This window comes from Gymnogyps californianus, chromosome 16, assembly GCF_018139145.2.
Source record: "Gymnogyps californianus isolate 813 chromosome 16, ASM1813914v2, whole genome shotgun sequence".
NCBI classification, from domain to species: Eukaryota; Metazoa; Chordata; class Aves; order Accipitriformes; family Cathartidae; genus Gymnogyps; species Gymnogyps californianus.
The window spans coordinates 6,292,017-6,580,374 of record NC_059486.1 but is presented as its reverse complement, the minus strand read 5'-3'; the positions used below and the strand labels follow the sequence as shown (position 1 = coordinate 6,580,374).

The 288,358-nt window shown below is 42.2% G+C and overlaps 5 protein-coding genes and 1 long non-coding RNA gene across 10 annotated transcripts; 4 read left to right on the top strand and 2 right to left on the bottom strand.

The window, feature by feature from the left end:
- The first annotated feature begins 14,923 nt into the window (after positions 1-14,923).
- On the top strand, positions 14,924-47,496 carry HIC2 (HIC ZBTB transcriptional repressor 2). The gene is made up of 3 exons (XM_050906565.1): positions 14,924-14,948; positions 39,301-39,444; positions 45,678-47,496. The coding sequence occupies exon 3, from the start codon at positions 45,714-45,716 to the stop codon at positions 47,424-47,426; it is 1,713 nt and encodes a 570-aa protein (XP_050762522.1). The 5' UTR covers positions 14,924-14,948; positions 39,301-39,444; positions 45,678-45,713; the 3' UTR covers positions 47,427-47,496.
- Positions 47,497-61,577: 14,081 nt separating this feature from the next.
- On the bottom strand, positions 61,578-154,802 carry LOC127023089 (uncharacterized). The gene is made up of 3 exons (XR_007767398.1): positions 154,641-154,802; positions 63,742-63,903; positions 61,578-61,719 (listed from the first exon to the last, which is right to left on the bottom strand). It is a non-coding gene; the product is annotated as an uncharacterized LOC127023089 (long non-coding RNA).
- A 2,847-nt stretch (positions 154,803-157,649) lies between these two features.
- PI4KA (phosphatidylinositol 4-kinase alpha) lies at positions 157,650-222,564 on the bottom strand. Of its 2 annotated transcripts, none has more exons than XM_050907032.1 (55): positions 222,355-222,564; positions 219,576-219,692; positions 218,234-218,327; positions 217,467-217,555; positions 216,887-216,959; positions 216,301-216,560; positions 215,543-215,609; positions 213,403-213,551; positions 212,727-212,792; positions 211,610-211,706; positions 211,025-211,216; positions 210,172-210,272; positions 209,310-209,439; positions 208,114-208,246; positions 207,349-207,444; positions 206,424-206,607; positions 205,588-205,691; positions 204,434-204,602; positions 200,607-200,657; positions 187,802-187,910; positions 187,131-187,267; positions 186,043-186,176; positions 184,895-184,977; positions 184,548-184,618; positions 184,306-184,430; positions 183,763-183,844; positions 182,969-183,052; positions 182,517-182,606; positions 181,183-181,302; positions 179,468-179,560; positions 178,959-179,115; positions 178,549-178,676; positions 177,150-177,308; positions 176,739-176,890; positions 176,116-176,223; positions 175,271-175,398; positions 175,071-175,190; positions 174,332-174,411; positions 173,995-174,188; positions 173,161-173,251; positions 172,182-172,349; positions 170,967-171,020; positions 169,594-169,714; positions 169,161-169,290; positions 166,949-167,019; positions 166,045-166,117; positions 165,855-165,925; positions 165,144-165,253; positions 164,427-164,531; positions 163,840-163,965; positions 163,395-163,515; positions 162,575-162,734; positions 161,239-161,328; positions 160,286-160,369; positions 157,650-158,359 (listed from the first exon to the last, which is right to left on the bottom strand). In XM_050907032.1, exons 1-55 carry the CDS (start codon positions 222,562-222,564, stop codon positions 158,308-158,310), a joined length of 6,363 nt encoding a protein of 2,120 aa, XP_050762989.1. In that variant the 3' UTR covers positions 157,650-158,307. The 2 variants fall into 2 exon arrangements, with proteins under 2 accessions (XP_050762989.1, XP_050762990.1); XM_050907033.1 differs by having other exon boundaries at positions 208,114-208,243; positions 222,355-222,433.
- Positions 190,686-197,677, top strand: SERPIND1 (serpin family D member 1). Its single transcript, XM_050907034.1, has 4 exons — positions 190,686-191,541; positions 195,347-195,620; positions 196,592-196,736; positions 197,148-197,677. The coding sequence occupies exons 1-4, from the start codon at positions 190,686-190,688 to the stop codon at positions 197,337-197,339; spliced, it is 1,467 nt and encodes a 488-aa protein (XP_050762991.1). The 3' UTR covers positions 197,340-197,677.
- Positions 222,565-222,904: 340 nt separating the features above from the next.
- Positions 222,905-233,238, top strand: SNAP29 (synaptosome associated protein 29). 2 transcript variants are annotated; one of them, XM_050906564.1, is made up of 5 exons: positions 222,905-223,332; positions 224,893-225,089; positions 225,860-225,945; positions 227,052-227,135; positions 228,856-233,238. In XM_050906564.1, the coding sequence occupies exons 1-5, from the start codon at positions 223,102-223,104 to the stop codon at positions 229,011-229,013; spliced, it is 756 nt and encodes a 251-aa protein (XP_050762521.1). In that variant the 5' UTR covers positions 222,905-223,101; the 3' UTR covers positions 229,014-233,238. The 2 variants fall into 2 exon arrangements, with proteins under 2 accessions (XP_050762521.1, XP_050762520.1); XM_050906563.1 differs by having other exon boundaries at positions 222,909-223,332; positions 227,031-227,135.
- A 14,088-nt stretch (positions 233,239-247,326) lies between these two features.
- Positions 247,327-283,895, top strand: CLTCL1 (clathrin heavy chain like 1). Of its 3 annotated transcripts, none has more exons than XM_050907023.1 (33): positions 247,327-247,464; positions 255,788-255,995; positions 260,141-260,409; positions 260,680-260,841; positions 261,636-261,749; positions 263,035-263,208; positions 263,487-263,684; positions 264,064-264,264; positions 264,388-264,540; positions 265,171-265,293; positions 266,052-266,189; positions 266,394-266,558; positions 266,984-267,164; positions 267,535-267,698; positions 268,448-268,573; positions 268,893-269,035; positions 269,644-269,878; positions 271,714-271,836; positions 272,256-272,401; positions 272,795-272,978; positions 273,543-273,735; positions 274,227-274,384; positions 274,480-274,644; positions 274,990-275,097; positions 275,458-275,625; positions 275,706-275,855; positions 276,690-276,821; positions 277,166-277,276; positions 277,857-278,027; positions 278,828-279,049; positions 282,017-282,096; positions 282,900-282,903; positions 283,118-283,895. In XM_050907023.1, exons 1-33 carry the CDS (start codon positions 247,423-247,425, stop codon positions 283,226-283,228), a joined length of 5,022 nt encoding a protein of 1,673 aa, XP_050762980.1. In that variant the 5' UTR covers positions 247,327-247,422; the 3' UTR covers positions 283,229-283,895. The 3 variants fall into 3 exon arrangements, with proteins under 3 accessions (XP_050762980.1, XP_050762979.1, XP_050762977.1); XM_050907022.1 differs by lacking the exon at positions 282,900-282,903 and adding an exon at positions 258,960-258,971 and having other exon boundaries at positions 282,017-282,092; positions 283,113-283,895; XM_050907020.1 differs by lacking the exon at positions 282,900-282,903 and having other exon boundaries at positions 282,017-282,092; positions 283,113-283,895.
- The last annotated feature ends 4,463 nt before the right edge of the window (positions 283,896-288,358 follow it).

Below are 288,358 nucleotides of genomic sequence, written 5' to 3'. Positions count from 1 at the left end.
GGCACTTCTTTTAAAAGGGATTCTGAACTAACCCAGCCTTTCAGGAAAAGACTAGCTGCAGCCAGAAATTCTGGCCCATTGCAGGATGACAAGAGGAAGAGCTTTGTTACTAGCTTGTGTTTGATCTTAGCTGCTTTTTTTTCTGCTCTCAGTAGCATGCTAATGATACCTGTGGGAGGTGAAAAATGGGTGAATTCCTGCTAGGGTGCGGACAAGTTCGCAGTTTAGTTCTTGTCCTCTTCTTCCCCTCTGGTAAAAATTTTGGGGGCTGTCCCAGATACATAAAAAGGAACTTTTTCATAGAATAATTTTCTGTCTTACATCTGCTGAGGACTCTGAATCAGAAAGGCAGTAAGCAGTTGACTCAGTTTGTTTTGTCTCCTCTCCCCCTTTCTTATGTTTAAAATTATGAGTATTTATGGGAAATGACTGGCTTGAAAGTCTAGGACAAGTCTGAGCTGCCCATAAGCCATTCTTTCGCTACAGTTCAGTTTTGCCTTGTTTATTTTAAATTTTAAGGCTGAAATGCCAAGTGCATCCTGAATTCTCATTCTGTTTCAAATGCCAGAGTTGCCAGTTTCACATTTCTTACATGTGATTCTCTACATACTACCCCACTTTTGGTATCAGAGAATCCAGCAGGATGGGTAAGCTGCACCCTAGGTCAGAAGAACAGGGAGATGGTGAAACAGAAGGGTGCCAAATGCGGAGGCAAATATGCCCCAGTTTCTGCTGCTGCCCAGGGAGAGGGTCTGCAAGTCTGCGATAAGGAATGGAAAGAGACCAAAAGGGATGGGTGGGCCCCCAAAGGCGACGATCTGGATGCCAAAATATCTTGCTTCAGCTTTGCAAGGAGCAGCATGCAAGTGCTTCAGAGGGAGGGCTAGCTGTGGTTTGTGGTTTGTAATATTGACACAAATAGTCTCTGGACCCTTTTTTATGGGCCTGCAAAGCACTGTTCTGCCCAGGGAATGGAGGCCTGTCCTCCTTGGTGTAAACCTTTCTTGCTTGGCAGGTTCGAGGCTGTGCTCAGAGCAAGCAGTCATGCTGTCTGTCAGAAAGGCTCCTAGCTTAAGAAGTAGAGTTTAGCATCCTACATAGTTTATGCTATGTTAGAGTTAGATTAGGATGGACATGTCTGTAATTAAACACCTGGGTTTGGGTTTCTGTTTTTAAACTACTGTTGTAAACCAGCAGTAAGTACTGTGGCAGGCAACCTGTGACAATGTTTCTGTGCCCAAGAACTGTATGGGCTAGGCTATTTTTTCCTTCTTTCAGTATGTGAACTGTGTAACTTTTTTGTGGACAGAAAATACAGAACAGCGTGTTGACCTTCATTGCTGATCAAACTTCAGTTGCACCCAGATATAACTGATAGCAGGTCTTACCTGGATTTATTTTCTCTCAATGCACGTAGCTGGTCACATGGAGGGGAAGTGAAATACTTCAATAATATATATAGCACAAATGCCTAGATGGAGTAAGAAGAAACAAAGTGTGTCAGAGGGGAAAATGCACTGCAAATCTTTCAAATTCAATAAGAAAACATTTCCATAGTTCAAATATTTCATTCTGCATGAAAGGCTGATGCTGAACCTGATAGAAGTCATCCAGATGGAGAGAGATCGCTACCTAGTACTAAAATACCAGCATGCCTATTGAGCTGTACTGTGCTCCTCATACCTGGCAAAGCACTGGTTACGCTAATCTCCCAGTCTGCTTCCCTTCCCATTGAGAGTTCTTCTACAGAGATGACCAGAGGGAATCTTAGTGATACTACAAAGAAGCCTGTTTACTTAAGAGGGCATATGTACATCTTTTAACAATCTGGTTGTGTACCTCCTTTGTGGGAGGATCCCTGACCTTACACAGAGAGGGACAAGTGCTAATTAACTTAATTCTGGGAACAGGAGGTGGTATGACCTTTTCCAAAGTGATTCTTTTGGGCTAGAGTTTACAGAGAGGTATTTGCTAGGACTGATGCCTGGGTTTGCTATAAAAACATTATTCATAGAGAGGTGTAAAATTCCCTGGTGTGGCCAGGGGAAGAAATTAACTTCCCATCCCTCTGGTTTGGGTTCATGGTTCCTTGCCTAAAAATTGTTGGCACTGTGGCCAGATTTATGTTATTTAGTATCAAAACACAGTTATGTTTTCTGTCTTATCTTTTAGCACTGAACACAGCAAGTAGATCCAAGTTATTAGACCATTGTTTTGGCCACCACTCACCGTATGTTGTGAACAGCCCATCTTTTATTGGCACCCCATGAGGAAATTCATTTCTGGGGCATTTTTTTTTTCTAGCTATCAAGATGTTGCCTGTCCTGAGCATCTTCCAAATTTCTCCCTCTTTTGCCAAAGAAGTGATAAGGATTCTTAATGCCATCTCTTTGCTGTACTCCCTCCGAGCAGCTCAGGGACACAATTACAATGACCCCGTGTGTGCCTATGCCATTTGATTTTTGTTCTTGCTACCAGCACTAAGCAATCAGTTCCAGTTGCCCCAGTGTAGACAAAACCGGAGGCAGCTACAGCACTGCCTTAGCAACAACTGCAGAAAGCAGAGCTTATGGAGATGTGCCTGAGGTGAGCAGGACAGAGGGCCATCACTCTGACTCTGTTGAGGAAACGAAACGCAGCCCCCACAAAGGAGGCAAGATGCTGTAGTCTCCCTGTCTGGCCACGTATCAGGCTCACAAAGTATCTAGGACGCCCTGGCTGCCAAGAAGTGAGCAGAAAGCTGGCCATGGGGTCTTACAGCTTGAGAGAGGTGAGAAGGCAGCTGATGAGACTGAATTTTCCTCAGGGGAAGAAAGATCTTTGGTCCCTGCTCCCTGTTGTCTTCTGATGTTGTTTAAAAAACCCCAACAAAGCAACTCTTCCTCGTTCCCCACCACCCCCCCAACAACAAAAAAGCACAGGTTTGCTGGACTCTAAGAGAAGCAAATGTAAGCACCTCTTTGGAAAACACTCCTGAGGCCTGCGGCCATCCTGCATTCCTGAGGAGGCTGCAAGCCTCCTCCCCAGCGTGCCTGCCCAGCAGGGCAGCCGGCTCTGGGGCTCTGGAGGCCACGCTGCAATGCTGCCCTTCTCACTGCACCAACATACCCACTCAGAGCCCGATCAGGGGCTCAGACCTCTCTCAAGCCTGCCCGTAGCCATGTTTTGTGCTGCTAGTGCTTGGGAGATGACTGCTCAGGAGAACAGAAGCAGCACCTTTACCATGTGGCATTTTCTGCCATATTCATTCAAAGGACAGCTCCATGTCTGAAGTGTTGCCAGACTGATCTATGAACATTGTGAAGCAAACAGCTGCCATGTCCTCATCCTACTTCTTGTCACAGCATCGCCAGTAGAGAAGGAAGTTTTTCGGTAATGTAACTAAGTAAGGGGTATTTATTTAGATGAAAATGAAGGTAAAATCCCTATTTCCCAGTTGGTTTGACCCCTATTTACAAAGATCTAGTAATGCACGTATGTAGAAGAAATATCTACATGAGTGAAAATGTGCCCTGCTAATATTAAAAGGTACACTGTGGAATTTTGCCTAAGGATAAAATGTAATTTTAATTGAAAGCTGCTGTAACTTGATAGGGAACATCCACAACAGTCTTGAGGACCTACTTTAAAATACAGTTAAACACAGAGCCAACTCCCACCACTCTGTCTCTTAGAGCTACATGTCCTCTTTGATCCATCCATGGTGCTTACGATTCCTAAGAGACACACATACTGCCAGTAGTCAGAGCTTGTTAATATTTATATGATACCTTCCATTTGAAGATGTGCGCTTTGCAATTATTAATTAAAACAAATTCACAAAACCCTAAAATTTAGCTCCATTTCATAGCTTACCAAACTGAGACCCAGAAAGTTTGTGTGTCCTTGCATGACACAGAATGAGATTAGGAACGTGGAAGCTTGCCTGCATGGAATCCTATTGTGCCGTATTTCTTTATCTTTCCTTCACCAGTAACTTTTGAAAAGGCAGCAGAGGTTTCCTTTGGCAATAAGATGCGTTATGAGCCTGTACTACCTAGGCAATACTGAGAAGGTGAGTGAAGGGAACCTACTCTTTCATTGTGGTTCTTCAAACAGTGTTCGCTTGCTTTTTAGAAAGCCTCTTTAAAAATACAACCTGGAAACAGCTTGTCAGCCCTGCAGAAAAGACCCTGAATGAATTTTACTTGAACATGTTAAGTCTTTCCCTAGCACGCTGTATTTTAATTCCTGTATAAGAGTAGACAGAGGGGATGGTGGGTTATAATCCACACCAGACGTGGGCTCTCTACTCTCAGTCTTTCCTGGTGTATATGGAATGAAGGAGCTTGGCTCAGTGTGAGACTGATAACAGGAGGGAGGGCTTGCCATGCGATTAGACCAGTTCACTGTAAACACCTAAGTTGCACAAGTGGCTCAAACTTTGATCTTTTTGTTGTGGAAAAGAAATCTGAGACTGTGAAACCTGCCCTCAGTCACAAACAAGGAGGTGGACATTACTCAAACCCAACTGTGGAAATGTAAATACAGTTAAATGTGATCAGAATTGAAAAAGCACTTCTTTCTTCCCCATCCCTTGCTCCCTGGCGTACAGAGTCTGCTTTTACCAGGGGTTCCTATTCTGACTTGCCTAGCTCTGTTTGTGAGTGCAGGCCTCAGTCCCACACCTGAAACGCCCAAATCCAAATGCTCCCGAGTGCTGTCTGGGATAAGGTTTAAGCCACAGGTGCAATTAAGCTTTTAAGTGGCAAGCCTATTTGGTTAGGGGCACACCTAGAGCCTGCAACAAGCTGAGAGAAAAATGATCAGTCTTTCAAACTGACAGGAGGTTCCTGAAATACTGCTGGAAGGGTTAAGAAGAAGCTACAACATTCGTAATTCTCCTGGTATTTATTGTAACAACTCTCTGAACAAGTTCGCTGTGGATGCATCAGGCTGCCCTAGTGAGGTGGGACTTGATTTTAATTACAAATCTGGTAATGGATTATCAAAATGATGGTGTTGCTAAGGCCCTGGGCACACTTTTCTTAGTCCTCTCTTCTTTTCCCCCCACCCTCTCCTTCCCAGATGTGCCTGAGCAAACACTGGAGCAAAAGGAGAAGTTTCACAACAGTGTAGGCTGTTAGCCTGTGGTTTTCTTTTCCTATTGGCATTTGGAGCTTTGATTAGATTTTTAGAGGAAAAATGTCATAGCAGGTTGTCCAGTAAAATGCTAGTGAATATTTTAAGATGCAAATGTTCATAGGTGTTCAATGAGCGTATGAAAAATGCTGGATGTGAGACTTCAGCAATTCCTTGACATTCTGATTTCTTTGCACTGTGTCGTACCTTTGCTTTTATAATCATTAGGACAACATCAGAGACCTTTGCTTTGCATAGGCTTGAGTTCTTGGGCAAGGATTTAAAAGTGGAACATTAAGACGTGTTAGTGAACACGTCCTAATTAGTCTCTATCTTGGCTACCACACGCTCAAAGGCTGTGAGCCTTACCTACACTATGCCTCTCAAACGCCTTCAACAATATAGTATTTTATCCTAGTCTAGACAAAATCTTAAGCGTTACGTTGTCTAGTCAACTAATCACTCCTTTTAGTGGGAAAACGGCTTTCCTTCAGGATTGTTTCTCTGCCTGGCTCTTCCTCCTTGCTGTCTCTTTTCTCCTTCCCTCTGCATACCTTCCCTGCAGCAACTCCTGTTCCATTTGCTGTAATGTAGGCATTAACTATTTAATTGCTGATTGGGAAAATCTCATCATGTGGGCTTTGGAACAATATTGGAGTGGGAGGCAGAGGAAGGAGAAGTGCGAGTTCCCAGTTCTCTATCACAGGCTGACCTGCGAGGGCATTAGTCATTCTCGACGCCATGAGGGTGTTCAACATCTCTTCAATCTAATGGGTAGAATGATTGAATGGGATTTGGATGTAACTGAGTCCTAGTCATCTTTTGCTGCTGAACTTGCTATTTAACCTTGAGCGAGCTAGGCCTGGCCTTTCATCCCTTAAGTGGATATGAGGGCAAGTACTGTAGCTAAGTGCTTTGAGATTCTTGAATGCAGAAAACATACTCATGCAAAGGACTAGTTGCTTTTCCTGTATAATAAAATACTGTGCAGTTTTGGAATTTTTTCTTTACATTTCTCTACCAAGTTGCACAGTGGGATGAGAAGCTGGAGGAGATCTGCAGTTCTCCAAGCAGCGAAAGCCCTTTTAGCTCTATGTTCCCAAGCAGCCATATGGGGGCTTTCACCCAACTAACTTATTTCCTTGTGTGATGCAAATTCAGCTGGTGGCCCCCTTCTCTCCCCCTGGCATCAGCTATTCTAAGCATTCTCGCGTTATCAGCATTTCAGCTCCTCTTTGCACTTGCAGTACCTAGTTGCCACAGTCAGATGTAGTCTGTACTATAATACTTGTGAAAATTTGGCAGACTCCTGGGGGACTGTGGGCGATGTGGGGAGAGAAGGTGTGCAGGTGGACTCTGCAACCCACGTAGTCAGTCTCTGCCCTGAGAAATTTTCGTGGCTAGTCGTAACTGCCAGTTTCTCACTTGGTTTTGCAGGACCTTGAAAGTTGAGTTGGAGATGAGAACTGGACCTTTTCCTCTCTCTCATGACAGAGAAAGGACTGAAATATTTTGATAAGTGGAGAACTAATGAAATTGCCATTGTAAAAGAGAAGAAAATGGTATTCTTAGCAATTAGCAAGGGAAACCATTTTAGTCAGACTGAAACTATCTTCTCATTTGTATGGGGACTTTATTGTTAGCAGATGTTTAATTTCCGTACGCAATTAATATTTGGAAAGCTTAAATTATTTATATACGTGTAAAAAAAACCCTTGTATTTTACTTCAGTCAGGGAGTAAGCACTCACACAATGTCTCCTCAAAGACCCCACAAAGACCAGAACTGACATTCTTGATACTTTCAAAGAACAGATGGGTCTACATGTAGGAGAGCACAGAGGAGAGGGTAAGTGTACATATGGGCAGGGAAGGGAAATAAAGGAAAAAAATACCTTTGAGGAAAGGGACAAAAAATGCCAATATACTTCTCATGCTGTCTGCCTTCATCACAAACAACCCCCAACTCCTCTCCCCCATCCCCACCTCAAAAAAAAAAAACAAAACCCAAAAACCCCAATTCCATTTAGAAAACATCCTTGCAGATCACGTGGCAGCTGGCAAAGGCTGCTAGTCCTTCTGCCAAAGACAGCTTAGACTCCCGAAACAAACCAAACTGGGTTGAAATTCTAGGCATTAAAAAACTAAAGCAGCTGCCTCCCTGACATCCTGGGTCGGACTCTGATTTCAGTTTCACTTCTGCTAGATCTTAGGTAATGTCATTGCTACAGTGTAACTGAAATGAGAACTGCTAATCTTGACATTGGGTCACCCATTGGTAATCCATTTGCTATCTCTGTTACATTTGTGGGAGCACACGCACCCACTCCCTTTAGACTGCAGTAATTTATTTGGCCTATTTTATGTCTGATGGTCGCTTGAAACTGTACCTCTTGCCTGTCAGCAGCTGTAGTTGTTTTGCTAAGTGACTATCTAAAGTGAGACTTCCTTGTGCAAATGTGTATTTTAGACACTGTCACCAGAAATCCAGTGGTTCTCCTTTCTCCCTACCCCTCCCATCCCCTTCAGCTGTTTAGATTTCAGGACACATGGCTTAAACGAACGTATGCTTGGAGTTTGCAAAATGGCTTGGATGACAGGAGAAATCGGATCACACAATGAGAATTCAGAACCCAGCCACCAATTGGTACAACAGGAGTCTGCAACTCTTACGCTCATTATTGTCTCAGCATAACATCTAGCAATGTGCGTTTCTCACATCCCCCTCCGAAAAATGGTAACGCAATTGGAATGAGCAGGCGGAGGAATGTCACCACCTCCCTTTGAGCGGCTGGGCTGTCAGCCTTTGCTTTCTGTGGTACCCCCAAGGGCTGTGGGTATCGGGGTGGAGAAGGGCCTGCACACCTTATTGTGCCTTCTTGCTTACGCTGGAGAATCTCCAGCTTATCCTGCCAGTGCAGTGACTGCATGTGGAGGAGGGGGAGAGGTTGTGTTGCAACCTCTGAGAAAATTAGTTGTCTCTATTTTATCTTTTGCAGCTGCAGCACTGCCCCCCCCCCCCCCGCCCCGATGCGAGTGGTATGTCTGAACCATATCCTTCAAAACCAGTTTTCTAAGCAGATTAGATGGGTAGCAGAGACAGCTATGCAATCAGGCAAAAATGTGCACTCAAGCCTTCATTTCATGCAGTGGCCAGAGCAGTAAGTGTCTACCACCTGGATTTTTTTTTCTTCTTTCTCTCCCTTTCCTGTTATTCTGCAGTGCTGTGGTCTGTTGCTGTTGTAGACTGAAACGAAATGCTCATTCTAGTCCTTAATTATATCAAAAATAGGGAGGGGAAGGAAGTTGGGTTCCATGCTAATACTCATTAACATGAAACATAAAGCATGCTCCCTGGCTGGCATGCTTCACCATGCAAAGTGACATTTGCTCCCTGTGAGTGTGTTGAAGGGTAATCTGAGGATTACCCTTGGGTCCTCTAATACCAACCCTCCCCTGACTGGCCTGGAAAACCAGTGTCTAAGTTTACTGCTCCTCTGAATTCAGTATACTCTCCTGGACTGCCACTGCATGTGAATTCGGTCTCTTGCTGCCCCATATCTGTCAGTGCTCCCTATCAGCATTGTTGCATGCTAGGAATCTGACAATAATGGTCTTCACCTGCTTTGAGATATCATGAGAACTCTTAAGCGTTGGTATTGGTTTCATGTCTGGTCTCTTATAAGACAATGAGCTGAATTTAGGATTAAGCTCTCCAGACAAGTTTGGAAATTTTATGGCTTTTTCAGTGTGGGTGGAAAATGGGGATAGGTTAGTGGGCTGAGTGGCAGACCTGAGGAAAAGAGAGTTGAGTAAGCTTTGGCTTTCTTCCAAGAGAGGAAACGGAGCAAAGTGTCCTAGGAGCCATTTGTTGCTCCTCTGGAGGAGAGGAAGGAACTCAGAGCAAGGTGATCCAGAAATGCTTTTTACTGTGAGCGTGGAGAAACACAGTGGATAAGAGAAGGAGGGAGAGAACTCATATGATAAAACTAGAAAAGATAAATTAGGGATTGAGGTTTGGGGGAAGAAGAGAGATGGAGAGAAAATAAACCCTTTATTTCCCATATAAGGCATGGAGAAGGAAAGAAAAGAGAAACTAACCTGAAGACTTTTGTGTACTTTATGGGGTAAGAAAGAAGCTACTAGAAGCCCCGACAAAGTTAATTTGAAACGTTGGTAGAAAACTGTGCTTTAACATGTTGGCACGATGCACTTGATTATCTTCTGCTGATCCCTCAAAAGTAAAGAATTACTTTGAGAAGAGCTAAAAATTGCAAACAAAAGAAAGACTCAATCTTACTGGCACAAAGGGGGTGGAAAAAGTGGGTGGAAAGCTGGTTGGATGTGTCAGCCACAAAAGCCGTGAGATACGATCATAGAGATTTCAGGTTTTAAAACACAAGGAAATCATGCAGAGATATTTTTCACACTGACTCGTAAACAGTGTCTTTGGGTGTGCAGCAATGTCAAATTTACCCTTGTTACAGGGGCAACTTACAGTAAGTTCCCACCAAAGCCATACGCCATCTGTTTGAATTACTTAGAGGAAAGGTTCGTCTCCGTATTCCCCTTCTATTAGATGTGACAGATTAATGTCTTTGAGGGCAGATCACTGTTAGGCTAAATCTTTCTCTGGTTATGATTCCTTATAACTATAAAACAGTCACAAGGTTATGGGGTTTAAAAAGAGAGGTTTATTGCAGTTTCCAACACTGAAACTACAGGCTAAGTGTCTCTCCTTTTTCTTTTTTTCTAAAGTAAATCAAAACCATACATGCACATGCACTCTACCTTCTCTCAGATATACAGACCTAGGGGTAAGAACACACGTTACAAGAGGAGCATTATAGAGTCTACTCTCTGTGAATACAGACTAATCCTCCCACTGAGTCCTCTCCACTTGTTTTAAGAGCTGTTTGTTTGAGCATGAGTTGGTGGCACCCCTAACACCTGGGGCAGAATTTGGAGCCTTCAGCAGCTCCACCAACACTTGTTTCTACCCAACTATCATAAAAACCGTGTCCATGCCTTGGCTAGAAGCAGCAAGGGATCAACCATTCAGACATCTGTTGCAAAATCTCTAGTTCAATACTTGTCAGGCTCTTCCTAAACTAGTTGTTATACTCAGTTGATGAACTCAATCCTACAGTCCTTGGGTCACAACAGGAGCTGTGTAGGAGGCAGAGCGGTGCTAATATTGCTATAATTTAAGTTCCCTGCTGGAGAAATTTCTGTAAGAGTGATCTTTGTTCACTGTATTATTTTTAAGACAGTTTGTCAGAATGCTGCTGTGGTCAGTACGAGACTGATGTGAGTTTTTCTTAGGAGTGGCTTTTTCGGGGAAAACTACAGTTTCTTTAAAATAGAAACATTTTTTTCTAGAAAAGCCCAATTCTAGATTTCTGATCTAAAATTAATTAAACTAAAATTAATAAACTAGTTTTTTAGCAGAAATATTACATTGACCTGTGTATACTACCTGAATGGGAATATCTCTTTGCTTTGCTTTTCTTTAACTGGTCTGAAAGGCTTCACGCAGAATTGGTTCAAAACATTGTGTTGGATTCCAGGTAGTCCTTGGCTGCTCAGAGAGCTGTTGTCTGATGTAGCTGTCATCTTCTGCTGGATTCCAAGGGCCTTGACCTTCCCATATGGCATCACAGCTCTCCTGGAGACCATGCTGTGCCATGGGACACCTTGGTGCGTGCTACAGGAACTGCCTTCCAGCAAGGGAGTCTGACCCAGAAGTGAGACCAGGGTTATCAGGCTGCCAAACTGCAGTGTCTGAGGCAATGCAGCATTGTGGGAATAAAAGCAGTTCAACAGTGTACTGACTCAGAACAAAATTTCTTGGGTCAGGTCACCAAACCAAAATGAACCAACTTTGGTTTCAGTAATGTAAAAATATTCCATTTCAAATGACACAAAATGCACTGGTGTTCACAAATAGGTTTCTTTTTTTTTTTTTTAAACTTATGAACTTCCGTTCTACAAAGAGTCTCTAATTTCAGTTTTTCTCCCCGAATTGGGATGAGACTGAATGTTGAAATACTGGAATTTCTTCCTTTCTGGGGAGGAGGCAGCTGATGACTATGAGCAACCAGTTTCAGGGTTAGGACATCTGACTCTGAAGACCTGTACACTGGAGCAGAGCAGGTGACGGTGGGGCAGATAGGTGATGGAGGGGAGGGGAGGGGAACGGAACACACAGGCAGGAGGAGGGAAGTAGGAGACAGGAATGAGAAGCAGCAATGAGGGCTAGAACAGAAGAGTAAGGAGGAGAGAGCAGAAGTTTCTACTTAGCTCCCTGGGCCATAGGAACTGCTACATTTTTGTGCCGTGTTATGCTGTTGGCCACCTAGCTCAGCACCTTCTGCTTTGAGTGACCAGCAGACATATAAGCTGGTGCTGCATGAGAGCTTGCAGAGAGAGCTTGAAGCACTTCATAGAGAGGGCAAGAGCTGGGTGAGGTGGAGCTGGAGGTTCACACTAGTGCACAACTAGGCAGTGCTGCGTGGTTTCACTTCTGCTCACTGAGCAGTTGAGTCCTGCTGTGCTAATCGAACCGGGGGTGAATGCAGGACCAAAAGATGAGCATTTCTCAGTTCTCATCCGGGCTCCGAGCAGGGCGCTGCAGCCCTTGCAAGTTAGAGAATCTCTCTGCCACTAAGTCTTTTTCTGCAAAGTAGAAAGAACAGGAATACTCTTTTCTGGTGTGACTGGGAAGGAGCACTAGTGACTGTTCCTAACACACTGCAGAGTGTTTATTATGCTGATGCTTTTATTATTTAACAAGTTTAACTTTTTTTTTTTTTAAATATACCAAATTGATACACTCCATCCATCAGCAATGCCCTCCAGGAATGAGTAGCTAATTAGAGAGCAGGACTTGTGAAAAGACAAACCCGAGTTATGCACAGAACAGGTTTCTCCAGTATTTATTACCTACGTTACTGGCCAAGCTTCCTTGTAAGTACTAGTCAAATAATCGGCCTGGGTCCTTTTGTGAATGGTTTGAGTCTGTGTGGTCCTCCTTTGTTAGAGCAGCTCATGGTTTCTGAAAGCTTCTGCACCCCCTGTTCTGAACAGCAGAGCCTGGTGGCACCAGCTGCTTCTGCCTGGAACAAACATTTGCATGTGACATTTAAAAAAAAAAAAAAAAGCCAATTTCAAAATGTATTTGCTTTTCCTTATCCCCTCATTTTTCAGCCCTTCTTAAAACTCTGGAAATATTTAAAAGATGAATATATTTAGCTTTTGCTACAAGCATCTTTTAAACAAGTAAAGCTTGAAGAGGAAAGAGAAATCTTTCCTTCAGAAATAAAACAGCAGCCAGTGTTTGGAAATATTTTAACAATAGACCATATGGGAGTCCCAAACTATTAAGCTTTATTATTCAGAAGGCGGAAAATGTGGTTTGATATTCAATTGATATACAGCATAAATGAGAGCCACAAACTCGGCTCCCTTGAGCTGGGATTCAGATGTTCTCTTGAATATAATAACTAACGCTTTGGCCTAGTTCCACAGAATGCATCCAGCCTGCTGATCACAAGCCAAGAAACTGTAGGCTTTTTTTTTTTTCCCTTCCCCTCTCTTCTCCAAAGTACTTTCCTCTCCTGCCAGCATGAGCTTTTGGCCTGAATATAAATCTCCTGATACTAGATGCGTATAGAAAATGGGGAGGATGCTAATAGCACCCAGCAGCAGAGCTGTGTGCGTGTGCATGTGTGTTTGTTTTTCTTCTGCTTTAATGATAAGGTTTTCCCTTCGTGATGTGCTGTCAGGGGATTACATTGGTCATCCTAGGTAGGAGCTTCTTTGTTCCTGTTTCACTGTTTGTTTCTTAGTGCTGTGGGAGCAGGTGAACATCTTTTGGGGTTACTGTGAAGTGGTGCCAGAGACCATGAGAGCGTGGAATTTGTTGGAGAGAGAGACTGGAAGTGGTTTCAGGGGTGTTTTTGGGTTTGGGGTTTTTTTTTCCCTGATTTGACTTGCATATATTTATAATTGCCCTTTCCCCTTTCTATCATGTCGCTCTTAACTTTCTCTCCTATGGGGAAAAAAACCCATAAAAGTTTCTTATAAAATATTACATACATGGACTAAGATTGCCTATATGCAAAGGGAGACTGATAGTTACACAGACACTGCGATCAAGTAATGGCAGGCTGGATCACCTGCCGTTTTTTGACACAGCATCCCTGATTCACTCTGTGTACAGGATGGACCAGCTTTGTCAGCGTGAATGTGGGAGGAGTGGTATGAATAAGGAGTTGCAGGGACACAAGAAATGATCTGGCGGGTCTGGCAGTTGAATGCTGCCCTGAAACACTGAATTCTGTGCTGTCTTTGTCAGAGAGCTCCTTTGAGATGCCAGTATCGTCCTTGGAAATGACTGAACTATGTCCACTGAAACTTTCTGCCCTATGCCTCTCACCAGAACCCAACTGCCTGGGCACAGACCTCAGGCATGGAAAGTCATGCAGATGGTGATGTTTAACAGTCAGGCATACCAAATCAAGTCGTACTCTAACAGTCCAGAAGCAACCTTAACAAAGTATGTTTTGTTTCTGTTCCCTTCCTATAACACATGCAACATGAGATGGCTTTGTATATATTTTAAGTTGTAGGTGTTAAGGTTTCTCTCAGATTTTCGTGCTGCAGGACTTGACAAGTGTCTGTAAGTAACTCTCCCTCCGGTTTTGTGACAGACATCCTCAGCTGTGTCGGGTCCTACCTTGTCTAGCCTCTCAGAATCTGAAATCAACCAAAGAACCTTCTCTATGGTCTGTGATTTTTCCCTTGAGTAGGCTAGGAGACTCCAGCATTAAGCTATCTGGCATTTTTCTCTAGAAGTGTGATGAGCCCAAGAAAAAGACTTTCACTTTACGTGTAAGTCCAGGAATGGCTGTAATACAGAACACTGTAAAGAATATAAATGATGTACTCTGAATGTAAGTTCAGTTTTGGCTTCTGTCTTTCCTCCATTTCTCTTTTCAGTTGTTCATGATAGCTGAAATTTTCCATGTTTTTGCCTCAACCCAAACACAAATTTTTTCCTTTGGGGAAAACTGGAGCAAAATCAATTTTAGTGCAATTTTTCAAGCCTCTTTGACTTGCACCTACATCTGTTTGGTGTGGGGGAGTGGAATTTTATCATAAAACGTTTGATTTATTTAATGTATTCAATAAGCATCCAAGATGTGCCAGGTACTTTCTCAGCCCTTTTTGGATGAGAAATCTTGCAAGCTAAGAACTTAACAAACAAAGAACCTACAGAACTCAAAATTTCCCTGCTGTTAAGGTCTCCATATATCTAAGGAATAAACCAAGTTTGAACAAAGCAGATCCAGAGACTTGTAAAGTACAAAATGTCACATGCAGTACTGATGAGATCTAACATTATAGGAACAATGTGGTTTTTTTTTTACATATTGCCTGATCCTGTTATCTGCCCAACTTACAACAAACTCGCTGAGATGTGTCCACATAGCAGCTCTACTTTCATTGCAGCTATGAGTCTGTTTTTATTGATGAAGCCATTGCTATGATTGTATGATGCTATACTAAGGGCTCATTTAAACAGGGTCATTGATTCAGACCAAGGTAAGTTACAAATCTGAGTGGAAGAGCTATTCCCAATTAACTTCATCATCCTAACAAAGAGGTGATTGGGAATAGTTAATAAGGAATAGCTGTTCTGGAATAATCCCTTTTTAAGACAAACCCTTACTCTTTCTATAATTGCATTCTAGGAAGCTATTCTGTACTGAATCAGCATGGGATAGAGTGCCTAGAAGACGTTCAGACCAAGCACAGCTAGCGGTGAGTGGGGCAATATACACCGGGATGCCCTATTGCAACTACTATGAGTGAGCAGAAGAATAGCAAAATTGGTTGCCTGTGCATCTCTCTAGAAGGCAACTGAAAGTATTATACCAAAATCACTGTACAAAGGCCTCTCTCTTAGCAGGGATGAAGTATGAGCTGCCTGTTACTGTCTGAGCATTAACCCCGTGTTACGGACAGAATGCATGTTTCAACTTGTAACTGATTACAATTTGATTAAATGTTGGGGTGTGGAAAGGACTTGTGTGCTTTTTCCCAATGTGTATATTTACATTATTATGTGGGGAGCAATCAATTTATCAAACCCATCTGATTATTCAATAGTGGGGAAAGACAACTGGTTGGAGGAAAACTTGTATTGTTTTTAAGGTGGACAGAAAATTAGTTTAAAAGAAATTTGCACAACCTTTTTTTGAGAAGAACCTACACTAACAGACTAATCAAATAAAGGAAAAGCCAATAATTTATAATGCCATGAAAATTTTCCTGCAGCATAAAATTTTGTGCTTGGCCTTGCCAAGGAGGATGGGCTGGAGTAGAGATGGTGCTCTTGTGCTTTAATGCATTGTAGTTGTGATACAGTTGCTGTTACTTCATAGTTCTCCTGACTTTTGGAATTCGTCCCTTCCCTTAAAAGGGAAGGTGGCAGCCTGGAGTGGAGAAGCTCCAACTGCAGCCCTTTGGATGTTAATCCACCCTGACTTTCTTAAACCTCCTACTTAAATCATTATCTTAATGAATCACCATTGCTGTTATCTTCAGTGCTACACAGGAACATGCAAATTTTAAACAGCCTGGGGGAAAGACCTTTGTGTCTGTAAAGTGCTCTGATACTTGCATTTAGATGTTGCCATGATAGGTACCTTGGATACTACTTTCTGCCTAACCCCGTGGATAGATCATGGGGTATAGTGTATCACCAGTGTATGCCTGCTAGGTGGCTCTCGGGGCTTGCCCCTGAGAGGAGATGGATGTGATTCTGCTACTGACTGTAAGAAGCAGCTTTAGGTCAAGCAGTTGAAGCCAGATCACTGTGCAGGTTTGTCATTCATCTAACTGCCTGTTGGCTATGCTTTTCTTAGTTGCAAAATGAGAAGGAGTTAAGGGAGTGAGGATGGGGGTCCCCCCTCAGCTCTGCAGCTGCCATTTTGACTTTGGGGCAAGTTTCTTCACCTCTTCACTTTACTTTTTTCACAGCACAAAGAAATATGCCATGCAAATGTTAATGTATCAACTAAATTTTCTCCCAAGTAGGTATCAAGAAATTTGATACAGCAGGAAAACTACCAGCTTGATAGAAAATCTTAAGAACATTTGTTTGAGGAAAAACTGAACATAGCGAAGCCACTGCAAAGTATCTCCAAGACTTTCAGCATTGTGTTGTCCAAATTTTTCCTTAAAGAGTCAACTTGGCTAGGCATTGAGCTCTGCCCACTTCCAGCTCTCCCAGATGATCACTTGAGAAACATTTACTTGTAGATGGTGGGTATGGAGAGAGCCATGTACAGCTGTTTCAGATGGCAAATCTTTGTGGTTATTTGCAATATGCATTGGAATATTTGATTCCTTTATTCATTAAACCAAGAGCTGAGGAAGCTGTTTATGCAAATGTCCTAGATGATAAGAAGTACTCTTCTCAAATTGCAAAGTAAATTCACCCATTGCTCCCTTTCTGTGGCTTAGAAGAGCCCATTCCCTTACCTATGGTTAACTTTTCCTCACCAGTAATAGTTCTGCTTCAGGAACAATGGCAGAATAAATGCGGAAGATACCAGGTGAACAGAGATACTCTAGTTCAACTGGGAGAGAAGGATATTAACACAGCTGAGCTTAAATGCGTTTTCTGCAATAACATTATCAATTGTCAAGTCCTGCTGGGAGAGTTATGCCCACAAGAGGCCAGAACATCTATCTCAAGGAGGGCATCCTCATTCTTCTCAGCTAAATCTTCTCAGAAACCAGTTGAGCTGGAGCTAGGTATTTTTAGACTAAGAAGAAATGCATTTTCTTGGCTCATGCTAAAGCTAAGTAACATGTTCTCAACTGGTTACCAAAGAAAGGGGATGTGAGCAAACAGTACATGCTGACTTTTTGCAGCTCAAGGCCTGGACAGGAGTCCAGTGTGAGGCAGGAGATACTAACTGCTTCCTTAGCCGTTTGTGCACACCTTCCCAGACAACAGCAAGTAACTAGCCCTGTGACTCAAACTTTTTTTTCCTGCCTGGTGTAGCTCTGAACAGACTGCCACTTTCTTGTAATACAACACTTTTTAGTGTCTTGTTTAAGACACTTTTTGTAAACTGCTTTACAATGATAACTTTTCCGCTCATTGTGAGCAGACTGTTGTGTTTTCTGTATTCAAGCTCCTAGCTGGTTCTGATCCCTCGTTGGATGGCAGCATTTTATAATACAGGGGGTAAATTAAGTGGGGAAGCCATCTGTTAGATTCAGCACTTCAAGAACAGTCAGAGTAGGGATTTCAGAAGGAATACCAGAAGTGATTTATATGTGTGTGTGTATAAATACGCGGGTGTGTGCGTGTGTATATATTGTGTACATATTGTGTGTATATTTCAAAAGAGAAAATTGAGGTGACTAACACTTGAGGTTGAATGCAAAACTTAAACGCAACTTTTTCTCATTCCAGTCTTGGAAAGTAATGGTGATGGGTGTGGGCAGGTCTCTGGCTGACTTTCTGAATTGCCTTTATGTCAGAGCTCCAGCAGGGGATTTGGTGGAATTTCTCATCCTATTGAGTAAAAGTGATATTCTATCCCACATTAGTTTCCTTAGGAAACAGAAGGAAAGGGACTCTTCTCCCCAGCACTTAACACACCCATTGTTATTTTTGCAGGCACTGTATGCAAAATGTTCAGAAAACGAGATATCCAGAAGGAAGGTTTAGATTTCAATATGCTGAACTGGCTTACATTATTCGCCTAGCTTTTGCATGCTATCTTATGCTCGCGGGTAGTAGTAGAGTTTTGTTGATGCACAAAGGTGGTTATTTCTATAGTTTGCTCATTCAAATTCAGAGGTTTGTAACTATGGAAGTAAAATGTGTCTGTGCTATTATTTTGTTAAGCTGTCTTGAGCTACTTTTGTTAACCACCTGTTCACAGGAGTCTGTGTTTGCTCAAATTACCTGCTCAGTTTTCTGGTCAGGTATGCTGAGATGCAGTGTTTCAGCTCATAACTTTGTTTTGTGTTATCTTTCTCATGGTGTGTTACAACTGCCTCCCAGAAATTCTGAAATTGGTGTCAAAAAATCTGCTCTGATATTTCTCCCAGCATTCGCTAATTTGGCAGCATTTGAGCTGCTACTAAGAAGCACAGAGAAACTGCAGCTGAGCACTGTGACTGACAGTGCTGTTATGAACAAGTGATGCACATAGCACTACACAGGTAGATGGATTTTAATCTGCAAGCATATCTATCATTAATTTTAAGGGCTTTTGGAACCATCGTAGTTCAGCTAAGACAGGGGAGATAAGCCGAGCATCTATATTTGGTGAAGCACGTCTCTTGGGATTAGCAGGGGCTCATGAAGCAGGGTAGTGAATTGTGCATCACAGTGCCAAGTCTGACTGATCCTTCAGGACAGTCACTCATTATATGGGGACACCTGGGAAATTTCCTAAGACTGGGATATTTGCTGGTTTCCTTGGTTGGTCAGTTTAGATTTTAATGCAACAATGCTTCCGCCTGCTTGTTGGGGAGAACCATGTGCTTTCTGCTTCTCTGGCTTGTGGGACTTCTCAGTGGGTGTACAGGTGAAAGAAAGTAGCTGTGTGTGGCTGCTAACGGCCATGCTTTTGGGAAGACTTTGAGGGGGGAAAATGGCAGGGATTTGGAAGCTGTGAGTTTGACTGACTTGAATTGGGTAAAAAAAAATTGAGAGATCTGTGGCAGCAGTTGTTGGGAGATGAAAAATTTCACCTGTCACCTCAGCAGACTACTTAAGAGCACTATCTCACATGAGTCCCCAAAAAGTTCTTGCAGAGAGACTCATGGTCAACTGGGAGGAAATGCTGCACTCCCTGAAGAATCAACAAACTCTCTGGATGTTTACCCAAGCTGGTAAACCAAACAGAAACCATCAGTATGCTGCTATGTAAATTCATGGTGTACCAATATCTTAAACACTACGCAGCTCTCATTACCACCTCTCAAAGGTAGCGGGGGGCTAGAGAAGGTCCAGAGAAGACCATCAAAGACAGGTCTCAAGTCAGTCAACGTGATTTCTCTCTCTGCCATAGAGAAGAGATGACTTATTACAGAAATTGCAGATGTTTTATACTGTAATGAATGGGGTGGGAAAGGGGAGTAGGGAGTGATTCTTCACGGTTCTTGTGTTAACTAAATTGATTCAAAGCAGGCAAAGAGGAGGCACTCTGTCAAGCAGCAGTTACCATGCGAAACTCATTGCCAAAGGGTGTTATGGATAGCAGAAGTCTAAACAGATTGAAAAATCGATGAAGGACAGATAAGTTCTTATTAAAAGTGATGGCCTGGATGCAACCTCTGGATCAGGAGATCTTTAACAATTGCACATGGTATAAGAAGGGAAAAGACTGCCTGTGTTCTATTTCACTGCTTCTCCTCCTCCCCTGCCCCCCACGCTCTCCCCCCCCCCCCCCCCCCCCCCCCCCCCCCCCCCCCCCCCCCCCCGATTCTGGCTACTCTCTGTCTGAAGAACAGACAGAGAGCTAGACCTTTGCTCTTATAATATGGCTATTTTTATAGCTCAAAACTAGAAAGGAAACTAGCTATGCTGCAGTGCAGGGAACTAGTTTTGCCTTGCAGCCCTCAAGTAATGTAAAGCAGACTGAAATGAAGAGAATTAGGAGCCAAATGCCTCCTAATACCTTAAAAATGTACGTGTTATAAAATGCCTCTGTAGCCTGCTTTCTTAGTTAAAAATCTGACTTGACAAAAAGCTGCAGTTGTTAATGAAGCTGTGGGTCACTACAATGTTTCTAGTTATTCTTCTCACTTTCTGTGTTTGGTGCTACAGTCAGTCAGGTTGCCTGATAATGCACCTAATGAGCTGGCTTAGGCATTTTACCTCGAGTAGTAGTGACACCTTGGGCTGGAAGCTGAGGATGGCTGCCCTCTGCAGAAAGGACTGGGGAGCATGACAGGGAGCGAAGAAGCAGCAAGTTGGGAAGGAGGCTGAAGAGGAGGGAATATATTAAAATCTCTTGTATATGCACAAAAGCAGGAAAGTCTAATACGGAGCAGGGCTTATAGTTGTGACTGCAGTGGCAACAGTCAGTTGGTATTTGAGAGGTGAAAAAATCAGTTTTACATTTTGCTAGATGATTGTACCGTAATACAGCAGTGCCTCCTGGCAGGGAAAGCAATGTAATGTAAAGCAATACAGCGTGGAAGAGCAGTTGGAGAGCTGTCAGAAGCTGAGTAGCTTGGAATGCTTCCATGTGAACCTGGGAGCAAGCGAGCTTGCTGCAGCGTGGCATTCCTCTGCCCTGAGGAGGAGTACGGACTGCAGCACGAGCATGAATAACACACCTTACAAACAACGCAGCTCAGCGCTCTGGAGGAGGGCTACAAGAGGCTTTTGTAGGCAAAATAGTGAGAGTTTCTTTCTTCTCCTGGGAGATTTCCCTTCCAGCTCACAGAGCCCTTCTGAGTTCATGTGCCAGGCAGCCCTGGGGCAAATGAGTTTGTACCTGTCAGCTGTCATTGCCTGGCACACCTGAGTACTCAAGGGCACAAGGCTGCCAAAGGGATAGCAAAGGGCTGGAGGTCTCTAAAGCACAGGCTGCAGGAAAGCTGCTGGGTCTGATCTGATTGGGCAAACAAGGAAGTAATGATTTTAATTTTTCTTTTTAACAGTTTTATTTCCAGAGGGCTTTGGTGCATGGCATTGGCTTTTATTCCAGTTTTTAGATGTTGGATATACTTAGCAATCTTACTTGTGGTTTTTAACCCTCCCCCCTCTCCCCACCCCCAGCATTTTCCTTCCCTTCAAATCCTCTGCCCCACTCTATGTATTGCTACTATAAATTGCTTGGGATGATGGGTCTTACTTGGAGCCTCTGGATGCTATTAACAAGTAATTGCCGAAAAAGCTTGTTTAAACATAAACTTTATTTTTTAAATTGCCCTTTGAGGTGGCTGAAATGCTACTGAAAGATTACTTTCCTTTAATACTGGACAAGAACTTCATTAGGTAAGGGAAATAGTGTTCTTACTAGACTATTTCTGAGGTACCAAGTCACCTTCCTTTTAAAGAAGGGATGTGTAGTTTTACTCCCCCTGCTTGCTTCTCCCCCCACATCAGCAAAACTAATGTTTATAGCAAGGAGCAAAGAGGTTTTATTGGCTTTATCCCTTCAATGCACCCAGACTTTCTTCTTTCAAAAACCTGTAAGAATGGAACGATTCATTCTGCATGTTCGCTATCTACCCACAACTTGAAATCCAGCAATACTGGTAAATTATCCAGGGAGATTCTCTCAACATCCAAGCTACATATATGAGGGTTGTCCAGCATGATGTAGGACCAGGGCACTGTGTCTAATACACTACGACTTTTCCTGTTGTAATCACATCAGTCAGATTACTGGATGGTTAACCTGCGGTCATGGATGAGCTTGAACAGGATCCTCCACCATTCAGAAACCAGTAGCTACACGCGTGATGCACCTCTCCTGGTTAAGACTACCGTAAAATTGGCTGAAGTGCAACCAGTCTTGCTCAAAATGTAACTGAGGTGTGTTCTGTCAGTGGCAATATGAGTCACCGTTAGCCTACTAGCAACCATTGGAAAATCAAGTGAAATTTGCATTTATTTCACATACTGAAAACTGTTAGGCAGACCTCCTCACAGGATGAGTTTCTCCTGACTTTAAGAACAAATGGTTCATTTTGCTTTGACGTTCACACAGCCACAGGGATGCAGTAAATGTATTGACTTTTTATTCCTTTCTACTCTTTCATGTAAGTGTACACACATTATTACAAGAAAGCAGCATCTGAGCTCATAGCTGTGCCTCATCACTTAATGAAGCATTTGCTTTAAAGAAATGACATGGACCTTCTGTGGAGGCTGTAGAAGCAGTAGCTAGGCTGCCCAGGTCTGAGCCCCAGCAGGCAAAAGGAAAGACTGCATTTCAGGTTTCTTAAGCTTGACAGGCAGCTAGGTCTGTGCTAGCAATTAAGGTGTGAATTTTATAAATGGCAGTGGTACCTTGGGAAGGAATAAACAAATAAGGAACTTAGTGCAGAAATGGTTTGAGAAATGTCATGGATTGTGAAGACAAACATGAATTTGGATGTAGCGTGGGAGGGTTTCATGAATACCTGTTTCTTCTGCACCTTTCACATAACATTGTGTCTGATCAGGTGAAGGTCTGTCTTCTGTTCCGCTGCCACCTTCCTGATAGCAAATTAAGCTTTATCTTTTTGCATTTGGCACGTGTATTAAGATTTTTTTGAGACAAAAAGATTTCTCTCTAATATAAATTGCTAAACAAAATGTGGACAGACACAATCACAGCCTCTCAGTACGTATGCCACAGAAAGGGAAGCAGAATGCATATTGTAGGAAGTTGATAGGTACCTCTTGCTTTCATGGTGTACAAGTGCTTCTCTTTCCCCATTGTTGTTTATTTCCATTTGTGTTTTAGTAGTCTTTATGTTAGGAATTTGTGGAATATTGAGCAAAAGTCAAGTGCATTGTAGAGGTAGTGGCTAAAAGCTACTGAATTGAACAGTCTTTTTAATACCTAGGAAAAAATACTTACCTGAAATTACAATAGCTGCCTTAAACAATTTTCATAGATCTTAGTGAGTTTAGGTCTGTCTTTATTTAGGCACTACGTGTCTTCTGCCAAAGGTTTAAGGAAAGACAGAACGCTCAACTGCAGAAAGTCTGTCCCTAAGCATGAGGAACAACAGTTTGTAAGAAAGTACTGGGCTTTTGATAGATGTTGCTGCTTTTGCAGGGAGACCCTGAGGCCGTTTTTGCCGAAAAAATTTTTTTTTTTTCATTTGAGTTTATTTAATGCAGTAAAGGATTTCAGTTCAGAAAACAGTGAAAGCTTAAGAAACTTAGGATGCTTGTTTTCCTTTTCTAAGCTGGTGAATAAGAAGTAGATATAATGGGAGGCAAATATCTGGTAGCTCTAGATTTTTTGCAGGACAAGGCAATGAGAATTCAGTTTTAAATCATCAGCTACAGCTCACTTCTCTTTATTAAATAATTGTTTTAAACAGGCAGTATGATTCAAATGAGAAAAGTAAAATGTCTAATAAAAGTCATTGGCTGTTTATTAAAATAATAAAAGGAGGAAAAAATGTCAGCTGGATAAATACCTGTAAAATAGAATAACTGTTTCAACTGGAGATAGTGCAGCTCTCTGGTTAGCAAAAAATAATACCAAATTGAGAGGAGACTATATTTAGTTGCAAATCAGTATGGCTTAGTAGTTACCAGCCACTGATCATCCTTTATGAAAATAAATAGAGTGTAAATGTAAAACAAGATTAAAATTGGTAGCTTTAAATTACTTTGATTCAAATCCACCCTTCCTCTACCATTGGATGCTATCTGAATAAATAAGCAAAAGCACATTTAGCTGCTGGCATGGCACTGCCATGGCTTTTCCTGTATTTGCTATGATGTGATACACAGATAAAGGAAACTCCCTCTGTGTGTTCGTATATTAAGTCACTAACATAAAATTTGGTCCCCCCCTTTTTTTTTCCCTCCTCTTCCTCTGTCTCTCATCTCCATTACCCTCCCCCAAAATTTAAATGGGCACGTGAATTTTGAATTTGTCATGTTTTACATACTTCTCAAGGTGTGTGAGCTGCCTCTGAAGACAAGTGCACCTGGCCTCCTATCTTCCCGTCTTCTGTATATTTGATACAAACTGCAAGAGAGCCCTAAAGAGGTTTTTCTTATTTTACTCCTGGTCATATGTTTTGTACTGTAACTTCCGAAAATTAAAATTAATTATGATCTTAGAGGCAGGCAGTCCAACAGTGAAATAGCTTGTAATTTATTTGAACTCTGAAATTCCACTGGTTAAAATTGTGTAAAACTTTCCAATAATTTGTTTATATATTATTTTAAGAAACACCTTAATTATGAGTCTGATTCCTCAATAAAAAAGGATAGCTACCTGGCTAATCATTGCTATGCACTAGATCACTAATTTTCTTCTTAATGACAGTAGGATTTTTGCCATTTTTCCCCCATAAAACTTCTTCAATTATATAACAAATGCATTTGATTTAAGGAGATGCTCTCTAGGGTTTTATGCCCCAAGGCAGGCATGTCACGAAATAGCTGGAGGTTGGTGAAGAACCTCTGTTGGATTAAATGCTTGCAAGTACTGACAAGAGTGGGAGTTGAGCATTTGGATGGAGGCCTGTACAGAGGCTCATGGACAGCTCTGTTCTCAGCTACTCCTACTTGAAATGAGTTATTTTGTTTTGCTCTCACCTAGAAATTCAGACTTTCTGTGTCTTCAAAGAAAATGTGTGTGCTGCTGTCTCCCTATGGGAACACACAGCTCTGTCTGGGTATACGGAGAGGTTGCTCATAAGAAGGCCTGGTTTTCCCAAAGTCTGAAATTTTTGTCTGTGGAAAAATGAAGTGAATGATTGCACTCCTGTACTAAATGTGGGGATTTTCTTTAAATGGCTTCTTAAATAATTGTTTGTGCATTAGATGTGTCACTAAGTATCAAGGTTTCTGGAAGTGCACATCCTGTATATTGCACAGTTATGAAATACAGCTGGGTCTCCATTTGTCTGTTGGGGACACAGACCTGCTCTTGTGATTTGGTTTCAAGTTCCTTGAGAAAGACATGACAGTTTATATTCTAAGATCTCATGACAAATGTGTAAAGTTCAGTGCTCTTACCAGGCTGGCTGCTAAGTGGCTAGGAAGTCACTAACACTGCGGCTGGCAAAGAATAAAGAAAACATAAAGATGCTAAATCTGGGTTATGGGAGACCGTTCAACGTTTAAACTCCTGGTGTCTGAGAACATGGGGTGGCATTTGCAACAGATGCTTGCCTGGTAATCAAAGACCCAGTGTAATAAACGGTTAAGAATAAGAGTTCACCTGGTGGTTAATGCTGATTTTTATGGCTATGGAGACCTCGAGAAAATGCCAGTAGTAAGAAGTGTACATGTTTCTAGGGGCAGATGGATTTGGCGGCTTTAGGATCCTGCTGATTTGTTTGAGAATGAAGTATGGCCTTATTCTGGATTCATTTGAACAGAGATGGCCAGTGAGACAAACAGATGACTGGGATGTAGAGTATGTGAGAATTTCCCTTTGCTTCCGACTGGCGATGGAGTGATGAGTTGGGTTCATTGAACCCACTGTATCACCCCGCCCTCAAGGGGTTATAAAGCAGAGGTGGACTGAAAAAGTTCTACCTACTCCACTTCAGAAGAACATTTAGCTTGGCACTGCCTTCATCCCTGGCAGCTGTTTGTGATGCCTGGAGCTATTTACCATAGGGATGAGCAGACAAACCTGATGTGTGCTCAAACCTGGAAATCTGAATTAATTAACCAGTGGAATAACTTACGGATGTGGTAGATTCCTCATAAATTAGACTTTTCATCAAGATTGGTGCGTGCATTCTCACTCGTGTACTCTCTCTCCTAAAAGCTGTTGCAAGAATCGCTTGCTGGAAAATGAAGGCACTTGTGCTATTAAGGAGGAATAAGGCAGGAGGATCCTACAGGGCCCTGTGGTCCTCCACATCTGAGCCCATGCACGTTGGTCAGCAGCTTCTCACATCCATCAGTGCTCTGACTCCCTGTTAAATACTACAAGATGCCTTTCATGAGATGGGTGGCATGGGGGCAGTTCTTCTTCATGATGAACAATACCTTTGTATTGTGATGCAGAGCTATAGCTCAACCAAGTAGCTCTTCTCGGTTTATTATCTGTGCCAATCACCAAGATATGACACAAAAAATGCCATTAATGCATTTGTTGCCCTAAAAATTTTCTTGTTGGCTCTTTCAGCTGCTTAGGCCAGCAGCTAGTATCCTCCAAGGCTTAGTGAAGAATTAGGCTGAAATTGCCAAGGGGTGTCTCTTCCTGCACTGACTTAGAGATGTATGAGACTCGCTCTCCTTTGTCCTTCCTTCATCCTGCGCTAGCCATATCTGCCTTGTGCCCTGTCAGCATTTTCTGCTGGGGAATGGCTGAGTGGACTTCACTCTGTTAGCTGTGCATCTTTTTTTATTTAAAGGAGATCTTCAGAGTGTCTATTTGGCATAAATCAGTTGAGAATTCGCTGGTAATAAGTGCAGAGGAGGGAAAGAAAAGAATACTTGGAGCCCTCCGTTCACTTTCTCTTGGCAGTGCCTCGTTCCTGCTCTTGGAGGAGGTCTTTTGCTTGTCCCTGAATTGGTTCAGCCCCCAGAGCACAAATGCTCGGAAGCTGCAGTCGCAGGGTCGCTGTCTGTCTCCAGAAAGTCATGTGGCAAGGGGCTCTGCATGCTATGGAGAGCAGCTCCCCCCCTGCAAGGAGTTACAGGATACCGCTGGGGGTAGCTACAGCTGGTATGCACTAGTACTAATATAATCCCACAGGACTGTATCCATGAGACACAAGTGTGACATGTGAGGTATTTAAGGAGACACACCTGTTCTAGGCACAGGCCCCGGTATTGCATGCCTTGGAAATGGAAGGTTTTGGTGGAGCAGGAAAAACTCTCATTTCCTCCACAGGAGGGCTTTGCTTTCTTCTTTCTCCCCCGTTTCACATTATTTTATAATTCCCTAATATTATGCAATCATGTGGCCTGTTAGCAGCGGGCTGTTTCAAAGGCCAGGCTAGTGTTTGCATTTGAACTTTTTTTACCTTAGTGTGTGATTCCAGAGTGATTAGCAGGAGAGAACAGCTTCTGGGCTGAGTGATGGTTTGGGTGTAACTGCTCCCAAGAAAGGGCAGAGAATTCGGAGAATGTCATCTATGTGTGGGGTTGGGTTTTTCAGTCCTTTAGATAATTTAGATTTTATGTTGTGTTTACCTGTATTTTTATTATAAGGCCTCTGTCTTGCAATTTGGAGCAGTAAATCACATGAAAGTGATATCATCTTACCAAATTTTGTACAAAAATATTTTGTCCCTTTGGTTTGAAATCTCTGAGTGTCTTTCCCTCTCTTATTCCAGTCTGCACCCTCGTCCCAAAAATTGTTGTGAAATGGCTACTTTCCATACAGAAGAAAAAGCAAGCAAATGCAAAATAAATCTCATGGTTGCGTAGTATAAAGAAATTAACTTGCTTAGTTTGTTTATCTCTCTTTTTAAGTTAATCTGACACTTGTTTGGCAGAAGATGATTTTTTTTGCCATTGAAAAAAGGACGTATTAAGATGGAGGAAAAAAATCACAGGGTCTGTCATATGACTTGATTACATCTGTCCGTCTTGTCTTGCGAGTAGAATGGAAAATTTTCTCTCAAACTTCTTATGTGCCTTTTTTTGATGTTAATGTGGAATCTCCTAGTTTGCCTTGGTCTCATTCCACATGCACCTTCTTTCCATGGATTCCTGCTCTTGGTGAGGTTTTAAGTGCCTGTTGGTTTGGGACAGCTTCCAGGATTGGGGCCAAGATTTCTCCTGTGCCTGATAGATTGTTGTGTGAAAATAGAAGCAACTGGACAGTCTTTCCCTCCCATGTTTATTTTAAACAGAATTTGCCAAGAAACATCCAGGATGCCAATTGTTTGTAGAACTAATAATGGCTGGTGGAAATAACGAAGAGAGGGCGAGAGGCATGTTTTACTCTAGGACCTGGTTGGTTTGGGCAGTTAGGTATTTAGGAGGGAAGGTGGTTATTATTCTCTTCTATAACAGCTCTGAATTCTGAGTGGGGTGGACTGGAATAACCAGACCCTGAGGGGACAACAGATTCTCCTTGTCAGAAACGAAATGTTGTTGGCAGGGGAGAAGATCCTGGGAATAGAGACTCCTTGGCTCCAGCCTCACCTGGCCCACGGGGTAGGCTCACTGTGAGCAGGTCATTGACCCTTATGCCAAGGGGATATAAATCTGAATCTTGTTAAGCCTATACCTGAAAGATGGCTGCAGCGTGGCAAGAGCTTCCTCGCCTGCATGGGTAAGCAGAGGTGCTGACCAAAACCCACGGTCCTCTTTAGTCCCTGTATGCTGGCATTCACAGTTTGACCAGCCCCAAAGCCTCAAATTGTTTTCCTTCCTTGTGGGTAGATGCATTTTTGTAGATATGAATGTGAAAATACCTTTGATTATGATACTAAGAAGCAGAATATCTCATTGCAAGGGAAGCATCATCCTCATCTAGCTGTGGTGCCTCCCAGGCTAGCTTTGTATCTCTGCACATCACTGCATTTTGCTGTGCAGACACAGCCCAAGGTAGACATGGCCTCACTATCCTTACTAGCTGGTAATGGTGGGCTCTCTCTCACCCCTGTCCCTACTGGATTCTCCCAGAGTTAATTGATTCCAACCAAAAACTGAAGAGATTTATTCTGGGGGTACTTTGCGGGGGGTGGTTGGGTTTAGTGGGGTTTTTTGTTCCTTTAACTGCACCCTGCAAAACGTCCCGGCTGAGATGTTTCCAAATACTGGCATCTCTAGGGAAGGGGTTATAAATTGCTAATTTAAAGCCTGCAACAGGATAATTAACTAAACAGTTTGATGTAAATGGCTTAATGGGGCTTTACTAGCCCCTTTGAACTTAAAGTAGCACTAAAAAAGTAAACTGTAAATACCTTCAAGGAAAGTACTGGCATGCTTGAATGTGGGGCTGCTTGGTTGTAAGGAGCAAGCCTGCTCGACTTGCCAGGAATCCAGCGGCCTGTGTGACAGCAAACATGTCAAGGGGGTGAGGGGGCCAAACAGGCACCCCTTGGGGAATGTTCTGCAACTACCCTAGTTCTTCAGGAATCACATAAACTCTGATATATCAGGCTTTCAAACCTGCCCTGCCTGCTTTGGAAAATTTAAATCACAACCTCAGTTTAAATGCAACTATAATGAATTTCATCAGGATTGAAGAAAAAAAAAAAAACCAAAAAAAACCCTGAGGGGGAGGCAGCCACTAGAGTAGAGTCCACCCTAATTTTCCTGGAGTTGCATTTGCATTAAGGTCTTTTGGCAAGTCCAGGCAGAAACACTTATTACACTTTGTTTCAGAAGACCTCATTACCCACTGAATCTGCTGAGACAACGTACTGCAGCCCTGCAGCAGATTCCAGTTTCTGATGCGTTTTGGGGACTTTCGGGAGAACCTCTAAACTTTCATTCTTGCTGGGCTGTTACAAAATTCTGAGGGAGGAAATCAACAACTATTAAGCATCTAGAAATGAAGATCATTACAAAGTGGAAGCATCTCATGTAGTTAGGCATTGATCTCACTTCTGACTATGCAAACTGGGGTGTCAGAGAGAAGAATTTCAGGCCCAAAGGCAGGCAGGAGTATTCCCTTCTGTCCCTCCCTCTATGGGAGAGAAGCTCCTCCTGGTCCAAGTGCTGCTCTGCTCCATCTTCTCATGGCACATGTACCACGCAGTGTCAGCACTAATTCACAAGAACTTTTTCTTCATTGTTCCTCTGTCTCATCACCATCCTTCACCTATTGCCAGCAGCCTTCCTGGGTACTGGAGGATGTTTTGGAGTTTGAAGCACAATCCTCAATTACTACTGTGACCTCTGACACATGGGATTTGGCTTTACAATCAGCTTTGCTGATGAGTGTTCCTGGTCCTTGGCTGTGCTTTCCTGCCTGCTCTGTTGCACTACCCCTGAAGACCATGAGGCTGTAAGGCTGAGCCAGACCAGGGCTGATGCAGGAAGAGGGCAAGACCTAACCTCTTCAGTGGTGGCCCTGACTTGGATGGGCTAAAACAGATCATGATGCCTCATCATCTGTAATGATGGATCTATTTCTCTGTGGTGGTTTTGTTGTTGTTGTTGTTTTCCCCCCCAGCTGGGAAAATAATGGGAAATAATGTACCACTGGCAATGTTAATGCTGGCTTTAAAAAAACGAAACATAAAAGCACGGAAGTCTGTTGTAGAGGGCAATGATGCAGAAGTGCTACATCTTATTTTAAAAACCATGTCTGACAGCATTCAGTCCTGCACTCTAACTGTTCAGGTGTCTATGGGTCTATTGTATGCAAAGATCAAAATGCTCTACTGTGGCCTTTAGAAGAGGAGATAATAACATGGCACTTCTCTGCTCCTACATGTTGGCTGAAGAAGTTGGCACCATGGCACTACCTGCTTGCTGTGTGTGGGTGGGAGCACAGTGCAGGATTAATTTGGGGTTGATTGTGCTGGCAGGGATCTGTCAGCAGAGCTTGCCCAGCTGCCTGTGCTACACTGTAGCTGTTAATCCTTCATTTTTATGAGCACTAACCTAGATCACATATTTAAAAAAATTAAAAATGCATGCGCTATTAGAGAGAGAGATATTTGCAAGCAGAAGAGCTCTGTGCACATGCAGTGTTGACGGCTGGAGACTCCCTTCAAGGAACGCCAGAACACCTTAGCGTGCCAGCTTTGATATCCTGGCATCTGACTGGGAAATGCAAATACTCAATCTTAATCCATCATTCCCGCATGCTGACATGTATCCAAGGGGAACTTCTGTGAATGTTGTTGTTATTCCCATATAATTTCAGCTGCTTCTTTGCTTCCCAGCACCACCCCACCATGTGTCCAACTGAGTGCAGTGTCTTCCAGGCCTTTTATGCCAGATCTTTTGGATTTGTTTCTCTCACGGGGAGGCAAAAGGGCACTAGTGTGTGCATGTGCAGCAGAGGAACAAACCTTGTGTTTGGAGTGGGTGGGGTTGTTTTTTATGAGGCTTTTCTCTTTCTAATCTCCCCCTTAACAAACCCTTCTGCAGATTTTTAGATTCCTCGCTAAGTCCTTTAAATAATATGATCAATTAAAAACCAAAGGAACAAAAAAGCTTTCACACTTCCCAGGAGAATAAAAATTAAGTTAAAGAAAAAAGTGGATTGTAATAATCATCCTTTCTTACACGTGAGAGATGGTCAGAGTTGGGACTCCTTTCTGAAGTTCTGGTGTACTTTACTTATCTTCTAATAACCTACTTTTGTCTTTTATAATGAAAATTTTATACAAATAATAATAAAAAAATACATATGAAGAAAGCTAGCATGACTAAGAATTTTCTTCTGTGCCATTCATCCCATTGAAAGACCCAGACTCATCGGTCATTTTTGGGCACCTCAGTAAATTTCAGCACAGTTGTTAGTCCTGTCTGAAGCTCTGCATGTCTCTTAGTGACCCAGTCTCTTCTGGGGGGAAGAAGTAATATTTGCAAGATGGCAAAGCAGAATTTATTTTCTCAGCAATTTCACTATTTGTTATGAATAACTGTCTTTAAAAAACCCCACAATAATCCCCCTTCCAATACACCTTTTGTTTTGAAACCCACCAAACCTGACACCCATATTTGATTTGTTGGCTCAAGAATAACAAGGAAAATGTGAGCAGTAAACTCCAGCCCAGCCCTCTCAATGGCTACTGCTAGAGAAAGAACAAATTATGCGTAACAGTGCTTTCCTGACCTTTCCTCTGTTTTTAGAAACACGAAAAATTTCATCAGCACTTTTTTTCTGGCTATTGCAAATAATAGAAAGTTGTATGAAAATTAGAACATAATGAAGACAAATTTTAGAGTGGTGTCTGCTGCAGGTCTTGGGTGTGTTTGCTGAATTGCCTCCTGCTTAGAGAGCAGCTGGAAAATCCAAGTCCTTTCCCAACATGTCAAAACCAACTTTTTCAAAGGATGCAGTAGCTGTGCCAAAGCACCTTGCCTATTTGTAAGCAAATGCATATTATTGGGACTATCTCTGCCTGGGCCAGCATTCTCCCATGCAGCTGGCTGTATTAAATCAATTTGATGAATTACTATATACTTTTTAATCTTTCTACAGGCAGGTCCCTGCTATTTCTTGCCTGCACAAGATTAAACGGGCTTTTACATTACATACCCTGTTATAAGACTTTAATTGTTTGGAATGGGTCTGTGTGTGCAGTGACTGGTCCTGGAAGGGTCTGGGGATTTGGGATTATTGTCAGGCTTCTTACACTGATGTAGCAGAGAAAGAAGGTGTGTGAGAGCCATGTTAGCATCCATGATGGAGGATACCTTATGATAAGAAGGATGCCACCTATGCCACTTACTCAGGTTCTTTACAGGAGTTGACTGCTTGGTTTTGGATTTTGGGGTGGTTTTCCTGCTATTAAAACATGTTCTTTGAGTGAGGTGCCTGCCAAGAAAATGCCTGGAGAAGGGAATAGATTAACCCTAGATGGACTGACTTGATGGGTCAGGGAAAGCTGGATGGCATCAGAACATCCCTATGGCTGATGAGGCACATCTCTTCTCAAGTTCATGAGCCTCAGGATGTGCGTGTTTTGGAGCACCTGCACTGTGGCATAACAATGCTACAATTTATTCAGTGCTTCTCCGTGACAGAATTGCATGTGGCTGAATAAAGTGAAGCGAAGGGCCAGGGACTGAAAGCAACTAGATACTAGACGCAGGTGTTTGGGAATGCACAATGCCAAGAGAGAGGTTTTAGTCCAAACATATCCTCACTAAACATACTTTTTGCATCCTCTGGGAGTCTCTTGATGCTGTTACATTAGTGGGCTCTGCTCGAAGTGGTAAGGATATAAGAATTTTATTTTTTCCTTCCAGTCCAAGGTGTAGTAACAATGTTTGTTGTGGCTGTTAGCAGTAGTTTGTACATGTATTACTCCTTTGGCCAGATTCTGATCCTATTTATGTAGCTATAAAACTGCTGAGTTGTTTCATCTGTGTAACAGAGGTTTCAGTCTCTCTGTCTGTTTTGGTTTTTCTGTTTTGATTCTGTTTGTTTTTTAGTTTTTTCTTTAACCGCTTTCCTTGCTGAGAGGGGAGAGCTCTATGGGAAGTGATCCAGCAAACTTTTAAAATAGCCTTTTAGTGTGTTGGTTTTTTTTTTAACTCTTGCTCAAGCTTTTAAATATGTGAATTGTCTCTGAATTCTCATCTGAGTGCCTATGAAACCTGCCAGCCAAGTCTAAATCTTGCAGGAGGTGTGGCCACATTTGTGTTCTCAGAGCTCTCTGGCACAGACACCTGGTACACCTGTGTCTCCTGGTAGTTTCAGTACTGTCACAACTTCACCCCTCATGCTTGTTTCTCTTGTACCTCCTGTTTTTCCCAAGGTTATCTTCTATAAATAGAATCTGCTCCAGCTTTTCACTCCCCCACACCCATCTTGAGGAGAATAATTACCAATGAGATAGTTTTAATAGTGCTGAAAGAAGGAGGATGATCCATTCTGCTGTGCTCTTTGAGGCTTTTTTCTGACAGGAAATAAATGAACAAATTGCTTAGCAATTTCCTTAGGTGACAAATGTAAAGTGAGTAGCTTTTGAAATACTTAAGCTTGAGTATTTAAACATTTGATAAACCATCGGTTATCTGAAGAATAAAATTGTAATTGTTTTGGCACCCACAGAATTCCATGCAGAGGTCTCAATCTGAGTATAAAATCTGGTCATTTCCTTAATTGTTGTTAGACTGGTGGAGATAACTGTGGTATCTAGTGTTCACCTGTCCAGAAACCAAAATCATGCTCAACCCAGGCTAGCAGAGATGCTTTGGATGACGCAGCTATCTGTCAGCACATGATATAGCAGCCAGAAGACGCAAACATTTAGAGCATTCATAAACCAGAAAAATTTCTCTAAAATGAAAAAAATAACTAAATGAAAGCATGTAAGGGTTTGAGGTGATGAGGCTGACTTTACTGTCCTTTAAACTATGCCTGCAGCAGCCCAGAGCTTAATGTCATATAAACCAAGAGAAATGAAGGAGAAGCTGTCTCTACAGGCTACATGATGCAACTGGTGAGCAATTGCTCAGACAGCAGGGTGCTCTGTGTGCAATAAGTGCCTACAGATAGAAATGCTGTGTAAAGGAATCATTGCTGGCACACTGATACATGCTGGCAAATTAGATTGTATTTGGCGGAAGGATAAGATTCTACTACAGCTCTTTAAAATCACCCTTGTCGTGATCACCTCATGATAAAACATTAATTTCTCTAATGTAAATAAAAGCACAGCACATTTCCCAAATAATCTCTTAAAGTAAAAACAGATTGGTGCATAAGAGTAAACCAAGTTGGAACCTACAGTATTACTACCTAGAGCTCAGAATGAAATAGGAATGGCAGTACTTTTTCAGGTTTTACAGCCACCTCTTTGCTCGACTTTGACAATTATTTATTACCACTAATATTGTGCTTTGTAAACTTATACAGTGCGTTATGAAGTAAGACATGTTTCCTATTTTAAAGATCTTATAATCTTGTGGGCTGATAAGGGGTGCAGATTATCCCTTGGATGTTCATAAATAGCATTAGCACTAAGAGTTTTATTAGTGCTGGGTCCTTTCAAGCCTGTGGCTCTTTCTTTTTCTTAACAACGCTTTCCTAGTCAAGTGCCGAAATAAGGATTTCGACACCTTGATCTTCCAGGCTGGAACAGTGTGGGCATTCGTTTGTTCTGCTTGTAGCGAAAGAGCAAAACCCAAGCAGAGTCCCAGTGCAGCGACTGTTGCTCTGCATGGGTTTAATCCGCTGCCTTTGCTTGCCTCTCTCTCTGAGACTACAAATCTGGAGTTTGGGTGATGGCAGCAGAGAGCAAGCTTGGGAGATTTGTGTGTGAGCGTGTGCGCGCGTGTTTTAAATAAACAAACAATGGAACAGCAACTTCAACAAATTGTGAGTGGTGCTAATTTGTTATAATGCTGTCTTGCCTTCTGGCAGTGTTGATTTAGGAGAAGCTGAGCAGACTGGAACGGATGCGGGGAGCCGCTGGTTCTTTTGCTCTGGGGTGTGTATATGGTTCAGTATAAAATGCTTCTAGGGGTCCTGTCCTGAGGAGCTTTCAGATTACAGGGTAAAGCACATGCATAGGCTGCCAATCCCCTTTTCAAAACTATGTCTTGGGCAAAAGTACCTTCCCCTCTGCCTTGCTCTTCCCCTTCCACTTTTTTTAAATGGAGAGATGTTTTAAGTCTTGATTCATGACAACAGCCTATAATTTGTGTGTTTTGAGGACTGCCAGAAAATCCTTGACCTTGACAAGAATAGTGTGTAGGGAAGGAAAGAAGGAAGATCCTGTGCTTTGGACTGTAGCAAAGTTTTCAACATCCCGTGACCTTGCTGGGCTGCCTTTCATAACGCGCCTAGGGCTGTAATCCCCAAAGCCGAGAAACTGCCTGACAGAGAAGGCTGGGCAAATGCACGAGGTATCTGCAGCCCTGGACCACTGTTGTGCACTGCTGCAGGATAAGGATGGCAGGATGGGAGCCTTGCTGGGAAGAGGTGGATTTTGGAAGCGTATGTAGAGTGATCTCCTTGCAGCCTGTGAGCTGAGTTTAAAGAAAGTCTGAAGTCTCAAGTGAAGACGACAGGGGAATAAAACAGTCAAAATGAGAAGTAGTGGTTGAGGAGAGGCAGCCAAGGAAATGAAGAATTTTGAAAATGAGTAAACCCTGCTTTCCCCTTAGGTTATCTTCAGCTTGGATAGATTTGGATGCAATGCAGACAGTTTGCAAAACTTTGAGTCTGTTAGGCCTTCTGCTTTTACAAGCAATAGTGGCTTTCTGGCATTCCCTCATTTGCCAGGCTAAGAGTTGCAGAAACACTTTTTGGTGGTTGCAAAGAACCAAATATATGAGGGTTCAGGGTGATCAGTTAAGCAACCGATTTGGAGGGATGTTTTGCAGGCAGTACAGTCTTGATACTGCCAGGACCAACTCTTAAACAGTGGTTTGCTTGAAAGACTTCACCGAAGTGAAGCTTAGAGACAAAGATTTCTCTGGGAAGTACAGGGCTGAGTACATGGTCAGTTCTTGGAAAAAAAAAAGAAAAAAAAAGGTGGATAAAGTGCAAAAGGTGCTGTATTTAAGGCATTGTTTATTTATGTTAAGGAGAACTGTTGCTGCTGCATCTGTAGGTATGGATGAGATAACGGAATGAGATTTGGCCTTGTAGAAGAAAATGAGACAGCAAAGTTTGTTTCTGTGCTCACTGGTATCTGGCATGTGGTGAGAGAGATGACATTTTCGTCCAAGGCTGTTACTACTCACGTCCTTCCTGCACCCCTCAGCATGGAGCTCAGTGTTAACTATTGCAACAAGTCCATGATATTAGCATTATTCTGTATGCAGAGGCTCCTGTGCAGACTGCTTCTCTCTGCAGAAAAGTTTGCTGAGTCCACACAAGAAATAAAAATAAGCAGGCCAATTGGGAGGATCTTTATCAAACCCTCTCCCATTTCTCCCAGTACTCTGAGGCCTTGTTTGCTCTAACAAACCCTGTAACTAAGGGGTCTGAGTCACAGTCGCTAGTGGATTTAACACTCCCAGCTGTCTGCCTCATCCCTGTCCTGGAGATCCCTCCCCAGTTGCTGGGACAGTTGAAAGGGCCATGCATTTGCTCCAGTATTGCTGCATTTCACAACCTGGTTATCAGGTTGTACCTGTGGTGACTCAGAGCCCTAAAGCAGTGCTGCAACTGGGAGGGTGCTGTAAGACAGTCTCAGTTGGAAAAGGGTCACGACGTTCCTTCTCCACCGTGCTCTGTGCTCTTGCCCCCACAGCAATGCTCAGCATGAAGCTGCCACCCTGTGCACCCCCTGCCAACTGTGGCCTACCATAGTGAAGGACAGGGCCCAAGCTTTTAGGATCAGAAGCATCTTCACACTCCATGTAATTCATAGGGTTGTGGATTCTGCCTAATGCTCTCTAGGATTAGCTGGGAGGTAGCAACAATCCTTTAGTCATGTCCTAAATTCTTGCATTGTAAAGGGAGAATTCTGTACACCAAGGCTCAAAGGTAGCTCGGAAACAGAGGAATTTTGCATACCAAAGGGGCCTTAACTGGTGGATGGGTAGAGGGTATCCTTCCTCCTGTGTGGGCTGAGCTACTCCACTGAATATGTGGGTATTTTAGTGCAATAAGGAGTCGTTAGATTAGCATGGGACATCAGAGCTGCCTTTACTACTTGCAATGCAGGTACAGTTGGAACTGAGCTTGCTCAGTTTTTGCAGGGCTGCAGAAGACCCCAACATCTATTGCTGCTCACTAGCTTCTGAGGCTTTATTTGTTTTGTGCCACTGCTGTGTTCCTGAGATCAACTGTGCTCTGCAGATATGCAGGAATTTTTAGTGCCTGGCTCTGCTTGACAAGATCTGCAATGTCCATGCCTCTCCTCTTCTCCTCCCACTAAAGGGTTTGGGTAGTCTTAGGCTCCTTCACATCAGGAGTGAAAATAAATGTATAATATACAAGGGCTCTGTTTAGGAATTGGCAGGAAGCTTAATTTCTGACTGCAGTGTGATGTTCTAACAGTAGTAAACACCTTTGTTTTAAGCAGTTCTCTGCTAATCTCTGCCCTAGAGGGGAAATATATGGAGAAGAGCTTCTTGCTTCACAGTAGGAAGAAGCAAATTGCCGTAATCTGGGTGTAAATCTGCATTTGAGCTGCTGTCCAAGAAATACCTTTATGTAGCATTCAGCCTCTCTTAAACTGAGTATTGCTGGTATTGCTGAGCGTTTTGCAGAGTCCTGATGCTGGCAGATGCAGCCAGTAGTATGTTGCTCGTATGCAGTCTAGAGTGTGTGATCCCTTGGAGAGGGGGGAGCTCCAAATCCCTGGGGCTCTGGCCTGTTATGCTTAAAGTTGCATGCTATTTAAATGTGGGTTGGCCTGTTCATGCTGGCAGTGGTCCGTTCAGACTAGTTCAGCAAAGGGTCTTGGCTCAGCATAGCCCAGGTCAGTAAGCAAACACTTGCTTACATTTCACTTCTTCATTGTACTGACAAGATTTAAAAATCTTCAGTCTATAGCAGTCAAAACAGGGCGATCTGAATACAAAAGACCTATAGTTCAGTGTAAAAGGGATTTAGCTACAGAATTGTGGGGATAAGAATGCAGGTGGGAATGATGGGAACACTGTCCTGGGCCTGAGCCCAGCAGATGTCCAGGAAGAATGAAGAACTATCTCCTTACATTCAGTGTCCTTTTCATGAAGACACTTTCTATTTCCCAGGCCAGTGTCCTCCTTTACGTTCTCTCTCATCCAACTACATTAATTATTGTAAGTCTTTTTCATTTGGCCTTTTATCTTGTAAGTTTGAAATAATAATCAATATTCTTCTAACTTTTTAAATGTAAGATTTCTATCTCCAGCAGCACAGCTGGGGACATGCAGCCATCAATGTGACAAGAGCTATGCAGAAGTTTAACTTTGCCATGAGGGTCTACAAACCTATTTTAAATCCCTGCGAGGCTGCAGGCTTATTTCTGTTCTGTTTTTTTCACTGGGGCAGCATCACCACTTGTAGAGAGGGACCTGTGTTTAGCATTTACCCTGAGACAATCCTCCTTGATAATCCTGCTGGAGCTGATTACAGGAACTCTGGGGGAAGGAGGATATACACTGCAGAGGATATCCTAGGCTTGACAAGCTGAGTGTATCTGTGGGATGTGCCTTTCCCTGACATGGAAAAGATGTTGTTGCTTTTTCCTTTGGGCAGGGAAGGGTGGAATTATAGATCTTAAGTTTTGCGACTCTCGTACCAGCTGCAGTTCACCATGAATCAACTTGATCTCCAGTCTCCAAGAACGTAGATTAAATTATCACTGAAGCATCATTATAAATAGGAGAGGGTATACAGTATTTTCTTTTCCTGTCTTGCATCACAGGTGTAACAAAAGCCAAAGGACCCAGCCTGGCTCAATGCCATAACATCTCTAGAAGAGCAGGATTTCAAAGGCTTGGGAAGGGGGACAGGGAAATGGGGACAACATGGAGGATCAGCATTTAAGTGTTTCTTCCATTGCCTTTACTGGGTGGGGAACGAGACCATGACACTCTGGCACCAGGCTTTTCTCATCATAGAGGCATTTCTAAATGGTGATATTTAGTTGCCTGAATTTCTGGGCAGAAGGAAGCTGGTGCAGACATCCTGGGATCTGCTGTTCTTGGATGTATATGGACTGGTCCCCCTGAAGCTCAGTGCTGTTGGGAGTCCTGAATGGAGGTGGCCAGAGAGAGTCATCAAGAAACTTGCAGAGGCCTTCTGCTCTGTTTCTGTTGCAGTTCAGCAGTTCTGGGGAGATGGGTGGAGGGGAGGTTGTTCTAGTAGTTACATATTTAAGGCAGGTGGCCGTTTTAAAATGTACGTTTCAATTTTGATTGCAGTTTTTTAATTGCATTTAACAGCGTCCCTGCTGGTTCTCCATTCTGCATCCGTGCAGCCACGTTCTATTGATGGCCTGTTGTGATTTCAATGGAACATCATGGGATGTACCTGGCACGTCGGGCAGCACTGGATGGAGGTGCCTTTAGCCCAATGTACCTGGCATGGTAAGCGGCAACCAAGTGGTTAATCTGCATTCTACTGCTCGTAGTCTCAGCTTGTATAGCAAGGTGTTCCTGCTTTGCTGCAGCCTTGCACTGACTGGAAATCACTTTGCTCTCCTGATGTTAGTGCTTTCATGCACACAGGGCTCCTACCCTTTTCACTCATGGAGATTCCCCTTCCCTGGGCAGTTTGTCACGTAGTAGAGAAGGACCTAGCCATGTCAGACTCTCCTTGTTATTCTAGAACAGGAAAGAGAAGGGACTGGGAAATCATCTGACTCTTTTTCTTCTCTCCTTTTTGGGCCAGGAGCTGGTAGCAGTTGAGCATGTATTGCCCGCACACCTAATGTCCAAATGTTGCCGCACAGAGGTACCAAACAGGTGCTTGTGTCCGTATGCAAAGCTATACCATTTCTGCAGGAGTCCTGCAAGAGCTGCTTCAGGGAGCTGGGAGGGCAGTTCTGCCTGGCACTAATTGGAATGTAACAAACTAAACAAGGGCCACGTTAAGTTTGCTGATGGTATCCTCTGCAAATGATCCTCCATTCTCCTTCTCCTTGCCATGTCCACACCTGCAACATCAGCTGCATATCCTGCTCTGTCCTGCATGTTGCTTTCTCTGCCTTCCCCAGCTCTGCAGACCTCTCCCCGAGTAACTTGACATGTTGGTCTTACCTATTTTGAAGTGAGAGAGATTCCTGTGAGAAAAACAAGGGTGGTGCATCCTGTTTTCCGCTTGAGCCCACCTCACAGAGCTTTTGCTGCTCCACTGCCAATGATGAAAATGCATGTTCTTGCCTCTGCTTCTGAGTTCTGCTGTCTGCCTGCTCACAGGGACTGGGGATAGGGAACCATTTGGGCTAACACAGTGCCTGCATTCCTCCCTATGCCTCTGCTGCTCTGGAATGTGAAAATCTTTACAAGGCATGGGCTAATGACCTGCCAACTGCAACTCCTGGGGGGAAGGTTAGTGGCCATGAAAGCCCACTTCACCGATACCTCGGGAGAGTCCTGGAAATAGGTTCTGCTGGGATGTGGGGAGAGGAAGATCAGGTGAGCCAGTGAGCAACAGGAAAGCTCTCTTCCCAGTGGGGTCTTCAAGTGCTCTAAAAAAATTAGTTCATCTGAAACTGAAGGGTACAGAAGTCATCTGTTTCAGTTTCACCCAGATCCAGTAGCAGCTGGACACAGCATTTTTAATGTCAGAAGTAAACTGGTGTTTAGGATGTAGGAATGTAGGAAACAATTGATTTAATTCTGCCTTGTTCTTCCCCATGCTCACTGCTGCAGTGTCTGCTCAGTGCAGCACAACTGCTTGGGAAGGTGGAGAAATGAGTAACAGGCCACTATCTTTTCCTAGGTATATTATAACATGCACAGTAGGCTAATGCTTTAACAGCATCTAATTTGATACATCACATCTAATCTGTTTGTTGGTTTTTATCTGCAGTACTGTTAGTTCACTGTTCAGGTGCTCGGTGTCTAGCCTTCTCATCCATCCACAAATCCTCTACGTGAAATGAGTGATTCCTTAGATCTGTTTTTGATTGATTCTTTGCTTCACTGGTGTTGCTTCTTAAAAGGTAAACAATATTCATATGCTGCAATCTATAACTCAGAGATGAAATCAAATAGCATCTCCTGCCAGAGGTTGCTAAGATAACACAATTAGCATTCATTCAGCAATTACTTTTAGGAGGAGATTTAGTGATATTAAAGAGAATGAAATCTGTAGTGAATATGTAGATTTTATACTATTTAAAGGGGTGAAGGGATCCTTCTTCTCATATACTTGGGCAATCTAATTTTCTGTGATGTCCAGAGTCTTTGTGGAAATTGAGAGAAAATTAAGTTTTTCCTGCTTTGTAGTGAGAGCAGCACAGCTCCTGGAGCAGTCTGTGTGTTCTGCACAATCTTCATGCCCACGGGATCACAGTGTGCCCCAGGCTGGGCACAGCAGCTTGCAGTTACCCAGCTCCTTGGGCAATACTGCTTATGAAGACGCTATTGGCTCTTAGCTTGCGAAGCTTTGTTTGATGTGTGGCATCTGCTTGCAGCATTACTGTATTCTGTGATTTGTGCCCTGTATTTTTCATGTCTTTGCATGTGCTGTGTCAGTGTCATGGATATGGTGGAGGTAGCGGAGAGCCTCAGCCTTGCTTCTTTCCCTACTTGCACAAGAATACTTGAGCAGGTTCATTGCTTTGAAAACTATGAGTCTTGAATGACTAGGAAGCAACCTGAATCTGAGAAAAGACCACCTCTAATGCTATTTGTCCAAAGCCTTCTGTGATCCTGTTTTAAATGCAAAGGAGTGAAATTTTGCACACCAAATTCAATGATAGAAGACTGTGGCCCCAGTGAGATGTCTACATATTCTTGAGGCCTGGGGTTTGGTTTTTTTACTAGAAATGCATCTGAGCCTTTTCTGAGCCAGGGCTCCTCTGAACTGGGAGTATGTTTTTTCTATCTTTTTGCAGAAAACAGAAAAGGAAGGGTTCTTAAAAATGATACTGAGATACAAGAAATATAAACCACTGTGATTTTTCAGGGCTTTTGGGGGCTTTTGTTGTCGTTATTGGTGGTGGTGATGTTATCCAAATGTTCAGGGTTTGTTAAGAGCCAGTCTCTGCAAACTAATGGATAGCAAGGCCTTTGTAAGGCTGCACCTGCCATTTGTTTGGGAAGATCTGCTAACTTTTATACTGGACTTAACCTCATAGCTGTCTTTGGTCCCATGCTTTCAGCTAGAAGTGAGATCTTAGGAATGCCATAGATTAAGGAATAATGCCTGCTTCTCTTTTGCTAACAAGTTTTCCAACACACCCCTCTTCCCCCACCTCTGAAATGCATCATTGGTAAAGAAGGGTTTGTTACTGGTCAGCTCTGGAAAATATCTGGAATGGATTTATTTTTGTTCAGGACTGCACAAGATACACAAGCCAGGTTGATGCTATAACGCTTTTGTCCACAAAGGTACGTCAGTCGTAGGTGTGTTCTCTGACCCATGTTGCTGTCCTGGTAAAAGCCCTCAGTGGGCAATTCTGGCAAAACTTTAAACATGGGGCTCTGAACTTGGCTGAAGGTTTTGCTGCCTTGTTCCATTACATTAATTTTGTTGGGGTTGCTAAGTCCATGTTCGACTTCAGCTAACAAATTCAAATTTGATAGGCAGTGTTATAGTGCTTAAACCTGACCACTGCTTTTAAAATCTACTAAAGGTAATAACCTACCTCATACTTATGTCCTACTGAACATGAATACTTCTGTAAAATTTGACATGTGAGACAAATAGAGGTAATTTAAACAACTTGTACTATGCTAATTTTTATGCTGCAGAACATACTGAGGTTTAATAATAACATTATCTTCCTCATGAAGGTCAGTAAAAAGCAGAACTATAATTCTACCCCTGTTTCCAGGGCTTTCCCTGCAGGCTCATTACCTGGTTTCAATATCATTTAAGGCAGAAAGAAAAAAAAAAAAAAAAGTAAAAATCTAAAAATATTTCCCATTAGTAGCTGCAGCAAGCCTTGACTCTTTGCAAAGGCTTAGACAAACACGTATACAGAGATTTCTAGACCTCTGCTTCAAGTGCCACATGAGTGGGAAATAAGCTCGCTTTTACTTCAGTAACATACCTTTTTTTTTTATTAGTCTGTTTAGGCAAAAAATATTGGCTGTGCTGTTTTCTTTCCTTTCCCATATTTGTCCTTTATGGAACACTTAAAAATCACATCCAGGGATTTTGTGTGTTATATGCATGGAAAAGCACCATTATGTTTGCAGTGAAAATAGCATAGTAGTAGGCTGTCTCCTGCTATTCTTGAGCAGCATGCATTTATATATACAGATGCTGTCTTACGTTGCAAGCCATGTTTTTGTCCTTCCCTATCAATGTATCTGGGTGACCCAGAAGTAAGTGCTTTTACTGGCCTGGCTAGATAAAAGTGGGTATTTGGTGCCTCTGTGCTGTTGCTTCTTCCTCTTAATCAGCAATTCTGGAAGCAAGCCACTAGAACCAGACACGTTGCCCGTGTGCTGCAACTCTGATGTAACTAATTACAGCAAAACTTGTTTTTAAAGTGCTCAACACTGTTCAGTGGTGGTAATCCCTGTCTCTATCACGTTTTTGTGATGCTGCAGGGTGAGTTTCTATGACAGAAATACTACAGATGAAGAAGTAACTGGCTAGCACCATGGCAATCCTGGATTTCCTCCTTTTGGCTGCCACCCTTTCTAAAGCCAGCCACCTCTGGGAACAACATTAATGTGCACAAAGCTACAGTGGTGAATCCCCGGTCTTCTTGGGTTCCCATCCATTGAAACAATATAGAACAGAAAAGCAGAGCAGCCATTTTAGCTGTGGGTCAAGGTGACGAGCCACTGAGATCTGTGTGGATGCTGAATTAGATGCTGGTGCACTGAACAGGGGCCACAAAATTCCACCAAATGTGTAACCAAGTACCAGGCTGACCAACTAACCAAATGAAGAAATGTGTCCTGTGGAAGAAGGGAAGCACCTGCTTGGCAGATCTGTTGGGAAAAGTATAAGTACCAGGCTAGTCAGGCAGCAACACCGGAGGGAAAATTACATTCGTTTGCTTTTTGGTAGCTTTTTTCTTAAAGCAAAATCTTTTTGTTGTGCAGAAATGGGTGATGTAAATTTACCACCTTTCTGCCAAATTAAATCTTTCTATTTATCACCAGTTAGTGAGAATCAAGTTTGAAGGAGGTTATTTTTAATATTGACAGTATCACTCCATGTTTCTTTTTCTTGTGTACACATACTTGACACAGAGGGAAGATAATGCAGTCTAATGGTTCATCATTTGAAATCTGATGGGACAGAATGTGGTAATGGGACTCACAAGCAATAAAAACATTAACTGGTGATGATTGTAACAGAAAATTTAAGCTCTTCATTTCTATGGGCTTATGGCCTGCTCCTCCTTCAATAAGAGAAATCTGTTTCAATAATATGATGAACTGGAAAAGGAAGGAAGGAAGTGGAAGGCTCAAGATGGCTGTTGTATGCTTGGTAGTTAATTCCTACATTTGAACCTCAGAAACTATTTTAAATCAACTTTGACAGATAAATGCCCATTACAAGTAGTAGCTGGCACTTTCAAACAAAAAACAAAAAAAGCTAAAAAATTGATCTTGGATTCCTGAATGCAGCCCCAGATTTAAATTCTAGTTTTTATGTACTGTAGTATCCACCAAACGTGCAATTGCAATTAGTTTTGATCCACCTGAAATTAGATATTTCCTACAGTCCATAGTACTGGGAAAGCCATTATAAATATGTAAACTAAAATACATAGTGAATACTGTTTGTGAAATACATGAACTACAAAGAGGTAACCACAATTTTCCTCTCTTCCCAGTACTTCAGAGTAGAGACTGTGACTTGAGATAGGTTACTTGACTCTATCAGTTTAAACAAAATTCCTTCAAAACTAAAGGCAGGGCAGAATTAACTTAAAAAAGTTTCAGATTGTTGAAGACATTTGGTGGCATTTAGCTAGCTCAGCATCCTGAATTTCAGCCAGTTCAGCGTTGATTCTAGCCCTTCATGTCAATGGATTGGGATATGAACATTGTCAGGGGGGTGGTTTTTAAAGCAGCCTTTCATGCTCTTAAGTAGATTTCCCATTCACACCTCAGTGTGATTAATTCCATCTTCAATGGATTTAGTTGCTACATGTCATTTTCTCAACCCCAGAGCAGCTGGGTGTTGTAAGATTTCAACATGTAAGCGCCAAGAAACAAACTACATGTTAAAGTAGGGAAGCTTCAGCTTATGCTAATTATTTTACATGCTCAGATATGCAAATAGCAGTGAAGTAGATGCTTCTTTTTTCTGCCTTTTTTTCTTGCTCCTCATCCTCCCTTCAGATTTGTGTCAGGAGAGGGAAGCAGCTTTCCCCTGTACCTAACTATTGTTTTCCTGCTGGTATCTTTTGAATAGTAATTCCAGCCAATGACGATTGCTTTTGTAAAAAGATATTTACAAATCTGATTTTTGAAAGACTTGAATCAAATCTTAGCATGAGAAACACTTTTCTCTGTATTCCAAGCAGGATCACAGCTTGCAGGGCTGAACATACCCAGAGCTCCTTAGTCAGTGTCAAGCCTAACATAGACTGCACTGTGTTAAGCCAGTCTATTAAATGTAGACTTGTTCCGAGTGGAAACAGCAGGTTCACACCTCTCATCCTCCTGTTTTGCAGGTGGTAAGGTGAAGGTGAAAGGAAGAGAAGGTGGAGATGGAACTGCCAAATCATGCCAAACAACTGCTACTGCAGCTGAACCAGCAACGAGCCAAAGGTTTCCTCTGTGATGTGATCATTGTGGTGGAAAATGCCCTGTTTCGTGCCCATAAGAACATCCTGGCAGCCAGCAGCATGTATTTCAAATCTCTTGTCCTGCATGACAACCTGATTAACTTAGACACGGACATGGTGAACCCCACCGTGTTCCGGCAGATCTTGGACTTTATTTATACTGGTAAGCTCTTAACGACTGACCAGCCCGGTGAACAGAACTTTAATGCTCTCCTCACCGCAGCAAGCTACCTCCAACTGCACGACCTGGCAGCTCTCTGCAGAAAGAAGCTGAAGCGGAACGGCAAGTCCTTTGCTGGTAAGGCCGGTGGCCTTGGTGTTGGGAGATCTGCCAGGAGTCAGAGACTTTCCACTGCTTCGGTCATCCAAGCTCGCTATTCAGGGTCAAATGAGGGGTTGAAGGGCTCGCACTCAAAGGAGCTGTCAAAGGGAAAGCTCTCCGATGACGAGGTCTTCATCAGCAGCTCCAACCAAGAGAACTGTCACTCCTTAAGCAGGGCAGCCAGTAAGAATGGCGGTGGGGGCAGCAGTGCGAATGGGAGCACCGGCGACCAGGAGCTAGGCCTCGACCTGTCCAAAAAAAGCCCGTCGCTCCCTGTTGCAGCCTCCCACGATGACACGCAGCACAGCGAAAGCCAGCATGGCTCTCCCCAATCTGCCTCAGCCCCCGCAGCCAACAGTGCCTCATCGTTCGACGAGTCTGGAGTCGGAGCCCCTCACAGCATGGCAGACAGCAGTGACCCCATGGAGATGGATCTGAGCGAAGAGTGCCACCACTCATTGACAGAGAGCAGCCAGCGCAAGGGCCTCCGGCACTCATCCCGCAAGAAGGAGTGGATCAAGAAAGACAACGCCTTTGACCGAAAGGAGGGGGGCAAAGACAGGGACGAGGGTGAAGGGCTGCCCAATGGTATCCTGCTGGGGCCCTTGTCCAAGTCCGTGGAGCGGAGTCTGGCCGGGGCCTATGGCGCAGACCTACCCTACCCATGTAAGGAGGAGGTGGAAAATGGTAAGGAGAACAGTGACGACAGCGGCCAGAGTGAGAGCGAGAGCGGTGGGCATACTAGTGCCAACTATGTCTACCGGCAGGAGGGGTTTGAGCCAGTGGCCTACGGTGACAACCTGTATGTCTGTATCCCCTGTGGCAAAGGCTTCCCCAGCTCCGAGCAGCTCAATGCCCACGTGGAGACGCACACCGAGGAAGACCTTTACATCAAGGAGGAAGGCACGTACGGCGGGAAGGATGAAGCCGAGGATTTGTCCAACCCCAACCAGTCCTATGCCGCGGAGTCCCGACCCTTCAAGTGTTCAGTGTGTGAGAAGAGCTACAAGGATCCAGCCACGCTGCGGCAGCATGAGAAGACTCACTGGCTGACGCGGCCCTTCCCTTGCAACATCTGCGGCAAGATGTTCACACAGCGGGGCACCATGACACGGCACATGCGCAGCCACTTAGGGCTCAAGCCCTTTGCTTGCGAGGAATGCGGGATGCGCTTTACCCGGCAGTACCGACTGACAGAGCATATGCGTGTCCACTCAGGAGAAAAACCTTACGAATGTCAACTGTGTGGTGGGAAATTCACCCAGCAGCGCAATCTGATCAGCCACCTGCGAATGCATACCTCTCCCACATAAGCCAAAGACTCCAGAATGAGCTTCGAGCCCATCCGCAGTGATTTACCTTTCTGTAGACTTGCTGCTTAAAAAAAAAAAAGAAAAAAGAAAAAAAAACAAACAAAAAAGGGGGCAACTCCCCATACTCTGTTCAGTCATGGGAGGCCTAAACAAATGTAGCTTTAACATTTAAAAAAAAAAAGTTCCTTTTTTCCCTTTTTTTAAAAAAAGAAAGGTCCACAGCCAAGCTGATGCAGTTAGTCCAACTCTCCCTCCAAATCTTGGTGATCTGGCAAGAAATGCCACTTCTTTTTGCGCACATCGACTTCTCTGCCACATTGATTATTTGGAGCAGGTAGGGGGACCATGGGGAACTTTCAGCCTCTGCTGGCTCCCCCCTCCCTACCCCTTTACGTTGTGTTACTGTCACCCTACTCACCTCCTCTCTTAAAACCAAACTTAGTAGGGGCATTTCTTGCCATTAAAAAGAAAATAAAGTACACCTTTTCAGTGGCCTAAGTAGCTGTGAAATAACATAGCATTGCATTCACAAGCGCGGAAGCTGTGTCTGTGGACCATCTCACAAGGCTGGCAGCCCCTTCAGATACTGTGGGAAAGCCATAGCAGTGGTGGAACCCACCACCCTTCCCCTGGCCTGGTGATGGTGGGGAGAGCAGTCTACCTAGCTGTGCCCCAGCCCAAGTACTTCACTTAAAGAAACGGCGATGCCTCCCTCACCATCCCTCCCTCTTTTGGTTTTGATCTTTATCCTTGGCACACGTAACCACATGCCACCTTTTGCCACAAAACACAAAAACCTCTTCTGCCTTACCCATGACTGAACAGGGACTGGATGCCCTGGGAATTTCTTTCAGTGAGCAGGGGGTCGTCTTTACTTTTCTAGTAGTTTCGTATGAATATTCTTTGCTTAGAGGTACTTGTTTTATTAAAGGAAAAACCATTGTAACGTTTATGTGAATGTTTGAACTGGAAGGTCTGAGGTTAATTCTAGGGTGGGTGGGTGGGGAGGGGGTTTGATGTAGGCTGGACTTGCTACAAGTTCCTTAGGTACTTTTTTATTATTTTTTATTTTATTTTTTTGTGTGTGTGTATGTTTTTAGCTTTCCTCCCTCACTAAAGAGCGAGTCTGTGTGGACAGACTTGTTACCTTTGCTACCTCTTGAATTCATGAGAACAATAAGATGGTTAGTGAAAGATTAGGCATTTTTTTCTCTTATTGTAAGTAATTAAATGTATAAAAGTAGAAGCTAAATTAAAGTTAAGGGATTTTTACCACCCCGTCCTTCCATCAAAAGTCAGCTAGAGAAATGTTAAAGCAAAGCTTGGCCAAAGACAAAGCAAAAAATATGTTGAGCCAGAGGCTGTGCTGGCTGCTTGGACTGGCTCATTCGCAGTCTCTTGGCTGTTTGTAGTCACTTTTAGATAAAAGAAGAAAACTTCTCTGAGCTTTTTGGGCCCTTTCCAGCTTTGTTTATTGAATCTGGATACTATGGGGAGGGGAAAATGTCCCCCTCATCTTCCACTCCCCCAGCACATCTGGGTCAGTCTGTAAACACCTGGCAGGACAGAGGGTGAGGGCATAGCAGCCTATAATTTACTAGAATCCAGAGTGCAATAAGGTGGGGGAGAGGAGGAAAAAGCAAACCAAAGTGTTTCATATCCTCCCTTTTAGACAATTTAACACACGCACACAAAAAAAAAAAAAAAAGAAAAATGAAAAGAAAAAGAAACAAAATGTTCTTGCAACATCTGCATAAGACATCACAGCCAACAGCTGCTATTGGTTTAGGAGAGAAGACAGAGAACTTAGCCCACTGATTCTTGGCCCCCTTGACTTTGTTGGCGTGACCTTGTGGAAAGCTATGGCTTATTTCAAGCCTCCCGTGACTGTGGTGGTAAAAATTCACAGCCAGTAGAATCATCCCTTCTGAATTGAGTAAGGTTTACACTTGTGTTTTTTCATTTGTTTTTGTTTGGGTTTTTTTTTCACTCAAACCAGTATAGTCTTTATGCGTAAGGTTTACCAAACCTCACGTTTTGTCTTTTTTAAAAAAACAAAACCAATTTTTTTAAGTTTCGACCAAAAAAGAAACAAGGAAAAAAAAGAAAAAAGCGAGCATGTTTGACTAAAACAAAGAAATATAAGCTTCATTTTCTATCGGGTTTTTTTTGTTTGTTTTTTTTGGTTTTTTTTTGTTAAGGTAGGCTAGTCCATAAGAAGTTTTTGGGTCAATTGAATGAACTGAGGAAACTGGAATCCAGGCTCCAAGCAATAGACAACCCAAAGGCGCTGAGCCTTGGCCTGGTGTCACGTTACAGGGAACACGCTTGCCCCTCTCGCCCGCCGCGCTCCAGTGTGCTTCTCCCAGTGCCATTGTCTGCTTGCTCCTGGACGCCTGCGAGCTGTGGAGCGTGAGAGGGGCGCATGGACTTTTGGTTTTTTCTAATTGTGCTGAGATGCGCTGTTTTCTTTGGGGGGGGTTAGGTGGGTTTTTAGTGTCTTTAGCACTTCCACATTTTGAATATATATTGAATTCTTTTCTCCTTGATTCCTTGCCAAACCCCCCCTGACAATGTCCCCAAAATAGTCTTTGGGGAGGACAGGGAAGGCCTTGCCATCTACCTTTTTCTCAGAGCAAGTCTCAGCAGGGCCCAGGGACAGCCGTGCAAGATTAGTTCCTAGGCACTTTCACCCTGCCTTACCTTCCCTCCAACCATCCTAAAGCTGAACTGAATCCCATACTGGCTTAGGCTGCAGCCAGAGCAGGCTCCCCTTGCTGCCAGCTGGCTAAGGACCCATCAAGTCCAGATTTTCAAAACAATTTTTAGCTCCCTTAGTGAGAAGGGCATGGCCAGGGATGAGCCCTGTCCCCCACTGCAGGTTTTGCATGCGGGTTTTCCCCGTTCACTTGTGGCCCTGCAGTTTGCCAAGATGGGTCCGCCGCCACTGTGGCACGCAGCCAGCGATGGGGACAGCAGGCGGGTGTCTGTGCAAAAGCCACCTTTGGGACAGCAGCTCAAGCTGTGACTGACTGAGCCGAGCCATGGAGCAGCCCAAGGCACGAGGAAGCAGTGAGCTCCTCAGCAGGCAAATAACCTGCTCCCCCTCACTTAATTCCATTTTTACAAGCATGTGTGTGGGTGATGTAGCCTCTCCCCCCAGACCCCCTCTTCATTTGTTTCTTAAGCCTTGAGAATCATGTTGAAGTTTCAGGACTCAATGCTATTTTTAAAAAATTTTTTTTGGAGTGTCTTCTTTTTTACTTTATCCCCTCCCCAGCACTTAAACAATACGACATAAAGTCTGTGTACAGCAAGAGTATTGTACAAAAGGAAATTTTGTTCTTTTTTCAAGTAGCTGTGTAAAGTTGTGTTCCATAGATTGAGTATAAACAACATTTTCCAAATTGTGACAGTAATAATGAATAACTAATAATACTCAAAGCTTCAGGGACTGTTTCAGGCCTGCTTGGGGCCTAAACACTCAACTGCATTTGTACGACATAGTATTGTATCAAACATTTTTCTGTATTTTAATGAGAAAGCAAAACACTAGTTTCATATTTAAGATTTTAAGAGTTTTAGGGTGGGGGGGAGGGAGTTGCATTTTTGTTTTTTTTATTTTATTTTAATTTTTTTTTAAATACACAAAGAGCCTCAAGAGGAATAAAACAATTTAAAAACAAACAAAAAAAACAAAAAGAAAAAAAGAGGCCAGGCAGCTTAAGTATATGCTTTAGTCACTTAGTTCCAGAATGTTTTCGGAATAACAGGAAAAAAAAAGATAAAATAGCAAAAGTTGTATAAAAGAATAAAGAAGCTCATACCCAAATTCACAAAACTATTTTTTAAACCAAAGCACATTTGAATGAGTATGGAACCTCACTTGGCTCAGAAAAGTACTAATATATTTATCTCATTGTTTACATAAACTTTTACAGTTTCAGACCTCAACAGATCTAGGGGCCAGTCAAAATTAATCTTTGCTTTTTCCATTGGTTTGTCTCTGAAGGCTACACAGCATTCCCCAGCTTGGGAGGGGAGATCTGTGTCCCAGCCTGCATTCCAGCACTGCTCGGGGAGGGCGGGGAGAGGGAGGGCAATTAGAAATATGGCATGTAGATATTATTTTTTTTGTCTTCAACCCATGAGAGATGTTGCTGGGAGTGAGACCCAGGCACTATTGTGGAGGCATTCCAGCCTACCTCTTCCTCAGAGGAGTCTGAGGGTACCAAGAGGGTAAAGAGAGATGCAAGAAGCTCTAGAGATAGAGAAGGATGTTGTCAGAAGATGGTGGGAGCTGCTGTACCCAGCACATCTCCTTAACGTTAGCCATGGGGAGCTGGGCTGAGCTGTTTTCCAATCCTTTACTGCAAAACCTCCAAAAACAAATTCCTGGCAAAAAACCCAAAAGCCCAGCTCTGTGCATTTGGGGGAATTAGCGGGAGCCACAAAGATCACAGAAGACACCAAAGAGCTATTGACACGCAGCTTCTGTGAGGCTTTGCGGCTGCTGACGTGGAAGAGTACGCACAACTCTGAACCGCCCCTCTGCGCTGGGCAGGGGCTGTGGCAGAGGTGGCTGATCTCCCTGCAGTGACTTGGGTAGCTTTAATGGTCTGGCGCCTAGCCGCCTCCTCCTGTTCAGAGCTGTACGGGGGCCTGAGCTGTACTGTTCAGACCATCTGAGCCACCTTTTAATTAAACAGCTGGATTGATTCACTCCAGACCTTACAGTCATGCGCAAAGAGCCCAACCAAAACTCCTAAGGCTTTCTAGGTGGAAACCTAAGCTTGATTTGCATGTTAGAACAGTCTAAAGATGACCAATGAAGATGGTTTGCTAAAATACCGCTGAAGCCAAAAAAAAAAAAAGGTTTAAAAAAAAGCTCCCCATCATTAGTCTTAACCCTTTGTAGCTTTTACCTTCTACACCAAAGCCACCTCAAACATTTGAGGGGGGGCTGATGGAAAATGAAATATTAATTTTGCCTGGTCTTAATATCTAACAAAGATGGTGCAAACACTATTTGACAGTGTTGTTTTTGTATCAATATGTATGTGCAGTAATGAATGTATTTATTTCTCAGATTCTGTATGCACAGTTTTGCAATGTAATTCAGAAAGTTGCAAACACAAAGATGTGTCCGCAGGGTCTTCTCTACAGGATTTCAAAAAAATGAAAAAAATATATTAAAAAAAAAAAAGAATCTCAGAGACTCTCAGCATAGCCATAAACCATAACCTGTGAAGACAATACAAAGACTGGACTTTTGTAGCTTTGCATAGAAGAGGAATTTATGTTTTGCTGTATTTAAATGTTTCCATTTACAGTGTCACTCTTTTAAGATTCCTGTTTTGGTTTTTGTTTTTTTTTCCTCTCTCTCGTGTGCGTGGAAAGCATTGTTTTTAAGCAGTGCGGGTTCAAAGTCTGGGTTAGCAGTATTTTACAGTGTCGCTTCAGTTCTGAAAAGCAGGAGTATGGGTCTTGACCAGGGAAACATCCAGCGCACTCAGTGAAACAAAACGAATTCCAAGGTGACTGCTGGCAAAATCCAGAGAAGGTAAAAGTCATCAGAGGAACGGTTGTGTGCTTCCAATTGCAGCTTGTGACTGAGCCAAGTCTACCGTCCTGCCTGAAGGACAGGACGTAGCTCCTTTACTAAAGTCCCCCTCATCCCTCACTTACTGTTTACTGTGGTAGCAATAAGGATCTCAAAAGTGGGGAGTCGATGCCTAAGATAGCTAGAGGAAGCTTCGTGCCAAACCCAACAGCCTCTGTGCCATCTTGTGAGGGGCCTTGCAAACTATACTGAAGCATCAGATTCCCTATAGCGTAAGGTGGTTAGGGTCCCTGGGAAAAGCTGTACTTTACAAAGCCTCTTGTTCCAGTATTGGTGGAGTTAGCAGTTATGGACCTGCTACAGCCTTAAAAATTAGCATGAAGGAAGGATGTTTGTTGATTTCTGGATATTTGCCAAATTCAGAAACCTTTCCAATCAGCTGTGCTGGAGTTAAGGGAAAAGCAAGTAAAAAACAAAGAGACAAAACCTCCCTACATTTTAAATGGGTTTGAGAGGCTCTAAATAGTAAACATCTAGCTCTCCCCAGACAGCAGAAATGCTCATCATTGAGATGGCATGTTTGAATAAACATTCATTTAAGCAAGAGTTTAAAATCTAAATGAGCTCTGAGCTGTAATTCTGGAATAATTAAATAGAGTTCTAGCATTTTTTCTTACTTTTTGTTTAAACTTAATGATTTGCTCAACATCAACAAAGTCTCTCCATTTATTGTAAAACCCTTTCTTTTCATAAGCTTACTCTTGCACTCCAGAACTGGCCATATTCTTGAAAAAGAAAATTTGGGGGTTGCTTTCAATAGCTGAAAGTAGCTTGTTGCAATGTTTTAAGTCCCATGGTACTTTATTGTCCTGATTTTAGTGCAGGAGACTAGCAGGCAAGCAGCAGGGCTGATTCTCAGCCCCTTTCCACTCCTCGTATTTTGCATTTTTTCAGAGTAGGGTAAGAAATTTCACCTTTGATGATTTCCCATTAGACTCACTAAATTTGCTGCTTTCCTTGTAAAAGGAAAAGATTTGGGATCCCTTGTGAGGCAGTTCCAGCTCTGCTGTAAGGCTCCTAGCTGGACCTCCTAGTCAGGAAGGCTTCTTTGTTTCAGCCCTAGGTCATCTCTGTGCCACAACAGAATTGCTATTTATTCTGCTCTCCTTCTTTTAACTAACTGGACTCAAAAATACTGAAACGTAAGTTCAGAGCTAGAAATGCATTTCTTGTTCAGTTGTCTCCTATCACCATCCTCTTCTTCCCCTCCTTCCCCACTTTTCCTAAGCATTTTGAAGCCCAGTGTTGAACACATAGGGATCAATGGATCGGTGTTTTTTGAACAGAGCAGACCCTGTGGGATGCAGCAGGGAAGGTCTAAAACAGAATACTTCATGCTACATTTGTTGGCAGTTAGGCGACACACTTCATAGCGCTTGCTTTCCCTGAGGAGTGGGACATTTTTTAAACTTTCTCATTCACAAGTTACCAATCGAAGCACCTAGCACAACTGTTGCTCTGACTTCCACAGGAGTTTTGACTGGCTGGGGATAACTTTTCTTTGAGGAGAGGATCTTGTTCTGGCTGGCTGAGTATTTTTCCCCGTTTTATTTTAGTATTTTAAATACAACTGAAAAAGGGATGTTGCATCTCTCTTTTTTTTTTTTTTTAATTTTAAGCCTTAACTATCAGTCAGTCTAGGAGCCCTGGATGTTTCCTGGGGACGGGGAGAGGAGGGGAGGGCAAGGGAAAGGCCGACATTCCTGCTGCAATGTTCTGTTCATTTCCTTCAAGAGCTTGAATTCAGGTCAGAGCCACACATAGTTGTGGCTTCAACTCAAGTGTCATATAAAAAGATACAGAAATTATAATATGATCTCAGCATTCAGAAATTTGCAGTCTTAATGTACAGTGATGAGAAACTGTTATTTTATGATCTTTTCATTAAAAGCTTGATTGAAAAATTACATCTTTTGCTCTAGAGTTCACCTTGTTCCTATAGCTGACTCTCTCCATGTTTTCTCCTCCCTCATTTATTCTTGCCCAGGGATCCGAACCAGCTACTTCGCAAAGCAGACCCCCCCTGACACATACATAGCCTGAAGAGCCACACACAACTTCCCATTTTATGCACCTATGCACTTTGCTCATAAGCTGAAATCTGACGCTCGTTAGAATATAAGAAAGGATGAATTGCATGGGCCAGGTTGGTGTACAGTAAATGTGCAGGCAACAGATAATGGAGGAATCATAATTTCACCTTTTTTGTTGTGACCCTAAGCAAGTTGAGGCTCTTTTTGAAAAGTTACCCCTGCTTTGTCCTAACCACAGTTTGAAAGCAGTGTTTGTCAGAGACAGTAGATGGTAGATGGACCTGCCGATCCCTTCAGTCTATTTGGGCTGTCTAACTCCCTGGGCACATCTCTGAGGAGCAAAGAAGCAGCTGAGGCAGAAAAGTTCCCTAAAAGAAATTATGGTTCTCCATCCACCTGCAGTGCAGGTAAAAAGGGGAAATGCTTGCAGGGAAGATAGCTGTAAGCAATGACAAAAGCACCCACTGCAGATTTCAACCTCTCAAATGTTAAGATCCAGACATTTTTCCTTGGGCAGGTTAAGTGTGACCCTAGTAAAATTAACATTTCCTTGGTCTGGGTTCTTACTGGTGTTTTCTGGTTCCCAGGCCAGCTTTTTGGATCTAAGGATCCTTCAATGAAATACCTATTTAATGGAGACAAATTAAGCATCTTCACCATAATGCAAGAGCCAAGCCTAGTATTTTGCAACAATTCCCTTTGTCACACTACTCATCGCCACACTTTTGCTGTTTCTCCCAGAGCCTGTTGGAATGCCTTAATATGCAGCAGAGTAACCCTGGTGTTGAATTCATATATTTCTTTTTTCTTCTTCTTCCCTTTTTTTTTTTTTAAACACAATGCTGACTATATTTTAAAGTGACTGACTGAAGGAGCTTCAAGTTTAGTCAGTTTTCTGACAGGTTGCAAAGTCAGCAGCACTGGTAAGAAAATCATTTTTATTTGTCCTTGGAGATGTATTTTACCCAGCAAGGTTAAAGAGAAGGACAAAAATGAACAAAAAACCAGACCAAGAGCTACAGAAAACCAGAGGCTGTTTTTCAACAGCTCAGATGTGGTAATGAGCCTGTACTCTTCTCTCAGCTACAGTGACTTTTCCTTTTTTCCCCTTTATTTCTAATTTCTTCTGGAAGTTTTTGCTTCCTGGCACCCATTTCTCTGTGGCATAAGTGGTTTCCAGCATAGTTAATAGATTGCATGTTCTATTTTACTTTCTTTGCCGTGGTCAGCTCCTTTTCATCTCATAAGATCCTGTGACAACTATACAAAACTCTTCATATAATAACTCACAACTGAAATGCAGCTGCCTCTGCGGTGGAACACTGAAATATGTACAACTGAAGTGCAGAGTGCAGGATGTAAAGGATACCAGATATGTCTGGAATGCCTGGGAATTTGTACTTTCTTCCCTCTGCTTTCATTGCCCCCATTTATTGGGAGGACTTCTTTTCTCCCAAACCCACACTTGCTTTCTCTCCACTACTCTTCTCCCTCTTGAAGAGCGAACAGACATCAAGTCAAACCTTTGAATGATAGGTTTGGTTTTTGCTTTTCTGCAGGAAATATAATTTCATCAAAATTGGAATTTTTCTATGGGAACAAAACTTATAATTTTTCTAAATGAAATTTTGTTTCAGCCACTGTTGAGGTCCCATTTGGACCCTGCTGAGTAGATACAGATGCAGAATGTTTGTTTGTTTCATGAGAACTCTGATAACTGATATCACATTAAGAAGTTAAAAGGGAAGGACAGGTTTTTTTAAAAAGAATAATTTCAGGTCAGTGAAAGCCAAAAGACTAGCACTGCACTTTGCAAATTATTTCTAAAATATGCCTTCATCCTGTTTGGTACTGAAAATAAACTTCGAAGCACAGGAGGTTTTATCTGCAAGTAATGCCAAATTTTCAACAGCTCTAAGAATGCTGAAGCTGTTACCAACTATTAATTTTGTGTATCTATCTGGGTTTTGTTTGTCTGGATGCACTACAAAGTTGCCCAGGTTTAAACAAATCAATTTTGTGTGAACTTGTGCAAAGTCTGCTGTGTACCAAGTTTAGTGTGACCTGGCTTAAATCAGTAATAGCTAAAGCTAGTGCATTTGCCTTAGCGAAATTCATTGTTCTTTGACTTGTTCTTTTCTTGCGCAGTGGGAGCCACCTCCTGCAGCCCCCTGTAAGCTGCACCTTGAGAATACAACTGAAGGGGTTCCCACAGGAGAGGTGGGCTGCCATCAACAGAGCCATTAAGTCCCTCACTCCTTCCATGTGGTACACATAGTCTTCAGCTCCCAACTCAGGACTATGGGATCCTTATGGCAGGAAGCAAACTACCTAAAACGCAAATAATGCAATGGTTGCATTCAGTTGGGAGCCTAGCCCCTAGACTGCAAACATAATGCTGCTTTCATCCATCTCTGCACATTACTGTTTGCCTCAGGTCACAGCATGCTTTTGGTAACACTACTGTTTCTTGGTGTTAATTTCATTAAGGCTATCTTCTTCCAGCATCTGAAGCCAACACCCATCCTACCCCTCACCTTGAGGTACGTGGATTACAAAACCTGGCATAGAGGGCCAAAAATACTCCGAAGTTTGCTATTTGGACCAAAATTGCTTCCCTCTACAACTGCTCTGGGCGCTGCTCTTGCCTCAGTTCTGCAGTTTCCTCCCTCCTACAGGTCACCACACCACATCTTCCTTCTTTCCCTTTGTGGGCTCTGTAGCAGTGATCGGGTTTGGTTTTTTTTTTCCCTCTGCAGTTGTGCTGTCTTAGTGATGAACACTATTGGAAACTGCTGCAGAGCAAGATCTGAATCCATATGTTTCAGCTCGGTAGGTTGAGCCAGTTGTAAGAAAGCACGATCTTCCTGCAATTACAGTGCGTCCATAGCTCCAATACTATAGAGTGAAAAACATTCATCATACTGTCTTCTGCTGTTCCAGGTGCTAAGAAGAGAGGCCAGTGTAGCTGGTATAGATCAGCCTAGGAGGTGATTGATGGTCCTGGCTACTTCCTTTGCTTTCTGCTTTCTCACCGTTTTGCCCCTTACCTTAGTTTCTTGCTTAGTTACAGCAAGCACTGGGAGAGGAGAGATGTTGCGGGGCTCTCTCAGCAGGAGAGGGTAATTTTTTTGATAATTTGGCCCTGAAGCAAAGGCCTAATTCTCCCTCTCTGTTCTTGTCCATCCTCTCCTTCTTACACACAATAATTAGATTTTAAAAAACCAGACAGAATCCCGCACCCCTTGCCTCTGGATTCAGACTCAGCTGGTTCATTTACTTTTTGGTTAGAGATTTTGAATTTGATAAAAACCAAGAACTCTTCCAGAAGCCTGACTTGAAGCAAGCAGCACTTAAGGCTAGTAAAACCATGACATAGCCTTCCCTTGATTTCAGAGGACGGCGGTGGCAGAGCAGATGCTAGCTCTAAGATTTTTTGCTCAGCGTCCCTGCACAGCATGTGTGTACATTGTCTAGTTGTTTGATGTGCACCTACTCCCCAGTACGGGCACTGAGGATTCAGACGCAGGAACCTGGCCAGACTACATAACCACATCCCCTGGCTGTGGCTGCACAGTGAGCACTTTATGAGCACTAGGCAGGAATCGAGCTCCACACCTGGGCAGATGCTGCTTCTCTGTAGCCCTACAGATCTGTGTGCCTTTACAGTAATGGGCCTGGCCATTCAAATGCCATCTGGGACTGGCCGGACAGATCTGACCATAGGACAGTGGAGAGTGCAGCATCACCAGATGTCACTTATCAGCCTCCCAGGCATCTGTAAAATGTGCAGAACTAAGCTCTGGGTTTCTAGCCTTGTCACCAGAGGCTCTCGCTACCCCCATCGCCTGGCAGCAGCCTCCTGCCAACTCCAGCTGGTCCCCTGGCCACAATAGCAGCCAAAGGCCAGCCAGGGAAGATTGCACAACCAGGCCTTGATCTGTATTTTCCACTGCTCAGCCAGCAAACCCCTCCTTTTTTCCAGCACAGCTGTTTTCCATCTCTGCTCAGGAAACATGCTCTGTTTTTGATTCCTGGGTCTTGCTTTATGAAGCAATCATGGGCAGGCTGTCTGGGTGGAACGGGTCACAAAGTGGCTGTGGGATAACTCTGGATTCTGAACGCCAACACAGAACAAAGGGGAGCTTTGCCAAGGCTCAGGTGAGCCTGGGGTCAGCACACAGACAGGCTACTGACGCAAGCACGAACGCAGGGTTTTCTTTCTCTGGGCCGTGGTCTTTGAAATCCCCCTTCCCTTTTCCTCTCCTGCCCGCTTGCCACAGCCTTTTCCTGGTTAGATCCACATTTCAGTAACAGCGGGTGCATGGGTGATGGTGTCACTTTTTTGCTACATCTTACTCACGCAAAACTCCCAGACCAAGGTGGCTGTCTCTTCTTAAGCCACCAGCCTTGTATGGCTAGGTTAATAAGCTGCCAGTTTGTCCCCTTCTAGGTGTTTTGGTTGACGGTATCACAACATGCAGCTGCGGCTTGGCAACTTGTAGCCCTGCCATTAAAGACACTTAGCCCACAGCACAAGCAGAGGATGGTGGGGTGGCAGACAGTGGGTGGAAGCCCAGGATGAAGCGCAGATCCGGATGTGCTCCATTCAGGAACACCAGCAGCCAGAAACACCCTGGCATTGCACTTCTTGGCTCTCTCCCCAAAACACTGGAAATTAGCCAGCTCCCTGGTCATATCGACCTGGAAACTAGCTAGCTTCCTCAAGGGTTAAGGCATTAATGTTAACACCATCTATATTAAATAAAAATAATATGTGTGCAAAAAGGTCTGAGTTACAGCTGTTACAGGAGTCATACCTTGGCTTTTCTGAGTCTTTTACATGTGAAGTGTGGTCCTTTACAGCAAAGGCCTATAAAGTGTCTTTTAGGCTGGAATGGGTAGAAAGGGCAGTTACAATGAACAGCCTCGGAGCTCACAAAGGTGGGCTCTGGAGCAAGCTTTGAGATCACCAAGGGCAGAACAAATGGTGGAGGAGGCTGATCACTTTTTCGCTTCTTTTCTCCCAGAGGGGCAGAGCTAAAAACCAGCTGAGCACTGTCATCAAACTGCCTGGCTGTGCATCTAGGTAGAGGCAACAGACAGAAAAAAAGAAGGGAAGCAGAGTTATGCCTCCTTTTCTTTTACAAATTTACACTTGATGAGTTCCTGGTCACTCTAACTGGTTTAAGAGTGTCCACACAAAGGACTTACTGCCATAAGAGGAAGGATTCAAAAATCACTTAATTGAATCATTGCTGTCATCACACAAGCCACAGCCTGCAGCAGCGGCAGCATGTGGGCAGCAACTAGGGAATCTTCCGCTATAGCTACTTCTTTGCTTTTAGTGGGAGTCTTTGTTTCAGCACTGGGGGTGCAGGTGAGAACTGGAGGAGCGGAAGGAAAGCAAGCAGGGTTGGGTGTCTCTAGCAGTGCATTGCAGTCCTGCCTAACAGACAGATGTAGCCTGCTCTTCCAGTCTCAGGTCTCTTCTGAGCAGAGCGTGCCACTCACACCAGATTGTGCAATAGCAGTTTAGGATGTGTATAAACACTGGCGGGAAGGAGAGATGTCAGTCCTTGGTGTAAACTCTGACCTAGCCTGGCTTCAAGCCACCGATGGCAGTGCCAGGGCTTGTCACGCACTCACAGTGCACTCTACTCTTCCCGACAAGGTCTGTCAGGCTCCTCCTGTGCTTTGCTTTATATGTGTACACACAAAACAGTCTATGAGTGCTTTGTCCTGCTTCTTTCCTTCGAAGGCAGCAAAGGTGAGAGGGATCTCCATTATTTTAGAGAGCATTTAGCTTGATCTCCTGAACTCCTTACAAGATGGGTATCTTCCAAACCTGCTGACCACTGTGCATACTTTCTACAGAGGCATATTAACTTCCCTTGATTTGGTTGGAGTGCCTGCCTACTTCTCATTACACTGTTGCCCTGCACAGTACTGTTCTGCAAAGTATCACACTACAGAAGACCTCTGACCACAAAGTCCAGACCAGTTCCTGGTCCATAGCAAAACTGTAATACAAGTAAAACAACGATTTTCAGATGGATCACCCTTTCTGTCGGAGTCAGGTAGCCCAACAGTCGCTCATGCATGGTCTGTGGGGCACATCCTCCCAGCAGCATGGCCCTTTCACACCCTAGGAACCAGTGAAGCAACATTCTTGAGCAACAAAGGGAAGCATGACACAGTAGCACATAAAATGAACTTGTTAAACTTCTTCCACTGCCATGTTCTTTCTGCTGGGCTCTGATTTAACCTTATCTCCAACGCCAGTACCTTGCCTTTACCTTCATCCCCATTTTGTTAAGTAATTTTACAGTTTCATTTTCTTTTGCACAAGGCACTGTTAAAGAAGCTTAGGAAAAAGAAAGACTTGCTTTGTTTTGATGCCAAAGGTAAATTTTTTAATTTCTTTTTTTCCCTTTTCAGTTTTTCTAGTCTAAACAAGAGATGACATACCTTTTGAAAAGCAGCTTTCCTGGGGTTGCTTGTGCCCTGAAAACATAAACACCAGGAAACTCCAGTGCTTGAAAGAAGCCATAGAAGATCAGTCTGTAAATGTTTTTGCTGCACGTGGGGAGCTAGAAGACGGGCTAGATTCCATGCTCAGTGGCTTCAGTCTTCCCTAGAAATGACAATACACGAAAGTGTCAGCACTGAAACATAAGAGCAGACTAAAAGATGAGGCTTCTTTCCCTTTAACAAGATCTCTTGAACAACCTTCCTCAACATCTCAGTAGAGTTGACTCTACTGAGATATTCAGAAAGGTGATGCTTTCACAACCTGATCTCAAATTGTACAGTATACCAGTATAGGTAAGAAATCTCTTAATACTGCAAGAACAACAGTGCCAGAAGCACAAGCAAAGCTTCTCCAAGCCTTCTTAACAAATAGACCTCATCCTAAAAGTTTCTGTATTGGCTGGTTCTACCTGCCTCATTAAGCCTGGAGAAAGGACAGAATTAAAGTGCATTTCTTTTATATGAAGCAAAGCCTGGCACTGTCTGCTGCTGGAGAGCACTAAGTTCTTCAGACAGCCTTGAGGTGCCTGAAGGGAGGATCTCTGAACACATACAAAAACATGTGCGAGCAAACTATGAAGCCTGTTACAAAAGCCAGAGAGGTTTAAGCTGTGCTGCCCTTCAAAGAAGGCCTATTTTGAGCAGAATTAGGTAACATCCCATCCAAACCACAACTGCCCATGTCACTTAAGCTGATGGAACTGAACATGTATTAACCATGCAATGGGAGGGAAAATTTCAGAATGGGTCCTTTACATCTACAAGCCTTTGATCATTCATTTAGCCTTTTGTTCCTTGGTACCTGCTACAGCCAAAGCACTCCATCAGGCAGCCGAGGGGATGGCTGTTTTAGAAGTGTGCATAGCAATAAGGAGAGTTAGCAAAGCTATGTCAGGTTGCTCTAGGCCTTATCCAATTGAGTTCTGAAAATCTCCAAAGATGGAGATTTCATACACTTGCTGCGCTACCTGTTCCAGTGCTTAACCCACTCTCACTGCGAAATCTTTTTCCATATATCCAATTGGATAGGTAATTCAGTAGGCTGAGGGGTTTGTCTAAAATGCCAGCATTATACTTTCCTCCCTAACTTGATGTGTGGAGGCTCCAGGCCATCAGGAAAATCACACAGTGACAGCACTACAAAGGGAGTCTGCAATGTAATTATGTATGGGCACACAGGCTGGAGGGGCCCAGGGATCTGGAGATGACAAAAGACATGGTAACTGGCTGGGCCTCGTCTGTGTTTTTCAAGGCCTGTGCCAACTGTGCTGCCAACCATGTGTGCCATGCACATTAGGTAATGGTCTGGAAAAGCCTTCCCTCTAGAGGCATGTTCTGTGCTCATGGTCTTTGCTGCTATGCAGCCAGCCAGCTCTCCTTCCTCTTCCTTAGCTTTGTGAGCCTGGGACTTTGGAGGAGTCAGCCCATGTAAGGGCTGCAAGGAGCGATCATCCTCTTGTTCAACTCTTCAGCTTGTTAAGGAGTGGCACTGTGCAATGCTGACAGCAGAAGGGCACAGATCCTGAGCAGCAGGTGTGGTATGGCACAGAGTGAGAGAGGGCCTGAGGAGATCCATAATGCTGAGAGCAACAGATGTCCCTCTTTGTCCCTTAGGCAAGCTGAGCCTCGGTGACTTTATGTGCTTTTACAATTTAAGGTACAGGGAAATCCATATCTAGAAAGTGGCAATAGGAGGAATTCGGCTAATGCCACCATATCTGCATCCGCTCTGCTTTAAAGAGTACATAGGGCCTTGCTTTCCTCTAACAAATGGGTAAAGGGAGAGGCCAGGGACTGGACGTGTATTCAGTTTATTCTCCTGGCTTTGAAAGGCTTAGTTATAGTAGGGCTAAGAGCCAAATTCAACTCTGTCTTGAGCGGTTCCTTCTCCTCCCCCACTAAAGAATGATCTTTAAGCTCTGGACCCTCATCTCCACCCAAAATGACTGCCCTGATTTATTTTATGCTTTTTTGTTGTTTCCTTTTAAATCACTCTTAAGCTAAGCTTTTGTTTGCCAAGTTTTCAGCCTGGAGCAAGTTTTTACAGTCGAATTATAACCTCCTCTCCTTCCCCTTGAAAAAGAGGTGTTTTTCTGGATATGCTGCTGTCCCACCCATTACTCACCTTGCTGCTGGGAGGCAGGGGAGATGACAAGCTTTTTAAATATCAGCATCTCAAAGCTCAGTGTTGCAGGCATGGGCACACATCTGGTTAAACCATTTCCCTCATATCTTGGCTCAAAATCCTTGGCTGAGACATCTCATGGCAGTAGACGTGTCCAGGGAGCTGAGAGGGAGGGAATAAAGGAGACAAAGTGGTTAGGTTTCTCAGAAAGGGAATGGTTGTGGGCTGGAATATAAAGAAATGCCAGGACTGGAGAGTCTGCTCTCTCAGCACGTTACAGGGTTTTGACTCTTCAGGGCAGCGTGACGCCAACCCACACTTGAGAAGCCCCCTCTAAAGCACAGGCTGCAAAAAGCAGAAGACAGCTGAGGCCAGTGCCTTCCACTTAAGGGACAAATGGGAGACGGTCTGAAAAGGTACTATGATCTGGAGCCTCAGAGGGACTTGGACACTTCTTTTCCTCAGGGATTTCAGTTTCCCCACTTAGAACCCAATGAAAGCCTGAAAATCCCTGCTCAGCTGCCAGTGAATTCCCAACGCCGATTTTGAAGCCAAGAAGGTTCTGGAGAAGACGTTTCAAAGCAAGCAACCTCATCTCCCCAACTGCCTGCTTTTCCAGTGGGATCCAGTCCCTCGTGCTTACTCAGAGTGTGCCTAAAAATGTTATCTGTGGCCTGGGACAGGGTGTGGGAGGGCGCAAACAGGAGGGGAATAAGACACATTTGGTGGGGAATTCCCTATGGATGTGTCAGATCAGGATTGAAAGTCCTTCACTGGATTAGAGATGTTTCTTGTACAGGAACTGATGCCCAAATTACTCTGCGTTACAACCTTTTATTATTTTTATCAACTTATTTCCCCTCCTCCCAAAAGATCAGTTAACAAGCAATGGTTGCCTCTCCCACACCAGGCAGATTGCCTGCCTTTCCACCACACTCCCTCTCCTAACGAATTGCTCCATATTAGGAGCCACCACAGCATATAATGACATTTTTACACACGTTGACACTGGCAGCAAGTTATATGATTGCTAGGCTTTAAACTAGTCAGTGCACAGGTCTTCTAGAAAGGCTATTGACTGGGAAGGAGAACAACCAGCATTCAGCACAACAAAAAGGCCAATTCTGATATTGACCTTCTCTGCAAAGAGGGGAGCTGGACCCAGGGCTAACTCTGAACTTGGTGACATCATCAGATGTGAAAAGCCACACAAGATGGTGCATCTCATGTTCTGAGAAGGTCCAAGGGTAAGAAAACCACAGGGTAAAAGGGATCTCTGTTGCTTTCCCGTGAGTTAGGATCTAAGTGAGGGAAAGCAAGAGGAGCTTCTTCCTACAGGCAAGCTCTCAGCGGCATATGAACTCTCACTGTCCAGGGAGTCACAGAAACTGAGGACAGAAAGGGACCTTCTGGTCCAGCCATCTCCTTGCTCAAAGGCAGGTCAGCTCAGTCTGCCATCCTTGACTGAAATTTTTATACATATAAAATATGTTTTAAATATTTCCTTCACAGACCCCACAGTCACCTTTGCACTTTATTCCAGGGCTTCATTAGCTTTACTGCTATAAAGATTTTTTTCCTAATGTCTTGCTGTAGTTAAAAACCTTGAAATTTTGTTCTATATGCCCTGGATATGGAGAACAAATTATACCCATTCTCCTTGTATTACTTGTATTGTCCCTCCAGCCCTTTACTACTTCATGACGTTATCACATTTCTCCTTCATTCTTCTTGTTTAAGAGCCTCAGGCTCTCTCAGCTCTCCTCTTCTAGACCTCCTAGATCCTCTTCTCATACCTTAAGGCAAATGCCAAGCTTGCTATCTTAGCAGAGAATGGCATAGCCCCACGCTTTGGGGGCAGGGACTGAAGTGTAGCTACATGCCAGATTGTCTCAAATAAGTGAGCCAGCTTAAAAATTTCTTCTTTCCACTGGCTTTGCTGCGGTACTACAGTTCACCTCTTTCCCCAGCTGTGATTATCAATTAGTCTGCAGGCTATGTTCCAGCACAGCCTGGAAAAAAACCAACTTTAAAAAAAAATAAAATATGGAGAGCTGTTTTTAACTGGGATATTTCCAGGGATCTATGAGAAATTCTGAAGCTAGTTTCACCTCCCAAGCCAACTTATCTCAACTACCCTCTAAGAGGTATTTTGCAAGCATAGTTACAGAATCACAGAACCTCTGAGGTTAGAGGCACCTGTGGAGATCATCTAGTCCAACCCCTTGCTCAAGGCAGAGTCAACTATAGCAGGTTGCCCAGGACATGTCCAGTTGGGTTTTGAATTATGTCTGAGGATGGAGACTCCACAGCCTCTCTGGGCAACCTGTTCCTATGTTCAAACACCCTTGCAGCAGAAATCACTAAGAAGCGTCTGGCTCCATCCTCTTTATTCCCTCCCATCAAGTATTTACACACATCAGCTAATCATATCTAACTCCAAACACCTGCTCTTTTCTCTCCTCCACACATCTTTTCCCATTAATACTTGCTCTGGTCAGTAAAGCAGATTCCAGTTTTAGGGAGCTGCCAGGGTGACACACACAGCTAACAACCGCTCAGGTGTGCCCAAGTGTTTGTTTGCTCCTGTTCCGATTCTATCTATATGACCAAACCCTGTTGTACTTCACAGTGACGAAGAAACAAGGACGCAGGCAACACAGGTATCAAAGCCAGCATCACAAGACAGGGACGAAGAACTGCTCTACTCATCTTCTGTATCACAATCTTGACATTTATTAAAAAAAGCCGACATCACCACCACCACCATCATGTCTAGAAGTCTGCAAGGCGATAAATACTTAAAAGCCCATATGTAAGGAATCTTGTGATGCCTGCCTGAATCTGCAGGCAGCCTGAGAAGCATGAATAGTTGTCACTTATCTCAACACAAGACAACTAAGAACCACAGTTCTGGAAAGGGTAGGAAAGAATAAGAGAGCAGCAGCCCAGTATCTTTCCCAAAATACTGGCTTTCTTACCCAGCCTCCAAACTACTATCCCGGCTTTTCCAGGGAAGGGGATAGAGAAAGAAACTCTGCTCCTCCCTCCGCTCTCAGTGGTGTGCCAAGATCTGAAATTGCATTAATTTGACCTTGCCAGACTTTTCAAGGAAACAATTACATGGGTCTCTGCCCTTGGGACTTTACATTCAAAGTCTCCAACCTTTCGAAGATGTATGCACTTGCTTGGCTTATAGCTGCTCATATCAACATGACATGAATGAGTTACAGGCAAAGAAGAAGGGCTGGGACATGCATACTCTTGCAAGGGTTGTCAGAGAGCAGAAGACAATCACAAATCTTTCCCTCTCCACCAGGTGAAAAACTTTACAAACCATGGACGCTTGTGACCTTCCCCCTTGTCTAAAGCCTGATTTTTCCCTGGAATATTTGCCTTTCCTATATTTCCTCTCAGTAATGATCTAATCAAGTAGAATTCTTCTGGTATTAATCAGATGAGCCGGGGAGCACTTTGTGGTTAATATTATCAATGGGGATGTCAGAAAGGCTTTGACAGGATTACCCTTGGAATTTGCCATTTATTAACTAGGCCATTAGCTAAAATGGCACAGCTGGGGTGGGGCTGGTTTTGCTTTGCACATGGGAGATGGCTTGCTGAGGGTGGGGAAGCTGAGGGTGGTGGAGTTCTGTCTCCATCTGATTCAGAGATCTCGAACAGCTGCCCTGGCAGCCCTAAGATATCTTTCCCCATCTGTGTGTCTTTCCTTGCTTTCATCATCTCTTCCCATTATTGGGAAACCATCACAAATCAAGCTGCAGACTGAGCTAGGAGAGCTTGCACCACCAAGCGTAGGCTTGTGGTCCTGACCCAGGGAGGACGGGAACAAAACCCCGCTGTTACAGGCTGTTCTGCTATGGGAGGCCAGAGATAAACGCTCCAAGCCCCTAGCCCAGGGCACCAGGAAGGAGAAACCAGGTTTAGAAATAGAGGCGTATTAGACTTGCAGAAGCAGCTGGGATACAAAGTAGGCACACGCAAAAAGTTTAGGCAAGAGAGGGAAACAAACAAAAATATTTGTTTTCTCTCCTTGAAATTTAGTGCTGCTGTTCGCCCAGCACAGACAGAGGGATAAACATGGTCACGTAATGGAAGAATACAATCAAACATTAAAGAGGAAACAAATGTAAAAATATAGCTGCAACATATTTCCCCTCCAAGCAGGTTTCTATCCCAAATTCCAGAGGCGCTAGGCATCATTTGCTGTGCTCCAGACAACTTTGCGCGGGCTATTGCTGGAGGGAACTTTTGCAAACTTCAGTCTCCAAGATCACTGCACCAGAGAAGAGACAGACAGAGGCACCCAGCACCAAAAGTGGCTGGGCTGTGAAGCAAAGGGCCAAAAAGTGAAAGAAACTCCCCTAACACATCGCAGGACATGTCTTTATTCATTCCTTATTCAGGCAGGAGCAGGGAAATAAAACAAGACCTCTATTCAGTGCTATTTTTCTTGGTAGCACACCTCAGAAAAGACAGCAGGGATTCCCTCTGCACTGCTAGTTCTGCAGGATGAATCCCACGCGATGGCACTGGTTTCCTTGCAGAAAAGGGGTCTCTAATCCTCGGGAGCAGGGAGCTCCAGAGCAGAGATTCTGGGGAGAGGACAACAGGCGCTGCTCAGGACAGACAGGAGGCAGTGTCTGGGGAGTCTAAGGTGAATGTAGCCCCGACAGTGGCCAAGCTTGAAAGCTGCCTCTAAATAGCATCTCCTGCTACCACTGCCAGAGACAAAACCCTTGGCTGGACAGAACCAGCCCACTGGTGTGGCCCAGCAAGGCAATTTTTACATTCTTACAAACCCCAGAATCACAAAGGCATTGACTGAGAGCTTTTAGCACCTCTCAAAGTTTGTGCACTGCAGTAGCTGTCACTGCATTCAGACACCCCACAGCATTTATTCGTCATGAGTAAGTCAGTGGAGTAACTGGACTCAGCATGGAGCGGAACTGGGCCCTCGCAGAGCGTTTAGACAGGTGAAAGAAACGTTGCTCTTCTTGGACAGAGCACTGAATACAGAAAGGGAAAAAATGGCACTTGTTTCTAAATCCTGTCCTGCCTGGTCAGCTAAAGAAATAATTAGCACTAGAATCCAAAATGCTGCAGGCAGGAACAAAAGCACATCCAACCCACAGAGTCTCCTCTGCTTCGATACACACAGAGAACATATTTATGTAATTCCATCCACTCTCACTTGAAATGTGGCACTTACGCATAGAAAGGCCTGCAAAAGGAGGCCCTTGAAATCTCAGTAAAATTTGTAAAATGGATTTCCTAGATCATAAACCAAGATCTTGCATCAGCCCTTTACCATTTATTCAGCACGAATAGAATTAACTGAAAATTCAACAGCTACTCCATAAGTTCTCACGTTGCCTATGGAAAAACCTATCAACTCATGTCTCAAAGTCCAGGTGTGAAATTCCTATTTCTCAATTTGTTCCAGCAATTGCTCTGATGAGGGAACATCCCAGGAAAAGGTAGTTCTTCACCAGGTACTTTTCAGAAGCCTGTCTCCGAACCCAAATTCCCTATGCCAATATCATCTTCTTCACCTTAAGTAGATCACTTAGTGTTCATTTAGAAAGAAGGTTATGGGTTCTCCTTGAGGCAGCTTGCTCCAAAGAGGTCCACCCAAAAGATAAATGAAAAGCCCAAAAAATGTCAACTTAAAATAGAGACTGAACCTAGCAAAACTGCTGCTGATATTCGGGAGCAGAAACCACATGCCTCTTGCCTGAACAATTTCCAAACCATAAATGATGTTTAATGTGGAAAAAGTCATAAATGTACAAAAGTTACTTCTAAAACCAAAAACACAGAGTTTCTTACTTACGGCTTTGATGAATGAAGTGTTTTGTATTCTGGCGTCACGCTTGGCACTCTAAAGAACCTTTCTGCTAGGTGGAAATTAATGGCGCTGCATGTCAGCATGTCCACTGGCTTTGCAGCAGACTGGAGAGTGCCCTTCAAGATCCTAACACAGACAATTTCTGTTGACTGCTCAGCAAGATGGAATATGTTCTCCTTCCACCAGTGGTATATCACAAGAAAGGGTTAAATGATACTAAAAGGACTTTAAATGTTGCTGTGCGTTATGTTCTTTTGTACTCTCAGTTCCTACCTGTCTTTCAGCTACTGTCCAATTCAGCAAGAGACAATGCGTGAATAAATCATGCACAAAGCGGCTCACATAAAGCAAAGCAGATTAAGGTATTTCAAAAGGACACAGGAATTAAGGAAACGATGCTCTAGTCTCCTATCTGTTACTGTTGATTTGCAGACACTTCCAAGTATGTTTCAAAACTATATTTAAAATTAAGGTTTTAAAGTAAACAGTTTGCACTGGGTGCCAAGATTGCTTTAATGCCAAAATAGAAAACTCTGTCTGCCTGGCACATGCATCACTTTCCAAGCAGGAAATCCAACAAAGCGTTTAATACAACAGACATCATTTGATAGTCTCAACTAAGACGCCTACTTGGCACTGGCAGTAACCAGTCTTCCATCAACTGCATCCAAAAATGATGCTTGCCTAACTCGTTATCATGCAAAACATTAATGGGAGTATCTTCCTCTTTTGAAGTCCATTGGAACTGGAAACATAGGCTGAAAATGCCTGGTACACAACCATGCAGAACATCTGAGAACCACCCTTCCGAGACGGAAGCAGACAGAATAACATCGGAAAGCAGAGCTTCCCAGCCTTTTCTGTACTGTGAGTGACATCATGTACACACTGGGGGAATCCCTATGGGATCTACAGCCATGGGGAACACAGGGAAGCAAAGCTAAAAACTATTTTATGGAAGAGGCTTGCTGGAAGAGGTCAGCAAGCCTGTAGCTGCCCTGTCAATTCTCTGAAGACAACCAGTGGCTAGTCAGCAGACCACAGTTTTGAGTGCTGCTATCTGAGCTGTTTTCTTTTTTCCCTACCACTAGTTACTTTTCACATTATGTAATCCCAAACTTTCGTACAAGGATCTTTTTCTCTTCTTGCACCAGTGAGAGGCACGGGGTCTTCACCTGGTGTGAAACAGAGCTATATTAACTCCTTCACTTGCAAAAGGCAGTGTCAATTAGAAAAAGCAGTGATGGGTAGTATAAAAGCCGCTACAAACATGCACGTATTTTTGCTTATAAACATATATATGACACCAGATCCTCAGGACAAACAGTCTTACTATCAACACTTGAAGATTCATAGTTTTCCTAGGCAAAAGCGGTCTGTTGAAAGAAATTCATAGCTGAAAATATTACATCACCATACGATTTGTTTAAGCACACTCCTCAGTGATCTTCTGAAGCCTTGCCCCTACTCAGAGAAAAGGCATGCTACCTACCAATGGATCTTTCTGAGCAGGTCCTGATAGTTGTTTTCATAATTTCTAACAACCAGTGACTCAGTTTTCCTTTTTTCCTCCTGCACCTCACTCAGTGAATTAAACAGGCTGTCAGTGGCTCAAGGCCAAGTCTGGCCCTCTCACTCTGACAGCACGCTTTAATTTTGCTGTTCAAGCACTTCTTCTGGGACAGGTGCCCAGTAAGTGCTTTAGAAACCAGTGTTTACTATTCACAAGAGGAAGAATTTCAGGAAAAATACCATCATAATATCCATGACAGGTTTTTTTTTTAATCACTCTTGTTACAGCCATGCACTTTTGGCATGCCAGCCTTCTGAAATGCGCCTCTTTTGGAGTCCAGCCCACTCTAGATTGCAGTTTTCTGTGCACCTGGAGTGAACATTGCCTCAGGTCTGGTAGCATCCAGATCCATGGAAGTGTTCTCCCTGGGACACTGGGAAGCAGTGATTAACAGCCTCCTTAAAGCCAGGTACTTAGAACTAAAGTATGTCAGAGGAAATATATTCCTTAACTTACCCACTGTAGCATACCTGGTCTTTCCTTAAGGCTGAAACTGGAAAGACCCAAATTCTGTGTGTCTCAGCAGACACCTAATTCCTGAACAGGCAACAGAGTTGAGTGTCCCCCCTAACAGTTCATGAAGTTCTCTCTCTCTCTTTTTCACTGTCAGTATATTTTGCTATTTGACTTCTAACGAGTTTCCTCCCCAACATAAGCAACTTCTACACCATATTAGTGGCTGGTGCAGCTAGGTCAGAGCCTGTACACACAGCAAAGTGTCATATACCAGATGCAGAAGGAATTAGCTTGAGTTCCATGTGCATGATGAGGCATTCTTCGTCAGTGGTAGTTTTGTTTTACTCTCTTGCTCATTATTGAATGCTGCTCCTGCTTCTTATCCATTTGCAATGTGCCTATGTCTTTAGAGCTTCTGTACAGCCCCCAGCAATCCAGGCATTGCTCCCATGCTCCAACCTGGTTCTTGCCTGTAATTACCATTCCTGTTTTTCCTATCCTTTTCCCAAAAGGCTGAGGCACCTTTTCCTCTTTGCTTTTTCTCAGCTATCATATGTGTTTTCCTCACACCTACTCAAAATTCACCACCATAACAATCCAACATGCCACCACTATCTGTGTCACAGCAACAATCTCTGAGCAGTCATTCCTGGAGCTGCTATGGAGACACAAGCATTGCTGAAAAAGAGTTTTCTGCGCAACTCATGGCTCCTCACCTGCAGCCTGGGGGCACACCACCTGAAGCTGCTATCACAATGCCCTGTTCCCTATCTCATTAAGGGCAGAAGGTAAATTGCAATCTTTATTCCTCAGCATGGAGCACAGAAGTATCCTGAATAAACTTCTTTTTTTTCCAACATGCTCATTTCTTTTGGAGACTACTTCCAAACTTGATTTAAAAAATGGTTAGGAATGAAGAATACAGCGGTACATTATTCAAATGGATGAAGATCCTCACCATTGTAATGCTGCACCCTCTTTCTCACCTAAAATTACTGAGCTTCAGCTTTTAACCACTGAACACTTTTTTTTTTGCCCTAGTTAGAAAACTCCATTATCAAAGCTGCACTCTAAACAAGTACCAAGAGATTACAGTAAGACCTCCCTTCTTTTCAGTAAATTAAACATATTGTTAAATGGGGTGCTAAAATTTATTCTGAGTTATCAAATGCATAAGTCTCCAGCTCAAAACACATAGACCAAGGGACAAGAAGTGTTGATACAGCTTTGAGTCAATGGAAACATTGGGATTATTTCTACCAGCATTGGTAAGAGCACAGCCAGGTTATAATGCAATAGAGACACTCCTGAACCCCAAATTCCTCTAAAGAAGGAAACAGTCCTTAGACCAGGCTTGAAGCTTTCTAGTGAAGAGACACAAAAGTTTGTCCTGTTGCCACACAGACTTTGTTTGGTGACTAAGTATGCCTGAGTATCTTGTTAACATGCCCTACGATCTTGAAAGCTGACCCTTTGCAATAAGAAGTGTGACAAAGAAACAAGCTGTTGAATGGGGGAAAAAAAGGCTGTATGCCCCAAGCACTGTAACCCGAATAAAGGTGCTTTCTAAAGGAACAAAGATGCTTGTACACAGGTGCCTGCTACAATTGCTGCTCCTTGAGTCAGTGGGTAAAGTGCAAGACAGCAACACTGTTGGGAATTGGGCAGCATGGGATTTTGAAGCAGAGACTGGTCTGCTTAGCCTCTCGATGTCACAACAGTTCCTGAAAATTTCTGAGTTCCAGGAGAGCTGCCCGACTTCCTCTGAGCTGCTGCCTCCGAGCTGCATTCGCAACACTGGCGGCCTGTGTATTTCAGGAATGTGAAAAACTGGCACAGTGAGCTCTATGATTCAGCCAAGATGATGTGTTGGGACATGACTGAAGTTAATTAAAAGGAGCTTAAGACAGACAGACAAAAAAAAAGAGTTTGCAAGACTTCTTAAAGAGCCAATTAATTATTATTTGTGGCTGCACACGCCAGCTGGGCCACAACATGGAATCTCCCCAGCCCTTACCACTCACCTCAGAGCCTTTATACAATGCCAAAGAAAACCCATATGCAGGTCAGCCTTCAGGAGCTCTGGGCCAAACTCCCTGCACTGGAGCTGGGTAGAACTTTACTGAAATCAGCAGAATGACATCGTTTACACCCACAGATTTATGCTAGGTCTTAATGGTGGACACAGAAGCAAGAAATGAACAATATCTTGGTTGACATGTAAAAAAGCATGGGCTACTGCAGAGCAGGATGACCCAGTGACAATCGTCTTTGTGTGCATGGACCGGAAAAAGAAGGACAGGCTCCGCCTGGAGTCAGGGTGGGGGAAGAGAGAATAAATGTGAATAATTTCATCCTCTCTACTGCATGATAGTGATCATTTTCAGAGCTGCACGAGGCACCCACACTAAAAGAAGCATAGTTTCCCAGAACACATTTCCAGACTAGTTTCCTATAAGGAATTCATTGCCTCTGTAGCAATGCCCTAAGACTCTAAATTCCTCTAAATTCCCAAAGACTGAATTCCAAGTCCTGAGTCTATGGCCCCAAACCCTTCACTACCTCCCCAAGGACAGCAAAGCAATGCTCACATGCATGAGCAACCTCCTCACTTCCAATTCTTCTACACATTCAGCCAGCACTGTCCCAGAGGGACAGCTGAGCAAAGACAGGAGTGGGTCTTGCCATAGACCAGCCTGGCTGGGAACTCGGAGCCACGTCCATTGCACGAAGACAGAAGTGTCAGAGCCACCCACGGGCTGAGCAGGCTGCCCGACCAACGCTTAACAACATTTGCACTTTTCCTGCTCAAGAGGAACAGACCCTACTACGCCCTGTCAGTAACCGACACGTATGTTTAACAGGAGGCTGCAAATTTTAACAAAGGGAACTTTTTACTTTGGCTCCCTGTCATTTCAGTGGCTTATGGCGATTACAGCTTACAAGGCTCCTGTGTGCGTGTGACTGGCATGGCTGCTCCCCCGGCCAGGGCGAGGAGCCTCCTACCGCTGCAGGCCCCACACCTGCTCGCACAGCCCTACCTGCACGTATACCTTGGCAGCCCCTGTGGCATTTGCTGGGGTGGGGGTGGGAAGACCATGGTGTCATTTACACACAGGTTGAGCAAACCAGGTGCAATCAGTTTGGGTTTGGCTGAAGAATCCTCCACCCTTCTCAAGCTATTTAACCCCTGCAGTGCCAAACCTTTATGCATGTCCAGGGCAGTGACAGCATTAGTCTGCAGAGAAGAAATCTTTAGGTCAATCATCACTCCCAGATTGCCAAAGGCACCACAGGAAGAACAGGTCATATTAAAGATCCATTGCCTAAAAACAGATAGCCAGTGCTCCAGCTACTGTACTCTGAAAATTATTTTAACCAAAGCAATGAAAACACATAGTAAATATCATAAAACCAACTGTCACCTGAAAATGGTTTCATTGCCCTTCTGCTACCTGGCCTTGGACAAGCTGTAATGATGCTTGAAAACCCTTTGAAGAGCACAGCATAGGGATCAACGTGTTGCAGGTGCAATGGGCAAGAAGATGGCAACCTACCCACTCCTCTCCAGAGGCTGCAGTAGCTCTTCTGGTGCTGCCCTGGTAAGTGCGGATGGCCAGCACAGAGAACCTTAGGAATGGTTCCCTGCTTCAGCCTTGAGACCCAGTGTTTGGTTAGTCACTGTGCAGGTTATGTTCAGAAAATGACCTGAAGGGTATATCTTCTATACAGCTTTGAAAACACAGCACCTACTGCACACAGCAGCATATACACTGGAGCATAAGTAAACTGTGGCACTTCTGAGCAGCACATACCCCAAAAGCAGTTCACATGTAGCTCAGATAACTTACAGCAAGGAGGCTGCAGTGGTACAAGGACTGCTGGGCAACCCAAGCCTTCAGTACTGGGAAGCAGTGCAGCAATACCACTGCACCGTCCTTGGACACAGCTACGTGTTCAGTCCAGCTCTATCCCACAGTAGAGAGGCAAGACCCCTGGGACCCACGGTCTGAAAATAGCTCCCTGGAACACCCACCTTTTGCCTTCCCACCGAGCTCTCTGGTTTGTGGGGTATACATCTTGTGGCTCTCTGACACAGGAAGATTTTGATATGCAGTTTGTAGGGGCTGGACAATTATCCCTCCCTGAGCTCAGGGGTCCGTAAAGTCAACTAAGGGCTGCTTACTCCCAGTCTGTTATGTTGCTCAAAATTAGTATTATCACGACAAAACCTTAAGATGGAAACCCATATGGGAAATTGCTGACTGCAGATCACTCAGGCTGAGGGGAACATGTTTGCTGAAAGGCCTGGAAGAGCAGATTTTATTTTTCTATCTCCAGTTGTTCTTCTAACGCTTTCACAAAGGGCTGAAGAAAATGGGGAGGGACTTGAGGGGAAGTCCCGACTGAAAGTAGCTTAACACCTTGCTGGATCCTCGCCAAACACAGTTTCAAATTAACAACTCCAAACAAGCAGGAAAATGCTTCTCTCGACCCCCGGGGGGTCAGTGCAACACCCAAGCACAGGCACAAGGCAGAGCTCAGATTTGACACAAAAAGACAGGGTTGCTCACCTCTCTTGGGGGCTGAAGCCCAGAGAAAGGGGCACTGCTTCCAGGAGGGGACAAAGCCTGCAAACCCCACAACAAAGGCCACTTTTCAGCAGCACATAAAAGAAGGAGGGCCTGGCTCTGCCCCTCCAGCCAGACCCCACCCCTCGCAGCGAGGAGGCCTTCGCCCTAGCGCCAGCCAAATCTAATCAAGTCTGACATACAAGACAACGAGGACAGCCACTTGCCTTAGGCATCCCCCGCCTCTCCTCCTCACCCACAGGCCTCCTCCCGACCCACACAGGCGCTGCCTTACTGGAAGAGCTCACGCCAGCCCCACCGCACCATCCCTGCCTCCTACGGCAGCCTGCTCCTGAGCCCGGCTCCCAGCCATTACCCGCCTCTGGTCAGACATGCAGCAGCCCACAGCCCCGCCAGCCCCTGGGAGGATGAGGTGAACCCCCTTCCTCCCACCAGCCTGGAGGGCCCCCACGACCTCTGCTGCACCAATGCAATAGCTCTGCTAATGTGGGGGGAGAGGCGGCCCGTGGCCCTGCTGTAGTGGGGCATGAGCCCTTCCCTGCTTGCAGCCATGACTGAGGTTCCCTTTCCGTAACACCCTCCCTACTGGCACCCATCAACGGGTGCTATGTACCTGGCGGAGTCCTTGCCACCCAGTCCTTACAGTTTAAAGCACAGCCCAGAGTTGATTAAAGTACACAGGAACTGGTCCAGATCCTCAACAATACAAGTTTCCCTTCAGATAGGAGAAAAAAACCCCCAAAACTGTAAGAGTTCATTTAAGCATTGCTGGGACAAACAAGCAAGTGCTGAAGGTAGAAAGCAGCTCAAAGCAGTCAGACCTGTCTCATAATAGCAGGGAAGGCTGAATATTTCCTAAAATTGCCCCTCCTGCATTACGTACTCCACTGCTCAGGTCAGGGCTCAGTACGCTCCAGAGCGGGCAAGAATCTAGGAAGGAAAGCTGAATAAGCATTGCTTTAAAGGGAGGAGGCAGGAATTCACAAAAGTGAAGAGGAGGAGGAGGAGGAGAGCGCACAGGCTGTTTTTAGAAGTACTGGCACCACCTTAGTCTGCAGCAGCCAGGAAACTGGTTGGAAGTCCCACAACTTGAGCAAGACACCCAGACCTGGAAGCCAGAAAAGGAAGGGACTTGGCAGAAATTCCTCTGCAAAGTGAGGAATCATTTCTGCAGCAGAATATTCAGCTTGGCCTCGCTGAAACGAACCCTGCCAGATACCTGATCACGCCACCAGTATATTAGCACTCCACTCCCTTGCTGTAATATAGCCATGAATCTTCTTCATCCACTTCTATCTTCCATTTGATCTTTTTTAGACAGCTTCCCTCTAACCCCAGTCTTCCTGCACTGCCCTGGGGCCATCACAGTGCTCTCTGTACCAAGAGCAGCCTGTGTCCCATCCCCCTGGCTTCCAGCTGCCCACCCTTATTCCTCCCACACTTGCCCTTTGGGCACTGTTGTCCCACCCCCTCCTTTGAGAGGCTATGGCTCATAGCACATGGAAGGGTGAAAACCACCGCTCTGGTCTTCCTAGGGTTAAAGACAAAGAGGCCAAGCATCAAAGAGCCAACTTGGGGAAATTTTGGCACCATGCAGGAAGCTGAGATAACCTGGCTGATGCATTGCTAAATTCACTGCTTCAATTTATCTTTACCCTTCCTCTCCGGGACTAGCTGGATGTAGCACACCTCACAGTGCAGTGTGGTATAAAGCCCAGGGCAGCTGGAATGTTTGCAAGGAAACAGAGCAGATAGGGTAATATTATAGCACTACATTTATTTTCTTACTTGCTTGCAACACAGAAGGAGAGTGAGAGACTCAATACTAGGCAGCTGGAGCGCCTGACACCCACAATATCGCAATGGAGTTAAAATACACCTATTCCTACTGCAGAAAGTTGTCTGTGTCAAGGGTTGGTGGTACCAGCATAAACCTATGGGCAAAGTCTGAGAGGTTTACACCCATGCTAGCTAGAACTTCGAGAAAAGAACAATACCACTTCAAATACATACAGACACCTAAAAGCTTCACTGTACAAATGACAGCCATGTCCTTGTTTTCTGAACGTGTTTGTCCCTTTTGAAATCATAAAAAATGGAGCAGAACAATTTTAACTGTTCAAGACATTTTCCAGGACACAACAATACACTCAATAATTTTTTTTCACTATATTCCATGGAAACAAAAATAACCCTTTTATAAAGACTATAACCAGCTGGTTAGAGCACGTGTATCTCTCTCCCCAACAGACACAGAAAAGATAAATCTACACTTGAGTTGTAGTCCTGTTTTAACATGTCATCTAATAAGACTGTCAATTCTAGTCTAGCTATGAATATCTGTTGCTAGAGGAATAAAATCCTAGCTGAAAGTCTAGAGCTAAAACATAACTACCCTGGAAACGTCTTGTTAATGAACAAATGACTGTGTAAAACATACACTAGCATTCACAACTGTATTTTAATTATCCTCTGTGTTGAAAAGAAGCATAAACATATCCCAATCCACTTGGGGAATGCTAAAAAATGAGACAGAAGAAAGCAAAGTTCACTTTGGACCCGCTACTTGCCACACCGGGTTTGAAGTTACACAGGAACAGCCCCTCCAGCAACAGTTCTGGTTCCAGACCTTTTGTCCAATGAATCCTGCTGCAGACAGGACCCTGCATTCTTCCCCTTTTAGAATAAATGCTTGCACAGGGAAGGCCTTGTGCCCACACAGCAAAGTGGGTGACACCAGCAGGCATGGAGGGAAGTAGAGAAAATGGTTTTGATCATGGCTAAAGGGGATGACTGATAAGCAGCAAAGTACAAATTTTCTTCTTGGTTACTTTAAATTAGAATAAGTCTGTGTCTTTGGGTCCATGCCTAGTTTTTGCAAGCTAGCTGGATTCCCATCCTGCCCTTCCTTCCACATGCTCATTCTGGCCATGAGTTTAAGGCTCCTGAAAGGCACCAGATGTTGGGGGGGTGTTTGTTTGTTTGAACTCCCCTTGCAAAAACAACAATAAAAGAAGAGAAGAAGATTGGATGACTTCAAATTTGCTTTCCAGCAGAGTATGACTAAGGCAGGGAGGTAGCTTGGTAAATACGCTCAGGGAGGACTATGGAGAGAGACAAAAAACGTACAGAGAAACTCAACAGAAAAGAAGCAAGAGGGACAGAAGTTTCCAGTCACTAGCAGAGTGAAGAAAATGGAGACAAAACAGGTGATCAGGAGAAAGTTTTTGTGGACACAGCCTTGAAGGGGAGAGCCAGGAGTTTAATCTCCAGACACAGTCCAATATGGACCCAGCAGACTGAAAGCTGAAGTAATAGATGAGAAAAGCTAGGGCAGGAGACAGACCAGAGAACAGGGCTCACTGGTGGTAAGCAGTCCAAACGTTGTGCTGGACCCTGTTTTGGTTAGTCACTGTTGTGTTACTAGGGATTTCACACTATCTTTCAAGAATTTTATAGCATTCAGGAACCTTCTTCTCCAGGAAACTTGCTGTGCCTGCATGGAAGAGCACCGTGATCAAGGTGAGCCACAAGCAGCTATTAGGTGGTAGAACATAAAAGGTGTGAGGATGAATATGAGGAGAAAAAGTGTCTAAGAAATCCAAACTGATCCTGGTTTGTGGGACAGGGACAATCTGAGGAGGAAAGGATAATGTGGACAAAAGGAAGGCCCTGGAAGGAGAGAACACAAGTTCTTTGAACTGAAATTCTGCTTTACTTTAAAACACACACATTGCAACAGAGATGCGCACATGCACGCACACGCACAAACAAGTCAAGTATCCACATGAACACAGTTGGTTCTGGATATTCCTTCTTTCTTTAATTGGTCCCAGGTGAGGCATCAACAATCACATCTGGAAATTTTTATACAAATGGCAGGAAAGCCAATGACTCGGGTCACAAATATTTCACGCTCTCTCTTTGCCAGAAACACAGGACAAATGTGGTTTACATCTGCCTCCCTATAAATACACACACTCACACTTGCAAGATTCTCTGCTATGGCAAATACTTCTGCATGTAAAAGCAGAGCTGGTCAGTATGCCTCCCATCCCACCCAATGTGGATTCGGTCAGAACTGAGAAACTGGATGCTGGGTGACACCTGCAGTCCAGGTCAGGCTTATCATTGCGATAAGGATCAAGAGATGACAAAGACATCCTTACTGACTGTAGAAGCAAAACACAGAATCAAATTACACGGATGAGCGCTTTTAAAAGCTTCTGCAGCCCCAGCCTTCCAGACCCAGACCCTCCATGAGACCACAGGAGAGGCTGTGTCAGGCACACCCCGTTTTTGCCTGACATGCAAACTCAGCTTAGCTTTCAAAAGCTCACCTTTCAAGGAAAAAAGCCACCAGTCCTCCCTTAATCCCCTACTCTTCCTGCCTCAGCTGCTAACAGGCTTGCTGAAGAAAGGCAGTGGTGGCAGTAGTAGTACCACCTGAGTTCATCCACTCGTAGTCAAGAAGAGGTTGTACTAGTTTCTTGTCTGCAATGCATCAATTCAAGCAGAGCACTGCCTGACTTAACTAGTTCTACCCAGTGTGCGCTGGTGCTGCAAAATACTATACAATTCAACACATCTCAATAGTAAGGACCTATCTCTTGGGCATCAGAACCTGAACTCAGATCAAGTGCAAACAGTAGCACTGTTTCCTAGCACTAACACCGTGCTCAGCTTTATTTTGGGAGTAAGCCTCAGAGAACACAGGATACCCTCAACCCTCAACACTGTCGCTGTATGAGCATTACAGTTGCAAAAGATGGACACGGCTTCATTACTATCTGCGTCAACAGTGTTCTCAGGAATGCAGAGAAGACGTATTTCTCTTCAGTACTAGCTAATTCTTAGAAGAACCACAAGATCTTTGGTTCTTTGCTCGTCTGAGATGTCCTGCTAGTGTAGATGATGCCGTTAGTCCTCTGCAGTAGATAGTGATTTAGAAGAACTGAGAGACCTGCTGGGTGCAACGGAGTGTGCAAGGAAGGCAGAGCTGGGCAGGAACAGCTTACACACTCCTAATGAGCCAACTCTGATCCTATCTATGGCAACTTTGTGTTCCTCCAGGGGTAAAGAGACTGCAGAGGTGACTTAACTAGATGTCAGAGGGAATCTCCTAACACCACCAAAGCAATCCATTTGGCATTTTTTCATTCCCTCTGCCTGCCCTTGGCATAGTGGATAAGGCAGTAGCTATTTACAGGGCTCTGCCAACCTCTGGGTAGCAGGGTATGACAAGGGTCATTGCACTGCACCCCTAGAGCAGCCTAGAGTCTGCAGCTAAAAACTCTAGGATGATGAAGCTGCTTAGCAAACTTAGATCAAAATATTTTTCCCTCACTGAGGAGGCTGCCTAAAGCTAAAGACACAGCTCTACCTACCTCTGAATGCCCAGTGTCAGGCTTCATGCCATCAGAATTTGTAATGGACAAAAGAGTCAAGAGCACCCAACTACTGCACCTCTTGGGTTTGTTTTTTTTCTTAATCTGTGGCATTTAGCTAGGGCACCTGGCCATATTTTCCCTCATCTAAAGCTTTAAAGCAAATTGGAAAGTTCCATGTATGTTCAAGCAAGAGCTCATCACTCAGGCAGAACAGCACAGCAAGATACACATTCCCTTAAAGTCAGTGGAATCCTAAAGGCAAAGCACTTAAAATTGACAGAAGGTCATTATTTTTTATTCAATGTTTAACTAACATATCCAATTTACCTCTAGTCCCACTGTTGCAAGAGAGAGCTGAATAGTTTACTAATTTGGGGTTTTTTAAAGGATTAAAGAAATTTGATTAAAGATAGCATCTTTTGATCATTTGTTCATTAGATCTTTAGAGCACTCCATCAGCCAGGCTAAAATATGCTATGCTGCTAGTACCTGTCCTATCCTCACAAGTCAAGAACAGGTACTTAAGTCTTAACAGGTACACAAGTCTTAACAGGTACCTCGTTACCCTCATTCGTTTTGGAGTTTTCCTTGGGAACCCCTACAAGGGTCACTGCTGGAAACAAGATCACTGAACTGGTCAATGAATTTGTCATGGATGGCTCACACCGTTCTCTTCTGGCACTTCGGGAGCTTTCCTGAAGCCCACACCAGGCTGGCCAGCATCCCTGCAGGACAGAGGTAATACACAGGACTAAGAGAAACTGAACCAAGTAGAAGCACAAATGTTTGGAGTCCTCATTCTGAGTGCTGACAGACACTGCTGCGTGCTGATTTATTCTCTGTAGCCTTTTTAAGGGCACACATTGAAATGACCTCCCCACGTGTCTCCACCAGTGCTCATCTGGTATGCCACAGGTGTGAGGCTGTTGCTGCTCTTAACATCTTTTAAATGTTCCACCAGATCAAGAGATGAATTTCCTTTGTTCCTCGGAGATGGAGTTTCTTTCATTTCCTGCATAAGGATGCAGTCCACACTTCTAGTAGAGGGAACAGATGATGTAGGCCTAGAGGGTACGGGTGCATTTGCATGGGATGGGTTATCAGGTGGTTTTGCACAATTAATCATTTATGCCCATTGGGCTGTACATGTCTGGTAACAGCAGTACTTTGCTGAGAGTGTGCTCTGTTTCACAAGAGCTCAAGAGAAGAAAATCATCCTTTCAAAATCCCTTTGCTCTCAGCCCATGGACAGAGTCCCCTTAAAACCAAAGCTGAATGAAAGGACCCTGATTTGGCTTATTTGCATATGTGATTATGTAAATCAACCTACGGCTTCTTATCCCATGGCAGCAGACCTGCCACACTAGGCTGCAGAAGAGCCTCCAGGTCTGTGCCACAGTGGAGGAGAAGATTGGATTATAGAAAGTGACATATGCGTGAAAACAGGTCCTAGCTGCATATTCACAGTTCATCAGCAGGCACATGGGAAAAGTGGGATTTAACCCTTCACTGTCAGACAGGCAGGGAGGAGGAAAACGGTGCAACAAGCATGGTGAATGCTTAGATATAATGCAGCAGCCTTTGTTTGAACATGTTTAAGGATAAACAACAGAACTATTCTGTGACCACTCAGACAGCAGCCTGCTGTGTGCAAAAGGGTTAATGGTCTTAAGCCACCAGAAATCAAAATGGTGAAAGATTTCCAGCCCCAGGATCATCACAAGAAGAGCTGTCTCATTCACGTATCACTGTCACCTTGTGATGTGCGCACACTACCTGCTTGTTGCTCACCAGCATGCACAGTACCTACCTCCTGAGATGTATGTTCTGCATTACCACACAGCTATCCTGCACCCCACTGCTGTCTAGACTGTCATCTGCCTCCATACCTCCAGCTGCCATCCTACAGATGCAGCACCCAAACCAACGCTAGCTGCCCTGCCCAGGTGCCCAGGACATGCCACAGCCCTACACCTCCTTGCTCTTTTATTACGGATCTGCCTGCCTGGCACCCCACTACCTCCCAGGGCCCACTGGGGCGTTAACAAAGCAGCTTCTTATCACTGGGAGGCTCAACAGGCCCCGTTAGTGCTGCAGCACTGCTAGGGTTAACGCAACCCCAGTCCAGCATATCTAAGCATCTGTAGGAAGCGGAACATTTTTAATGCTGTGAGGAAACTGCTGCGTGGACAACAGAAGCAAAGAGACCAGGCCGTCTCCATCAAGAGGAAATAGAAGCAGTGTTCAGGGATGCATGGAAAGTGCTGAGTAGTCACAAGACGTATTTTGCAAGCTCTAAATAATCTCTTACTAGGGCTAATAAGGCACCTCTTACAAAAAAAAAAGCATGAAAAGTAACAAAAGGAAAAAGAATTGGCACTTCTGGAGAACATGGCTAATATGAACCAGCCATCTCCCAAGGACTGATTTTAAACTGACTACAGGAATAAGTGACAATAACTTTAGGGTTCCAAGAAATGTCCTGAAGCAAAACTAAATATGCATCTGGATTTCTCTTTGTTCTGAGATTTGAACTCAGGCTGGTTTTGGCCAAGAGTCACTCAACTTTTAAAGCCAACTTTGCCCAATCTAAAGTTTCCAAACCAGGGCAAATAAAGTGGGTTTGGCAGTTTCCTTCGGAGGGATTTTGCATGTGTGACACAAACTCAAAGCAAAAGGTGTTGGGGGGTGAGGGTTGGTTTTGTTTTGTTAATCCTGCCAAGACTAGCAACACAAGTGGGGATTTTAGCAATACTGTAGGTTGACCCAGACCAGTAACATCTCTTCAAATGATGCTGTTTTTACCTACCCTGGGTCAGCCACCCTAACCTACCCTTTGTGAACATATGGAAAAGCACACTGACATGCAGTAGCTGACACTGGCTAACTCAGTCTCATTTTCCTACTGCAAGCAGGACTGAGCTGAGAACAAATGGTGCTGAGTCAAAACCAAACTTAGTAAAATGGCAGCATTACGCACAGCCCTGGCAGTTCCAGAGGACCTCACTTCAAATGTCTGCAGTTTGAAATGTAAATGAATAAAATAAAATTCCTTCACTTACAGGATTCCTTATCCTCCTAACATCCTCCCAATCTTCAGTTTTGATGCCCCTCAAAGGCAAGATCAAATGCAGGAAGCTGGGGCATCTGGATTGTATCTGTGTTCTAATCCAGCAGTTTAGATGCCAGCTTCCTCTTTTGTGGTGGCAGCCCCTCTGCAAATCATGCTTAGAATCAGGGGAACAACCAACCGTGAGTTTCTTTTCACTATCTTCAGAGTTAAGACAGGGGTTTAGCTGTGGGGTTTCTTGCACCCCAGCTGCACTGCTTTAGCTGTGGCACTGTACTGATTCTGCAGTCAGAAGGATGACACCATAGGAACAATATCCATCTAGCTCCAGCAAAAAATATTCTGGCAACTTGCAAGACAATTACTAAGCTTCCACTCATTTCTGTTTCCTTACAGTGGAATTCAGGGTATGTGGTGGTGGAGTCCAAACAGCCCTAGAGGCTTGTACATGACTGCCAGTCATGGTCATTCCAGAGAAGAGCGATAAAGCAATAGAAAGGAAGGAATCCAGCTGAGGGAAAGAACATGCATATGGACAAACCCATCCCACTGTGCATTGCAAGGAGGAGCAGGGTGCCGAGTTCAATGCATCCTTAGGGACAGAACTTGGAAGCAATGGGAAGGACTCTTGGATGTGCTCAACAATGGCAGTATGAGCTAGCTGCTGGCAAGGACTATCAATGGCAGCATTCGCATGTTATGTTTCTCCTTCCCCTTTTTTGAATGCCCCTAGCAGGCTTGTACCACTCCAAGGTACCAAGCCCAAACACACACCAAACCTCTTCTCTTTGGTCTCTTCAAGGCTGAACATGGACCTATGCTGTTACCTGTACGTGAGAAGGCCCGGGAGCAGCTCCCTACAATCCCACTGATCTCTTGCAGTCAGGAACTGACAAAAAGGTGGGGATGCAACCGTACCCTGCAGAGACAGCCTGGCACATTTAAGCTGCACCAGCTGGAAAAGTGATGGCTGAATACTGGAAACTGCTTTATCCATGGGGTTAGTCTAAGGCAGCTCTTGTCAAACTGACGAAGAGCTTCATGCCCTAACAGTAGGGTATTCTCTACCCTCCACTCCTCCATGTGCCCTTCCCCAGGAGCCCCATGGCACCAGATAAAACAGCCCAAGGTCAGCGTCTGCTCTGAATGGCAGCTGTTGTAGCACCCACAGTGCCCTGTCTCTAGCCCAAGCGAGGGCATCACCGACATGAGGCATCCAGCCCCAGCCAGCCGGAGAGGTTAGACTCCAGCAACGTCTTCCCATTCCTGGCTGGCTGTCTCCCATGTGGCGACGCATAGCACTATTCACCCGACTATTGGCCCAGCCCAGAACTGTTTTTATTAGAAAACTCTAAGGCAAGCCTTTCCAAGCCTCAGAAGAATCATCTTGTCAAGATCTGGGCTTGAGATGCCAAATGATTGCTGCTTTGGCGGAGTCTGCACATTCATTTTTTATTGGTCACAAACGCTTTCCAGATGCTGGCATGCTGGCTGCAGATTGCAACTCTGGGGACTTGGCTCCCAGCCCCAGTCACTTTGTTAAACTCTTGACCTGCTGTGGGTTAAAAGAAGTGGGGAATGGGACTGAGTCACCATGAGGGCATTGCTAAGAGAGAGTGCGCAGCACTACACAGCAGAGACCCATTTCAGCAGCTTTCTGTGCTCAGCTGGCATGGAAAACATTTAAGGTGGTCCACAGCAATCCAGCTCAGCTGCCAAAGCTGGTGAGAACTGCAGCATAACACCAGTCCAGGGTTTAGGAGCAGGGACAGAGAGGCTGCCCTGCAGCTGGATTTTCCACACTGCAGCCCATACACTTTCCATCTTTTTTCCCTCTGCACAAGTGGATTTCCCATCCCTGCTCCAATACTAAAGCAATCCTCTGAGCCAGAGCCATGTGCAACATCAGACTGAAAGCTGAAGCCAGGAAACCTTCCTTGGGTTCAGGTTTCATGACAAGCCTGAAGCTTGTTCATCAAGGAGGTTTGCAAACCTTTGGGGAAAAAAAAAGACTTTCTGGATTCTCAGTTGTTACAGGATGTCCCAAATAAGGCAGGGGGGTGGGGGCGGGGAGAAGTGAACAAGCAGAAGGAAACACAATTTTGATAGAGCTGTTTGATATTTTTCTGAATGGAAAAATTTCCCTTTGAAAAACATAGCTGTTAAAAATTTAATTTGAGGGGTTTTTCTCCCCCTTAATGGGGAAATTTTTTTAAACTAATATTTTGCCCTTTTTGATAGATTCCTCAACTGAAATTCTTCCGCAGTTGATGACTTTCTTTAATCTCAGTTTTCAAGAAGAAAAAGTTCTCTCAAAATCTCAGTTCAAAGAGAACACTTTGAGCTGAAACAAAATTTTTCATTCTGCTTTGAAATATCCAGCCAAAAGCAGTGTTTCAGAGAATGTATTTCCATTCAGAACTTCTGGACAGAAAGGAAAACAGTTCTTGATGAGATCTATTGACCTGAGCTTTGGTGCACAGTTTCCTCCTCCCCTGTGTGGGCATCCTGCCTGGGCGGGCTCAGGGAGCAGAGTCCCTCAGCATGTCCTCTGCTCAGGACATCACCTCAAGGCTCTCACCCCCGCTCTCCTATCCACTCCCTTAACAAAATGCTGCCTAAACCACAGCCCTTACAAGCTCCTGGTCTCTCTGCTGAGGCAGATGGTGAACTATGCTGCACTGGATGCCAGGCGCGACAGTGGACGGGACACTGGTGCAAGAACGCAGATGAGGCCTGGAGATCTGCAGAAATTAATCAGCTCCTCCAGCACTCACACAATGATGTGGTGGTGACAATGGCTGTTAACGCCTGGTCACTGTCTGCTACTGCTTCAGCTGGGGGAAACTGCTAGTAGAGGTCTGCTTGCTCCCCTCCACCCTAGCAGCTGGGGATGGAGATTTTTCAAGACGCGGATAGAAGCAGGATGCTGAGGGATGGCTGGGTACCTCACTGCTCTGGTTGTTAACTTCCAGCCTTCCTTCAGACCCCCGTGGGAGCTCGATGTCACCCACGGGCCATTCATTAGAGCAGGCAGGGCCTCAGGGTCTTGAGCAAAAAAGGGAAGAGTGAGCCAGTCCCTCTGCCCAAGCCTTCAACAGCCACCCAAGGAAGAGAAGCCACAGGCAGATGTTTCAGTAGAAGCTGGGATCTGCCTCCTTGTATTCATCATGCTCAACAGAGGTCTGCCCACAGCTCTCCTGCCCATGTTTGCAAGCAATGCACGATGCCTTCAGAATTACTTGTGCATATAGAAAGCTCTGCAGTCCTGAGGGAGTATTGGGGGAAGGTTTTATCCCACAGAGCTGGTCCAGTGATGCTAATTAAATCATCACATTAGAGCTGGGGGCTTTCTTGAGTAAGTGTTACCACTTGAGCTGAATCGCACCTCAGATCATGGCCAGGTGTGCTGCCTAGACTCCAGAGAGCCCTGCCAAACTCATTTCACTTGTGACGCTAAGGCCAATTCCAGCACAGTCTCCAGAGATTAATAAAATAGTGGAGCAATCCAGTGTAAACCTGAAACCTTTTAGATTCAGCCAAGTGGAAATCCAGCCTGACTCCCCACCCAAAAACAAACAACTGAGAAAAAGAGAGAAAGTTTTACATAATAATCTATCCAATGTTACAGCAGACAGGGTTTCTCTGAGGACATTATGTAATGTCTCGTAAGGGCTTTTAGCTGAATTATCAGGTGACTTGCACAATTACTAAAGAGAAAAACAGAATCACAGGTGAGCAGTGGGTGTGAGAATACGCATCTGCCTGTTGTACATATAGCAGCAGGAGAAGTGATTCAGATTCAATGAGATGTCATTGGAAATAGGCTCATGCTACAGACCTCAGATTTGGAGCTGACAGGCTGCAAAACCTACAGCTGTTTAGATCTGATGTTCTGGTCCAGACCTGTCTTCTCCAGTGCTAAGAAGGACCACTCCACAATCCTTTGTAGAGGGACAGACTCCCCAAGGTGAATTTTCCTGCCTCCTCCTATCTTTAGGCCTTTACACCAGGATTCACTGTTCTGGGACTGATCGTTTGTGCCACAAGGACACAGGAGAGAGCTCTTGGCTATTATTTCCTCTCCCATAGTCCAAGGATGGGAAGGATGAAAACACTCCAGATGATCTCACACTGTGTAGATGCTGACATTTACTTACATGCTATTCTCTCCCTGACCCCCTCCACTCACTGAGAGCTGCAGAGGCACAGCAGCAAGGACATGTGCAAACACAGCCAGTACATCAGATAATATAACCCCTCATGCCATCTTACTGAGTTCTGTCTTAAACTCAGCTCACAGCAAGAAATAGAAAAAAAACAGCAAAAAGCATCACTTTTTGCTGGGAGTCTGCTCCAGAATCTCTCTCCTCTGATGGTTAGGAACCTTCTAATTACCAGCCTAAAGTTACTACTGGCTAGATGATACCCATCTGTTCCTGTGCCAGTGTTGCCTTTAGTTTAAGCAGTTGTTCTCCCTCCCTGGCATTTACCTCCCCTTTTCCTCCTGTCCTGGTGTATTTATAGAATTTCTCTCAGCCTTCACTTTGCCAGACTAAACTTTATATTGAGGGAAGATTACCTAATGGGTTTTACATTTGCTTTTGCCATACATTGGTCTGTATTTGCCCAGCTTCAATGTATGAGTGGAGCAGCTTTGCTTTCAGATCAGCACTGTCCTTTTAGCACGTCACTGAAGAGGTACCTTATACATCCATGAAATGAATGACTGCTCCATTGCTATGCAGAGTGCTTTGCAACAGAATAAATACTCACATGAAGACAAATCTACAAAGTACTATCAACATGGTAGCGATTATTGAAGCAACAGGTAGATATTAGCACACAGAAGGCAAGAGAAGAATAAGGCGGATGGTATTGAGAGCTGTTTGAAAGAAAAGGCACTTGGCAGAATGAAGACGACAGCGGAGAGACCTAGTACTGCTCTTCAGCAACCCCCGAGGCAACAAACTGATGATGGACTGCAGTAGAAAGAACTTTTCCTAAAGAAGAGGAAAAATCAAGTGTTGCCAAAATTTTTACATTAAAATGTCTTTTCTGTAGACAGTTCTAGTAATATCAGAGTAATTCTGCACATGGAATCATAAAATTATACCACAGGAAACTTAAATCCTTAATAATCCCCCACTTGCACCATAATCAAATTGCTAGTAGCATAACCCTATTGTGGTAAAACCAGCCAGACCAGCAAAGGAGAATGCCTCTTGGGTGAGTACACGCAAGTCTCGCATGATGTTGGGATGAGATAGGAAGGCTTTGTCCTGTCTGCTTTTGGGTTCCATAACGCTTTTCAGTGTAGTAATATAGCTTATATGCATACTATCCTCCCTCCTGTGAATGCAACGCAGAGATACGTATGTGAACCCAAGCCAGTGTATGCAGCTGGCTTAAATACATCTGTGAACTGCATTCCCAACAGAAATTGCCTTAGACTCCATTTTCTGGCCAAATTATTGCTAACATTTTGAAGTAGTTTCTACTGGAGATATTTCTAAGGCTAGATTTTGTACACAGGTATAAATCAAACAATTCCATTGACAGCTGACAGAATTATTCCAGATTTCACCGGGGCAGCTGATATAAAATCTCAGCATTTTGTGCCCCTCCCAAACTCTCCTCTGAAGTCTTGTTGGTTAACTAACTTTTGTATTTCACCCAAGAAGCAGCTGCATTAGACTAAAGGGTGAATAACTCTCTGAGTTAATCCGTTACACTGTGTCGCTTCCTACAGAGAGACCAGTGCTACACAACAACGTAGCGTATTATAATTGAAGGTAAGTGCAACTGATCAGGTAGAATACTAGGAGATACGGTTAATCACCCAGGAAGCTTTAAAACACATTCATATCTCTTTTAAGTGCATCTAGTTCTACATTTTATAGATTCAAAGACTTTTACTAACCACTGCAGCAAGCCACCAGCAACACCTACTGTTTAAATGACGGGTGTCCTACCAACAGCTCTTCTGCTCCCCCTAGCACTTGTTCCTATTATTGCAGATTATTTATTGAATTACCGATTACTACTAATTTGACAATGTTCTGATGGCAAAGCTGGGTTTCACCCTCCCACATGAAATCTGTGGGAAGGGAGGATGGGTGAAAGGAGAGTCGTGAGAAGATTCCCCTGAATCAACCTGGGAAGAGCTGGTTTCAGCTCACCCCTATGCATACTGGCCCTCACTACTGCACTCGCAAGGAGTTGCAGAGCTTGCTTCTCCCAGGGTCCACCGCAGGCCAGAAAGCTCATTCGTTTTGCTCCCGTTCTGGAATCTCATTCTTGTTGCATTCCTCTTTGGAGTGGGGAAAAGGTATGGCTCTAGTGTTTGTGCCTGGATTTGCACTCTCAGACTTACCTACACCTGCATATGAACACACATACACAATACATAGCAAGTGTAAGAAATTCATAGCAGATCTCCCTGAAATTCTTCCACTTTGAACTCTGCTAAGTATCATCTTCATTATTACTATTATTATTACTATCTTAACAGGTTTGCAGGACATACCACTGCTAACTCACGGATCCAGTGGATCTCAAACCTCACCTCTGGTGCCTCTGTACAAATGGTCCATAGCTCCCTTTAGCAGCCACCCTGACACAGCACCTCCCTAGACCAACGGGAACTTCCAGCACAGAGCTCCTCCATGTGTGCGACACGCTGCCTCTGGATCAGGGCATTCACAACACCGACATCAGCACCTTGCATCAGGAGTCTCATTGCTCACTCGTGTCCTCTATGACTCACTGTCTATTCTCACGTTTGCATCTGGTTCTTTGTAAGCATTTCATCAGTAATAAACAAATACATGTATGCATCTATACTCAAATACCCCAAACCTGTATCTCATATCATGATGCTGAGAGGCATCAAGCAAGGAACAGTGGGTTTGGGGTCCCTTATCAAGGGGCAAAGATTGATGTTGATATAGATAGCCTCATCCTTAACTAAAACAAGAACAGGCTCTAAGAAGGAGGAGAGAAATAGTCTTCTAGGGGACAATCTTTGAAAAGAAAACTCAAAAATCTCCTACAGACACACCATTTAGGTTCCCTGGGGTTAAGGCAGGAGAAGGCTCCCCAGAACACACCCTAGGGTTAGGGAAATAGGAGTATGACTAATTCTAGTGCATCATACCTCCCTCCCTCTAGAAAATAAGGAATAAACATTGACTGTCAGGGAACAGCTAGCCAGCTAGCAGTTTGAGACCAGGACTTCATCTCCAGGAATTTCTTACTCTTATCTCTTTGCCGACTGGGAAACAAATTTCTCTCTTAAACATTTCCCGCTTTCTTTCTCTATCACTCCCTTCCTCTGAAAGTGTAAAATGTGTCAACTGGATAGCAAATCAAGAAAGAAAAAGAAGATACGTTTATTAGAAGCTGGAGAGAGTAAATATCTACCTTCAGTTGCAGGGATTGGCACGGATTCCTACCCATAAAGATAAGCCTCCACAGCCATAGCTCTAGGAGGTTAGATCTTCCTCCAAGCATGATAGGCCTCAATCCAGTGGATAGTACAAAGAGAACAGGGATTTCCCCAATATTGGTACATACTATGTTAAGTTCTACCTTCAGGCAATATATAATGGATGAATTATAAACCCTTGAAATCTAGTTTTCTAGTACAAACATTGGTAGATCAAACAGTCATATTGATATAACAATTACACCGGATAGCATTGTTTACTAACTGCAATAATACACTGTAATAAACTATAATCTACCTTGATATTATAATACTGTACTATGATTACAGCTAAAACAAATATTATGCTGAACTAATGCTACTAATTTAGCATATATAAAAATCCTAGCTTAATTTCAAGTTTCACAATTGCAGAAAGTGCCAAAACAAATCAAAGTCCACAGGCAGAACAAAAGGAAACAGAAGGTTATAGGACCAGCAGTCTTCAAAGAGAAAAAGGGAAAAGACTGGCAAAGGGAATCACTTTACAGAATTTGAAGAAAAAGAATGTTGGGAGGGTTATAAAACAACATGGTTAAAATGGTCACAAAAATGTTTGATTTCCCTTTCTTATATAGTATTAATAGAATAAGCAAACTGCACATGTGCAGTGACAAATTATTTGGTCACATTTGTTTAATATGTATGCATCTGAAGAACACACTAAGTAAACCTCCAAAATAGAACTATGCTGTTGTTCCTGCTGTAACAGCAAGAAGTATCGTAGCTGTACTATGATCTGCCATGTCCTGTGGAGGAACGTTCAGACTATTCCACAACCTCTTCTAATGTCCTTTGGAGCCTCAAGAAACATGGTGAGAAAGTTTACAGAGCCATGATTAAAGCCCATCACACCTAGATCACCACTAAGGTGCCCTGGTTGACAGTCATTACTAACAGTGCTTCATAACTGTCACGGGTTGTATAGTTTTGAAACGGTAATGTGGTAGGTATGTTAAAGCAGGAAGATAAATCCATATTCAGGTAGAAATGAAAACATTTCCATTTGCTAACCCTAAAATGCATGCACGTGTGTACAAACACACTCGTGCACACCCCCCCTACTTTATCATAATGCTTTCCAAACACAGCATTGCTGCATCACAGCTTTGGGGCGATTGCTCCGAACGCTTTAGGATGAGGATTCTTTTTTCCACTCTCCAACCTAAGAGTAACAATTTTTTGGCTTTTGCCCCTCCCTGAATTTGTTCAATGACAGTCAATTCTAACGTTTAGAGTTAGATGTACAGCAGACTTTTCAAAATGGTGTTGAGTTCTTCTGGTAATCTAATAATTGCAGTGAGCAGGCTGGACAGGTCTTCCTGGCCTACAGAAAGGACTGAATATGCCATCTCTCGGTTCTACTCCTAACTCTTTGTTCAACAGCCTTTTCATTTGCTTATTTCAGTGCTGGATCCACCCTATACATGAAAGGCTCAGCAAGCCATCATGCAAACTAGCAGAGGTTTGTGCAGAAGCCTTACATGCAGGCAGAGCTACAGTTAACATGGTTTTGGTTAACCCCACAAAACCAATATCTCCAGCTTCTGAAGAGCAATGACTCTTCCTCTACCACCCCACACTGTCATAGTTGAAATGAAGAGGTAAACAGTTTTCATCCATCCCAGCCTCATGCCATTCAGCACAGCTGTATGTGAAACACTTACAGCTCAAGTCATAAGACTGAAAATCAGGGTGTTCCTTCTGGAACTGGTGGGCACATATACACTTAGCCTGGAATATCACAAACACAGTTTGCCCTGGAATCGCCTAGTAAGCATTCATGCCTGAGTGACCCTCCCATTGCTTTCTGCTGCGACTCAAAGCACTGTATTACAGGTGTGGAAGTGTCATTGGACCATGAACTCTGCATCCTTCCTTTGGAGTGAGAGGAGCAGGGTAGGTCTACCAGTGCTCAGCTTCAAGCTGCTGCAGGTAGATTTCTACCATCAAAGTGGTTCTGGTATCTCTGCATTACATTTGTAGTCACTCTAATTTAAGAAGAGAGGAAGAAAAAAAAAAAAAGATTGGAGACCGATGTTTTATGAAAGTTGAGATTCTCCCCCTCTGCATGATACCATCTCCCACATCAGAGAAAGCCCAATAGCCGTGGGCTTCCCATCCAGCTCTGACTCCTAAATGGCAAAGCTGCAAACAAACTCTAAATTAGACAACGACTTCAGGTAAAAGCAGAATTACCACACACTTGTCAAGCAGCCAATTCAAACCAGCAAGACTTGAGGAGGAGGCTGAAAGTTTGATGGCTTTGCTGGCTTGATTGGCTGCCACGATGCCCAGGATGGCCGATGACACTTTCTTGGGCAGGAGCCATCTCCTGCAGGGCCCACACCCTGAGCTGAGGCTGCTCTCCTTCAGAGCAGCTGGCTCCTGCAATAGGTTCACTGCCTATATGTTTGCTCCTTCCTGACTTCTGAAACAGGTCCTACTTGGGGGGGTGGGGGGGGCTTGGTGTGTCTCTGGTATGTATAATTACACATTTATTGAGCTTGTGCAATCCAAACTCCAGCTTCAGGCCAAAAGTTCATTGCTAGAGGGGTTCAACAAAGAATTTCCTCCTGAGAATGGAGCATTACATCACTTGCCAAGTGTGTCAGGCGGTTTTCTAGCCTCCTGTTGGGTCACACCCATTTTGACTAGTGGCTGGATACTGTACATGCCTGGCCGTATCCTTAAGCTCCATTGGATTAGTTGTGTCTGTACGCTCCAGACATCAGAAAACCGAGTAAGGTTGTCATACAGCCCTTCCTGTCACAGGCCTCAGGACCCCAGAACAGCTGAAGCAAGTCAATGCATAAGGACAAAATCAGGTTTCCAAGCAGCAGACAGCCAACTGTTGAATATGTTGCATGTATATCCCTAAAATATCAGACCATTCTTTGCAAATTTCATCACACAGGCAAGTCTGTGGTGACAATAATGACATTTTTCTAATAGAATGCTTAATAATCTCAGGGACACACCACTTATCATGCTAGAGACAGTGCATACATTATAAAAAGTGGTGGTTCCTGCCCCAAAGAGTTCACAGTCTTTGTTCAGCATGATATCACATTCCTTTTGTATTATTCTCGTAGCATCATGAAGAGCTGAATACTTGATAGTGTTTTATCATCTCACACTTAAGGAAATACAAATACTGGTCCTTCCATATGCCATTAAAGGACCATTGCCTGTCTCTCCATACCCAAAACACACACCTGAAGACCCTGAAGTTAAGAAAACAGTTCACCTCTAATGATCTTATGTGATATTGCACCATGCTGCCATGACGATTAACAGAATAATGCTAGTGCAAACAGACAAACCAGAACTCTTACACAGGCAGTTTTAGTGTATTATGGTGTCCGATACCACTGTTGGTAGTAAACCAGGGGAATGAGGCTGATTTTGTTATCATTACCAAGGTTCATGTGAGTATAAATGCTCTTCCTTAGCCCTTACACATCAGCTCCCTCAATGACCTTACTGCATTAAGCCTTACAACGCGATAAACAATTTTGCAGATGGGGAAACTGAGGCAAAAAGTCAGAGGCCTCTCAGGGGATCACACAGCGAGTGAAAACTGAAGCCAAGAAGACTTACCTATTGCTAGTCTATAAACTCCATTTGCTGACCACCAGGCTAAATGTCCTCCACCTCAGACGGGAGCACAGGCGTATGGGCTGATTATGAGAAGCGAGTTACAGGAAGACATGGATTTTAGTAGAAGAACAGACTGGAGTGGAGGGATTAACGTGATTTAATGGGTCACTTGGGGTGGAGAATTGGCAAACATAAATACAATCCTATTCAGCGAAATTTAACTAGCAGATAAACCAGGCCCTAATTGTAGACAGATATCTGCACTGCTGTAGATACCAGGTCGCTTTCCTCCCAAGAAAGCTAACAGCTCTGTGCCCACCAGCCCCAGAGCTCCCACACTCAAAAAGGGGCAAGGAACACACAAATATGATTTGGGGATATACAAACAGCACAGCCTGGTGATTTCTTTCCAAGCCCAAGGCTGCCAGAATCAGCATAACCTCCCCAGCTCCAACCCTGATGCAAGAACACCCTCAACTCCCACTGACCAGGGTGGAAACTGCACATACTAAAAACCTTGCAGTATGAGGCTCTTTGTTAAGGATTACTCTAACACCGAGGCCTTCAATCAATGCAAGGATCTTGTGCAGTTCCAAAGTTCCTGGAGCCAAAAGCCTGGAATAACACAGTTTTTTCATTCCCCATTTTGCACAGCCTGGAGCCAGTCTGGTGTCTGGGATAATGGCCAGTGATATTTCTGAATGTTTTTCAGGTCCTGCCAGAGGTTTTGAGCTCAGCAGATCCCCGTGACAGGCACACATCTCATTATGATTTGAGACTGGCTTACTGCGGCTAAGGCGGGCAGCATTACCTGCCATGTCAGCCCCCTAACACAGGGCACGTCAGCCATGTCAGGCATCTGTCTGGTCTAAAGAAAATGATCACTGAAATGTTCTGTCAATCTTTAAACCTACCCACTATGGCACAGCTTAGCTGGAGAACTCCCTGAAATCCAAGGTAACATTTTCAGACAGACATATATGCAAACTCAGGAGAAAAACAGGGGCTGGAAGGAGCCTCCAAATATAAATCACATTGTTGCTGACCAATAATTGTGCCAGACCACCTTAAATGGACACTGTGCCCATCTGCTCTTCCCCTCTCCTCCCCCACACCTCCTCCCTCAGGGTTGTAAACCATCCTGCAATATTTAAAGTAGCATTGTTCACCTCCCTTCTGAAGCCCCTGGACCATTTGAGTGGCTATATATTCTCTCTGTGCTGTTTGTTATTCCTGAGGACATGCACATTGCTGAACATACTAATAAAAATTTCATAGAAGAGGTTGCCAAAGGGGTGTGTATAAGGGGATTTGTAAAGCTCGCTCACACACACACACACACACACACACTCTCACTCTCCATTCACTATTAAGAAAGGGTTGCAGCAGGCAAAAGCAAGTACCTCTACCACAAAAAGAAACAGCTCTGCTCCTGAATGGGATCAGGCAGTCTTAGGTAACAGAGCAAATATCTGTATCATCCAGTGATTCAATATAAGCAAACACAGAAGTGTGTTCCTTTGCAATCCCCAGCAAGTTAAGTGAAAACCAAGAGGAACTAGCAAGAAAATGCCTGTACAAGGCATGCCAGTATAATAGTGCTGTGTGTGCATGCTGGTGTACTGCCTACTTACTCATCCACAGTGAGCCTGCTTGTACCTTTCCTGAGCGCAGATTAAAAAGACAAGAAGTAACGCTTACTAGAAACATAGCTGGGAAGAGCACACTTCCCCCCCCCTTTTTTTTTTAATAGCTTTCGCGCTGGACTGTTGGCTCTAGAGACTGAAATCTCAGCCATCCTCTGCGTGCTGCACATAACACAAGCAGCCGGTCTCAGCCATGTGCTGCCATCTTCATGGGATGGATGTGCCTGGGACTGCTGGGCTCCTCTCTGGGGGGTATCTCCCGAGATTGCCCATACCAGCCTGGTCTCTCCACAGATTTTGGGATGTGGAAGTCTGAGACCTTCCAAGTTCACTTCCTTTAAGGTGACCAACCACACTGAGGTCTCTGTGGCTTCTTATTGCTAACTACTTTAGCTTAGGATTGTTGATCTTTACTTTATAATGCTCGTTGTCTGCAGCTTGGGACTCAGCAGAGTAGCACTGGGGCTGGTACTTGACTCTAAGCATGTACAAATTTTAAAGAGAGCTAAATAACAGTTTGACACGCTGAGCAAAACCATTAGCCTCACAGACTGTCCTGCCTTCAAGCTAATCATATGACTGGAGGCATCTAGGAAAGCTAAGGTGCTAAGGAATGCTTTCTGGTGATCTGTTTGATTCCTTTTTCCCTTTGCATCTTTCCCTAGGTGATCAGTGCTCTGCTTAGCAGATTTAACAGTCACTTTCAACAACTCTGGATTGTTAGCTCAGATTTTCTGGGCAGGACATGGGAGTTTAAGCATCTCCTAAAACTCTTTAAACTGATCTGTGTGCAGTGTTCAGCAGATGCTGTGCTCCACCTCTGAGTGACTTCTGTGTCAGTGGTAAAGTCACACACATTTTATCTGAGCTGTTATCTCTGCCTCCTGGATGGAAAGCACAGTATAAACGTATGTCATTATAATCAAATACAACCAGAAAAGAAACAAAAACCCCATAAGATCCGCAAATGCATGTTTTGACTGTACTAAAAAGGTAGAGCATTTATAGAATTGTAAATAAATGACCTAGTGAAGTCAGGGTCTTTGTTAAGCCAGACATTAGGAAATTATTGCAACGCAGGTTATTGCCCTCACAGCGAGTAACAGCCTGTGTGGAATGGTTATGGCAGAGCATTCAGTTACACATTAGGGATGTTTTTATTATAACATATTTACAGGCTTCATGATCTGTCTTGTCAATACATATTACGGAAACACAAGCAGTCAGCTTTCAGTGCTGGGCCTTAAATATTTGCCAGTTTTACCTCGGATAAACAGGGACAGTCTCACAGGACAGAGAGCTTTCTTTGTAGTTGTTACAATAGGAAACACCTAGAAAGGACAGCAGGTATTTAAGCAAGCAGCAAGCTTAAAGGAACCAACTGTCTTAACACTTAGGAAAGAGGACTTATGCACAAAAAGATGGACGTTCCAGTGATGACGCCTACTCCGTTCTTTGAAATACATTTATACAGATGTGGGCATTTGGGTGGGCTGGTGGTCAAGTGCCTGAACCTCCAAGGATTCTTATATAACACCAGGATGCTATTTCTGCTCAGTTTTCCACCCAAGTCTCATGCACGATCTGCTGCTGTACCATAGCAAGCATTAATAATTATTACACAGGCAAACAGATGCACGCTGCATGAAGTGACTTGGCCACAATTTTACTAACGTGCAAGAATATATTCACCGAGAAGAACAAATTCTTTTCCAGATCACAGTCTGTATGTGCTGAATATTCCATATCCATTCACCAGCCCAGCAAGCTCCACGTGTGTATATTTAAACACAAAATGTACAGATGTTCACTGTAATTTGCCTTGCTGAACATCATGTCTATTTAATCCATTTTGAAGGTCAAATATATTTTAGTATTTTGGCAAATGCCTTTGGAACCAACTTAATTAAACACCACAGTTAAATTGGGCAGTAAGTTTTCCTCAAAAATGCTTACAACGACTAGCCTGAACAATTAGCTACAGGCTTAGACCGATGCAGTGGGAGAACCGGAGCTGGGGTGACTGTGCCCTGCCAGACCTGTGCTGGCTCTGAGCAAGATCAGCATGGGTGCCTGCAGTGCACTCCTGGCAGCGCACTACACAACCGGTGACAAGGAGCAACAGCAGAAGGCACCGAGGCAAGGCACGGCAAAAGAAGTAAGAGCTGGAAAATTTAAAAAGTGAACCAGCGAAGAAGCTCAGCAATGCTCTAAACCTAAGGGCAGCTCATCTAGAAAATGTCTGAGAATCACTGTCAAAAGCATCACAAAAGTATTAAGGTGAATGAAGTATTAGTGCTCCCAGGAAGGGAGCCAGGAGCTGGGACTGGAACTCAGTTGTTCTTAGAAGATACAGCCTTCATGTGAAATATATACATAGAAAAATATACCCTCATCTCACGGTATACATATGTAACAGTGCAGATGCACTGCTTCGCTACATGAGTGCTCAAAGCAAGACACCTTTTGCATGTCAGCAGGACTTTATGCAGGGTTTTCACGTGACATGCACATCTTATTTTCACACGTCAGCTCAACAGCGTGCATGAACACCAGATTGCAGGCACATGTGCACATGCATGTGTTCTTGTGAAATACTCTGGCAAGTATGCAAGCTTTAGGAAAATGTTCTGTCAGACATTATGTTGACAGATGTAGATGCAATGCCTCTTCCAACTTACAGAAACCAGTCCAGACATCATCCTTTCCATACACAAAGCCAAAACTGGAGTGTTAAAAATTCAGCATTGACATCACATCCAATATTTTAATTGTTATCACTTGACCCTTTGGTCCATGCTTGTTCAAGGCAGCTTCTTTTTTATTAATATCTCAGCACACTGTGTGACACAACCTGAGTGTGTCCTAATTTAATTTTAATTAGTGCCGACTTTTGCTTTCCTCACTAATGAAACAGTGCTCATTATGAAGTGTAATTGAAGACCCCTAGAGGGAGGGGTGCCTGGAGACCTCATTGTGTTGGTACCCGGCATCCTGCCCAATAAAATTCCCTTCTGAACGAAAGCAGTTTTATCATTAATTCATACTGCAGGGGGGCTAACTAGCTGCCAGCCGCTGAGTTCATACTGCTCTAAGGAAGAGCCCAACGCCTGTTTGTTTTCTCCAAAGAAACAATTCCAATTTTCTAATGACTAAAATACTTACATCGTAAATCCTTCGGTCTCGTTGTTAAAAGTATCTTTGAACATCGGCTGTTATGAAAGCATGCCTCTTCATTAGAAGCAGACTATTCATGAACTTTTTTGTGTGTGCTTTTAATTGAGCTTGAATGATACAAATACTGAGTTGTGGTTAATTCCATTTAAAAAAAAAAAAAGAGAGAGAGAGAAGGAAACGTGCTCTGTTTACAAGCACTCTAAGATGACCCTGGCAATTGCAGTAAGAAACAAATAAACTCAGAAGAGCAGGCCAGGCAGGTGGTTAAGTGATCATCTTTGGATGTGCACATGGACTGCCACGAGGAAAGAGGTCTGTATATCCAGAGCACCCCTAGACACTCAGCTTCTTTGCTCCATAGGTGTGCAATCACGGTAACTGCACAGCAAAATTCTTCAGACAACTGCATGTACGTTGTTTATGGCAGACTCAGGGCTTTTTATAATTTTGGCTTCACAAGTTTCCCCTCTCAGTTACCAGACAGAACATAGAACTGCCGTTGCACTCTCTCTGAGTAATGACAGAGTATTTACAGGGATTTGTTCAGAAACAGGTACTGCACTTTAGATTCACCTTCTGCTTCATTCCAAGCCAAGACTGGAGCACGTCAAGCCTCTACAACAGGACAGGACAGAGCAAAATGGGGCCTCCAAGAGCTATCACCATATCAAACACTGGAAATGGTAGAGTTCTTCTGGCACCAATGAGGGTCTTGAATCTGGACATTCAGCACCATGTCTTACAAGAGCTGAGGGTGCACATGCCAACAGACACACAAATCTGTCCAGGAAAGGGATGCAGATTTACATACAAAACTGATCTAAATTTGCACTAAAACTTTCGCTTCACCAGTATGGGATTAGGTTTTACCTACCATGCACTGGGATTAGAGACACTTATCTAGTGTTCACCCAGGTAGTATTTGTGTGAAAAAGGCACCTCCCGCAAAGAAGATATCTGAAAAATGCACAGCCTTTTTCCCAGCACAATCATAAGAAATTGCTGATTGTGATTTTCCCCAAAACCAGCAACAAAAAGGCTTACATTCTACCTGGGGCAGTGAGGACTCAAAGGTCTTTTCCCTCTCTGGTTGTAAACACCACCACAGCTTGTATTTCAACAAATATCTGAAATGACGGCAAAATGACCTTTTTTGGTTTCTAACCCTACAACGCTTCTCAGAGCAAAGGCCTCCCAGTCAAGTCTGGTGCGTGCATGCTGATTTGTAACACTCCCTGCCATCCCATTCCAGGGCAACAATTGCCAACAAAGGTGACTGTTTTCCAAATTTGTGCTGCACGAGTTGTATACACAAGCATTCTCTAGGCTGAGATACAGCTTAATATCACTGAGAACCTGGCCGGAGTGTATAGTGTGCTCAAAACAAGAAGGAAAATGGCATGTTTACACAATCCAGTCCATCTCCCTAACCTCAAATTAATGACTCTTCATTAACTTTCCTGAGATGACCCTGTATAAAGCAACAGCAGAATAAAAAGATCCATGGACAATCGTGAATTCAGATGACTCCATTGCCAGTGTAGTTTGGAAGCTGAACCACAATTTAATTGCATCTCATAACAGAGAAATCTCTGTGTTCATGTGCCCATTATAAGCTTGGGCTTTGGTGATAAGAAAGTTGGGGGAGACCCAAGGAAACGATTTTGCCTACTGACTCACAGCACCCATCACCAGCAAAATACCATTAGCGAAACTCAGTCCCTTTAATAATGAAGTGTCTGATAGACACTGCTGTTGTGGTTCTGCTATTAATCTTGTCCTGATGCTGTTACATTAGGGGATGTAAACTATCTTTTCTCTCTACTCATTATGGAAACTGTGCAATTCACATCCTCCCAGGAGTGCTCCAATTAGCCAAGCCTGCATCACACTCAGCTTTCCATCAACTCACTGTGTTATGCTGCGCTAGAAAAGCTAACCTCCTACCACAGGCATGCACAGAAACAGCCTGTGGTAGCATATCACTGCTGACGCTTCAGATACATTCTCTCTAAAGCTGCAGGTTTTGGTCTCATCAGCAATTCCTGAATCTCTATACAGGAAAAGCGAATCCAACAATAAAATATTTTTAAGTAGCTAAGAGACACACATGATTCTTGATCATAGCAGAACTAGGGGGAAGGCAAAGGCTGTATGCGACCTTAACCAGGCTACTTCTACCTATCAAGCAAGATTTTGTACTGTCCAGCGCTACTACTGAAAGACACACTCTACAGTCTAAGTAATGCCCTCTTCCTTTCATGGCACAATCAGTTAGCAAATAGTTAACTTGGTGTTTTGTGCCTCTACCATATTTTGGCAGGTTTTTATCTCACCTCTTGGGCTTTCCTAAGTTGCACTTCAAAGTATACCTACCCCAGCCCTGGTGTTTTACATGAACAAGAGGGTTCTAAGAAGAGATTAGACTTGGGTTTGCTTTGTTTTGCTTCTTCCAGTTTAAAAGCAAATGATTTCTGCAATGTTTCCACAGTTAATTTCGTTCTGGATAGCAAGCACAAAATTATTGTGGCTCTCTCACATGAGATTAAGTAGAGGTTATGGATTTTGCTTCACAAGTGAACTATCTTCTCCATGGGAACTAAAGCCTGCTTCACCAGAGGATGGTTACAGTGGCTAGAAATGTCTCTAGTCACACCCCTTGTCCTGCATGCTAATGCCCTAGCCCAAGCTCTGCCAGTGCCTTTCTGATCTACGAGCATAACTACGTTTGCAGCCGCTCCTTAACTCAATGCTGCTAGTTGAGGAGCTGGCCTGGGGAGGGCAGAGGCTTATTGCTGCTTCCTGTGGCTCAACTACAGCTATAGCAGGACTTGCAAATGTAATGCACGGCGCCTGGCTGCTCTTGGTTGTTGCCATCGCTTTAGGCCGTTTGGGGGACAGCAGAAGGAAGTATATATAGTATTTAAGATTTCAACCTTCAGAAGTTAGTTTCAAGCTATCCTGGAAGTAGGAAGAAACAACTACTCATGCAAAGCGATGCAGAGCTGTTGATTACAGAGTCTGCACCCCCTAGGCACTGAACATCCCAGTCACTTCAGCGCACGCTGACCATGGAGCTGGGTCAGTGTCAGCCACACACCCCATTTCACCAGTGCACACTGCAGCACAGCTGGGGAAGCAGAAAGGATGCTCCAAAGAATGCTGCAGAGACTGAGCAGCCCACAGACATTACTGAACATGCATCCTCTGGTGTGTGTACTCCAGAAAGATAGCAAGAGGGTTTTAAAATAATTTTTATTTATTTATTTATTTTTAAACAGCCTCCCTGCAACACATAACTTTTTAAGCAAGTTCTAATCCTGATACCACTTCATACATCCCAGCCATGCAGCCTTCCCAAGTGGCTGGTGACAGAGCCCAGGTTTGAGATTTTTTTTGTAGGTAATAGCTATTACTAGCATTTTCTAAGCTCTCAGCTCTCCTTATTTTGAAATGCAAAGTATGCATATGTGCATTAGCAAAATGGCACATTCCACTGTGTGGGAGTGAACCACCCTGGAGGTGACATTGGGCAGGGGTTACATGTGTATGGAGCAGCCAGCTGACGTGTGAATCCATTACTGTTATCAGCAATGCATTCAAATGACCTACTTTTTAACACTGTCACAACTGCCTGACAGAAGAATTCAGTAAACTGCTGGCATGCAATTCTCTGTCTAGAGTGATAGAATAATAACCCATGCAGATACATAGCAGGCTAATCCTCTTCAGGTATAGCTACATTTTTCTATGCAAAGCTATCAAAGAAAGGTAGAAGAAGCCAAGAAAGACCCGTTTAATCCTCTGAGTGCTCTTTTCCAGCATGGAGTCACCAGGTCACCGTACAAGATGGTGCTGTAAATGGCAAGTGCCAGAGATCCCAGGTTCTCTTACAAGCTGAGGATGCAGAAACTCATTCAGCAGCACCAAAGTGGCACAGACAGTTTATCACTGTTCCCCTTCTTTGCTATTCATTGTGCCTTTACATTCCTATGAACAAACTTTCTGCAGAAACAGCAACTGTCTCGTTCTCAAGTCAGCACAGCCTGCTGAAAAACATACTACAGAGCTCCATTCTTACAAGGAGACATTATTGTTTGTCCTTATATTCCTTACATGTTCCTATTTGGGACTGAAGGAATGAAGTTGCACTTCAACTGCAGAAAAGTATAAATGCAGTCACATGCTTTTAAGCATATCTTGACATAATGCCTATAATGTAACTCTCCCATTTTAATTGAATCTGTTTAAAAATATTAAATCGCAGCTTTTTGTTTTCTTAAAAGTAGAACAATTGTATTGACTATAGACGGATGATAATAAAACAGTAGTCCTATTACAAGTGTGTTGCAAATGCATTAAGAATATGCTGAAAAGACAACTATAAATCTTCAGCATTTGCCAGAGACGGGTTTAAGTAATGAAGTAACTCAAATTAAATAATCCCACCGACGTCAACAGGGCCAAGTTTTCAATCCAGGTCTAACTGAGATCGGGTCCTGTACGCATCACACACAGCTGAGCCAGAGCTACAGACAATCCTGTTCATCTTCCAGCCTCAAAGAAACGCAACTCCTGCCTTCTATTCTAAAGGTATGAGAAGACAGGCACTCAGTAGACTGTCACTGAGAGGCGCTGATCCAAACCACCCTTGGGTTACCAAGGAACTGAGTGCCTGGCACAGATATAGCACCTCTGGACTGAAGTCAAAAAGGGTATGAAAATACAAGAGGAGGAGTTGACTCAAAAATCTGCTCTTCCTAAGTAATACTATGCTGGGAAGCACCTCCTCTCCTCTGCTCCCAGCATTTTGAGGAACAGGGAGCTTTTGGAAATCAAAATCAGTCTGTCCACTACTCATTTGGGAGCCAGGGCAGGGACCCAGACTGCAGCACTCTGGCTGCAATGATGGTAAAACAACAATTCAGCTGCCTCTCCACTCTCCTGAATGCGCCTGCTATGAGTAGGACAGATTACAGCCACAGAGGGTTGAGACACCTTTGGCCAATAAGCACTAATCAGAGGCGGGGTGGGGGGGGTGGGGGAAATCAAAACATTTCTTCTTTAGAGGAAAAAAAAAAAGATGACTGCAGCAAGCATTTCACATGTAGGATACTGAAAAGTCCTATGTCCTCATACGTCCCTTGAAGGCTGTAGGCACATAAAGGTATCTATGTACTACTTACATCAACAAGCATGTTTAATGTTACGAAGCATGCACAAAAAGCAAGTAGAACTAATGGCAGCAGGAGAAAACAAAAGTTTAGCTCCAGCATAATAAATACAAATATTCAAACAGACACAATGAAGATCTTCAAGCATGTTTGTGCACACATGCATCTTCACTGCCACACACGCGCATACCACCCCTCCCATTAATAGAAAACCCTCTCTTCTCCATTTGTCCTTTTCTCACTCTTGTTCTTGGGATTGCAAACATAGCTTAGCAAACAGGCCAGAGCACCTGCTAGGGTGTGATGTTTTACTCCTTAAAGGTGTTAAAATGTAACACATGCAAGAAGAGGTTCAGCTCACATGGGAACAGGGCACCGACACTTGCAAACCCTGGTGAAGGAGAAAAAGGGGCTTTCCAGTCCTGCATACCCCTGCAAGCAAGAGGCTGGTAGTGTGGGAAAGCTTGTTGCTCTTTGTAATTATGCACAGAATATGTTAGGTACTAGCAGTACAATAGCACAACGCGCTTTGAGTTGGTTATCTGAGTGCAAGATCCCGTTGCTACAACTGCAGTAGAAAAGCAAACCAGCTGAAGTCAGATTACAGATTACTCCAAGCTTAGAAACAGCCCTCCAGGTTCTTCAACTATCAGACATAAGAGCAGCTTTCTTCTATAACCAGAGCATACAAAGCCCCGAACCCTGCAAACCACTTGCACCACATGATACCTTTGTACGCAGCCTGCTAAACACCCTCCTCAACACAGTGAACTCATCAGATTGTAGTGTCCGTGAAGGTTTTTTTTTCATCTGCACCAGGAGCAGGGATTGAATTTCTCTGCCTGTTGGTGCTCAGGCTGGGCCAGCCCAGCCCCTGCAGCTGTCAGCCAGAGCCCAGACACCAGCCACTCCTCGCACTTGTTCATGCCAGACCAGAAGCTGCTACTGCAGGAAAAGGTGGCAAAGATGCTATGTTACTGACGCTCGTGCTCTTGAAGCAGGCTGTATTCGATCCCTTTCATATAAAGGGTCTGTTTTGCAGGCTGTTTGTTATCTGCTCCTCCAGACAGCTGTCCATGAACTAAAGTTTGGGAGTCTGTCTTGACCGTGCTGATCAGATCTGAATTAGCAACCTAAGGTTGCAAGGCCAATTACAAAGGGATTTTTCCACAGGGTTTCTTAAAATTAAATCACAAGCAAAAAATGCAGCTTAGCCCTTCAAAAGCTGCAATTTGCTAAGACCCTGGGGGCGTTTTGGCAAACTCTTCACAACTTCGCTCAAATATCATCTACCTCTGTGCTGCCAAATTTCAAGATAAACTGCTGTTCCACAGACCCCTTAATGTCAGCATGAGCCTGGTAGCAAGACTGCAGTCTGCATGCCTAGATGCGCAAACCAGGTCAGACAGCTCAGTTCTTCCTACCAAGGCCACTGAAACTGCTCAGGTCAGGGGTGAGAAGACGACAGAGGCTTCTCATGAATTGATGGAGGCTGCAGAGCTGGGGTAAGTAGGTGCCCAGCGACCAATGTTCAAATGACATAAAGCTTGCTTGCCTCTCAGAGCTCTGCCATTTCACCATGCAGTTCTTGTCCTCAGCACTCACTAATGTTAGTTCCAAATTAAAGAGCACTTCTTTGTGTTCTGTATAACGAGGACCTCCCTTTATCAGAAGAGATATGCCCTGGTGCTTTCACTTACAATGTTTTCCATACAACCCCGTTATTCCTGTGATTTCGGGACTTGTTTTATGGCAAGAACTTTGGTGCTTCCTACATGTGTGTCATCCTTCTAGGACCCTAGAAATGCCAAGGCCTCAGGAAACTATGGAAACATAATTCTTTACTGTATAATTCTCATTTTTCACAATACACGTTTTCCCTTAACTTTCTCTTCCCAGAAGCATCACACACTTTCCCAGTTTCATGCTACTTCTCCTTAAGTTCTGTTGTGCAACCTCTAATTTTTGTAGGTAATCAGGATTAGCACAAAATTCATTAACGCTTTCACTATTATAAATAACTATGTCATCCAAAGTGGTTTTCTTTTCCTTTCCAAATCTAACTCTCATTTCAAAATGGGTCATTTAAATTCAATTTCTGTAAGTTGCATTCTGAACTCCTCATGCCTCTAGTATTATCTAATGAATCTACATTGGTTTTGCACCAAATCCAGACAGGAATATGTTAATAAGCTTCACATGCAAGCATTTCAGTTCTCAAATTTCTCTTTGTGTTCCCTTTTGCTTTTATAGTGACTATAATCACTCTACATGAAAAGGAGAGTCCCAGTTCACACAATGGGACTTGCTCTGGCATGAGACAGCTTTGGAGATGATATGAGCACAGACCAAGAGACAGCTTTGAACATGACATAAAACAGTGAGGCTGTATTATGAAGTACAGAAGTAGCTGTATCTTCTTATTGGTAAATCCCACTCCTTTTTTCTTGATAAATGAGGGCTGCTTCTTTCTATGAAATCATCACTGCACAACAAAACAGTGGCAGAACAGCTGTGAAGCTTCCTCTGGTTATGCCCCCTAACTTGTCTAAATGTCTTTTTTAAAGCAAAGAGGAAGGAGATAAATATATCCAGACCTTTACATGTTCCCTAAACACGTGTGTAATGTGCAACCCCAAGACACATGCACGCACTCACCTAGCACAGTGACATTCAGAGAACATGTGTTTATTCTCTCCACAAGCTATTTTCCCAATGATGGAAGATTTAAAGTTTCTAATTTTTTCCTTTCCCTTGATGAAGGATTTTCACTTTCTTAACCCCACGGGGAAGCAAAGTCACAGAAACAGCAGCAGGGCACTGTAAATCTTTGAAACTAATAATTATTAAACACATAAATCTATTTAATGCATAAAGCCCCCAAACACGCTGACTGGATAATACGAGAGAGAGAGAGAGAGAGAGAGAAAGAAAGAGAGAGATCTGCACATAGCAAAAGGGTCTTGCCATCTTTCCAGACATGAGGCTGGAACTATTTCAGTGACAAGGCTTCATTTGCCAGAAGAGTTACTGGGCAGGAGCCTTGGGAAACCTTGGGCTTCCAGCTTTTCATTCCACACTACCAGCGGCTCAGCTGGAGTCCCTGGCAGGGAACTGTAAGCAGAAGCTGAGAACCAGACCTTCTGAGTTGTTTCAATGACCACAACTCCCCATCCATGCCAAGCCCTTAGGAGTTTTGGGCCCCTGAACGGGAAACAAGGGAACTGCCATGCCCAAGGCAGCAGCAGAGACACCTGACTTGGGGCTCTACACAGACTCCCTGCTGCAAGCTTGGATCAGATGGTGCCAATGCCGGTCTTGTGCACTAGCACTCAGAGGGCTCTGGCTGAAGGAAGTCTCCCTCAGCTTCACAGCACCTGGTTCCCTCTCCATCCTTCAGTACCTAAGACAAAGCTGTGCTAACCTGCTTGAATTTCTAGCAGGCCAAAGCGGGTACTTGCCTCTCACAAAAAAATGGCCTGGGTGCCAAGCATGAGATTTAGGACAGGTGGGTTTGAGATACAGAGTTTGCCTCTACTGATACTCTGGGAAAACGGGGAACAAGTGCCGCATCCTCTGTCAGGAAGCAGCTTCTGTGCTAGGCACAACAATGCGGTAATGTGGCCAAAGAACAAGCACCCTGCAGCAGCCATAGGAGAATTAAAGTCTCATTCACTGCTGACCTGAGGCTAGAAGGGTAATGGACCTTTATAGGTTGCATCTTCCTGTTATGGTTCCCCTTTTCAGTCCCCAAGCCCACCGCTTCTGCACATTTAACTACAGTAGCCTTTTGCCAGGGAATGCAGTTGTCGCATTTCTAATTTATCTGTCTTCACTAGCATTTATTTGGCCTCCAGCAGGCAGCAACAGATTTCAGCAAGCACCTTTCCCTTGCAGTAGCCAAAATGGTATCTGGTGTGATGCAGCAACTGTTTTCTATGCCAGAAAGCTTGGAAGTAGCACCTCTGCAGATCTCCTCCTCTTTCCCCAGCCCCCAAAACAAGGAAAAAGCAAAAGCCTGCTTTCAGGAACAACCTTCCTATTGACTTTGATAGGACATAAATAGATCTGCAAGACTCCAGCTGGAGACAGGGATGAGGTAAGAAAAAGTCTCACATGAGCCAATTCAGTACCTGAACACTGGGGGCATGTCCTGCCTGTGACTCACATATTTTGCCATTTAAAAAAAAAAAAAAAAAAAAAAAAGACCTAAAGTGTGATCACTCTGTGCCTATTCTCAGTTATGGGTAAGGTACTGCCAGGTTCTCATCAGGTCTGTGACCACTGCACTTGCAAAACAACAAATATCATTACAGACTTTGTTTTTCTCTCCATAAATCAATCCACATCCACCCCATTCATGTGCCACGTACACAAGTTCAGAGCAGAGTCGTTGTTGAATAGACTTTCCTAAAAACCAAACATCTTCATTTCATAAGAAAAAGTTTGGTATCTTCTTAGAATAAAAACTTTGAATTCTGATTTTACAATAGGAATTACTGGTGAATTTACAAATATATTTTACTATTTGGCGCACGAAGAAAAATTAAGATTGAGGTGCATTAAGAAATGTGATACCTGTCTCTATCATCAGTATGTTCCAAATGATCCTAGTAAAAAAAAAAAATTCTAATGTGTAAAATCTAGTGTGCCTTAATATTTGTTTAATTTCGACCACAAGCACTATGACATCTCTATGATAGAAACAAATCTGTATCTCTACAAAGTAAACTTAGGTATTTTTGGATGGTTTTCTGTTCCTTCCTTTATTTGGATTCCTTTAAAGTTTTATCTCAACTCTGAATTCCCTGGGTACATAACGCACACTTCTGGAATGATACATATTGCAATGTTTTACTCATAAATTACTGATACATAGTCTCATCTTCAGCTCCATTTTAGCACAGACTTTGCCTGCAGTTACGATTCTGAATGTAGATCCAAATTTTTAGTCTGAGGACTGTCTCTTGCTATTTGCAATAAAGAAAAATATCAAGAATGTAAGATGCTCTAAGAACTGCACTTAGAAGACAGCTACCCATGGAACTTTGGTAAATCTTAAAAAAAACAAACAGTGTAGGAATGTGACAGTGAGGTCTAGGATATCAAAATTCAAATATGTTTGATGAGGAATTTGAGCAGAAGATTGGACAAGATGACCTTCAGTGTTTCCTCTAACTCAAAGTATTCTATGATTTATGAGAATATCTTCTGTTTTGGCCATTAGAAAATTTGTTCCATCTATTTATTTCTCTGCCTATCACTCTTCTCATCTCAGCAGATGGAAACCAATAAAACGTTCCATGTTGCTCTGAATCCCACCACTGGAGAAGTTCTAGATGGTCTGGACCGGGCGCTCCTCCCATCTGTAATGGAAACATGCTGACTGCAACTAACTGCACTTCGAACAGGCAGATCAAACGCTGTGAGTGACAGGTTGAGCAAATGAAACAATCGTCTCCATATTTTGTTGTAGGATTTTTTCCCAAGAAAATATGAAAGTGGAATGTGGTGGACAGGTCCAAGGAGACTGAATTTAATCCACTTTTGAAGTTGTTTGTGGATGGCAAGAAAAAACGTGAAAAGGATTTTTGGACAGATCTCCTTCTAGTTTGCAAGCTAATGGAATTTGCTGAAACAAGACCACCAGCTGCTTTGCTTATAATAGTTTGCACTAGATTCCAATACATTCATTTCCTCCTAACAGGCACTGACTCTATTCCATACCGAAGATGGGACTCGTCCAGTGCTCCAGATGCAAACATCCCTTTACCCTAACGGCATGCAAAATTGGAGGTTACATTTTTCAATATGGAAAGTTTGACGAATCAAACCAACCCCTCAAATCAATGACCTCTCCCCTCTGAGTGTGTGCAATGAGATCTTGATTAGAATTCTGTGACCTGGAATCCTGAAAAATAAATCATGAATTTCCTGTGTAGGAATGGGCAAGATAAGAAAGATATTTGATAAAATTTTTTAAAAAGCATTTCTAATGTCTATTTTTAAGCAAACATTTCTTGGAAGTTTGAAAATGTTCAGATCCTTCTTTCCAAACCATCCATTACTTATCGGCTGGTTTCCTGAGAAAACAATTCTTATACGATCCTGCTCTACGTGTAAGTACGTGTTTATGCAAGTCTCCCCATTAATAATTGTGTTATTTATTAATATTTATTACAATACCATACACTACATAGTTTATTAGTTATAACTCATTGGTCAATGTCAACTAAATTTGACAGATATGGAGATCTCAAAAGATACTCAAATCTAGTTTTAGCAAAAACTGGTTTTGCTAATTCTGCACATTTTTGCACACAATTACTCTGCACTTTTTACACATCTCTCTCTTCTGATTCAAGTCAAGACTGTCCATGAAAATACCTTGAACTGATGGGACTGTCAGTCTACTACTCTCTGTTAAGCCAGGGAGGCTAGCTAAGTTCTTATGCAAACGCAGCTTAACTAACCAAAATTTTGATGTCCATCCTCCTCTACTAACGAGCCCAGAAGAGAGCAGTGAGAATGATGAGAGCTTAAGCAAATCTGTTTTACAAGCAAAAGTTACAGGAATTGAGGTTGTTCAGTTTATACTCTTGAGAAATAACAAAACCCTACAGAGAAATATGACAGTAGTACTCAAACACAGAAAAGGATGTGGCAATGGGAGGAGGCAATCTATTCTCCAAGTTCATGGTGGATGTAATAATAATGGATGTAAAATGAACCAAGGACAGTCCAGGTAAGACACCAAGAAGCCATTTCTTATGGTAAGGAATAATGAAGCAATAGGACTGGACTGTCCGGGAGGCTGCAGAAGCTCTGTCCCTGGAGAGCTCTAAGAACAGGCTGGACATCTCCCAGGAGTGGCACTGTGAAAGCTGAGCCTGCCCTGAGTCAGAAGAATAACTTTGATTCTCTTTTGAGATCTCTTCCAGCTCAATTTGTCTATGCTTCTGTAAGCAGCAGAGTGGGTTGGGAAAAGGAAAGAAAGGGAAGAAAGGAAGAAATAGAATAGTAAAGGCATTTACAGAAGGAAAAGCAGGCAGAGATACATTAAGTGAGTCTAAGCATCATTTGCTCACTGCTGGAGAGACAACTGAACAAGAGTACTCCCTCATGCCACATTGTGGCAACCACAACCTCAACCACAGTTGCGGGCCAGCAAGCCTATTCCAGTGTGGGATATGGAGACCAGAGCAAGTGCAAGGCCAGTTTAGAAAACTATACATCATCCTCTTCTTTGCCCTCCAGCTTTACACCAAAAGCTTCCAAAGTTCATCTGTCTGTGCAGTCCAGGGATACCCTGAGAATCTCTGTCATCCTTCATCTGACACATGTCACTGTGTCCCAACATCACCCTTCCCAGGCTGTGAGCTGGTCTCCCAGAAAGCTGTGAGCAAACCCCCAGAGACTGTAATTGGAGTCTCCAGCTGTAACACATGGAGAAAGTAAAGAGACAACTTGGGACCTACAGAAACTGAGTTTAGATTCCAGTTCTGCCACACCTCACTTGCAGCACCATAGAATCATGGAATTATTTAGGTTGGAAAAGACCTTTAAGATCATCAAGTCCAACTGTAAACTTAACACTGGCAAGTCCACCACTATACCATGTCCCTAAGTGCCACATCTACACACACCTCTTTTAAATACCTCCAGGGATGGTGACTCAACCACTTCCCTGGGCAGCCTGTTCCAATGCTTGATAACCCTTTTAGCGAAGAAGTTTTTCCTAATGTCCAATCTAAACCTCCCCTGGTGCAACTTGAGGCCATAACCATGTCGTAACTGCTTTGCGCTCCGGGCCACCATCGGGAACCTGGGCACAGTACTTCTCGGTGTGAATAGGTGATGCGAGTCCGAACTCACAAACCTCTGGAGATGCCTTTGGGGCACCCGGAGCGAAAGGGCTCTGTAAATGCTCCAGGAGCACGTTTTGCACATCAAGATGCTGCCACCTAATGGCAAGAGAGGACGAGCAGCACCTGGGTAAATCGCCGACTACCATTTGCAAGCTTGCAGAGGCCTGGGTCTTTGCAGACGTAGACATGCCTTGAATTTAGCCTAACTCTGCCGGAAATCCCATTCACTCTCCCCCCAATGCTGCACCTTCTAGTGGGCACACAGATCCCTGAATACCATCTTCCCCACACTGTTGTTTACTAGTCACACAGTAAGTTGTTGTTACTGCCTCCAACTCTGTCCCTTCCCCGCATCCTAGCCAGTAAAACTTCCCCTGCTGTGTCACATACACATTAAATATCCATCCCCATGATCCACGCATGATCGATCTCCCCATCCCACATTACAGTCATGATTAACCTTCTCCCACTACGTCACATATTCAATACACCTCCTTTGCCTCCTTCACTCAGACAAAATGAATCTCCTTAGTATTGTCAATAATAATTTTCTTTATATCCTGCATAACAACATGAGGCAACCTGACAGAGCACTCGGGCAATAATTCAATCTTAGCTTCCCATCGACGTTCATTAAACTGAATATAACTTCACCAGAGCTGCCACTGAATTATACCCTCATATCCTTGTGGGAATTGTATATTATTCCCTGGGGAATAGCAGCAGTGCAGCTGAAGATGAAATAATTCGTTTTAAAAACCCCAGGATTGTATCTGATAGCACATTATTTCTTCATCTCATTACTCATTTTGCATGTTAGTAATTAGCAGAGGTTATTTCCTCCATTCCCCCCACCTTTTGGTTTCATTTCATGTCTGATAACATTAATCTGTGGAAGATAAGATGCTGCAAGATTTTAATACAGCTGAAATGACTGAGATCTTCACTAGAGGCAGGCAAACCCTAGGAAATTCAATTTCATTTTGGCAAAAAACAAAAATAACTCCTCACCACTCCTCCCTGTATTTTGGCATCTGTCCCTTCCCCTAGAGAACGAGCCTCCCCTGGCCCTACTGTGCAGCTAGACGGTGCGAAGCTCAGGTGGTCTCAGTGCTGACATTGTGGTGCTGCTCCTACTGCTGCATCTCCAGCCTGAATTTCTCTTGCTTGCTTTTGAAGAGAGTCTTACGATTCACCCAACCCTAACAATAAGCACAAGGTTTTTCCAGTCCACAGTGGTTTCCTGTGAGGGCTTTGGAAGCTATTCTGTGACACTGCTGTGCTGGGAATGGGGAGACTTTGCCATGTGCCACAGAGGCTGTACCTGTACACAATAAAAAGAAATCAAAGAAATGCAACTGAAGTTGTCTTCCTGCCTTGTACCGCTTCCTCCTGTGTCCCTGGACTCAGAGGAGTTTCCTTCAGCCACCACATATGACCCCATTTCCTACAACGGGACTATGTTGCCTTCAGCAAGATGGCCACTGGTCACAAACAACTGAGAACCACTCTCTAACATGCTGGCATCAGCCCCGATCACAGAACTGTTTCTCAATCTCCACCAAAGCAAACGGGGCTACAGATCCCATTGACGGCTGTGCCGGGCCATGAGCAGTGACTGCCAGGCTCTGCCTTTTGCTTCTTTTTCACAGGCTGTCTGTTCCTGTGGTGTTTGAAGACAGAGCCCAAACATTCCGCTCCACGTCACTCTCCCACTCCTGCACACATTGCCTGCTGTTAAACCTTATCCTGCTGAATACCATGTGTTTGATATTAATTACATGTCCGAGCCCCACGAAAGTCATTGAAATTTAATGAGATGCAGGGATAGAACCACTGAGCCAATGGCATTCATTAAGGGTTGCCATGGAGATCAGTTTGCCAGGCTTGACCCACATTAAGTGCCACTGGTCACCTCCCAAACAGACAAAAACATGAAATTAAAAAAAAAAAAAAACTGGAGCCAATTCCTGAGGGGTCTGAGCACTATGGGCCCTGATGGCCTTCAGTCAGTGCAGCTGGGGCTCAGCAGAATTCAGCGCATGGGCCATGGCTCTGTCAGGGAATGGGGCTCTAACAGAAGTCAGGAGGTGCTCCTGAGTGGCATCTGCTGAAAGGAGAAAAAAACCCACCAACTCACTGACACAAAGAAGCCAGAGAGCTCTTTGCACTTCCCTTCCACCCCTTACAAGTGGTGCAGCTGAACAGGGCTGTCACTTGAAACACATTCTGTGCTCTTTTTCCAAAATGATGCTGTTCCTAGCAAATATTGGTATTGCGGCTCTGAGTCCAGGGAGATGGGGTGAGAGATCGAGAGATGGGGGGGCAGGAGAGGGTAAGAAAGAGGTTGTAACTCAGCATGGAAATACTAAGATGGAGAAATTTTAAAAGAGAAAGCTTCAGTGAGAACCAAGGATGCCCTGCAATACAGGCCCTGCACAGGGGTTTGGGAAAGCTGATGTTACTTCCTGGCTCAGCCAGAGTCTCTGCATAGCCTTGGCCAAATCCCTTACTTGCCATCTCCCCTATTCACCCTCTGCAAAATCAGAGTCACAACACATCCTTCTTCCCTACCCTTGTCTACTGAGATAGAAACCAAATCAAAGTAGAAAAAGTGTCCTGTCCGTGTGCTTTTCTAGTGCCTAGTGAAAGGGGCAGCCTGACCTCAGACAGCTCTTCGTAGTCTCTCAGTATAAATAATAATAAAAAACCCAGAATTAACTAACCAGCTCACCAATCTGTCTACTTTCCAGCCCACCAGTAATCCGTAAGAATCAGACTAAGATGCAGCTGCAGGAGTGGCTGGGTGGTGGTGGGGGCGGCAGCAGAAGGCTGGCTGTGCAGTGGTACACATGGAGCTCTGACACCTAGGCAGTGTCTTTCTCTCTCAAGTAAAGCTGATGCCATTACAGAGCAGCCCCTTACACAGAGCTTGAGGCAGGTGATACAGTACAGCAGCAGCAGAGCTGCCTCTGATTCCCAAACATATTTTAATATTTTATTTTTCAACCTTAGTTCAAGCACTTACATACCAGCAAACACACACAACTGTCACATCCCAAGTTCTAGAAGGGAACCTACAAGAACATGATAGTTTAAGCCAGGCTTCAATGAAATGAAAAATGCCCTCATCACAAAGGCGAAAATGTAAGTTACAATTTATAAGGCAACTAACCCCTAAGCGCAGAGGCCATCCTTTGAAGCACAACCCAAAAAACAGAGAGAAATTGCAACAAACTTATCTGAGTCCATCTGGTTCACCTAACCCATCTGCAGCCCTGGGAAAGAACCCCATTGCCAAAAACGGCTGAAACTTTATCCTTACAGCCTACGGGGGTTCAGATAATTATATCTGACATGAAAACTTGTAGCACATACAAAAAAACTGGAGGGGGAAGAAAAGGTCAACTGTATAAAGATGCAATCACTGTGGAAGGGGCCAAGTTACAGCATGGTGAGCTGTTTAAACAGCCAAGATAAATAAGATACAATTAAGGTTACATTGGCTCACCCTTTTGAGATCCCATATGTGGGTGTATGAATCCCCAAAAAAAAAAAAAAAAAAGGCCAAGTTATCAGGACTTGCTGCTTATTTAACTTGGCCCATTTCAAGGCTCAGCCTGTTCTAACTTCATCCCATTTTTGCAGCAAACATCCCATTTCCAATATTTTTGTATTTCTCAAGTGCTTTCTGATCACATCTCTCTTCTTTTTATTGTTTTCATTAGAAAGAGAAAAGTGCTGAGAAAGGGAAGCAAATCTGAACTCAGGGCCTCCTACACCAAAGTCAGCAAACCTTATCTCTTTGTGCCAGCCAGTCTAGGGTCTTTGGTCAAAAATGAAAGCTCAAGAATTTCCAGCGTGTTTAATTACCAACCACAGGGAGCCTGGTACAGCCCCACGAATGGAATAACAACATATTGAAACTGGCAAAGGAAAATCAACTGAAAATATTTTGTGGAAGGCCCACAGAGTTGAGTCCACTTCTGGAAGGATGCAGAATTTCATGGGAACACGATGTCAGCATTCAAAGCCTGGCTCCTGCAGAGCTCCTCAGACTCACACCTTGGGATCAGCATTCCCCAGCCTCTGCAGAGGTTCAGAGATGAATCTAGTATTTTTACATAGCTACCACACTGAAAGGTGCTTGTGTGCAGTAGTAAGATTAATACAGAACACTTGTTATAGCTCTGCCCTCTTCAACACACTTTATAAACAGTTAGAAACTCTAGTTATATATTTATGTAGTTGTTACCAATCATGGTATTTGAGATGCTTCCTACTATCTTAGTATTATCAACACCACCACTGAAAGAGACAGGAAACTGACACCATCGCCTACTTTAGCCCCTATATGCCACTCCACCTATGCATTAGGAACCATTTCTGCAAATCTTTGAAGTGTCATCTTCACTCACGTGTGAAAGAGTACCTGGTTACATGATGGTGGGAGGACCATGGTGACAACCGTTTGGGGCACAGATCACAGAGCAGGAGGGAGGCTATAGCGATACAGTGCAAATGTGTGAGCTATACCCTAGCCGCAGGGAGCGGAGGAAAGAATCAGTGGTGCAAATCTTCCGCTCAGCATCTCAGATTTAACAAGTTTGTTAATGTTGTGCACATAGCAATAGGATGAGATTTCCTTGCTACATGCACACAGTAAGTCTGCCATGAGCAGCCCCACAATGACTTTAGCAACATGCTACTGTAGAGCCCAGGAGGATACGTAACACCACAGGTGTTCTCATTTTGGTAACTCAAATCCACTGAATTGCTCAAGTTCCAATAGCTCTCCAATGCTTTCATAGACAACAGGACAGATAAACTCTCTGGAAAATGTATTCAAGAGTGGCTCATCTTACTGCAGCACAGAGAGCTATGGGATGTGAACCCAGACAACTTCACAGTGTGGCTAGTGGTGAATAAAGCAGCACCGTCAGCTCACCTGCAGTTTTGCAGTGTGGCTATCTAGAACAGGCCAAGAAGGATGCTAAGACAAAAAAAAAAGCCATTAATTCTGCAGCGAAGACATACTGTAAAGGCAGGCTGACATGTATGGAGCACTATATGCAGAATCACACCATAAATGTTCTGGCCCTGTCACAGCAGTGCTCTGCAGGACAGCACAGCCCCTCCACTGGCTGTCAGTTTGGTAAGCGCCTGCAAATATTACTGCCAGAATCAGAGCCCCAGAACAACAACACTGCTTGATTTTCTGTGCACTGTTCCAAATCATTAAAACTAGGTGGAAGTACCACTACATTTTGTTCATTGCACACAGTCTTTCAACAGCGTTCATTAGTTTATAAAGATAGCTATGTTTTATGGAAGAGCAAGTCTGCCTCTTTCTCTAGCATTCACTGTCACCTGTTCCACTCTGTGGAGTCTTGCTCCTTTATCAGGTTTGTGTCTCTGCACCTGATTTCAAGAAGGTGCCTGGTGACTGGGTAAGCGCTTTGCCCTGCCTGTAAAAATGTGTTGTTTTAACACACAGTGGCTTTCCTTCTGGGTGAAGGGCAAAATTCTCATCCCCTATGCACCAATGCAACCCCATGGAAGACAAGTGGGAGTTTGCTCTCAGTAAAGCACGGATAGTAAAGACAGGCAAGCCGGGAAAGGCTCATGGAGCTCTTTGGAAGAAAAGTGTGACCAAGGCACTAGCTGTCATACTCTCTGGTGCCAAGCTCTAAGAGGCCTCAGCCTGGGACTAGAGCTAGATATGCACATCTGCTGAACTCCTCTGTACCCGGCATGTCTTCCTGGTCTGCAGGCACACTCAGACAGGCTGCCCTACTGCAGCACAGGGCCAAACGCTCTCCACTTCCCTTGGCCTGGGGGCACCTGCTCACCCAGTTCATCCCACAGCCCAGCAGAACAGAAGTGCCCATGAGTTTTTAATGGCAGTGCCAGGTTCAAGTGGTCCCTGTTACACCAGATATTGCCCATTAAGCTGAGAGGAGAAAAGCAGAGATATAAGACCTGAAAAGGTCTGAGCCAGACAGCCACGTACAATGAGCCACCCCAGGCTGCTGGAGGCCCTTCAGGGCCATCTGGCCCTAACAGCAGCACCAACCTCCCCCTCCCTCCCACCACACTCTCCCCCCCTGCTTCTCTGGCAAAAAGGCTGGCTCCTTCCAGTTGTGGGGAGGGGCAATTGCCATATGGGCTTGTGGCTGGGAGACTGGAGGGACACCCAATACTGCAGGCAGATGAAGGTGGAGATAAAGCCAAGCATGCCAGGGCGGGGGGGGGGAACACATACCCTCCCCACCTCCTTGCCTCCTCTGCCAGATATTTAGGAACCAACATCTCTGCCCTGTTTCATTAAACAGAGAAGACCTACCCTATTGTCAGCTGTCCCTGCCCCATGCCAGACAGGCGTTTTTCTTCTGTTATGTGCCACCCTCCTGCCCAGCACTCCCCAGAGCCACCAGCACAGGGACAGGGATGCAGCTCAGACCAACCAGAACAGAAGTACCCAGAGGAGGAACCCAGCCATGCAGCCCCTCTTCCCCTCTCCATTCATCACTGTCAAGCTGCAATAATTGAACATTTGCATCCCTGATTTCACACAGCCATCCCCCCAACTCCCCGCAAATTAGCAGTCCACCTACATTTACAGACCAACATGTCTGCTAGATATCTGCTTGTGGTGAAGGCTGCAGAGGGAGGGGGGAAGCAGAAGAATGTGATGTTTCTATCCTGCTGGTGCCTGACAAAAAGTTCTGGCCCTGAGGCTGCCAGCAATACTGGGCTTCATTCTTTATATTCCCCCATCCCATCCCACAGCGTAACGCATCCAAGTGGTGCTACTGCTGTTGTTGGGAGTTTGTTCTGTTTGTTTGCATCATTTACACTTTTATCTCCTTCCCCTGTGAGCCCTCATGGAGGTGTCTCCATTTAGTATGCAGGCCTGGTTGGCCAGTTGCCATAGCAATCCATTGCAGTCCTCATAATATTGCAGGAAGCAAGATCAAAAAAGCAGGATTGTAATAAAGGGGGGGGGGGCGGAAAAAAAAAGAGAGGGAAAGAAGGAGGACGAAAGGCATCTCTCCCACTCCTCTTCTGCCCCACCACACACACAGGCACTTTGCAAGAGCACATCATTTCAGGTCTGGAGTGAAAGATGAACACAGTTTCATCAGCCACACTGCCAAAAAGCCAGATACCCACAGAGAAGAAAACAGGCATCACTCATTTAGAAGCACGGCAGCATGCTCACCGTGCACGCAGCCTCCATTCCCTAGAACACTTTATACACCACCACTTCTCCCTCTGCTAAATTATGTACTATTTGCCTAGAGACAAGGCTTTACCTAGCACCCCCTTATCCATACAGAGACACAACTCCTTTGCTCTAAGGGTAGCTAATGCCTAAGCAGTATGTTTATTCATATTGTCCACCTCTGCCCAAGAGGGAGCAGCTCACAAGCTAGAGTTTGCAAAGGCTGATGTCAGCCCTTGGTGACTGGAGGCCAAGCGAGACAATCTTTTCCCTTTATTTCACTACAGCAATCTCATTTGCTGTTTTTCCTGCATGTGCTTGGGATGCCCATTTGAATCAAGTCTATAGTGTTGTACAAATAAGAAAAAACCCAGCCCTTTACATAGTGGCCTCTGAAGTGGTCCACAGATGCATCAGCCAAATCACTAACATGTGCAGCTAAGTCCCAGATAAACAAGTCTTTGCTATAAAGGAGTTCAGCACAGGAACACAACAAACACACACCAAAACATCCAATTTGATGACAGTTCCAAAACAAAGATTAGCGTGCCTGGCCTTGAGGACACTGCAGCTGATGCTTATGTCAGCACAAAAGCTGTGTCAGTGCCGTTTGGTGTCTCCTCCAACATGTGCCGCTAACTACATGCACACTGTGGATTTGTCAGGTTATGAGGTACCTAAATAAAAGGAGAATACAGCCAGTGCTACCTGAAAAACAGACCTGGACTCATCACCAAGTCCAGGCTCTCAGCCCTGCCTCCCCTCAGGCCAGAGCCTTCACCCATGTCTTCCTACACCTATCTTTCTCCTCTGTTTTGAACATTTTGATTTACCTGCGAAAATATTAAAAGGAGATTTTTTTTTTTTTTTAATTTCACATTGTATGAGCCGCTTTAGGAAGCAAGTGGATGAAGACTCCATCCCCAGTGGAGAGCACGTGGCTAACGGGTAGATTTAATTTATATGAAGCACACCGCTCTCTTGTAAGCCCTGCTTGGCATATTAAACTGGTGTCTTACATCTCCTTCCAGTGCCAGAAACATTCATTTCCCACATCATAAAGACCCATCCATGAATAATAATATTAATAATTAAGCGCCTGACTCTAGGGCTATACTTTGAGCATCATAACACTCTAATCATTTGCTTATCCCACGATAATTACACTCCTCCATCCTGTTTCTATGCTCTGCCTTATTGGTTAACCATTTACTTGCTAGGGTGTTTCTTAAGACTCCACCCAAGTTTTCAGACCCCAAGTCTCACCTTCCTAGCAAACTGATGAGGTATGTGCTCCAGATTCAAAATCATTTCTTTTAAAAATGAAAGCTGTTTGTGCCACCATGAAAAGCAAGGAGAAAGAAATCTAATTACTCCTACTACTTTTTAACCACAGCATAGAAACAGCACTTTGTACTCCCTTCTTAGAGTCCAAGCAGCAGCATTCCCAAAGACAGCAGTCCCAAGGCTCTACTGACAACTGTCATTCTCGCCAGGCTCACAAAGAGGGGTGGATCAGCAACACAGGGCAGTACGATGTCCCAGAAACCTGTGTGTCCTGGTTTCGGCTGGGACAGAGTTAATTTTCTTCTTAGTAGCTGGTACAGTGTGTTTTGGATTTAGTGTGAGAATAATGTTGATAGCAACAACTAAAACCATCAGTGTGTTAAGTAGCGCTTAAGTTAAGGATTTTTCAGTTTCCCATGCTCTGACAGCAAGCAGGTGCACAAGAAGCTGGGAGGGAGCATAGCCAGGACAGCTGACCCCAACTAGCCAAAGGGGTATTCCATACCATAGAACGTCATGCTCAGTATATAAACAGGGGGGAGTTGGCCGGGAGGGGCGGATCGCTGCTCGGGCATCAGTCAGCAGGTGGTGAGCAATTGCATTGTACATCACTTGTCTTTTCTTGGGTTTTATTTACCTCTTTTTTTGTTATATTCCTTTTCATTACAATTATTAATATTATTATATTTTTATTATTATTGTTAGTATTATATTAGATTTTATTTTAGTTATTAAACTGTTCTTATCTCAATCCACAGGTCTCACTTTTTTTCCCCTGATCCTCCTCCCCATCCCACTGGGAGGGAGGAGGAGGGAGCGGCTGTGTGGTGCTTAGTTGCCAGCTGGGGTTAAACCACAACACTGTGTTAGTACAGAAAGAGCCACGCTCATTTAAGCTCCCTCCCGAACTGAGGACAAGTAACCAAAGCAGTGGGAAGGGAGGAGGATGAATCTCTGCCACATAGAGCCAGGCAGATAATTCCAGCTAAGCTTGCTCAGCACTAGTGAGGAACCAGAAGCAATACAGCTGTGTTAATATGGCATTCTGCCTGGACTAATTAGGTTTTCTGAGAAGCATGGTCTACCTTGCACAGGCTCACCTGAAAAGGCCATTTGTAAAGGGTTGCTTAGTTCAGTGTTGTTTTTTTCAAGCCCATTCCTGTAAAAATTATGGTCCCAGTTCTGCCATCTTTCCCATGCCATGTATAAGTACACTAGCTACTGCACTGATTTCAACTAAAAATACAGTTACATGCAACTCAGGACAAGAAAAGGCTTACTGACTGCTTTCACACACACTCCTTTGCTGTGGTGCTTACCTTCCATGTTTTCCCCACCAAAGCCTGCAACTGCAGCACAGAAATTCAAGATTCCCAACCATCTCCTTATCCATGGCATTCCTGCAAAGCCCAGCCACAAATCTGCCCCATGGAGACAACAGCGTCCAAAATCTCTGGACAGGCAAAGATTTCTCATTACATGTGATCTCCCAGCATATAAGGCATCATTTCTGAAGCTCCTTTGGAAAGAGAGAAGGTTCATTAAAAGCAAGTGGATAGCAGTCTGCAAGGCCATCAATAAGAAGAAAACAACAGCAGAGAAGCCAGAACAAAATGGGCAATAATAACTAGTACTTCAAAAGCAGAATATATCAAAAAGTTTAGTGTCAGCAAGGAGGGTTTAAGAAAATAACATGAAAGCAGCAAGACCACAAAAAAGGTCTGATGAGACAAAAAGGCTGGTGTGTCAGGAAAGATCTCTAGTGTTGGAAAAAACTACTTTTGTAATTGTTTCCGACTCCACACAAACACACACAAAACCCACAAACACTGGTTCTTATGGCTGAATTAAATCAGAGATTGGTGGTATGGCTTATTTCTTTTGTCTGTTAAATAAAGTACCAAAAAGAAACCTGTTTCTTGCTGACGTTCTCCCAAACCAGGGAGTAAGAACACTTACTCCAAAGATGATGGGACTCCACATGCTTACTTGGGTAGAACTTTAATTTATCAAAGAGTTACTAGTTACACATGGATGAAGACAAGTCAGATCCTGCAAACTCCAGTGATATAAATAACCTCTTCTGCAAAGTCTGTTGAAATCAAGAACAGCCAAAAAGACTGGATGCCAATGCAGGATGATGCATTTGAAGAGACCATGCTTTGGCCAGCAATGAAACAAAGCGAGAAAGGGAAGAAAAACTGATTTTTCAAGATGACATGAAAATAAGAGAGGCCAGTTTTATAAAACTGTGACCTATCGGACTCCTGACTCCTGTTAGTACTGACACTAACAGACAAGAATTAGAGCAACTTCTCATCAAATTTCAATGCCTTGAGGTACTGACATACACAGAACTACCTCCCAGAAATTATTAACCCTGTTCATTGGTGTCACGTAGAGCACATTAGGTTTTATGAAAGAAGCAAATGCCCATACAGCTTGTGGTTCCCCACATCTCTAAAAGCAAGTCACACAGTGTCAAACAGGAATACGACTGCTCCTGTCTGGAGCTTTGCCTGGGGCTCAGTCTGCACTAGAAAGCTGCACCGCTTTGTTATACCAAGGTACCTACAAACCTCCCCAGCCAGGCAGACCTTGTCTTAAAGGCATTCTATGCAGATTTCGCTATTCCTATAGGGAAAATGGGACAGTCACCTCTTGCAGCACTGCCCAGAGCACAGTGATATGCAGAAGCATAACACCCTTCTTTTTTCCTCCTTTGCAACACCACCATGCTGCCCCTCCCCTCTTCTTTTTAGTCAAACAGCTGCACTCTAAATGCCTGGAAGAACCTCGCAGGGGCTGCTGTTTCACACAGAAGCAAAACACCACCCATCAGCTGCAGGAAGTCAGAGCCCAGAGGCAGAAGGCGAGCGGCTGCTCACTGGAAGCAGCTGATGGCTGAATCTTCCCTCCCTGCAAGGCAGTCCCTTCTGGCTCCTCCTGAGCTCAGACAGTATCCTCACCTCCTCCTGCCTGGCTTGGAATACAGCCTACTAATAACCTATATATCACTATACCTGCCTTTGTGCTATGACTTTTTACCACTGCAACCATACCAGCAAAAAGTCGTATTGCCTAACCACAATTAGTTAAATTATTAAAGTTTCAAGCCAAGCCTAAGTCAAACTATTTAAAAAAAAAAAAAACAAACAAAAAACAACCACCAAAAACCAAAATCAAAAACAAACCAGAAATAGATACTTCCAATCATTGTTTTAAGGCTGTGTTACACTGTTATCTGATGGTTTATGCAAACATACTACACACCAGAATACTTGCAATACTTCCTGGAATACCTTACTTATCTGGAATATTTGCTAACAACTTGCCACAACTGTTGACTTTGAGTGTTCTTTGTTGGAGTTCATTATCTGTCCAGTGTGACTAATTGTCTAGATCATGTTTCTGGATTTGCTGCTTGACTAGACACCTCCCAGAATCAAAATCAGCCTTCATAGTAGCTATTGACTATTTCAACATGAATACTTGCATATGTCCATAGCCAATGTAAATATCTACAAGAGTCTCCTTTTCCCAACATCTTTATGAACTAAACTATGTTGGTCAGAGTCACCAGGGGAAGCCAACAGAGGAAGTCAGAGATACCATGGGGATGATATTTTGATAACTCATACCAGATTCTGCAATGAAACTGGGACGGGGCAATGAAAACCATCAACTATCCATCAGTGGCTTTTGCCAGCAGCCGTTCAGCTCTATCTGGCACAAGACAGTCCCCCCTCTGGTTATCTCAGGCTTCTTGTCTCATTCAAGCTGTGCGCTAAAACAATGTTTTACATTGTTTAAACACAAAACAAAAGTATATACACTTGCATAGATGATACACAAGCAAGCCTGCCCCATTGCATCCAGGAGAAGGCAAACTTGGATGTAACCACAAGACCAGCACCTGACAGCCATGAGGACCTGAGGCTAAAACCCAACTGTTGCTTTATACTTTTAATTGTCTGGTAATACAAGTTCATTGCATCAGTGCGCTCTCTCGTTGTGTACGCAAGACTGCAAGAGCTTCAGGGCAGAGGCCATCATTTTTTGTATGTTTATACAGTGCCTACAACAACAATACAGTAGCAACTGGAAATCAAATAATTAAGTTGTTATAGCAATAATGACAGAGCTGAGAAGCAGTGATTCTGGCTGTGTCAAAGCTGCATAAATCCATTTAACACTCACACAGATCATCTAACCTCCCTGGCCTATTACAGAGCCTAGCTCTTGAGGGCAGAAAATTGGGAGATAAACTAATGCACTGAGGGCCAGCAGTCCCAGTAGGTCAATACACAGCTGCTAGTCAAGGTGGTATGACAGGACAGTCAAGGAAGCAAATGAGTCTGAATGCTTCAAAATTCCTACGCTGAATGCTGTGGGTTAAATCCCTCTAACCTACAGAGGGTAGAATTGAGTACAAGAAAGATGAATGGGATGTCTTTTCATGAATGGGGGAACTGGTAACAGAAACTTCTCAGACCGGCAAGCTAAGTCAGCCTTGGCACACTCATCACTGCCGTTGCACAACACTACAGCTTTCCTCTCAATGAAGTTAAAGCCTCAACACTTCTTTCGGAGGCTGCTTCTACTCAGTTGATTAAAATCAACAGCACAGGGCTCCACGTAGCTGTCTTCCAGAAACTGGAGTGTAAACACAATCAGTTTTCAGACCAAAAAAGATGAACAGTCAGTGAGGCAAATTCAGCCACATGTTCAACTCTGACTCTTTACTACTGGTGCATCAACTCCATTAATAAAAGATCCTTCAGTCTAAGTTACCACAAGACTGTGACTCCATTGCTTCCATTGGGACACAGGCCAGAGAGGACAAACTCTGTAATCTATCTATTGATATTTTTTAACCAGAGCACAGTCCAGATTCATAGATAATGCAGAGATGAGAGGAAAGAGTAAGAGCTTCTTTTTGTTGTTTGTTAGCTAATATTGTCAACAAAAGTAGTAATATGTTGTCTGTTATGCTAGAAATTCTGTGAACATTTATGTTTACTTTTATTTAAGCAACAACTGCTCTGAACTGATTATACTCTCAGTTAATGACAGGCACAACAGGTGAGTGGAACAGAAGAAGGAGACAAGGCAATGAATAAAATGAAAACATTTTGCATTCTAAGCAGTTACAACACTTCTCTACACGCCAAGAGTGAAGGGACCCTTTCTGCAGTGTTCATCTGTGGGACCTGTTCATTGTTCACATGACAATACCTGCACCCACATTAGAGAACCACCTGCTGCAACGCTTGGCACTGCAAGAGATTTGGGCTCATACCCAGACAGGATATGGTGTTTTGAAACAAACCAGACAGGGCACCAAACACCAATCACATTTGCACCTGCCCTAAAAACTCCAGCCAAAGACTAAAGCCCTACCTACCTACCTTGTTAGTTGTCATGCTAACACGCTACAGTCCTTGGCTCTGAAATCTTAAAATTTCACCAGACGGGTAGGGAACAATGCATGCAGTTGAGGAGCTAAAGGCAACAGAACAGACCAGAAACAGGGCTGGGAAAGAGCTTGAGTACTAGCTAGTACACTAAGTACTCTTGTGTACTAGCTCAGGGTTTCACCAAGACACCACACTGCCACTGCCTTATCCACGTTTTGCCTTGCAGAGCACAAGGTAAGACCACACTGTCACTGCTTGCCTGCACTGTTTTCTCCAACCAGTCCAGCCTGTGCTTTGTCAATGAGTACCTCTAGCAAATGGGAAGAGGGGGCAAGTCCTCTCCTGTAGGAAGCACCAGGAAAAAATAAGTATCAATTATCAGGTTTGTGACTGTCGTTTCAATAGCTGGTCACCTATGGGAGGACCAAGTTCCCAGGCAGAATCAGCAGCTGATGCAACCCTGAAATCCAAAGAGCAAAAGATTCCAAGGCTCAAAGAAAGACCCTGTCCTGAAGGGGTCAGATACAGGGCCCAGCAGCCGTCCAGTTAAACTCTGGCACATGCATTACTTATGGCATCATTAGTAAGTCAATGGCTGCTGGCCACCCTGGCCTACCCACAGTGCAAACAGCCCCAAAGCAGGATGCAGCCAGACACACACAATCCACGTGCAGAAGTGGCTCTGTGCAGGTGACAAGACCCTGGACCCAAGGTTAGCAGGGGGCTTTGCTCTTTCCTCTGTGAGCCCCAGCCTCCTATGCAGCCACCCACACTGCCATTGATGGCACCCACTTCCAAGGCCAAAAGAGGCACTAGGCCCTGGTTCCTTCCACTCAGGGAGGTAAAGCACATAGCAGAGCTGCAGGGCAACAGTGGGCAAAGTTTGCTTCCCCTTGCAAAGAGAAATCTGTCTGTCCCACACCCCTGCCATGAGCCTCCCTGCAACATTTGCTGTGCAAGGGAACTGCAAGGTCAGGTGGGAGGTGTGAGAACAAAACTGCTGTTCTTCCTTGGAAGAACAAGCATCAAAATCCTGCAGCCTGCCGAGGTGGCTGAAGGTGAAGCTGGTTTACCCCTGCCACTCAGAGCTGTTATAGCAGCTGTGAATTTAACAAAAGTAGTATTAAAATAACTACGCTTATTTATAAAAGCAGGCAGGCTAAGTGACATTTCTATCACAGAGCACACACCACCAGGAGATTCCCTGACGCTGCAGCAAACCAATGTAATCTGCATTATGATGCACTATTCTCTCTGCAGCAGGTACAAGACAGCTGTGCTCTACTGGTGTAACAGCAGGGTTTGATTCTCCTCCCCCTAGAGCTGAGGGAAGTTTTGTTACAGGCTTTGGTGGTAATAAGATCAAGTACTAAATCCATGAGTAACGACTAATGTTACTTGCATTCACTTGCCTGTTCATCTTGTATAATCAGCGTTATATATCTCGTGCATCATGCTGTCTCTGCAACATCCTGCAGCATGCTGTTCTTCCTCACAGCTCAGTCTGAAATGAGGGCATTCTCTTTGGAGGATGTTGCATAAAACTGCATTATAACATCATTTCCATTTTACACTGTATGGCTGAGATTTTCAGCACTTAAACATGGGACCACTGAAGTTAATGAAAGGCTCACGTTACAGTTATTTAGACTCCTTCAAAAATCTCAGCAACATACTGGAACCTCTTCTATCGATTCCTCTCCTACCCATTACAAAGACTGCTGCTGTACAGTATTGTATGTATTAACAAACATAACAAAACAACAAGGTCAGATGCCCTTAATCACACCAGTTTAAATCCAGAGTTACTTTGATAAAAATCAATTGGATTATTGATATTTACAACAGTATACAGGGGAGAAGAATTTGACCCCTAATCTCTATCACATGGGTTGCTGCCCTGCAGCAAACTGCAGGTCCTAGTAATCTGTTCAAACACCGTCAGTGTTATCTGCAGCAACTGCTCTGCATCTAGCAAATTAGCATAACGATCAAACACTGAGCAGTAAAAACAATTAATGCTTATATCCAAGGCATGCACTGTCCTCTATAGCAATAAAACATGCACAGAACCTCTGCAGTATATTGCACAAACCAGCTGTACATGTCAACAGAAGCCTCAAACTCAAGATACCCTCCCTGCAATATACCACCAGCTTTATTCTGCCTGACTCTCAACATTCACTGGGCCCGATTCTGCCCTTCTCATCTGAAGTATGAGCATGATGGTATGCTCACTTCTCCCTAGCTGGACAATCAGGGTTGTTCTGGATTAAACTGGTACCCACGGCTGCACAATCAGATCTGCTAATACGAATGGAAGTTGTAGAACGCATTCTTCTACCTTTTGCCCCCCTTTCTAGTCATGTTATGTACTGAGCTTTCCGAAATGCTCCTTGAATGTACATAGGTCTCATCTGTACCAAAACACTTTTTTTGTTTTTTGTTACAACGACTATAGATTGTTAAAGATAATACTTTCTTGCCTTTTTCCACAAAAAATAATTTATCAAAAACTCTAGTCTTTTTTTCACTATGACTCATAGGGAAAAAATTGTAAATCAAAGCCATAAAGAAAAAAAAGTACATTCTAATAAAGACACTAAGCTCTACTCTAGATGCCTGTGGATTCTGACTGTGCCCACACGAGTACAAAGACGGCAGCAGCACATGTTCAATCAGAACATACTTTAAAGCTATTCTATGCCATGGTCAAAAAGCATACATGGCGTAAATCATAATCCCAAAGACTGACACTAAAATTGCCTTAGATGTCTCACAACTGGATATAACTTAGCTTTTACATATTAATTTGGTAAAAAAGCCCTGCTTTTCTAGTATTCAAACTGCAAGCAAGATGCAGGGGGATGACTTTTATGCAGGTAGGTGGGCTCTTTTTCCATCCCGGACCACTGCTGAGTTAAAGGTTTATAAACCACAGCAAGCTTGCTGCTATCAGTATTAGAAAATGATGCCATCTTAAAATAGCACAAAGGCAGGTCTCAAAGAAAATATCATGATTTGGTTCCATATATTCACCTGTGTATGTGCCATTCTCATGTTACACAGACGGACAGAACAATACTATTACAGCATTGCTGTTTATCTACAGATACAAATGCTGTACCTAAATGCTGATACTATTTGGCTACAGTGCCTCCATTGCAACTGTCTCCTTTTCAGCCCTTGCTCATCATAAATTAATTACTTCCTAAATGAGAATATGCTCATTTAGCTTGTATGCAAGCGGCCTGTGCTTTGAAAGAAATCCTTCTATAAGAGATTTAGGTGCTGGGGAAGGCTGCTCTGGGACAGTGCAGATTTGTTGCACTGACTATTGGAGAAGAAAAGCTTCCAGATACTCACGTATTTATCATAAAACATGACAAATTAACATCAACATTCAAACAAGTTCAGAAAAATAATTTCCCCTTCAAGCATGCTCAGCCTTCCTTCCCATTCCAAATTCAACACAGGCGAGCGCCAGGTGGGATGGCCACAGGCAGGCAGCCAGCACAGCACAGCACCACCCACGTGAACAGCGGCGCCTTCACCCTGCTTCGGAGTGACTGAAATTCTGTTCAGCGGCTCAGGATTTCATGCATTCTGGGATTTCAGTGCTTCATAAACTGGAATTCTTTTGCTTGTTTTCCTTTTAGTTAAGTGTGGGGAGCTTCATAGCGGGCAAATTACAGAACAATCTGCCCAGGGGGAAAGCTCCTTCCTAGCAAGCACAAGTCAGAGGTTTATGCCTTGACATACAGGGTTCTTGTAGCTTTACCATTTTATTTCACTTTATCCTTTTTAATTCAACTGTTGAGGTTCCCAGCATTTAGAGACAATGAGGGGGTCCCAAGATGACAAATGCAAGTTCAGCATTCAATTAATTTCCACAGGGAGTTCGATGCCCAGCTTGTTTTTTCTGCTTTGGAAAATTCTCCTCTCTAGTTCTTTGGATCCTGCTGAACTCCTGGCCCAGTGCTACCTTTTGGCAAGATATTCTGCAGCATGTGACAGAACATTTTCTTTAGCCATTTTAAAAATGTCGCCTTTCAAAGTTATTCAACATCTCCTTCCTCTTCTACTCTAAAATGCAAAAGGGGAGTTCCTTACCATCATTGTACTAGTCCTCATTTCACATGCTTCTAGAATAACTCTCCATTACTATCCCCCTCTCCAACCTAAATAATCTCTCTTTGTGTGGAAGCGACCTCATGTTTCTAAGAATAACCACTTCTCCCTGAACACTTTCTATTTTTATAATGCTTTTGTGAACACAGAATGACTGAGAACAGACCCAGAACCCCAGGTGAAGGCTGGAGAGGAAATGTCCAGATCTTAACCAGGAGCAGCTCCGGCTGCTGAGACTGCTGACAGTCTGAATCAACAGTTATCAACCTTTTCCAGGTTGCAGATCCTAAAAATTTCCCAGTGGATGTCCTAGGCTTTGTATAGCATATCTAAGCACACTAACAACAGGCTCACTTTCCTTTGGCGCTCTCAGAAGAGCCTCAGGGAGCCTCTAGCCCGCAGATTATAAATCACTAAATCAATTGCCTTAAAAAGAGGTGCAAGTTTCTCATTCAGCTCAACAAGGTATTAACACTACGGTGCAGCAACAGCAGCACACGTGTCAGCACTCCTAACCAGCCTGACAGAATGATGACCAACAGAAACATCAGACAATTTTGCAATTGTGCAAGGATTTGGGGAATACAGCTGGTGTCAACATCTGTATTTTTCAGCCCGACCTCTGACACTGGAGTCCTAATTCAGTGAATTTCTGTTTCTCTTCCTATGGCCCTAATTAGCATTAATATATGCAAAATTTTATGCAAATGCCTGACATTTAAAGGTAAAAACTCCAATCTATGTAATAATTACATACACTTCTTAAAAAAAGGTTTTTAAAGACCTATAATTATCAGATAAAAGAGAAAGCATATAACTATTATAGTTAATGTCCTACACAAGTTAAAATGGGTATTGTAGCTAAGAAAAGGTTTTTCTGTTAAAGTTCTGATTCAGGATGCTTCAGCATGTAAGTAATTCTAAACATATAAATAAAGCTGGTTGAGAAATATTGGTTGCTTTGCTAAAGAAAATTCTGGGGGAGTTTTTCATTTCCATTAAAATATTTTATTTCACTAACCATAAACCAGATCTTTTAAAAAAAAGCATTTTCAAAACTAAAAAGTTTCTTCCCAAAAAACTAAATTTCTATTTTCATTTTTCCCTTCAAAAGGGAAGAGACAGAGCAGAAAGTTTCAGTGAATAAAAATTCAGCGCAAAAATCTATTTTTCCATTTTTCCCCCTGCAAGCTCTTCCGTGAGCATGAAGTTTAACTACGCTTAAGTGCTCTGCTGAAACAAAGGCTAGACAGGGTTTCCTCAGATAGGCATGTTAGGGCTGGTCCCTGTAGTCTCTGCTCTGACACTGCAGGCTGGCTACCCGTCTGCAGTGCAGCATCCCCAAGGCACTCAGTGATTGCTGAATGCTGCAGCCCAGCCCCTGCGCTGGGTCCCAGCTGCTGTTCACCTCCAATTCATTTGTGCCTGACCTAACCCACACTGCGGCATGGGGGCTTGCTCTCTTCACTGGTGAGTGCCGTGAGCTAATATCCCATGTTAGATGTCACACAGATGAATAGGAGGCAGACAAGGGGAGCATGCTAGGCCCCAGCCCAGCCGTGAATAACTTAGTGTTTGCCTAGAAGAATGGGTAAATCCATGGGCAAATCGTTAAGTAATATCTTAATAAGAAGAGAATGATTATAAGATGTGCTAAAGGAAATGGACAGTGTGACCGGCCTCGCTCCCATTGGCCCCGATGAGCCTCTCTCTTTACCAGGGCACCGGGCATTCACAGAGCCATCAGGCTGGAGAGGCTTCAGGCAGGTCACTTGTCTTCCCTTCCTGGATTCACACCTACCAGGTTGCTTGGCTTTGCTTTGAACTTGAACAGAGAATTAGGCAATCCCCTCCTCAAGAAGAAGCTAGGGAAGGAATACGAAAAATGTACACAAAATTAATCCAGGCCAGTGACAACCTGAGGATGGGGGGGAGGGAGAAGGATTTATTCATTTTCATGACAATAGCCACAGAGAAAAGAAATGCTCTCCTGCCTCTCCCCAGGGACTTGAATTGAATTCCCAGGGCTGCCAATCAGATCAAGAATTTAACAGCACTTATTCTGTGGGGAGGCTGTCTGGAGCCAGCGCGTCAGCATCTGGATGATGCCCTGAGCCTGCACAAGCAGAGCAGCCAGAATCATGAATCTGCCTGGCTTGCCATGCAATGAGAGATTCTGGACACACGCACAGAGAAGCAGTTTCTCTCTCATTTATGGCAATATAAAGCTGGAGAGTCAGGGAAGCCTGTATTATTTCACTAAAACTCAAATGGTAGGACCAGGAATCACTGGCATTTGGACACACGGTGTTGCTGTAGACCCCATTCCCACAAACCAGGATCTTGACTCAGACTCAATGACTGGCAACAGACTGGTTTAAGTTATTCCCATTTGGAACAGTGGTTTTGCACCAGTGCAGGCAGATAAAGAGACGCAGCATGTTATGAGGCTGGCTCTTCTTCTGGGACGGTTTGCAAAGAGTTAAGTTGCAGCTTATGTGACTTCTAGTCCACTGCTTGCAAAATTAATTCATGTTTCAGGCTGTAGAGAACGTGAACCATTCAGAGTGCCAGGGGGATGATAAGCTCTTAGGGTCAATTACTGCACAGATGTGTCCCAGTTCGGTCGCCACTGATTTTAGTAATAATTCCACATATATATTTCTATATATTTAGCCTACACAGGTTAGCTGCAGAGAAGTCTGTAATCTACAATAGTTTTCTCCTAAATATCCCTGAGTTTATATTTATTACTACAAAGTTTGCATGGCTATTTATACAGAAACAAACAGGACCATATGGGTATTTCTGCCACTAGCAGTTCAATCTTTCCCTCGCTGCAGTTCCATCATGCCACTGTTGTTAAATGCTCAACAAGAAAAAAAAAAAATATCACAGTGCAAAGAATGTCAAGTCCCCTTTTGTTCTTTCCTGGAGCATTTCTAGCAGTGGCATTTTCAAGTGTTGCTTAAAGCATGGCACAGCCAATGCAAGACACCATATTCTACCGAAAATCCTGGAAAGGCTTCCTGCCAGTAAGAGAGTGTTCCATATTTCCTCAGAAACTGGACAGCCAAAGGAAAGGATCTCCCACTGCAGACACGAGAACTAGTCTCAGACTGCAAAGCATTCCAGCAGGATTTCAGGAGACAATTAGCTATCAAGAACTGGCAAGTACAGCACGCAGTGAATTACACAGAGGTATCGCAAACGTATCATTGGCATTGCCCCATCTTTCCAGTGCACCATCACTGAACCAGAATATAAGACGACTTCATATTCCATCTGATGCAGGAAAATATTCAGCTACTACCAAAGACTCCAACACAGTAGTACTAGTGATGACAATGGATGCCATAACTTATTATGTTGCATATTTCCCTATATTAAGCTCAAATTATTTTGATAACGTCTCTAAATGGGTGCATGCCATCCTTTGGAAATTCCTCATCTTTCCTTTTTAAGGAAAGAATGTTTCTGTATAAAAATTAAGAGTTTGGGGGGGGGAAGGTTTCACTGAGAGCACCATGGAAAAGGTTATGCAAGTAACTGCCAGAAAGGCAGGCTGTATTTTAGTGCAACTTACAGACTGATCCAAACTGAGAACTCTATATTATTGTTATTCACCCATTTAAAGCCCTATTTTCACTTCAGTTTCCATAGAAACCTGTTGTCCTAAATCTGCAGCACTTATAGCCTTTTAGTGTCATGGGTTCTTTCTTTACAGCTCTAATTACACCATCATCCACAAGGGGAAATGGCTGGGATGCTTTTCCCACCACAGAAACATTCAGGAAGTGCTGCTCTGTAGACAGAAGGAATATAAAACCTAATCATAAACCTTCAGACATCGTCCTTTTTGGACAATTCCCCTATGTCACAGCTGTATGTTTTATTGTTTGGGTTTTGAACATGGGCCATGGCAGAAATAAGGATGGAATTTGCAGAGGAAAAAAGAATTTTAAGATTTGGGTTAGCTTTTGCCTTTCCTCTGTCTTTTCTGGTCTATGGTAAAGAATAATTAGATATGACTGAAGAAACTGGAAAAATACTTGTAAATTAACTACTCTGGTGTCACATGGATATTAAATACTAAGCTTGAACAAGGCTGTCAAGGCATATGGTCCAGAAAGACCTCCCACTGCCAAAGGAATGAAGCTCATGTGCCCTTTTATTCATTTAATTCAGCTCTCAGGTCTGCATACAATTTTCTTCTCAGCATATGAGGGGTTAAGGTTCCCACCTATGCATTCCAGATAGACTCAGTAAGACTTTTTCAGTGTGCTAATACAAAACACACAGAGACCTTTGTCTTCCTACATGCTGGTAAAATGCCTGTTGTGCTATGCAGATTATTATTGTTATTATTATTTCTGGCGCTGTCACTTCTAGCTATGGTGCTTCAAAGCAATGATATTAAAAACATAAAGGCAGGCAGCCCTTTGGAAATGAGGAATTGCAACAGCAACGTCAGGAACTTTTTATAGCACCCCTTATTGAAACATCTGGAGGAAGTATCATCTAATGGTTAGCGAAGACAGCTAAAAAGCCAGGACTCCTATGTTCTGTTTCTAGGTCTGTCACTGCCACTGACTTCACGTAACCTTGGGCAGGCACCTTAAAAGTTATATAAAAGTGGTACCTACCCTAGTTTGCTTCTTTATGACAGGTAAAGAAGACATCTAAGATTTGCTGAAACTTTCCTTTATAAGCAATAACAAAAGATGTGTCTACATGCAGAGAGTTTTCTGCTATCACTCCAGTGGTACAAAGGTGTTTAAGGACACGGCCAGTCATCATCACCCAGAACTAGCGCTTACCTCTCCCAGCTGCTCGCTTACTCCTCCCATCTCTTCTGTCCTTGCACAGGTTGTGTTTCCACCGATTTGCCAAAGGAACGCTTCTTGTGAGCACTCCCTAATTTTCTTCAGGCAGAGCCAACAGGTTTGCTCTGGCCAACAATTGAAACTGCTTAAGACAGACACTCAACTTTGCCTGGGGCTCTTCCGGTGATCGGTGTAGAGAGTAACATCAGTTGGTGACAGTAACATCTTTTACTGGCACAGCTGAATCTGGAAGACAATGTTTGCCTCTAATCTGACTGTGATGCAAGTGTTTTCTTTAGGGGAAGAGAATAATGTTAATGAATTAACATCTGCATTTGTTAATATGCCCTCATAGCTGCATAATTTTATATAGCCTAGAGGCTGTCCCAGTGCTTTTGACAAAGAATCCTACTCCTTACCAATATAATTTATGCAGATACGGAACTTGTGTACAGACCAAGTTTTGAACCCCAGTATTCCCCTGTTTTGCTGGTAGACACATGCCTCCTTGCTCCGCTCCCAAGAATGCTTAAATTAAGGTCAATTGGACATCCCACAGACAAGCCTTCTCATGGATTAGTCCACGATGATTGATATAGTGAGACACAAAGCAGTTACTTGAAGTATTACCAGGTACTTACAGTAAATTTAAAAGAGGAGATGAGGAAGAGGAAGAATATTTGCTGTTCTCTTAGACAGTCTTAAATCAGATTTGAAACTGCAAGAAAATATTTAAACTGAATTCTCCCCTTTAAGCTTAAAAACCCAAGCCCTCTCCCCCTCTTTGCAAACCCTGAAAAGTCTTCTTGGTAAACCCTGACTCAGTAACAGTGTCTCCAACACATATGTTACTGTGCAGATATAGAACTTCTGCCATGGTCTTTCCAACAAGGTCTTTTGACATTATTTACTCTGCATAAAGCGTATCTGATAAAATTAAAATGAGAGGCCTATAAAATCAGAGTCTTTCTAACCTAGTAGCAGTTTGGACTGCTCTGCCAAACAGCACCACACAGGTCCAGAAGACACCATAAGCAACAGCTGGAGCCCTGAAGCTCTGCTTTCTTTTTTTGTGTTTAGAAGGTGCTCCATGCTCTGAGTGTGCCTGCTTCAAGTGAGAAGTGTGCTGTATTAGGAGAGGAGAGAAAAGATGACCTGTGGCTTTCCTGACATCAAAAATAATAGCATCATGTATGGGGCAACTGCAGTGCTGTTTAATGGCTCCTTAACGATCAGAAAAATATGTAGATCTCCAAATCTACTTCACCTGGCATTTCAACTAAAATGATTTAAAAAAAAAAAAGTTGTTGAGCCAATGGTAATCCCGAGGTGGTAGGTGAAGAGGACACAGAACATAATACTGTCTTTTTGCTATATTCACAACACGGTGTGGTCCTCACACCTTGGAGTCTCGAGTCTCCCTATCACCACACAGATCTCAAGCCAAAATAGCAGGAACATAAAAATCATGACATCCTGACCATACACACACTCCTCAGAGCAAATATAGCAAAAGAAACATCACAAATATTTATTTGGCTATGGGAATCACTCTTTTTGTCACTGCTGTGCTCTTGCCATGATTTCTGCAAAAAATGAAGCTTTGAATATGCTTTCCGTGATTGTCTGCATCAGCAGAAAGCCACTTGCCTAAGTCTTTACAGAAACAGAACAACAAAATTAATCCCAGCAAAATCTGCACCATAACTATTTTCAAGATTAGGGAATGTAAAACATTAGTCATTTAACCACAAACAGTGACCACAGTTACCAAGTGCAGGCAGCTGTTTAAAAGACAGCCTATGACAACCCAAAAAGCTCATTCCCCACCCTTCAAAACGGCACAGAAATCCAACAACTTTTGAATAATGAGCAAATTCAAGAAGAACATTCCATAAAGAGTAGGGCTACATTTGTCAGGTAAATTATCTTTTCGTTTGGTATCCTACATCCTGACACTCTCCAGAAGCAAGGAGCTGCCATGATTTACCAATATTTCCTGAACACAATGTGCTTCCAAGCCAAACCAGAGGTCGTGCTAACCCCACCAGCTAAGGCTTTTAATCCCCAAGAGCCATGTGCAGTCTGATACAACTTTGCCCTCATCAGACTGTTACCTGTTCCAAGTGTTTGCAGATGTTTTCCAGCTGCGTCAGAGGCTGCCATTATGACTTTGTTGTTAACGACACTTGAAAGATTTCCTTTAAAAATAGTTCAGGCCCACTTAAGCTACAAGTATTGGGGGTGAGGTAGAATGCAGGCTCAGCATTCACAGCCTGCTCTGCCAGTTGTCACCATGTAAAACAAGAGCAGCTCTCACATACGATGAGCAGGATGTGGGAACCAAATCACTGCTTGGGCACTGGCAGCCCTCGCAAACTATGCCTTGGGAGAAAAAGGTCACCGAACTGCTTGTTTCCAACTAGCACATGCTTCAACACTGAAGCAGCCTGTGCCATGGGGTACACGTGTGTCTGTTATACAGGGACATGGCACTGACTGGAAACTACTCAGGAACAAAAGCAGAAAACATGCATGTTCTCAGTGTCAGGAAAAGCAGGAATGTGGCTGGAAACTACTCAGGAACAAAAGCAGAAAACATGCATGTTCTCAGTGTTGGGAAAAACAGGAATGTGGCAGTAACCATTCATGCAGGAGAGGTTATACACAAACCAGCCACTACAGATACAGGCATTAGCTCATCTTACAGGGAAAGGAAAGGCGGGGCAGGGGGGAACCCCTTGTTTCTTGTTGCCAGGGTGACCATTAACAACAACACTGTCCTCCTTGGGGCCGATGAGCCCCTTTTTCACCCATGCTGGGTGGGGAGATTAATTCCAGAATTAACATAAGCATGGTAGACTCCTCTCTGCTCCCTCAGTCAACACCTCAGACTGAGCCTGTGCTCTGCACCGGCAGGAACACTCAGCCTCACAGATCTTCATACTGCATTCACTGCCGATGTCCACAAAGGTTCAGTCATCCTTTTATTTGGTCCCATTTCCTGATATGACACACTGTGGAGAATGCAACTGTGGACGGGTGTTAGGGCATACAGGAGGGGCTGTGCTGTGTGTTAGGAGCGCGTGTGAAAACATCTGAGCTCACAACAGAAACCCAGCAGCTCCAAGATGGAGTTTTTCCTTCAGCGTTCTAGTTAATTATGGCTTACCTCACTTCTCCCCATCAGAAATCCCCTTTGTCCTTTCCACTACTGTGCTATTAAGTGTATTGCGCTCAGCACTGACAGGTGACAAATGAAGCGTAAGTTGGTTCACCACACTGACCCTTCTTGGCAGGGTTTACCGGGCTGGGCCTGACCTTTTCTTGCAGGCTAAGCAAATTTCCCTTCTCTGATATTCTGCTCACAGGATGCTGCTTTGTGGCGAAGCACCAGAGTAGAAGCTTCTCACTTCCCACTATGGGGTTAGGAGGAGTCCTCTCCTGGCACCTCAGTCAAAATCATCAGGAAAGAGCAAATACAGCAGAATGTGAGGAATATTCTTTTGATAAGTGAACTATAAGATAAGATTTTTTTCTAGACATGGGAGAAAGGGGCTATGGGGAAATCGGAGCATTGCTGCAATGCCACCCTGCAATGCCACCCATCCCCTCCAAGCGAAGGTACTGTGTCTCTCAAAATACTGAATTTTCTGTACAGCTTTCAGCAAACACAAGTTTTCCAAAAGAACTGGTCAGCAATAGCCTGCTTTCACGACAACTTGCAAAGAAGGGAGCAGGAGGGGTGATTTGTGCCCGGTACAAAAACAAACCACAAAGACATCCCATGCAGCAGACACACACAAAGCTGAGCTCTGCACATCAGAACGCTCCCCAGAGAAGGAGTCAAAGAATCAAAGCCAAGGAGCAGTGATACAAATAGCCTGACTTTTCAAACACATCAAAGGCCAGAAAACAAGTCCCTCTCAACCCCAGGGACCAAGATAGAAGAGATCTAATAAAGAATTCAAATGCCATAATCACATAATCCAATAAGCTACAGTTAAACCAAAACACCTCTTTAGCAAACAACCCTGAGTGGGAGAGGAAACAGCTCCGAAGTGCTAGGCATGGATGGCTCCCTTCACTTCTCCCTGTTAACACATCACCTCCTGTCGGTGGGACAGATCCGAAGGTTTGTTCTTGGTATCATATTCCCACATGGGAAAATGGAAAGGGGAGAAGAGCATCTCAACAAAAAGAAACAGCACAGATCGACCAGTCGCTGAGAGCTGAGCAGTTCAGAACCCGTGCTGGACTGACTTGCCATGGAGGAAGCTGGTTAAGGTATCTATGTGGGAAAGATGAGAAAGGGTAGAGGTTGGGAAAGAAAAAGGGAAGAAAAACATCCTTTCCAGACTGCTGCCAAGGTAAGTCCCTGTCTGTATCCTCCCACAGTACTCCACCCCTTGTTTTAATTTTATTCTGGATACCTTCCTTCCTCTTTTCCAGTCCCATATGATCTCTTCTCCCTTGTCATCTTTGAATCTCACCCTCTTGTACTATCTGGGACTCCCTCAGTCATTCCACCCAAGTACCTGCTCCCCCAGGTGCTTCTCTTCCATCATCTCCCTGCCAAGTCTGCCAAGCGGGGAAATGACCTTTACTTTGCCACTGTACAGCAGTAGCAGCTGCACTGAGTACCATGAGTCCGAGGCAGGATGACCCTGATGCTCATGTACAGCTATCTGCTTGGTTATACACGCCATAGAAAGAAGATCTCACTTCGCCATTGGTATTGGCATCGGCCAGGAACGTTGTCTCTCCTTTGACATGCTAGGTAGGACTATCCCCTTCTCCTTCCAAGCTCAGATATGTGGACAGGAGCAGACTTAGGGAGAAATTCTGACCTTGCCCGAGGAAGACAGATCCAGACTTACAATCCTTCCTTTGACAGAAAGCCCATCCCTGGCCTAACTTGAGTAATCAGGGAGAACAAGTTTTGCTGATGTATGCATCCCTTAGGTATTTGCTTTTATACCAGCTCCCAAGTACAGTCAGTGAGCAGAGAGCAGTAAATCTCTCCGAAACACAGCAGGGGACGGCAGCACCAGAAAGGGTCATTTCCTCTTGCAGAGACTAGACCAGGCAAGTACCATTCAATGGGTACAAAGGCAAAGGAAGAGGGGCCCTCAGCTCCTCTGAGACGTTTGTATATACAGATGCTTCTGCAGAATCCTAATATTATCCAGTGAATCTGTACAGAAGTAGTAGAATTAACATTCATAAATATATCAACCTTGTGCTGGCAGAATTCCACCCTTATGACTTTCCTTCCTGTGCAGTCTCCCGTCGTTAGCCCCTCTTCTACTGTACAAGCCACGTGCTAATCCTCGTTTTCCCTGAGAGCATAATATTCCCATGAGATACCTTATAAAGTGCTTTGCTGAAATCTAGCTAGACGATGTCTGCTGATGATCCAAGACAGTTAAGTTTTCTTATTAAAAAAATACATTAAATTCGTTGTAGACACGAGGACAGTATAGAACTGGTTGACTCGAATGTTGCTGCAGAGCCTTAGAACATGACATGTATGCTCATGCCAGCAGCAGTTTCGACCTGATGCCTCAGTTTTCACAGCAAGTGCAAAGTGTAGGCACCTGCACAAAATGCTGGCAAGGCATGAGAAGGAATGCTGGAGTCCAGTGAAAAACCACTTTTTCTTTTCTGTAAGTAATCATTATGGAGGGGAGCACAGCTCAATGCAGCCATTACAATTCTAAGAGTGGGAATTAACTTATTGGAAAAGGTTAGGCAGTAACCCAGACACATGACCCCCATGTGGAATAAAGCCAGAAGGGGTCATCAACTCTTTTAAACTCCTTGCTTTATGCAATATGAAATCACTTACTGTTGATGCAAAACATGACAGTACTTGCATAGGTTATTAAAGAAAAATCCATTACCTTGATGTGCCACATACATATCTCTGCAACAGAGCAGTATGTGTGAGCCCGTTCACGCTGATTGTACAGTGAATTTCAGAAAGAGGGATATAGCAGAAATGGGAAGGAAACGGTGAATTGTTGTATATGATCTTTTACATGGTGAGTTATCAGTTGATTTATGTAGCAAGAGTCCCACAGAGTTAGTTCATGATAAATTCATGAGGCATGTGCTTTTGATCGCACAGTGCTCTTCTCATGTCTTGCCATTTCCAGCTCCCTCTTTATCCACCTTCCGCAGACAGTATTCTACCTCACTTGGTAAATTGATGCTATAGACAATAAGGACTAGTCTGCATCAGTTGCCTCTTCTCACATGCCACATTCTGGAAGGGAAGAGATGCCTTAAGAAGTCAGAAGTCTGGGAGACAGCAGTGCAAGCAGGCTGACTGGAGGGGTTAAGTCTCTCCTAATATACTCAAGCATGTATATCCATATGTGGAAGAAAGGGCTGACTGAAAACTGGTCCCTGTCAGCTTGGCCTAAGACAAAGACACTCTGTACTGTACATGCGCAACTAAAGCACTCCCAGGTTCACAAGTCGCTTAGTGGACGGATGACTTTCCCTGCTAAACCGGGTGAGATGAAAACTCTTTCAGAGAAAAGACAATATGAGAGAAACAGTCTATAGATTTAAGAGGTGCATCAGTTCCTTGTTTAGGCCTCAGATGTCATAAATTTTGCAGTCTGAACTCATCCCCAGTTTATAGCTATACTGCATGAGCATGGCTACACCCTACACCTAAGGAGTAACTGTAGACATTGCAACCAGTATGGAGCCCGGCACAGGTTAACCACCAGACACCTAACCAGCCTTTTGGAAAGGTTGTGCAGTCCACACACTGGTACTATATTGCTTTGAATCGGCACCTTTCAGATCAGCATTAAGGATGACTCGGAGCACATTGTGGCATTCCCCAGTTCTCAGCCTCAGTTCTGCTCTCACTGAAGCCAGCAGTCATCTTGGTGAGCATTGCATGTGAGGCCATGGAAGCAGGGAAGATAACCCTTCTCAAACTCCATACTGCTTTATAGTTTGCAACTGCTCAGTACCCAGAAACAATGTTCCAAAGCTAGTTTTAGGGCACAAACGCATCCCTGGGTTATCTTTATTGAGACACCTACATAGTAAGAAGAGCCAGGATGGCATTACTACAGTGGCATGACGGTAACAAACAGCCGCACGACAAAGCGATGCACCCTAGAAAGCAGCCCAAACTGGCACATCTACAAATCAGAATCTGCTTCTGCACCTTGGCAAATAGTGACTTGTGGGAAGACTGCTGCTTTTCAGCACAGGTGGAGCGTGACGGGAAGAGAACAGAGTCTTGGAAAGATCTCTGGCATTTGAACCAACTGCTACGGTCTGAAGAACTGTGATGAGGGCACGTTCCAGAGTCAAAAGGCTGTGTCCACCACAGGGTAGGGAGCACTGGCTTGGAGAAAGCAACCATACTGGAGCACACATGCTCTAGTGAGAGAGTAACCAGACCAGATATATCACAGAATGATCTGTGTCTCATTTTCCCCATCTGTAAGACTTTATAGCCGGGACACACACAGACAGGAGAGGAACTGCACAAGCTAAGGACTGTGTGCTAAGCTTGGACATTCATGCTAGGAGGGATATGCCAACCAGGAGACATTTCCTTACATCAAACTCCGAGTGCATCACCATTTGGTAGAGAGGGGTCCTTTGGAGTCCAGATACTCAGCTTTGATTTAGTGTGTGGTACAAGAACCCTTGTCCTTTTAAACATCCTCAGTAACTGTGGCACTTTGGGAAACACAATAATTAGCATAATTGCCAATTCAGCCTCTAATAATGTACAATGCACTCATTAACCCAATTAACCCCACACAGCACAACAACCATCACAAACAATGCAACTGATATGGTGGAGGGGAACGGCCACTTGACAGCCCTGCCACATCCCAGCGTGCTGACATGACACTTGCAAGGGCTGAAGGCAACTCCCAGCGGCAGGACTCCCACCCAGCCTGTAGATGGGGCATGCTGCCACCTGAGCTGGTGTGTCAGCCATGCGCTCAGCTTTCTTCAGCTCTGTCTCAGGGCAATAGAGGAGTTTCTCCTCCCACAAGGTTTTGCCTGGAATGGGCTGGTACATTTAATTAAGCACTATGTATCAACACCCCCATACGCACACCCCACTTCTCCACCCCCCCTCTCCCTGGAAGGGTCTCAGGTGGGATTCACTCGCCTGCTTTTGCTGCTGCTTAATTCAGTCAGGCTGGTAAATAATTCAGCAGGCACTCAGCCAACAAACAAACAGGCAGGCAGCACAAATGGCTAGACAGGGAGATGGAAGAATGAGAGACAGAAAGAAAAACCAAATGGGAGAGTGACAGCCTTTGCTGGAGCTCCTTTTCTACAGGCACGACTTCAAGCAAGAAGCCGTGCCTACTTCTTCATTCCCTGCAGTTACACTCTCATCCCCTAAAGAAGTAGGGAGTCTGTCTGTCTGACACTGCCATGACCTACTGACAACTCACTGGTTGGGGCCCCACTGAATGGCCCCCCAGCCTTTTGCTTCACTTTTAGGGAGAGCTTCAGTGCCCCGCTTAAGCTCCTCAGCTTTGAAATCTCTCTGCGATGGGCACCAGCAGCTCTTGGGCTAGAGCTGGGCACGTAGGAGTCTGCATCACTGACTCAAGTCTGTTTAGGCCTCTGTTTTCCCAGCTGTAAAAGAGAAGATGAAAATCCTTCCCCACTGGGGTCTCAGCAGGCACAACAAACAGGAGCAATGCTAGGAGCCCGACAGTTCTTCTGATGAAATGCCAAGCCTTGGCACCTCTAGACCAGGGGTCACAGAGCAATTTCAACATGAGGTTCTTCACATCACCCTGTGTTACAGACAGGCAAACAGACCCAGGCTGTTTTGCTGACGTTCCCAACATAATGCAGCCCATCAAGTGACACGGCTGAGAAGAGCTTCTCATTTTGGCAGCTCTGTGCACCACTCGCACCATTTAGGTTATCTCCATGAGCAACCTGTGGGACTCTCACATCCATGCAGGAAGGTAACTTTGCAGAAGCTGGATGGAGAGTGGATGCAGTATGGAGTTAAAACAGCACCAGTGAAATTTGGCTAGCAAAGACGACACTAACTCCTGATTTTAGCTGGAGGACTCAGCGTGAGGCCAAGCTGTTACCCACTTTGTTATCCTGTGTGTAGATGTGGGAACAAATGATCAGGCACAGGCAGCAGAACAGAGGGAAGACCACGGTGATTCTCACAAGTGTCTCCCCTCTTCTCCAAACTACAACAGTTCTCTGACTTCATCGGTTTCCTGGGTTGCTTCTCTATCACATCAGCATGCAGAAAGTGAGCAGGCAGCAAGCACTAACTTGTAGAGTATCAGTTCTCAGGCAAGAGATTCCCTACCCCAAGCCAAACAGAAAGCGACAAGCATTATAGAAATCTGCACCAAAGAGGCTTGCTGCAGTGTCATTTCATCCTGTTAAACAGTCCCATTCGGCATCCCAGACATTCGGCAGGAGAGTCAGCTTTTCAGAAGGTGTCCAGGCCCGTAAGTAAAAGTCAGTCACAGAATAAATCAGAAATCCACATCTACAAGCACTGATGATGCTTCAGTAACATTGCTGTTTCCTGCAAGGTGTAAGGTTCTTCAAGGTGTACAGTGCTCCCAGCCCAGAGGTTTGGAGTTTCCTCACTCCAGCATCTGTGCTGGAGGCTGGGGAAAGCTACCTTGAATGCTGTAAGCCTGGCAGATCAGGGGCAGGGGGGCACTACGAGATACAGGAATTATTCTTTCCCTGTCCATACTCTGCACATGGCAGTGGAGGAAGAAAGGTTAAGGGTTAGAAGGAACACCTACAGAATGGTCTCAACATTCACAGAGGCCATGGCCCATTAATTCTGGAGCAGTCAGAGCTGCACAGAGCCCTGGAGGGTGCTTGTGGCAGCTCCACTCAGCTCCCTCACACATCTGCTCCAGAGGCACTTTACAGGCGAAGGAAAGAAGTTGTGCCTGTAGTATATTGGTCCTTTGGAACAACAGAAGCTCACACACGACTTCAGGAAAACATTAAGAGTAGCATAAGTTTAGACAACATAGTGCTGAGTGCTGGATATAGCTGTATCTTCCATCTTTGGACACAGCAAGAAATCTCTGCAGTACGACACACTGCTCAGAAAGTAGTAATTTTCTTTAAGCAATAAAGGCTTTCAATGCAAAAAAAATTTTGCAATGAATTTTGGAAGGCTTATCAGGGATGAAAGTTACCTGACACTCTGCCAGAAGTATCACGAGAATACCACTCCTGCTGTTCCAGACTTGGACAGGAACAACCCGATACCGACAACACATCCATACTACAATTGGCATTCTAGGCCATGAGTACCCATTTGTTTTACTTCTATTACCTACCCATATCTGTTGCCTCCCCTGATCTGTCCTTGTGTCAGTTTTACACGACACTTGTGGCAGAGAATGTTGGGCTGAACTATCACAGTATAAAAAGGAAAGAGTTTGCCTATTATTTCTCCTGCCTAGAGTCCTGCCCCTCCCACCAAACAATGCCTAATCATGTGAAGGGTCATAGGAATGAAGTGTCTAAACTGTGAATAAAAATATGCAACCTCTCATTAAAATCAGCTACAGTGTTGCAGCCTTGCAAGGTAACAAGTGTACCTGTATTTCAAAAAGCAGGGTTTTCTGAAGAGCTAGAGACTCAAATGCTGTAAGCTGGTAAATTAATTTAGATGCTAGTTAAATATAGGAATAGTGATACTGCTGTTCCATGATGGACTATGAACAGAGTTTTTGTAAAACTAATCCTTTAGAATTCTCTGACTGCATCAGTGAATATAGCAAAAGACATTGTATCATCAAGCACCAGAAATATAAATTCCAGCCTTACATAAAAGCTGACTTCCACAAAAAACATATTCCAACCAGAGCAAAGCTTTGGGATAATTCAAAGTAAACACTCCACTATTCTGTCTACAAAAACAAACAGTAAACCAAAACATTTGTAGTGGGGTTTTCTGTGATGCTTAACCTTACAAGAGTAATGAAGCTTTTATGAATGTTATTTTGAAAGAGTTTTCTACACACATAACAACAAATTAGCATAAGATAACCATATTAATATGGCTAATTTGTTTTAGCTAGCCATCTGAGCATCCTATGAAAATATCAATGTACGAAGTTAATAACTCATGGGAAGCTCCCACGCACTACAAGTTTGCCAAAATAAAATCCAAATCTCCAAGCACTATTGGGAGTGACAGTGTTACCAAAAAGACCTGTCTCTCAAACTGCTGGGATCCCTCTAGGCCACGACTAGTGTGGGACACAAGGACAACAAGCGTTTGGGTGTAGCTTACACACAGTGTGCTCATTAGGTGAATGCCCTCACTCTATGCTGCCTCCTTGTTACAAGATATTTAACCAGTTTGCATGTGAGGATTGTCGCTGAGGTGGTAGTGGAAAGACATAAATTTCAAAGGAGGTGACAGAGCATTGTACAAACATCTCTTAGATTATCAGTTCCCTGAATCTATCCTTGGAGCCACATAATTACATGATAGTTGCCAAACTTCAGGATGCAGAAATACCCTTTGCAAGAGTAGAAGACACGCAGGTTGGTTTGTTAACATGCTTCATGTGAACATCCTCTGAGTCTCATTGACAGGGATGAAAAAAGCAATGGAAGGGTGACTTGAATAGGTCATTACATACATGTGACAGACACAGTCATTACAGGAGAAAGAAGCTTTTTAAGGCTAGGGAATAACTAAGCATTTCCTCTGCCAAAAAAGAGAAAGAAGTAGCAAGCAACAGCCACTGCTCCATGAACAGTTGCAGAGTTGTACCTGCTAGACCCTGTGCAATTTAAAGAGTGAGAACCCAGAAAGACACTCTGGGAGAAACAGATACCTTCTGCTGGTGGGTAACGAGCCAGTCGATCAGAAAGCAAAGTGCTCCTGGAGACAAGGCTGCCCCTGTAGCGGCTGAGCCACCATTACACCATGGTGAGCTGTTAAGCTAGGTGTGGCAGCAGTGTGGCAAGGCATGCTCGCTGACTCCCTGTCAAGTGTTTAGTTACCTACCACCCACAGTGACAACGGGTTAAAAGGGAAGTGGGGCTACCGCTGACCAGGTCTGGATACCGCTTTTGGGTTTGTGCCCGGACCCACCCCGGGTAAGCAATGAAGTCACGTGAAACCTTCTTACAGCAGTTCTCAGCAGGCTCGTGCAAACCCCTTCTGGTTTTGGCTCAGGCAGGCTCATATTCCCTGAACCTCGGTCTGAGATTTTGTTTCAAATACACACAGGCCCTCCAAGCATAACCACAGCCAAGATCAGCCTGGTTGCAAGTCAAACGTTCAGATGGTTTCCACCCCAAATCGTAAATCCCACCCTGTCACCTGGAACTGAGCCCATTCTGCTCAAAACTCAGCCTGCACTTGGGGGAAACTTGACCCCGGTTCACTGAAAGGTTTGCAAATCCAGCCCGTGTTCCGGGTTTGTAACAAACTCTCTGAAACAGGCAAAATGCCCTTAGTTTTAGGGTTCATCTGGACCTTGTTGCCAGAGTCATGGTGTCATCTAGTGGTGACAGCTTGTATGGGCATACACACAGTACCCACCTCCACTTCCGAAACATCCCCTCAGAGCGTAGCGCAATTGCAGGTCCAGTGAATAACTTTCTACCAAAACACATCAACTTTCTGAGAGGTGGAACAGCCCCACCATTTCAGCAAAAGCCATTCGCACCTCGAGGAGAGGTTTTTGCAAAGGCTCCCTAATAAAGTGAAGGGCAAGCTTTGCTTTTCCTATCACTTCTACACAGTTAGTAGACACAATCTCCTGGGAAAAGGGCAAACCACAATAACTTTGAGGGACAGCAATGAGCAGCAGGCTCAGCTGTAAACAAGTTTTAAATTTGAGACTCATTCTCAGTGTAGAAGTTGCATCTGCTAAAATGTCACTTTTACCTATACTGTTACCAGTAATGCTCAAAAATCCTAGTAATAGATACTAGAGGAAAAAGGAATCCAATTTCAATTTATACTTTGACAGCTTCCTCGCATAGGCACACAAATGCGCTCAGTTCTCAAGAAGTGGCAGCTGATTTTTGGATTCCCAATTTACATCCTATTGGGTTCAAGTTCCCTAAGAACTGAGCAGCCAAAGCAGCTCCCAAATTCAGAGCACATCTTTTGCAAGAAATCAGGCTCACTACATCTCACTTCAAGCATTTCTAAAGGGATCTGGCCCACCATATGTCCATGCGACAGGGTTATGGCAACATGAATTCCTGTTCCTTGGTGAAGCTGGGAACTGATGTACCTGCTCTTAAGCCTGCTCTGGTTTTAAGGCACCTTCGGTGAGACTTAAGCTTAGGAGTTTTACCTTTCAGCTGAGATGAAGCAGGAACACAAACATTATTGGTTTTCTAGGCTCAGCTGATAGGTAGGAACTCAAGTTACCATCAGCCCTGTTCCCGTAGCCTCAGGCACTGCACTGAGTCACTTGTCCAACAAACTGATAAGAGCTACATCTCAAAGGAAAGAAAGCTCTCTTCAAATTGGAAAAAGGATCACAGAGTCAGCAGAGAGGCAGGGAAAAAACTAATTTCAGCATTGTCCTGGAAACCAACTGGGTTTTCAGGTTCCTGAGGTCCTTCTGAGGTTTCATCATGGATCCAGCTCAGGTGTTTCCTCGGCAGGTTTGTCTTCTTACATAGAGCTTAACCCCTCCCTCTGATCCAGTCATCCTGTCTGCAAACTAATGAGCTTGAAATTACTGTATATCTGTGTGCCCCTCTGTTTGAGCTCTGATTTGTGACACAACCACAGCTGTAGGTGGACTTGCTTCTTTCTTTATTGTCTGGGGTTGCAGCCTAAAGGCCAGGCTTGATGCTAAAAACATTGAAATTCAAATCTCAGTTTACACATGAGGTAAGAGGGAGAAAGCACTTTTCAGAGCCCAGATTTCTGTTGGGATCTGTCCCTAGACAGTGCTTTTTAAGCCTGGTAACAGCACACACCAGGGCTAGCCTCATGGCAGAGGATTCCAAACACCTGATCCACCTTTGTCACAGACAGCACAGGCAAGACTATTAACTACTACTTGCCTGGACTCAAAATGACCACAGGAATTATTCATAATCAATGAGCTCTTCATAGCTGCACCGAAGTGTTTTCTTCTCTTGGACCTGTTTTCTTCCCCGATCCTACCACCTGTGTTCTGCTTATTCTCTGAGGCTTAAAGACTTCACAGTGCCATCTACCCACTATGTCTACTGCGAAGGTGAAGCCCAAGGTGAATTGCTCAAAGGTAAGAGAGAATGTTAAACTACTGTTACGTGGGGAGGTTTTTATTTTTCAGTAAGTACTCATGAACCTTAAAATAACAGACAACTTACATCAGAGCCTGCATATAGAGTACCTTTCACCCCAAAGCAGCTTTCCAAAAACGTACATGCACAGAACCACAGAAATGTAGCCACCTCTGGAGCTTAATACAGCTGCTGCTTATCCAACACAGTGTGATAACAACATGGAGAACTACTGCGCTGTCCACAACAAACCTCTTTTTTTGGTAAATGCACTGTGGATTTCTGCACGCTTGCTACACCAGAGGAGACCCATATATTTAAAGGCTTCACCTGAGACAACAATGCAGAGTCAGCAAAACGCATTTCCTTTATGTGACTTGGAAGGTCAAAAACCTCCCCAGCAGAATATGCCGGAATACAAACTGCCAGGCTCTTGAGCAATTTCATATCTGATATTCAGGTACTCGCTAGCTCTACCACTCAGTGCCTGCCGTGACAGATATGTCACAACTAAAGGTCACAGCAAGGTTTTTCCCTGCCAGACTTGCTCACCTTAAAGGAAAGGCAGATTTGTTGCTCCTCAATTGCTCGGTCCACGTGTCCCAGACACCATCGCTTGTTTTGGAGTGCCCTCTGCCGCCCAGCCCACAGAGCTGCGAGGCTGCAGTTAATGAGGCCGAGAAAACCAGCGGGATCTCGGTTAAGGACAGACAGCAGTCAGCACCATTCAGCCTCACACACAGCTCAGAGGCCCCGTGCTAGAGCTGAGACCTGAGCTCAGCATCTGGCTCTAATTACCAGAGATCTAAAGGCAACAGGTTTGGAAATCACTGCCACCTATCAGGGCTGCACAGACAATTGATTTTCAGGTCTGTTTTCTGGGGCAACTGTACCTTAGCTCATCTCCCACACCTCAGAGCTCTTGGCCAGTTCTCATCTGGTATCCGAGGCAGAAAAGGCAGCAGATGCCCCCTGCACTGGCACTGCTGGGATCCTTCCTTTGCAGCCATGGGAGGCAGCTTTACCCTTCACTTCCACCCAGCGCAAGTCATCTGAGTGATGAGTAACTCCTGTCTCCAAAAGAAAACAGGAAAGCTGACTTTCATCCTGCCCTAGCCCAAGACGTGGAGCCAGGAATTCCTTTGGGGGTCAGGGGGCCTCTGAAAACTGCACAGAAACTGCTTCTATCTAGGTGGTAAGAGATCAACCAATACTCTTTCTGTTCAAGCTGGTGCAGGCAGCCAGGCCTGCCACCAAGATTCAAATTTCTGACTTTCAATGCCAGAACATGATGTGTTCCTGCAATTTGTTACTTACCTAGGTTAATAAAGTTCTTTTAAGCACAACACCCATAAGTAGCTTTATTAGATCACTCACTCATGTACAATCAGCTACCACACAGGCACAGCGCTGTCCTGCACAAGAAACAGCTTTGCAACGCGGACAGGATTCTCTGTGCAATGAGGTCAGGTGCTCTGAAGCTGCTAGGTCTGTGCTCCAAAGAGTAATGTGAAGTTCTCAGCAAGGAAATGGTTTGCATGAGTGCATGCAAAGATGCACACATACAGTCTTCATCTGTATGCTAACAGCAAGCACCTTAACAAAGCTTGATGCGGCAGTCAAAATATAACTCACCATGTCTTGCACTGGGGAAGAGAACTACGTGATAGCAATATATGATTTTATCTCTTATCTTTTTGTTATCCAGAGGCATATTCCTCTCTGTGAGGTATCACTCCTATACCTCTACAAGGATGGAATTCCATGACTCACCCGTTCCTACATCAGGATCAAAGTTAGCACCCCACATGTTCACTCCTAATCAATACATGCAGCTGGGACTGTCTCCTAGATTTGCTACACTTCAGACATTTTTCTCCCTCCCACAGCAAAGCACAATTTGTTTTGCCAGGCTCATCGCTGCAAAGCTGAGACAACTTGCTTCAGAACAGACCAAGACACATTCCTAGCTCTGTATCTGTAGCTAATGAGGGGTTTTTAATTCCCAAAGGGGGGGGGAGGAAGGGGGGGGTGTCACGGTAACATAGTCTTTGTGTGGGCACTTACACCCACGCTCCCAACAATCACTCCCAATTCCCTTCCCCTTTTGGTTGCCATGCTTCCCTTGGGAAGAGATACCTGAATGCAGTCAGGTAGGTAACTTTTCCCTTCAGTGAACTGCCAGCCATTGTTGTCTGCCTGCATGATTACTGTGATTGCTTATCTATGTCACTGTGTCATCCTCCCTGTTCTGCTCTCCCCAGGCAGGCAGCAGAGCCACACATAACGTTCATAAACCTTAACACAAGCATGTTCACAGTTTCTTGCTGCTACAGTAAGCACTGAGGCTAACCATGGCCGTGTTGACCCTGGAGAGGGACGTGTTAGCATAACAAGACTCACAGCAGCACTATCACTGCTATTAGGCAACTGATACTGTACCAGAAATAAACACAAAGGCATCGCCTATAACTACAAAGCTCTAGTAGGAGGGCTGCTGCAGTTGCAACGGCCCATCAGAAAAACAGTCCTTTTGGGGAGGCTGTGCTATTTAATAAGCCAGCTGATGCCAGGACTGCACATTATCAGAGCTCATCTGCTTTTGCCAGCTAAGTAGCTTATCTAATAAATACACCATGTTACCTTGCAAATCTTGCTTCTTCAGTATTGTAACTCCTGTGACTCCCAAATGCAGAATCCTTACAAAAGCAGATGAGGCACAAAAAAACTCAAACCAACCAACCCACCACTGACATACTGTAGGTAACAGCCTGGGGTAGGCATCCTTCGCGCCAGACCTGGAAACTGCGGCAGCACCTCCAAACATTTCAAGGTGCTTTCAGTAACAAGGTTCTGTCAGAGAGCCTTCATCTAGAAATAACCCCTGTGCATGCCATCTTTGAGTGTGCCACGTGCTGCCCAGCCGATTTTAGTCCTTGTTACATGGGACAAGCAAAAATGCCATGTCTTAACATCAAACAGCACAGGCACAGTATTTTTCATAAGGTCAAACAATTATTAACCATGCTTTTAAGCTGTATCTACATTTAGGACAAATTCTTTTGTTTATTGCTCTTTTTTTGACAGCATTCATGTGGAAGCAAGGGGAAAGGATAGACATATTTATGGTGAAAAGGAAGAAAAAGTCTAATTTAAATTGTTCTGTTGCCCACAATCCCTTCCCCCCTCTTCAGCATTTTCCAAAGAGCACTCTAGCTCCTCTTCCCATGTTTGCTCATTTCATTGGCTCCTCCACCGAGTTCCCATTCTCTGCCCGTATCAACTGTGATGCTATGCAGCATGTGCTGGGTGCCCGCAGGGGGTACCATGACCCTGCGCACCAGCCAGAACATCACACAGGTACATTGCGCTAATGGAGGTGGATTGCTGCGCTTCAGTCTCTAACACACATAATGAGATTAGCATTTGAATAGTGCTGATCAAGTTACCAGTAGCACTGAACCCTGGGTCCATCAGATGCAAATGAATCACTATAAATTTTGCTCCTTTCTTAAGGGCTCTTTATATGCACGGCCAACACAGAAAGAACCGCAGTGGCTATAGCCAAGGAAGTCTGTCTCTCACCGTGACCTGGAATTTCTGAGAGTGGAGAAACCATAGGAGCGTCTTTTCTTAGACAAAAAATTTTATTTACTTTTTTTTTTTTAAAAAAGAGCATTTCCCCCCCCCCTCTTTTTGATGCCTCTTTTCTCCCAGGGCTGCAGGGGCATCAGGACATATTCTGGCATAGGGTTCAGGGACAAAAACCTTCAGAATACCTTCATGTAGGTCTTAATTCTATCTGTCTGTTCTTAATTACCTGAGCAACTTCTGAAAGTCCTGCCAGCCTCCTTGCATAAAGGACGTATCCTTCCCTGGTGGGAGAATGAAGGTGAAATAAGTCTATGCCGTCTCCAACTGCATTGATTCAGTATCTCCAAAGTGCCTGCAACATTCTGGAGCATCTTAGTATTCTCACCTCCTCAGTCTCCCTGGAGGAAGATACAGAACACATCCCATTTAGGAAGAATCATCTTTAGGGTACTGCCTTGCATGATTACATTTAAACTGCCTAATCCCCTCTGTATCTTAATGGATGCTCAATCATAGGGGAGTTTTCTCCCACCTGTGTGCTGCCGGCAGGAACCCTGAGGGGAGGGGAAGGAGGTACAGTCAACTTGGGAAAATGAAATCTGCAGATGTCAGCAGGTGAGCTTTGGCACACACCATCACCAGAAACCACAGCGAGAAAAGAAGTCACAAGAGCGCACCATTCCTACTAACAAGGAGTTTTAACGCATTCACAACATTTCCGCAAGCTTCATAGCAGAAGAAACGATACAACCCAGATATCTCAAATGCAGTCATCTTACAGTTTTTAAGAGCATACTGCAAACCAGCTTGTTCTTGTTTTAACTCCAGTTGACCTCTACATGCAATTGGCTCCAGCTGCTTTCATTTCTCTGGACAAACTTGACAGAAGAAACTAAGACCATGTCAGCTCTCCAGACAGCCTGACTGAAGTACGTAAAATAAGCGAGCACTGTGTAACTCATTCACTACCCGATACAAAACCCTGGACGGCTTTAATTGCACTCTAGCTAATTCTATGCAACCTATGCTAGAACACACAGAAATTGCTATGTGGGTTGAGATTTGCAACTGTGACCTTCTGAAGTCCAGCATTAGCAGAGCTCCATTTGTTATTTCTAATATTACTATTCACCAGCTGACAGTCGCTTCTAGCCCCAGATATTTCTAACAATACTACTACAAGCATTTGTTAGGAAGTTTACACCTAATAGCGTTCATTTATCCTGTACTCATTCAAGACAGCAACTTCTGCCACTTTCTCCACTTATGCTAGCTCTTAACTGATCTTCTCATCATAAGGCTGCTTGAGACACTCATTTGGGTTTTCATTTTACACGGTACGTTTATTTTGAGGTGCAGGAAAGGAAGATACATGCACATAAGCATTAACTGGAATTAGCAAAATATTAGAACTCCTCACCACCTCCCCTGAGAGGAAGCCTTCGTATCTCATCACTCCACCCACTCCCCGTTACAGGAAAGGTGTGAGGAAGCATACCACATTTGTAGTGTCAGTCAGCTCCTTTTCCTATGGAGCCTGAATAGGTACAACTAGCTGCCGGCACAGAGCACAAAAATTACTCCATGTCCCAGCTGCTTGTATAATAAAGCTCAATTAAAGCAATAATTAAAGCAGTTCTTGCACACTACTTCTCCCCGGTGAGCCTCCAAACATTTTTAGAAGGCCAGTGGCACCTCCCCATTTTGCTAATGAAAAAAGGGCCTCAGAGTCCACCTTGCTGTGAGCCACCCACCGCACAGGCAACAGACAGTGGCACAAGACCCATTTTAACACTCGTGGCAAAAGCCCGAGCCATTTTTGAACGAAACAGACAGGCTGCAGCCCTTCCATACGGGGAAGGGGCCAGGCCCTCCACTGCACCACACACAAAGACCCCACCTCACAGGCAGAGCCAAAGCATGCTGCCCTTGCTGCCCCCTCTCCTGGCCGTGCCTCCCTGAGCTGTGAGCACAGCAGTGCATCTCCCTGCCACCGCCCCAGCTGCCTTCTCTGGCAGGGACCTCCTTAGCCAGCCTGGCTTCGGGCTGGCTGCCCCCCTAAGCAGCTCCAGCTGCCTTGAGCCAAGGGTACACACTGGGAGTTCCCTCAGCAAAGCAGAAACTCACCCTGGGAGATCTAAGTGCTCGTTAGCACTCAAAGGTGCTCAAAAGCGCACACTACCACGGGGAAGGCACGGGTGCAGCCACATCATCGGCCCTGCAGGGCAGGCACCCACCCGTCCCCTCACACACAGGCCACCCTGCGCCCTGCAAGGCTCGGCCTGCCGCCACGGCCCAGCTCCCGGGTAACCCCAGGAGCCCAGCGTGGGCAACTACAGCCCAGGGCCCTTTCCCTCGGGCCCACGGCAGCCTCTTAGAGGCCGGGGCCGTCGTGTGAACGACAACAACCTGCTCCTCGGGGCTAGGCACCCCTCACCACACACCCACCCTCTCAGGAACGGGCCCCCTCACGGCGCGGCCCCGCCTCAGGGCCGGGTCTCCCTCACGACACCTCCGCCCCGCAGCGCGGAGCCCTCCTCAAGGCTGAGCCCCCTCGGGCCGCAACTTCTCCTCAGAGCTGCGGCCCCGCCCTACGCGGCCCCGCCTCAGGGCTGGGCCCCGCCCGGCGCGGCTTCTCCTCAGGGCTGGGCCGCCTCAAGGCGCGTGCCCGCCGCGGCGCTGCGCCCCCTCCGGGCGGGCCCCCTCAGCTGCTCCCCGTGGCCGGGCCAGCCCTGCCCCGCCGCTCACAGCCTCCGCGGGCGCGGCGCAGGCCGCGAGGGACCACCACAAGGCCCCTCTCCCCGGGCGCCAGCCCCGCCCGCCGTAAGCGGCCCGGCCCGGCCCCTGGCAGCCCCTTCCCAGAGCGGGCATGGACTGGACAGCTAGGGAGAAAATCCCCTGAAGCTGGGACTGAGTTTTCAAGAGCACATTCTAGAATGGCAAGCACGTAGAAAGGGAAAGAGGATCCCGAAGACTTGTGTCCCAGGCCAGGGTAGGGCTCCTTTGTAAGCAGCACAGAGGGAGCTTTACCTGGGCCTATGTTTCAGCTCCTCAGTATGTGAGTCTTGCACAAAACATTTATTTTATGAATAAAAAATGTCATTTAAAATGGACAAGAAGCTGAAGAAGAAATCTGGTTTCTCCATTAGAAAGCAAGGTCACAATATAATGAACAGTACACAAATGTGCAGGATGATGTAGTGTATAAACAAAAACTCAGTGCGTGGCAAAAGACTTGCAACAGACACAAAGTCTAAGGTCTTTTATTACATTTTATAGATTAAATATATCTTCAGTAGACTCTTTTTTAAAACACACAAGAGGAAAAAATACATTCTTCATTTACATATGAAATACTGACCACGTAGCAGGGACCATGTACAGTGCAAAGTATGAACACAGCTACACAGACATCACCACCTTGGATGATTATCGGGCTTCTTCTACAGTAAAATTAGAACAAGTTAACATTTCTGCTTCCAAAGAGAAATCCATACACCCTTCCTTTCCATGGCATTTTGTGGGATTGTGCAGGAAAGGGTTTTTTTTACTTTTTAAAGGTATTATAAAATCCTTGCATTGCATGAAAAATTATCAAACTCCACAAGCTTTACCTCTTTCACACATTCATCATCACAGTACAATTTTTATTGTGATTGCAGCCCAACTCCAAAAATCCAGGGAAAAACAGAAATATATATAACCTGGTAAAGAGAAAGGAATGAATCAGACTGATTGTTGCAATGTCCAGGAAACATGTACCCACATGTACACACACATACACAAAAGATGGAAGATAGCGAGGTGTGATTGAGCATCTCCTATTTATTACAAGTTTGGAGTGAGGGCATGGGGCTGCATGTTTCACTTCGGCAGTGAATCTCTAGTGTCTCTCAGTATGGGATGTCATTCTGGTAGTACTGGATCATGTCATATGTCCTACTCCTAGAGAAGAAAAGCAAAGCCAGAGGTAAGTAAAAGTTTAAAACAACACTGCACCCATTGTCACAGAAACAAACATCAAGATCCCACAGAAACAAAACATGGGTGAAGGAAATTAGCTGCTAATCAAAACTAGCCCTACACGCTTTGAAGGCATTGTGAAGGCCCAGTTACTGTTATGAACAGCACAAAACATCCTGCTCTTGTTTAAACTAGGTAAAAAAAGTACTTCCATGCATCTCAGTGTGGCAACAGCAACAGCAGCTTGGATCCTGTGTTTGGATAAGCCAGAAGCACCTCACATTGCATTGGCAGTTTGTTTTAGGAGAAGGAAATGCATAATAAATGAAGCAAGATCATCAGGGCTGCATGGAGACAGGATTATGTGGAAATAAAAGTAATCTTCATTACGGAGAATGCTAATAATGAAAATAAAAGTGCAGGGGAAATAACAGCATTAATAGCAGCATCTCTGATAAGTGACTGAACAAACAAATCTAAGCCTTGTTACAGATAACTCAATTATCCATGGGCAGAGCTTATTCAGGTCACAGACTAACCATGCCACAGGTAGAGAAGCTCAAGCTCGTCAGAACTAAGCTGGCTCCGGGCATTCACGCAGCAGTGTGACTGCCTTCGTAACCCCCAATATTAATCTAAGATTCTGAGCAGATGCACCAGCAGGCACTAAAAAATCCAATTCAGTTCTAGCAGGGCTATATCTGAGCCAGTGAGCCTTACTAGTCTCAAGTTGACCCCATATGGAACCACACAAGAGTTTGTATTAGACTCTTCAATATATCCCACAAAGTCTGTATTATCTGGAATAAAAATAAAACATGCACTTAAGATGTTTAAGTATTAAATTTATTGTATTTAAAGTATTAAAAGTAATAAAATTACATTTTACATGTCATTTCCTTTCAAAAGTTTTGCACAAGATGCCAAACTATTTGCATACTTGAAGGGAAAAAAACCTACAGTTGATTGGCTAGCTGGTGATTAAGTTGATTTTTAAATTGCTAATTATCTGCTAGAACTGATTATTCCATTCAGTATACTGAATAGTAGATGACAAATAAACATGGCCCAGCCACAAAGACATTAAAAAACTACATTGCCAGTGTTCTCTACTTGAGGCATTTTCCCTAGCCAGTATTACACAATAAGTAACATATGGTCTAGCAAAATGATTAATATGTTAATGTAGTATCAAGTCATGAAGAAAAAAATAGTAGAAAGATAAGAACTCATTTCTAGAGAAGAGTCAAATACGCTTTTGCACGGAATAGCAGCTTTGAATTTCAGGAGGATATTCAGGCAACTTAATGCCTACAAGCAATTATAAAGAAGATTTTGAAAAGTCACTGTAGCCCTGTTTCAGCTTCATTCTTACTCAGACCAATGGCTCATGCATATTGTTTTTTAAAAAACCTTCTCCTTACAAAATAAAAGGGAACAAGCTTCAAGATCAATCCCTCTTCATTCTGACCAGAAGGCATGCTATTTCTGTTGCCATTCAATACCATTCTTTACCATTTATCCCTTTATTCATAGAGGTGACCCTACCCTATATAAAAGGAGCTATCACAACTAGACATATAACCCTAATAGTACAGTTGGCCATGCTCTAACATAGGAGCCAAAATGCTTAACACTTGGGCCAAAGATTCACTCTGACAGAAGATCTTCTATTCTTTAGACTAGGCAGCCTTGCTATTTGACCAGCCCAGGCTTAAGCCTTCCTTCCTAGCGTAAAAGGGAGGAGATGCAGCATGTTCAGAAGCAAAGCTGCTATCCTGCATTATCTAAATATCAACAATTCAAAAATGTTTGGTATCTGACTGATAAAACTCTACTTTTTAGCTCTGCTCAAAGCTTGATGACATTCCTTTAGCCATAGGGAGAAGACATGCATAGATGTCAAACCTGTTGCTGAGGAAACAATTCTGGATGATCTTGATGATGAAAGTTGCAGCCTCCCGTTCAGTCATGCTGGGGCTGAACCTGTGTCTATACACAGAAAATCAGAAAAAACAAGAGTAAAATTAGTGAGGTTTCCTTTGAGCATGATACAAACGTGTCTTTGCACAAGCTTAGCCAGGTGTTGATTTCACTTGCTGCAAGTACCTACTTCTTGTGAGACTACCTCGTACAAATTATGTAATGTTTTAGTAAGCGCTTGCTGTTAGTCTTATAGTAGAGACAGAGGCTGTGAACTTTTCATCAGTCTAGTGGTAACTCTAGGAACAGCAGATCCCTCTTTCAAGGCAGCTGCTGCTTTTAAAATATCTTTGTACCTAGTAGTGCCCTTGAGCTCCAGCCCATCATACTTTATGAATCTGTGCTTATCTTTAGGAAATTGTAGGAAGTTATATGCAGGAAATGCTGAGCTCTGGAGCTAACTCTGGAGGCATAAGCCTGAAGGGCTGTTTGAAGTGTCACATTAGAATTTGTATTTGCCTAAGCTGTTGGATGTTACAGCATAGTCCCATTCAGTACTGCATTATCTCTAGAACAAATTTTAAGATGCTGCTCTTCAGAGTCCAACACCATTTCAGAGGACATCAGACTCTGCAACACATTACCTCTCAGTTAAAGCAGATCTTTCCTTTACAGTCTTATTTTGCTAGTCCTACGAACTTAAAGATAATCCACGTACTTGCACAGTCATTGAACAGCTGGAACTTAATTCTATGAAAAGGCCTCTGGAATTCCTACTTTCTGAGATATTCTATAAACAAAAGTTACCATTTTTACAATGTTAAGACATTTAAGATATTTGAGTAGCATGACACCTATACTCACTGCACAAGTTGTGGCAGTATACATTCTGTGAAGAACATATGAACATTTTCCAGTTCATACATATGCTGACTTACTTCAACAGCTTGATTGTCTGCCCTCGGAAACAGGGCAGCCCTGTATCCAACATTAATGTAACCAGTGAGACTACAGCATCCATGTAAGGCCTAGAGAAAAAGAGGACAAAAAGGTTACAGCACTCAGACTTCTGCAGCCTTAGTAGGTAAAGCAGGCAAGCTGAGGAGTTCAATGAGCTGGATCACACCTTTTTCTGAAATTAAATCAACACGTACAATCCTCTTACATTTGCTGGTGGAGCTACACCATTGCTTGCAATCTGTCACTTCAATTAAATTTCACTCCTTTATGTTGGACTACCAGATACTCAGAAATGCTACAAGACGAACAGTCTCAAGGAGGATTATACAAAGCAATGCTTTAGTGAACAACATTTCTTTGGCATTAGAAAGGTGAATCAGTGCATCACAACAGTACAAAAGGCTGAAACCAGCAATACCACAATAACAAATTATCTTTAATTCCTAATGTAATTCTGTGCTACATCAGCCCAGCTTCCCTTCTTCCTTCCCTCCCACTCAGAACATTTATTACCTACCAAGCTATTACTCTGCTACTTGGGTGACTTTTTTGCCTTGACACAAAACTTTCTCCAGACTGCTCCCCCCTCAAGGAACCAAACTGATCTTGACTCCAAGACAGCCCCTTCTGGGGCTACTAGCTGAAGAAACTTTAATTCTGTAAGATAACATGAATAATACTTTATACTCGTGATAGAATGAGCTTTTATCTAGACTCTATTGTACTGTCCTCCTCCTACCCACATGCAACATCCTCTTCATATAGATTTATTAGTGCTCCTGCATGTTAGAGCAAACCCTGTTTGCTCGGTATGGAGCAAGGTAAAGTTGCAAATCTTTACTGTGACTGGCTGGCAATCACAGCTGAAAAGCTGAGCTACCAAAACCCCTGCATATTTTACAACAGAAAATTGTAGCACTTCTTCACGTCTCCTACCTAATTAACTCTAGCTGAAATGGTGATTAATGTGATTGTCCTATTTGGGAAAACAAGAAAGATTTTGCTTCTCCTGTAGTTTCTTACTGCAAAGTTTTAACAGCATACTAAATCATGTGAGGAAATGTGTGTAACATCACATTTATAAATTTAATACAATATATAAAATTTTCAAATAGAACATAAGAACATAAAAACCCCCACCAAGTTAGGCTGTAAAATTGCAGGATTATTAAGTTGTTTCAAGGTTTGCAAGATGTACCAGGACAGTCTGACAGGCTCAGACCCCCTACAGACAAATGTTTATTATTATTTATCTTCTCATCTGGTTTTAGGCATGCAAGCACTTGCACTTTCGAGCAGTTAGGAACACCTTACCTGACTGCCAGATAGCCTCTGACACACATCTCCATAAACCATTTGAATGGAGTTGCCTCCATTTTTCCTCCCATAATCATCACCATCTCATCAGTCAGCTTAATGTCAGGCTCCCAGCCCAGATTTCCACCAGGAGAGCTTTCAAACATGAATCCAAAATCTGTGCACAAAAGATAATGTGCCTCATAAACTTTGTTGGTTAATTGTGCGCTGTCAAAGCTGACAGAAGAAAGGAGAGGTGGATTTCACATATTAATACCTACTTTTTCTACCAACATTTCAACACCAACTGGAAAAAGGCTTTGGTGAAGTGTAAGAACACCAACAAAAGAATCATCACAATGACATTAGACTAGATGTAAGAATGATGACATCAAATAAACTCCTTGCTGAAACATCTGTGCAGTTCCAGAAAAGCAAAGCTAAAGCAGAGGTTACAGCCTCACACAATTCTATACGTTTACTTGTCAAATTTAATTCATACCCATACAGTGATGAAAGGAACCCAAAGATACATTTATATATTTATACATATATATACACACATATATATGTACGCATGCATAATCCATACATGTGTGCATATATACTTTCCTGAAGCTGGTAAAACTTTGCAAAGCTAAATTTACACAGAAGCAGCCAACACAAATATCCATGCAATACTGAACAGGCATGAAAAAAATCCCATGTATATTTACAAACTGTGAAATCAGTATATAGATTGATCTCAAAAGGGAAATGGCTTATTGTCTTCTATGAGCAATACTTTACAGCAGAAGGAAAAGGTAACTACTGAAATTTGCATATGGATATGACTGACCAATATGAATGATGTGTCCCTTTTTGTCCAGCATGATGTTGCCATTATGCCTGTCTTTAATCTGGAGCAGAAACAGGAGAAGACTATATGCAGCCATACTGCGGATGAAATTATAGCGAGCCTGTACAAACAAGAAGTTAAAACAAATCAGAAGAACATAGAGAATTTAATTACTCTCCATACCAGGAGCAGATACAGCTGAACAAAGTTTCTTTTCTTTTTTTCCATTCATGATTAGTTTGAAGCAATGTTCAATGATATTCTCCATACATCTACAGCTGCAGTAACTTCTTTAGCTAACTCACTCATAGCTAAAAATGGATTATCAGCATCAGAAACCAGATACAGTGTTATGGTAGTCATTATCCAATTATTTGTCATTATTTCTTATAGCTAGAATGTTTCTCAGTTGAGATTTTGCTGTGCTTGCCAACTGATATTTTACCTTCTGGAATGCAAGGGTAGACTCATCTCCATATTGCCTTGTAAAGTAATCATACATCCCAAAGTCTGTCTGCCTGCCCAGCTGGTCACGGGATGTGCAGTCAGGAATGCATTCAATAACACCGCACTGAAGGGGAAGAAGAGAAACAGGTCTGTAAAGCACGCTCTCAACATATATTTTGTTCGTGGCTCTTGGCAGTCATACGGTTTCCCTGGGAAATGTGGGGAAGCCTATAGATCACTGAACAGAATTTCTAGTTTATTCACAAAAAAAGTATATCCAGTTTTTTAGGATTTCCATGCAACATAAGACAAGCTCTGTGACTTTCCACTGACTTGCACAATGTAGTCCCAAAAATCAAACAACAAACATGAATAACCACAAGCAGCAAAATTTCAGAGCCAAAAGCTTCAGAAAAGCAGGAAGCAGGAGAGGAAAGACTTTTTGTCGCTGGCACTCCAAATATTTGGCATAAGTGATGTGGGCAGTATTTCCTTGCAGTATGGAATTTTAATGCGTGCTGGAAGAGAGAGTCTTTTTTAATTAGGAACTATTTTCTACAGCAGCACAGTTAATTGCCCACTTACCCCAGGAGCTGTGGCCACCACTCTGTATGGAAACACAAAAAGATCCAGGCCTACCAGCTGAAATATGTTCTTGAAGAGATCGATGATTTGTAAAGCTAACATGTCCTGTTATACAAGAAAAAAATTGCACAAGCATTACAGGGGTTATGGATCATAAGTTAGATTACAAAAATGCTTTGAAGAACTCTGAAGTGAACATTAAGTTACCCCAGCAGGTCTGCAGATGTGTGCTTGTGCATGCACTGTTACTGGGGGAAATCAAAAAGTGAAAAGATAAATGCTGTTTAAGTGGGTAGCAAGCAACACTGAAGATTTAACTGCTGACCTAAGAAGAACAAACTTTTCCATCACTCCTTGATAAGAGGGCTACTAATAACTCCAGGGATAATAGCTAGCATTCCCTCTTAATCAAAAACAATCATGCCTCAATGTACAAGATACCACCCTGGAAACTACTGCTATGTTACCAATAGTTCAATTGAAAAATAAACTCTGAAAAAGAATTTTAAGTCATTGTAAACTGTCTTGAAAGAATGGCTTTTGTTTCCAAACCACAATTTCCCTAGCGGTACAACACAGTTCTCTCCCTCAGTCCATAACTAGTGGAGATTCTCAGAATTCCAACAAAAAATTTTTTTATACTAAAATTATTTTCTTCTTACATATTGTCACCTAAAAATCTGTCTTCTATAAGTGCAAAGCCCAACAGCTTTGTACCTGTCTGCAGTCATCGCCCACTTTAAAGATAGCTGCCTGCCAACAGATTTTCTTACTGTCCACCCCTTCTTCTGCACTTTCATCTATGGAATCAGAACGACAACGCAGACCTGCAAGAAAAGTACAAAGCAAAACCCAGACACAGACTTTAATTAGTAACTTTCTATCATGACAAGCCCTCTGCACTCAAAACCACAATATTTCACTGCAGGTGCACTACAGATATTTCTGCCTTGCAAGGTGAATACCATAAGACAGTTCTCTTTGTCTACTGGAACTGGAACATATCAAAATAGTGTTCATGATTTACCTGATAAATGCCTGAACTGCATTATGCTAATCAGCTAGAGCATCCCACAAAATTTACTATGAGAAAAAACTGCCAAAACCTGGAGTTTGCTACAGTCTAAAAAACAGGGAATGCCAATCACTTTGTATGTTAGTCTAAAGTAACTGTTAAAATTTCTTTAAGACACCTCTGTGGCTTGCTTCCTGGGACTTAAAAAAAATTGCAAAAAAATGGATTTAAGTTTTCAGAATTTTCTTCTCTCTTCCTTTGAGCCAGTTTCATTTCTGAGCTGAACCATTGCAGATGAAGTTCAACATGGAAATAATTTTACTGCAGCAGTACAGGTCACTAGAAGCAGGCAATTTTAAAGGAATTGCTGACTCTTAATTAGTAGTGTCAATGATTAAGACGCAGTTACTAACCTTCTTTTTCAAGCTCACTAACTCCACATCGTTTCACTTTAAATTTGGCCAGGTAGGGTGCTTTTGCTGCACTAAATTGTAATAAAAACAAAGATGATGATGAGTGCAAGTTAGCCAAACAAGAACTTCTAAAAAAATACCTAAATATCATGAATTAATTTAATGGGAGAATATAACAAGAGCATGGTACCTCTGCATAGGAGTTCCTGATTTGTAATCAATGTCCAGAACAATAGCTTCAGGATTGCTGGGCAAGTAACAGCCTGCAAAATGGAGCAGACAGCTGAGAACAAATCCACTGGCTAGTGCAACAATGCAAGTTGGAGAATAACTGATGTTGGTGTCTATAACTTCAGTACGTACTTTTGAACGAAATAAAATGTTAGAGATAAACTGGAGATTACAGTCTGTGAGCCATGAAGGATGCAGTATCCTTTGCATTAGTGAGTGATTGCCAGAAACTAATAGAATACAGTTTTGAACTAATACTGCAGAATCTGTACCACAGAAATGTACAGACAGGACTTCTCTTACAATAGTGCCTAGTAAGATGCGGCAGCATGTCCCAGTGCACTAGTGTAGGCAACCACCACAGGGTAGGAGAATTGAGACCTGTTAAATAGAGATCAGGAAAAGCTTTCATCAAGCTCCATTTTAAAGAGAAGATTCAGATTGGGAAAACATATGTTCAAGATTCGAAAGGACCTTCAGACAGTTACGTTTCAAGGGAATGCCTAATAGGAGAAAAAGGAGAATGAAAGGAACTGGACACACTTCATTCTTGAGATAACTTCTCAAAAGTGTCTCATCTTTTTAAAAAAGGTGGGCCAAAGAAAGAGCTTATTTATCTTCCCTCTTCAGACATACATTTCTACTTTTCTCCATGATGTGCGTTATATAACTTGCTCTTGGGCAAGTTTTGATGTACCATATAGAAACTATTGGGTGGGTAAAAATATTTGAATTGTTTCAAGAGAGAAACTGTAACAGAAGAACAGCCACCAGCACAGATTTCAAGATTTGCTTGCAGAAAATACAGTACTCATGTTGAATGCAAAAAGCCCACTATATTATATGATTAAATCACGTCTTACCAGGCTGCACTTTCACCTCAGATAGAGCACTCAAACAAGCTTTTTTTCTTTCATCTCCTTTAGGGAATGGCCTAGAAAGATCAATGATATTTTATTTATCTGCATACTATATATTAATCTATGTACTAGCCTCAAATTTGTTTCAAACTTATACAAACTTCACTAAAAATGTTTCTTCCTGTAATGACAAAGATCTCTTACTGCTTCACTTCTAGAGAACTTACAGGCTCAATACCTAACCAGAACATCTTCTATCTTAAGGAAGGTTACAGTCTTTGCTTTGTAGATTTAACATTGATTTGACATACAGGTTGTTGACAAACCCAAACAGCACAAGAGATGTGAATGAAATATATGAAGGCTCTTCCTTATACAGAAATTTGAGCGTAATTATACCTTTGTAAGCACCGCTGTAGTTATACCAATATAATTTTCCCTTGTGGAACTTACTCTAGAATAAGAACATTGTTAACTGGAAAAGGACAAACCAGCAAAATGCCTATGCAATTACACGCCTCATTTGTTCACATACTTACCATGACTGCAGGTGTCAACTGGGTAATTGGTAATATGGTTAACGATTAGTATGTACAATTACCTAATTTGCACAGGCACTTGTGTTAACCATCTACTGAAGTCAGTCACACAATTGCATGCTCACCGGGTGTAGCAGCATGCAACTGAAAGGTATTACTTACGCTCTAGTTTTAAGCAGTACAGCAGATTACTGAAGCAGCAACATAACACTTAAGATAATGAAATCATCACAGACGATACATTTATTCATTTATGCCATCTACAAAGCAAACAGCATCTCCTCTATGTTGTCTTTACACTGGAGATGCACAAAAACCAGATTCATTTTAAGGCTGGGGTGCAAAATGCAATGGTTGCAAAGCACAATTATTATCAGTTGCTTAATTATGATTTCATACTAACAAACAGTGGATTGATTTCATTCTAAATATCAAGATATTCAGATCCTAACACCCCGCCTTTAGCTCATCCTAACGGGTGAAAACATCTTAACGTGCACATAGAAGGCACCTAATATTTGTTTCTGTGATGTAAGTATCCTTTAGCCTGATGCCCTTATACTGGTGGTTTGCAAAGCTTCATTTTAAAGGAGGTATGTTCCAGGACATACATTTTATATGACTTTCAAATACTTTCATATACCAGAGAACATTTTAAAAATATGCAATGAAACCACACTTACAGACTTACAGCTTGTGTGCTGAGCTGCTGCCATCCACTGGCAAGCTTTATAAAACTTAAATTACGTATCTTACTCCAGTCTTTACAGTCAACACTGAGAATCTCTCTATGAGCAGGACTTGAGAAACAATCCAATGTTTATGACATCAAATCCTTCTCCATATCCACAACTTAGGAATGAAGGAAAAAGACTTACATACGGAAAAAGAACAATTGTCCTTGTATCACACTACACAATGAAATCTCTTTGAGAAGAGGAAAAGACAATTTCATGGAGTTTTAGCAGAAGGTAAACCATTTACTTATGCTTGAAGTTTTTTGTTTTGTGGTGGCTTTTTTGTTTTGTTTGTTTGTTTTTTAACTCCACACAAAATGTTGATAGAAGTCATAATATGCAAAAAAATGACAGTAAATCTGGTAGACCTAAACAGAGAAGTGCTGTTTTTCCTGCCTGAATCAAGCTCTGCTTACTGTTCAGGAGAACATTGGCAGCATATCCAAAAAGCCAAACTGATGATGCAGGTGACAACTAGACTGATGGGATTTCAACTAGGACAAGAGCACCAATTGCTTTACCAATTCCATTCCTGTATCAGTGCACTTTTCTATGGAACCTCATTCCACTATTACCAACCACAATGTATTTGATAAAATCAGATTAAAAACTAAAGTTCAAGTTTAGAATCATCTGCTTCCACAGTAAAAAGTTATAGCTGTTTCAGATGGACTGCTAGCTCAAAGCACGAGCACTGGCATCAGGGCAGATATGAATTATCCCTAAAAGTCAAACTAAAATGAGCCTTTGCATCCTACTGCAAGTCTTAAGTTACATTTAAGAAAAAAATCCATTTCTTATCATATAAGTAATGAATTCTTTTTTCTTGGAAACACTATCCCAATACCCCTAAAAGTGACTTAGCCTCTTAATCAGGACACTGGTAATTAACAGAACAGTGAGCCCCAAAAAAGCACAATTCTGAAGTACAGCACTTACTTGATAATGGCTGAAACATTGGTGATTTTATTAAAGAAATCAAATTCCCGTTGGTAGAACTCCTTGGCTGGGCCAGATAACGAGCCAGTTATCTCCTCTACTAGCTGCTCCAGAAGTTCCCCAATGTCAGCTGCATGTGAAAAAGGAAGCATTTGTGTCAGCAGCTTATTTCAGAAAGCTAAATGATATGGGTGATGGAAATAGCCACCTTCAGATAATATTCAAAAAAAGGTACTGATGCAAACATTGCCGCGTCTCTTTTGATGCATTCTATCAGGTAGAACACTTCTACAGAACGGGCCCTACCTCTACAAATGAAAGAGAAGTTCCTAGCTAAAAGGATTCCTCCTGCCAAGAGAGAAGCACGAAGGAGATTTAGTCTGAACTGAGACAAGGAAAGGAGTGAAGCTAGATTATATTTTAAAGCACTCACGATCTTTTTGGTGTCCTTCTTCATCCAGGTAGATATTAGTTTTCATGTTCCAGATGAATTGGTGAGCCAAGAGCTGGGATTTGGCAGCTGCCCACAGGATGTATTCTCTAACGTAACCCATCTGCAACCATATCCAGTCCAGTAAGGATCAAAGATCATTACAACTCTAGCAGACTCGATACTACTGCTTCTAACAGCTATCTTCAAACTCAAAAATATTTAATGGATGGAAAGGAGACCTCTGTAGTCTCATTACGTTGCTAAAAAGACCTTTGAAGAATGACAGTGTATTTTAACAGGTAGTGAATTGACCTAAACCGCTTTCAGCTTTATTACTGACCTATTCCTTTATTCTAACCAACCTTCTTCCAACTTCTGTGCCATTTTCTATCTGTTCTATTTGGACTTCAAATCTCTTTGAGCTTAGGGCATCTCCTAGTATGTGTACAAGGCACAGTGCGATAGACATTGGTCTTGCTTGGCATCACTAAATGCTCCTGTAATACCAGAAATCCAGACAGTGTCATATGGACTGCACATTTTGGTGGCAAGCACTGCATGTGCTGGCACAGTTCCACAGAAATTCTACAAAGTAAGAACAAACTTACAAAAGAAGTTGAAGAGTACAAGGGAATCCTACTCATTCCTGAAGCTGCGTTCCCTTTCCTCTACTTGCAGCTACTTCTGTGGTCTGTAGATATTTCTATGTTTGACTGATATTAACAGACAAGATGTCTGATGTTCATGCTCTGCATTGCACAGGATATTTAATCTATGCAAAGTTCTCAAAGAATAACTAAATACAGTCACCTACACTACTGGCTGGGGATATCTTCACCTGAAAATAATGCACTGACCAGAGTTCACATACCTTGTGGGCAGATAACAATGATCTCACATTAATGAACTCTGAACTTGGTTGTCAAGCTTTACTTCTGGCTTCTGCAAGATGAAGCTAAAATGCAATTTCATATACATGATGGAGCACAAGACATCCCTAGATGTCTTCTCTGGTTAAGTCCACAGCAAAATGATTAAGGATAGCGATTTAATTTCATTACTGCTTGCCTCATGCAGACCTTCACAAGCTTTATTCAGACAGAGTCCTCATCTGCGGTTTCCCATAACAAAATCTCTTTCCTCACAGACAAGCTACATAGCCTCTGGTTTCTCAAGTTTACCTGTTCATAAAAGAGGTATATCCAAAGCAAGCCAGCCTCTAGAGACAATAATTTTTCTTCTATGTATTAGAGATATAGGACAATAATAAGCAGCATTAGTTTAAGCTTAAATTTTGTCTGATTTGCAGTTTTAAGTCTAAAAACTGCTTTAAAAATCTGTTTTGTTCATATGCAGCTGTTTCATATCCTCACCTTGTCATATCGAAGTGCCTGCACAATCTGTGGAATGTAGAATAAAATAGCATCCTGAAAGAGAAAAGATGGTAGGGTTTTTATTATTATTGTTTTAGTAGTCGGAAGGGAAGACAGGTCACATGCACAGAGAAAAGCTCCCTTCAGTGAGGTGATGAACAAAACACCACTGCCTCTTTATTTTAAACTATATATATGCCACCTCCTCAAATCAAAGTATTTTTCTGTCCAGTTACTCCCTTCAAAAATATCATCAATAACTGTCCTGGTTTCAGCTGGGATAGAGTTAATTTCCTTCTTAGTAGCTGGTACAGTGCTGTGTTTTGGATTTAGTGTGAGAATAATGTTGATAACACACTGATGGTTTTAGTTGTTGCTAAGTAGCGCTTATCTTAAGCCAAGGACTTTTCAGTTTCCCATGCTCTGCCAGCAAGCAGGTGCACAAGAAGCTGGGAGGGAGCAGAGCCAGGGCAGCTGACCCCAACTAGCCAAAGGGATATTCCATACCATAGAACGTCATGCCCAGTATATAAACAGGGGGGAGTTGGCCAGGAGGGGCAGATCGCTGCTGGGGCATTGGTCAGCGGGTGGTGAGCAATGGCATTGTGCATCACTTGTCTTTTCTTGGATTTTCTCCCCTTTTTTTTTTTGGTTATATTCCTTTTCATTACTATTATTATTATAATAATATTTTTATTATTGTTATTGTTAGTATTGTATTTTATTTTAGTTATTAAACTGTTCTTACCTCAACCCACAAGTTTTCCTTTTTTGTCCCAATCCTCCTCCCCACCCCACTGGGAGGAGGAAGGGGTGAGCAGCTGCATGGGGCTTAGTTGCTGGCTGGGGTTAAACCATGACAATAATCATGTATTTTACAGCCCTAATACAAGTCTAACAAGTGTTAAAAATCCAGCTTTCTGCTGCTTTAGAAGAAACACCTTTCCACTGAGAAAAGATTTGAACAATTTGAGAAGAGCAGCCTGAAGAATTTAGCTTAGTGTGATTTATGACAAAAAAGTTGCTAGTACGCAAGCCAGTATTATGGGGGACAATCAACTTTAACTTTTCATCCCAATATATTCACATTCAGCAATGTGGTATGCCAATTTAGCATACATGTCTCTCCATCGTATTAAAACGAAGCCCGTGGCCACAATGACTAAGGCCATAACTTTACCTGGGGCATTAAGGCTCTCTTGGAACTCATCTTACCGGAGGAAAAGATCGCAGGACTTTAACCCCATACTGAGCTGTTAGAGGATGAGGTGGATACATGCTTGAAAAATAGGAAAGGCCAGTTGGTGGATCTGTTGGTGCCCAGCACAGAACATGGCTGAGCTCAGGCGCATCAGCATCAATTGTATGCCAGGTAACCAGGTACTGAAAAAGCAGGTCAGACACATTAGTTGTTTATAGCACCCAATAATGTCTGGGTAATACACATCAGACAGTAATGCTATAATCTAGCTTCCTATAGCAGGGGAAGTGAAACACGCTACATTTTATTTTATAAAACCACAGCTATTTTATCTAAAGTATTTTTTTTCCATGGAAATCTATCTATTGGAATCGCCTCACCTCCCAGATCACCAGATGAAGTTAGCAAAGTCAAGTTACTAAAAGCACAATACAGAAGTTCTAGCATAGGGAGAAATAAGAAAGGATGAGCCCTTTTGTAAGAGTCAAAGAGGGTTCAGTTTTCCTGTTATCTATTTTACAGGTGATGTATAGAATGCAGCTCTAGTCATGTGAGGGACAGTCTTGTCAAAGTGCTTCACTGCAGATCACCATGAAGAGTCTCCTCCATTTTAAGAGGCTTGGCCTCTTGACACACAGAACAAGTTAAGCTTGAAATAATTTCAGCAGCAGCACTCACCAGTGGTCTTTTTACATATTATGCAAAAGGAACAGAAATGGTGGCTGTACTGCAAGTGATGAGTTTTGAGACATTTTGTGTATGGTGAGAATATACCCAGGAGCAAGATGTACCATTAGCTAACCAGCCACCTACTCTTATTACTCTGATTCTTGCCTCAGCACCCTATTTCCACAGCTGTTCTGTCATTCTCTCCTACAGACTTATGGTTAGCACTAGAACATACACTGCATTAAGTAAAGACTGTATTTTCCAATATATCTGGATGAAACGGGCATACTGGCACCCTGTAATAGAATAAATATTCACAAGTACCTTTATTGCTTCAGGAACATCACTAACAGCTCCTGGGTCCAACCGAACCAGACGGGTCACTTCTGTTCCAATAGCTTCAGTGTTCTTAAATCTAAGTATAACCAGGAATACAAAAACGTTATTAGAAAATTTTGACAGCCTTTTCTATTTATGTGAAGATGAGGACAGCAAAAGGCAGAAAAGTATATGCTTAATAAACAAATAGTCCAACTATGAAATAATGCACACTGAGGGACCAATATGCTGTCAAAAGAGGATTCAGGAACAACTGGTCCTCATCCAATGCTTTTGTATAAACCACTAGTATTTTAGCCCACTATTGGATTCTTGGCTGAAATACACTGTCTGGGATTCTACAGAAACCAGCGTGCAGAACTCTACTTGGCAAAAACTATCACTGTTGTAAGGGGGAAAGAATTTCCTTTCCCTTCCGGAGCCTACTATGCTAATTCTCCTATTATACTTATTAAAGTGCAAGCCAATACATAGTTAGAACACTTCATTCAAAGATACTTTTAGCACTGTTTAAATGCTATGCCTGCTAATGGGTTAAATGCTATTAAAAACCAAACATGATTTCTTCTGAACAAAACACCGTCTAAGTGTTAGCAAAGAATGGGTGGCAGGAAAGGAAGTTGGACTCCACTAGAGCCTGAGCCAAACGAGTACACTAAGTAATCTAGTTCTTCTCATTTCAAAGGTCTCAACCAGCTGTGAAAGTATGCAAGTGGGGTGTAAACAGGAGCAAGTGCCATCAGTACTTACAGCGTAAGTACTCACTCAACTTCTAAGGCAGCAGGAATTACATCAGTTCTTTCTTTTCAAATATCTCACCTGGTAGGCAGCTGTACAGCAAGATGAGGAGAAATGCTCCAAGCCAGATTTACATTATCCTTCCATTGCTTCTCGCTAAGACTGATATACTTAGACCTCCAGTTTGCTACACTGCTCTCTCCAGTTTGATCCAACTCTAGCTCAGGGGAAGACAGTGGATTGTACCATGTGATTAAACGTTCAATCTCAGTAGCCTGAGGGAAACAGGGGGAAAAAAAAAAAGTGTTTTCTGGAAGAAGAAAAAACACTCCCAACTTCATACTTCAGTTTATGTATCCTGCAGCAACAACAGGGTCTTAGAAATCCATGCAGTTTCCCCATTCTTCTGATGACCCACCAGCAACGAGAGCAGTAATGTTCTTCGCTTCATGTAGTACTTGTGTAGCTGCGTACCTCTGTTAGTCTTCTTCGACATTCCTTGAGACAAGGATAAAAACATTTTCAATGGCTTTTGTTCAGTATGTTAAATGGTGCTTTCAAACTGTCCACACCTGGCAACATTAACGCATAAAAACTGATAGGCAATAACCATAGGACACTTGTAAATTTAGATCAGAGCGACTTCAGAAAGTCAGCACTGTAGCTACTCATCGTGTAGTTGTTCTCTGAACATACGGAGTACAACAGGCTACAGGGATATCAATTTAGCCAGTATTGCATTCACTTTAGAAACACGACACCCTACTAAAAAGAAAGAGCACATAGTTTACAACTGTACAAAAACACAGCCCACAATCTACTGTCACTCTGCTGCCCCCAGAAAGCACTAGGGGCACATTTGCACAAAGCAATTTCCTTACAGGATTTCAATATATCTTGACCTCCAGTCTTATTTCTTCTGCACTTTAGAACTGAACATTCTATCAAAAAACCCAGGTAATTTCAAAACTTTGCTGCTCGCTACCAGCAAGACTTTTTCTGCCCCCTCTCCAAAGTTTGGCACTGATAATTAAATGCCCTGCCAGAAGAACAAGAGCCCAATATTAAAAGTAAATATTGACTTTAAGCAATATCTGCATATAAAATATGCTGTAAAATTGGCTGCAATGAGCTGGTAAAAAAAAAAAAAAAGATACCTGATTTTTTAGATATGGTTGACATGCCACTGGACAAAGGGTAAGTATTTATCCATCCTTGTGTAGCCTGTTGCCGAGATCCAACGTTGATATCCAGGTTGCTCCTGGTGTCTTGATTATCTAACAACAGAGCACAGATCTGATGTAGAATCCAATCAAAGAAACAACAGGCTTTTGAAACGGCACATAAAGGAACTCACCAGGCGGCACGAGTTGGCTGGCTGTCAGATACTTCTTGTCTGAGAACATCGCTGTCCAAAACTTGATCAATATGCTGATATCCTCACGAAGCCTCTTTTCCCCTTGTGTAGGGAACTTTGAGGGACAACTTAAAGAAATCACACAAATAATGTGAAGTTGAGTATATTAGAAAAAAACAAAACCCACACAAATCTAATTGAGTCATATTTCTTATTCTGATGAGAATCTACAAGGATGAGACTACACATCACTACATTTTATCCTCATTGCTTTATTCTGTCTGACTGAAGAGTACTAACTTTCTGTTATAACTGAAAATTAAACAGCAGTCTGTCAGCATCTTGGATTCATCTGAAATTTAATATTATGACTGACTGACCTCCTCACATTCAGACATTCCTATCAATTATATTATTTTCTGTTGTGCCCATGTCAAACATTGAAATCATCAGATTCAGTGTGGGTGTATTTTCAAAACAGTGAAACTATATTTCAGCCACACGCTCTGTAACAGCAATTCTTTAAATCTTATAAATCTAGGTACAGTTTTGAGCATTGAATAAACTCCAAATTAAGGAAAGAAAGAAAAGAACAGTAACATTCCTGAAGGTACTACTTTATAAACCACACATAAAAACTGGAACTTACATCTAAGCCTCTTTGAGATGGTTTATGAACTACACAAAAGCACAAGGAAAAGAAAATTTTCTGTTAAAATGGGTGAAAAAGGAAAGGAAGAAGTTAAATCACTAGAACAGAAAGACAGCTGCTGCTTTGAAGTATCATGGAAGGTTCAGGAAATCACACACACACTTTCAGTGAGTAGTTGCAAATAAAAAAGTACCTGAAATAATCAAAGGCAGTTGAATAAATCTTTTCTCTCAAAACGTTTCGAATAGTTGCATTTGGAACCACATCAGCATGCAGCAAAGACAACCCCAGAGTCAGTAACCTAATAAGCAAAATAGTTAGAGAATGAAAATTTTGGCATTCCCAAAATGGTGACCAATGCAACACCATAGAAACCACAGCTACAGCTGTAACTCCATTCAACTCATTGAAAAGTGACTGTTTCAGAGCTCTTGGTAAACTGTTTTCATTATCATCAGTCTGTTTCTAAAGCTGTGACTACCAAACCATAGGAAGTTGAAGCCTTCAAGTCACAAAAAGTGAAAACAATTATTGGAGCAAAATTACCCCAACTGATACATTGACTGGATCCATGGTGCGGGCAATTCACTGTACGAAATTATCCCATGAAATTTTCTGAAGCACCAAAAATGACTTTCAAGTTAAAGTTAGCTACTTCTACTTTGAAAACACAGCTTAGACTCTACATCATTCCAGGCTTTTAAAGGAATTTTCACCACTTGAAGCCAAGGACAAGTTATGCATTTAGTGTTTAGTTTTTTTCTCCCATCCCTCTATAACCTTATTTCTTCCACCAAGGAAAAAAAACCTACTCACTTAAATCGGGGTCCAATTGCTGCCACATGCCGATTCAAACTGCCTTTCGCCCCTCCAATGTTCAACGAAAGAGACCGCTGGAGCAGGCTGGAGAAGATCTCTATTTGGTCAGAACTGCAGTATTTGGCTATTTCAAATCTCTGCACCAAAAACTGAGAAAGAGAGAACGATATGCCATGCTTCCTTTGACCTTTTTTATTTCAAAAAAACCCCAGTCTTTTCTGTTTCAAACACCTTCCTCCCCCTCAATTATTATGCTCATCTAAAAAGAGCATGTCTCCTGGCTTTGAGGCAGAAGGACTACCAACAAGACTCCACTCCCTGAATCATGAGAACAAATAGTGCAGAGTAGCTTAATCACCGTGTCACTGCAATACCGCCATACGTGGGATGTTCAGAAGAAATACACACCTCTATCCAGATGTAATGTGGAGTCACCTCTGGTGGACAAGGCCTCGGCTGGCTCTCTTCTGAGGCTGCTAATGGATCTGCTTCTTTCTGCTCAGCAGAGAACAGGCCAACTTTCTGCTCCACTGTCATCTGCCAGGCTCCTGCCATTTCCCGCATGAACTGCAAAAAGGAAGATAACAGTGTTTCTTGTTTCAAGAGCATCTTCTCATATGGAAAGCACAATCTTTCTCCATAGCGCACACAAGAATCTAATACATCAATTAAAATTCACTGCAATGTTAACGGAGAGGCAGAGACAGGTCTATACAACCCACCTGAAATGTTTCTTTCATATCCTAAATTATGAAGGGAAGAAAGATTCCCCCAGTTCAGCTAGTAACAGAAGGACTAAGTGCAACAGCAGACAAGCGCTGTACTTTGTTGAGGAGACTGAACTGTTAGATCAGCTGGTGCCATCCATCCTCCCGCTCTACTAAAGGTTACTGCCTCCAACACCAGGACAGCAGAGGCAAGCATATGCCAGGTTCTCATGTACTGCAGGATGCAGTTTGGCCCACGAGCACACACAGCTGATGAAGCGCGCAACATAAAGATGGCACACAATTCACTTTTGCTGAACCTGCTCGAGGGAGCAGCATCCTCTGGTAGAAAAGAGGCCCAGCAACCAAGGGTGCTTATCTGATCTCCTCAACAAGATACAATGAGATTCCCCAGAAGCCTAAGAGAAAAAATGAAACTGATGCTTAAGAAGTTAAACACTGAAATGTGCATGTAAACCGACCTAAGTAAATTCAGATTGATGATTATCTCCAGCAAGTGAAACACTTAGTGCTCACTAACTGGAGCAATTACCAGAGGCAGCTTTCTCAGCTGTGTGTGGGTTGTCACTACACCATGCTGAGCTGCTTTATTACTATTAGATTCATCCCCACCTCATAAAATACAGCTGGTCTAGCCTGTTACAGGATTAGGACACTTGCAAGCCTATTTTTTATGCAAGGGTGCAATGCCAGATACCAGAGGCTCTGACTGATGAGCAGGCACATTGATTTCTATTTGTTTTAAAACACCATTCTATAAATTGTGGCAGTTTAGAACCTGATTCATGAGCAGCTCAGGCATCTCAGCAGCAAAGTAAATTGTACAGCTGAGATCCTAGCAGATTTCCTTTGCTGTATCATTCCTGCTGCTGAGAAAGATCCGTTTCCCACAGTCTACTTCGTGAAAGTGCTCAGACTTCCAACAATACATGAACAGAGATTTCCTGGCAGGCTAAAGTGATTAACAATGCATTTAACATCCTTACTTGACACAGATTCACAATAGCTGTGAATCTCTCAAAATTTTCTCTCTTCTCCCCTTGCAGGGACAGAGAAAGAGTTTTTAAATAGCTTCCTACCGGCACTTCTATTCCGTTCTTGGCAGCAAGCAGCCACTCCCAGCAAGCAATTGCTGTTTCCATGCCATGTTCATTGAACATTCGCAGGGGTCCCCAACACAGATGATGAAGGAGCTGGGGATCACAGTCTGAAAACAAACATTCACTCAGATTTCTCCAACAGAATAAATAAATGCTTTTCACATCAGCATGAAATTGGTGTGCAAGTATGTAATAAACTCCTAACAAATAGCTTCTAGTTTAAGAATAATAAGCTATAATATAGCCCCAATATAAGCCTAATTGAAAAAACTCAAAACACAGTTTTGCTTCAAGCTGATGCGTACTGGGTTTGTATACAGATAGTTTTTGTAGTTTATTACTCTTGGCATTCACAGCCAGAAACCAGAACTCCATTTGTTTTTCATTACCTTTGCTGCTTATTAGCAGCGCAGTCAACTTAAACATGGCCTGGGTGTAGAATTCAGTGTGGCCTGATTCAAGAGCATCATTCAGCTCTTTGACCATCAGTTTATTCAGGTCAGATGTTCGTCCTGTAGCATTTGAGAACTGAATCATTCCAGAAACCTGTAAAATATAATGGGTTTTTCAACACAGAACAGTATTTTTAGGAATCTAGTTTGGTATTGGTCATATGCTGACTAAGGAACTCCACAAACAGAGACATCTTTTGCTACTACTTTGCTAAATCTTTAGCTTTATCTGCAATCTAAGAACTTCCTGCAAGACCAACAGTAAAATGATCTGTTTAATAACCTAGGAAAATTATATCGTTTATCTTGAAGGAATTTAACTTTAGAGTCTGTGCTTAAAATAACACAGAATCATACAACAGTTTAGGTTGGAAGGGACATCATCCCCTGAAAAGCCATGCCAGAGCTCGTAGACACTCCACACTCACAAGAAATCCTGTACTTACCTCTCCCGCATAGCGGTTCCGCAAGTTAAGAGAAGCCATGAAGTTGGAGTAGTCCTTCTTTACGCAAGTTGGTCTTTCAGTTAGCTGGGTTGCCTATGACCAGACCACATATAGCTGTTTATATTGTTCATATCCAACCACTTGTCTTTTTTTCTATTTATACATTCACATATGTTTTAAGTTTAGTTTTCTTTATGCTAATAAACAGAATAGTATCATGAACATGGGTAGAACAGCACCCAGACTGATAAAAATGACATAAGGAACATGTGCATTAATTCCTTGTATACAGTTTGAAATATATATGTATTTGTATATACTTTTTGAAAGACCAAAAAAAAGCATAAAAGGAATAGAATCTCTGGGACTGCTGCTCCCTTTTCATGAACAGGCTAAGGAAGAAGACAGAAGAGTAGATGTCATCTTGCTTCTGCCCTCTCCATGCAATAGCTTGCTGAACTGACAGTAATGCAGAGAGAGTATTTTGTTCCTATCTTTAAAAAATGCACTAGTAATCCGTGTTGCCCTTTGCAGAAGCACTCAGGGATTTGTGACTCAGAGGTTTCTCCTCAAAAACAAACAAAAAAAGTGATTCTTTACACTGTAAAATGCATTTTTTATATTGAGGATTTAATACTAAAATACAAGGCTAGCAAAACCATCAAAAATTCAACACTCCTGCAATGCTTTGCTTCAGTACTGCTAGTGGCTAGCTTGGCTCAGCAACGGATAAACTTCTGAGAACTATTCTTATTACATATTTTGGATATAAAATTTGCATACTATCATCTTTGCATTAGCAATGTCCAGTCCATGGGAACAAAGCAGGAGGAAAAACAAACTGCTAGCAATCTGAAAGCTTTCTGAAAGAGCTTTTGTCACTTGGCTGACACGCAGAAGGGTCCTAATCAAAACGAATACTGTTAACATATTAAGAAAATGAGACAGTTGTTTCTCTCCTTTCCTTTCCAGTTGTAAAGTTTCTAGTTTCTTCCAGCATAGTCATTAGTCTATTAAGTTTTTTCACTTTGCCCCTTTAGGGAACTACGTGACTGCACTCCTCAGTCCTGGGAGTTCTTTATCCTATTTACATTTAGTGACTAGTGCTGTTTAGAAGGACAACTGCAACAGAGAACCAAAAGGAAATCCTGCTAAAGCTGGGCGTGGAGGCAGCTTCAGAGCTGCTGCTAGAAAACAAGCTGGCTGATGATACAACAGATTATACCAGATGTTTCTCCAAGAGATCAGAAATTACAACCACAAATGAGAAAAAATGAACTGTAAAAAACTGCATATAACTGCAGGAAATATTCAATGCAAAAGCATGTTTTGAGTGAACCTATGTAAAACTCAGAGCACCCAACACTCACCTACGTTACTATTCTAGAAAGCAGCTCATTTCAGTCTTACACAAAGATGCTACTTTCAAATCATTAAAGATCATCTATAGAAAACTCTTAAAACAGCATTAGATACAGTTTTATTTTCTTGCTTGTTACGATCTTACTTTTCAGTATTTTACAGAACAACATGACTGGAAGATACCTTGATTTGAGATGGAAAGAAATAAGGTATCTTGCTGAGTAATGTTCAAGTGCTATGACAAAGGTGATTTAGAAAATCTGTATTATGTGGCTACACTGAATGTTATAAAATCAACATGATAGCTTCACAGGTGCACAAACAAACAAACAAGAATTGTGCCCAATACTCACGCCCAGAGTGGTGTTCTGTCTGTTGTAGCCTGCGAAGTGCAAAACGCTTTCCGTAGCCATAGCCAGTCCTGTGTGCTGGGACAAACCTGATACCCAGTTCTGATGTTTGTTTAGGTACTCCTGACAAAGAACAAAACAAAACAAAACAAAACAAAGTGTTTGTTGGAAAACTACTGTTTTTTTCAAAATAAGACAGCTCATAAGCAAGTGTTGCATCATTGCAAACTACCAGAAAACTTAATTACACACATACCTGACATAAATAGACTGTCTCTACTCCCTTTTAGGCATCGCTCCCCTGGCAATAAGAAACTCTGAATGTCCTCCTAAATACGTAAAGAGTAAGACTCGTTCCATTTTGTAAAAGGATAAAGTGATCAAGATAGATACTTGAAGGCTGAGGCCTTCTTTAAAAAGAATCACCTTTCACAAAAAGAACCTTACGAAAGGAAATGCTTTGGACTCCATGGAAGAAGGGAATACAATTAGTTATCCTTTTACATAAGGATAGAATCCCTTGAGTATTTTCTTTAGGGAAGGAAATATAAACTTCAGGTAGCGTCGCAGTGTCCCAGATCTTGAGCCTCCCCAGAAATTCTGTTATCAACACCAAGTTAGACACCTCTAGACAGAATACTAGTCTAACCTGGACTACGTAGTTTCTTCAACTACTCACCAAGGATTAACAGAGACCTGCGTTTTACTATAGTGAGACTTTTTATGTACATAAAAGGTATTTTATTTATTTTATTAGTACATCATAAATAGTCTTTTGTAATCTTGCTTGTGGTCTTGTGACTGCTTTCTACTGAACTCTGCCACATGTGAGCATTTACTACACCCACGCTCAAATTAAAGTCTGTAGTGGTCTCATGTATTAGCAGTGTTTATCTGTATTAAAAACAAAACCAAAACCAAAAACATAAAGACAGAAGAAAACATCCTCCCAAGAGGGAAATAAGAAACAAGTTTTACATCCTAATCATACATTTCAGTCCAGTTGATATTTTCAGCTAATGCGCCAGCATTACACAAACTTTGCTAGGCAGATGATTCTATTATACCAAATTCTGACTTCTGAAGTAAATCCAGGACGACCAACTGTTTACAAACCTGTTATTTTCAAGATACTCAGGTTTGGACTACATCAAAAGTCACATCAAATCAGAAATTCTAATTATTCTCTGCCAATGCTGTAAAGGAAATCTTAGAGCAACAGAAAAATTTAAAATGATGCTTGGATAGCCTGAAAAAAATAAAAAACACCACATAATTTAATTCTCATTTTGAAGATCTGCAAAGATCAAATTCTTTCACAGAAGCAGGGTAATTACCTGTAGATGAGATTTTGTAACTGAGGGAGCCCATTTCATTGCTTCTTGCAGAATCATACCACAGCGTGCAGCAAAATCCTTGACTATACTCTGGAATTAGAAAGCATCAATACAATCAGTAAAATACAGGACTTTTAACAAGAGGAACTGGTTTTATGGTGTAATAAGTAACACAGGGAGTAAGGCAGGTTGCAGCAACATGATATGGTTAAAATTTTCCGTAACAACTACATGTACCCTTGGTAAGCAAAGAACTGTCATGCTTCAAGTCAAGCAAAATAATAAGATTCAGAAAAACATAAATACCAAGTGTCATATTGTATTAGAAAAACCTTACCTAGGGAAGTATTTTTAAGAACAGGACAATTCAGAGTAGCTCACTAATTTATCTCCTTGGCATAAAAAAGTCAGGCATTATTTTGTTGTTTGACAAATCAAGGAGGACCACCTACCTCTCTGGCTTCATGTGTGTCAGGGACAGTTATTCTATATGGAGCATCAGGAATGTCGTAGTACGGTTGGTCCTTGTGAATGTCCTAAACAAAAACAATTATCAATTCTCAGTAAGATAAAATTCATCATCACTTAACTTGAACACTACAGGTAGCATTCTCCTCAAACAAGAAGTCTGATTTACCAAATCTTTTTGCTAATACTTGCTCTCAAAGTCAATCTGAACAGCTCTAAGAAACATTTTTTATTCCAGTTTGGTTTTCAGTATAAATAATTTTAAAAATCCAAAGCCCTCTCCTTGAGTACAAAACTCTATAAAGCATTCCCATCTTAAAAAATACAAGTATGTAATATATCCAAGGACTATGGATACACATACACAGACTGGAAAGAATATAATCTGACAACCATAATTCATAAACAACACCCCCCCCCCAAACCAAAAAACCACCACCAAACTTTTATTTCAAATGAGACAGTTCAACAGTTACAACCTGTCATGGGTAATCCTGTGTTTTATTCTTGATGCTAAATTTGACTTTCTGAACCACATCTGACAACAACTCTCTAGCACTAGTTTTACTACATATGAGACAGGGGTGCAAATGCACTCCTTACTTCACAGAACTTAAAATTAAGATTTTTATCAATCTTAGTGATGATAGAAAAAAAAATTAAGAACTCAAATAAGTATCAAATAAATGCAAAACAAAGCAAAAATTCAGTTCTACTAAGGAAAAATGGAAATATACATTTTATTTCCCTAGTAGCATTACTAAAAAAAGGAACTTACTGCACTAAGAGACAGTGACAGTGTCTGCAGAATATCTAGCATAGTCTTCAGCACAGTTCCACTCCACAGCAAGTGAGGAAATCTAGAGCAAGACAGGATTCAGAAACACAATAACCATAGAGAGCTGAGGAAGGAAATTATTTTATCAAGAAATGGAGCTGCTCAAAGAGCTAGCTATATACATCACCAGGTAAGCTCATATTCAACGGAAGTCACAAAGCTTGCCATGGCTCACAACACCCTTGCTCAATACAGAGTCAAAAGCTCTCTAAGAGCAAGCTAAGTAGAGCTATTTCATAGGAACTGAGATTGCATTTCATGGGCACTTTGGTTTGCTCCATCCATGGGAAGACTAAGCAGTCACAGACATTTTAAGCAGGGGTTTCAGGCGTGGTTAAAAATACTATTGAACGTTATTTTTCAAGGAGATGTTTCAGCAGAAGCACCAGCCAAGAAATCCACTTGACTGTTGTCATCAATCGCATAAGTAATCACTAAGCAGTCAATGAGAAAAGAGAACAGGAAAATGAAATCTATACTCACTTGTCTACCAGACCAGATAAGTATTTGTCTGCAACTCTCCTGATCCTCTTGTGAATGTGGTTAAAATTCACCAGCAAGAACTGAGCATGCCTCTCCAGCTCTTCTTCGTTCTCCTTAGTTTTAGGCTAAAAAGCATGCAAAAGAGAAGCATGAAGCTCTTAAGAAAAAAGACAAGCACACTTTCATAAACTGAAATGAGAACATTTATACAAATTTAAAATTTTAGTTTCCATGTAACCTACTTTATCAGCCATCATTGTCAGGAAAGCTTCAAACACCTTATCAGCAACAGCTATCACACACTGCATCATGCCTGAGGAATTGACAGAAGTGACAGGTTTGATTATCAGAATTACGTTTGCTTTATAAATCATGTTTAACAGTTAAAAAGTGTTTATGTTTACTCAGCCAACACTGAACCAAGCTGTTTCAAAACAAAACCAGTGTTCTGGGCAAGAATAAAGCAACAGCAATCTAGTGAACATGATTAATTTTGTTATATAATTGCTTGATTTGTTTTAGTTTTGCATGCCTGGAGATAACTTCCTAGTATCTCAAGTTGCAAGACAACCTAGACAGGTAATCTTACCAGATTTGTCTTTTTGAATTGCTTTATCCTCAAAATAGCAAAACATGACTTGGAAGCGATCTTGGTCAGTTGAACGCAACACCCTAGGAAAAGAAGAGTTTTGTGGGTTGGGTTGTCTTGGGTTTTTTAGGTTTTTTTTCTTTTTATTTTCTTTTAAACATCTTCAACACAAATCTATGTACTTTAATGTCACAGTACACACCACACACATATGGTAATTGTTCATTTCATGATAATTTTAAGTCTCTAGTAAGTGTGATATTGCTATTTGTTTCGACATTCAACTACCAGGGCTCAGATCATAAAATGCTCATTTGTTACTGAGACAATAACTTTCACACCTCAGGAGTGGGAAACCTGATGATGATGCACTTATACAATCACCACAAACATATAAACAGGGTACAATCTTTGGCGTTTCTATATGCTTTGCATTTGTTGAATTTGCATATGTTGGAAATATCACTCATTAAAAAACTGCTTCTAAAATACAGCCAAGATGTTTCCGGAAATGGTTGCCCCGTTATTGTTAAAGTTAAAATGTCAGTTATTGTCAAAGTAAAAATGTGATGGAGAAGTTTCTTCCTACTTTCCTCACTGCTAGACCGCCACCTCAGCTTTCAGCTACACAGCTCTTTGAATAGCAGTAATAAACACACTTTTAAAGGAAAAAAAAAAAAAGTCTGTGAATTCAGTATGTTTAATTAGTACAACCTAATACACACTACTGAGAGAAAAAAAGTACACTACAAAAAAATTTTCTCAGCTCCTACATTACACTAATCTCACAGGACACGCAAGTGTCTACAGTGTCCTTCAGAGGTGCAAGCACAAAACTCTGTGCAGAGGATACATGATCCTTGCAAGACATTCCTTTAAAGAACCCTTTTGTCCATCTTCTATTAGTTCTTATACAGAGGAGATCCCATTTTTTGGGCCCTACCATATTATTCCATCCTTTTTATCTACTCTAGATGCATTTTTGCACAGATGAATTCCCAGTCTCAGAATCTTCAACAGAGCTAATGTGACTCAAAATACTGATTCTCATTCATCTTAGTGTCTGGCAATTCTGACTTGAACATACACAGTTTTTAATTTTTTTTTTTTTTTTTTTTAATTAATCAGTGAAAAAAGTATATATATACCTCATATACTCTAGGCGGTAAACAGAAAGGAGATAGGTAGACATGGCAAAGTCCAACTTATTGATCAGCGCTGACACTTCCGGAGGAGGATCCAAGAGATTTATTATGGTACTCCGCAATTCATTTAATTCAGCCTAGAGATGAATACATAAAGTTATCTGAAGTGGAAGTACTATATTAATTTGTGTTCTGAAAACGTTTGCTTTCAGCTATTACCCTTTTTACTTTTTAACCTTCACAAACAATATGCCAGGATGCCTCTGTCTGCAGACTAAGACCAACCTGCTCTGACTCAGCAAGTCATGATTCTTCAAATACAGAATTAAACAGAATTAAATACTGGAGTCAAGCTCCCTACTGAAGTAACTGCTAGTTTCCATACAGTTATACCAATGAACAAATACAGTTCCTACACTAAATGCATGTAATTTTGATCAACATCAACCTTGCCCAGCTTCTTAAACTTCATGGGTCTGTTGTGCCATTCTTTGATGTCACAGAACTGAGTATCTAGGCACAATGGAGATTTCTGTATTATCTGGGAGCCAGACAAAGACATTTCATAAGCTGCAACTCTTCAATCCACTTTACACTGCTACCACAAATAGTCCTCAGGTAAAATCTATCCAGCAAACACTAGGGAGAGAGAAGTATACCAGTACCAAGCCAGAGGATAAAAAGGGAAAAAAGCTCACTTAACATTTCTTTGAACATTTCTTTGAAAGACTGTATGTGTTGCTTCCTTCCAAAGTCTGTTGTTTTGTTTTTTTAAACAGTGCAAGTTTTGTCTGTCTGATACAAAATGGATGAAAAACTATTAAAAGGCTTCCATCTCCATAAAGAACTGGTTTCTACACCTAATCAAAATAGTGTAGCTACCGCCCTAAACACTTGTATTAGCACTCAACAAAACTAAACCCAAGTCATTTAGGTACACTGTTGTCATAAGAGTAGCGTAAAAAAGCTGTTTTTCACTAATAGGAGGCAGGTTGAATGGGTATTGTGCTATTTCAATAAATCATGGTTACTATATCATTTAACACTAACAGACATTATGGAAGGAGATAATATAAGAAATTAATTCTTACAGAAGTCACGGTATCATTCTTCATGGCAGAATTGTACTGAAGAACAGATCGAAGTGGTTCTTTGCTGGGAAATGTGAGTAATGGAGACTTGGTGGCAATTTCACATACGCCTTCATACCATTCTTCCGGCCAGAGACCTGGAGCACAAGTATAAAGAGGAAGGTGGGGTGGGGGAGAAAAACAGTATTAAGATTCACAAAGTTAACTAGCATTATCAAGCTTTGTACTACTTCCTAGGGCCAATTTTTTATGCACTTAAGCACAAACACTCAACACAAGTGATCCATGTTCCAAACATAATAAACATGTTTAGGTAATTCCAAGTGAAGTTTCTCAATGGGTAGGAAGTTTCTACCTGATCACCATTGTACCCCACGTGTCTGATCTTCCGTTTCAGGAACTTAGCTATCAAAACTCATACTTAACTAAGGCTAACTGCTGTATTAGCTTTGAAAAAGAAAACCCAAGTACAAGAACAAGTTGTACTGTGCTCAATCTCACAGCAAAACAGAGCAAAGATGTCAAGAAATCCTACCAGAGAACTGTCATGTAAGCTGTTTGCTTTGTAATGTCTTTATGCCTCTGATTTTTCTTCAGCTTTGCAGTTACGCTTAGCTTCATCACGAGTTTAAATGTGAGCAGTAACGTTGCTCTCTTAGAATTTACACTACCTGATCCTTCCACAGCAAATCCCATCAGCACTGAATACAACCAGAAGTCACGGAACAGCTTTTGCAACCTGGGCTTGGCCTCCTTGATGGGTGGCAAGCGTCTAGTGAGCTACCAAAGAAATAAAAATTAACATCAGAAAATGGTGGGAGTTACAATAACTTAATTCCATGCTAAGGAATCAATTCCTGTATCTTCTTTACTATGATTTACGAAGGTAGTATTCTTTGTCACCTATGAAAACTAGTATTACATTACTATTGTTGTACTGAAGAAAATTAGATCTTGTCAGAATATCTGAAATGCTAACATCTGAGATGCCTGAAGTAAGAATTTCCTTTGTTTTACACAGGAATAATACCATGCTGATACAGTAACCTCTGAAGAGAATACATAATATTAGTATACTATCAACTGCAGAGAAGAAGAGACCACATGGTTCTTTAAACTGTGTTGAAGACAATGCCACGCAGCTTTGCTTCAGTGCAAAGGAACTCAAAACCAAATAAATATTAGTCAAACGTACTTCTGGTTGCTATTGTTTATTGGCTTTGTGGAAATACATTGAGGCACCAATTGGGGATCTTTCATTGTTTGTACCCACGCACACAATGACATCAGTTCTGGAGAATTTACTATCTAAACAAGCAAGTAAAAGAGCATTATTTTCAACACATTTATTAAAATTCTCTGATGCTTTTTGCACAAACAGCTGCTACCACTAGAGGAGCACAGTTTATAATCCCAGCCAACATGACATGCAATTTTAGATAAATTTATATAACAAAGCTCACTGTGTGTTATCCTAAAAAGTGTTAGAAGCACAGGCAGTGTTTAAAAAGGGAAAAAAATGGCCCATTAAACTGCGAGCTTTATTCAATATGACTGTGTATTATTACTGTAAATTTTATTAAGAAAATGTTAGATTCTAATCTAGTTTAAAGAAGTTTTCTCTAACTGTACAATAATTCCCTCGAGGTATGAAAGCCAGCAGTATTTCAGTGAAACCTTATATAAAGCCTACTTTGGATGTATTTGTAAATTATGAGGCAGATTGTTCATTTTAAAAAAAAACCACATGAAAAAATCCCTCCATTATAGTAAAATTAATCTGAGTTTAAGCTGGTGAATGGCACTATGGTAAAAAGTTGCTTGTGCAACACAAATGTTTGCACCAACATAACACTGACTGAAGAAGCCTGACCATCACAACCACAGCGGCCTCAACCATATTTGCAGTAAGATGCCCCCCCAATTTCAGCACGAAATAGCAGCAACATGGCTTTTACTAGTCATTAACAGTCAAGTTTATGTGCATGCTTGACTTTGAAACTTTACATACACACCAATTTTTGCTCAAAGATCTTCTTCAAAAGTGAACAAGTACCTGTAAAGCCATAAAAGTAGTTCAACAAACAACATACAATTCAGCAGAGATCACTAGGCAAGGGAGGGATTTTGGCTGACGAAGTAAGTTTAGCAGTGTTTGGTTTAGAGAATGTTTACTTTGGGAGATACACAAAAAACTAGCGTCAAAGTTCAGATTTAAACCCTGCCATTCCCCTTACTTGAGCTATTCAACACATCCTTTTCGTACAGTGGCTTAAAGGTAAGCTTCATTTACATCTGTTATTTTAGGTAGATCTGACCAAAGACATATATATTGCAGAGTGGGGGAATCTTTTGCCTGTGTAAGTGCAGCTAAGCAATAACTGAACGCTGGTGAAGACGAGAATGTAAGGTTGGGAACTACAGACAGCAAATTCTTCTATGCCAAAAGCAGAAAACATTTATCCATGGTTACTGGACAGAGTATCTCAGCCCTAAGGGCCTGACTTCTGGGGGCGGGGAAAAAAAGTCATGAATTTATGAAGAAACAATAAGAAAAAGACTGACTCGAGTAATTCAGTCACAGTGTAAAAACCATTTGAAAAGCACCTTCCGTGGATCCTTCCTTGTTGCAAAAGAATTCATTTTTTGTATGGGATAATCACCTTAAATGCTTTTAGGATTTCAGGCTAATGAGTTTAGGGGAGAGTTTTGAAAATTAAACTGTTAGTTCAGTTACTTTAGTCCTGCTACATGTTCGAAAATATTTTCCTTCAAGCACTGGTTTTTATTGACAGACGTACAGGTACGTATATCTATATATTTTACTTCTACAGAACAACTCTTTGGACCATTTGCTAATTTAAAAAACATTCTAAACAACATCTTAGTAAGATTTTTGTTTTAACAGTGCAGTCCCACTAATGGTATTTAGTGCAAATGCACGTCTTTCTCCAGGTTTATTGCTAAATCCCTAGATCTCCTTTATTCCATCAAATTTCAGCATTGCTCTTCCAAAAATACTCCCATAAAACTCCCATTTTTTGTTGTAGCTACAGAACGTCTGTTTTTCAAATTCTTCAGTACATCTCAGCCTTCTGGTATGCTCCTTTAGTGGATGCCTAGTCCCTCCTCCTACCAAGCTCGAATCTTCAAACTTACCTTCACGTCATATTTTTAGCATATGCTAGTAACACAGTTAGTACACATTTTAAGTGTTACAGGTTTATAAATAAAGAGTCCCACATATTTTAGGTAATGAGTTTGTTACTGCTGAAATATGCCAATAATGACAACTTCCATGGGAGGAGGTTAACTAATTCTTTGGCAGGCTGGAGGCATTATGTAAGCAAAACCAATTACGAGTAAAACAGATTTATCCATCTAATTAAGCTCTGTTCCACTAAAAAAAAAATGCTGTCAAATAAGGTAACTATAGACCTTCTGCTGTGACAGAATTCAGTGTGGACCTAAAATTAGGGAACAGATAACTAGAATTCATTTACCCTATGCTCTCTCAACTGTGTTATGTTGTCTTCCAGGTTTCGACCCGTCAGAATGAAGTTCCTATTTCATTTGCTTGCCCTTGCTCTCATCATAACCTCCACATTTTGTGGAGTCAAGGACTTCACTGAGCATTTTGAAAGCCTTAAAGATGCACAGCCACATGAAAATGGGACCTACGATATGCCAAACTTACCACCGGAGTTCCACAGAGAAAACACTATCACTAATGACTTGATTCCTGAAGAGGAGGAGGAAGAGGACTATCTAGATCTCGACAAGATACTGGGTGAAGATGATTACAGTGACATTATTGATGCTGGCCCATATATGGTTTCTGAAATTCAGCAAGGAAATATTCTTGAACTATTCCAAGGCAAAACCAGAATCCAGCGCCTCAATATCCTCAATGCAAACTTTGGCTTCAACCTTTACCGCAGTGTGGCAGACAAAGCCAACTCTTCAGATAATATTCTCATGGCTCCTGTTGGCATTTCCACTGCAATGGCTATGATTTCTCTGGGTCTGAAGAGTCAAACTCAGCAGGAAGTATTATCTGTTCTTGGCTTTCAAGACTTCATTAACGCCAGCACCAAATATGAGCTCATGACTGTTCATAATCTCTTCCGCAAACTCACTCATCGGCTATTCAGGCGCAATTTTGGTTATACACTGAGGTCTGTCAATGATCTTTACATTCAGAAGGACTTTTCTATTCTGAATGATTTCAGAAACAATATGAAAACATACTACTTTGCTGATGCCCAACCAGCTGATTTTTCGGATCCCAACTTCATAACTAAAACCAATGAACGCATCTTGAAGCTGACCAAAGGACTAATAAAGGAAGCTCTTGTGAATGTAAACCCTACAACATTGATGATGATTCTTAACTGCCTTTACTTTAAAGGTAAGAATCTGTTATTTCAATCTTAGCAATGGATGTTCTCAGTTTCCAATTCACTGCATACTTCATTAGAAATCCCAGACTGAACTTAAATCTAGTCTACAGTTCAAAAAAGCCTATCAACTCCCTCATTGAGAAGAATCTCTATTATTAGCCCATTTTTGCATGTTTCTGTAGCACACTGATGTTCCAGTCATGCCCTGAAGTTAGTGGGTATTGTACAAATACAGCAAATGCTTATTACATTCAAAACCTCATAGTCTAAAAGTGAGACTAAAAAACAACATATGAATGCAGAATAGCCTCAGAAAGCATAAGCTTTGTAGGAGTCTCACATGGTGAAGTTCATTCATGTGCAAGTTATTAGTCACATTCAGTCCTGCTTCAAGTTATTGGCTTCATTGAAACGGTATAGGTTGATTTCGGTTAAAACACTTAACATTTCTGAAGTATTCAGGATTTGTAGGAATGACTATAAAGAATTTCAGCTTAAAGTATGTATTTTTTTTATATGATCAGAGCATGATCCTTGTCAACAAGCCTATACAGGGGACTGAAGAGAATAACCAAAACAGTATTCTTCTACAACTAAGACCAAACACATTCACTACTTGGAATATTTCAGTTCATTCAGCATGAACAGTCTGCTGATATGGGCTCCTACATGTATCACTATAGGCTGAACAGTTAAAGAGGCTTGAAGTAAAGACTATACAATATATTCTTATTATAAATCCTTATTTTCAATTTCTTTACATTTAAACTAAGAGTCTGTGGTGAGATTTTCAACATTAGTTATCTGCCTCAGGCTGAAAGTTTGCTAATTTTTCGACAAACTTTTAAAATGGTATTAAATGAGCAAGAGGTGGGAGGTGCCAATGAAAGAGGAATTGAGGAAAACAAGGAAATCTGTTACTGACTGTTTGAGACGAAAATCAGATAAAGGTGACTTAAAACACTGGTAAGGAAAGACAGATTAGCACAAAAGGATAACAATGTTTGGAAGTACAACATACTCCTTTCCATAAATTATAAAGGAGTTTCTTTTTCCCAATTATGTCCCTGCTTCCAGGAAACAAATGCTCAAGGGCTCTCTTACACTTGCCTTCTCAGCATTTGATTATAGGAACTTATGGGAACACCATTCCTGTAAGTTTATGAAATGTACTTTTTCCCACTCACTTGCAAGGTGTTACTTCCTTGAATAATGCCACTTGTCTCTTTAAAAGATCTGAAGCAGTCATAAGATCCAAATAATCCCCTATTCCGAAGTACCATCCAAAAGGGACTTATTTGTATCCTTAAGTACATCTCTGATGATCATATCATATTAAATACATGGCTTTACTGTCCATTAGACCATCCTAAGAAAAGGATTATGCAAAGTGAAACAGATACATACTTTTTTCACAATTTGGTCAAATTTAAAATACCTTTTTGTTTTACTTTGAAATTATGAAATACTTGTGCTATCTCAAAATAACAAAACCACCACCAAAAATTAAATAGCTTTAGTATCGGAACTCTTGAGTCATCAAGACCAAAGAGACTTTTGGCTTTTTCTTCTCCCCATGGAGTCCTGTTAGTCCAAATTGCCTTCATGCTGTCTGCTGAAGGCTGTAATTTCTAACCCTCAAAACCAAAAAGATCAATTCTATATTGCTGTCTCCCATTCTTTTGTCTTACAGTGACAGTCTCCTGGTAATTCCATTTCGAGTGGAACTGAACTTTTTAAAAGCAAGTTCTGCTCCTGGTTTCCTAGTTTCCCCACCAGACCTTCTAGACTTGCTAATTTTTGTCCACATCTTTCCATTTACATTATTTACGCTGTCTGTCCCATTGCAGACAAACTCTGTTAAGCCCTCAGAGCTACCAAACCTGTGAGTATTCTCAGGTACGCAGAGATGCTCAGTACAAGTGATACTGAGTAATGGGATACTTGCCAAACACCATGAGGTCTCAAGCTCCTTTTATATTAAATACCATCAAGAAACTATTGGAAACTATTCACATTGTAAGAAGCAAGTTTTATCTTGTATAGGTGTCCAGCCTACCTCCAAGTGAGATCTACCCTCCATTCTGCAGAGGTCTGAACAATCATGTATGAGCTTCCTATCAAGTAGGAGCTGGTTATTTTAGCCATGGTAGATCATGGCAGCTTTTGATAACTGACAAATTTTGACAGATCCAAAATTGCTTCTATGAGATTCTAGTCATGAATGCAAGAGAGAAGTCAATCAGTGGAGACAACTTCTGCCACCGCAGATGGATCTAAAAGACATCTTGGTGGGAAGATTCAAAACAGGAAGTCACAAAAGTCAAAGTGCCAACTGGTTTCAGCTGACCCCAGAAGACCACATGCCTCCTGCTGGAGAACAGTATTTTACTCCAAGACAAACACATCTGCAAAAGTGAACTCAAGAAAAAAGTTCCCCAGCTCCTCTCTTTTACTAGGAAGAGCTGACAAATGTCTCCCATTCCTCAGGTGATGACAGTGCTGCTGAAGCTCCCTCAACCCACAGCAGCTTCGTATCTTTAGCTAGCTAGAGTCCTATACCTGTGAATTCTGCTCCCTGAAGAACAGCCAGATGTTGGGTTTTCCTGAGAAGTGAGACAATTTGTTTGGGAATAGCATAATCCATTTTATATCCCATTCCCTTCAGAATATTAACCACAGTCTGATCACTTCTCAAACTGCTCCCCATCAGCCCGACATATGAAGAAACTATTAGAATCAAAGTTGGACTTAAGGCTTTTTTTGTTACTTCACAGTCAATTTGACAAAGTCAAATTAAGGATCTCAGAATCACTTGGAACCTTTTAAAAAAAGGTTACTGATTAAGGTTAAATTTGTAGTCTCTCCACACAGTTACAGCCACGCTCCCCAGGTACTTGCTTGCCAACAGTGACCTAAAATCCAGAGTTTTAACAGGAAATACCAGTAATCCTATTTCCACTACAAAATTCCAGCTTTGTCTGCCCATTAAGAAAAAAAATAATGTTTTTTGCAGATCCTTGGTTCTGAAAACAGATCAATAGGAACACCGCTTTAAAAAAGGACTTTCTTTTACACAGTTGATAAGTATTTGGGGTACGCAAAGAATCTTCACATAGAAAGATTCAAACCCTGATGGCAAAGCTTTCTGGGCTGCAAAATACATTAAATTGTATTCTTTGGGCATAAACCTGTCAGGTGACAGGCTCGCATAGGTGTGCTGAAATCACATCAAACTGGGCCATAGAATTAAGCAGTCAACACCTAAGCTCTTCAGGATGTCGTAACACTGAAAGTTAACCAGCTTGAATGGACTAAGTCAAGGTAATGCCTTCAGCATAATATCTTTTATGCAAAATGAAAACAGCCATTACTCAGCTTGATGTTTCTGATACTTGAAACCGTCTGGTTTCAAGTATCAGAGCTCTCAGAAAATATAGCTGTGTCAGTTGTTTCGCTAGGTGCAAGCCCTGTCAAATACTTTGCATCTGTTTGAATTTGTAATTTCTGGGTTTCTTGTAGAAAAAAGTAGTACACACCAAGCCCTTTCAAATCTCCAGTTTGCGTTTACCTGCTTTTGTAATTCAGAACATTCAAATCAGACAAATGTTAAGTTAGAAACAAAGTCAGGACTTTTAAAGTCACTTTAAAACCTGTCTTCTTATTCAGGCTTAATTGAAATCAACAATCTCCTACAGTAATTCCCAATTCACATGAATTAAAACTTAATGTAAACTGTTATTCTAGGAATATTTTATTAAACAAGGATCTTGGTTTTTTTTCCTTTATCTGTTCTCTGCATTGTATTAACAGGAACTTGGGAGAATAAGTTTCCAGTGGAAATGACAATGAAGAGAAGTTTCCGACTCAATGAGAAGCAAACAATAAAGGTTCCTATGATGCAGACTAAAGGGAACTTCCTAGCTGCTGCAGACCCCGAGCTAGATTGCGGTGTGATCCAGCTCCCGTTCGTGGGGAACATCAGTATGCTGATTGTACTTCCACACAAACTCTCTGGCATGAAAGCCCTAGAAAAGCAGATAACACCTCAAGTGGTGGAAAAATGGCAGAAGAGCATGACAAACAGGTAACTGCTGAAAAGTACATCTTGTTAAAGTCTTAATGTATTTTCTTGATGAGATTGGCAAGGGTAAGTAAAGAGTACAGAAGATAACACAGGCTATTTTGATTAAAAACCTTAAACCTAAACAAAAATCCCCAAAAGATGGATTTATTGAATCAAAAATCAGGACCAGTGATCTCTCAAAATTTAAATGCCGTCAAGAAATCAAGGATGATCGAGGTGGAAAATGTTAATGGAGTTCCAGAATTCTTTCTATTAAGTATTTAATGTTGTATATTTCAAGAAAAAGTTCTTACTGATAAAGTTTACAATGAGGAGGAAAAACAGGAGTATGATAATAACGGGCTATTTGTGCAGAATAATCTTGATCATATGGAAAGCAGCCTATGTTCATTTCAGTACTATGCATTTCAACATATCTGTTGTGTAAAGGCACACATTCAGTAATCAAAAACGGACATCAGAATTACGGGAGAGAAAAAACTATGTAGCCTCTCTTGTGCAAGATGACAGACTAGGTGGTATCTGTCTTCAGACTTGATAAAAAGATAAAAAGAGCTGATTTGATGTGCTATTCAGGAAGCCAACCTATTTCTATTGTATACAGTAAGTGACAAATCTCCAATTTAGTACTCCAGAAAACCTGACAGTTCAACATTTATTACAAGCATCTCCAACCATGTACTGAACTGCTCAAAGCCATATATCTCATACACAGAAATAATGTAAACCATCATAAGTGAAATATTAAATTGACAAACTAAATGTTTTGGGAGGGGAATTAACTTTTTAAAACACAGCTTAAAAGTAATGATGTCCAAATTTTGAAAGCAAAAGTACAATAAACAGTCCTGTATATTTCTGTGCCCTGCTTGCTGAAGACAGCAAAAAAACCAAACCACAAGTAAAGCAAAGGAGTCATGCAAATATGTGTCTCCTGAATGATTTTTCATTTTTGTTTTTATTTTTACTAGAACAAGGGAAGTGGTTCTGCCTAAATTTAAGCTGGAGAAGAGTTATAACTTGATTGGTTATCTGAGATCCATGGGAATAGAAGAATTGTTCAATGAGAAAGGCGACTACTCTGGTATATCGGATGAGAAAGTCACCATTGACAGGGTATTTACTCCTCTTTTCATTTCCTTTCTGATTAAACTATATCACCTGCAAACACAGCAACACAGTAAAAATAATTCACAGTAAGCTAAAATAATATTTTTTCTCATCTTTCCTGGAGAACATAAGAAGGATGTGGGTTTCTCTGCATGTCCTTGTCTATTCATATAATGAGGAACATGTTTAATCAGATGTCAAAGGCACTAAAAGCATTGTGGTCAGTCAGGAACAGGCTTATTCACAAACCAAAACCAAAGGATTGCTGCTGCACAGGAGTTACCAGCAAGAGTGTCACAAGGGAACCACATGCGGGACATGGAGGGAGGGGAAGGCTGTCAGCACATCATTTGAGTATACTTAGGAGATCCTCAATTTCTTTTTTGTTTGTTTTCCTTCTTTTGTTTGTTTAAACAGTTCAATCATCAAGGCACAATAACTGTGAACGAGGAAGGCACAGAGGCTGGAGCAATAACCAACGTTGGGTTCATGCCTCTTTCTACTCAGATTCGCTTTATTGTCGACCGCCCCTTTTTGTTTCTGATCTATGAACATCGTACCAGTTGCCTTCTGTTCATGGGTAGAGTTGTCAATCCAGCCAAGTCTTAAAAGCAGAGAAGACCTCCAACACGCTGTTATACATGGGCTGTGTAATTACGCGTTAATATACCAGTATCATAAAGGAAATGTTATTGTCGTATTAGCTAATACAAAAGCCACGGGTATCAAAAGAAAATGTATTATCTACAGGTAGTTTCACATGAATGGACTCATAGCAGTAGATAATTTGACTGCAATTTAAAATGGTTAGTGCCATGTATCGATACAAGTGTATTAAAAAAAATAAATCACAAAGTAACATATACTTTGTGTTCTACTTCAGTGTATAAAACGTAATCAATAAAATATTTAGACTATCTGGATTCTTGAAGTTTAGCTCTAAATTTGTGCTAGGATGCCTATTTATAATAAATAGGAATATGGAAATCCTGAATATCTGATCAGTTTTAGAAGCCTAAGTCTCTCCTGGGTATTTTACATACTCTAACTTGAAAAAGAGTAGGTGTCTACATTCTTTCTTTTGCTTGCATCATTTAACATTCAGCAGACTTACACACCATGAACCTTAAGGACTAGTGTACCAAATAAGAGGAGATAAAAATGTCTTGGAGGAATGGATCCACTACTTTACCCCAACCTAACTTGTATGGTTTCAATACAGTTCTCTCATCTTCATCGGTACAAGCGGTATCAGAATTAGGCCAACCAGGTAAATTATATAAAGATCCTTAGAATACATTTTACAGTAAAAGCAGCTAGCAAAATGCTCTTTTCACCGGCTCAATATCACCTAATCCTCCCTACAAAAAAGTGTGATTTACAGCAATCATAACATTTGTTAAGAATTCATATACACTCTCCATACTTGATTCAATGGACAAAACCTTTCCAGTAAAACTAAGACTGTAAACTTTATTCTTTTCATTCTGGTAGCAACACAAATGCTGTACAAAAGCCTGTTTCACATTTGAAAAAGTGAAAATTTACCTGCACTCCTTACAAGGAACAGAGTTGCATCTTACGTTCAAGTTATTAAAGCCAATGAACATACTCACCTTTGCATATCTTCCTTTGCATAATACCTTTTAAAGAAATGTGCCTCATAATCCAGTGAGGGTATTTTTACTATTATTTGCTGTATCAAATATTGTATCCATCTAAATATATTCATATTATAAATTTGTCTTATGTTAGCAAAAATATGCAACTAAGCTATAAACCAACTGTTACTTTAAGGATTAGGAACTCTCCTGAAAAGGTGTTTTCCAATATTAAGTTTAACTTATTGATTTCATTTTGCTTTTATATACTACCATTTGTAATTTTGCATCTACTACAATTATTTGCCCCATACACAAAGCTTTTTAACATGACAGCCAGTGAAATATCAGTATTAGATGATGAAGGATGATGAAGTGCTGATATTGAATAGGAAGCTCAGATGTTTCTCTATTCCTGTCTCACATTGTGCTTACTTATAAGCCCACCATGTGGGGGACAATTTTCCGTATTGAATGTTCACAACAGAAATCATTAACATTCATATACACATTTTATTGTTTTATCTATATTCAAAAAGAAAAGCATATTCAAAAGATTAAATATTCATGCCTCAGATTTAATTAGTTTATCAATGATTAAATGAGCTGAAGCATCTGAAAAACGGGGGTTTTGAGACCTAAGTAACAGGAATTATTCAAGAGAAAGAGCTCAAGCAGAGAAGCAAATCAGCTACTGCTCAAAACTCATGATCTTCATACATTGTGCAAGAAAGTCAAATATTTGCTTCAACAACTATAATGTAACCATTAACTCTTGCTTCAGATTCTGGCACTATCTGACTCCATTTAAAGGTCACATTGGTTAAGAAAAATGCAGTTACCACCACCTATTCAGAACAAACATATCATCAATAAAAATTTGAAACAGAAAAGTACTTTCATAACTTTTACATTGAGTCTCTAACAAGCACTAATCTTTTCTCAATATGCAAGGAATGATCTTGCTTTCACTCAAATCAGTGCTGGCATTACTGACAGCTGAAAAATACTACCCACTAGAACATATCTCTCAACACAGGACCAGCTAGTTCATGCTAAAACTGAGCACCTATTGAATAACAGCGATCCAAGACATTTACAAACACGTTTTTGTAAAGCTAGGATTTGGCCCTTGTGATCCCTGTGAATTGTGAGCTTATGTTGGAAACTGGTGGAAGAGACAGGGGAAGGAAAGGCACAGTTCTTTGATCTTTAACCGGTGCTAGTTTTAGGCTCTTCTCTTTGAAAAGCTTCAGTAAAGAGGTCTGTGAGGGCGGAGTATGAAATGAATTATTTTTTCTGATTGTTAATGGATGCGCAGTATGAGCAAGTTACAAGCAGACATGCCTACTGCAACTATGTAATACATTTTCCCCTTCTGTCCCACTAGCTGTGCAGGAAAAGTTCCACAGAAGAATTCAACTCCATGAGGGAAGAAAGTGACGATGGTTTTTTGTTCTCCAGTAAGTTTAAGTTTGTCTATGGACCTTTTAGACACTTTTTGTAGAAGCTACAGCAGTTAGACAGCTAGTCCTACTGACTTGGAAACCCAGCTTGGACATATCAAATTTTCTGTTGGAGATCTAGAATGGTTGCACACCAATTTTTTACTGAATTAGTAGTTATACATTGTGAAAAAAAATCTTTTTCCCCCAGAAAAAGTTGTCATCCAAGACCAAAACCAGATATACATCAAAATAAATCAGTCTGGAAAGGACATCAGTGTCTTTGCACATTTCCTAAAATGCTTTCAGCATGACAGCCAATTCTAGTTTCAGAAGACACAGGACACTTCCTCCCCTTCCTCCCTCCTTTCTCAATGATTCTTTTTTTTTTTTCCCCTTTTAAGAAGCAGAATTCACTGTGCTGCCAAATTAAGATTTATTTTTAACTCTGTTTCTATTAACTTTTGTTTTTCACTTTTCTCCTCAGGCCACACATACGTGCTGTTTATTACACTGCATGCCAAACACTATCCAAAGAAATATCCCCTGTGGTATTATTTAGCTCATGAATCTCTTGAATTCATGACTAGCAACAATCTAACTCTCAATCACAAAAGATTAATTATTTTAAGAGATATATAATTATTAAACAAATGTTTCCCCCCCTCTTAGAGCAAGAAATACTATTTTACAATACTACTATATTTCTCTTGGATGCCTACTTCTGCACCAGTTGTTAATCAAACCATTTGACCATGAAATAGCACCAATATTTGATATATGTGAGAAAAATTATTCTGTTTGCAACAATCCAACCATTGGATACTCACCACAGCAATAACAGGAATAAGCACACCCAGATTCCCTGCGCTACTGGAGGCCTGGAAAAGAAAAAGAAGTTATCAAAACATCTACAAAAGCATATCTAAAATACCTGCTACAAGATGTATTTCAAGCATCAAACATTCCTACTGTCTATGCAAATGAAAACATACATTGCCAATTACAGCTCTGTATCTTGCAAACAGATGTGCACGAGGTGGCCAAGAGAGCACCCCAGAAATCCAAAGGACTGGGACACCCAGGAGTCTTTCAACAAAGCTTTTCAGGTGGCTCCTCATAGACTGGGATGTCCCTCATAGAAAGGATGTTTTCCCCTTTCAGCACAGGGTCTTCTATATTTGGAAGTCAGATATCATGCCTTGAGCTAAAGGGGGGAAATATTCATTGATACCATGTCTACTCTGACATCCAACAACTCCAAGAAAAATGCTCACATTAAATGTGTGGCCACAGACAAGTGTCAAATGTTTACCAAAAGTCTAGTTTTACTACCAAAATGAAGCAAAAAATAACAAGTCTGTAAAAAGACACCATATTCAAGGACTTATTTAAGCAGGGTGAGCAGCCTTCTCCATTGAAATATAAGAAGCATAAGGAAAAAAAAATATTTCCTTTGACTTATTAGGACGTTTTTAATTGTACTGTATGCAACAAGTGCATTTGCTCTTGGCCAAATACAGTGTTTAAAAACTGAAAACATTCACTGCACACAGCACATTGTCCCTCACCTTCTCTGATAGGGCAAACAGTGATAGCACAGATACCATGCTCAGAGACATCTCCTCTCTAAAGTCTTTCCCTACCTCCCATACCCCTCCACCTTGGATGAGGGAGGGAGAGAACTCTCCAGCTTCCTCCTTACAAAAGAGAGGCCAGGTACAGAAACCGCTGGTCCCACAGGGAGGAGGCAAGGCAGACATGCTAACAGGGTACAGTTTTGCATGAAGTGGAATAAACCAAAAGGAAGTCATTAAAAAAAAAAAGAAAGAAGAAAACGGGGTGGGGAGGGAGAGCGAGAGCGTGCAAGCACGCACCCAATAGTCTTCAGATGAAACAATAATGATACAACCCAACTAAAACACATTTTAGTTATCTTTCCTGTAGTGTCCAAGATAAAGTAAAACAAAAGATGGACCCTTAAATATTTTTGAAGGGAATAAAAGAACACCACTCAAGTCACTCTAAGGGGTAGGAACGACTGGAAAAAGCCACTGTATTTTTTTTGCTAGCATCAGGACAGTCCACTGCATGTGACAAATTGCTGCAGAGTCAGAGATGAGATGCAAGCTAACTGATATAGTCAGAACGCAGGACATGATTCCAGCAGATAGAACTGCAAAAATCCCACTTCTCTACTGGCATTTTTGTTATCAAAATGGATTATCAGCCTCTTTATGATAATATATGGCACTGAGGATGAAGAATATGCAATGACTTCCATCCATGGACATGCTCAGGGGACATTCGTGTTAACTACCAGCAAGGGGGGGGGGGGGGGGAAGTTACTTTTCTTTCCCTCACAGAAGCCACTTTTACATGGTTGAAAGATCTGGTTTAAAACAGAACAAATAAGCCATTGAAGCATTTTAATGGTTAGAGAGCAAATTTAAGTCCATGAAAAGGTATGCTGAGAAGCAGAGAACATAAGCAAACTATCTCACAACTATCAAAGAAAAAACTTGGTTTTGTTTGGGAACACAGCACGTGCAGTGTTTTACCGACTTTAACTCTTCTTGAAAATGAAGCAACCCAGTCTTCAGAATATGTTTCTTAACTTTTACTCTACATTGAATAAAGAGTGTTCTAGTAAAAACTGCTATCAGTATCTTCATAATAAAGAAACACTGCCTCCTAGCTCAAATCCATGTTAAATCAATAACATATTTTTCTGTTTGCAGGCAGCTTTAAGTCATTGCAGCAGTTTGTCTCCCATAGCAATTCCAAAACTGAAACAGTGGAAAAATATCCCTGAAAGGAAGAGGGTGGAACCTAATTTAGAAGTGTCATTTTAGAGCAATGTTTACAGTCTGTTTTTCACCATTTCAGCTCACTTATCTGTGGTTAAAAGAACCTACGAAAACCGTGGAGAGAGATTTTCCACCACAGACTTCATGAAAAGCAGATTCTAGACATGTCCTAGTTCCCTTTTAAAAGAGCTGGCATCCCTGATTAAACGCAGGCTATCTTCAAAGAAAACAGATTCATTTCAGAGGGATTTACCAAGAGACTTCACCCATCCCATAAAACAATAAAGACAGAACTTAGTACTACTAAAGTGTAGCATGCACAGGAGGTGGAAAAAAGAAGTTAAAAAGAAAAAAAAAAAAAACCACACCATTGTTCCCCTTAGTAATAGGAAAATGTGCCTATTTCAAAAGGAAGTGCTACCTATCTGCCCTAAAAAGCAGGGAACAGCTCCCAAACTGCATCTCCCAGAAAACCTTAACTTTCCACTATTAACACATTTGAATTATTAAAACATACAAGTGGGTTTTTTGTATATAAAATCACTATCAAACACTGCGAGTTTTTAAAAGTTGTCCTAAGGAAGTGCTTACAATGCCAAGAGCTTCCAGCATTTGAACACTAGGGAGGAACATAACCAGACGAAGGTTCTGATTTTTGATGAGTAGGAAGCAACCACATTTTACTTTTCAAATGATAATACAAATCTCAAGAGCAAAAGTCACAGTTAACAGCTTGTTTATGAGTATATTTTAGAGCAAAGATGAGAGGAAGGTATTGTGGGGAAGGCTGAGATTTTTGTTTGCTGCTTAAACAGAATAGGCACGTCAAGTACTCTGGATACTTTATTGAAATGGGAAGAAAAGCTAGTATGAAGTGAGGCGAAAAAGTTTTCACATAAGAAAAAAAGCAGAGAATTCTGAGTGAATAAAGTAACTGCATATAAACTGCTCCTGCAGAAATCTAGCTAGCATTTAAAGACATTAATCTTCCAGACCTTCTCATAGACTTTTAAAGGCCAGTATGTATTAAATTTTACAAATCACAACTAAAAACTGCATTTAAAAAGAACACTATTTTAAAGCAAAACCACTCAAATTCACTCTTCTGCAAAGTATTCCTACCATACAAATCAATCTGAGAAGTCTCCTCTTTCTTAGACAAGCGTTTTGAATAAACTTGCTCTCTAAATAAAGCACTCCTAAAAATCAGCAGAGATTTTTATTAAATCTCTAATTTTCATTTCACTGCACTGTTTCCATTATAAGCCTCGACAGATAGGCCTGCATCAACTTGGATCTTGGAAAAAATCAAGATGCACCCACTCATAACAGCAATTCAGGATTAATCAGAATGACATAAACTGGCTATTTCAAGCTGGAGATTGGACTAGATGACTTCCTGAGGTCCCTTCCAACCTGAGTTTTCCTATGATCCTATGACACCACTAAAATTAGAATTCTGTGACACCTAAAGACACTTCAGGAATTAGTAAGAGGAGTTCAGCAGTCGGCGTTCTGCATTTCTCTTTGCACGTCTGCCTCTAACAGCTGAACACTCCAGACAGTTTACTTAGCCTCACACAAAATCAGACTCAGCTGAACAACAGGTATACCACTGCTCTATCTCAGATACTATACACAGACTAGTTTAGGTGTTTGAAAGGCATTATAGATCTGCACTCATATTCCACGATCAAAACACATTCTTAGGTTTAAGGAAGCGTGATTTTTTTCTGTGTGTGTAAGGGCATGGTTTCGGTTCAAAAGACACACAGAAGACTATGTTTAGTAGTGCCATCTGTATAAATGCATAGCTGCATACAATTAAAAAACAGTGAATATCTAACCTTCAGTGCCGGTCCTTTTTCACTTGCTCTCTCACTAGCTCTCTTTCCTTCTAGCCCAAGCTGAACAAACAGTTCCAGCAAGTTCATCAGTAGTTCATCCACAAGGTGTTCTCCTTGAATGTTAGCAGCGATGTTAGCTAGGGCATTAATGACTGCTAAGGAACAGTGTCTGAGAAGAAAGAACAGTTATGAACAAGCAATTCCTCAAAGTTTTGTATTTTCAGTGCTTTCTTCATAATGCTGATATTAACTCTTGTAATAAGGCTACTGACATTTTTTCACTCACAGTTTTTTTGGGGGAGAGGGTATTTGTTGTTTTTATGAATAGTGGCACATCACTTTACTGATAACTGAAATGCAATCAGTATTTAAGTGAAAAACTATTTGTAAACTTTGCCTCTGGAGGACATTTCATTTTTGATGCTGTCATGGCCAAAAGGAAAATACTTTCCTGTAGCAGATACCGCTACAGACAAGAAGCAGCAAAGGGCTGTGCTTCTGGATTGGGAAAGCTCTTGAGCAGAATCAGAACTAGTATCAATTATTGCTGAAGCTGAGATTGCATTGGGTCAGACAGCATGTTAAAACACATTGACAGGAATAGTTGTCTCAGTTACTCACGTACTACATTAAAAGATAACCAGCCTACCCCAACTACCAACAAAGTCAGTGATAACCTTTTATTATAACGGGGACTAAAATGCATACTTACATACTAAGAATTAAATTCTTAACGGTTTGCATTTAATCCCTAACAAGTACTGGGACCACATTTAGAAAAAAAAACCAAAACACATACACACAAAAAACCTAATGGAACTTCATTAGCTTTTCTAGGCTAAGAGATTAATTACTCTAGTTACAGTTAACATAAGTCATCAATGTCAATTATCATTTACAAACATTAACTCCTTATGGGGGGGGGGGAGGAATCAGTACTACCTGTAGTGAAAAACACTTCTAGGAATCTCTACATTACGAAGTGTTACTATTTTTAAACTAATATATCACTTTTTAACATCAAAGAAAAAAGAACAGTTCTATTTATAACCTTGTTATGAAACATATACTGGGAAAAAGTGAAAATCCCTGATGTAGCATAAAGGACATCCGATATAGTATTCATACATTCAAGGGACACAGCTAAGTGTTACCTGTATCCATGATCCTTATAATCTTTTGTGGCAGAGTAGACAACTGAGCTTGCTTTAACACTGATTTGCTGAAACAGATTCCACACCTCCTGGTAAATATATTGCTGTAAAAAAACCAAAAAACAAATCACTGAGTAGAGCTTATTGAATACAATCTCTCTAAAGAACAACCCTGTAAAATACACTAAGTATTACGAAGTTCTTCAGATAGGTACCTAGTCATAGCCTGGGCAACAGTTTCAGCTTCCATAAAGCACACAGTGGAAGTGCTTTCATTAGTGTTTTTAATTGCTCAAATTATACAAAATTTATTAAGTTCTTTAACTGATGGAAAATTTTTTTTCAGCCTTCTGAGTTCTGGCAATTAATTGCTCACTCAGAGGCACAAATTACATTCGGAAAAGGGAAGTCAGTTAATCCTTGTATGACTGAAGAAGGCAACCTTCTAAATGTATGGACCTACAAGACTTTGAAAGTTAATTACTGATATGAAAAAAGATAACGTGCACCTATTGGGGACATAGGCCAAGTTTATAAACTTCTTAACTTTTGAAAACACTGAGTCTGAAGGGGTTTTATTGTTTTGGGTTTTTTTAAAAAAACTTCTATTATTTTCTATGGGGACTAATCTTTACAGAGACAGCATCTTACACATTATTAATTAGCTTTTGTTTTCTGATGTCACAGAGACATGAGGATTGTACAAGCACACATCTGTGGTGAAGAAAAGAAAAACCTGAAAAAACTTCTGCAAATGCAGTTTCTAAAATAAGTTTCCTTTTAACTAAAGGAAAGGGATCATGAACTGGCACTCTCTTGGCCAGTTCTTTCCTTACATTTCCAGTAATGACCAAGCAGCCCAGCTGATCAATGATGAGTACATCAAGATGAGAAGGTGGCTGGCAAAACTTCTGCTGTAAGATCTGTAGGATGGGTTCCATCATTTTTGGGGTGTCCCTCAGTGCCACTGCAATGTGCCCTAGAGCACGAATTGTGTGGTCAGGAATCAAATGAGCTTCCCTGTTACAAAAACAAACAAAAAGCCCCAAAACCATACATGTAACTGTTCAATAGTTATCAAGACCTCCAAGCATGGTTACATTTCATGTAAGAAACAGTTCATATACTAAATTTAAACATCACTAACAGCTTTAATATTGCCACCCAATGTACCCATCTACTCCTAATATTAACATTAGAAATATACTTGCACAAATTGGTTTTCAAAATAAAAAACAACCACCCCCCCCAAATGCACTATCCAAGAAACCCACACTAATTCACGAACAAATTGTTCTAGAAACAACAGTGAAAAGAGGTAAAAGTGATCTGCAAAACATTAAGACATGACAGTCAGACCAGCTACGATAGCACCTCCCCTTGGAGGTTTCTTGGTTGGCGAGCCTCTTAAAAATGAAGCAAGTCAAATGCCACAAGTGACAAGCTGTGTCAAGCCATAAAAGATAGCTGAAGCCTGAAGGATACAGCAGAGAGAGTATCACTCAATCTAGGACTCAAAATTGGCTAATACTCGTGAAAGATTTGCTGATTCAATCAGATAAAAATGAATCCATACCTCTCAGTATGACAACAAGGGCTCAGCCCTGCAAAGATTCGCATGGGAAGACCTTGACCCCGAATACAAGCTCACTAATCTCAGAGACACTTAATTCTAAAATAATGCTGCCCGTACTTATATCTTAGAATAAGCTTCAGGTTCACTGAGTGAAGGAAAAATTGGTTTGATGACTAACAACTTACTTATCACTCTCTTGAGAGATGTACAGACGGTTAGACAAACTGGCAAGAAAGGCCTCAACAATCACCGAATCTATAGTCAAGCCAGCTTTCAAGCACCTGGAATAACAATGAACAGAAATGCCAGAACAGCCAGAGAGAAGAAAAAAAAAAAAAAAAGCATGAATTAAACATTTAACTTTTTACTACTGTAAATGTACACCAGGTACAAGGGAAAAAAGCTTATACTGATTGCCTAGGAACACTGCAGATGTATTTTAAAAAAATGAGTGGAGTTTCTACTGTTGCTTTCTTTAGCAACAATAAAGATGGGGATATGCAATAAGGTAAATTCAGAATCCACTGCTTTTGAAACTTCAGTCCCTTGTCTCTAGTCACCAACTATTTGTCTTCCCTCCAGCTCTCTGTAGCTGTCTAGAAGGGAAGAATAATCATTACACTGCCCACATTTGAATGCATAACAATTCTGCTGTTACAGGAGGCTCACTCAACGTGATAATCTAAGCAGAAAACAAAAACCCCACTGAGTATCAAAATGGTGACTAGCATGAATTACATATGGGGGAAGCAAAACAGTGAGACTGAATTATTATTTTACAATTAGGACATAAACAGAACTAAGAGATGTCTGAAGAAAAATGAAGTCATGATCAAAAAAGGCAAAAAGCCTTTATAGCAGCACAGAGCAGCACCTTCTAAATGGTCACAATACTCTTCTGCTAGGGAAATAGAACACATGTTCCAACATGGTGCAAGTCTCTCTCTTACCTGCAGATGTTGTCTATGGCAATGTCACGCAGCTGCTCATACATGGATGGTTGACTTTTCTTGCCAGGCATTACATTTAGAGTGGACTCTGAATGCTCGTTGGTTACACTAATCTTGATGTCATTACCACCTACTAAGAACACAGAGTACAGAAATCAACGCCATTTGAAATAGCTTTTTTCCCAAGATGAGAGCACGCAGGCAGAGCAGTATCTGGTGAGAGCAAAACAGCCTACTTTACAGCTCGGAGAGTTGAGCTGAAGAACTTTGGAAGTGCATGTGTCGTCACTAGCTATGCAAGATATTACTGTATTTAACTATTCCTAAATAATTATTCCTAAATTCAGTCACCTTCAGTTCTCATTTTACCTGTTCTGCTTTAGGATTACAACACTGCTTTTGCATTAGCAAGTGATTTAAAGTGCGTATTTTCTTTTTGGAAATCATAACTTGATATTACAATTTTAAAACAACAACAAAAAACCCGCCAAAGGCCATCAAGATGGTCATGGGGCTGGAGCACAGGACCTGTATGAACAGTCTGAGGAACACAGCCTTGTTCAGCCTGGAGAAGAGGCAGCTTTGGACAGACCCAATGGCTGCCTTCCAAAGCATAAAGTAGGTTACCACAAAGACAAAAGCAGGCTTCATGGGAGAATGAGACACAACAGCCATAACTTGAAAGAAGGGAGGTTCCAACTGGATATGTGATTCCCCGCCCCCCGCCCCCCTGAGGATAATTATGCATTGGCTCAGGTTGTAGAATCTCTGTCCTCGGAGGTTTCTGAAAGCCCTAAGCAAGCTGCTCTGAACTGAGTGCAGGAGGTTGACACACATAATACAACCTTCAATACTGCAGTATCACGCTACAGCTGTCAGTGATCTCACTCAGGACAAAAGTGCTTGAGATGACTATCTTGGTTTCAGCAGAATAGGCACAGCAATATTACTGCTAGGATAAAATGTAGTTCTATATATACTGTTTGCCCTTAGATACACTTCTACCAGACTTTGATTTGCATTCCTCACCTCCACCTCCAAAAAAAAAAAATAAATTAAAAAAAAAAAATCACAAACGCACCTCCATTTCCCCCTACAGCTATATCACCACAAAATATCCAAAAGCATCAAAAAGCCATACAAGTTGGAAAACAATCACTAGCATATCCTTTGGAACATGGCCTTTTTTCCTTTACCTGTGTGATACTGGCTATGATACTTGTAAAGTTTCACAAGCACTGGGGAAGGTATCACAAGAAAGTCTCTCAAGGATGGATTGACAGAATGAACCACAACAGGGAACCTCTCACACAAACGACCTAGACCCTAAAAAAAGAAGGGGGGGGAAGGAACATAGCTTTAGAATGTAACAGCACAATTTTTATTTCAGCTGTAAGCTTGTAACTTCAGCTCAATACAAAAAAACCCAAACCAAAACAAACGATACATAATTCTGAGAGATTCAATTTTTAGCAGAAGATTCAGACATTTCAAGCTTCTAATTCTTTTAGGTTATCCTAGAGTGGTGCATGCCAGTCAAGCCTTGCTGCATTCTTCCTGGGTGATTTCACAGGATTTGCATGAAATGAACTGCACTCTCTAAAAACAAAGTTACTGGACAAGTTCCAACATTTAGAGAATCCTGATTATTTACTATGTGGTGGAAAACACCACATTTGTAAGACTATGAATAAGTGCCCAATAATAAGACACAAAAATTGGAAAACCCAAGCCTTAGTCTTAAAACTCAGTGATCTGCCAGTCCCAGTATTTTAACTGTTTATGTAATGGACTAAGAAGCTAAATATTTCAGAAATGAAATACTGGTTAAAAAAACCTCATGAATATCACTCTTCAAGAAGTAGTTGATCTAAGAAAATTGTGAAAGCAGTACTCTACTGCAGTTTGTTTCCACACCAGACCTCTAAAATCCAAACGTAGAACACACTGATGAAAAGTAACACAAATAGTAGATAAAAAGTGTTCTTCTACCAACCTGTAAAACTCCCCAAACTCTCACTCACTGATACAGTAATGTCAAATACTGTAAAGACAGACCTGCAAACAGCAAATTAGCAGTGGCAAGTGAGCAATGATGACTTTGCTTGAAGTTTTTGACTGCAGCTTCTCTGATAACTTGATGCACAGGTTTTCTGCACCTTAAACAAAAAATCCAACAGAAAAATTTATGTTTATCAGATTTGTTATTAAGCCAAATGCTAACACACACAACCGAATGCTTACTGGAATTTCTAAAACAATGCAGAAAATATATCAGCTTCACTCTCCTTATATTACAGTTCCTCAAAGACATTTAGTGCTTTTTCTGCAAAAAAGTTTTGGAAACTTAGTATCTGCACCAAACAGCTCTGTCAAACTACAATTGAAAGAATTACAGTACTTAAAGTTGATTTTGAGCGTACTTCATTAAATATTGCAAGGTCCAAAGGAAAAAATCCTTCACATACTCAGAGGATGTGTGTAAGAATTATACAAGAAAGAAAATTGAGAAAAAGTGAGAAAGAGCTTCCCAATCCTGTTAGCAATGAAGAAAAAAACATTTGCTTTAAAAGAATGACCAAGAAACATTTAAGACACTAAGAGCAATAATTAAAAACATAAACTAGAAAACAAGCAGCTGCATGTAATGCAGCAATTATACCATCTCTTGTAGATAAGCCAACAGGATGTATCTGTTTCCATCTCTATGAAGAGATGTCTAACTACCCAGCCAACTAATCTGACAACTTTTTGATGGAAGTTTTACTCTTGTATTCTAATGGCAAAGAATATTCAATTGACATTTATTTTATATTTCTCTGAGCATCATCTGCTCTCACAGAACTTATAAGTATTTCTACAACTTAAAAAAAAAAGACAGGCATTCCAGAGACTGAAGAGCATTTTTTACCTTGCTCATCTTTCACAGCCCACACCATGAGATCCACACAGGCAGCATTAGCCTGACAACGCAGTTTTAAAGGACTCAGTTCATTGTGCAGTCGATCCACATCATGAAGGATTTTCTGAAGTTCTGATTGACTGCTGTTGAATTGCTCTAGCACAAAATCATGGATTTCCTTCACAAATGAGTTGGGAAGGTCTAAAGAAATAAAAGGAAATAGCATTATACCAGAAGGATGGGAGTCAGTGTATCAGAATGACCGCATACATAAAATTCATTGCTATGTTACAAATGAAATGATTTCATAAAGTTTATCCCCTACCTGAGAGATAAATTTCATAGCAAAATTCACCAGTAAGCAGACAATTGAAATGCCATCTATTAATCCTTTTAGTGGTGCTCAAAATATTTTTTTTTCTATTTTCATAGCACCTTTTTTATATGGAAACATTTCAAAATACAAATCTTATAGCATACGTTGAGTTCCCAGGAAATGCAAACCCCAATGTTCAAGCACTCAATACAATGCAGACAACGCTTTGGATCCTAAACATGATTAAGGATAAATTTAAAAAAATAAAAATACTATACCTTTCATATAGTATAATGTGTCTCTCAGCATTTTAAACTGAGCAAGATAAAGAGGGTCACTGAATGTTTTATAATAGAGATCTGTATTAGCACCCATCTGAAAGAGAAAAGAAGCAACCTGCTAGATTCAAAATTAAGTATTTTCCATTATATGGATAAATAAATCTTCTTATTCCAATCACATAATTGTTTTCCTCCACAACGTAAACAAGCATTTAAAACCAGTACCAGAAGTAACCTCACAGCCTTCCCCCCCTACTTTTTTCAAAAGAGAAAGTACAGCCATTCAGTGCATTAAATAAGATTCAGTCACTCTTTCAATTTGAAGAGCACATATATGTTCTCTCTAACAGTGTTGGTAAAAAAACAAAAAACCAAGAGGAGGATTCAAATCTATCATTTTACTGAGACAGCAAAAAGAGAAACTGAAGCTGTCTCCACTTAGGCCTACATTTCAGATACGGCAGTACTCGAAGGAAGGCTGGAGAGAACAGCAAAGTCATTTTCCCACACAATTGAACACATACTCTTTTCAACACAGCTTTACACCCCCACAGAGATGAGGCTAACCCTTAAAATGTAGTGGAGGCTGCTACAGAACTGCACCCAGGGAAGGGGAGAACGAGGAATCACAGACCAACAGAAATGAGTATGCCACCTCTGAAAGTAAAGGTCCACAAACTGTAATGCTATTAAACTTATAGAAATGACACCTAGAAGAGCAGCAGTCATTTCCAAGCCAGAAAAAGAAAACAACAAACACATTTTATCTACATGAAAAAAGACAATGTTACTGTAATATGCAATAAAGACCTTAGTCTACAGTAAACCAGTTTGGGGCAACCAATGCTGTAATCTAGCGGGATAACAGAGCTAAAGTAAGAAAATGGCTTTTTTTTTTTTTAGAGAATAACTATTTCCTTCTATGTTAGTGAAAAACATCCCTCCCCCATTTTTACACAGATTTAAACCGCTGAAACAGTTCTAACAGGAAATTAGTACCATTTTGCAGAGAAGGCATACCTTACATAAGTAAAAGACTAATTTTCCAAGTCTTCATTATTAAGACAAAAAAATAAAGTATTCAAGTCATTAGAAAAGGAATTTAAAAACATACGTCTGCAACTTCAGCTACAACTGCATCTAAGGTCTTTAGCAGAGAATCCCCAACGATCTGTTTTACCTATAGAGAAAAAAAAAAAAAACAATAAAAAAGGATGTCTCCTGTTGATGACTCTAGATAGGAAGACAACACAATTTTGCCCATGCACAGAAAACACAAGTCATTTGACTGCAAAGTGTCAGATGAAATTAAGGCTACAAGAATTTCTAGCTGCAACAAGAACAAATATATTTGAGCCTCTGTGTGCTGTTCCAATAGCTGGTGCAGGAAGCAAACAGGGCCAGTAGTTGCTGTCACTTGTGTGAATTCCCAGCAAGTACACCCTTCTAGAAAAGGGTCTCATTCTCACAGCAAAAAACAATCTTCTATTTCAGCAACTAGCAGTACGTAAGTTACCTCAGATCATGTGGTCTGCAAGAGTCAAACAGAAAGAAGCTGACATAAACTTACTTGATTCTCCAAACTCCTCATGGTTCATACGAGAGCTTTTCCGGAATACTATTAGAGCATGACATTAAATGCCATAAAAATAACATTACACAAAGCTTGAGAGACAAATGCCATCTTTTTATTTGCAATTCTAAAAGCTTAAACTTAAACTGCATCTATTTCTAGCATGAATATCTAGAATGCAATCTCACTGCAGCCTTCGTAAGAACTCATCACATACCATGTTCAACAGCTGGCGAAGCATTTCCAGTGGGATGTTAAACTCTTTATTGTTAATGCCATTGAAGAGAGGAGAAACTGAAAAGCTGGAGCTGATTGTAGAGAAGTAATAATCAGGATCCAGTGCACTTCCATCAGGAAGATATGAACCTGATCAGAAAAAAATAACAGAAATAAAAGTTTAGGGAGAGAGAGGATATATCAACTTTGTTTAATGGTAATGTTTAGTTACTACTAAGGAGTTATTTCCAACACAGGTACAATCTTGGACTTGCAAGCTATCAAGAGGCACATTTCAGCTAATCTACTGGTAAATCAAGACAGAAAACTATGATGAAAAAATACATTTGTTCATTAGAAGTTTATAGTCACAATGGAATAATTCATTACAATGACTTGTGTTCATGTCAGAGACACTGCTGACAAGAAGGTTCCCATACTACTGATGTACATTTACCTGAAAACATTTGTAAACGCCACTTTGCTCAAAAGTATAGAGGTACAAAGAACAGGTTAAGTCAAAACTATCTTGCAAGGTTTTCCCCTGTATTACATCAAACAAACACGTGGCACAACTTTCATCTTAACAGAGGCACCAATTCACTACTGAAATTTGAAGGTAAAGAGAAATCAAATTATTTTTCAGATTCAACTATTCTATTAAGCAAACAACTTGCTAAGCATACTGCTTTTGGCACTGTTTCCGCTTTAGAAATTACATATCTGCCTTTTTAAAGCACTCAGCTGCCTGCGCTAAAGTAATGTTCTTGTGATTTTGTTGTTGACGACAACAACAAAAAAAATGTTTTCAGTCCTTTTTTCTAAACCGTTAGCCTTGGCCAAAATCAAAACAAGGCCATTACTCATCTTCTTCAGAAAATAAGACTATCATGAACTATATTACTGGAAATAATACAAGGGCTGCCTGTATCTGAAATATCTGGTAGAAGTTAGTATTGAAAATAAAATTCTGATTAGAATAATCATAACTCTGCTAGAGAGACAATTAAAATGATTCCGAAATTTTTACAAAGTTGTCCACTATCCACCTATAGTTTTAATTAAGATGATTTTTGTTCTACTACTATAGCCTCTCTCTAACCTGCAACCTTTTTTTTTTTTTTTTTTTTTTTTTTAAATTCAAAACATGAAGACCATAAAATTGAAGTATTGGTTGGTTCAACAGGGTAGACAAACAACAAACAGGTCTCTTATTACTTGGCAACGATATTTGAATTACTCTGCAATCCCATTATATGATTGAGGAAGACAGATGCCTCTACAAATAGTAACATGAAGGAAAAAGAAAAGTAATGTGGAAGAAATTAATTTAAGCCAGGGCTCTGGAGAGGAGAATGACCCAAAAACAGAGAATGCCCAAACTGTTAAAAACCTCAAAGGGCCAGACAAAACCAGAGACACCAAAACACCTCAGATGCAGAGCTAGTTCTCCACTTTATTCATGAAGGACAGTTTATTTCTAAGCCCTGCTTTGACACAGAACTCGCAGCTAGAGCTCTACCAAAACCCAATGGTTAAGAGTTTGTATATTAATTCACGAAAATTTTTCACGTTTCTGCCTTTTATGATACAGTAATTAATACACATTAGTGAGCACTCGACTTCAGTGTCTCCTTTATTATTTCTCACTTCAGCAAGTTACCAGGTCTTACACAACGATCCATATCACGTTTACTTCAAATGGAGCAGCTGTTTTAGATTTATACAATGTGCCACAAAGGTCTCAAAATCCCAGACCCCAGTCCAACAATTTCGTTGTCTAGTGAAGCACAATATTAACACTTGTTTCGCAAAGTTACTCAGCCTAATCTCCTGAAATATTTTTGGCCTAGTTGATTTAAGCTCTTCAGTACTACGCACAGCCTAGCAGTAAGGAAATCATATCTCTCTCATAAGCCTGCCAGAAACAACTGAGCCTGGAAACTACTGATGTTAATAATAACTTCCTACTGTCTTTATATCCCAAAATTTTCCAGAATCCTAGCAGGTATGTGCCAGAGAATTACTATAAGAATTCTAGAGGGCAGAAAAAAGGGTCAAAAGGATTTTGGTTTTCAATTTCCTATAAATAGCAACAAACCCCCCTAGCAACAAAACTGCTCCTTTGCAAAATAATTTACCTTCAAAGTAGTGAATTGCAGATCCTCCAGGAGAGCTGGGAGGAGGAACTCCACGTTCAGGACTAACCTGAAACATCACACAAAAGCCATAATTTAAAAACTATTTATAAAACATTAAAAAAAAAAAAAAATCTTCCAGCGAATGGTTCAAACACTTTATAATGAAACACAGCTTCAAGCAAAACTAACAGGAACTACGTATTGCCCAGCCTAACAGCTCAATTCCAACCAAAAATGGGAAGTTAAAAGAAGCTAGTTCAGTACTTTTGACTAAAGGGAAGAGATCAGAATGATGACTCCTGTACTGTATGTAAGTATGCTAATAACAATCTGTGGTTTCAAAACCGGCATCTGAATCCACTCTTCCCCTAAGACAAGGAACACCCACAGCTCCTGGTGAAACCAGTGAGAGCTCATGTATCCTCAGCACTTCTGAAAACTTTAGCCATTAAGTGCCAGCTTCCCAAATTCTCAGATATACATTACAATGCTTTTGCATGAGAATAACACAAGGAATAGGATTTGCCAATTGTTCCATCTGAAGACTTATTATTAGTGCAGTTGTTAGTTTAACTGTCACTGATGGTTCTGTAGCTCAGAAACTACAATATTATCAGTTGTGGAACCAAAATAAAGCTTTCTGTATCTGGTCAAACAATGTGTTAAGAGACTGTCTGCATATCCAGGCTTAATGCTGTCTTAACTCCAAGACCACAAAACCTAAGCACTGACTCCAACACAGAGCAAGTCATACAAACCTGTGAGATGCTAGATACACTGCTAGCCTTTCTCTTTAATGTTCCTTCTTGGCAAACAGTGAGTAGAGAACTGGGAAGAATTGATCTGAAATCATTAAAGGATCGTCGGCGAATTCCTTCAAGCTCTTCTGGAACTCTCAGGGAATGTGGGGGAATCTTTGGAAAAAGCTTTGAAAGGAGAGCCTCCTCTGAATTGCTGTAGCGACCAAAGGCTCGAGAAATTCCTATCAAGCAGGGCACTGCATACTTGCATAAATATTCTGGAAAAGAAAAACACATATAACAGTATATTAACAGTAACTTAGAACTTGCTCTTCACAGTTTTGCTACCACTTCACTAAACTGTTTCAGCCTAATGTGCTTTACAAAGACTTATTCGTGCAAGTAGAGGAAAAACCATGAAGGTATCGCAAATTAATACACTTCTGCTTCTGTATTTAGCACTCAGCAAAAAACAGAATAAATATGCATAAGGGAAGTCGAAAGAAGAAGCTGCTCACTTTTCAGGAGTGATCCTGAGAATTAGAAAACACAAGAGAAGTTCAGAGGACAGGAGTTACAAATATAGTAACAATTTTAATAGTACCTTTATCATGCATTTGTGGGGTCTGGCACATTCCCAACAGGAACTGCATTACTTGTAGAATTGCATCCAAAATCTAAAGTAATCAAGACAGACATACAAAAATATCTTTTGGTAAAGAGGTATTATTATTTTATATTAGATCGCTACAAAAAATGAAACTTGCAAATATTAATGTAAGCACTTCTGTAAACAAGATTTTTTAATGCTGTGTGACTAAAAAAGTATATTGCCCTCACTCAGCTTACAGAGCTTCTTTTGTAAAGTCTGCAGTTAGCTGGTATGTACTAGCAGAATAAAATTGCAGCAGTCCTAATCTCAGTATCAAAACTTGAATTCTAAAACTCTGGGCTCATTGACTGACATCCTTTGACAGCCAGAAGTAACAGCACACTTATGAATATCTTCTAGATACTTGACTATTAATTAACACAAGCAAAATAATGCAACAGTACACATCAAAACAATCAATCCCCTTGCAAGAAAGGAAGCAGCTGTGGTGTACTCTCCTCCAGACATTTGTCAGTATTGCAGCATTGGAGAATTGGGTACTACATCAGCACAAACTTAAAATGAACTCTACCTGCTCTCTGAGAGACGCATCCCTGTAAGCAACATCTGATAACAACGTTACCAAGCAGAAGCTGAAGTTTTCTGCCACTGGAAGCAAGCCTGCAAAGTAACGGACAGAAAATAAGCCAGTTAAGCATTGTTAGAGAGAACCAACATAGAAAGAGCAAATAATAATAAAGCAAGCAGACATAACTGATTCCCATGTCATACAGTTCTGAGATAGACTGTAGAAAAATATAGTATTACATACAAAATTTAGAAGTACACTCTAACCATCATAATTTCAGCATGAAATGTTAAAATAATTTTAATTAAAAACTTTTCCAGGCTCTCAAGTAATTGGAAAAAAAAATATTAAATTATATAATACTATATAAAAGTATTCTTACATTAATTTTAAGAGATGTTAAGGGAGTAAGAAATGAAGTGGTTTAAATGGCAACTAAGCATCAAAGCTAAAAGTAGAGTGTACAAATCTTGGGTTCCACTCTCCTGCTCTAACTACTACACAAACTTCTCCAATTTAGTAAGAAAATATACTGAGCGTAGAATTATTTGGAAAGTGCAATTTATCACAAAGCAGTCAAGCAAGAAAGCTGGGAGCTATTCAACTTCCTCTTTGCCTCTAAAGAAAATCAATATTAAAGGCTGTTAAGTCAGGAGCTAAGAACCTAGCAGGACCTATCACCTCCCCTTGCACCATGTCCTGAATAACCTTTGTTATTTCTATTTCCTGACTGGCATTCCATGCGAAAGATCAAAAAATCCAAACATCACCTCTGCCTTTCCGTGCATTGCTTTCTTCTATCCATTGGACTTTGGGAAGACCCTTCAGAAGTCGGAGGAGGTAAGGAACCACATTATCTTTGTGCTAAAGGGAAAATACTCTATTTAAAATGGAGAAGAAAAGTTGAACCATATCATCTCAAGATATTTCAGAGATATGGAAAGACTACATTAACCACACACATAACTCGCTTCTAATGATTACTCCACAGGCTTCTTGAATATTGCAAAATTGATTTCAACACAGGCAAATGAAAAAAAAAAACAATTCAGTGCTATAAATCCAATCCTTTCATTCTAGGCAACAGTTCATTCTCCAGAGAAGTTGGAGAAAAAAGTTCCAGAACAGTAATTAATCCCACACAATGTATTAGTTTACAGCAAGGTCAGAAAATAATTTTAAGGCAGCTAGAAATTCAGAGTGCCAGTCCCAATTCAGTACATGTGATCCATCCCATGGCCTTATGCAAGTCACTTAACACATCTGTGTAACACTTCAGCCTCCTGATCTGCAAATCAAAGGACAGCACTTTCCTTCCTCATAGAGTTGGATTAACTAATACTAACTGCTGGCTTTGAAAATACCATAAAAATGCTATGAAATATGAATAGACCTGCCTTATTTAAAATTCATACTACAAAAAACGCAAAAAGGACAACGTTGATAATATGCATGCAAGCTATATCACACTAAATAGATACTAAATGGGAGGAAATTCAGGGCTGATGCAAACCCTAGCAACATTAAACGATTTAAAGTGAGGTCTAATGACTTTGGACCTAGGACTCGGTATATCCTTCCTTTCCTCTGTACGAAACAATACCACGCCCAGAGTTTGAAGGGAAAAGAACCAGCTTGTCATAAACAGGCTGACAGACACAAGAGGGATGTTCGTATACAATGCAGCCTATGTGCACTGTTTGTCTTTTTATCCTGCCTAGCACCAGCCATGAAAAGGCCTATTACAAACCTGACATTCAGGAGTATATTGGAACATACCTGTCATCAGAAGCATGTGGGGAAGAACACGCAATGACACATATGGTTTGAGCAAATCCTCCTGAATAGCCTTTCCTTTCTCTCCTTAAGCTATGATGACCAAAAAACACGACAGCAGTTTGGCTGTGGCAGTGCCATGACTACTGTCTATCACACTTGTCAGTACTGCCCTTGTTTCCTTGTGCTCTCCTGCCTGCATCCATCTGTTATCTCTGATCTTTTTATTTATTTTTGTGAAGAGTAAATACCAACTTTTCATTCGTTAAACAACTAAACTTGAATTAATCCAAAATCTTTCAAGTTAAATAGGGTTAGCCTAAGCAGGAAAAATACCTGAAGGTCAGATTCAATTAGAAAGATTCCTAAAGCAATAACAGCATCTCTGCGACGTTCATCTAACTGGAAAATCCCATGGAAATCCACTGGACACATACAGAGCAGTTTTTGTACCTGAAAAACAGCGGAGGGAAAGAACAGTGGAACAAGACCGAAAGTGTCAAAACAACCCAAGGGAACAACAGTATGTGTGTTAAAACTGTCTTTCAAAAATCCACCAGTAGATCTCAGGAAAGCAACGCAAATAGCTCCCAGCTTCTCTTTTATGGAGCAGAGCTAGCCGTCATGTCCATGCCCTAGAGCACGCCAAGCAACAGGCCTGGGTAGCACTAATACAATTGCAAATATTTTCACAGCAGAGAAACAGCTAACAGGCTGTGGTTTTCAAGACTCATTCAGACCTCCTGTGTTTGAAGTGGACAGTAGTCTTTCCATCTTCTGGAATGCAGATGGCCACATTACTCTCCTTTAGTCATCAGTCTTAATGAGAGCATCTAAGGGCTAGGAAAGAGTGATGAATGACAGAAACTAGAAAAAGACAGAAAAATCTCAAGTAGACATCAAACATTTTTACCACAACACGGGTCAATTTACAAGTTTTCTTCAACACTTGATCGAGCTGTTTGTTTTCACATCTCAAGAGAATTTCTGAAACTTTTCAGAGCATCACATTTACAGAGCTTATTCCTGAACAACAAAGCCTTCCTTCCACTAATTCATTGGGCATTTTGGATGTGCAAGAAATATGCAGCAGGCACATATATCATATTTAATCAATTCCTGTAAACAAAAAACGGGTGGATGGAGCTTTGGTTACAGCTGCACCAATGCCTTCTTCATATACAGCACTGAATAATAAACTGTTACCTAGCTGAGTATGACTTTTGCTCAAATCCTTTTAACATAACAGATTAAGTTTCCAGAACTATTATTTTCTCACTACTTACCTATTACTTCACTCCATACCCAGCAAACACACACCTAAAGAATATATCAAATCTCCCAAATACTTTGTTTTCCTGTGGAACTGTTAAGAAAGGGAAAATGCAACAAGCATATTGTCTTTTTGTAAATCTCCTTGATGTTAATAAATATTACCTAAAAAGGACTGTCATAATAAATACCTATGTTTGAATGACCTATGTTCAAATGTCAAGTTACTTCCTATTTAGATAACTCTCTTTAAACACCCTGCCTTGAAATTTCTAAACCAATAAACTATTTCCCTGGAGAATTAGAAGAATTTACTGGAGCTCAGTGGAATTTAAGATTCTGGTCCTTAAACTGCCAGACCTCATAATTACAAGACCTGTAACACAACACAAATAATCCTCTTGGTCAACATAAAATACAGCAGAGGAAATATGAACTTCAGAAAATAACTTCTGAAACATGTCCCACCTCAGGTTAATATTTGCAATAACATAAGTGAATAACTTTAGCTAGATATGAACTGTTAATATCATTTAACTCCTACTGTAGTCTCTCAAACTTAAAAAAAAAAAATCAAATCTCTGGATATTAGTGAATCAACAGCAAGGCTTAAAAAAATTATTCACAGTTGGCTGTCAGACCAATGGTAGATTTCCAGAACAGGAACTAAGAAAAGAAGCCTGCAACAGCTGGCCAAGAACAAGCACTATCGTTTTCATCAGCACAGAGCTGTGTTTTTCAACAATTTAGTCATCTTTCATTATTGCACGAGGCAATTTAGAAGTTCAATCACTTCGTGCTCAGAGAAGCCAACTCCCGAAACACCAGGCTGTCCCTCTCTCCTCCCCGCAGCAGCACAACACTTGACCACACCAGCTGCCCCATGCCAGCAGTGCAGACCCACGAGGGGAACTGCCCAGACGAAGATCCCCCGTCTGGTTTTACATTCAGCAGAGGTTTATCTCAACAAGGCAGATTTTACCTTGAGCTGATTGCATCGCTTGGATTTAACCAGATACGTGGAGTAAAGCAACGAGCCCTAATTAGGCTGAGACTAATAATGCTTACAAGACCGTGTTCCACAAACTTCAGGGATGCGCAGCCGCTGTGAGGACCCACGTTCCTCACAAGGACACGGGGGGCTGCTCTGAGGGCGCCAGCCGTGGCTGATGCGCCGATGCCTCCCACCGCGACGCTATTTTTGGGTCAAGGTGGGCCACACGAGCGTCCTGTAGACCCAGCAGCTCCCACGCACACACACACGGACGCAGGAGAGCCCCCACCCGAGGAGGGCAGCATCTTCCTGGGCACAGGCGGACATGCCAGGCCCGGCCTCCCACGGGCGCGGCCACAGCTCCCGCGGGGCCAGGGCACAAACCCACCCGCGGGCACGCACACTGGCTCTGACCCGCTTCCCACGCGCGTCACAGGTCCCCACGCATGACAGGACCAAGCGAGGGGGCCCGGACACCCCCACCTCACACACGGCCATGACCCGCCACCCTCCCCACCCACGCGGCACAAATATTCTCCACATGAAGGGCACTATGCCCCCCTGCCACGGCACCCATAATGCCGACCGTTCCACGCAGACTCCACTCGCGTGACGTACACACACACACGCAACTCCCACTCGCATAACGCCCTTCCACCCCACGCACACGCGGCTCCCACGCGTGACAACCCCAGAGTCCCACAGACGCGGCCCCCACACGAGACAACCCCTCCCACCGCCCCCCACAGACGCAGCCCCCACGCGTGACACTCCCATGTCCTCACAGATGCAGCCCCGCACGCGTGACGGCCCCTCCACACACACGCAGCCGCGGGGGACGCCCCTCACCTTCTCCAGCGGCGCCGGGCTCTGCACCGCCAGCGACCGCGCCAGCGACAGCACCGTGTTGAAGTAGAAGCCGCGCGCGGTGCCCGCGCTGCTCCCCCGCCCCGCAGCCGCGGGAGGAGCCGCGGCCGCGGCCGCAGTGGTGGTCGCCGCGGCCGCCGCCGCCGCCGTCGCCGCCGCCGCCGCGGCTGCCGCAACCGCCGCGGCCGCCATATTGTGGGGGAATGCAAGGGGCCGCTCGCCCGCCAGCCAGCCCGCCCCACCACCTCTCGCGAGACCACCACCTCCCGCGGGATCACGGAACACCAATCACACCACAAAGATGGCAGCGCCCGCAGCGGCTTCACTGTCGGTGGGTGCCCCGCCCCTCGCCGGTGCCTCTCCCTCCCTGCCGCACCGCCCGCCCCCAGGCCCCGCTCTACAAATGAGCGCGCCCAGCGCACCCACCTCCCCCCCTGCCGCGGTGGGCCCTCCCACCAGCCGCCTATCCCTCAGCGGCGCTCCGGCGCGCTGGCCTCGCCTCGCCTCGCCTCGCCCCGCCCCGGGGAGGGGGGCGCGGGCGCGGTGGTTCCGCCTGTAGGCGGAAGGAGCGGAGCGGTGCTGGCCGCGGCCTGAGGTGGGGGGCTCGGCGGCGAGCGGCGGGGCAGGCCCAGCCTGGCCCGGTCTCTGTGAGGAGCGAGGGCTGAGGGCGCCGCCTCCCTGAGGCGCTCACCACGGACGCTTCCTTCGCGACCCGCTGTCGGCGGCACCATGTCGGCCCTCCCGAGGAGCTACAACCCCTTCGCCGCGGACGAGGAGGAGGAGGAGGAGGAGGCGGCGGCGGCGTGGCCGGCGAGGGGCAGTGGGGAGGCGAGCGGCGCCGAGCGGCAGCGGTACCTGCAGCAGGAGGTGCTGCGTCGCTCCGCCGCCACCGCCGACAGCACCGCCCGCTCCCTCTCGCTCCTCTACGAGTCCGAGCGGATCGGCGTGGCCGCCTCCGAGGTGGGTCGGGGCCCCGCGGGGCGGGAGGGGGGGGCGAACCGAGAACGGAGCCTTCTCCGCCTGGGGCGGTTGCGATGTACCGCCGAGGGGCTGCCCTCCGCCTGCCGCCTCCCGCGAGGCGTGTCCGGCTTAAACGTCCTGAGGCGGGGGCCTTGTTTTCCCTTTTTCCCCCCAAAAGCCTCCCGAAACATCTCTTTTTAGAGTTACTCAGTGTTTCGGAGACAACATACCCTTCTGTGGTATTGCAGACTGATCTTCTGGGTGGAGGCTGTTTGTTTTTTGAGGAAGAAATCCCAGTTAGAGCCTCTCTACCTGTATAATACTGAGACTAGGACTCCGCTGTATTTTCAGCTGCTTTTAACAATTCTTACTAAGTCTTATTAATGGCATTTATGCCTATTTTTATCGGACTAAAAAGTTTTCAGCAGTCCCCTTGATTAAATGAAGAGCCTGCCCTCTTAGTTGTTTGTGATGTGCTCGCTTCATCCTGATTAATCATTTCCTTCATTCTTCTGGCCTTGTTTCAGAATAGAGTTTATACTCGGAGACATCGCTCATAAAGGTCTTGTGCATTGTGTCACCTGCTAATGGCATGTTTCCTTAAACGTTAGTGATGTGGTTGCCTAAATTAACCCTAGAGCATCCACAAGCTGCAGTAGGTGCTTATGCTGAAGAGGGTTCTCGGTGGCACTTCTGCGAACTTGCAGACTCATGATTTGTTTGTCCAGAAAAGCACACATGAGGAATCAAGAATTTAGGCTTAACACAGGGCTCGTGGTAAAACTTGAATTGTATGTGTTTGCTGCTTTATTGAGGGGAAAAAAAGAATATTCAACTAGAATTCCCCAAAGTTTAGAGATAATATGAACACAAGTTCTTTGTTTTGCACTACTGTTAGCTGCAGGCAACTTTCCTGCCAGAATTAATCATTGGATTACTTTGGAATAGTGTTTGTGCTGCTGAATTAGAAAATAATATAATTGTACATATCAACATTTCTAAATCCTGCACTATTAGTATTAGCTAAAAGATTATTCCTGCAATATGAAAAAATTCTGTTTGCATTTATTTCCTTTGGTTATTCTGTTTCTAAATTATCAGGAACTTCCCAGTAATGTGAAAATAGTATCCCTTCCCAATGAAAGTGTCATTCACAACTAGAAATAGTTCTGCTTGCTCATTTCCCTGCCATAAACCTTTGCATTTTCACTACATCACCCATCTGGTGCCATGCTGCTTCCATCAAGAAGAGATACAAATGTCAACCTGACAAAAGGCCAATACAGAAAATTCTTGGATGCTCTTTGGCCTAGGTGTCAGGAACCTGGCATTGCATAGTGATGAGGATTTTATAGCTGGTTAATGCTATGGCTGACTAGCAACTCTTGATTGAAATGCCCTGGAGGAAGAGGAGTGAATGAAAAAGCTGTACGCCTTTAGAAATAATCTACATAGATGAAGGAACTCTGTTACTTTTCTTTAGAGTGTCTGTTAAATATGTTTGATGTTTCAGTTTATCTTGGCTTTGCTAGCTTCTCTTTTTCTGTCAATATCTGTTAGGAGCTTGTACGTCAAGGAGAGGCACTGAAGCGCACAGAACAGATGGTAGATAAAATGGACCAGGACTTGAAGACTAGTCAAAGGCACATAAATAGCATTAAGAGTGTTTGGGGGGGCTTGGTAAACTACTTCAAAGCCAAACCTCCAGAGAGCAAGCCAGAGCAGAATGGAACCCCTGAATATTATGCTAACAGTAGGTAAGTAAAATAAACATTTTACTTGGGACTTATCTCCCACAGCATCTCTGAAATGTCACCAGAAAATCAGAACTTAAAAGATCTGTTGATTCTGTCAAGTAGAGTCTGTCAAGTAAACTCCTGAGATGGTGTCTAGCTCCCTTTTTCCTTTAACTCTGAGAAAAATATTTTTACTTTTTGTAGTGGTAAGAATAACTTCGTATTTGTGGGAAATTAATTCAAACAGTTACACAAAATTACACATGTAATTCTTCAGAGTCTTCTGAATTATCATGCTTACTTCAGTCTTACCAGGAAATCATGATTTGTAGCATTGACATGCTTCCAGTTAAATATTATGTGTATTTCTCTAGCTTCTATTAAAAGCTGGAAATAAAAATTAATTGCTGTGAAATTACTGTGTCTTACAGTACTTGTCCCTCTTCAGCTGAGAAATTTATGAAAAGCCCGGTAATGCTGCATGGATTGATTTCCTCCTTCCCTTCCCCCTCCATCCTCCACTAGAGGAAAGCAATAGGTTGCCTCCAAGACGGAAGATACAATTTTGGTTTTGATATCAAGGTTCCCATACGCTATTTTCAGCACTAAAGCGACCAGTTCTGCTTTCACTGAAGACAAATGCTAATAGTTCATTTTAAAGGAACGTTTTGGATCAGGTCTAACAAATTTCCTGCTCTTGTATAAATTTGATACCTGTTCTTGTTTTAACAGATTCAGAATGAGGCCTGTGGTCCACAGGAATGTTTTCTTTTTATTCTCTTTATTACTAGATTAAAAGAAGCAATGATGTCTAGTAAAGAACAAGAGTCAAAATACCAGGAAAGTCATCCAAATTTAAGGAAGCTAGATAATTCAGGTTTGTTAACTTTATTTTACACTGAACATCTATCATCAACGTGGGGCAAACTTGCATAGTGGTGAAGGCAGAGACCCTTCAGCCTGCCCAGCTGCTGACTTGCGTTGCTGCCTAACGTCTGGAGATTTGTATTCCAGCCTTCATGGGTTTGAATTCTGGGGAATTTTTTCTCCTAAAACTATACCCGTACTGAGGATGTGAAATTTTTTACTTGGAAACAGATTTTATTTAGCCCTTCCTGTGGGGGATTTATGCTATATCCAGTAAAGACTTTAAAAGCATCCAGTGCTTATAGTTGCACAGAGGAGACTATAGCCAAGAATCCCCACAATGTGCAGGCAGCCTTGTCCTATGTTTGCGAAAATGTTAACTTATACATTCAGAGGTTCTCCCTTTTAACCATCATTTGTCATAGTTTTCAGATATGTTTTCCTTGTTATTTCAAACATGGACTATAACCCTTCACACTGAAGTCATTACTTGATTCACCCAAGGAAGCGTACAGGGTTTGGTCTTGTTCCCCATTCTCACAATGCGTTAACTTCTGTGATGACATTTATGTACAAAGTCACTGTTCCTCTTTAAAGTGAGGTTCAATTATTTAGTTTAATAAGAGTGAGAAAGCAGCAGGGTATCTTCATAGTTGTAGTTCTGTAAGTAAAGAAACGCTTCTTGGTAACGTTAATGTCCATTCCACTCCACATTAATATTAGAAGTCTGTCCAATAGAGGGCAGAAATAACTCTCTGGTGGCTTGACCTGGGGGAATGCTAACTGCTGGTAGAAGTTACCAGCCTACCTGCTTGGTTGGTTGGGTGGCTGTTTTTTTTCTTTTTTCTCTCAGCTACCTAGTAGAACTACAAAAGGCAGCCCAAAAGAGAATAATTGTAGCTTAATAACTGTTCATCTTGAGGCGTGCCCTATAGATAGTGGTGTTGGACTACTTTTGATACTCCTGCTAACAGGTTATGTGATTCCATGGCAGCTGTGGCCAGACTAATTTTTAATAGCCCTTCTAAAATTTTAAAGCCTCTTCTTGCTAGCTTTTTTTAATATATAATATTCTGTATTTTATACTCTTGACAGACAATGATTTCAGCAAAGCAGATTTAGTTTCTTCAGTGCAAAGGGATTCCTATCCGAAGAACCAACACCTGCGAGCTTACCACCAGAAAATTGATAACAACTTAGGTGAGTGAGAAAATTGAAGCTGTTTGATGTAATTCAATTTTTGGTTCTTAAGCCAGAGAAAATTACTAAGTAATATATTGCCAACAAACACTTTTTCATTTAGTTCACATGTGAAATTTGATAAATAAAAAAAAAAAAATCATTTGCTTGTATTTTGCATTTCAAAACTATCTGCATGGCAGAATCCAAAGTTTGATTGAAACGTACATTATTTGAATGGTAGAATGCTGTGGGATGCCTGTGGGTCAGCTACTTCCAAATATTAATAACAAATCAGAGTTAGAAATGCATTTCATGTGAAACCAGCTAGAAACAAACTGGCTAGGATGCCTGGAATAGTATAAATCTACTGTGGAAACTGATACGCTATTGGCATCAATACTTCAACTCTTCTGCAACGTGCTTGTGCTTTAGAAATAGTTAGATTTTGAACTGACCCTGAGCAAAGAGACCGGGGAAAAAAAACCCACACCAAAAGCATGAGTCCTCTTAGATCATACATTGACAATAAGAAAAACACTCTTACCAAATGTGAATATGCTAGCAAATCTCTGTCATTTGAATGAGGAAATGGTGCTGAAGTATCCCATAACACTTGCATTCAGGATATGAAAATGTTTCTTTGAATCATCCTATAAGTTGACTGGAATATCCCTGGGACAAGCAGGATTATCCATCCATTCTGGAAAATCTTATTAAGCAGGTACTAGTAATAATAAGGAAATACTGCTTCAAATTGACATCCAGATTATACCAGGATGGATACTTACTAGCTCTTTTCTAAAGCTTACTACTTAAAGATGCATTCAACTTACCTAACTGACAGTTAAACTCAGATATTAAATTGTACATCAGTTTGGACCCAAAGAATTTACAACTGTGCACAGCTTTTGAAATAAACATGTCTTGCAGAAAATAGAAGAATCGAAAGGCACTAAATATCTAATTTGTGAATTTGCTGCATTTCTTTTATTACTTCCCAAAACCATTCAGCTGACTTTCTCTTCCTTTGTTCTGTAGCGTATATACAAAGTGCCGCTTTGCTTACATGTGTCACTGTTCAGCTGGCCTGGAAAGAAGAGATTGGAAAGAAATCACAAAGGAATAGATCAAAGAGAAATAGTCAAGCATAAGAGTTAGTGGAAGCACATTTGTTCTACTCCCAAGCCGTGCAAAACTTACTAGCCTCAGAAGCGTTTATACCAATCAATTATGCAATAAAATAGTTTCCTTGTAGCCAAATTAGAAAATCTGGAAATGGTATTTTTCCATCTATGTTAAATAACTAACTGCTTAAATCTTCAGTGTATTGACAATATCTCTGCGTGAAGTTTAAAGAAAAACAATTTAGGTAGTGAGCATATTGTGTATACTGAGCTGAGAAAAGATGTACCAAATTTTCTATAAAATGCCTTTTAAAAAAAAAAAAAGGTAAAAACTACCTTACAGGGTATGTCATTTTATAAAGAACCAATTTGGTTTTAAGCATTGGGAGTTAGCTTGTAACGGAAAAAAGGAAGTGATTATTTCTGGTAATAATGCAGTAGAAGTATTAAAATATGGGTGTTTCCACTACTGGAGAAGAACACTCAGGCTTGAGCAGTTGTAACTAACATTTTCTAACCAAAGGTTTTGGTGAAAAGGGAATTCTGATAGTGTCCATTTAAACAGTATGCTTTATACTGCTTTGATTCCTTATGGTCCCTCTCTTCATTGACAGATGAGATGTCTTCTGGGTTGAGTCGTCTGAAAAACCTAGCTCTTGGCCTGCAGACAGAAATAGATGAGCAAGATGATGTGCTGGATCGGCTAACAAAAAAAGTAGACACACTGGAAGTGAATATTAAAAGTACTGATAAAAAAGTCCGACAACTTTAAAGGATTTTTAGAAATCTTTTTGTCCAGCGTCAGTTCTTCTTGGATTTCTTGTCTCAACCGATCTTTTAAAAAATCTTGGGCAGTATCTGTTTCTCTTTTTTTCTGGTATGTTATTGATTTTGTTGTCATTAAAATTGCATCATCTTGAGTGCAGCATAATACCTTAAATTTCTTCTTAATGTACACAGGAAAAGTGCATGTTGAGTAAAATCTCTCAGCACTTGGTAAATGCTTTTGTGCCGGATACCCCGCTCAATTGTATAACTGTGTCATGTGCGTGGAGGAATTTGCAATGTACAAAGCTTCAGTGTCCTTGGCCTGGGAGCTCTGATGAGAAAAGTAACTGCATTTTGCCTCTGTTTTGGGGAGGGGGCAGGGGGAACAGAATGTGCTTCTTTGTTCAGAACAAATGTTGCTAACTCTGTTTACCTACAGCTATTTTAAATTCTGAAAAAATGCTGATTTCCAGCTGTAAAAATAATTCAAAGTGACTGTTCTCTGGCATTTCTAGGGCTTAAGGAACGAACTGTTCTGTGGAAGTTGTAAAATATCAAGGGTGTCATGCAATAATGATAATATCCTGTGCATGTTCCCTTTCCTAAGGTGACTTTTGCCAAGTGGTGGGTCACTAAATGCTATCACCTTTACCATATTTTCAGTAAAGATCTCTAAGGGTATCTTATGGTCTGCAAGAAATGTTGATTGACAGTGACCCAAAAAGTCTGGGTAACAAAATCAGGACTTAAATGTATGTGCTCTTAAAGATTCTTTTGTAGAAATTGTCACCATCTGCTTTTTTATTTTCTGCCCTTTCTCAGCTTAGTTAGGTGGTCATTTGAAAAATACTTCCACTTTAGAAATGGAGAGTTGGACTGATATTGCACAAACAGATCATAGGAGATCGTTCTTTAATTTAACATTTATTTCAAATGGGAATAGGGATTGAGCAGATGCTGTGTTTTCCTAGGTGATGTGACTGTTTTTAAGAAACTCAGCTATGGTTCACATACTTCTGCATTGGCTTAGCAGGCATGAAAAGTTCCTGCAAATGAAGAAAACCTCAAAAACATTTTTGAGTCTTCCAGATACAAGTTGGGCCTTCCAATTTGTTTTATTCTTTTATAAGTATCACTGTAGAACAAAATAATTACAATTCTGGTCCAGGCTGAAGACATGACAATGAGAACTTGCTATCTGTCTTGAAAACAAGTAAGTTATTTTGGTTTGGACAGGCCAAGGGACCTGTGTCAGTATTGCAACACTCGCTATCACAAATGACAATGAGTGGCTAAGAAGAGATAGTTACTTTTTTGAGCCGGTGCCACATTATCTTATGAATTAAAGGAAGACCTTGGTGTTTAGGGCTATCAAGCTTGTATCCTTCATGAACGTCACATTCACACCCTCCCCTTTCCTTTTTTTCAAGGGATTTGTTACCTTGAGCTTACTTGCTACAAAGTGCACCCAGTTGTTAAGGAGATAAAAGAAAACTTGAGCCTTTCTTGTTTTACTGTCTCCTGAAAGTTCACTTGTTGAAAAATAAATCACTAAAGAAGCTACACTTCTTGGACATAATATTATGGAAAAAAATATTATTCCTGGGATTACTAGCAAAGTAGAGTTGTGAATTAGATTTAAGGTGAGCCTCTGTCTCCCCTTATGTTACTGATGTTATTGATTTCAGTCCCTAAAAAAAAAAAGTGTTTTGCAGGGACATAAAACTTCAAGAGCTATTGAGTACTTTTAAATGCTTTTTAATTTTCACTTTGTGTCATTTATGCTCATTTGGAACCATAAAAAACCTTATTAATATCAACGTATCATCTAACTTTTGGGGTGCATACCATGATTAATTCTCTCTTACTCTGTTAGAATATTTATGAATTATATGATTTGATGTCTCAATATGGTTGATGCATTTATTTAGTAAATGGTACAATCATTAGTTTTCAAAATGTTAAGAACCTCAGTGAAGGAAGATTAAAATTTTGATTATAAGTGTTTTAGTTTCTTATTTGACTTTCTCCTTTTAATAAAAAGGGTGAAAAGACTTGTATTTTTTCTTATCCCAATGCTGGTTAACAGAAACACTTGCATCTTAGAAAGGATGTATAAATTCTCTCCAGAACAGAGAATACCAAAAAATTGCATAGTAATTAGTAACACTCCTTTTACTGTGAAATCTGCCTTCACCTGTATGCAACTATTTCACAATTAAATTTTTTCCAAAGTAAGACTTTGGTAACTAGGATGTACGCTGAGACTTTCTCCACTAAGTTATGGCTAATGGAGGAAAAAAATGGAGCTGGAGGATCTAGTTGTGTTACATGTAGTAAGAAAATGCGGAGATTGAATCCAAGAAAAAATTTTTCTTGATTTAAGAGTGAAGTGAGTTGCCTTTCTGATGTAAACTATTCTGGTTTTTTAGTCTATTTCACAAAACGAACTCAAGTTTTTGGTCAACTGTTTAGTTGTATTAGCCTTATGAAATATTTACTGCATCCTGGATATCTTTGATGCCTTTAAAAACACAGGCAGGGAAGGGGGGGGAAATCCCTGTTTCTGCTTTGAGAACCTCGTGATCCAAGCAGGCTAGAAAACCAGGATCTCAGCCACGTGGAAGTTACACAGAGGTCTAACTTCTCATCTCTTTTAACAGTTCCATTCGCTGTCTCAGTAATGTATGTCTTTGCTTAGGCTTTCCTGCTTTATTATTTTTGTTTTGGTTTTTTTAATGGCCTTGTTTTAAAGGATTATTTTCCACATTGGATTTCTTTTGTGGGGAAAAAAGATTGCATGGGTATAAACGAATTTCTGCTACAAACTGAATTTCCTTTCTCAGCTTTCATACAGATGCTTTATGCTGATAAAGAACTTGTCTCCTCATGTCAGTTAGACCTAAGACTATTTTGTAATAGTGATGAATTTTTTTGCTTGTTAGAATAACTTTCCATCCTGCAGAAGGGGGAAATCTAAAGAAAAAAACCTACGATTTTTGCCTTTCCAGGAAATGTCACTTTGCATGTGTTATGAAGGACTTATTTCTTACTATTTCCTGAGATAGGGTTTTATTTCTTCTTGGATGCTGTTGAAAAACTTACCTTGTGTAGGATGTAGGACTTTCAGAAGAAATAATTTACACTCAAGCACTAACTTGATAAGTTAAATGATTTTGTATAAATACTCATGTTGGCATAGAAATTGATGTCCTTGCAGCAAAATAGCTCTGGTTAATTTTATTCTTATTGGCTTGAGTAGAAGTTTAATATTAAGGTCAGAAGAAGATAGCAAAAATATATATATATTTTAAGTCTTCTTTATAAAAGGTGATCTTCTTGCTTCTCAAGAAGTTTGCTAATAAATTTTGAAGAGGTTTTAAATACCAGGAAGTAGCATACCCTTTGTAACATAAGAAGACATACGCTAAAAACAGCAAGGAAAAAAAACGTGGGAAGAACCAGTATCTGACTACTAGATTGCTAGGTGTATCTGATTTTTAAATTTCCTGAGCATTGACTTAAATATTGTAACAAATGATGTGTAGCTGAATTTTAGTCTGTACTACAAAGATTTGTTGCTGTGCTGAACGTTACTGGCCTACTGAAACTGTTGGGACGTTATATGGTGTCAGGGTTTTTTTTAATGTGTGAAATTTATCTGAAATATTTTGCTGCCTAGTAGTTTTTGTGAAGTGATGTCACTTGTTACATGGTGAAATAGAAAATACTTTCCAACCCCTCTGCCTTCTGAACAAACAGATTTTTGTTGGTATTTTTACAAGCATAACTTTATACAGAGGATGTGTGTTAATTTTGACTTTGAAATGTATGGGGCTTAACTTTCAAAATCACAGGTAGTGATTACTTGTGTCTATGGCTTTTTTAAATAGTACTTTAATTCTATGCCATCCAGGTATAACACTTTTTATACAAGTCAAATTGAAATATCTTTTATTTAAATGCTAAACTGGACTGTAGTTCCGCAATTTAGGAGATTGAATGAAATGCGTGTTGAATGGTAAGATGGTCAATAAAGATGCTTATTGTTAATGGAGAGTGCATTTATTTCCCAAAATTCTTTGATTACAACTTCATTGACACTTCTTTCCCACAATAAGATCTGTTAAAATGCTGGTCCTACTCTGTTAAGTTTGGCCAGAATGGAAATAAGTTTGCAGCTGGTGGGTTTTATTTTCTGAGAATAAAAAGAGGGTATTACATTTCTACTTGACTCTCGAGTAGATTCTTTTAGATCCTGAAAGAGGAAACAGGCATTTAGTTTTGCACATCTTTAACTTGTGATGCTAAAATAAGTCAAGATGTTGCTTGAAAAGTAATCTTGCCATAGTGCTTGGTATTATCAGGAATATTATAAACTGGATGTATGCATGAACAAGGCAGGCGGAACAGGAGTAAGGAGAAAAAAAATACATACCATCTTAAACTTAAAGCCAACAGGTAAGTAATACTCCTGTGTGGTCCCAAATTTGGTGATGGCAGAAAACTTTGGAATGTCCTGACCTTCAGTTAGGTTCTTATCTGTATATGAAGGGAGGAACTTGGTTCTGAAAATTTTTTTGTGGAGTTAATTAATTTTGTTTGATACCATAAGCAGAGATTCAGAAGTGCTATTACAAAAGCTCTGAAGAGGGAAAGTCAATATGCTAGAAAGAGCTTGACAGGTTTTTTAAAATTCAGATAACTTTGGTTTGCTGCCTTTGTGCTGAGTTCTTCAACAAATGGGAATTGAGAGCTCTTCCATCTCTGCACTTTGATTTTTCTATATGCAACAATAATGCGAAGAGCACAGTGGAAGATGGTAGAGACTGGAGCAGTGCAGTAGATTCTGGATCTCTGCTAGGAATATTATTAGCTTGCTCTGCTTGCATGGAGAATCAGTTTCTGAATCTTAGAGTATTTCACACAGATCTGTTTGTTTATGGCTGGTCAGGCATTTCAACTCTTTTGTGTTTTCTCAAGGACTTCTTGCTTACAACGCAGTCCCTGCCTTTCTGGGAAATGCGAGAGGGAAGGGGAGGTAAAAGATGCTTATGCAAGTGTGTAAAACCAGGCAGAGCAGGTGCTGTTGGAGTGAAGGACCCCCATGCTTCTGCCTGCCTCTTTCCCTTTCCCTGCTTCTGAAAAGAGGTTTGGTTTTAGGAGGGACTTCTACAATTTTCATTTTGTTTTGGTAGGTGGCTGGTTGGCTTGTTTGCTTCCAAATAAGTATATTACATATTCCAGAAATGGGGAAAATATGAAGAACAACTGCACATTGGGGCCAGAACTGAAGGCTTGGTAAAGCTCACTTGAAAGAAAGCAGGGAGGTGCCCCCAGAATGAACAGACTGCCAAATCGGGAAGATCCCTGAATGCCAGGCAGGGTTTTCTAAATACAGTGACTTTGGAGCCCTGCCTCAGCTATAAAAAGTCTAGATGGGTTGTGACTTTGCTGTTGGCGAGGCAGAGCCTTCTAGAAAATGGGCTTCCAGCTCTAGCTATGGATATTTTGGGGAAAACAGTGAACCTCCTTGGCATCTTCATTCTAGATGATCCTTCTTTTTCCTCCTATGTTAATTGTAAATCTGTTCTTTCTGTTAATGGATAGCAGTCATTTGCCAATGGTGAGCTCTGCCTGCAGATCGGCACTCTGAAAAGCTGCTAGAATTTCTGTCGCTTGGAAGAAGAAACCTTTGCCCAGCTCCAGTGTGTCTCGCAGCCTTCCAGGGTCAGCTAGGGCAGCAAGAGTATGAAGTGTGCCACGAGGGCCATGCTCTATGTATTAACCCTTCAGTGTAGAAAGAAAACAATACAGTTTGGAATGTGTATGTTGGGTGCTGACAGCCCTAGAGAGTGGGAGACACTGCCCAAAAAGATTTATAATTTAAAAATGGGCATGTTAGAACTGTTGGGAAAAATCATATGGTTTAATTCTTTTCCTTTGGTTTTACTCAAGAAAATTTCTTACTGACATTACGTATTTTGTAAAACAGGTAAAGGCTAGGCTCTTTATTCCTGACTTTTAGTCTCCGTACATTCAATCAAGTTATTAGTCAAACAGTGTGCTTTGTCTCACTGAACATTTCCTATGTCTTTCCCAATTTCTTCCTTGCTCTTACATCCTTTAAATTCACCCACTCTCCATCCTATGGGAAACAAATAGCTAACAGAAGAGCTTTTCTTCAGTATGCTCTCAGCAGTGTGTTCATTTTGCCAGTCCTAACAGAGTTCAAATTATGTAGGTACTAAAAGCTGACTTGCTTGCCTTAAGATTGGAGCCCCAGATTTCTCTTAGAATTTCTGTGCAACGCCAGTGTTTGTTTGCATCTAATGTTTGTTGGCTAGATGGTGTTTACTGGCTAGCATGTTTGGGTGCCTTTGAAGAAAAATTCCTGCAGGAATTCCCTTGTGTGAAGCAACTGAAAAGGGTGGTGATGCAGTCTGCTCTTGGCTTCCAGTAAGATCCACAGTAATGTCAGTACTAAGTCACTGCATACCGACACTTATAACGTCAGGTCTTGATAGTCTTTATTGCCCTGTTTTCACCATTGCCTTGTGTCTGGATTGGCCAATCTGTTTACATCTCTGCCCACTTGGTCCTCTTGGATGATGATGACAGGATGTTTCTTCCCTCTTTGAGTGAAGTCTAGGCAGAGAGGCAGCCAAGAAATCCAGCAGTACAATATAAATAGTAAGGTTACAAAATTGTCATGTAAGAAAGCAAAGGTTAAAACCCGATTGCATCCACCTGCCCATGGAGAAAGCTTTGTGAGGGAGGGACAGCATCAGCCTGTATTTTTCCTCCTGGAATAATGCATGCAGGATGACCAGGACTGAATGTCCAAGGACTTGTTACTTGTAATTTGACTTTTGTGGAAAGCCAAGAACTCTTAAAAGGCAGGAATTTGATGGAGACTGAGACAATTCCAGATTCAAAGTTCTGCAGCCTTCTGCCCTGAAAATATTGAGGCTGCTAACAACACTGCAGAGGAGACCTGCGAGTCATTTTACCTGCTTCATTGTAGATTGTTGTGTTATAGGCTGTTGACACTTCTGGCATTTATTTTTATTCCCAAAGCTGTACGCGGTAATATAGATAGGAGCTAGCAGCATTTGTGGGTGCTAATCCTCAGTCCTCACCTTTGGGATTCTCCCCACCTCACCACGTGTGCTCAGAATGGCAACACAAGCATAGTCAGTGACAATGCAGCAGCCTGCTTTGCTATGGCCAGCCTGCTGGCTGCCACCTCCCACCTCTCTTCCACATGCTCCGTGTTCAGTTGTGATGAGCCAGATGGAAAATATTCATTAGAACATACTGTATTATGATATGGAGACAAGGATGTTCTTTCCTAAATGACATAGTTGCAATAATTCAGTGATGGGTTAATTTTTGTTGGTACATGTTTAGCAAGATCTAATGAACTCAAACTGAACTGCAACATTAAGCAAAGTGCAGGTGAGAATACTAGCTTCTCAGGGTCCTGTTAGCAATGCACCAACCTTATTAAGCCACAGAAACAACTGTAGCGCGCTACAAACTGGCATTTGTGGCACAGCAAAAGTAGCCTTGTTCTCAAAAGACATAAAAATGGCCTTCTAGATGCAGAAGTGCTTTAGCGGGTCTGCTTTCTCCCTCTCCTGATTAGGTGGCAGAGTCTTCCCAGATGAGCAAAAAATATCACGGGGAACCTTTGTGCTGAATTACAGCAGAAAATATTAAAGAGATTCCTCTGCTTTTTATGCACACGCTTCCTCTTCGTGCCTCCTATCAATCAGGGGAATATCCTCTCATACCAGGACTGTTTTCAGAAGTCCATATAAGTTGTAGTCTAGCTCCTCTATCTGATCTTTCATCACTACTGACTTTGAAAAGTTTTTGTTTTCCTTAGCCATATCACTCAGCAATTTAATGTGCCATCCAAGCAATGCATTCATTATTGAAATTTGTGTGATTTAATAATTTCCTGGCACAATGGTTCCAAAACATGTGGGAGGAAAAATGGAGAAGGATTTTTCTGTCTCCAGGTGTTTATTTTATTGCCTGAATCGTTGCTCTTGACCCTTTTGAATGGCTTTTTGTTGAGCTACACTTCAACTGCTTGTCCAGCACAGTGTCTGAGAGAGACAGTGTGGTCAGACTGTCATCCTAGCAGCTGAAGGTGGTGGGAAGGAAGCTCATTCTTAGGAATCTGATGTATCTCACTGCTCTAGCATTTCTAGCTTCGAATTTCTGGAGCTGTTTTCCTTTCCACAATCTCCATAAGCTAAATAAACACTTTTTTCAATTGCCTGCTTTACTAATCAGTGTTTGAAATGCAATATTAAGGCCTTACTCCCCACTCAAGCCAACATGCACTATGCTGGGTTTACAGTGGCAGCCTGCCAGAAGCCTGAGGGCTTCACCTGTGCCCAAGTGAGAGAAGACGAACAGCGCAATCAAAGCAGCTCTTCACTGGGGGATACAGCAGCACATTGCTGGTTTCCATGTATCATTGCACGCCAGCAGCTAGTGGCAATGACAGAGCAGTGGGGTTTGGGTGCATTAGAAGGCAAGAAGCTAGAGCCTTAATTCAAGAATGTACTTACTTGAGAAATAGGTGTATGTTTATGTTGAGCATCACATTAAAACCATTAAGCTTCCTTATATCTTTACAGTTAGGCACATGTAGATGTATTGCTGAGTCAGTCTGGCTGTGTTAATGATCTGTGTGAATCTCCAGGGAATGTCTCTGCTTCCCCAGGTGTCTCAAGTGTCAGGGTTATGAAGCCAATTCCTGTAAGAACAATTTTCATTTGGTATTGAGAGAATTATTAATTCTGACTTACCCCTCCTTAGAGTAGTGATAAATAATGGAATTAGATAACATCTGAAGAGATGTTTGTTAAGCCTCTACAACCTTGTTACGTACCTGCCCAGAAGTACTTAAAATGAATAGTCTTAAGGAAAGAACTGCTGATGACAGTCTCAGATGCTCTGTTGTTTTAACTGTTCAGTCATCTGTAGGCCATGTAGTATAACATAATGTAGTTTTATTTTGACTCTCATCAACTGCTCTGCTGTTCTAGTACCTCTGTCTGTAGTATGGAGTGACTGGAAGATTGCCAAATAAAGGAAAGTCTGTGTGTGTGAACAGCCGGGAGGGATAATATGTAAATCTGGTGGAAAGAGGCAATTAAAGGCAGTGTTGAGATATAATGGAAAATAGGCAATATTGAGCCTCATCAGAAATATCAACATAAACAGCAGCTACTGTACAATGTCTCTGAAATGAACTTTGTTGCTTTAAATAACTGCATTCTACAGAAAACAGATGGATTCTGAAATCTGTGAGCAGACTTCCAGAAAACAGTTTGGTCTTCAGGAACATGTCCATGTTGATGCTCAGCATATCCTCCCGGCACAAGGGGACAAAAGGCTGCTTCTCCCTGCTGTTGTATTTACATAATACAGAGAGGAGCTGGAAAGTTGGATTACATGCAAGCCAAATATAGCTGAAAATAATACTGCATGTCGTATGTAACTATGAATGGAGGTGAACAGAGAGGAAGTGATATCTGAGATAAGCAGTATAATAAATGCTGCCTTGTTGCTTCGTAACCCAACAGCTGAGGAGGTAACACACCAGTGAAACAAATCAGGAAGTCCTGACTAAGCGGAGGGATCATGCCGATAGCTTACCACAATGTCGGTATCACCAGCAAATCCAGCTGCATCATTTTTTGACAAGAGTGGGTAGACTGGGAAGGGACAGACCATTCCAAAATGTTTAACTTTATATTACAAATGAGGACAGATTCAGGCTGTGTTTTAATCCTATGGCCTGTATTTGACCATCCTTGTTTTGGAATAATTGATCAAAAAGTTCAACACAGTTTCCTGTATTCTACCAGACATTTATACAGCCATTTGTTCACTCGCTTTGTGAATGAGTATGATCAGTCACAGCCCAGACACAGCAAATCAAGCTCCTGTTTGCAGACACAAACTTGGCAATATGCATTAACTGAACACAGTTCTTGCATCAGGCAACACATCATGTGCTGTCTCAGTCACATTCTGAGCTAGAAGAGAAACATGCAGATATTTAAGGATCTTTGGGAGGGCCCATGAAAGTGGTTATTTCTTAACACTAAACTTGTTTCTTTCAATTCTTCAGTTCTCCTCTTCCAGCATAACCAAAGAACCAAAAGAAGACCTGCTTGTTATTCTTAACAGTTGTGTTTCAGCCTTCATGAAATGGAAATGGATAGAAACACACAAAGATGACTCACTTCTGATGTGCTCTGGCTACAGAGCCTTACTCGATCCAGAATTTTAAACATGTTCACACTAGACTCTGGTTGAGTCGGAGCAAATTACTTGTGGAGAGCTGGGATGGAAGAGGGAAAATTCTGTACACTAGGACTAGAAATCATTCCTTTGCTTCCTGGATGCAGTATTGCGTGGTGCAGAAAGAGGGAGGCAACTGAAAGCTATCGCATTACTGGACGTCCACACATTCTTTTTGAAATTAGTACTTTATTAGATCACATTTTTCCATGATGAGGACCAAAAATCTGCAAAGAAATGTGACCACAAAATGCTACATAAATGGTTTAACTAGCACTTTGTATGCTTCCTCTTTCATTTTTGCCTTTGCTGAAGATACTCTACATATCTGGAACAGCACAGTTTGCCAAAAATTGATGTCACTTTTTTAGGTTGCAGGGCACCTCTCAGGCCTTTAGAAAAGCAGGAAGTACCAAATACTCTTTCAATTCAGGAAGATCTTTCTAAAAAGATAGGTATTTCTAAAAAGATTAACTTTAGTCTAAAAAGATAGGATTGTAAATTCCCTCTGGTGCTTGTTAAGGCTGCCTCTGCACAAGAGGTTTTCTCCCTTTATTTAACATCCCTCACACAAGTAGTATCAGTTACACTGAAAGCACTGGCATAAAGGGGCACAGCTGCCTTAATCTTGTGTCATCTAAATTCATTCTAGTGACAGGGTAGCAAAAGTGCTTCTATATTGCTTCTGCTAGCACTGGTAGGAATTTTTTTAAAGGTAATTTAGACATTTCATTATGACGACTTTGAGCATGTAAGTCTGTGCTTACCTACATTTTATTCTAGCTCAGCCGTCTCGCTCATTATTTTCTCAAAAATCTAAAAGGTAGCAAACATGTATGGTTGTTGAACCTCTCTGGGAAACATCTTTGTGTTGTGTTTGTGTATTGAAAATTCTAATTAAGACTGAAGTTCCAGAAAAGCCAGTCTGTTACATTCAGGTTATACATGTCATTAAGAACCATGAAATGCAGAGAACTTCCATTAAAACCTGTTTCACAAACAACTCAAGACAGAGAAAGCCAGGAGTGAGTAAGAAAATTAGGGTGACTTTTATCTTCAGCTTCCTGAAATCCTGCAAGCTGATAGAAGAAAATCAGGGCCTTTGTGTCACATAAAATAGCATTAGATGGTCTAATAAAAGCCTGTTTTTGAAGGGGAGAACATAGTTCAGGAAATAATGGTGTTTTCAGGAGGGGATTTCTGAACCTATCTTTAAATTTAATGCAGACAAAGGTACAGATTCATACAGAAGCAGGAATTTGGGCATAAAGAAAGGGAACAAAAATATTTCATGAACAATAAAACTAATTCAAGAAGGTGCACACCTTGGTCAAAGATTTTTTTCCCCATGATTTGGATTGACTGCTTTGCCAGTAAGGGCTGAACTCCCACTTCAGCCATTCCTTCTAAAGAAAAGTCTCTCTCCACTCTCTGGGTGCCTACTTCCATGAAACTTGCAGAAATCTAGTATCTTTGAGCTTATTCCTCTCCATCACATATGGCTGAATTTGGCCAATGGTCTCAAAACTTACTAGGGTGGGGAAAAGGAAACAGGCAAACATAGGGAAGGCATAGTCATAAAAGACTTGTTTCCTTCTGGGGATGGGGGGAATTCATAGCTTATGAATTTAGAGAGTGCTTCTTTCCAGGACTAAGAGAAGGAAATATATTGTACATGCCCTATAGAAAATTAAAAGTCTGTTTACCATCTGCATGGTTTACTACTATACTTTAAAATGTAATGGGGTTTCTGCTTTTCTTGGCTTTATTCTATTTCCTGGATAATATAATAACGTTAAGAAAATGAACACCGAGGTTTCTCTGTCAAGGGTCTATTTCAAAGGAAATAGCTGAAAGGCCCTAACAGTCAGTATATTCAGCATTTCCCAAATCATCCTATTAATCTGCAATTAGAAAACATTGGCTCATTCAGTCTTGCTGTAGGACAGAGGTAATAACCAGAAGACCCCTTCAGGTCCTTTCCAGCCTTTTATTCTCGTATCCTATTTATGCACACTTACTAGTTATGCTCCTAAATGGTATTTAATCACTCAGACCATTTAGGCTAAGATTTTACTTGCTCTGTTTATAAGTGTAGCTTGGTTTCTGTCATTCCAGAACTAGTGAAATTAGCAACAGATGCACACTTGATTTATATTAGCTACCTCATTTCTTTCCATTAGTTATATTTTCAAAGAACACGTTCACCCTCTATCCACTTGATGGATGAGCTGCCAGAGAAAACACTCTGGAGGAATTCAGCTTCTAAAAAGGTTGACGTAGCAAGCAGCCCTGACCCATCTGTCATGATTTTGAAGACAGACGTTGACTCCCATGCCCTTTATTCGGCTTTGCGTCACTGACCAGTAGACCTCTGTTTTTACAAGGCTGGGCTGGAGGAGTTGCAATTTCAGCTAATACATTGCCGTGCAAGTAATTCAGCATCTGTGCTGCAAACCCTGGAGAACGCAAGTGTCCAGAGAAGAACCAAACGACTATATGAATACACAGAGAGCATCAATGTCAGCGCACTGCACAAAGGCAGACAGAAATGGCTTCTTTAAATTGAAATGCTTCTGGGAGGAAAGACAGGCATATTGTTTGCAAGTTACAAGTAAATTATGTATCATCATGGCATTAGCTCTGTGGGGAATCTGAAGACCTCCAGCCTGCACTGCTACTGCCTCTAGACACTTCTGTTCATTTTGACATTAAATGCCATCAGAATTTATCACCTCCAGCAGAGCTTTCCATGCACAGGGAATACAGGATGGGGCTTCACATGCCAAGCTAAATTTTTGAAGTGACCTTTATTAAGAACATGTCAGGAGTTAAATCCACCATAACAGGGGATTTCCTTTAAATGCTAAGTGTGTACAACAACATTCTCCTGCCAGAGAAAGAACTAGAGGGAATTTAAATGTTACACAGTTACACACTAAACAACTCTGCAACAAAATCTTTAAATTTCAAATCATTTCTTCAAAACCATTACAATTTTTACCAGTCTGCTCTCAGGAGCTTGCGCAATGATTTACAAAAACCACAGAAGAAACTCATCCAGAGCCTCAGAGTGCTTTGTATGACCCAGAGTTATGCGTTCAATAAGAAGAACAGATGGGAAAAGGAGAATTGAATTCCAGGGGAAAAGAACATTATTTGAATGGAATTTTGAACTAAAATGGAGAATGACTGCAGGACATGTACAAGGAGTCAGTTCTCGATGGGAGACGATGAGAGGAGTCAGTTCTTGACTCAGCAGTGAGGAGCCTGTTGGAAGGAGAGAGAAGAGACAGACGGGAGGAAAGGGGAGGGCTCCTCCGTCTCCAGGAGACAAACTGGAAAGAAGTCCAAGGAGTGAGGGTGTGGTCTGAAAAACAAGGAGTACAATTTCAAACTGGATCCTGAAGCAAACAGGGCAGTCAGTGAGGGCCCTGAGATGCATGAAATGTCAATTTTCTCTGTGAGAGACCAAATCAGAACTTTTGGAGTTGTGACGCGCTGTCTTTGCTGCACCACCACATCTTTGTGCTGCGACTGCTGATACAGCGTTCCTAAGGTTTGCATGTATCTGTTAGGCAAAACATTGCCACTCAGACGGTGCCAGTCAGCATACAGCTGGGAACAGATGCGGATCAAACATTCTGCATTCAATGCTGTGCCACGCACATCAGCTCTCCAGCAGTGGTCAGCCACAAGGATGTGCGAGTCCAACCCGCCGACTCCGGGTCACTTGAAGCTTTACTTGTTCACACTCAGGGAGGTCTCCCACTGTCAGCAAGTGGACGCTCTCTCATATAGACCACAATATGTGCTAGTGCCATTTTATTTGTTTAATCACAACAGTAAAGTGGCCAAACATTTGCAAATTGAACACTTTTGTAGTTAAATGGTGATTTGAACTGACGTTGTGGAGACTCCGGGAGGAACACTTAAGAGAAATGCACATTGCTTTTCCAGTGAGTCTTCCTTGGCTGATTCTGTGGGAAGAAGACTAGGAACATGCACAATACATACAACATTTTTCCATATAAATAACAGCCTCTCCAAGGCAAAAATGCAGCTCTTCTCAGGGCTGTTCTCAAAGACTGAAAGAGAGCATCAGGCTGCCATCCATAGGAGGAGCCAGAAAACCAAACATCTGGAGGAGAGCAACCTCTGAAAAAATAGAGAAACATTTACTAGGAGGTTTTCCATTTGCGTTGTTAAAGGCTTGCTAGGGATTACACCCTTCTCAGCTGCTAAGTGCTGCGGCTCTGCCTTTTATCAAGGAGGAAGAGAGAAGCAGTTAGCTAATCAGAGGGGTACTAGCACAGCGAACAATTGGAGACTTGAGACCCTTTCCTTTTAATAGACTATAGACTGTAGGAGAAATACCTTAAATAAGGCCAGTAGTGCCTTTCCATTGAGAGATCCCAAACTAAATATAGAAAACAAGGTTAAAAGACTCAGTTAAAACATCCATGCACACAGCTGACTGTACGGAGCTCAGTTTCTTTAGCTATGGGAGCTCAGTTAGTTCCAAAGTGGAGAAAGGATGGCAAAATACTTTTCCAATTTTTTTTATTTGTGTCAAAATTTCAAACACTATCAGCTAGCTATTCAGAGCTGGTCACATGAAGAATCTAACCCTTGTGATCAGCAAAGCCAGGTGTTAAAAAGAACAGATATTTAAACACAGAACAGCATAAAGAAGGTACAAATGAGAAAGACATCAGCAGACAAAAGTGTGGCAAAGCACTTTTACATAAAGTGAGATGCTTTTTTTACTACAGAAATTATGGGATGTTGTAATTAGGATTTGGCCAGCTGGGAGTGGGCATGAAGCATTATATTATTAAAACTGGATTGAAGAAATATAACAGACCTTTAATTTTAATTATACCTCAAAAGAGCCTTGATTTCCTTAGCCAGTGATCTCTCTAGTTTATGTCAGCAGTTTAGTGCCAGACTACTGAGTGATTGCACACAGTACAATCATGCATTTTGTGCATTTGTAATTCTTGCTAATAAAAATCTCAGAGACAAACCTGCTGTTTCTTTCCTTTGTCACAATTTTCTTTAAAATATAAATGATACAAAAATATATATCTGTCGTGGTTTAACCCCAGCCAGCAGCTAAGCACCACGCAGCTGCTCCCTCCCTCCCCCCTGCTCCCAGTGGCATGGGGAGAATTGGGAAAAAAGGTAAAACTCGTGGGTTGAGATAAGAATGGTTTAATAACTAAAGTAAAATATAATACTAACAATAATAATAATGAATATAATAGCAATAATAATAATAATTGTAATGAAAAGGAATATAACAAAAAAAAAGAAGGGGGAAAAAAGAAAAAAAAGAAAAAAAAAGTGATGCACAGTGCAGTTGCTCACCACCTGCTGATCGATGCCTGAGCAGCGATCCACGCCTCCTGGCCAACTCCCCCCAGTTTATATACTGAGCATGACGTTCCATGGTATGGAATATCCCTTTGGCTAGTTCGGGTCAGCTGTCCTGGCTCTGCTCCCTCCCAGCTTCTTGTGCACCTGCTTGCTGGCAGAGCATGGGAAACTGAAAATCCTTAAGATAAGCGCTACTTAGCAACAACTAAAACATCAGCGTGTTATCAACAGTATTCTCACACTAAATCCAAAACACAGCACTGTACCAGCTACTAAGAAGAAAATTAACTCTATCCCAGCCGAAACCAGGACAATATCATATAACTATGTACATTACTTAAGAGGTCCTACTTCATTTGTGAAGTAAGTGATGAAAGTCTGTGGCTCATTTCTTTTTAAACAGAGCTAGTTAGCTATAAATTAGAAAGCAAAAGCTAGCAATTGGAGCTCTGGATATAAATAATTAGCATCCATAAAGTGATTGTGAGGGAGGGCAGTTGACAGAGGCAAACACAGAACAAGTTCATTATACCAAAACGGGCTGGTGACAGATCATGTCCTGACATCACACTGATGGTCTTGTCTCTGCAGCACTGGTGACTTGCCCTCATTTAGAAACTGATATAGCTAACCCATCGTAAATAAACTGCTACTAACAAACCTACAGAGTAGATGCTACTCAAACCCCTTTTGAGACCATGTAAAGAAAAGTTGTCTCCATCTCAGCTCCTTTTTTGCTTGCTTTTGAGAGAGCAGACCTTGGTGCCTAATCCCAATCGTGAGTCCTCCAGGGAGAGCTACACATCCCAGATTTCCTGAGGGATGGGGCTTTAGCAGCACCTCAGTCCCAGCACCTTCTGCCACCTGTTCAATGGGCTGTTCAGGGTTTCCTCAGTCCAGCTGTAGACCTTCAGATCTCCCATACGTGGCAAAAGGGTCCCCATGGCTGCAGCCTGCGATTGTGCGTGCCCATAGGAACCAAGGTGTCTCAGCAGAGCCATGCCTGCTGAGATTCCTTTGGAAACCTAACCCAGTTTTGGTAATTCCCAGCTCCATGTATTAAAAATGAATGAGGTTAAGTAAAAATAATGAGGTTTTAAATTGTAATATATTTGGAATTGCTTTAATCTGCCTTCTGGTTTTGAGTCTTCAGGGGTCCCTTGTTCAGCTTTTCTTTGCAACCCACAGCATGAGAAACTCATTTATAAAAAATTAAATCAGAGATTCTCCTGTAATCTTGTGTTTCCCAGAGCTGAGCTCTCTGGGAAAACGTGAACACCACGATGCTCTGGATAAAACTGCTGGAGCTAGCAACACAGCAGCAGTTTCCATCTCGAAGGATTACTGTAACTTAGGAGAAACATAATAGCAGTAATGTTACCTTCACCTCCTTCATCTGATGCTAATGGGCTGATTAGGAATGAAGGTAAAAAAAAAAGAGGTGTTGATATACCTCTTGCATGTTGGACCCTTCACTTCTTGGTTATTCAGTAACTTTCCAAATTACGATGTCAACTCTCCAGGCAAGGAACCCTATTTCTACTTAGAAATTCAACAGGGCAGAACAGCAGGATGGCTTTTCAAACATACCTGGTAACTGGTCATAAAACTCCTCACCTACCTTCGGGCATGGCAGTAGGTAGCAAAGCCCACGTGGCACTACGATCTGTCTGTGGGCCGAGGGCAGCGGGCAGCTATGCCGTCTCTGACCCAGCCATCAGGGCTCCCAGGGGCTGCTGAGAAGCGGTGGCTGCCCTGGCCCTTGTGCCCCGAGCCGGGGTCTGTGACTGTCAAAGGCCGAGCGTCCCCCTGCTCCCCTGCGGCCAGGACGAGCCGGTGGGCACCCTGAGGAGGAGGAGAGCCGCTCTTTGCCACAGCCAGCCACGACAGGCAGGTGCTGCGGCAGGCCGCGGGGCCCGCAGCCTCAAGGAGCGGGCCTGCTCCCGGCCTTCAGTGCCCACCAAGGGCCACAGCTGGGCGGGGGGCAGCGCCTGGGAGCCCCCTGCCTCTCTCCTCACCCACGGCGGGAGCCCTGGAGCCCTGAGGGGAGCATCACCCCCGGCACCTCCGCCCCTGCTGTGGGGAAGGGCGGGAGGGGACCCGCGGGGCTGGGGAGGAGCTCTCGGGGGGGTCCGTGTGAGGCGGGCGGCAGGACAGCGCCCTGAGGAGCCTCAGCGCCCGCGCGCCGCCCGCCGCCGCCACGGGGAGCCGGGGAGGGGGTCGGGTCACGTGAGTACGTGTGGCAGCAGCGGAAGGATACCTGGGATCTGACAACCCCTCCCGCCCCTCTGCGCTGGCCGCAGCCGGGACGGGGGCAGCCCCCATCTCCTCGGAGCCCCCTCCCCAGCCCTGCCACTCAGCGGGAGTGGGGGGCGGCGGGGGAGAGGAAGGTGGCGGGGGGCGAGGGCGGGCGAGAGGCGGGGGCGATGGGGCGGGGGAAGAAGCGCCGCGGGGAGGGACTATTTGAGGAGACCCTGGCAGGCTGGTGAGCTGCGGAGTGATCCCGCCGCCGGAGTGAGCGGCCCCGAGCTGAGGCAGAAAAGGGAGGCGAGCCCGCCGGGGCGCCATCCCAGTGAGGGCACTGCGCCTGCGCCGTCTCCCCCTCCCCGCCGCCGTGTGGGGTGCAGCGGCGCCTGCCCTGCTGCCACCGCCGGCCCCTGCCCCGCACCCCTGCCCCGGGGAGCTCGCCCCCAGCCATGGCCCAGATACTGCCCATTCGCTTCCAGGAGCATTTCCAGGTGAGCGGAGGGGGGCGGTGGGGGTGCAGGGACGGGGCTCCCCCTTCTCTGCCTCACCCCATTCCTCAGAGAGGGGGGCTGCGGCCTAGCCGGGGCTGGGGGTGCGCTGAGGGGAGGGGGGCCGGGCCGCGGGAGCGCCTCCCGCGGCCGCTGTGCGGGGGGGACCCTCTCCTTCCCTCCTCTCCGGTGCGGGGCCGCCGTCCCGCTGGGCGCCGCGCGAATGCGTGCGGTGCCGAGCTCGCCCCCGGTGCGGGCTCCCGGGCTGCCGCCTCCATCCATCCATCCCCCGGGCTGCCTCTCCGCGGCGTGCGGAGCGGCCGCGATTTGTGCAGAGTCACTCGCCGCCTGAGGGACCTCCCGCTCCGGGGAGGGGGAGGCGCCGGGGCTGGGCTGCTCGCCCCGGGGACCGCGGGGGCTCCCCCGCCTCAGCTTAGATGGGCGCCTTAATCTTGCAGAGGGATCGAGGTTTTTCTCTTTTACCTAAACGACCATCAGCCTCTGGATCGCGGAGGTTCCTGGAACCTCTTTCTGTGCAGCTGCGAACTGGGACGAAATTGGTGAGATGAGGTGCAAGAAACCATTTGGACTTGGAAGCCGCACAGTCTCTGTCCCTCCGTCCAAGCATAACAATATTAAAAAAACGCTCCCTAAAAATGACATAGTTCTGTTCTTCATAGCCTGTGAAAACCATAATGCCAGCGTTGGAAAAGATCCATGACTAATGGATGCAGCACAGACAAACCGGTTTATCTGTTTCCTTGTGAACTGGTGGTGAGGGAGGGTTGTAAATGGAGTGAGAGAACAGCAGTCTCTGAACATGCAGTTTGAGGCAGGAATTAAAGGAATTTGCTAAATGAATGAGAGAACAGGAAGTGGACTTGGCAAGTCATCCTTCTGTCTCTGTACCGCCCCTTTCTGTCAAATCAGGCATCCATTTCAAAATATGAACTGAGTATCATCCATCAGTGTGGACTTTGTGCTACTTTAAGTATTTCAGCTTGGGAGATGGTTATTGCCACTTCAAGCTCCCTTTGGGAAGTGTTCTTCTGCTTGACTGGAAGAACTGTCTTGGTCACTCTAGAAGGAGCCCTAGCCTGAAGAACAGTAATAGGGCTAGCAAACTCCAGAAATATCTAATCTCTGTGCCCAAGAGAGCAGACATACCTGTCTCCTCAGAGTTGTCATGGGTTAAGAGTTTAACATAGTGAAGAAGAATTATACTGTCACTTCCCCCCTCCCCACCAATGTCCAGTATAGCAGTGATTGTAGTAACCTCAAATGAATTCCTGAGAGCTACAGTACAGCTGTCTAAGAAACTTGGGATCAAAGTGTTTTTGATGTCGAACTCTCCTTAGAAAGAAGCATATAGTTCTTACAATTTAAAACTAGCAAACATAACCAATCCTGCTGTTTGTGTTTGGTCTGTACAATAATGATGAGAGAACATCACGCTTAATATATTGTCATAGGTGTACTGTACTGTTTTGCATATTAAATGGCTGTTTCTGATGGCTAGTGTTGTGTGTCTTGCAACACTGCCAATATTAGCATTGTGGTCCTTCTCTTTTGGGTGGGGGGCTAGCAACTTCTCAAGGGGTTTGTACTGAAGTCATATTCTATTTTTTTGCTGCCACCTGCTTTTGCTCTTAAATAATTTGATCTTATTGAAAGGACTAAACCTGTGCTTGAGGGACTTTTGCCCAGCATGGAGGCTGCACAGAGGAGCAGGGGAAACCTTGGGACTCCTGCTGCGAACATGCAGGACCAAACTCTTCAGGATTCACTCTTTCCTGCTTCTCCCCCCAGTTTGAGTGCAGTAGCTCCACAGCAGTACTCTACTAAAGAGAAATTGAGAGTAGTAGCTGGGAGTAGGAATGTAGTGAGCCTCCTCAGTGTTGCTTCTGCAGTTGTCTCTATGTGGTGGGATAAATGGGGAGGGAAATAGAAGGAATGTGGGAACTGGTAGTGTTTGCTCTGGCTGGATATCTGCAGTACAGTTTTATCAGCTCTAACTTAGTATTATGTGTTGTAAACATTTAGAGTCATGAATAAATGATACATGGTGCTTCTTGTTGACTGGTAGGGAATTCATGAAAAGATTAGGCCTTCACTCCTCTTCATAATGCTTCACTATCACCCATATTTAGCTTTATCAGCTTAATCTCCTCCCCCCCCCATTACTTCGAAGAAGTTGGCTTGGCTAGTTAAATTGTCATATTTAAAATTAGTGTAACAGATCTACTACGCTGCTTTATGATGTTAAATCCAAAAAAGTTACAATTCCTTATAATTGTGCTGTGTTTCAGTGGTTCTACGTTAAATCTTTCTGTACCTTAAGTAAATCTGTGTACTGTTTATACCTGTAGCCATTTTAATTAATATGGCTTTAAGTGGTTAGAATAGCTGTTAGCACTATAACTACTCAATTCCAAATTCAGCCTGTTGCTGATGAAACATTATTTCACTTAAGTTCAGAGTCTTCCTGAGACAGTTGTATGTACTTTACTAAAAGAAGAACTGAAGCACACAGAAAGTGTTCTCCAGAGAAACTAAACATAAGTTGCAGTGCTAAATACTGAATTCTTCTCTCCCACTCTCTCTAGCTGGGAGTGGATAAATGATAGTGTGAAGTGAAACAGTGATCTTGGTCTACATAGAATTGGAGGAGTACTAGGGATCTGCAGACTGTTTACATTCCTTGTGAAGCTGATTTTGCTTTATGTTGACCATCCTTCTGACTGAACTGCAGCTCCAAGCCTGTGCAGGAGTGACTGCCAGTCATAGTGCATGTTAAATTTGAAGTTGTTACAGCTTGTACATTCAAGTCCTGTGTAAGCATGTGAGCTGAAAGATGGAGAATAGCTGCAGTAAAAGAAAGATATCCAGGTCTTGATGTGGTAGTAGTCAAGCTGAGAATGAACTCAAGTCTTACTGTTTAGCTCCATCTAATGCAATTGAACAGTTGTTTTTAGATGTGAACTCTGTAGCTATGAGTCTCCACAAATTCATGAAGAAGTTGCATCTTGCTTATTCTTCCCACAGAGGATATCATAGTTAAGTCCCATAGCAAGGGAGGGGAATAAGATAAAGACGTAGTTTTTATCTGTCTGGTGGCTGATCAGCTGCAGCAGTACAAACTGCCAGCCCTGCTATAGTGAAGTACTAGTACACACTACTTAAGCTACTGTGATTTAATCAGGTTCTTTACTCCAGTGCTTCTGTTGGAGCAGTGAATTTTAAATTATTTGCCAGATTGAACTCTTCCAAGGGGATTGTAGTTCACAATGGAAATGCTGTAAAAGACTAAATATACTGGTACATAGACTGGAAGGAACACTACTGGAATTCAGTGTACAAAGTGTTCTTGATCTAAAATTAAACTTTTCCTTTACTTAGTCATTGGTTTGGTCTTAAAAGCTTATCTTTGTCCCCTTTTGAGCTTTTTTAGTTTTCACTAGCAAAAATCTGTTTGCCTGCAGAGAAACTGTTGCTTATACAAAGTCTCAGGTTCCTAGGTTGGGGGCTTCATCCCTTAGATGGATAGACACATGGATCTGTAGACAGGGTTCTGCTTTCCCTTGAATAACTAATACAGGCTGTTGAGCACAGCCAACTAGTGTGAAAAAACTTGTGTGCATGACACGTTCTTGATGCATAAGTTCTATGTGTCTTGGTGCAGCACTGAGAAGCTGAGGTATCCCGGTTTTAAACATAAAGGATGTAGATTTACTTCCGTCATTTTCTGGACAAAAACACTTTCTATTTGGATAGTCTGAGATGTCTTCTTAAGAATTACTGTCTGTTGTGCAATAGGCATGACTGAGCTGAAGGGTAATGGCTTTCATGAGTTTGCTTTGGCTAGACATGTGGACTCAAGATATTTGCAAGCTGTAAATGACTTTTTGGACTTGTATTCAAAAGATAGGGCTAAGTATCATGACTTGATTCAGTTATTTAGTGTTGAAGAGACCATATTTATTCACTGGATTGAAAAGTGCTCTACCTGTGGTAGGGAGACTCATTCAATAGATGATCTAATCCTCATCACAGATATATGGGAACAGATTTTGTGAAGGAAGTAACTGTCACTTAAGAAGAAAGCCTAATTGCAACTGTAACTAAAACCTGTGAGCCTGTGGTCTTGCATGTTTCAGCTCTTGTATACTTCCTTGATGTCCCTCACCTGTCAAGATGGGAACTATAGCAGGAGATGAGGTGAGGGTGGGCAACTGAGACAGGATGTCCAACAACTATATGCAGATCCTTATTGAGCATGATTATAACTATATAATCACATGGGTAAAAGAGTTCTGAGAAACTGTTACTGTGGTGTTGGTTTGTATTATGCTTAAAATGATATGTGCTTACAGAGTTTTTAGCAGGCAGTTTTTAATTGGATACCTATAGCGTCTGTCCGAGCCTTACTCTTTTCTAATGGACTTAAAAAACAGTAGTTGATCACCTCTAAAAAGCATTTCCACTAGAACTGTGTGGCATAAAGCTGAAATGGGATATTTACTGAACCCTGGAGGGATCTTAAATTCAGAGTTCTTCTGACTCCAGCATTTAAGTGATGATAGATCCCAAGTATTGGAGTGTCAGTATTAAACAGACAGTAAGATAGGCTTAAGTATTGTCCATTAGAGAAATGGACTTCATTTGAAGACTGGTAGTATCAGCATCTGAGTTGATTTGTGCTGGCTCAGTTTGGATCACTGCACTCCACAGAAAGGGAAATGCATTAGAAAGCCCAATATTTAGTAGAACTCTGGTGTAAAAACATCTCACTCCATTTCTTAGCAAATGGTACCATGCTGGTGAAGTAGAATGGGGAAAGACTAAATCTCAGATCAATAGTTGTATTTCATCCTAAGTGTAGGACTTGTGTGTCTTCATTCAGGTTGAGAATCAAATAATACATCTTGGGTTAATCTTTACCATGTCAGTAAGTTCTCAGTATCTCTAGGATGCGTAAAACTAAGTTTGGTATCTAATCCAGCCTGCAGTAATACTAGATAGCCATGAAGCAAAAATCTTTATCTAGTTCATTCAGCCTGATAGTGAAGATAGTTCTACACTGTACGTGTAGTTAATGGGCATTGGGGCATGAAAGGGTAGGAGAGGCATTAGGCTGTTACTTGTAGAACAGCATGTTATCCTTTCCTCTACAGCGAGGCTTACAGTAACCTACATGGGGGTGCTTAGTAGGGTTTAACTGGGTTACCTGAAAGTAAAGTGTGGGGTAAAATCTTGGAAGGAGGCTATCCCCATAGTAAATGTCTCTGGAATGATTTTGTAATATTGAGTCCTTTTCAGAAGAAGGCAACCTTAGTTTGAGAGTACTGCTTGCCTAAGCAGCATAATAAAAAATGAAAAATTAGTAGCAATTGAGAGGCCTGATGTTCACTCATTTATGAAAATAAACTGCAAAATCTCTAGTTAATATATACAAACTTCAGTAATGACCTGTAGCACCTTCACCTGAGGCCTTTTAAATATATAGCTAAATGCTTGCTACCTCCTGTAATAAAGTTTTCTTAATTCTGTGCTTGAGGAAGCGCGGAAGGTGCTTTAGAACAAGATAGTCCAGATTGTCTTGGCAGGTTTGTTCCATCCAGGATAGAAGCAGTGCTGACTAATGTCCCTTTATTTGGTGGTAAAGGGATTCTGCTCATGTTCTTATGTATAGTCATAAGGGATATGCCTCTTACACTGCTTCCATGTTATAGGAGCATGTATGATCTGATGAGGATACTTATCACTCCCCTGATGGCAGGAAGTTTTCAGTGTTTTCAGACTGCTAAAGTGTGAAGCATCGTTATTCACTGAGGCTTGCAGTATTCACCTGACCATCCTTTAGGAAGTACTGACATTTTGCCTTTAAGATGTGACTGACTTCCCTAATAATAAGGATGGCAGTGATACTCATGCATAATTTAGCATTACATTTTCCGGAAGCTTTGCTAGATTTTGTAACAGTTAAAACGGGAAATCTTAATACCAGAACTTGATGCAAAATCTTACTTATCTTAGTGAAGATACCCGAAGTGTTACTCTTAAACATGGACCGGATTTGGAGTGAATAACCTTGGGCTTAAAGCTGAACTTCAAGTAGGCTAATGCTTCAAGATTCTCACTGTGCAGAATGAGTGGCCAGGGGTGCTCTCTTGAAGAGTAGGTCAAGCTGAAGCACAGTAATTGAGAAGAGACATTGAAGAGGCTGTGTTTCTACTTCAGTACTCTGGAAATACGTCTAAGTTTGGATTAATTGAATCAAGTTAGGAACTTGGCTATGCTGGAATTAAATCTCTTGACCACTCTTGTGACACTGAACTTAATCAGTTTCTCAGAATGGACTGTACTCTATTGGTAGATGGACTCGGATCATGCTCAACATTAAAGTGCTCAAGGGTCTGTTGCGTGAACATGTAATTTGTCACAATAAGTGGACATTGTCCGGTGTAGAGCATGTGACCAAGAACAGTGGAATTAAGAACCCATCGTTTATTCCTCTGTTGTTCAAGGTCACAGAAGCTGATGGAGCTGCAACTTGCATGTCTATTGGGTACTAAAACTTTCTGCATTACATACGAAAAGTACGTGAGTTGTCTTGATATGGAAACTTCTTTCCTTACTGACACACAAGCCTGTAATAGCTGCATTCCCAGTGGACTTGCTTTCAAAACTCCAGTTGCAAGCATCTTCTGATATTCTTGTGCCTAAACTTTGATTCTCTTTTGGAATGAATGGCACCTACTGAAGTTTACTAGTGTGTATTGAACTATTTACCTGTAAAGTGAGGTGTTAGCTGAATGGGTCTCAATTTTGCTGAGACACACTTGCGGGAGGGAGTAAATGTCTTTTTACACGTGTACATTTGGCTGGTATTGCATTACTGAAGCTTGTATATCAAGATTAGCAGTTACTGAGCTGAATAGCTCTTAGCTAGTAAGCTGAACAGAAAACAAATAATTCCTGAGGCTTTCTTGGGCACAGTCCTGACACACCGCACTTCTAGGTATCTCCGTTACATACCCAATTTATGATTTAGTGAGTAGCTTTACAGAAGCTATAACAAGCTGTGATCAGCCAGATCAAAACACACTAAAACAGTGTTTGTGACACCATTGTAGGACTTGTTGCCCAAGGGGTTTAGTCTATTGTATGAAGGTCCTGGTGGTATGTATCAAAGGAGTCTAACGACTCAGTGATGCTGGTGGTAGTTTCTATCCTGTATCCTTGAGGGCAGTCATTTTTCACTTGCACTGCACTGAAAAGCAGTATAGGTTAATCCCTTAAGAAGCCTCAGTGAAGCTGATACAGTTCCTCTGCTTGAAAAGCATTGCTCTGGGGCATAAAGCAGGTGCTCAGGCTTGTCACAGTTACTGTTATATAAAATGCAGCTTGCATACATACCAAGCTGGGGTGTGCTGCATAGGTAGATCTGATTTACTGCAGACCAATTGAAACAGTCATACTCATTCACTGCCACCTGCTCCTGTTAACCTGAAATTGGAAGTGAATGGAAACAAAGTTAACAAAAAGGATGAAAATAAGAAATAGCCATCTTCTAGGGCAGTCTATTCAGTGGCACAAAATGACTTTAAATTACATTAAGAGTAACTGCTTTGTACCTACTGTCATATGATTGAGCACAAGTTATGTTTTGAGAGTTGGACGTAAGGCTGGAGGGGGCCTGCATTGAAATGCTTGCCCTTGTTGAGCCAAATGGCATGACATCTTGGACAAGGAGAGGTGGAATGACTGAATATTTTAACACATCTTTCTTACCTTTCACTGGTAAGAATTAATTCTAAGCAAGATGAACAAGTCCACTTGTAAAAATAGGCCATTTGAGACCCGCTATGTAGACTTCATTTCATAATGTTGCTAGGAGTGGGTTGCATAAGGGTAATTGGTTCTTTCCATAAGACCCACTGATGGTGTATGTTGTAGTTCTGCCAATTAATAAGTTTTTAATATCAAATTTACTAGCCTTACTAAATCTGGAATAGTGATGCTACTGATAGTATACAGCCTATCACGTTACTAGAACCAAGTTAAGCCATAAATGCTTAAGTTAAAACTCCTTTTAGTTTGCATCAGTAACACAACTTTGGAATGTGTTTAGGTCTTGAGTACTGAGAATTGTGTAGTCCTTTACCTATGGAACAAAGAGAATTAAAGATAAATCATATTCCATAATAATACACTCTTGTCAGAAATATGCCAGTCTTGCATTTCCTTCCGGAGGAGACATAGAGGCTTGAGTTAGACCTTCAACATGGGAAGGATAATAAAGCACTCTCTTCCGTCTTTCTAGCTCCAAAATTTGGGCATTAACCCAGCAAACATTGGATTCAGTACCCTAACAATGGAATCTGACAAGTTCATCTGCATCAGGGAGAAAGTGGGAGAGCAGGCACAAGTAGTGATAATTGACATGAGCGATCCAACTACACCCATCAGACGTCCAATTTCTGCTGAAAGTGCCATCATGAATCCAGCCTCTAAAGTAATTGCGCTAAAAGGTGAGTAACCCTTTATTACTGCAGTATGAAACCTACTGTTCAGCTGTATTACTGCTTACGTATGCTCTTAAGCTTAAGATTTATGTAAAATTCTAAGAAGTATGTATATGAGGATAAGAATTCTTGCCTGAGCTTGCATGTTGTATTTTTCGCAGTGGATTTTTCAGTAATCTTTGGATGATTTGCCTCCAAGTAGATGTGAGATGCTTGGGCTTGGCACTGCAGCCTCCTATTCTCACTGAGGACCAGGTCAACATATGGTATACTCTCCCTTTAGACAGGTGTTGTAAACGTAGTGGATGCTTGTAAAGAGGAATAAGCCATTCTTACTCTCTGCTCTGTCCTGGCCCTTTCTTGTAGCTCTGAAGAGCTTACTAGATACCAACAAAATCACATAAGGATGGCCAGTAACTGTGCAAGTCTGAATCTATAAGCATGTTACAAGCACGAGGTCTTGCAGATAGAAGACCTCTGCTTACCAGTACCTGTGGTGTTGATACTGCCTTTAAGTAGCACTCTGAGCTCAAAGAAATAATTTTAATACATCTCTGGCTCTTCTCTTAAGTGACCAACTTCTGGTATTTAATCTCAATAACTGTTACTGACTATGTACTTTTCTTCCTGCATCTTATCTAAACAGATGGTGAGTGAACTTTGTCATGACATTTCATGTTCGGTAGTACAGAATGGTCTAATCTCATAAAAAGTACTGAACTTTAAGGTAGCCATTTGACAGTTCACTTCATAGCCAGGTGGGGAATCTTAATCCTCAACTGGTATTGTAGTGAAAATATTCTCCATTGGCTTGTTGCTAACCATTTGGCTGCTTTGACTATTGACTGTACCAAGTGAAGGAGAAGAGTGTGCTCTTAATGTTTGTCTGTGTGTATGTATGATGGAAGTACAGTTGATAGACAAAACAAAGTTGCAATATTTTTATGAGAGACCTCTGCTAGCATGTCCTGTGTGCTATTCATTTCTGCCTAAGTGTGTTTTTATTGTGAAAAATCATGGTGAAATTACTTAGGGGTCCAAGAAATAACTGTACTCAGAACTGGCACAAAACCTGTAACTTCTTATCTTTGATCTCAGACTTATACTGACATTAGGGGAAAACTAATGTGTTTGACTTCAGCTGAATCACAGATTCAGCTAAGATCCTTATACGTCTCACAAAGGACTGCCTTACCTGGGGTGTGGGTAAAGATAACAATGAAAATATAATTTCAGATCTGTTAAGAGTTCACTGTCCTTAATCTTGGACCCCTTTAAACAAACCATATTGGCAAGGAAAGTGCCTTCTCTACACTAGCAGAGCTTAATCTAGCTCTTAAAAGGAAACTATATTATCTGATTTCAAAACTAACCTCCTAACTAAATGGATTATCATCAACTTTGAAGGATATAGCTTTATTCTTGCCAGTGTTAAGACTTGCTGAAAAGGAGTATCATTCTGTCCATGCAGAGTGAATAAGCTTGTCCTCTGAACAGATAAGGTTGAGTGAATGATGTCACATTGGCATGCAAAGTTGTGTTGTCAGGTATTGCAAACTTAATGTTCTCTTCTATCAGTAATCTAATGACCAAAGGGTTGGGTAGAAAAGAGGATGAATAGAGCTACCCAACCAATATGATGTTACCAACAGTAACCAGCAGAACTACAGTGAACTGCACTGAAGACGTGGTTTAAGTCAGTCTGTCTCTCCCAGACTTTCCCTGCTGATTGACTGAGGCTTCAGTAGTCAAAACTGTTGCATATTGTGACTCAGTGTGCCATGACTGGGAGTTGCTCATAATCTGAGGATTATTGAGCAATAAACATACAAACCCACCCTCAGAAAAAGAAATGAAATGGTTCTTGATTTAAACTGAAATACAGTATGCACAATTTCATTTCTGGATTGCATGTGGTGTTCTCCTGGTGTACCAAGATTTATGCTTTGTCCTTGTGTTCATGATTCTCTTGCTTTGCTCTGTACTAAGAGTACTCCCCAGTCAGTGTAAGTGGAGAATTCAGCATTCAGGGATGCTTTCATTCTTTGTGGAATGGAGAAACTTCATGCTCCAGTGAACTGAAATGTAAATACTTGTGTCAGTGTTCAAAAAAAAGAATCTGCTTACTTGACTACACCTGTAGACAATAGTCTAAGTAGACTGATCAGTCTGGTAGCTTGATCAGAAAAACTTAGGTAAGAGTCTGGCTTTTTGTCTCAGATCTTGGCCTAAGAAAGTGTTCAAGTAGACATAAGACAAACTCACACTTGCCCTCACTAGACTTTATAGCAGGTTCTGCTCTTTCTTAATCCAGATAACGGATTTTTTTTGTAGTTTACCATTTAGAGTTCTGAAGCTTGAATTTGTTTCCACACTTAAATTGCTATGGCTCCTGTGGGCCCCAGCATCCAGAGCCAGCTGCCTGATGAAGGTTCTAAAGCTATTTCCAGCTGTAACACAGCAGTCAAATTTAGTCTAGAAAAGACAGGCATGAACTTTTAGCTTGTTTCAGTAGCTTATTGGTTTCTTCTGTGTTCTTAAAACTAGGAAGGACATCCTGCTTCCTTTTCAGGGAGGCTGACTTTGAGAGCAGTCTCTGTATGCACATACTGGTATTCCAGTTTAGATGGTGACTAGAGCCCTTGCAGAACCGCTTGTCTGCCTTCTGCATGTGAGGCTGCACACTGTGGAAGTTCCAAAATCAATCCCTTGAATAGCACCAGTCCACTGCTGGACAAATTGTTGTCCAATACAGTAAAGATGCTGTTTCCAACTATCAGTTTACAGCTGGTGTTAGGCCTGGGCTTATTGCAGTTACTGTATTGTACAAATGCATGTGTGGAGCAAGGTGGTCAGAAACAGGCTGCTTTTGGTCCCAGGAAAGCTAGCAAGCTGTCCTAGGAACTAGTTGATCAGGTTAACAGTTCTTTATGCAGTTAATCCAGGGAGCATAAATGCTGCATGTGGTAGCTCTGAAGTCTTGTGTTGTCTCTTGGCACTGCATTAAACTAATATGATCAATTTACTGTATAAATTATACTAAAACATTATAGAGCAGTCCAAGATGCATATTAACTTGAGGTTAGTATCTCTTGAAAACGATTCCTCAGTGGCCAGCAGCCTTCATCTATCAAAACTTCCCAGTAGAAGGAACATCTACCAGTTTGACAGTCAGAAGTGTTACTAGCAGGGAAAACACTTCTGAAATGTGGATAGAAATAATGGCATTACAAGCCAATACTCTAGCAGTCTGAGTGGGTGATGTTCTTGTGAACAGAAAACAATATTCCTAGAGCTGAGTCGTCTCATCTGCAGTGAAGTAAAACATTACTTTTGACTTCCTGAAAGGAGTAGAGTCCCTTATTCTTTATAGGTTGGGTCAATTAACATTAGTTTTATGTCTACCCTTACTAGCTGCTTCTGGCAGTTAAAAGGAATACTGAAGTCAAGCTTAAATCTGCAATGTAGTTACCTAAATTATGAAGCAGTAACCTTAACAGGAACTAAAGCTCCAAACCTTTCAATAATCCTTCTGAACTTTTGACTGTCCTCTTCAATAGGCACTTGTTGTATTACTGTTGTACAGAGCCCATCCATTTCCTAGTTAAGTGCACAGTTTGTTCAACAAAAATGGGATAGCCAAAGACCACAGCTTCCATTCTAAGAGCTGTTGCAAGTCTTGTGCTGTGGGACTCAGTCCAGGTCATCTACAGCAGCTACTAAATTGACACAAACTGGAGTCATTCTTCTGTTAATTATACTGAATGACATCTACTAGACACCTAGAACTTGGTATACCAGTGCTGCTACCTAAACCAGAGTTTACACAAGCTCTGTAGGTTAGACTGTCTTTTAACTACAGCTTATAGTTAATTAAATGTCTATGCTTGTCAGTTGTTGGAATGTCCATGTAAGTGTCCATAAGAAGTAGACTTTTTTGCGTCAGGGATGGTAGAGATGTTGGGGGGTGGGGAGAGGATTCTATTTGATAAGAGTCAAGTCTCAAAGGAGACTCAGATGTGACAGGACACTAACCCTGTCTGTAACATCACTGGAATAGTGGATTAAACAGGTTGCTTGTAAATAGGCAGACTACAGGATGGCCATTGTGGTAATCTGTCTATGGTGTTTCTTGGGTTTTGTCATACTAGCTGGGAAAACACTTCAGATCTTTAACATTGAGATGAAAAGCAAAATGAAAGCCCACACAATGGCAGAGGAAGTGATCTTCTGGAAATGGATATCTGTGAATACAGTTGCCTTGGTGACAGAGACAGCAGTCTACCACTGGAGCATGGAGGGAGAATCGCAACCCCAAAAGATGTTTGACAGGCATGCTAGTCTTGCAGGCTGCCAAATCATCAATTACAGAACAGATGAACACCAAAAATGGCTGCTGCTGATAGGAATTTCAGCACAGGTAAGTTGCCTGAAAACAGCATGCTATGAAAACAATCGGGAGAGCCCTGGCCCCACTTCACTTAATAGCTGCTATAGTTTCTTAACTTTGGTTTCTATAGATCAAAAATTCAGAAATACTTTTTGTGTAGGAATAACCCGAACTTTAATGCAGTTAGTGTTGGAGGAGGGGATGAGGCATTTGCTGCTTTTTAGTTTACTATCCCAAAGGTCTTGCTATAAACATTTGAAATCTTATCTCTACAAGCTGACCTTTCTTCTTTTTTTCTAGCAAAATCGTGTGGTTGGTGCAATGCAGCTGTACTCAGTTGATAGAAAAGTCTCCCAACCTATAGAGGGCCATGCAGCAGCTTTTGCAGAATTCAAAATAGAGGGAAATGCCAAAGCTTCTACTCTCTTCTGTTTTGCAGTGAGGAGTCCTGCAGGGGGCAAGGTAAAGTCTGCAACTGTTTTCCTATTCTGCTGTAGCAGAACTCTGTACTAGTAGAACTTCAGTGATCACACCGTTTAGTGTATGCTCTCTGAAGAACAGCTTGGGAACCATGTGTGCAGCATATTTGGTCAGCATCAAAATGCTTTCTTTTGATAGGATAGAAACTGCAAAAAGTCTGAGTTGCTTGGGTGAAACTTAGACATAAGAACAAATGTAGATGCAATGAGAACTGAGCTCAGGGTGTTTAAAGCATCAGTTTATGCCCATGTGTTTTTTGTGTGTATGAAGTCATTAAGCAGCCTCTTATGTCTTGAATTCAGTACAGAAAGAGAGTAGATAAGCCTTAGTGCTATAGGTAGGTTGTTTGTGTCAACTGATAGTGGAATTCAGTAACAGCCAAATATGCTACAACTGCTGAGCAGTCTGTAAAGAGCTGAGGTAACACTAAAATGTCTTGAGCTTTCTAGTCTTGTCCTGCAAAATTGTTGATGAATTGACAAGTCTCACTCAAAACATTGTGAACAAGTTGTCTTGAATAGAAATGTAGTCTGCTTTCATAGAAAGCATGAGGTTTTTTGGTCTTTTCCTGGTTTTTACTTTATCAAGTTCCAGAAAGCTTGTCCCACTGATAAATACCTGGAGCACAGCTCCCCAGGCTGTGTTGGTTCAGGATTGGGCAGATATTCATCAGCCAAGTGTGGCAGATGACTTAAGTAGCATATCTGAAGAGAGGAACTTCTTTCATGTGGCTGTACTTGCAGGCAGTCTTGTGACATGTACTCTTTTCTTCCTAGCTACACATCATTGAAGTAGGTCAGCCAGCTACTGGAAATCAGCCATTTGTTAAGAAAGCTGTTGATGTGTTTTTCCCACCTGAGGCACAGACAGACTTTCCTGTGGCAATGCAGGTAAACCTTTGATCCCAAAAAATCTATTTTATAGCCTGGCAAGTAGCTGCCATCTCTGTCATAAAGAATGCTTTCTACTAGTGCTTTGCTGCCATTCCTCCTAGTTCTGGGAGAGGTGTTAATAATTTGTGGGAGGTAGCCTGGACATTAAAACAGTAACTCAAACACAAATATATAGGCTGTTCCAGTATTTGTCCAGATATGTCAACTTAAGGTTGTATTTAAAAAAAGAGAAAACAAACAGAAAGCTCCAAAAAAAACCCAACAACAAAAAAACAGACGCAGGAAAAACCCTCAATCGTGTCTTCCAGTAGAAGGTCTCTAACATCGCTTTGGCTATTGAAATTCCTACTAATGTTCAGAGTTCTAGATAAGAATGTTATGGTGCTTGATGCAGCTTCATATGAAAGTGGCATTTTATCTACAGTAGATCTCACTATGAGACAAATGGAGTGGGGAGTTCCTATATCAGCATACCTCCTGTAGTAGCAGCACAGAAAAGGCAATTTGGGACATTAATGGGAGGTTCTTTAGGAAAGAACATAGCTGGCTGCCTTGACAGACCAAACTTCACTTAGCATGTCTGCAGGACTAAAATTGTGTAGTAAAAGCAAACTATCTCAGAGCATGGAACTGCTGACTAGTCTAATAGACCAGCTTCATAAATGAACCAAGAGATGGCTTAAACTAAGGTAAACAAAGCAAGTTGTCTACATGGCAGGATTCACGTGGCTCTGTACTTCAGCTTGAGGTTTACTTAACAAAACATCTGAAGGCTTGTTCCAAAGTGAAAGTGCTGCTTTGTCTGAAGACCATTTTGGCTTGAAAGCCTCCCCAGTTTAAGTGACTTGAGAGGTAAACTAGAGTACTCAGTAGCTGAGCTTGGTTTAGGTTCTGCTGGTGCTTTGGGTAGGCCTTGTTGGAAGAGAGTAGGATTATCTCCATATTTCTGAACAGAAATTTGTAATGACATATCTAGACTAGAATGCTAATTATGCCCAAACTTTCTCCCTCAGCCTGGCTCATTAGGATGAGGAGCGTGTCCTTTGCTGCAGATGAATTTTAATTTCCCTTCAGCCTCTCTGTTCAGGGGAGCTATGGCTCCAAATGGCCAGCGAAGCTGTTCATTGCTTTGAGCCTGTAAGGAAGAAGCCCGAAGCTATATTTGTTCTTAGTGTCAGTGCAAAGGCATGTCACTGCAGTACTGTCTTGTGACTAGGCTAAAGGCAGCTGTCTTAACTGTTACAGTCTTAGTCTTGACTAATAAAAACTCATCTTTTGGCAGATTGGAATTAAGCATGGTGTTATCTACCTGATCACAAAGTATGGATATATTCACATGTATGACTTGGAGTCTGGAGTGTGCATCTACATGAACCGTATTAGTGCTGATACTATCTTTGTCACAGCTCCTCATGAACCTACCTCAGGCATCATTGGCGTGAACAAAAAAGGACAGGTAACAAATCCAGCATTCTGTTTTTGAGCCTTCTAAAGCTCACATGGAATGTCACAAACCTAATAAGTGATGTGATGCAACAAATGTCATGGAAGGGAGCCAGTAACTATTTGATTAGTCAGTTTTTAACCTCTCCTAGTATAGAACTGCTTGGGGAGGAACTTGGTTTTTTGATCATCTACTACTTCACTGATCGGCTGCATAGCCACTTGGTTGCTATATTTCATAGTAGTTGTGGAAAGGACAGTACTCCTCGATATGCCTTTTGTCCTTTCCAGGTGCTTTCTGTATGTGTTGAGGAAGACAACATAGTCAACTATGCTACGAATGTTCTCCAGAATCCTGACTTGGGACTGCGTATGGCTATACGTAGTAACCTAGCTGGGGCAGAGGAATTATTTGCCAGAAAGTTCAACACACTGTTTGCTCAAGGAAGCTATGCAGATGCTGCTAAAGTAGCTGCATCTGCACCAAAGGTAAATAACTCCAAAGGTAATGCTTAGAAGTCATGGGGATTTGCCTTAGCTTAGTGGACTCGCTTAGCTCACTTGCATTTCAGTACTTGACATTCAAAAACTAAAGGGCTGCAATACTAGCCTTAGTTCTCTGCAGTTCAGCTGTTGCTCTGACTAATGTATTCTCCTGTATCCCATAAAGGAGCATCTGCTATACTTTTCCAACCGTAGACTGGACTTGCTGTGGCCACTGACTTCTTGCTAGAATGTCATTGGTTTGATGCACCCTGAGGGCTTAAGAGTAGATGGTTCAGTGTATAGGTTAACACCTGTTTTTTGACTAATACTATTCAGCCTTCACTAACTAAACATTGCTTCTCTCTATCTTGTGCCTCTTCAGGGAATTCTACGTACCAGTGATACAATCAGGAAGTTCCAGAGTGTACCAGCTCAGCCTGGGCAGGCCTCTCCCTTGCTCCAGTACTTTGGAATATTGCTTGACCAGGGACAGCTGAACAAGTTTGAGTCTCTGGAGCTCTGTCGCCCTGTTCTACAGCAGGGCCGCAAGCAGCTTCTGGAGAAGTGGCTGAAGGAAGACAAGGTAGGCTTGATCGTGACACTAGCTTAATTCTGTTGCCTTGTAGCAATTGAGTGTGACCAATACTTTTGTTTTTACTACATCTCTGAATTCTTCTGCTTCACGAAATACTACTTCTGACTTCAGCTGGAGTGCTCAGAGGAGCTGGGAGACTTGGTGAAGACAGCTGACCCAACCCTTGCACTCAGTGTCTATCTTCGTGCTAATGTGCCAAACAAAGTGATTCAGTGCTTTGCTGAAACTGGTCAGTTCCAGAAAATAGTGCTCTATGCTAAAAAGGTAAAGTTGTTTATCAACAAACTGCTAGACTCTATCTTTTGTTTAATGTGTACATTCTTGAGCTATTTTCCATGAGATAAGTTTGATTCCTGTCACTTAAAACTGTTAAGTAGGTAAGATTGAGAAACAGTGTTTTCTTCATTGTCATAGTGCAAATCATAGTGTATGACTAAGGTCTGAGCAGTCTGCAAAAAATTAAATTCAGAACATGCAGAATTTTTATGAACTACTCAATGGACTGGCTCAAGCTTATCCTAGAGAATAAAGATAAGATTCTTCCTAAATTCATAAGACTTGGTTTTTGGACAGATTACAAAAGAATTTGCCTGATGTCCACTTGTAAGTTTAGGACCTTACTTGATAGTGCCTTAAGACTGTTGAAAGATTTGTTCCTAGCAGCTTTGTTACCTAGCAAGAGAAATGCCCTGGCGCAAGTTCAGTTACTAAGTAGGTGAATGCTGAATTTCTGTGTCAACAGACAAACAATGCTTTTTGTCTGAGAATTCCTGGAAGATGGGGGATGGGCATGGCAACCTCACAGCAGTTTGTAGTGCCTATGCTGAAGAATCTGAAGGCTTAAAAGATGTGTAATGCTTCCCAGACATGCATGACTGTTCCTGAAATCTCTAGGTTGGCTATACCCCAGACTGGATCTTCTTACTGAGAAGTGTGATGAGAGTCAGTCCAGAGCAAGGCCTGCAGTTCTCTCAGATGCTGGTACAGGATGAGGAGCCTCTGGCTAACATTAACCAGGTGATGCCTACAACAAGCATACTGGTCTCTTTCTAGACAGAGGTAATAGCATAGTACCATTTTGGGGACTGGTAAGGCCAGTTCAGGTCTCTAGCTGGCTTGGTTAGAAAAGTAACTAAACTATTCTAGTCAAGTTTGGTTACCATTAAGTCTTTAGAGGCAAGTGTGCTCTCAAGTTCTTGTGGAAGCTTTCTGGCATATTACTGTAATATTGATAGTGAATCTGCCACAGTCTTCATCTAAGCAATAGTGTTACTGTCCTACTGTTGGCTTTAATGGAGCATACATTAACTCTTCCCATGCAGAGAATTTACAGGAAGATGAACAAATAAACCTAAGTTGAGTGCTGGCTGCCAGTGGCTGCTTCTGGTAAATGGACAGAGAAATAAGGCAACAATTTGCATTATTAAATAATTGAAATTACTTAGAAAAAGTCTTAGCTTTTCTTGTAGCAACTATCCCAACAAGAGAGAAGGGATGGGATTTGCATGCTGTGTTAAAACTAAATAGTGAGTGGCAAAATCTGGCATAATAGCTCAAAGTAATGTGCTTCTTACATTCTAGAGAAAAAGAAAACAAAGCATGAAACTTGTCTCTCTATTACCATGGTAGTAATCCTATGAAAACAAAGGGAATATAGCACATGAGGTGCTGTGGTAAGCTGCCTTTCTAGCCTTCTAGCCAGGCCACTAACATATACAGATAAATGTGCATGTGTGTATGTAGACCCTCTTCTCTAACTTGACCAATCTCAACAGATTGTGGATGTGTTCATGGAGAACAGTCTTATTCAGCAGTGCACGTCCTTTCTGTTGGATGCCCTGAAAAATAACCGCCCTGCAGAAGGCCACCTTCAGACTCGTCTGCTGGAAATGAATTTGATTCATGCCCCGCAGGTAAGACCTCTTAACCTAGTTCCTCCAAAAAGTGAAGGAGAGACAGTAGTAGGCTTGCACAAGAATATGTCTGATACTGATATGTATAAGTGGTTTAGCAACATCAAAGACTGATAATGAGTCATTGCTGTGACTTTTCAACAACTTTTAGGCTGAGCTGCTGTGATTTTTCTGACAGTCTGAATATGAAATGTAACCTCCTAGGTTGCAGATGCCATTCTTGGAAATCAAATGTTTACACACTACGATCGTGCTCATATTGCCCAGTTGTGCGAAAAGGCAGGCTTGCTCCAGCGAGCTTTGGAACACTACACAGATCTCTATGATATTAAACGTGCTGTCGTTCATACTCATCTCTTGAATCCTGAGGTAAGTCTGTTTGTACAGAGTAAGAAACTGAAAGCTTAGGTAAAGTGAACACTTTTTAGCACTTCTGTAGCTGCTAAAATCCCTGCAGCTGCTGTAAGATGGTTTGTAGGTACCAAAGTAGCACACATAGCTGTGATTCAAGAACATTTGTCCAGTTAATGATTAAACCGTAGTCTATACTTTTGATGGCTTAGATCTGACCTCAGTTTCCCAGGTGGGCATTTCAAATCTGACTTCCAAACTGCATTTTTTGTAGTTGTAAAGATGGTGAGTGTGTTTCTTTTTAAGTCTTTGGTCTTAGCACATGGAAGACCTCATACTACTTCTCTCTAGTAGCTGGGGTAGAAACTCTGGCTAGTTGGCGCATTTTAGAAGTCAGTCAAGTCCTGTATAAATTACTGAGTAAAATTTCTTTCTCTTTGCAGTGGCTTGTGAACTTCTTTGGCTCTCTCTCAGTTGAAGACTCTGTGGAGTGTTTGCGTGCCATGCTGTCAGCCAACATTAGGCAAAACCTACAGCTCTGTGTGCAAGTTGCTTCTAAGTACCATGAGCAGCTTGGTACCCAGTCTCTTGTGGAGCTTTTTGAATCTTTCAAAAGCTATGAAGGTACAATATTAGAGGGAAGCAGCTTACTTGGAAGCACTACTTGATTGAAGCTAATAGTAAGGATTGTAGCTTTTATGGGAGAGGTACTTGTCACATGGCTGGACCTTAGGATGCATTTATCAAAGTAGCTCATCACAGTGAGTTCTAGGGGTAGCTTTGTTCTAGATAGTTTCTTAACCCTCTTGAGTAAAGATCAGAAAGAAAGATGAAACCTGAAAGAGGGGAAAAAAACCCTTCTGATTTTTCCTGAAGTTGAATGAAAGCTACTGTCTCAGCAGGGCTGAACTAAGTCACAAGCTGAAGCTTGTAACAGTCTGCACTTGCTTCACTTACTCTTCTAATGATGTTAAAAACATGTGACACTTTCTAGGACTGTTCTATTTCTTGGGTTCCATTGTAAACTTCAGCCAGGATCCAGATGTTCACTTCAAGTACATCCAGGCAGCTTGCAAGACTGGTCAGATAAAGGAAGTGGAAAGAATCTGCCGTGAAAGTAACTGCTATAACCCAGAAAGGGTGAAGAACTTTCTGAAGGTAAATATTCTGTCCAATGGATTGAGCAGTCCTCTGTTTTGCTTAGCAGCAGAACTACAGCCTTCTAAATGGAGGGAAATACCAACTCAAGGTTTAGCTGGTATGGCTGAGAGTAGTCTACTGTATAGCTGGAACAGGAGTCTGCTACTATTCCAGGCATAATAGGTTCTTCTAGGCTACCCCTGGGAAAAGAAGCCCAAATTCACCATTCCTTTAAAACTAGCCTGTATGATACAACTTGTACCAAACTCATGAATATGTTGTCACCTAACAATAGGTGAATCCAGGCTGGCAGAAGGAAAGACTATGCTGAAGTATTGAGCAGGAGCTTTTATCAAGGATATTGGCTAGACAAAGCTTGTTAAAACTGGAGTCAACCTGTACTACAACACTTCGCATGCTTTGTGACTGGTAAAATGGGATTTTAATGCCACTTCATTTTGCATTGTTAAGTTCTTGGCCCAGCAACTGTCTTCTGAATTGGTATGTGAATTGATAGTCATTTTGAAGCTAGAGATGTAGGCCTAATGTGGCACCTCATGAAGAGCCTAAACTTAAAACTCAACTGATAGACTGACCGCATGGTATTCATAGTGGGTAACTTACTTTTGAAGTCAATTGTCTGCTTGGCAGTCTTAAATTTGAATGTATTGTGACTTCTAGTGCTGAGGGAACTTGGTCAGACTTTCCTGCTTTGAAAACGCTTCAGCAAATGGTGCTTGCTTACTCTTTTTTTGCACAAATTACAGGAGGCAAAGCTCACAGACCAGCTTCCTCTGATCATTGTCTGTGATCGGTTTGACTTTGTTCATGACCTGGTGCTCTACTTATATCGCAATAACCTGCAGAAGTATATAGAGATCTATGTACAGAAGGTAAGGAGAATCTAGTTTTAAGCTCTTGCTCTTTTCTTCCTTAGAAGGCACTTAACCTTTCAGTAGACTAAAGCAGAATTTGCTATGTCTCTTTTATGCTCACACTTCTAGTGCAGAGGCTCTTCAATAAGCCTTTTGTCTATTACAAACCTGTAAGAGTAGTTTTTCCTGGAATATATATACAAATGTGTTAGTAACTTAAAATTCACTGCTCTAAAGCATAGTTTAAATTGTTAACTAGAACTTCCCCATGTGGAAGACTGGGGGTGGGTTATTAGTAATGCTAATAACTAATTTTAATGATGGTGGCTTATTTTAGGTGAATCCTAGCCGTATACCAGCAGTAGTTGGAGGGCTTCTTGATGTGGATTGTTCTGAAGATGTCATTAAGAACTTGATCATGGTGGTTAGAGGCCAGTTCTCAACAGATGAGCTGGTGGCTGAAGTGGAAAAAAGAAATAGGTAACGAAAATGCATCTGTAGACACAAGTGTTGGACTTTCCTGACCCTGGTATACACCCAAATTGAATTGGATGCAGTTTTGTTGAATGATACAATACTAATATTGTTTTATGTTTCTTTGTAGAAAAGCAGCTTAGATTTGCTAGTTAGTCTCTTGATTGTTTGGGCCATATAGGGATGCCTGACAGCACTGCATAATGAATAACATGGCTTTTGAACACTTCCTGTACAGCCAGCCATGGGATGTGCCTTTGGAGTAAATCTAGATAAAACTGTCTTGACAGTCTTGTTGTAGGCATACAGCAGCTTGTGTAACTAGTTTGTAGTTACCTGTAAAATGAACAAACAGCTTTAAGTGTGAAGAGCTAGCTAATAGAACAGGAGTGGAAAGGAAGGATTGCAAAACTAGTGGCATCTGCAACCTTCCCTGATGTTAAACTGCAGATCTGGCCTCCACTTATTTAAGACTCGTTAAAAATAACTGACTGGTCTCTGTCTGTTTTTAAGTCTGACCAGTAGACTTGCTTGAAGGGAGGGGTAGATATTAATGGGTAGCTGTCAAGCATACCTCAGTCTGACTTAAACCTAAAATGTTTGCTTCTTCAAAGGCTTAAGTTGCTGTTGCCGTGGCTTGAATCAAGGATTCATGAAGGCTGTGAAGAACCTGCGACTCATAATGCCTTGGCCAAAATCTACATTGACAGTAATAATAATCCAGAGCGGTTCCTTCGTGAGAATCCTTACTATGACAGCCGTGTAGTTGGCAAATATTGTGAAAAGAGGGACCCTCATCTGGCCTGTGTTGCTTATGAGAGGGGGCAATGTGATCTGGAACTCATAAAGGTTAGCAAAACTGCATTTATAAACACGTTAAAGAACTACTTGCTACCTGAAGTGGAAGCCTAGCTTGCTATTTGTCTAACACTTGCAGAATCCTGTCTTGCAGTCTCACTCAGGAGTTGAGGTAGGCAGGATTCTTCTGTATGGAGACAGTAATTTTTATGCTGAATGCTATATGTCTGAACTAAAATTGTATAACTCTGCAACTTTAAGGTACTATTCATGTCTTTCATCCACTCATTCTGCTCAAAATTAAATTGTTTATTGGGCCCAGCTAATGAATATGCCTACTGTTAAACCTTTGTTAATTTGATGGGGTTTTTTTGAGCCTTGAGCACTTTATCAGCAGAAGGGACAGGCTGTCATCTAGCCTGACTCTACAGTAAGAGGAAAAGCTTCCCTGAAACTAGAACAGGGCTTGTAATTTTCCCTTATTGTAGCTGACCCTTAAAGTTGCTCCAATACTTAACTAGAAATGAGGAAAATAAATGTTGGCAGTCAAACTGCAAGGACTTATTCTGATAGCATTCCTCTCCTATCTTAAGCTTGTTGATTCCTCCCTTGGAAGTTCAAGGGCAAGTGAAATTCCCAGGGTTCTCCAAACATATCCTAGTCTCAAACTGAACACCAGAGCTTAATGCCAGATTGTAGTGCTTGTGGCCGCTGAGAAAGCGGCACTAGTATAAGCAAAGAATGTCAGCTGTGTAGGGGTAAGAACTAGCTTGTTTTGCCCTGTTTGAAAGGAAGTAAATGCTGTTCCCTGGCAAGGCCTACCCTGTGAGTGTTAGAATGGTGGTATAATCTAGCCTTGCTGCTCAAAGTGCATGACTTTCCAGCCTGAAGCAGCTATTTTTGAAGTAATACCTCCTCTCTAGCTGTTAAAAAAAAAAAAAAAAAAAAGGCTGGCTACATTTGGCACTTTTATTTCAGCATATGAAGGTGGCTCCGAGTTATTGTTTTGCTAGGAAAATTTGCTAGGATGAGCTTTAACATTCTGGTTAACCATAAAAACCTGTCAGAACCAGTTTCTTCCTTGAACTGATGTTCTGAGCAGGTGTTTCTGGTTATGGAGATAAGATGTTCATGTAAAAATTATTCTTGAAACATTGTTGCCTCCTAGAAGAGGGCTCAACTCCTGCAATTAATAGATGTACAACATAAAGCAAAAGTGTGCTGCTACTAATTTGCTTACAGCAAAGTACTTGAGAGTCCAAGAGCTAATTCAGACACTAACAAAACATGACCTGTTGGTAGAAGATGGAATAGGCCTTCAGGTTTCTACTCTTCTAGTTGGAAATTGAAGCTAGTGGTACTAATAGGATCATAACTCTTCCTGCACTTCTATAGGAGATTTCACATTTATTCTGTACCCTTAACATTTTAACAGAGGAATCCAAGCCACTTGCTACTCTGAACACTTCTAGTGTAAAGCTAATGACACCAAATACATAACCTATTTCTAGCTTTAAACACCAGCACCATTCCTCAGTTCACTACTAAATACTGCCCAGGCAAGTGGCTCCCTTTCTAGATTTAAAATTTAAGTTCTTCAGGCTTCTGCAGGTCTTCACTTCAAACAGAAGCAAATAGTTACTGTGAAGCCACTGTCACAGTATTTGTGTCGGGCAAAACCAAGAGAAGCTATAGAAATTCTGCTGGAGACCTTCTCCATGAGCCTTCCCGATCAGAGGTTGGGTAAGAACTTGTCTGTGGCATTTAGCATTGGTCAGCAATTAGTTCTAGTCAGTCTTCTAGACTGTCTGATTCATAGTTAGCTAAACCTGTCTTGTGGTACTGACCCTTAACATTAATGCCAATATTTGTAACTTCTCCTTCAGGTCTGCAATGAGAACTCACTGTTTAAGAGTGAGGCTCGCTATCTGGTGCGAAGGAAGGACCCTGAGCTCTGGGCAAATGTTCTGGAAGAAAACAACCCATTCAGGCGGCAGCTTATTGACCAGGTACAGCACAAAGGTTAAACTTTCAGTATGAGGAGACCTCAGGATGTCTGAGAAACATTATGGAGCATTGAAGTAGCTGTCTTCCCCCACAAGGTCCCTTGAGGCCCCATCTCAACCATATAGAAATTTGTAAGAGTTTGAGTGGCAGGTATTAATTCTGACCTTCACAGTCAGAAAACTTAGTTACCAGTAAGAATTACTTGTCCTGTGGGGTGACCTGCCTCTAGTGAATTTGCTCCCTATACAGACCCAAGGTATGACTTTCTATACTGGATATAGCTATTAAGTAGCTCTTTCTTGCTGTCTATGACAAAATACATACAATAAGTTATGAAGCCTTAATTTGTAGTTCACTAGAATAGGTTGGCAAATATTTCATTTGGGGAAAACACTTAATACTTTCCTGCCTTCAAATCCAGGTTGTCCAAACAGCTTTATCAGAGACGCAGGATCCAGAGGAGGTTTCTGTAACTGTGAAAGCTTTCATGACTGCTGATCTGCCTAATGAATTGATTGAGTTATTGGAAAAAATTGTCTTGGATAATTCTGTATTCAGTGAACACAGGTAAGTGGAGAGCTTTGTCCACAAGTTTAGCCTATTCAGTGCCTTTGTTTAGGTTGTGAGGGGTTGACCCAAGTTATTTGTGGGCCTCTTGGTTGCGGGACCTAAGCACTCTTAAATGTGTATAATCAGGTGAAAAAGCAGAATTAAGTGCTCTGTGCTTTAAGAACAGAGCTAGTGCACACTATGCAGTTTGCAGTGATGTGTTAAGAGAAGAGAACACTGATATTGGTAAGCAATTTCTTTTTGAAGGCAAGTATCAGTGTTTCTCAATCTGGGGATGAAAGGTTGTTGCTAGTGACACAAGCGGGTTTATTTTTTTGCATGTACAATACATGTCACTTAAGCAGGTGTTACCATGCACTGTTTATAGCTTATGCCTTCTGTTAACCAAAGGAATCTCCAGAATCTGCTGATCCTGACTGCCATTAAGGCTGACCGCACTCGTGTGATGGAATACATCAATCGGCTGGATAACTATGATGCCCCAGATATTGCAAACATTGCTATCAGTAATGAGCTATATGAAGAAGCCTTTGCTATATTCAGAAAATTTGATGTTAATACTTCAGCAATTCAGGTGAGGTGTGGTTCCTGCATGAAGGTATAGAATGCTAGTAATAGAGAGAATGGGAAGTGTACTGTTATATTGATTCTCGAGGAGTGATTGTCAGTTAAATCATTGCGACTTAAGAGTACAGTTCCCATATGATAGCAGGTTGCAGGGAGAAGTGGGATTATGTGCAAAGAGTAGCAAAACAAAGTCAAAATAATGACTTCAGAGGCTGATCTGGTCAAAGTAATCAAAAAATGTTGGGGTGTTACACTATGTGCTTGGGGTGTATATGCTGCATTTGATTCAGAGTGGCCACCTTGGAGACTCATATTTGAAAGTGCAGGAGAAGCAAATGCTACTAGGCATTGTCTTTAGGCTGGCCTTACAGACTTCTGTAAGGCAGAGGAGAAACAGTAGCAACAAGAGTCTTACTCTTGCTGCTTCTGCTTCATTGGACAAAAATGGCTGTTCTAAAAGCAGTTAGCTTCGTATTGCTTACACAGTGTATACACTTGAAGGAAGAGTTCTGTTAGAAAGGACAATGCTATAAAGCTTTGGTTTTTAACTTGCAACTTCAATTTCAAACAGGTGCTGATTGAGCACATTGGCAACTTAGACCGTGCTTATGAATTTGCAGAGAGATGTAACGAACCAGCAGTATGGAGCCAGCTAGCCAGAGCACAGCTCCAGAAGGACTTGGTGAAAGAAGCCATTGACTCCTATATAAAGGCAGATGATCCATCTGCCTACATGGAAGTTGTTCAAGCAGCTAATAGAAATGGTAAGGCAAAGCATCCTCAAACTTAAGATTGTTTGGATATGAGCTAGGTTATTGCATCTACATTGAGCAGCAGGGATTCTTGAGACTTATGAATTCTGTTTCAGAGGAAATGGGAGCTGTCAGTACATGGAATGGATGAGCCAGTGTTTAGTGAGATTCCTGTCAACAAGCTTGTCTGTGTTACTACACCAAAGATAGACCTTCCTGTGGAGATAATTTGGATTGTTATAATCTAAAATATAGCCAAGTATAATGTGTTTGTTTAGCTGTATGTGGCAGAATTGCTTGCCAACAGGATTGTAGAATAGTTACAAGAAGTTCAACCTTATGTGAAGGTGACTTGGTGTCTAGCAGGGAATTCCTTAATTCAAATGGCTTAGTATCATGGTGGAGGAGATCCCTGAGACTACTAGTGAAAACTGTTCCTAAGGTGGGGAAGGTGAGCAATACAGAATGACTAAACAGGATCTTAAATATCTCTTCTCTCCAAGATAACTGGGAGGACCTAGTCAAGTTCTTACAGATGGCCAGGAAGAAGGCTAGAGAGTCTTATGTAGAGACGGAACTTATTTTTGCTTTGGCAAAAACTAATCGTCTGTCAGAACTGGAGGAGTTTATTAGTGGCCCTAATAATGCCCATATACAACAGGTATGTCTTGATCCACAGTTCCCATGTGTGACTTGCTGCTTAGCTGACTCCTGATTCTTGCTGTTACCCTTGTTTACCTTGGACTCCTAATCCAGGTTGGTGATCGCTGTTATGAAGAGGGGATGTATGAAGCAGCAAAACTACTCTATAACAACGTATCTAACTTTGCTCGCCTGGCGTCTACCTTGGTGCACCTTGGAGAATATCAGGCAGCAGTGGACAGTGGCCGCAAAGCCAACAGCACAAGGACTTGGAAGGAGGTAACTTAAATTTGTATTTTTAATAGTCTGCAGAATGTGCTCTACTATTGCTTCTGAGCATGGTGCTTTAGCTCTGATAGTAGCTTGCTAACTGTTTCTGGCTGCAGAGTATGTCTGTAGCTTTATAAGCTGTCCTCTTGCCCAAGATGATAAAGTTTAATTTCAAAACAGTATAAAACAAATGGCAGAGATTTTAATTCTAGAACAAGCATTATGGAAATACCTATTTGGAACTGTACGTAAGCCTCAAATTTGGTAAAGCTTTGCTACTTAACTTTCTCTTTAAGGAGATTAAGTGTTGCAGTAGTCTCCTGTTAACTGACTGTTTGCTGACTCTTATTACAGGTATGCTTCGCCTGTGTGGATGGAAAAGAATTCCGCTTGGCACAGATCTGTGGCTTACACATAGTCATCCATGCCGATGAACTTGAAGAGCTGATCAGTTACTACCAGGTTAGATCACTGTTAATATCCTAGAAGACTTTAGACAGCATACTTGTATCTGCTAGTAAAGTGGTCACAGATAAAACCCGATACCCTGTGGGGCTGATCTTTAAATTCATTCTTCCTCCATCTCCATTTCTGAATAGCTGCATGCATTTTTTTTCTGTAGTAAATGGAAGAGTGATAGTTTTCACTGTGCTTTCTTTTACAATTCTGTTGCTTCATTAGAATCATGTCTTACAAGTCTAAGCACTCTCATTTAGAGAGAAAAGCAAAGCATGTTGAATTTAAGTAAATATGCATTTTGGCAAGCTTTAAGTGCCAGTTGGTCACGAATTTGCAATTAATCCTTATTTTCCTAACATCCAGGATCGTGGCTACTTTGAAGAACTGATTGCCCTTTTGGAAGCTGCTTTGGGCCTAGAGCGTGCTCACATGGGAATGTTTACTGAACTTGCCATCTTATACTCCAAATTCAAGCCTCAGAAAATGAGGGAACATCTGGAGCTCTTCTGGTCTAGAGTTAATATTCCAAAGGTATGCAGTAAGGTAGCTACACTGCAAGTGAAGGTGGGAAGCTGTCAGTGAATCAAACTGACTGATTTTTGTTTTATCAGGTGCTCAGAGCTGCAGAACAGGCTCATCTCTGGGCAGAACTTGTATTCCTCTATGACAAGTATGAGGAGTATGACAATGCAATAATTACTATGATGAATCATCCCACTGATGCCTGGAAAGAAGGGCAGTTTAAAGATATAATTGCCAAGGTAAGTAACTAAACTGAATGAAGTGCTGAAAGTTTCTCTCAGAACAGAGGCAAAAATGCACAACAGAATTGCTGTTTAGAAAATGAGTTTGCTTAAGCTACTACTCCGTTTTCCTGCTGTACTTAAAACAACTTCCAATCAGTTTAGCAGAAGAATTTAATCTAATCTTATACCCTTTGTTTTCTGCTGTGCTGCACATTCTATTGAGTGGCAGCAGCTAGCACAGAATGTTTTCAGAGACTGCTCAGGATCATAGGTCACAAACAAGAGGTGTAACCTCCTTAATACCTTTGAGCTGACTGCTGTCTTAGTCTGAGGCTGTAACTGTTCTTGAAAGATCTCTGCAAATGTTTCTAGCTGTTCCAGTGTGAGAATTGGGGTGGGCAGTCCCATGAATACAGCAGAGAAGAGTGAATTGATGAATAGTTTAGACAAGATTTGAGACTGAATGCATTCTTATTGGTCTTACGGGCTTCAAGGCAACAACTTAAAGACTGTTAAGGCTACAGCCTTTACTGGCTTCAGGAGTTCAACAAATGGTCAGATTAACTAGTGGGCTACCTGTGCCAGGATCTCTTAACTGTGGGTGGGTTAGAATTGGTTTGTACTACCCCTCATAGCTTGTGACTTCACTATCTGGAAGCAGATGGCACCAGAAGCAGTTAGAAGATTGAATGAGAATTCTGCATGTAAGTGTAACGCTTCTGGCCTCTAGAAGGAAAACTTAAGCTTTTATTTAAGAGTCAGATAAACTTTGTGCTGAGTTAAGTGGTTCAAACTAAGCACCTTAGACTTACTTGTGTTTGAAGTACTAACTAGTGTCTAACCATGCAGGTGGCCAATGTGGAGCTGTACTACAAAGCCTTGCAATTCTACTTAGACTACAAACCTCTGCTGATCAATGATCTCCTGCTTGTATTATCTCCACGACTGGATCACACCAGGACAGTCAATTTTTTCTCAAAGGTGAGTTTGGGAGATGGTAGATGAACAAGAAATCCTCTTGCTCAAGTTAAGACACTCCAGTCTCTGGCTGGAAAAAAGGGTTGACATCTGTCAGGTAGCTTTGCCTCCAGTATAAAGGACTGAGAAGCAGCCCAGTCCTGGCTTGATATGGGAACCACTGGAAGAGTTAGCATAACTGGCCTAGGAGGCTGTTTTATTTTACTTCTGGCAGTACAAGGTGCTTTGTCTGAAGGGTCCTGACAGTAAGCACAAACTCTTGTAATAACAAGTGGGAACCTGTTTCAGAAGTATGAACTGTCAGAATTGGTATACTTAATCTCGTATTGGAAACATCTTAATTCCAGGTTAATCAGCTACTTCTAGTAAAGCCTTATCTGCGTTCAGTCCAGAACCACAACAACAAAGGGGTTAATGAAGCTCTAAACAACCTTTTAACAGAGGAGGAAGATTACCAGGTGAGACCCACAAAATAGATTGCTAGGCCTTGAGGGATGCTCCTTTTTCTCCAACAAAGAGGCCATAGTTTGGTTGTTTCCTAGCTGACACAGAGTAATTCCCTTGAGTAGAAGATAACTTCTGCAATGCAATGGTAGTGGGGGTGGAATCAGGCCCTTTGTGGGCAGGAGTCTTGTTTGCAAATCATCACAGTGTCTCAAAGCAGATGCCACAGTTGTTTTTCTCAGAACAGTCTTCACAAAGGTCAATATCAGGTGTGTACTCTACTGGGCAGCACTTCTGTAAGCAGATTTGCTTCTGGCCCCGCTGGCTGCTATTTGGAAGACGTGCTTTGTCTTCTAAAGGTAACTAGCTTTTCTGTTCTGTCAGTGAAGTCAGTATGACCAAGTTAGCATCTTGCTTTGTTAAAAATCATCTTTTGGAGAGATGCATGAAATACACAGAGTAAACAAGCTGTAGCCATAGTATCAACTTTCAGCTGGCAGAACCTAAACACTTGTGCACCATGCTTAGATGCTTCTCTACTGTAGTTCTTGCCTACTACCATCTGGAAGCATGTGTAACAATTCTCTCCCACAGGGTTTGAGAGCTTCCATTGATGCCTATGACAACTTTGATAACATAACGTTGGCTCAGCGTCTGGAAAAGCATGAACTAATTGAATTTAGGCGTATTGCAGCATACTTGTATAAGGGTAACAACCGCTGGAAACAGAGTGTGGAGCTATGCAAGAAAGACCGTCTGTATAAGGTGAGTTAATGGAGCCTGTCTCCCTGACTGAAAAAAGTCTGAGCTGTGAAGCATAGATCTCCTGGATACTGAATGTGTTTTGTTAGTTTCAGATCTGGAGGTCTAATTAGTCTTAGCCCTTCACTTCAAGTTTAAGGAAAGATTCTTAGAGCAGAAGTGTTTGTGATTTCAAATGCATATCTTAAATCTAATTTCATCATGTTAGCCTGTACTTGGAGATCTATCTATATCAATCAATGGCATCTGTACAGTTTTCTGTATCAGTATGGAACATCCTCCATAGAACTGAAGACTCATGCCCTTGTAAGGGTACAGGTGAAACATGATTACAATGGTATAGTCTTCAAGCCTGTAGTGAGTTCACATGGGCCAGTTTTTGCCTACTCTGTAGGAGAGCTGGCAAATAGTCTTCTGTCTTGCCACATAGCACGCAGTTGATGCAAAATCTCTTCTGCTCTGGGTAATCCTTAATATCTAATGGTGAGGTAGGTGGGATACCAGAAAGATTGTTTATCTTCTCTGCTACAAAACTAAGCAAAATCTCATCAGGTCACTTCAAGTACTTAAGGAAAGCCTGTTAGATAATGTTAATACAAGTATCTGGATTGCCTCAAAATAAGAGGACTTAGCTGAGTGTATGTACTGTAGCTTGGCTCCTACAGAACATTCCTGGTGTTGTTAGACTAACTTCATAGTATGTCAAATACCTGGCTTATCTAGCTAGCAGTAACATGCATATAAGGTGTAGAGCAAGATGCTGACAGGCAAGGGTCAGGCTTAACTGTTGTTCTTTTCTGTAGGATGCTATGCAGTATGCTGCAGAGTCCAAAGATGCAGAGCTAGCTGAGAAGCTGCTTCAGTGGTTCCTGGAAGAAGGCAAGCAGGAGTGCTTTGCAGCCTGCCTTTTCACATGTTATGACTTGCTGCACCCAGATGTAGTCCTTGAGTTGGCATGGAGGCATAACATCATGGACTTTGCAATGCCTTATTTCATCCAAGTGATGAGAGAGTACCTTACCAAAGTGAGTATTGCATAGGCTAAAAAGTTAAGACTTCTAGTCTGCTGAATGATTAGCATTATGCAAACCAGAGCTCTTTGCATGCAATTGGAATATTGTTGTTCCTCATAGACTAAGTCTTCTGGGAAGTTCTGTGGGTTTAATCACTTCAGGCTAGCTAGCAAAATTTATAAATAGATGCCTTGGGACATGAAAGAGGTCTAGTTAAACTTTTGCTTTTAACAGTGGACATAAGCAATTGTGTGCTTTTCAGAGCAGCTCCATCGTTGATGAAGCTGAAAACTTGGTGAGGACAACCTGTATCGCTCTTTACTTCACGTAATTATGAAAGTACTCTGTTTTCTTGTTACAGAGAATATAGCTTTTGAGTAACTAATAGTACACACTATTCCTACATCAGCCATAGGAGTAGACTGCTGAAGATGATTTTTTTAAATGGAGAACAGAACTTTAGATGTGTAGTCTGGCTGTACAATACTGATACCAATAGCTAGTCCTTAGTTGAGAGAGGAGAGATTCTGATCATGTGTGGTCCTGAAATGCTTGTCTGAAACAGCTCGAAGATACTAAGCTAAGATCCTTCCTTAAAAGCCTCTAGGGTTGCATAGGACATCACAGTAAAGAACTTCATTAAAATGAGTAATCTAAAAGTGACTGCTTCAGGCTGCTTCTAATCAAGTCATGTTAAGTATTCCCCTCTGAATTTTCTTGCAGGTTGATGGGCTGTTCTATAAGGTGACACTCTGATTTCAAACTCTTTGTGTTCATTTGTGTCCCTCAATATCCTAGGTTTCTTTTACAGGAATCTAGCTGTAGCTTCTGCCAGAAGAGCAGTGTAATTTAGCTCTAACTCATTTCCTGTTCACTTTCTAATGCTAAAAGGATAACTATTCACAAGCAACTTGAAAATCCAACCAGAGTCTGTTCCTTTTCATGGGAAACGGAAGCAAGTGATTGAGGAGGACTTGAGTGTTTGGGCTCCTGTTCACTATATTACAGATATCTTGTGACAGGGAGGATGTTGTTCATGAGTAAACAAAAGCAGTTGCCATGTAACAGGATGTGTTCTCAGTGCAAATTGCCTGTTATGCTGTAAATTACTAAAGTGTGCAATCTTTCAGGCATGGTGAGTTTGAATAGCTTAAAGCTTCTGTAAACTTCTTGCCTGTTAGTATGATGAAAGTACTTGCACAGATCTTAGGCGCCGCCTCCTAATATTCCACTGAGGAGAAGCTTGCCACACAAGTTCACCTAAACTTTTCCATGTGAAGTTTAGGTCTAAAAATCATGTTTTTTAAACTGCTGGTTGGATTTACAAGTAATCATGTGTACTAAATGTGGGATAACTTGCCAGAAGGAAAATCTGCATGGTGGAAGTGGTTTACAGTGGAACTAATTTAGTCTGAATTAACTGCAAAACATGGAATTAGAGAATGGGCTTTATAAATGTGGTATGTCTAAAACTGTCATGTAACTAACTTCAAATGTACAAAAGAATAGACTAGTTTATCAGCAGGATGTGTACATCTTCTAGAACTTATCTATCTTTTATGCATAAAAAGGTGTTAAAGCATAGAATAGCCTATGTCCCAGAAGGGGCCAGGCACACAAAGTATGATGACACTCATTTGGAAACCTTTTGAACAACTTCACTTCTAGGCAGTAAAGCAGACAGATGTTTAGGCTTTCCTGGAGAGCTGCTCTTGTCCCTTCTTCAGGATGTCTGCTCTCAGCATGCTTGCTGTTTCTCCCACAGAGGGAGTAACTGCACCTCTGTTGAAAGGTCCTTAATGCTTTAGGGGCAGCAAAGAGGAAAGTCTAATCCAAGAGAGTGGGAATCCTAGGTCATAAGTAGAGCAATACAACTAGTTTGAAACTGGTAGCTCTCAATTGCTTTGATCCATAGTAATATGGAGAGCATTTGTAACACAATATTTAGTGTTATCCTGCAGAGCTGTTAGGCTGATAGCTATAAATGAATCAGTTAAAGACCTACTGCCACTCGAGTTACTGAGTTGCAAACTTCAAAAAGTCCTGGAAACTGTTAAATACCAGGTCTAGATAACATCTCTAAAGTAGAATACACTCCTCTTACAGCACTTCTCAGACCAGATATGATTCTTGCAGTGGGAAAGTAGGATGAGGAGCAGCTGAAATACAGCATTGGGCTATGTTAGTACTGCCTGTATCTGAATGAAGCTGTGTGATTTTTATGCCTTGCAGTCTTCAGTCTCAATGGTTCTCTTGTGAAGATATAACTTGTTAAACCCGAGAGAAGGAAGGTACTGTTGCCTTCTCAGATTACTCCCCCCACCCCCAATTCAAAGTTGTGTTCGGGGCTCCTGCATTACTGTAGCACTTTCACAAATGTGTTTAGCATGAACAGAGCTTTACTTGGCACAACACTGGGATCTGTATAAAGCTGATACTATTAGACCACTTTCCATAATGGTTCTAGAGTTTCCTCTAGAAGGAGTCTGTGTGAATACTAATATGGTTAAACCAGTACTCTGCAGCCCAGGTTAGGCTGTAGTCCTAGATAAGATCAAACTTCATGAGTCTGGAATATCTGCAAATATCTGGGTGTTCTCATTGAAGGGGAGAGGGGTTGCAGGTTAATAGATAAGTGTAGATTAGGCCCATTTGAGAAGATGCTTGGAACTACAATCTGATGGGCTTGTCTTCTGGGTCAGAGTTAACAATGATTAGAATAGGGCCCCAAAAAGTGCTTCACTTGAAGGTAATGATCTCAGCTGCATTTGACAGCTATTGTTTATTGCAATAAACCTAAAGCAATTGGGAGGGCAGGTTTACAGCATAGCTTGCTGGGAACATGCAGACTTTTGTAGTCTCCAACTTGGACTAATAAAAGGAACACTTGATAGCTAAGGTGCCAGGCATGAGAAGCCTCACACAATAGTGCAATTTCTAGACAAGGCCTTCATACATTTCCTGTTCACTTCAATGTAGGTGGATAAACTTGATGCTTCTGAAAGCCTAAGAAAAGAAGAGGAACAAGTAACTGAACCCACTCCAATAGTATTTGGTAGGTGAAAGACTTGGTTTTAATTGATTACCTATTGTCACTCTGGTCTCTCTTTGTGGAGAGTAACTTAAAGACTACCTCCAGTCAAAGTAAACTGGTTTCAACTAGATAGTAAAATGGTTGTCTCTGCTAGATGAACTGCCTAAGTTGAAGTGACATCTCACTTTTACAGTACTTCTACTCTTCAGCCAAAGTATTGCTCCTCTTACATGGCTCAGAACTCTAGCTTAAGAATAGTCTTTCAGTATAGTAACAGGACAGGGGATACCAAGGTGTGCACAACCCCAGGAATAACTTACAGAGCATGCAGATTCCTCCTGTTATTCCTGTCTAAGAGGAATGTGTCTGCTTTCTGCTCTTCCAAGTAGAAAGGCAGACTGGCTTTCTAGCTCACCCATTTTAAGATGCGTGCAGCCAAAAAAACATGGCTGTCCTCAAGTGTGCTGCTATTTTAGAAGCCCTTCTGAAGAGCCATTCTGCTAACAAGCACCTAGAAGTGGCTGGTAAGGGAAGGATGTGACTGGTTCACTGTCTGATGTAAATGTTAACCTGAATTTAACATATGCATGAGGCATGTGTGCTCCTAGTGATGAAGACAAATTTGTCAAGGTATGTTCAGGCCTTCTGCAGCACTCTCCAGACTGAGACCTAACAGACCTAACTATTTGCTTGAATTGCTTTACTTTTCAGTTCTGACCATGCATGAGTTAAACAGTATCAGTTTGTTTGGCTTTCAGTATGGTCTCTTCAAAACAAGCCGTGTTTATGATGCCCTCAAGATCAACTGATACTCATCTTCCATCCGAGTCCTGCCTTGCTTTTGTAGTCTTCTGGTAGCAAGAGCAGATGGCCTCAGTGCCCACTCTGTGGTGCATGTTGAGTAATAGTGTCACTTGCTAGTGTATGCTTGCATAGTGGCTGATTTTTAGCTAAAGCCTCATAATCCTGTCCATAGTACAGCTAGCATTAGGGAAGCTTGGGTTCTTAAACTAACTTTCTTTTTTTCTCATGCTTTTCTAGGCCAGCAGTTGATGTTAACAGCAGGCCCCAGTGCAGTACCTCCCCAGGCAAACTTCCCATATGGATACACAGCACCAGGATTCACCCAGCCGCCTGTTTATGGTTTCAATATGTAACTAGCTCTCTGACAGACCTTCACTGTCTCTGTTCTCTTCCTTCCCGTCCCTTTAACTTCTCCAAGAAGTGTACAATGGTCCTAAAGGCACAGATGACCTTCTGTTGGCTGAACACACTTGCTGCCCAGCTCAGTGAGGAGACTTCAACGGGATGCCTGTTACTGTTATTTATTGATTGTTGTCCGGTTACATTTCAACCTCTGAAAGGCAGCTTTTGTTAATGACATTGTGAGACTCTTGTCTGAAGTTAAGGCACTATTTCACTAACTCATATAGCAATAACTGCTTGAGGCCAGGGGGAAGAGAGCATATTTTTCTTTCTTTTGCAAAGCCCATTGAAGGCAGCTGGGAAATTGCCTGGCACCAAGTTGTTAAAGCTTTAGCTGAAGCTACTGAAGTAGCAGGGTTGTTAACAATTCAGTGAAGCATCTCGTTAATAATGAATTGTTGAAAGCTTGTGTACATCTGACTACCCCATTTTATTTGCAGTCTTACGTACAAAAGAAAATGGGCTTTCTAATATTTGTGCTCTGAATGTTTAGAGGAATATTGGGAAAGCTTCCTTTTCTGGACAATAATGCTGTTGGGGTTGAATGCTGTTGGAGTCTGTTCTATATTTTCTGGAGTAGATCTGAGACTTGAAGAAAATAAATCTTCTCATGCCAGAGAGCAAACACTTCCCAGATCCTTTTTGTTTAACAAGAAGAGAGCATGTTACTTATTGACGTTAAATGGTACTAAAGGAAACCTCAGCTATGTGTGGCAAGCGAACATAGGAGTGTGCATGGGCTGCCGAAGTACTAGAGATGCAAGAGCACAGTGTCAGGGCTGGGGAGCGGGGGACACTGCTAAAATACTGAGGCAGTAGGGAGGGCCATAATCCTGACTTTTTTATTTGCACCTTTAACTGATTCTGGCATTGGCTTCCTGCCACACCATGTTCTGACCCTGTCTGGTGGGCAGAGTCAGCACCACCTGAATTAACAGGGTGCAGTGACTCAGTTCTGCTATGCTGCAGTAGTATCGACAGCGTGTCCATCACCCACCTCTTTCTTTGAGAATGCCAACAGGGATGTATTATTACTTTGTGCCACTTCAAATACATGTATCATTAACGTTTTATGTACTTAGATAACAATGTATAATTTATGGTTATGAATCTTGTGCTAATCTTGAATATTATAAAAGTCCAACTATAAATGTAAAACTGCAGTATCCACTGTGTGGTTCTAGTCTTAATATCTTGGGGGTGGGGACTGGTTAGTAGTAATACACTACCACTAATAGCATCAGGTTTCTTAATCTGACAACTGAGGATGCCAGGCAGGAAAAGGGAAACTTGTGCCAAAGCACTTAACCTGGATGGCTTGGCAGTTAACTTAAAGGGAGTTGTGGTCTCTTCACTGGATGCATCAGCACACTTTGTCATGTGCGGAGGTCATGGTGCAGGAGGCAGTCACATGCTTACATGACTTCATTCACAGGACTGGAAAAGCTTCAGTCCTGTGCTGAGGGAGATGCTGTAGTTAGTGTCTTCACCACTAAAATACATTAATACAGCAGCAGTAGTGGTAAGCTACACCTTTTCATCTTGAATTCTGCTTGAACAGGGCAAAACATCTTTAAATGCCAACCAGTAGCGACTGCCAGGGTTGTGAAATCAGTAGCAGCAGACTATGCTTTAGTACAGTCCTAACTAGTAATATTGTCTCCCCTGGTCACTGCACTGCGATAGCAATGGCAAGGAGATGCGGTGTCCACCTTCCTGATACAGGCCAGAGTGCTCCAAGTGTTGATGTAACATACTAACCTCAGTTTTGTACTGATCAGCACTCAACAGCTCAGCTTGAAATACTGAGCAGCTAATGAGTTCAAGCAAATCTGCACTCTGTCCAGACTTATTCCTAGCAGGAATTAGCCAGGTAGCATGCTATTTTCTAGACAAATGGTACTTATATTTTGTAACCGGTTCCTTGTGGGTTGAAAGGAATTTGTGTAAGTCAGCTGGAACTGAAGACCAGCTCTAGGATTAGTAGGACTGTAGGAGTTTCCTTCCTCTCAACTTAAAAATTTACTGTGACTTCATAGCAACAAGTACAAGCTGATGGTGGAATACAGTAAACTGCTAGATTAAATACTAGAACAGCTCATGACCTGTAGAGAATTCAGCTAGTCTGGGGATCCTTAATAGCTTCAGTCTAGAAATCTAATTACAAGAATGACTGAGTTCTCAAGGAAAGCAAAGCTGCCAGCTCTGATGAATAGTCTTGCTTTAGTTGCTCTCCTGCTATCTTAAGCTCTTGCCGAGTATAATGGCTTTTATAAATTTTGTGATCTTGCATTCTAAAATGCATCCAAAAACGTATATTCCCTGCCATTACAGTGCAGCTGTACCTAAAATGTGGAACAAACTCTTGCATACCAGAGTACTTCACTGTTTCTTTAACAGTGAAGTCATTCTCAGCAGGAAATAACCCCTTTTTTAGTGGGTTAAGTGGAGGATTTAATCCAGTTCATGAAGTTGTAGTGTCCATCCAAGTTTTTGAAAACTTGGATAAGATTATTTTGTAGAAAACCTCCTTTAAAACAGCTTCTCACTAATTCCCACCCCTTAAGTGAGATGGGACTAGTGCTATTGTGTAGAATGATCTGTTCATGCAGAACATGCTGCAGAGTGCAGCATCTGGAGACTAACTTCTGGGCTTATGATCCTGTCAAATAGTAACTTGCTTGAACCTACATACAGGCTTTTACTGAGTCATGCTTTTCCTGTGAGAAACTGAGTATGGATTTCCTTCTGTAATAGCTCTTGCTGTTGTCAGACCTTAGGGGAATTTTCCCCAGTCTGGCAAACTTTGGGCAACTACAGATCTGGCATCAGAGATGACAAGCAATTCACAAGCATTGCTGTCCAGCTGCTTTCATGTCTTGTGAGCTAGGTGAAAACTGATCTCTCCACAAATGACTGCAAGGACATGTGCTCCTCTTGGCATAAAATTCTGACCTGCGTTCAGCTGCTCACCCTGTGCTAGCACTTGAGCTCCTTACACTATCCTTTGCTCCCTTGCATCTTTAAAGGTTACTGCTTGCTTTTGGTACAAGCACCAAGTGAAAGGGGAGGAAGAATGTCTAACAAAGCTGCTGCTAGAAGCAGAATTCTGGTGGAGGCTGCTGCTGTCTGCTCTGTTGGGCCAGATGAGCCAGCCCCATAAACTCAGGAGGAATGCATGGCTGGGGTAAGTTCTGTTTCCTACTGGCTACATAATGTTGTGGTATTTTACAAGACTTCTACTCCCCCCCCCCCTTTTTAGGGCTCTATAATTAAACGGTAGAGTAGCAGAAGAAAATGCTCCTAAGTAATTTTGCTCCTTAAAAAATAAAAATTATAGGCAGATGGAGCCTATTCAAGTTTGTACAAATTATGGGAATGCTACAGGAAAGACAGTAGTAACTGTAAGGTCCAAAACTTAATTTTGATTTAATAGCTGCTTTTTTTAGCAACTGCAGTGCTGAGAGCTGGCAGTTACAGCATGACATGGATCCCTTAATCAGGCTGCATGAAAAAAGGAACAACTTCTTTTCCCTAGCAAAACCAGCAACAGTTACTCAGACGCATAAAAGATTTCTTCTGGTTTTTGAACTCAAAAACTGGCAAATCCTTTGTTGTCTTACGCCCACTTAGATGAGCATGGATAACTTTTGTACTTGGGCACATATAATATACTTGGGCAAAGCTGACTGTTCAACTGCTGTATAGTTAATGTTTATGCTTCAGTGTGTGATATTTTAATTGGCAGGCTAGAACTTGGCCACTGAGAAACTTAGTGTGATTAAACCAGCATGACAGCAGATCCAATCTGTACTGAAAAAAATTGAGGCTAGCAATCTTGCAAATCTTGGAACAAGTAGCACTGTGTGTACCAGGTTCCCATAACAAGCAGTTTAAAAGTGTGCGTACCACCTTGTGACAGGGTGTATTTCTCATCTGTAGAACTTGGCTTGTCACTTGGTTCCAAGTGGACTGTATTTCTTTTTTTGCTTTACAGAGTACCCCAAGACTGCTTCAATCTCATTTGTTCCCACAAAGTAAAATTGGGGCATCTTGAATTTGTGATAAAATGTTATGGAACATAAGGCTGGAAAATGCTTAATGACACCAGAGTGCTTTGTGACACTGGTGTGTAACTAGGTTGTGGTTTGCCAAGTGAATTAACACTTGCTATAGCAACCTGTAGGTGCACCAGTCCAGCATAATGGATCTGGAGTCTTTATTCTGCTACATCTCCTACTTCAGCAAGCATTCAGCCTTCAAAGAGTTTGTTGCTAGTACAGCTTGCTTGTTTTTCAATACTGTGCATTTTCTGTGGGCATCTTTCCAAAGGTAATGACAGATCCTGGCTCATGTTTTACTAATAAAATGCTGCAAAATTGTTACCATAGGTATGTGTTTCAGTCTAAATGTTTCAGTCTGGAGCCTTTGAGACCTTTCAGGAAGGTAGCAAAATCCATCTGTTTTCTTCCAAGCTAAAATAGACTATAAAGGTGCCAGCTTTTAAGCATTAAGATGGTATGAATTTGAAATGCAGTCAGTGAAGGGTAAGTCTTGTCTTGCTTTAATGTGTCAGAATTTAAAAATTCTGAGTCAAATTCTGAGTTTATTCAGTCATGCATTCTCCTGCGTGGTTCAGTGACTCGAGAATTTTTTTTTTCTGTCTGCTGTGGTTTTAATCAAGACTTTAAAATATCTTCATCTAAAAATCTGTATTTCTCCTTTTCCCCCTAGTGGTTATGAAAGGAAGGAATTATAAAGTCATCCGGTATGTTCTTTTCCACAGCGATGAGGTCTCCAATATTATGCAGAGCACAAATTCCCAAAGTGCTGATTAGCCAGCTGGGAAGCTAGGAGTGGATTTGAGTGGGAAGGGGTGGTTAGTAAATCTTTGAATTGCTTTCCTTCTGGAAGATACATTTTTGTTTTCAGTTAGAGGGTGAGGAAATGGTCTCATCTAGGGTAAACTGCTAACAGGGTTTGTCAGCTGGAGTCGTTTCTTTCAGTAATATATCATGCTGTGGGGGAAGCGTGGCCATGGTCTGGTAGCAGAATGATAACCTGTAAATGCTGTATGCAGT

What these genes read in the sequence shown, in the direction of transcription:
- SERPIND1 (XM_050907034.1), top strand. Translation starts at nt 190,686, where the DNA reads ATGAAGTTCCTATTTCATTTGCTTGCCCTTGCTCTCATCATAACCTCC. An exon ending in TAACTGCCTTTACTTTAAAG is followed by an intron (nt 191,542 to 195,346) that starts GTAAGAATCTGT and finishes TTGTATTAACAG; the next exon opens with GAACTTGGGAGAATAAGTTT. An exon ending in AGAAAGTCACCATTGACAGG is followed by an intron (nt 196,737 to 197,147) that starts GTATTTACTCCT and finishes TTGTTTAAACAG; the next exon opens with TTCAATCATCAAGGCACAAT.
- HIC2 (XM_050906565.1), top strand. Translation starts at nt 45,714, where the DNA reads ATGGAACTGCCAAATCATGCCAAACAACTGCTACTGCAGCTGAACCAG.
- PI4KA (XM_050907032.1), bottom strand. Translation starts at nt 222,564, where the DNA reads ATGGCGGCCGCGGCGGTTGCGGCAGCCGCGGCGGCGGCGGCGACGGCG. An exon ending in GTGTATCTAGCATCTCACAG is followed by an intron (nt 215,610 to 216,300) that starts GTTTGTATGACT and finishes GTGATGTTTCAG; the next exon opens with GTTAGTCCTGAACGTGGAGT. An exon ending in TCCTGCGATCTTTTCCTCCG is followed by an intron (nt 171,021 to 172,181) that starts GTAAGATGAGTT and finishes TTTCTCTTTCAG; the next exon opens with GATGCTATTTTATTCTACAT.
- CLTCL1 (XM_050907022.1), top strand. Translation starts at nt 247,423, where the DNA reads ATGGCCCAGATACTGCCCATTCGCTTCCAGGAGCATTTCCAG. An exon ending in CTCATCTCTTGAATCCTGAG is followed by an intron (nt 266,559 to 266,983) that starts GTAAGTCTGTTT and finishes TTCTCTTTGCAG; the next exon opens with TGGCTTGTGAACTTCTTTGG. An exon ending in GGCGGCAGCTTATTGACCAG is followed by an intron (nt 271,837 to 272,255) that starts GTACAGCACAAA and finishes CTTCAAATCCAG; the next exon opens with GTTGTCCAAACAGCTTTATC.
- SNAP29 (XM_050906563.1), top strand. Translation starts at nt 223,102, where the DNA reads ATGTCGGCCCTCCCGAGGAGCTACAACCCCTTCGCCGCGGACGAGGAG. An exon ending in GAATATTATGCTAACAGTAG is followed by an intron (nt 225,090 to 225,859) that starts GTAAGTAAAATA and finishes CTTTATTACTAG; the next exon opens with ATTAAAAGAAGCAATGATGT. An exon ending in AAGGAAGCTAGATAATTCAG is followed by an intron (nt 225,946 to 227,030) that starts GTTTGTTAACTT and finishes TACTCTTGACAG; the next exon opens with ACAATGATTTCAGCAAAGCA.